The sequence below is a fragment of the Polyodon spathula genome, chromosome 3 (assembly GCF_017654505.1).
Source record: "Polyodon spathula isolate WHYD16114869_AA chromosome 3, ASM1765450v1, whole genome shotgun sequence".
NCBI classification, from domain to species: domain Eukaryota; kingdom Metazoa; phylum Chordata; class Actinopteri; order Acipenseriformes; family Polyodontidae; genus Polyodon; species Polyodon spathula.
Window position 1 is genome coordinate 79,675,490 of NC_054536.1, and position 288,358 is coordinate 79,963,847.

The 288,358-nt window shown below is 39.2% G+C and overlaps 5 protein-coding genes and 1 long non-coding RNA gene across 38 annotated transcripts; 1 reads left to right on the plus strand and 5 right to left on the minus strand.

The window, feature by feature from the left end:
- The first annotated feature begins 3,952 nt into the window (after positions 1-3,952).
- Positions 3,953-13,726, plus strand: LOC121313457. The gene is made up of 4 exons (XR_005949986.1): positions 3,953-4,012; positions 7,122-7,245; positions 10,354-10,459; positions 13,075-13,726. It is a non-coding gene; the product is annotated as an uncharacterized LOC121313457 (long non-coding RNA).
- A 17,195-nt stretch (positions 13,727-30,921) lies between these two features.
- LOC121313458 (kelch-like protein 18) lies at positions 30,922-45,686 on the minus strand. Of its 2 annotated transcripts, XM_041245999.1 has the most exons (10): positions 45,355-45,678; positions 41,675-41,805; positions 40,500-40,640; positions 39,984-40,182; positions 38,584-38,744; positions 33,603-33,739; positions 33,059-33,281; positions 32,738-32,842; positions 32,312-32,423; positions 30,922-32,019 (listed from the first exon to the last, which is right to left on the minus strand). In XM_041245999.1, the coding sequence occupies exons 1-10, from the start codon at positions 45,493-45,495 to the stop codon at positions 31,633-31,635; spliced, it is 1,737 nt and encodes a 578-aa protein (XP_041101933.1). In that variant the 5' UTR covers positions 45,496-45,678; the 3' UTR covers positions 30,922-31,632. The 2 variants fall into 2 exon arrangements, with proteins under 2 accessions (XP_041101933.1, XP_041101934.1); XM_041246000.1 differs by lacking the exon at positions 32,738-32,842 and having other exon boundaries at positions 45,355-45,686.
- Positions 45,687-50,692: 5,006 nt separating this feature from the next.
- On the minus strand, positions 50,693-185,948 carry LOC121313459 (protein scribble homolog). Of its 22 annotated transcripts, none has more exons than XM_041246003.1 (46): positions 185,777-185,948; positions 183,072-183,243; positions 137,807-137,924; positions 135,896-135,974; positions 134,595-134,684; positions 132,756-132,812; positions 132,344-132,407; positions 131,882-131,956; positions 129,448-129,592; positions 128,274-128,392; positions 127,361-127,560; positions 126,812-126,978; positions 126,219-126,346; positions 125,806-125,931; positions 125,238-125,438; positions 122,755-123,117; positions 117,586-117,648; positions 108,044-108,133; positions 107,359-107,436; positions 106,591-106,908; positions 102,549-102,629; positions 96,679-96,948; positions 95,410-95,520; positions 91,696-91,872; positions 91,163-91,279; positions 90,635-90,823; positions 89,866-89,985; positions 89,690-89,746; positions 87,727-87,783; positions 86,813-86,893; positions 82,186-82,641; positions 79,888-79,959; positions 76,170-76,214; positions 74,437-74,556; positions 68,636-68,683; positions 67,942-68,145; positions 67,132-67,300; positions 66,549-66,723; positions 65,582-65,671; positions 65,283-65,465; positions 64,365-64,490; positions 63,146-63,285; positions 61,594-61,631; positions 60,646-60,720; positions 53,397-53,451; positions 50,693-51,887 (listed from the first exon to the last, which is right to left on the minus strand). In XM_041246003.1, the coding sequence occupies exons 2-46, from the start codon at positions 183,228-183,230 to the stop codon at positions 51,751-51,753; spliced, it is 6,033 nt and encodes a 2,010-aa protein (XP_041101937.1). In that variant the 5' UTR covers positions 183,231-183,243; positions 185,777-185,948; the 3' UTR covers positions 50,693-51,750. The 22 variants fall into 22 exon arrangements, with proteins under 22 accessions (XP_041101937.1, XP_041101936.1, XP_041101938.1 ...); XM_041246002.1 differs by having other exon boundaries at positions 183,072-183,329; XM_041246009.1 differs by lacking the exon at positions 185,777-185,948 and adding an exon at positions 52,935-52,968 and having other exon boundaries at positions 51,800-51,887; positions 183,072-184,303.
- Positions 185,949-188,178: 2,230 nt separating this feature from the next.
- On the minus strand, positions 188,179-202,772 carry LOC121313462 (poly(U)-binding-splicing factor PUF60-like). 3 transcript variants are annotated; one of them, XM_041246025.1, is made up of 11 exons: positions 202,685-202,772; positions 201,045-201,140; positions 198,815-198,904; positions 197,410-197,460; positions 194,900-195,061; positions 194,400-194,492; positions 193,988-194,201; positions 192,810-193,000; positions 192,371-192,527; positions 189,098-189,330; positions 188,179-188,774 (listed from the first exon to the last, which is right to left on the minus strand). In XM_041246025.1, exons 1-11 carry the CDS (start codon positions 202,703-202,705, stop codon positions 188,475-188,477), a joined length of 1,608 nt encoding a protein of 535 aa, XP_041101959.1. In that variant the 5' UTR covers positions 202,706-202,772; the 3' UTR covers positions 188,179-188,474. The 3 variants fall into 3 exon arrangements, with proteins under 3 accessions (XP_041101959.1, XP_041101960.1, XP_041101961.1); XM_041246026.1 differs by lacking the exon at positions 197,410-197,460; XM_041246027.1 differs by lacking the exons at positions 201,045-201,140; positions 202,685-202,772 and adding an exon at positions 197,941-198,027 and having other exon boundaries at positions 198,815-198,892.
- A 6,979-nt stretch (positions 202,773-209,751) lies between these two features.
- Positions 209,752-235,373, minus strand: LOC121313463 (poly(U)-binding-splicing factor PUF60). 9 transcript variants are annotated; one of them, XM_041246030.1, is made up of 15 exons: positions 235,289-235,373; positions 234,585-234,893; positions 234,084-234,122; positions 231,890-231,995; positions 231,332-231,594; positions 230,935-231,030; positions 227,172-227,261; positions 223,266-223,316; positions 219,923-220,084; positions 219,463-219,555; positions 219,053-219,266; positions 218,485-218,675; positions 212,101-212,224; positions 211,637-211,866; positions 209,752-210,701 (listed from the first exon to the last, which is right to left on the minus strand). In XM_041246030.1, exons 5-15 carry the CDS (start codon positions 231,332-231,334, stop codon positions 210,402-210,404), a joined length of 1,554 nt encoding a protein of 517 aa, XP_041101964.1. In that variant the 5' UTR covers positions 231,335-231,594; positions 231,890-231,995; positions 234,084-234,122; positions 234,585-234,893; positions 235,289-235,373; the 3' UTR covers positions 209,752-210,401. The 9 variants fall into 9 exon arrangements, with proteins under 9 accessions (XP_041101964.1, XP_041101970.1, XP_041101969.1 ...); XM_041246036.1 differs by lacking the exons at positions 231,332-231,594; positions 234,084-234,122 and adding an exon at positions 227,961-228,000; XM_041246035.1 differs by lacking the exon at positions 234,084-234,122 and having other exon boundaries at positions 231,436-231,594.
- Positions 235,374-239,652: 4,279 nt separating this feature from the next.
- Positions 239,653-283,381, minus strand: LOC121313464 (nuclear receptor-binding protein 2-like). The gene is made up of 18 exons (XM_041246038.1): positions 282,908-283,381; positions 263,990-264,112; positions 262,284-262,385; positions 261,469-261,558; positions 256,773-256,813; positions 255,121-255,215; positions 254,619-254,642; positions 253,631-253,714; positions 252,377-252,432; positions 252,024-252,119; positions 251,175-251,307; positions 244,608-244,710; positions 243,871-243,921; positions 242,148-242,283; positions 241,784-241,837; positions 241,398-241,461; positions 240,744-240,799; positions 239,653-240,480 (listed from the first exon to the last, which is right to left on the minus strand). The coding sequence occupies exons 1-18, from the start codon at positions 283,025-283,027 to the stop codon at positions 240,385-240,387; spliced, it is 1,524 nt and encodes a 507-aa protein (XP_041101972.1). The 5' UTR covers positions 283,028-283,381; the 3' UTR covers positions 239,653-240,384.
- Positions 283,382-288,358: the final 4,977 nt, after the last annotated feature.

Genomic DNA, 288,358 nt, shown 5'->3' on the forward strand with positions numbered 1-288,358 from the left:
ATACATTAAATACAAGGCTAGGATGTGAAACTTCAAGAACATTGTGGATGCATCTGTTGTATAGAATCAACTATCAATTTAAAAAAAAAATTTATTTTTTTTTTAATGGGCACAATACCCGTGTTTATAGTATCATGAATGAGCCGGCATTGTTAATATGGGCCCCCGGCCATCCAAAGGTTTACAGGGAAACGAGGGGGTTTGCTCCCCCAGATCCACCTTCCCAAACGGTTTTAAAAAATCATTTTCAAATTATTATTTTTTAAATCTCTCCTAAGAGAGTGAAGTTGGGTGGGACAAATGCGTATATTCAATTCATTTTCTAATTTCATCCGTGCATTTTTACATTTTCTATTTGACTCATAGGCTTGAATATACAGTACTTGCAAAGCGCGTTACATTATTAAAAAAAACATATATCCGCCCACTCAGTTTAAGCTCACATCCGATTTAGGAAGCCATAAAAACAAAGAGTGTGTGTGTGTGTGAGAAAGAGGGATGTACTGTAGACAGTTAAGAAAAGTTGACAGAGAGATTATAAAAAGGTTAGTAAATTTAGGTTTGTGATTTTAGTTTAAAGTATAAAAGTTTGCCAAGGAAATACATTTTTTTTTTTGCCATAAATTCATTTTAGTTCTGCTGCATCACAACAGATTGGTTTCCTATTCGACAAAATAAAGAACCCATGCCTCACATTACTACTAGTGGCACTGATAAAAAGTCCAACAGAGGAAAGTAACATAACATCTGCCATTGCTTCTTGTTCTTCTAGTGCAATAGCTGACGATCTTAATAGAGATACTCCTAGCCGGCCTGTTTAAAACTCTTATCCACGCCAAGGTATGTTTGCTCGTCAAGAGAGAAGCTTTAACGCAAGTTGGTTTAAAATGCGTCCCAGGTTCAAGTATTCTGTAACAAAAGAGACCTGCTTTTGTTTTCCTTTCGGGCTCGTAAATGACAAGGATGCCGTGTACAGTACGCGGGTTTAACAACTGCGCTTGAACGTGAAAAGGGTTTCCACAAACATGCCACGAGTCATACGCATTTACAAGTGGTTGCGGTTTGTAGCAGCAGTATATAGTTGCAGAATGAAGGCTCCCACAGGGTAGTGCTGCATGCACAACTCGTAATTTACGTAGTGCATCACTGACCATTAACACCCCTACCACGTGATCATAATACCCTACAAACCTGAGGTTTAGGGTCAGGTTATTGTTGTGTCTATTTAAAGTTACAGCCAATACTCCACGAACCGTTATTGTTATGAAATAAACTTTTGTTTTAGTACCTCAATTTATCACCCTTATCTTGTGATCGGGCTGTAGACTATAATGATGACGTTTATTACAAGTTGCGCACGCAGCACTACCTTGTGTGAGCTACCCTGTGTGAGCTATGCTGTCTGAGCCTTCGTTCTGCAGCAATACCCTTCTCATTTGGAGTGAGTTTAAACACAGACAGGAAATGGGAGAAATCACTGATTCTCTGCTTGTCCCCAAACAAGTGGAGTGTCCTCGGCTCACTGCACACCAGTGACCCCTGTGGTCTGGCCGGGCACCTGTGGGCCTGCCTGTAAGCTGTGCTGAGCTGCGTTGTCCTCTGACGCTGTAGCTCTGAGGTGGCTGCATGGTGGTGTATAAAAGAAACGGTCGGCTGACAGCACACACTTCGGAGGACAGCGTGTGTTTGTCTTCGCCTCTCCTGAGTCAGCGCGGGGGTGGTAGCGGTGAGCAGAGCCTGAAGATAATTGGTCAGCCAAAGATACAGATAATAATTGGGCATACTAAATTGGGGAGAATACCAGGGTAAAAAATTGGAGATGACTACATTTATTAAAAAAAAAACACAAAAAAAAGACAAATATATGCATTCTGAGTCTAGTGGGTACTGTATCAAAAATGATGGGACAGGAGATAAGTGCAATGTAGAAAATCTGTCCATCATGGTAAGATTTGTTACTGATTCAATACCTGAGCAGCATGTGATTGGCTTGTTGAATTGCATCAATTGAATGCAGAATACATTACAACTCAAATACTTCAGCACCTCTCTGAAATAGTTTTTAATGCTGACAGCAGCATCAGCCAGTGCTACAATGGTGCATCAGTGATGAGTGGGGTTAATGGAGGTGTGAAGGCACATTCCATACATACATTGTTACAACCATCAGCTGCACTTAGCATGCAATTCAAAGTGAACCACGTGCAAAGATAGTTTTTGATCTTTGTAGTTCTCTGTATGCATTCTTTCATTGGCACTACATTACTCAAAAATACAATGGCCCTTCACAAAGCGATTGCTATAATTGAGCTATTTTGAAGTGACCAAATATGTTGTTTATAAACAGGATCTTATTTTTGATATACTGTCAGAAGCCTCAGAATAATATTGCTTCCATAGACTTATGTACAGAAGTATCCAGACTTTTTTTTTCTCAGCTGAAGAGACAGAGCTTCTTTGTTCTTGTTTAAAAGTATGTGTCTAAATGGTGGCCCCTCTAAGAGGTCTACTGGCCCCCCTGCTCTTCAGAATGATGATTGAGACGAGGATAGCAGCCAGTTTGTTTTAGCAGCAGTCAGTGAATAAACCCACCACAAATTTGCTGTGATTGGTTGCAAATATGAACGTTGACTGTTCAGTAATTCTCCAGATTTGCACGGTGCTGTGCAGCCACTTTTTAATGCTACTGGTCGTTCAACCTTACAACAAATGATACCGGCATGACGATGCTCTGGAATAAAAAAAGAATAACAGGACAAAATGAGCGTCCCAGGAAAGGTTTTGAGGACACTGGGACAAGTGTTCCAAAAATGGGACTGTCCCGTCCAAAACGGGATGTCTGGCCACCTTATCTATTCATCAATGTGTCGTGTTCAGACATTTTTTTTTTAATGTTTTCAGAGACTTTGTGCTTACATTTTTTTTTAAATGGAGAGTGATTCATCAAAGTTTTATTTAAAAAAAACTGTCATTCCAACAGCCTTTTCTGTCAGATTTTCCACCTGTTTTTTACATAAATTAAGGGTGCTTACAACCTAACTTGAATGAAAGTTGCCCGAGTTGGTGATGTTTTTTCAGTAACATGGCATGAAAGGACAGGCTACAGGAAGCACACATCTAGAAGATAAGGCTGAAAGATGCAACAAGACAAAAGTGCTCGGACGGGCACAAAAGCAAAACATATTGAAAGCCGGAGATCAGGCACTGTAGACTGATTTTGTGAATCATTAACTTTATCTTAAATAAGCTATTTAGAATAAAATTTAACAGGAGGTTATTCCTCAAGTGTGCCGAAAGATAGAAGTAGAACAGAAGCCTAGGAAGATTTATTTTAAAAATCTTATTACAAAGGCTTAATGTTTTACAAGTTTCATGTGATTCTAAACCATTTCCTCTGGAATGGGACAGCTCTAAAAGAGCCAGGCTCGGTTAGGGGAATAGCAGAGAATGCCATTATACAATATCACAAGGGGAACCATTACACAACTGTGCCCCTTTGATTGAGTCTAGCCAACACCTAGGTGGGCGAGATCCGAGGTAAAACAGGTGCCATATATTGACAGCTAAGAGAAATTGCTTATCTCAATTAAAATGGATTCAACTCCCTCCACCACTGGTAACTGCCCTCAACCAATCCACTGTATGCTGTGCTGTTGAATAGCAGGGATGGCAACATTCCAGTAAACATCATTTAATACCTTGCAACCTTACACTTGGGAACTAGTAACACTGAAAATACAGTTTAGCATTTTCCTGGGGTATTACTATCCTGTAGTTGTATTTAATTTGTGAATGAATTCGCTTCTACTTGTGTTAGATAGACCTTGACAACAGAATGCTCGATCAGGAATCAAACAACATGCAGGGGCATTGCACCCGATTCTCCTAAAATGTTCTGTGCCAGGATTTAACGGGAATATAGTCCTAAATGGGAATGCAGCCAAGTTCAGGAGCTGAATGGAGAAAGACGTGTTGAGGCTGAACATCGGGATCCTAGGGCTTAGGCAAGTAGGTAAGAAACTTAGTACGAGATATTCAAAAGAGATGCACTTTTCACAATTCTGCCTTGAGAAAAGTTCCAAGTGAAATTGATTAAATTACAGGAGTTGCGGGAGAAAAAAAAACCTTTCTCATTTAAAAAAAAGCTTTCCTCAAATGAGGAGGAGGAGTTATTATGTGCACTTACAATTGCGAAATTCAAAAAAATATGTTTTCCTCAAATCACAATGCTGGGGACAAATGTGTTTGTCACTGAACTGATCTGCAAACAAGCTAAAATACTATTTAAAGGGCAGTTGGGTGTGTCAATATGTGTAGCTAGTTAAGACAGCATTTTGAAATCTTTATTTTCGAATCTTGACTGAATAACAGCAACAAGCAGAAAGAGAAAATATTAGGCTCGAATTATGAAATATGCAAAGTTTAAACAAAAAAAACTAGCAAAACCTATGAGGCAATTCTATTGTTCTCATCCATGCAACTTTAGTTCTAGTTGCTCAGCCTCTATTTATTTAAAAGCATTATCATTATACGAGTTCATACTTCTTTAATCATGTGGTATAGTTTGTAAAATATTTCTCATAGATTTAGTACCCTGTCTGGGCAGTTTTCTCTTGGTCCGGAAGCATTTTAATATAATAAAAAATATGAAAATTCATAGAATGCTAATTATTTTTAATATGTAGACTACAGTGACATACTAATCTTGTGCCATGGTTTTTAAGATGTTACACATTGTTTTTTAGTGCCAAATCTTATTTTTCTCACCCTTGGATTTTTGTTTTTTTCCCCTTTCAATTATAAGCAATTTATCTTAATTTTCTCAGACATTGGAGATGATGTAAGTATAGGCACAGCACAAATAATTGTGGTTGCAAAATTCAAATTGCATTGCGGCCAGGCATTTATTTTACACCCCTATGTAAGCTTAAGAGCAATGCAAATTACACAACACGCACCAATAATGATCCGCAATTGTGATAATAAATGTCTCAATGAACACATCGGTCTATTTAGTGGCTACACTTGCAGTTGGGATTACAAAGAAAAGTTTTCTGAGAAGGAGCTGACTCTTACGGCTGAGGTCACTCAGCATGAAACTGAGTTGTTTGGGAAACCCTCAGCCAACATCAGTTATGCTAGTATCCTTAGGGAATGATGTATTAGCCTGCCCTTTTTAGCATAACACCCAGAAATTTGCCTAGCACTCTGGAAAAGGTGGATTGGGCCATCCCTCCAGACATTCCAACTGTGGTCTGAAAGGAACCAGAGGCTAAGTAGTGCAGAGAACACAGCACTTTCACATGTGCAGGGATAGTGGTCCCTAGATTTACGCTGGGGTCTGCTCATCTCTCAGTTCAGCTATTAGGTCCATAATGACCTGCAGAGTGAGACAATAACGCTTTAGCACCACATCCTCCAGCATCCCAAAAAAAGTGACCCCGGGATTGAATATGCGGGGTCTTCTTCGTCTCGCCCTTCTCTAAACGTGTTCCTGCCTCTCCTCAAAAAGAGCCAAGTGTTGCCGCATCAGGAAGCATACCACAGCAGCCACCCTGAAGCCAATAACAGGTCTCTGCAGGTGTGTGCTTTTATACAGCTCTTAGTTACTCGCTTCTACAATGGTTTGCACTTTGTATAAGAGGTGTAAAAGTTTGGATGGTCAGCAATTGCCAAAGTGCAAGGCAAAATCCTTACATCACATTATAATGTTTGCACCCGCTTAGTATCCAGATCCCGTCCAATTCCATGGTCTTTCCTTCATTTAAATGCATTTCAATATCATTTTAATGGATTAATGATGGCAAAGTGTAAATTTCATAGCAGGTTGTCACAAAGACAGCTGCAGTGGGTGACGTCAGACCAGAAACAGGAACCAACACAAAATAAACAGAGAGGTGGAGTTTGGTGAAGCTGAGCGATTGTTACCGCTCAGCATTTAATAATTAAACAAGCAGAAAATAAAAGGTTGCAAGACAAAACACAGGACACGGCACTTTAGCCAAAATAAAGAGATGAAACAAAACTGACTAACACTTAAACAGTGGACTCACAGACAAACAAACATGGTGAGTCAAAATAATTATTTACTTTCGTTTTTACTTTCTCCTCTCCACACCTGTTCTCCACTCACCGAACACACAACCCTGAGTGAGTGAAAACATGCAGCTTTTATGCAGCTGTACCGAGACTCGATTTCTAATCAATCATTCAATTAGAGTCTCGGTACAACTGCACGTGAATTAATAAAAGTGCAATTCCCCGTGCTCACATATTACATTTTACCTGCACGTGAAGTGCTGTGCAATTCTCGCGCCTAAATACAAACATACATTTTAAACCCCACTCGTGTTACACAGACCCATTTATATCCTGTGTACCAATGACTATACAGCAACATTAACACACTACACATAACATAAAACACAAATAAATAGCCCAGGGGCGGGGCACTTTGCCACACAGGTGCAGAACGGCAGATGCACATCATTATTTAGATACGCCACATTTTTAGCGGCCGGTAAAATTAGATTTCAAGGCTGCTATACACGATTTACAGCAGCATTATGGGGATTTGCACTCACAAATCACTTTGCGCGTATCCTTACATCACCCCCATTCTCAGCTATTATTATAATCTCCTCTTCAGTAAATTTGCCCTTTCTATGCTTTTGAACACTTTGAGCCATTGTCTCACCTCGTATGCAAATACAGTGCATCAGTTGAATATAGTCTGAGTTGCGAATAATTTCCTAAAGCGTTGCCATATTATCAGTTTCCCCGGAACTCTTGAATTTCACAGACTTGCGAATATATGCAAGATACTCGCAGTGCAAGCAGAATTGCACAAATTCGAAAAATATTTGAATGTCTGGTCCTTAGTGAAGTAGGCTAATGCTGATAAAAGTATAACAGCATGTACACTGGCCACAAACCAGCTTACCCAAGCAAGCACTTACAGAGCATCACTATAGAGCTAGTTTCGTCTGCTAGAGTTAATGTTTTAGAAGGACAGGCTTATCAGGGAAAGCTACGACGCTGTGCTCTCAGTTTTGGTGTTGTTTGACGTAGCTGTGAAAGGAAGATGAAGAGCCTGCTGCTAGCCTTGTTATTCTATATAGGAGCCATGGTGCCTTTTACTGAAGAAGTGAACACAGAAGCCGTTGACATTGTTTTGAAGTACTTCAGCTCTAGATAAAAGCTTTTCGCCTGGATTCACAGTCTCCTATCATGGAGTCAACAGAGGTAAGCACCCAGAGAGTTCTTATTTCTGTTTTTCAACTTCCACCTTTAAATACTATTATATACTTTTTTCTGCACAGTTTAAAATTCACTTCAGCCCATAATGATAAGGCAGATGTTATAACTGAGGTGTTAATGCCCTCCACAGTGGTCATTACCATTTAGATAACTAACTTCATCAAGAGGTAGGAGTCCAAAGCTGAAGTGAAAGATAAGACCAATTACCAACAGGTAAATAGTTAATAAATGCTATTATAAACCAAACAAATGTTTTTTTGTACATAAAGATACTTTTTGAAATGTGTTATCAGGTTATATTTTGAGCTGGGTTGCTTAGAGTGCTTGGAAATTGGTTTGGTTTTGTCGACTCTAAAGTCACATTAGCTTTTAGAGGGCACCTGACTGGGATTATGACCACACTAACCAGAACCTAATCAGACATCCAGGCTTTATTTATTTTACAAGACAAAAATGCATCATCTAACTAGGAACAATGGTATCACTCGATGTGGTTTCTTCAGCTGGGCTGTGGCCTGTGATTATACCAGCATGCACAGTAAATTCCACACTCATTCAGTGAAAAAAAATGCAAAACAAAGCTACAAGCAAAAATGTGCTACTGATTAAAAAAAAGGCGGTAATCTATTCAAATTGAATAAAAGGATACTCAAATCTAAACAAGTGAGATTCAATTAGCGTGGTTCCTAGTTGTGCTCAAATTGAGCTGATGGAACACATTATGTTGCAATATTGTAATTTAAAGGTTTTGATTAGGGGCTTATTAAAATCAAATCGTATTTTATTCATAAAGTGTTTTTCATGGCAAGCCATCCCAAGGCGCTTTAAAAAAAAAAGAAATGAACATTTGGAAGTACATTTAGTACAATATAAACATTAAAAACAGCAAGAGAAAACAATGTTTTAAAACTAAAGCAAATAAAAGCAACAGATGAGGACTCAAACTGAATAAATAGGAATAAAACTATATGAAAAATAATATTATAAAGATATGAAAGCCCTATTATAAAAGTATGACTGAATGCTTGACCTTTGCTTTAAAATCCTTGGGACAGATAGCAATCCTTCATCTTGGGATTGGAGTGGCCAGCCAGGGGCATATGGGACTAAAAGATCCTTCAAATAGGCCATTTTAGGGCTTTATAGGAGATAAGAAGGACCTTAAAGTCAGTCCTGGACAGCATGAGGAGCCAGTGGAGGGCTACTAACACTGGTGTAATGTGCTGTCTTTTTTTTTGTTTTGGTTAGCTCCCTGGCTGCAGCATTTTTTACAAGCTGCAATCGTGACAGAACACAGTTTGGAATTCCAGAGAACAGGGCATTGCAATAATCAATCCTAGAAGATATGAAGGCATGTATCAGTCTCTTAGCATTGTGCTGTGAAAGAAACCACCTCACCTTAATATAAAAAGGTGAAAAAAAGATACTTTAATTATATTCTGAATAATATTACACCCAGATTCCTCATTTCAATTTTCTGAGAGTATGGGAAACTATCATCTGTGAAGGTGGACAGATTTTGTTTTTTTTTTTTTTTTTTTTTTTTTTTTTTTATCTTTCAAACATGAACAAACTAGTTTGATCTCAATGACTTGCAGACCGTTGACTAGCTTAAATAACACAATCAAATGATTTGATGATGCCTCAATCATCTATGAAATGCAGTTGAGGGGCAGAACTTAACAATTCCTTTTTATTTATTATTTTTTTGCTTAATTTAATGATTTCCTACTCTCCTGGCCTAACATGTTTGATTAACAGCCCATGCTTTCCTTACATTATCAATACAACATGTATTCTTTTCTCACAGTAGTTTCATTTGCAATAAATAAAAATATATATTTAACAGCATATTCTCAACTCACAGGAATCGAATCTGGGAACCCAGGATCTTTTTAGTACAGATACAATACCAGTTCAAGTAGTTTACGTTTTACCAAGCCTCCACTAAAAATGGCTAGTAATCAAACCTAATAAATCTGCAATATTACTCATTTTATATAATGTAATATTATATTAGTGTAGATATAAATAAAGATAAATAAAACACCATTTTGTCTTATGCAATTAGTATCGGAACAGTCTGAGTGGCATGCCTAGAAAATATAAAATGTAATATTTAATTTACTGATTAATTAATAAGAAGTTATTTTCTTGGAATGGCTAATGTACAGAATACAGTTAATAATAAGTTTATTTTTAGATATAAAAATATTTTAACATAGAACTATACATTTTATTTAGTCAATGTTGACACCAGGATTTAAAAAAAAAAAAATAGAGAATTTAGTGCTTGCAAGGTGGTTAAAAGTTAGGTCAACTCAAACTGGAGTTGCACTAGACTCTGCTGAGCCTTGTCCTTGCCCCATCCTCTTTTGAGTTTCCAGGCCATGGGTACTCTATTCTAGTTGCAGGAACCGCCTCCAGAAAGGGGATTGAATGGGTTTTTCCAACATTTTTCTAACATCAGCATGCACTGCTGCCCATAAAAAAGCAGGTCCTGCACCAGGATCCTCATATCTAAAATACACTTTAGACTTTAGCAAAATTCTTTATCTTTCTTTCATAGTAAAGGGCACTGCATCTTCTCAGTTTAAAAAGCCATCCTAGTTGGTGAACAAAGGATCTGTCTTTCAGCTCCTCTTTTATACATGTGACCAGAGCCTTACTGGCAATCAGTCGATCAATTAGGGCCTGGCCACGTTGCTCAAGGATGAGGTTTTAACGCTATCCCTGCCACATTTTCAAAAACCTTTTATTTACAATTATACAAAACCAAATAAACACACTCCGTGGCATGACAGAGTCTGCACCACGGTAATGCAAATACAGTGGTCTGCAAATGAGCATGGTAGCATTGAAGTGGTTAGGGTGGTGCTATTAGGGCAATTGCTGTTTTTAAATCATTACAGCAGATCCCATTTTGCCTCGACAAATACTGAGATTATTTGCTAAGATGAAACCATGTGTCAATAAGGGTGCTTTCAGTTCTTTAGTGATGTCTGGCAATGTCCGTGCAGCTGTGCAGCACACAGGAGCCCCGTATAGTACCTTGCAGACTACAGACGAATACATTGTTGGTTTATTATTCAGGCTGACTCTGCTGGTACCTGCTACACCTTTTGAAGTAATTTTGAAACAGACCAACTGTCCCAAGACAGCACCAGGTGAACAAGATTGCAGTATCTTACCGAATGGAGTGGGTATGAGTTTTGATGATTCTCTAGAAGAATGATTTTAAAGTACTTACTGTCTAAGCCAATCAAGGGGTCAAATCAAATCAAATATTTCCTTGGCTGGAATTGTGTTTTCAGTGGAATGAAAGCAAACTTCATGCTAAACCAAATATTGCAAAATGAAATGCTGCACAAAAAAAGAAAGAGTTCAGTAATATTAATTTTATGTTCTTCACAAGACTTTTAAATTTGATCATCTAGTGTATATTGAAGCTTTGTAGCCTGTTAGTTTACAAAGTATGGGAAAACAATAGAAGCTTTAAAGTTACAATACAAAACAAAACTAAGTAGCCAGGATCCGGGGGCTTAACAGGGCTATCCTACTAACTAAATAAATATCCATACCTAGAGTTACACCGCCCTGTAAAGGTGTCAGTTATTAGCCTACATGCAAAGAGTGAACAGATGAAAGTTAATTCGTGCAGCAATGAACAAAGTTTTGCATCACCCTATAGAATTAAACAATTTTTATTTATAAAGTTGAATGAAATCTGGTGAATTATTATCATATTTAATGACATGCCGCATTGTAGTTCTATATAATGAAAAACTGACAAGAATTGAAGAATGTGACATTTTCAAATCTAACATGAAACACTGTACTACTATTAAGGTTTCCGGCGTAGTGTTATTTTCAGGTACGCTGTAAAACGTTGTACTCAGCGCACTGCGTTTGCTCGCACATTACAAAACAACTTCCACTAAGAAAGCATTATGCTGTTTTCAGGGTTTTTTTTTTTTTTTTTTTTTTTTTTTTTTTACATCTTTTTAAATTGAATTTATCATATTTTACAGTCTTTTACATCATTGTTAATGTAATTTATCATACGTTTCCACCATTAAGAAAATAGTATGGTCTTTTACATCGTTTTAGATTTAGTTTATCGTAGTTTCCAATCTTTTACAACGTTGTTAAAGTAATTTATTATATTTTTCCACCATTAAGAAAATAGTATGCAAATATTTACCATATACAGTACATTGGGTCTTGTACATTTTTTTTTACTTGTGCAACTTTCCGATGGACTTCTCATTTTGTCTTGTTCGGCCTGATTTATTTTTTATTTTTTCTTAGAAAAATTGATTGTCTGTTTGCAGTTTAAGTTTGCAACAAAAAAAGTATAATTAATGGTAATTGTACCTGTGTTTGACAATAGGAAAACACCCATCAGATTACAATTGATTGTACCTGTACCAAAATCTGACACCGTACCACTTCAAATGTGATAACACTTTCTGGCGTTACAGGGGACAACTTTTGGTAAGGGTACCACATTCAGACAATGTACCACTTTCTAACACTACACCAGTTTTTAGTTTGATTACATGAGGTTAAATAAAAGATCTAAATTATGTTCATGTAATCAAAAAAAGAAAGGTTTCTAGGTGATGCAAAACTTTTGAGCTTAGCTGTACGTTAGGGCGACCGGCTCTTCCCAGCTTCTGCTAACACTATATTTTAAAATAATCATTATATCACTTTGGGAGTAAACCTGATGAGGGCGCCCAGCTTGAGAACGTATAGAAGAGGGAGATGGAAAAAACAAACCAAGACAAAACTGTCCAGACAGGACAATAAAATGCATATGATCATCTTAAATCCTACAACAAATTATTACTCCTTATCTATAGCCTCCTAATTAGAAAGAATTGTCCTCATACAACTTTTCATATTTCTTTGATCACATTAATTTAAATGATCAAGACAAAACTGCCTGGACTGGGCATTAAAACAAGCCAAGTCTGTTAAAGGCACTCTGTGTGGAGCGCAGGATACACCCTATAGCCTGGAGGTTGCCAGTTCAAGTCCAGGCATCACCCAGGTGGGGAGGGCTTAGGTTGGCCAGGGTGTCTTAGGCTCACAGCACACCAGCAACCCCTGCAGACTGGCCAGATGCTTGCAACAAAACACAGTTTACAAAGTTTCAAAATCCATTGATAGAAATGTCCAGTCTGCTTTTCATTTTTTTTAAGCAAATTGGCTTCATCACTCACTGCCATTCTCATATCCACTTTGACATCAGACACAATCTTTCCCTTGTCAAAAAATTGAGGGGTCACTATGAAATCTCCATCTTTTAAAGGCCAATGCATACCGAACTAGTACGGAGAAAAAAAAAAAAAACTAATTTAAATGAACGTGCACACCGCAAGCGTTGCAAACTGTGTATCTCCATTTATTCCTTTGCCGGTGTGTGCATTGCACTCTAATCAGTAGTAATCATAACAGATACTTGTATGACTTTTAGTACTCAGCCCATTCTTGCAACTATAATTGCAATACAAAGCTTATTATAATTAATTGGGTGTTTTTTTTTTCTCTTCAATTTTTAGATCACTGTCTTACTATTGATGTTCATGAAATTGTTCTTGACTGTTTTGGCTTCTTTAGAAACAGCAAGACTCATATATAAAAACATATTTAGTATAAGTTTGCGAATAGGACCCATAATCATTTAGCATACCCGAAAAGTGTACCTTAATTTACATCATTTAAAGGAGGATGGACATTTTTATTGTAAATGGTTGGAAGTCACTGTGCTCAAGCAATACTGATGATCATCATTTTATCATGCAGGAGGACTGCAACCTGATGATGAAAACACTACATTGTGGAATACCAGCACACAGGAGCCAGGTTGCTGTACCTCTACCCTGGTGATATGATGGAAACTTGGTAATCTACATAACAATGATGAACTCTGGTCTTCTTAAACAGGCAAGAAATAAAAAAAGCAACATATCAATCTGGAAAGCCTTTGGATATTCTACTTCTGAAAAAAGCCTGAATAAAAACATGTGTCTATAGTAAGCCTGTTCTGTTTAGTTGACCTGTAAGTACTTACTCATGTGCTAAAGCTTTGTGAACACAACAAAACGGCTATCAAATGTATTTTGTCCTAAAAAGACATTAGCAAATTACTCTTTTTAATGGATACAAAAATGAATACTCACCCATCAACCTCCATCCCTCACACTCACACACACAAGAAGAATACCCATTTCAATAGCCTTGAGATACCAAAATAAACTCAAGAACAATTGGTTTTAATTTGCTCTTTATTTAAATGTTTGTTTATTTCAGCATGAGCATGCTTTATATGACATCCCAACACAGATATGTGATTTAGTAGCGCAGGGATAAAACAAAACATTTAGTTAAACAATTAAGACAAAAGCAGTGCAACCGATAATGAAAAGTAACGCTTGTAAATACATTGCTCAGGCAATCAGGCCTACATGCATTTTGCTGTGATTCTTCTGCACATCTACTGGCAAGATCAAGACGTCATTTGTTGGATCCACCTTCATATTAGGACAGGATCAGTTGTAGTCTGTGGAGAGGTGAAAATCCTTTTAATAAAACCTCACATAGAGTTTGTTTAATGTTAGGTATTGCTTGTATCTGAGCTACAGAGACAGACATATTCCCTTTCTAAACATATGGGAAGCACTTATCCTGCAAATGGGCAAAACCTGCTACTATGCACAAGATATATGGTGTCTGATTGAGTTGCTTGATAAGAATGTGTGAGTTATGGGGTAGAAATCTAGGTGGTGTTATTTGTTCATCTGCTTATGTCAACACTGTTTAGAATAACTGAATAGACCCCTCCATCTGGTAAAGATCTAGATAGGAGCATATTAAATCAAGCTTGTAAAATTTGAAGCATTTAACATTGGAATAGGAGATCTGATGTCATCCCACAACCACGCATGGTTTCACTGAGGTCTTCGTGATACAGCCGATTTTTTTTCTAATATTGGTGATATCAACCAATATTGTTTTACTTAAATCGCAGTAAATTTACGTATTTTTCACGGGTAGGTTGCGGAATAAAATTAGGATTTCGTAGACATTTCGCGGACCTGTTTAAACATTAAATAAACTTAAGTAGACAGTATTTCCGAACACTATAAAGCCTAAAAATAGTGGTACCTGGTTCCTTACTAAGCAGAGTGCTGTCATTTGTTAAAGGCAAGCAAGCGGCATACCCTGCAGTTGACCCGCCCATACATTGAGACTGCACGTTCTGCATCCACTGAATGGGTTGGAAGTGTAAGGCAAAGCTTTGCCAAATTTTTCAGATGTGGAACTCGATTAGAAACAGCCCCCAAACTCGGTTACCCAAGGGCATCTGGCATAAACTTTAATAAAGTCAATGTATGCAGCACATTCGTTGTCATGTTATTTGTTCCACCCAATAATTAATTTTATTAGTATCGAGTCAAAACACAGATAACGTGTAGATAATTCGGGTCTAAAATTCCAACTGCGAAAAAGTAAGCAGCAGGTTGAAGCGAGGTGGCTGTGCTAGATGGTTGTAGTACAGATTTAACTTGCCGACAGAAATACTTTTTGTCTGGGCTGACTTCCCAATTTGGTTTCTGAAAGATGTTTATTTTACGTTCTGTTCAGCAGCCTCTGTAGTAGCCTTTCGTTAAATGTGTGATTCTGAAGCGAAATAGCAATCGATCGTATTTTCACCAAAGCCACATTAAGATATGCAAAACAATTACCTCAATATGCATGTTCAGTTTCTTTGGGAAATATCTGGAAACAATAATTACCCAAAATATACTTTGATTTTTTGTCGTCCATTTCTACTATTTTACCTCCAATGCTGAAAACTAGACTTAGCAACCGAAATGAAAACAATGCAGCACTCCCTACTGCACAGTACAGGTAAAGAAAAACAGTAAAGACGCACTGATAGGCTGACGAAAACATCGTAGTTATTTGAATAGTAAACAAGAACGTTAACCGCTTTGGATTTTTTTTTTTTTTTTTTTTTTGTAAATGTTATTTGTTGGCGTTTTTATTTGTTTGTTTTTTGCTCAAGTGCAATGTACACAGGACGACGAAGAAATAAAAAAGGCCTATCTACAGAAGGAAGATACGTAGTTTGCGTCGATTGCATTGTGCAGTAGTTCATTTAAAGAATGCCTCTTTTTTTTCTCACTGTACTTGTTCGGTATGCATTGGCCTCTCAAATAGGTGAATTTTGGGTGACCCCTCAATTTCACGATTTCCGCGAATTCGGCGAAATCGCAATTTAGGTAGACCCCTACTCATCATCATCATCAAATTTAAATTCAAATGGTTTACTTAGTCATTTAAAAAGCGACTTCTGATCGCGAGAGTGTCTTGAGGCACACTAATTGGTTTATTAAATATTTCTAGAACCGCCGTCATATCATTGACTCGTTTTATATTCTGATTTGCACGTGTTTGCCTCATCGCTACAAAATGGCACGTAAACAAAACATCAAAACGTGCTGCTGTTTCTCTTGTTATAAAACATTGGAAATTGTTTGAGCTCTTGAAAAAAAACCTGAATCAGGCACAAGTTGCCAAACATTGTAATGTTTCCCGTTCTGGTGAGGTGCTTCACCATTCTGTTAAATAACACCGTGTAACAATTTTTTTTTTTTTTTTTTTTTTTTTTTTTTGTTCCTGGGTAGTAAGTGTTATTTCCTAATTGCTTATGCCTCAAAAGTATAGAAAATGGCTATTATGTAAATACAGTATAATCGTAAATCTCGAAAAACTACTCACTTCTAAATCTTTTGTAGTCATTTTTGTATTACTTTAGTATAAATACATGTTAATTTGGATTCATATGTTGTTTTTTTCTGACTTTATGTAAACGAAAAGACACACATTTGCCCCTTTTCCCATTGGAAATAGTGATATTTTGAAATATCACTGTCCTGGTCACAAAAGCAAAGTTTGTGGGGAATAACAGCCATTTTCTATACTTTTGAGGCATAAGCAATTAGGAAATAATACTTATTACCCAGGAACAAAAATTGTGTTACATAGTGCATGTTTTGTATATTGCTGCTGCATTTTTTAACAGGTGTAGGGGTGCTGTGTTAATTTAGTTTGACAGTGTATTAAAGTTAGTTAGTCTACATTATTATAGTTTATTAACATACACTTGCTTATTGCTTTTCTTTTACTTATTCAGTTCATTTCATATGTTAATGCACCTGCATCATGACAAGTAATACATATCTATGTATTTATTTCTTCACTGATGATTCATATTGTGTCTGGTGGATAATTTCCTCTTAGAGAACACGTCAGCTATAAGAACACTTTGCTTGCTGCTCGAGGGGTGTTCTTGTAGCCAGAGACTACTGTAAAAGGATTTCAAAAGTGACACCTCTGTAAAGAATAAAGAGGCAGTACCCCACATCAAGTACAATTTTACATTAAAACATTTTTTCTTATTAACATTCATTAATACCAAATATACTGTTTCCATCCCTTCATTATGTAAACATTTTCCAGGGTTTCTGTGCCCCTCCGTTTTCTTTCCTCCCCTTCAGACACTGGATGAGATTGTTTATTATGTCATTAAAAGGAGGGCATAGAACCGATTAACTACTCCATGCGTAGACAAGCCAAGTTAGACTTACTTTTGATCAACCAACAAGTTAGAAATAAGTACACGCGACAGGGCTGGTGACTGTGACTTATTCATGCTGCAAAATGATGCTACACCACCATTTGTTTTAATCCCACATGCAAACATAGCATCTTTCAGATCAGCATCATACCACTACAGCATGACAAATAACCTCAATATTGAGGGAGCTCTAAGTGGTTAACAATCGCTCAGTTGTGGGGATACAATGGTTGTTGAAAAAGCTGTGTATATCTGTATCTGTAGCTATCCATAGACAAATCACTGAACAAAGAAATAAATCCATGATCTGTTCTCGATCTCCATTATGGTTCAGTAGCAATGCACTACCTGATATTGTGTCTTGCTGTGAATTCTCTTCCATACTGCGCTGGCTTGGTGGTCATTGTTTTTGCCACTTAAAGGTGTTCGAGACCCAAGCATATCCCAACTGCGTTTCTTACGCTCCACCTAAAAAAGAAAAAGTATTGAAAGACGCTAATGCCATTCATTTTTAAATATTATCACAAAATGGGGTTAGGAGTTGCCCTGTAAGATGCAGGGAAATAAAAAAGTGTAAAATCAAGCTGCGTGAAGTGGTCTGAAACTAGTGCCTGAATTAAGTGTGACTGATCACCCTAATAATTAGTCACATTGCTCAAAAGGATGCTATCCCTCCAGAATCACTAGCATAGTTCCAAACTAGAAATGGAAAAAAAAAAAAACATCCATATAAAATAGAGATGTGTAAAAGATCTGCATCATCGATATGTCCAGAGGTTCAAACAATGTGGCAGGAAAATTGTTCATTTTTATGGGACAGCGCTGTTAATGGAACTGATACACTACGGATATAAAGACATTTTGGCTCATCTAACCCAGGTCTATGTCATCTCCTGAACACAGATTATAACAAAAGGTTGAATGATTTCAAACATCATACAAACGTAAGGGGACAGACAAAAATTAAATTTGAATCTATCTCAATTAAAAAAACAATAATAACATTCAAGTAATTGGTCAAAGCAACTTCTATAGATTTCACTGTAAGAGCTTCTCTTATAAATCGCTTAGCTTAAAAACTGTTAATTGCATGCAATTACGATGGAAAGTTCTTCATAGTTTACCATAAACAAAATAAGAAATACACATTTAGGGTTTAGGTTCTGCTGCTCCAATGCTGAGTTATTATCATTACTCTCTGAATCTGTCTTTACCTGGTCTTGAGCTTGCTTTTCCAGAGAATTGTAAGCGCCAGGACTAAACAGCCTTCCTCCTTCCTTTAGGACTCTGCAGGCAAGCTCAAAGCTCAAAGCCAGGTAAAGGTAGATTTAGAGAAAAATGATCACAACTCACTGCGTCTGTGTGTGAGGCTCTTTAGTAATAGTAATAATTGTGATAATCCATCATAGTTGCTTTCTGTACCTGCTGTCCCATTTGGTTAAATCTCTCCAGAACCCCAGCTGCATGTCCATCTGAGTTGTCTAATAACCCGAACACGCCAGCCCCCTGATTACATTTTCTCTGTGGGGTGTCAGGCTCCATTACACAATTTTTCTGTTGAGAGAGAGAAAAAAAAAAATAGCAGTTGCACATAGGAAGGAAGACATCACCACCCCCCCCCACCAACTACAGTACATTTATATAACATCTTTAATTTACAAGCATCCCAGAGAGAAACGCAGAATAGCAAATGGACAAGTGTGCTCAGCTCAGCACTTTTGGGTAACTCCAGGTATTTCCATCACATTGCAGAACGCCTAACCAACAGCCACCCAGTACTGTACATTGCAAATGGGCCATTTCATCTGGGCTGAACTGTGTTAACTCAGGCACCCTGACCTTGTATAGGGTTAGTGAACCCTGTTGTTTTGATTATCAGCATAATGTCAATACAACTTACAAAATTGCATCACAAATTTAAAGCTGTTTTTGGCAAAAACACCCACCACCATGGTCAAGTACATAGGAAAAACAACCATACTTCAAGATATGTTTGTATATTGAAATAAGGAACATGTTAATGATTATTAAAGATGTCAATTGTAGGTTTTTTTTTTTTTTAAGACAAACATAAAACTGTAGGTCACACTTTAATTCAAGGATCCACTAATAAAGCATCTACAGATGTGTTAAAGGTTTTGAAAATTCTAATCCGGAATGTTTTTAGGAAACAAAATATTTACATTACTAGAGGCAAGCCACATGTCATACTCTTAAGTAATTAAATGATGTATTATAAATAACTTAATGACTGAGTAATAGTGTTTATAATACATTTCTAAATTCTTTATTAATTTATTTTAATTGATCACTATGCTGAAATGATAAAATGTTCCCTGAAATAGAAATGTAACCATTACCTCATGGGTATTTATCCATAATGACCGTTTAACCTTCATAAATATAACAAAGACTGCTCGTCAGAGCCTGTGAGCCTATGTTGGTATCCGAGGGCATAGACTGCACACACAGATATCAGCATTTTTCCTTCAAGCCTGCTGCAATCATGGACGCCGCGACCTGAAGGTTAATGGTTGCATTTCTATTTCAGGGAACCAGGGTTATGATAATAACCCAGCATTCCCTATCAAGTACGAAATCTAACCATTACCTCATGGGTAGAAATACCAAAGCTTTTGCAAGGCAATTGCTGCAGACAACTGGAATGCCACAAGCCTCAACCAAAGCCACCTTGCGTGTTACCATGAGGAATCACAGTATAAATAGCTAAAGCTAAAACAGTGAGGGAGAACTCACCTCTATGTTTATGCTGCAAGGGCCGACCCTGAAGCTATCCTCAACACTTTTGTTCCAAAGCCAGGGTTTTGTGGATTTATGACATTAAGAAAATAGAACAGTCTAAAAAGAATGGGAAGTATCCCACTCTGCTGCATTGCAAATATCTGTGACATATGCACCCTGGAACAAAGTCCATGATGTTTTTATGCCCCTGATGGAATGGGCAGTAAGCTTTTCTGGAGGGGGCAAGCTGTCCAGCTCATAGGCAGTCTTCACCGTCTGTGATCCATTTAGATAGCGTCTGCTTAGACAGGGCTCTACCATGGGACTTTGCCCCATAACAGACAAAAAACTGTTCAGACTGCCTCCAACTCTGTGTTCTGTCCACATAATACATTAATGCCCACACTGGGCAATGCAAATGGAGCAGCCGTTCCCTGTCAGACTGGAAAGAGGGTGGGTGGAAGCCTCCAATTCCACAGTCTAGTTAATGTGGAATGCCAAGAAAAGTAGGATTGGTATGAAGCCTAGCCTTTGTCCTGGCTTCTGCAAAAATTAAGCAGACTTTCGCAATCGAAAATGCTTGCATCTCACCTACCCTCTAAGCAGATGCGATTGCAAGCAAGAAAGCCGTTTCAAAAGATAAATATTTCAGCTCAGCTGAATGCAAGGGCTCAAAGGGGGGGCTTCATATGTGCTTCAAGCACCACGTTAAGCCTCCAACGAGGGACACTATCTTTCATAGGCGGCTGATGCCACCAAGCTCCTTTTAAAAATTGGCAAGCCAAAATGACTGCCATATAGACCTTTAATGTAGAGGGGATTTCCCCTCATCAAATAGGTCCTGTTAAAATTGCAGTATAACTGCCATGGGACAGGTTGTGGGGTCAAAACCCTTAGGCAGGCACCAGATCTGACAAACGCCCCACTTGTACCCATACTGGGAATGCATGGACACTGCTCTGGCATTCTACAAGGTATCAAAGACCCTATTAGATAAGACCAGATGGCTCAAACTTTGCCCTTCAGGGGCCAGACCTAGAGAAGTTGGCATCGGGATGCCACAATGTCCTCCGTGCCTGACTGAGCCGGTCATGGCGTTCAGACAGACTCCATGGCTGGCCGCTCAAAAACCAGTCTCCTAGGCCAATAAAGGGCTACTAACAGCAAGCATGGCAAGCAGTAGAAAGGCATACAGCAGTTGCCTCGGCCACTGGTGTACCAAGGAGTCTATTGCCAGCTTGCCCCCTGCTCCTGTTGTAGAAAACTAGAGGGGAGAATGGGTTGATTCCTGGGAGGCAAAGAGGTCTTTCTGTGCTCTCCAGAACCGTTGCCAAATTAGGCTCACCACCTCTGGGTGAAGCCACCATTCTGAGGCGTTGGGGACTCCCCTTGAGAGGAGGTCCGCTGCCCAGTTTATCACTCCAAGCAGGTGTACTGCTTGCAGGGGGAGGAGGTGCGCCCTGAGCAGCTCATTCGGGTACTCTATGGAGACTGGGAGACTTGAGGCCATGCTGGTGGTTTATATAATCCACCACAGTAGTGTTGTCCATCTTGACAAGCAAGTGTCTCCCTTGAACCTCCTGTAAAAAAATTTGCAAGGCTAGAAACACTACCTGCAGTTCCAAAATAGCTGTTGCCATCAATCCTGTGAAATATCACTACTGTAAGCTTTTTGTTAAGCTGAAAAAGCTTCAGACAAGCGGCTATTCTCTGCACTCTGTCTTCCAACAGAGTGTACAGCATGTACCTGGAATCGAAACACACTCCCAAATAGGAGGCTCTCTGCAAGGGTGTGAGCTAGCTTTTTGCACGATTCACTAACAGGCCCAACTGATGAAGGTGGTCAGTGACGAGTTCCATGTGAGCCTGTGCCTGCGCTGGAGGCTGAGCACAAATGAGCCAGTCATCCAGGTAAGTGAGCACTCTGATGGCTACAAGTCTTAAGGGGGCCAGAATAGCCTCCATGCACTTCGAAAAGGCATGGGGGGGGGGGGGGGGGGGGGGGGGGGGCTAGAGAGAGGCCGAACAACAGCACTCAGAACCAGTCACCTGGCCTTATTAACTGCAACAGCTATTGCAAGGTCAACATCTTGAGGTAAAGGTTTCATCTTGTACTTAATAGGGAACTGTGGGATCTATTCGATTATTGTAAACAGGTGTGAATCTAAATATTTCAGTAACTAATTAACTCTGAATAAGGAAGAAGACTGTAAGACACCTGTGTGTTTATTTAGGCAGTCCTCTAGATGTAACCCCCCTCCCAAATTATTCTTAGTCTCTAAATGTATTATACAACCTTGACCATGGCATACAGAAGTAAACACCTGTATGACGAATTCACAAAGCCTCCAAAAATGTGGATTTCCTTATCTCGCCCAACTTAATTCCAAAAGAGATGTGACGCTCCTTTCAAGAATAAGTCCCTTCATTTACTTTTAAACAGTTTTGCAACACTTTCACGTACCTACTGTACATATAAAAAAATATACATACTAAATTCACAATGAATCCTACCTTTAGTTAACATCCCCAGCAAAACCCATCAGCAAACACTTTAAAGATATATATTTTAATGTGTCCTAATGTATATTAATATAAATTTTCTTTCTACCAACCTTTTTTTGTTTCCTGGCTGTTCCAGACCTCTCTTCTGCAGGGGCAGCAATAGCCACAGTCAGTGTGACCACAAGCAGGCAGACTAGAAACAGTGACTTCATCTTCAGAGCTCAACACTGCACTGAGCCATAAGCACAGTGCAGGGGGTTATATAACAGGTGAGCTCAGGGCTCCTCTCAAAATTTCAAAAATCATACAAACGTAGAGGTTATGATAGAGTACTGGGTGGAATTTTTATTTATTTATTTTCAAACTAACCAAGCTATTAATTGTAGTAAAGAGAAAGTGCAGTACACATTGTTGATCTACAGCAGTGTACCTATTGCACATGAACTGCAACTAGGCTGCAAGACAAGTTCAGGAACCTAGTTTTTTTTTTTTTTTTTTGGGGGGGGTGGGGGGTGAAGAACAAATGCCTCTTCTACTTTTCTAAACCCTTTTGGAACAGAAAACACTTTGGGGGTACCTCTGCACTTGAGAGATGTCTTACTTAAGTGTAAAATGTCATAAATTGTCCTTGGCAGAGGTCAAGTTAAAAAAAAAAAAATATATTAATCTGGATTGCAATTTGGGAATACTCCATTAAAATGCGTGTTCATTTGTTTTCTTTTGGTGAGACTTCACATGTCAGATTTAGTTTGTTTTTTTGTTTTTGACAGAGAGACAAAACTTATATTTACTCTAGCTGTTTTACTGAAGCAACAGGTCCCATCACCTTGACTTGTGTTCTAGAGAGGATCCCAGATAACATGGGCTGACAAAACAGGACATCATTAAAAATTAACTTTAAAAGGTAAAATCCTTTTTTTGGAAGTCCTGTCTCTTATTTATGTATGCAGTTTAAAATGGTTGTTTATTAGCTTTTGCTAATTTACTGTCCCTGTACCTTTTAAAGGTGTTTGCAAAAATTCCAATTGGCTCAAATACTGTGTGCTACGGTGCTTTGACCTGAGTTCAGAAGCTGCTCTTCTGTTCTATTTACCAGCTATCAGGGATATTATTTAAATTATTCATTCTCTGAGTTTCTTCACTGCAGTGTAAATCAGTACTAAAATCGGAAATTTTGTTACTCTCCAAGCTTAAATTCACCTGTGTGGAAATTCAGTTTTCCACAACTGCTATCAGCATTATGACAGTGTCACTTTGGACTATCAGGGTCTGTCACACAGATAGTCACAGACATGTATTAATAACCTGAGTTACTAAGCAGCAGTCACAATATAAATACTAATGCAACATTCATATAAAATATCATGATATAACAAGATTTGTTTAAAGGATTACCCAGATATACTACAACATGCGTAATAAAGTTAATCTGACTTTCAACACTTTAATATATATAAAAAATTTTTAAAAAAACTAAAACACCTTGGGTGATTTGGGAAAGAAGTGCTGCAAGTTCCTTGTTATTTATTTAGAGTATTTTAGCCACACCTAATAAGATCGCATGAATGGCATTAACACATGCTCACTACATGCTCACAGTTCCTACACTGGGTAGAATGGAAACGCTGTTCCAGTGAAATGAGAAAACTGTTTTCATGGTAATCATCACCCAACATCTTTGAAGACCTGCAGCAACACACAGACAAGGTTGAATGAATTCAATCAACATGTTGGTCACCTGGATTAGTTTCAGTTTTACCCTAGAAGACAAGTGTGTATAATATGGGAATATTGCCTGCAAGTGACAGGCAAAAATGTTGTGTTTTTTTGGGGGGTTTTTACATTGGAAGTTGTTTTACTTTGAATGGAACTACTATATATTTATAGAAATTAACTTTTCAATTGACACATTCTTATTTTTCGCATGTGTAATAATGTGTATTTGCAAATTTTAAGGACATTTTTCCTGCTTTACATCTATGAAAGTGACTGGACAGTCACATTTAATTTCTGTAAATAGGGCTCCCGCGTGGCGCATCCAGTAAAGGCGCTCTGCATGAGTGCAGGATGCATCCCATAGCCTGGATGTCGTCGGTTCGAGTCTGGGCTATTCCACAGCCGACCATGGACAGGAGTTCCCAGGAGACAGTGCTCAATTGGCTGAGCGTCACCGGGGGAGGGTTTAGGACAGCCAGGGTGTCCTCGGCTCACCACATACCAGCGACCCCTGTAGTTTGGCCGGGCGCCTGTGGTCTTGCCTGTTAGCTGCCCGGGACCTATGTTGGCTTCCCATGCTGTAGCTCCTGGGTGGCTGCATGGTGAATCTGCAGTGTGTAAAGTGTTCAACTTCGCCACTCCCGAGTCAGCACAGGGGTGGTAGTGATGAGCTGAGCCTACATAATAATTGGGCATTTCAAATTGGAAGAAAATAACAAAAATAATTGGCAACAACTAAACTTAAAATTGCAAATATACCCTACAGTAATTCCATTAATCATGAAACAAGTTCCATAATGAATATTTCATATACAACTGTCACTTGTAGGCAAATTTCCAATCTTGGACCCTCATCCTCTACAACTAAAGGCCATATTTACTATTAGCACTGTGCTAAGTAAACCCAAATTAACAAAACTTTAATATTAAACTTCAAATGTACGACTTAGGAGGTTAATTTATGGGCTTCTACCTACAATTTAGTTGTTTGTTCCTAGTTCTGTTTGTTACTAGTAAATCCTGACTTTGTAGCCTTAGTTATTTCAAAGTGGAGTAAACTGGACCTTCTGTTTGCGCAATTCTTTTACCTGCTCACCAGCATATTTAAACAATCAGAAACCTGCTGATTCCAAACATGGCAGAGTTTCCAAGGTAATGCAATAGGCCCTCAACTGTTTGGTACTTTCATAAGAACATAAGAACAACATAAGAAAGTTTACAAATGAGAGGAGGACATTCAGCCCATCTTGCTGGTTTGGTCGGCAGTAGTTTATTGTTCCCAGAATCTCGTCAAGCAGCTTCTTGAAGGATGCCAAGGTGTCAACTTCAACAACATTACTGGGGAGTTGGTTCCAGATTCCAACAGTTACCTGTGTAAAAATGTGCCTCCTATTTTCTTTTCTGAAGTAACTCTACACAGGCAGTAATCCTCTGTACTCTGATCTGGAGTCCAAGCACACTTCTAGATAGGTGGCTGTCTGAGTAGGTGTGAGCTGGTTCTTTGCATAATTCCCAGTACAGCCCAACCATTGAAGGTGCCTGGTGACAAGTTCCATGTGGGCGTCTGCCTGTGCTGGGCACAAATGACCCAGTTGTCCAGATAATTGAGTCTCAGTGGGGCCAGGATGGCTTCCATGCACTTTGAAAAGGCATGAGGAGCTAGATAGTGGCGAAAGGGCAAGACCCAGAACTGTTCGCTGTTCACCGAAAGGCAAACCGCAGTTACTTCACGTGCGTTGGTTTTAAAGGGATGTGGAAATAGGAGTCCTTGAGGTCGACCGTGGTGAACCAGTCGCCTGGCATGATTGATTGCAATAGCTGTTGCATAGAACCTCCTTCGGCTCAGATACAGGTTGTCCTGTTTGAGGTCAAGGATCGATCTGGGGCAACCGTCCTCCAACTGGAATAGCCTATTTTTGCAGCAGAGCTGCCAGAGATACCACTGCGGTGTCCAGTGGGTCCGTGACTGAAATTACAAGAGGGGGACCGAGCTTGAACTGCAGTGAGAAGCCCGTCTCAACGCAAGTAATCACCCAGATGTCCGTGGTGCACTGACGCCAATACTCCAGACGACTCCCTGGGCCTGTGGCAGCAAACTTGGCCTGAGGCTTCTGCCTGCGCGTCGAGTGGCAGAACACATTGTAGCCTCCGTGGCAAGCAGCCGTGAGCCGGTTGTGGACACCACCTCTAGCAGCAGCAGCAGGCGGCTGTGCCAGTCTTTGATGCTGCTGGGGCCTAGGGCACCAGTTTGCCACTGGGCACACTGGGGGTAGTCGCTTAGCAAACAAGCACACCGGCTCCTTCGTGGACTCCCACGCCCGGTGAGAGTGCTGCAGCTTCTCGTCCACCGCGGGACCAAAACGTAATAGGTAATGCCCTGGTGTAATAGGGGCATCCAACAGCGGTGCTTTATCCCCATCAGGCACGCATGCATGGGAAAGCCAAAGCTGCCTGTGTGTGTGGCTACCAGCACAGCCAGGTTTTACCTACAGCCTGCCCGTTCAGTTTTAACAGACAGAACAGGTTCTTATTTGAAGCCACTTCTTGGTCTTGCCCAGCAGCTGCTGTCACTACATAGGTGCCGCAGCACACACTGCAGACAGGCCTGCGCTTGGTCTGTGAAAACAGAATAACAGAATGAGAAAATAAAAATATTTTTCCCAACAAAATACAGTTACTTTAATTATACAAAACGAGAATAAAATAACTCCAGATGGCGCTCTTGCAGCCTACGGGGAGAGCACAAAGTCAGTCGACTTGCATTGCTTGATCCCTGGGAAGGAGCGACTCAAGCCACTGGCTTCATTCAAGGCACAAGGCCACAGTGGGACGTAACAAACGGGTAGGCATGACTGCACCACAGGCTCGGCTGAGCAGCTTTGTTATCTTATTCAGGTTTGAGGTCTTTAGGTGTTAAATACCCATTCGTTAATGGTTACATGTCGTACTTGAAAGGGAACAGAGTAATTGGTGTCAGAGAAGCGAAAAGCAGAGAGTCATAGCAGGGAATGATTTAAACAATGCATAATGCATTTCCCTCTTAAGACCCTCATAAAAGGTTATTACTCCTACTAGTTTTTAGGGCACTTCAGGTATTGTCATGCACACTTACAGTATCAAAATACAAATTTAGACAAAACATGTTCTATTACCGTAAAGCACTGGCTGGTCACACTGAGTGCCAGAAATGCCCTGGGTTTAGCCCTACCCAGCTCTGTGTATGAATACAAACATGACAAAGTAACTAATATATAGTCTTTTAGACTACAAGATATTTTTATGGATCTGAAGGAACAAGCTTTGGTGCCAGTCTGGTCCATACGAACTACCCCCCTCCCCCAGTTACACTGAACAAAAAAACAATAAACATATAGTACAGAGGGTGATGATTGAGATTTATGAATAATGCAACTTTAAAAGGGTCTGTGTATGCATTAAGAGACATACAATTCAAAGCTATACCATTTCCCACCTCGCCGCTCTCTCAGAAGGACAAAGGCTTGACACCTAACCCAGCCCAGTACCTCTTGCAGCTCATTAATAATGAACATCAGGGTTTTGTATGTTAAATCATGACTGCATTCAGATGTCACACAAACTCACATTCAGCAAGTGTAAGTGAGCCTTAATGAGATGGACATTGCAGTATGGAATTAGTCCATTACCTCATTCAGAGACCTCACACGTCGTCCGGTGAAGTAACCAGTTAATACACAACTGCTATCCTGCTGTCTGTTGTGAAAGAAAGGGATACAACAAAATAATTCAGGGTCCATTTCAATATATTGTTGCCAACTGTCTAATAACATAATTGTAGTAATGCATGACCAGTTGAACTTTTGACAATCATGCCATTTTGCGTCACTGAATATCAGTGAGGTGTTCTTGGGTATAAGTCACAGGTTTCACACACCATCACATCAGTGTTGTTTACATTACACAGCTCTGAACACAGGGCTTGCAATTCAGTCAACGTTAGTGGGAGGGGCGCCTCTGTATTTAGATTAATGCTAATGTTTTGGAGGCAGTTGCCAAAAATGGGAAATGGAAATTATGAAGCAGAGAGATTTGTTTGAGGGTCACCTGAAGCAATTATGTCACATCTTTTCAGTTTAAAATGAAATACTTTGTTTACTGGTATCAACAATGTTCTATTCGGTGAGCCAAACAACAAATATATATAAATAAAGTGTCCATGTACAGGAACACCTCCTAAGAGAGCACCTCACCTCAGTGAACATCCTTGTGGTGAAACACATTTTCTCATTATAAATGCTTTGCCTAAAGGAACAGGAACTGGAATTTTACCTAAACAAACTCACCATTCACAACTGATACAGTACCGATTTGTATCCTGACAACTCATCGTCATCATCATCAAACTTCAATTCATCATCTTTTCCAATGTGACTTGTCTTCGCGAGAGTGTCTTGAGGCACACCGATTGGTTTATTCAGTCTTCTAGAGCTGCCGTCGTATCATTGCCTCGTTTTGTATTCTGATTTCCACGGTGCACCTCATTGCTACAAAATGGCATGTAAACATTTCGAAATTGTTCAAGCGCCTGAAAAAAAAACCTGAAGTAGCCGAGCAATTTGGTGTTTTCAATTCTGGCGAGTTGCTTTGCCATTCTGTAAAATGCTTTTGTGCATGTCTTGAATATTGCTCCTGTACAGGTATTAATAATTACTCTAAAGCTGCTGCTACATTTGTGTGTAGGGGTGCTGTGTTAATTTGTCTGTTACTTTATTATTATAGTTTATTAACACACTTCCCTATTGCTTTTCTCTTACTTGTTCAGTTCATTTCATATGTTGATGCACGTGCATCATGACTATATATATATATATATATATATATATATATATATATATATATATATATATATATATATATATATTATCTCTAAGTATAACACGGACCCTGGCAGAGTTGGGGTCAAAAAATTTTTAAAAGATTCTAATCCCAATTCTCTTTTAATCAATTCCAATTCCTAGTCAAACATTTTTCCCGAAATTAATAGGCTTTATAAAACTTTATGAACTTGTCAGGTAACCTGATAAAGCCTGTGGCATAAACCTTAGTAAAGACTGTGCTGTAAAACGGAATAGGAATTGGAATTGTATAAAAGGGAACTGGGATTGGAAATGGAATTGAACCCAACCCTGGAGCCTGGTGGTCAACTCCGTCTTAAAGAACGCTTTGTCCCGAATAAGCGGCTGTTCCAATTAAACAAGAGGCATTTGTGCCAACCTTAATCACACTTTTTGGTTTTTTAAATGAAAAGAAAAATTATTTAATCAAATCACATTATGAATAAATGTTAAAAACATAAACATAAATATGAGTCAATTGTTTTTTTTTTTGTTTTTTTTTATTCCTAAACAGAATTAAATCGCTTTTTAAAATTTCTACACAAAATGAAAATGAATCAAAATCGCATCTTATCCCAAGGCGAGGCACCTGCGATGTTGACACACCAACTTTCTTTGCAACAGCAGCCTGAGAAACCACAGGAGACTCCAGCAGCTCCTTCAAGAGTTCAAGGTGGTTTATGCATTTTAAGCAATTCACAGCATAACCACGTACTTGCTGCACTGTGCTGCGCCAACCTGTCTTGCTCTGAAAAGGGCTGACTGTATTTTAATTGTAGTAAAAGGGAACCAATGTTCCTAAGTCCTTAAATAAAAGAATCTCCAAAATCTTCACAATTCGACCTAAACACTTTCAGATGGGCTCCAGCCAGGGATTACTCTGGTCTTGTGCAGAGGGTGAAGGTGTGCCAAAAAGATTCATATTGTAATGCATTAATAATACCTCATTTAGAGCAACTGGTTTATCACACCATGACATGCAGCACAAACAAGATATGGGGTTAAAACAATACAAGGAATTGAAATAGAACAGAAAGAAAAAAAAAATGACACAAGCAAATAGCAAGAACAATAAGAAACTAGAATTACAGTAGGTTCACAGTAGTGTCCCTGCTCACCACCACCCCAAGCACAGAATACATTTTTCCACAACCCTAAGTTTGAAGAACTTTTTCTTGATTTTAACTTAAACTGTTGCTGCTCTCTGTCATCTGGAATCAACTTCCTGAAACATTCTCTGGGGTTTTCATTACTATAATGATCATTATATCACACACACACACAATGCAAAACACAGTGCTTTTATGATGTCTTGACAGGACCACTTTTATAACTTGAAATAACACCACTTTTTAAATTGTATTTAGTGATGTTAACACCGGCAGGATTAAATCTGCAGTTAATCTAGAGAATGATGGGGAACTTGAGAAATTGTACATTTAAAAAAAATTGCCTATTTTAAGTATATTAACTGTGGTCTACTTAAAACTCAGTGATGGGTTGAAGAAAACTCACACACTGCTAATTCCAAGCCCCAGCAATGTAGAATTCTATAATTTTACATAAACATTATATATATGGCTTCTGGTTTTTGTTTTTTATATTGTATTTTTCGGTGCTTATTTTTAGCTACTTTCAAGTTTTAAATAAATCGTTTTTTTTTCCGGTGCTTTCATTTTTATACTATATGAAATAGTGTTTTCGGTTACTTTCCAAACTGCTTGAAAGTTTTTTTTTGGTTTTGTTTTTTTTTCTGTCAAAATGTGCATAGTAGTAACTCGACAGTACTGGCACACATAAGTTGTACCTTCTTTCCTTTGCTGTCTTCCACAATGAAATCCCTACGGTCACGGGCACATTCTTCTGGGGTTTCATGTGTAGACATTTTTGTAAATTTTGCCACAATTTTGTTTTAAATCCTCTGTATCTTAACTGTAATACAGCTTTAAATCCCGCTAACAAGCCTCCATCCTGACTGTAATCTCATTTTAAGTCTCGCAAGCAGAGTCTCCAATACAAATGTAGGAATGTGCTGTCACCCAGTAATTGGGGCGGGTTTAAAGTATTCACAATGAATCAATGACAGATACAAGTCAGGAAGGCGGGACATTACCTAGCAGCACTGGGAAATATATTTATTATTATTTTTGTAGTAGGTTTTTTTTTTTTTTTTTTTTGGAAAAAGGGTAGAGTCCATGTGAATTGATTAACCATTTCCACAGTTTTTCCGGTGTTTATTGGCTGTCTGCCGACTTCATTGTTTTTGTATCGGGGGGGTGGGGGGTTTACCCGGTTTTATCGGTTAAAACAGAAAGTCAGAAGCCCTAATTATATACTACATTTATTTTAGAAGGGTTGTGAAAAAAATGTGGTAGTGCTATGTATGGAGGGAGCTTCATCATGCCACTGACTGCCGTGGAACCCTTTTTTAACAGTGCTGGTTCATATTTGAACCTTTCCTTTCTCCACCAGCCTTGAAAACTGATCCATAGACTGCAGACAAGACCCTGCTTAGACCCTGCAGACAAAACTGACAGTTTGGAATGAGGCTTTGTGATCGTGGAGCCTTTTAAGAACCAGGAACTTGACAGTTGTAACTAAAAAGAACTTCTGATCGTTCCACTGACTTTCCATTAGGCTGGAATAAAGATAAGATACCCAGAAAAGATAAGAGGATGGGAAATCTAATTAGCTATCCACTGTCCACCAGCCACTCTTCATTGCACATGCTGCTTTGCATCCGCCAGTCACGCTCTCCAGGAAAAGTACTACAGAGAGCTATATATACATATTTTTTTGCTCAAATAATCCACTAGGTCCCCCTCTCGTCTGGAATTCATAAGAAAAAAAAGTAAAAGAAAGTACTAGAGACAGCTGGTGCTATATTGGGAGGAGAGGAACACACCCAACCCCAACGCCCCCTTCGTGACACACCATGGGGGCCATGAAAGTCCAGGTGTTGGTCTCAGCATCGTACATCTCCACCGAGTTCAGATTGGACTGGCCATCGTAGCCACCCACAGCATACAGCCGGCCACAGTTGGCCACGAGCGAGACCCGGCTGCGACGCGTGTTCATGGGCACCAGCAAGCTCCACTGGTCAGCCGCCGAATTGTACACCTCCACCATGCTCAGGAAGCCTGAGCCATCATAGCCACCCGCCACATACAGCTTGCTGCCCAGGGCTGCCGCGCTGTGACGGCATCGCTTGTTCATCATGCCTGCCACAGGGTGCCAAGAGGAGGTGTGCTGGTTGTAGTACTCCATCTGTGGGAGGGTGGGGGAAATTACAGTGAATTCAAGTGGTGAAAAGTGAATGTTTCAAATGAAAAGCAAAACCCCTGTTTCAAAGAGGACACATTAGCTAGACTTTCTGCCTTTAAATTTAAATAAGAGGTGGTACTTCAATTGGTGAGAAAATTACACATTTCACCTGGAGCAATTTTAATTTTTTAATAAAAAAAAAATTACATATATTATATATATACACACACACACACACATATATGCATTAAAATAAATAAACAAAAGAAAAGGAAATGAGAGCAGGCAGACTGACCGAATTGAATATCTGCAGCCCATCATGCCCCCCCGAGACGTAGATCCTCCCTTCAAACACAGTGACCCCGGCAGCGCTACGACTGGCACTCATGGGGGTCGCTATCGTCCACCTGGGGAGAAACATACTTCAGTCAACAAGAGCTGGGCGTGAACCACAACTTCTCTCACTGCCTAACCTGATCGGATTCACTTTTGTTTACAAATTCTTTTGACAAAGTCTATTTCAATGACATTGGAGAATCGAAATGCAATCCAGATGCAGTTCTACAGTGCAGTGTTTAGAAATTAAGAAACAGTCGCAGCCACACAACAACGAAACAAACAGATGGTCAGTTTGTGTGGGAGCGCCTTTACATTTAACATTTATTGTTCATTTGAAGCCTTGACAAAAAAAAAAAAAAAGAATTGAAAGAATGTGACTGACTTGTCTGATTGTGGCGAGTAACACTCCACTGAGCTGAGGGATGCATTTCCATCATACCCTCCACAAACATAGATCTGTCCATCCACCACCACTGTTCCCATTGCACTGCGAAAGCAAGATGGAAAAGGAAAGCAAACTGAAACTGCAGAAATTAGATCTTGCAGGTGGCTTTATAGGTGAGCATTTCACGCATTTGAGCTCAGAGATAGAAAATAGAAAACTATACATACTATTTAATTAAAAAATATATATTAGTCCTGGCTAACAATCATGTTGCTGGTGGTGCATTGCCCCGTTCAATTAGTGTATGCCCCTCCTTACCTTCGCTTACTGTTCATGCTTGCCACTCGTGTCCAAATGTCCGTCTCTGGGTTAAACACTTCCACGGTACTCAAACGTGATTGGCCATCATACCCTCCTATCGCATACAGGAGGCCATTCACCACAGCCACACCCACCCGACTGCGTGTCGTTGTCATTGGCTGACACTTCTCCCAGCGGTTGGCAATTGGGTCGAACATTTCCACCACGTTCAGGGAGTCACCTGCGTAAAAATTTGCTACTTAACTTGGAATTCACTTGACTTAACGCAGTTCACCTGTAGGAGACATTAGCCTCCTGCAATACAAACATCTGCTGGCATGCTTCATCTACTACTTGCTATAAACTGCACTCTAAACAAGGGGATTGCCTTCCCTCCCATATCCCCCACCTGTTTATTTGTTGTTACAAGTCATCTGTAAGGTCTGTTCCCATCCCCATCCCGTACTGTCTCTGTACTGGATAAAATCCTCCCTCACTCATCAGTGTTTGTCAGGGCATGGTAAACCAGGGTTATATGTCCTTCTAAGGCAATGCAAGCTACCTGCGGAGTTGAGCCCCCCGACTGCATAGATCAGGCCTGCTATGGAGGTGCAGCAGCGCTGCCGGGTCTTGAACGCTGGGAGGTGTGGCCGTCGCTCTGGCATCAGGTGGTAGTCTTTTGCCTCGTCAACTAGATCTCTGCAGGCACAGAGGCAATGTGTAACAGGTAATACGTAGAATTAACACTGCTGTCTGATTATATATAGAAACACATGCCTAAAGGTGGATTTACACATACACGACTTGAGTGAGACTGGGGCGAACAAAGTGTTCAGACATCAGTGTGTTAAGAGCGAACTCAGCGTTGCGTTTAGTGCGATGAACGATGGCACCTTTACACATATCCGAGGCGAGTGAGATAACAAAAGCAGCAGTGGGGAAAAAAAAAGTGTTTTGGGGAGTGTGTCCGTCGTGGCTCCTGCAATTAGGGATGTGCTTTTGGTACATTTTTATGAACATTTAAACGTTTAAACCATACCCACACACACACACTCTATGTTACATTCTGATACTGACAGCTCTGGTTAGTATTTTCTAAGCAAAACCCTAAATAAGCAAATAATGTTTTAACATCGCAAAAAAAAAAAAAAAAAAAAAACATGTTCTATATAACCCATGTACTATACTAGTATATATTGAAATTAGGGCTGTCACCCAATTCTAATTTTTAATTGGTTAATTTATGGGCATTAGTTGATTAACACGTAGATTAATCTGTGCACATTTTTAATAAAGGTAATGACCTCATAGCGGCTGTCCTGCAGGTAATATTAAAAAATCAAAAGAATCTAAAACAAACAAAAAAACAGCCCAATGGGTATTTCATATTTTTTAAAGCATGTGCATTATTATTTTTATCTTAGTAAATGTCTCTTTGTATTAGTGCTGTACTATTGAGGTGTACCTGTCCTGGCCCTGTGGGCACAAAAAGAATAAAATAAACTCAACCTTTTTTTTTTTTTTTTTCTTTTATTATATTATATTATATATTATATTCAAAAGAACAAAACCAATAAAATAATAATAATAAAGAAAACACATGCATATAAGCTGCATATGTGCAACAGGGAGAGCAGCCCTGCTCAGGTTTAGTTTTAGAACGGGGTCTCCCCCTCCGCCCCTGTGTTATTTTGTATTTGTTTATTGTATAGTGTTATATATATATGTGACGGCAGAACGCCATGTGTTTTGTTATTGTTTTGACGGCGTAGCTGTGCATTTGTTTTGTTATTGTTTTTATTTTGTTCTGGCAGAGACGAAATTGGCAGGCCGTCCTCTGCTAGTTGCTGATTTAAAACCTTGTGCAGAAGGTGGCCATCTCCTGAATTAATTAAGTGACTCATTTGTTGCTAAATCAGGAGATGGTCACCTGTATAAAAGCCTGCAGCTCTCTTCCCTCTGGGTGGGTGTACGGAGGAGAGTGAGAGAGCAAGCGAGGGGAGGTATTTATAAAGAGATAAAGGAACCGTGAAGGCTACTGCCCAGCCGGACCTTGAGTGTTTTTTGTTTGTGATTATTTTGTTTAAATCTTTTATTTTTCTGCTTTGTGAGCAAGTGTTATTTTTGTTTGACTATTTTATTTGTTATTCTAAATAAAACAGCACACGCCGCGCTTTTGAACTGCAGTACCTGCCTGTCTGCGTTTGTTTCGCCTTCTGGGCTGACATCACCGCAACGCCAATACAATATTTACTGAATCTATGATTCCAACACATTGTTATACTAATGCTACTGTTCAGGGATTTTTTTAAAATATCCTCTTCTATTGACAAATTATATAGATAAAGAACTTTTTTTTTTTTTTTAAAAAACAAACGATTTGCGTAAAAGTGTACTGCTAAATTAAAGCCTAGCCATAATTTATTTACACATACACGTTCTTTGAGTTAATATTGAAAAGAAAAAAAAAACTTTTAAATCATTTTCTACAAATCCACAGGGATGCAACGACTTGTGACAGAGAACGAAAGAATCTTGGTTATAAATCTCCCTGCCGACCTGTGAGGGCGCTGTGTAAAGGGAACAGAGTGCCCTGGACTGGATGGCCTGACAATTCACTTCCAGGGTTAGGTGGCAGTCGGCATTCTAGAAAGGGGACAGAGCTATGGTACACCAAGTCATTGGCCCGGAAGGGAAGTAATGTGGCAACCGCGGATTGGAGGAAAACGGTTGCACCAGCTAACCAAGGGGGTGTGACTGACGATACAAAAGGGGACATAGCGAGGTGATCTGTTTCTTTGTTATGGTTAAGCTGAACCGGAAGGTGTACTGTGAATTACCGTGACTGTTTTGTCATGTCTAAAAATCTACTCGTTTGTTCTTATTAGACAGCTAACACGATCCGGACCTGTCGCTAACGGTCTGCAGTAAACCTGGACAACACTGCACCATTGTACATGGATAAATTGTATTTCACCACAAGCACTATAGCACTCATTGTGGACTTGTGAACGTATGTGTCTTTGTGTGTGTTCTACTGTGATTATTATTTACAAACTGTGTCTTATTATTTCGGGACTGCAACACGTTGTTTTGGAACATTGTAATACACATTGCTGTGTATTGCCTGGGATTATTCTTTGTGTTCGCCAGACCAGGATTATAAAAATAAAACCTGTTCTGATCATGAACTTTGTTGTCTGTCTTCTGTTTCACAGTCACATCACCACTACACCTGTGACCTGCAAACCACAGGGCTAAATAAATGTCAGTCACCATGTGCAGCGTTCTCTTTATTATGGATGTTTGCTTTTTACTTCCATCAATAACTCCATCCAGTCTGAATGTTTTCATTTCAAATAGTGAAGCATTGAGTGTGTTTTTGTCTTACGGCAATTTTGTTTGGCATAATTATTTACATACCACGGTTTCTCGTCTGGTTCCTAAAAATACTTCCAAACGTGGCTTTGCTTTGTTCAGAGATGCCATTTTAAAAAAAAAATATAACACACTTCAGAAAAAAAAAACAAAAAAAACTTGTCATTGAAATTTATTACACCGTGGAGTTGATACCACACCACGCCCACTACAGCACAAAAAACAGAGTGCACCAATGAAGTACGAGATCGACCGAGAATAGAACCCGCCCTAGTGTCAACCTTTCTGTTGCACCAATTAGAAAAGACACTCGGAGGCAATGCCAAACCCCTTCATTTTTATAATATCCGCCCTTACTGTGGCACTACAGCAGTCTGATACGCGACGGACTATTGTATAGGATGATAAATTACTAAAATTAAGACATTAAAAAAAAATGCGTTGGTGAAATTTGTCACGTGACGGATTATACGGCTAGCATATTATTCAACCTTTAACCACTTCTTTGGAGTTTGTACATTTAAACGTTTAAAATTCCCATTCCTAACTTCAATGCCCAAATTTGCTTGCAACTTAACCCTTTCTATACTGCATGTTTTCTGTTATGTTCTCTAACTTTTTAATGCTTTTCAAGGAGCCATGCAAAGAGCTCTCAGTACAGAAATACTTCCATCCAGTTCTGGGCTACAACAAAAAATCATCAATACATTTTAATCCCCTATACACTTGATTGTCTACAGTATTTCCAACACTATGTGCACCTACCGTTTTCCACTCCCCACACTTGCTTCTTCATTATGATTGGCTACAGTGTAGTGACAGTGGGTAAGGGTGAGAAAATCACAGTGCAGTGTGATTGGGAAAGTGGCCTCAATGCAGTGGCTCTCTCTTCACAGCAGTGCAGACACATTGAAATACATGGGAGGCACGTTTTTTGTTTTCTGAGTCGCTCGCCTCACTCAAGTTATGTATGTGCAAATCCACCTTAACCCCTTGCAGTCCTATGACGGACCAGGTCTGACATTACAATTTTTGCTTTCCAGTCCGAGGTCGGTTCCTGTCCGACCTCATCAAAAAGACATAAAGCACAGGCCTGTAGTTGTTTTTTCTCCAGAAAAAGCAGAGAAAACCTTTCAATGACCGAGTGAGACAGATAGGAACTGAATGAAAAAAAAAAAGGCGTTTCTCATTGCCCCATGCATTACAGAGATAAAACGGACGTAACAAAGGAGGTAGCTGCTTCTGCATCCGTGCTCAAAGTCAGACACAGACATTTGCAGAGCTTTTTGAGATGTTATAGTAATAAAGTATTGACTTGGATCGCATTATTGAGGAGTTTGGTGATAAAACGAGTGATCAGGAAAGGATTTATAAGTATGCATGTCTATAAAGAGGTCTGTGAAAAATACATCAAACAGCTTGACTGTATATACAGTACTGAGTGTTTTTTGCGATTCAATGCTTTTTGAACCTGTTTTACTCCAAAAAAAAAAAAATAATAATTTTAAACAGCGCGTGTAAAAATAAATTGGACCTGACGTGCCTGAGGAGCGCTGAATAAATGGACCGCAAAGGGTTAAGAATGTATAGAACTGATCTGTGTTACAATGTTATAATAAAACACTGCTGTCTCTGAACACCCATTTACACCAGATCTGACCAGATAACACATTTAATTGGTTGGCAGACACTTTATTAGATTTTTTTCAATTTATGATTATTTTACCAGCTTTCACAAAGTTTTAAATGCCCATTTCAAATGTCTCCTCACCTCTGCAATCCCATTACCGATCAAGATCAACAAGCGACTTCCATTCACTCTCTCAAACCAATCAGCAAACTAAAGTCGCAGATGTTACCAAGTTACTGATTCCTGGTGGCGAGGGTCCAGACTGGTAGTCTCCATCTGGCCTTGGCATCTGCAGCATGATAAGATGAACTACCCTCGCACAACTCACCCTGGGCTCCACGCAGTGGTCCTTTTATTAAGTAAGCTTCTGGGAACCTGGCACACTCATACAAACACTTTCAGCTGGCTTCCCAGATCCTCAGTAGCACTAATCTTTGACTATCCAGTCGAAGATCATGGCTAATCAGAGTCTGTGAAACCAGTTGTTAGTTTATTTTCCGTATGCAGCATGCCCAGAGAACTGTCCCGCACTCACCTGCATTTGTGGCAGCAGCGCACCAGGTCCTCCTGCTGCACGCGGTCTGCCAGGAACTGTGGCCGGCACAGTGGCAGCCGGGTCTTGGAGAGCAGCTCGGGCAGGTGTGGCTCCCGCTGATCCCGCTTGTACCGCACCCAGGCCAGTACTGCCTCAAACACCTAGCACAGGTAAGCACCTTTACTGATGGACATTTCTACAGTTTAGATGGTAATGAAATTATCAGCTAAAAATACAATCTTCTTTCTTTTTAAAATAAAGCCACAGCACTGTTCTCTCCAAAAACAGAGGCTAATTTAATGAAAGTAAGTCAATTTCCAATGCCCAGTTTAATTCTGTGGGACTTAACATGTAGCCTATGAATTATATTTAAACTAGATGGAGAACCTGGCCTTAAAACACAAAAGATGATTAGCATTTTACTATTAGTGTTTGTACAGAGTACTATGGATTTAATTGTATATTTAAGATATAATATTTAAATGGTTGCAGCTAACAACTTCATTTCATTATAGCAAATATTTCCATTTTAAAACAGGAGATCTGGTACTACACTGGGTTAAAGAAAGTGCTTGTTTGCCTTGCCTTCCAGGACGACTGTTACCGTTTTACTTTCTTTGACAAAACACCTTACTAGCTGCGAAGCATGTCAGTCATTAGGGGAAGCAGCTGGCTGGATACTGGCAGAAAGAAGTCCCTGCAGGGTATTGGACAATCTCACTATACAGGTGAAATGACCCTGGAAGTAGAGGATAGACAAAAAGCATGGCTTGCAAACAGACAATTCTTTAACCTAGTGCACTACTAGATATCATGCTTTACAATAAAAAGGCAGGTTTGCCAAGTTATAAGCTACAATTAATGGTTTGCCCCCAGTAAATTAATTTAAAAAATGTTAGCATTGTTATAATGCATAGGCTTCATAAAGTTATTTATTACTAATACCTTTTAGCACTGTCGGATTAAATGTAACCTACACTTATTCTAATATCTCCTGTATCACCTTTCTCGTTTGCTATGGTCATGCCTAACTGAACGGACCTTCGTCCTACAGAAATCCATCCTGTGAATGGACCCATGGAGTGAGGCACTGCAATAAAGCATGGGTGTACAGAACTACAACTAGGTGTTATTTTTTGGGGCGGTAACAGGCTATTGCAGAGATGAAAATAAGACCCCTACTGCAAAGCAGTTTTTACTACAAACTTGATTAGCCACAGTGTATAGGTAAGAAGCTCAGGTGCGTTTTATTACACTCACAGTAAAAGCAGGAATGGGTCAAACTGCTATGCAATGGGAGTCTTATTTCCATCCCTGAATAACTGTTATAAAAATGTACAAAGAAGGCACAGTGTGCCCCCAGCTCCAGGACAAAGCTGGGCTTGGCTGGAGGCTCTGACCTGCTCCTCTGCCTTGACATTGAGCTCGTCACGCCCCACCAGCTCTAGCACCTCCTCCGGCCCCAGTGCCAGGAACTCCTCGGACATCGACACTTCCACAAAGTGCTGGTGGATGAAGCTGTTGGCCGCATCGTAAAGCACTGTGCACATCATGGCCTCTGCGAACTGACGCACTCCCAGGCAGTTCTTCGGGTGCAGCCTGAGAGAGGAGGGAGAGGAAGACAGGAAATGAAAATCCTACTTTAAGTGCCGACCAGAATTAATGTAAAACAGAACTTTGACACACGGACAGTTGGCAGCAGGACAGGTGGCCTTCATAACCCCCCCGCCCCCCCAATTTAGGACATACTCTACTCAGTACCTTTGTGCTAATCAATGTACTTGGCATTAGGAAAGTTCACATATTACTGTCTGATTTTTTTCACACGTCTCTTATTAGGCACAGATTACATTTTCTAATAGGAATCCTTTAAGCTAAATGAATCTTGTTCATTGAGTGCCTGGTTTCTACAGAACCTCTCTCGGAGAAAGGTGCAGCAGGCGTCCTTGACATTCTGGAGCTGCAGGAAGCTGGCACCGATCAGCAGGGACTGCACATTTTGCTGGTCTATCGTCAGGTCACCGTTGTAAGCAAAGTTTATTAAAGATTCCAGAGCACTGTGAGACAGACAGACAGACAGACAGAGATATAGTTCAGTAACTTTGTTTGATTCAGTTTTATATAAATGGTTGCTGACCAAGGTTTTTGTAACCAGTTTTCCTACGTCTTGTCAGCACATGTCACCCCCCCCCCCCCCCCCCTTTTCTTTGTTGTTCAAGTTGGACCTTAACGTATCTAGTCATAAACGAATAGGACTTAATGAACTCTTTGTGAAGGTCTCCTTCAAAGGATAAAAACGTATTTTTGAATCTACTTTATAGTATCAAATGACATCCAGGTTTATTAGTGATCACTCTAAAAATTTTATAAAGTTTAAGGTTTCGAAACCGCGTTATGAACTTTCAGTAAAGTTTACCGCAAAACCTTTTGACTCATGTTGTGTTTAAGGTTCCATTGCAAGACATAACGTCCTGTAACTGGTGACTTTCTGTCTATCAAAGTAAGGGGCTTATGGGTTTATTTTATCAACCAATACCCTGCTCATGTAAGCCACAGTCTCCTTTTTAGAGCATTTTACAGCACTGGGGTAATCACAGAATTACCTCAAAAATTAGTGGCTGATGGAACCTATTGGGACTTCCTGGTGCAGTAAAATGCTCTGAAGCTAATCAAGCTGTGGCTTACCCTGGCAGGGTATAGGTATATCAATCAACCCTAGACTTATCAGATACACACGTTTCAACACATTTCACAGCTGCGGTGTGTGTAGGAGGGCAGGGTTTGTTTGGAGAGCTTACAAGGTCAAAAAAGTTTACACAAGATTGGAAAACTTGAAAAAAATCACTGTATGATGATATAGGCCATGTCAATAATGTTTAAACATATACTTTTAACATAAATCAAGTTTTTAAAAAGAAAACTTTCAATGCTGGAGTATTTTCTTTACTCCCAACTTTCATTATTGTGGCAATCAATATCATTCTGGAGTTTAGAATAGTAAATCTGATCTATATGGAAGTCCTCTTAGCCACTATGAAGAAACATGTGTGTGAGTGAGTGAGTGTATGAGTGTCTACACATGCAGCACTACCTGGGGTCAATGCCCTGCATCACAATCTCGTCCTGTTTGCACTCCATCATATCGTTGGTGAACATGGCGTGGAAGTATGGGATTGAAGCAGCCAACACAATCCTGTGAGCACTGAACTTGTGATCCCCGATCTGACAGGGGAAAAGAAAAAGAAAAAAAAAACAGGGATGTAATCCTTTGCCGTTCCATGCCTATCTGATCTACTAGACCAGTTGCCAGAACATTTGCTCTAGAATATGGATTAGCATTTAGACCTATAACCTTATATTACTGAGAAAATTCAATAAATCAATAAGGGACAGAAAACAACTGGCTATTTTCACAGACACTAATTATCAGTAATCATGGCCAACCTTCCTAAGGTAACATGAGGTAGTCCAAGAATGCTAATCAGTGTCTATGAAACAAGACCAGTATATTTATATGGAAGATTTTGACAACAGCAGTATTTTCTGAAAAGAATGTTTCACTTTGGCTTGCAAAATGTCACTCTAAACCTACCCAGTATGATCCTTACACAGGACAAGCAATTGTATGGAAGCCAGGTTCCCTATGGGTGGTTTGGGTTTTGCTGTCAAAGGCACTGTCACTTCAGTAAAGGTGGTTAATCTTTTTAAATTAAAAATAAATCGAAACGTGTCAGTGTTCACCCTATAGTGCTGCTTTTTTCGAATTTGCTGTTTAACCCCTAAAGAACCAGAACTTTACTAGCTACTGTATCCATTTCAAATTGTTGACAACTAAAATGTAACAAGTGGTAATACACTTTATCAATCAGAGTCAGCTGTTCTGTAGTACTAGGCCTTTATCATTATCCACCCAAGAGAGTATTAATGGTTTTATGTTTATGACTAAGTTTATCATGGAGAGGATTAATGATGTCAAGTGCAAGGAGAGGACAGAGGCCAAGAGTAAAGCACAGTAAAAGTGTAAAAGATGCTTGAGCAGAGTCCATAACAACAGTGTCACTCCACCCTGCTAAAGAGCTGAACCAGCAGTATAGTCCTCTTAAGGACTGGTCAAGATTATTGGGGGGAAATCTAAATATTTAGGCTAAAGTTTTAACCTAGTGTGTGTTTTAGTACCCATTTCTTTTTTTAAGTCTACAAATTTGACTCACTAAACCTGGTTCAGTCTCCCAAAAGGAAGTTCGGCTTTTTCCCCTAAAATATAGTTCTTCCATTAGCATTCTGTGCCCTTTACAACCATGATGCAAACCTTGATAGTGCAGCCTTTCCAACTTTCCACAACAGCAGTTTTAGGTGTAGGAATTCAAGTTTCCTCCCCCATTAAAAACCTGCTTCTACTCATTCTGTAAACCACGAACATAGCAATGTGATGATATAATCAAGCTGAAAGTATGATCTGTTGGCAAGTGCTCCTGCACCTGGAACGAAAAAAAAAATGCTGTTTTCTTATTTTAACTAAGGGACCTTATAAAAAATGCTGGACATACTTAAAATGTATATGCATAACTATTTTTAGATTATGTTTTTCTATAATACTAAGTTTTGTAAATCTGTAAGGTTTAACAATTATATGTATACATTTATTTATACAGGGAAATCTATATATTTCAACATATTTTATCCGTTGTATCATTAGGGCAGAATGTGCCCCACTAGCATGGAATGACCCTTATATCTTTCCTAGGTTTGCCTGTAGAGCTAAGAATCTAGGGGAACATTTAGTCAGAAAAAGATGTCTATCAATCACCTAAACAATGTCCTTTTAAGATACCACCTGGGAATGTCCTTGTCATAATTGTGTAAATTGTAATGCAATGATTAAGGGTGGTACTTTTTTCATCCTATTGGCAAACAATTGAAAGTTATTGGTAGACCTGTCAAACTAAATGTGGTGTACTTATTAAAATGCAGATGCTGATTGTGTTACGTAGGTAAAACAAAAAGATAATTAAAAAACAGAATTTGTGAACACAAAAGTGCGGTAAGGAATCATGACCCTAAATCGTCGTTAGTAAGACATTTTAACCCAATGGGACAGGACATCTGCTCCCTTAGATTCTTGGGTATTGAATTGGTTAAGTATTCAACCTGAAGTAGTGGTTCTAGAACATTTTTTAAATCCTGTATGTATTGTAGCAGTATGTAAAATTCCCCAATGAAATCCAAATGTTACACACGCACAAAACTGCGTGAAACGTAAAAGGCAATGCAATTTATCCAAAGATTAAAAAAAAAACAAAAAAAACCAAACAGTTTCTAGAATTATCACAGTATCCAAAGTCAGTATTCAAGTTTGCAGCCTATAATGCACAATAAGACCCATATGTTACAGTATCCAAACCTGTTTAATGGTTAACTGTTTTACGTTATTAGTAGCTGGTCTCGTTCGCTTTGTTTTTGTTTTATTTTGGTCAGGTGAAACTGGAGGAAACACTGTGTAACTGCATAATAAAGACAGACTGATTTGTGCATGTGAGAAAAAAAAAAAAAAAAACGCAGGCTGTAACGGACAATCAAATAAATTGTAACACTGAAGAGATGGGCCTTGTATCAGAACTGGTGACTGAGTCGTCAAAAATACATATAATAATGGGATTTTTTTTTTTATTACAAGGATAGTAAAATGTGACTGACTGTATCTGAGTGTCGTATATCCGAGTGCTGACTGTATTAGATAATGGTACAAGTACCAAACCCTGCAAGACTCCACTTATTAAAATTGTTATTGTCAAGAGATATGTCAATGACATATGTGTCTGTGCTTTACATAGGAAAAATATGTTTAATAGTTCATAAGTAAACTTATTTGATAACAGGATAATAGGTATTCTTTTTTTAATAGTCATTTTGTTTATTGTAAAATGTATGGTGACAGTTTTTGGCAAAGATGGAATAAAAATATTCCAAGCATGCACAAATGAATGTGCACGACTGTGCATGTGTTCCGATTACAAATGAGACACTATTATTCCGATGACACTATTTAGCACAACGCCGGTAGCAAATTCTGGCAGGGATGCATATTGTGTCAGTACACAGGCACTTCCAGATTTAGAACTACACCACATTAATGAAATCAACTGCTTAATAATACACTATGTAAAACAGAGCTAGTACACTGAGATATCGTTGATAAACACAGACAAAAAGGGAAAATGTTATAATCACACTGCTGTATACTGTACAGCAAATCTCTTGATACAGTAGCATGAAAATCTTCATCTCATTAATACTGGCTTTTTGTGCTATTACTCATTTGCAGGGGCACGTTCAGTGTCTCTCACATACATATTAAGGCATTTTAGTAAGAAATCTGTACACTGATATATGAAGATGAACTCCCTGGCAGAATCGTATTTACCTGTATTAAATTAACTATACAGTTAAATTAATAATATCGTTTGCCAATCAGCGCCGCGACGTATACTTATTCTGATTAAATAGATCAAAGGAATACACAGGCCCACATGTGTACAAACTACCGTCGGGGATAAATTAATTTTCTTAAATGATATTCATAACTTAAAACACTTGCTATATTATTAATAAGCCCGAGATATAATAATCAAACACCAATGGTTTCCCATCGTAACAAAGTAGCCCTAGTCTACTCTGGCTGTAAAATCCATGACAAAACACACACATTCCTACTATCCGTCCCGGTTTATGTTCATTAAAACGTGTATAAACAGTTTGTCTCTCAGTTTGTACCTTCAGGGTAACGTCACAGAGCTTGCCCTGTCTGCGGATCTCTTCCATCACCTTGTAACCACGGTTCGGCAGGTCGCTGGCCGTGAAATGCATCAAATCCTCCAGCTCCTCAAGCAACCACAGATCGTCCACCATCTTCATTCATAAAAAAAAAAGAACGGCTATCTCAAAACGCGGAACAAAGTAAATTGAGCCACTCCTCTTGCCGTACGACAATCTTCCTGTGTGTTTTCTGTGCTTATTACATTCTGTTCGCACTGTGTGTGTGAGGAAAAAAATTCCAGGGGGCAAGAAGGAGGTTCAAACCTGCTGCTAGCTACAGCAAATGTGCTATACCGTTTCATTAGAATATGTTGCACAGGCCCACCGAGAGGGCGGGGCAGACCAGGAAACCCGGGACACAACGCTCCGAAGGGGGCCCTGCGAAGGGGCAACATTTTGTTTTTTAAATATATAACGTGTTTTAAAACAATAGCTCTACACAATACACTGCGTGCCTATCACCACATAAAACTACAGCTCTACACTGAACAGATGTGCTTCTGTTGTGTAAGTATTGTGTACGCGGTGGTAGTGCAGATGCCGTCAAAGTACTACAGACTAGGGATGGGACCAGATGTAGTGTTAGAAAGTGGTAACTCGTCAGACTGTGGTACGCGTACCAAAACTTGACCCGTATAATGTCAGAAAGTCGTACAGTGTCACATCTGACTAAAATAAATAACCCCCTCTCTGTAATGCGTATATAGTGAAGCAAAAACTTAACTTTTCATGAGTTAACTATATAATCAATGCTGTATTTGTTGCAAAATAAATAAATAACATTCACACTCATGGATCATTTTAATTATTAGTTTTTAAACTATAAAACTAAACGGCCAAGAGCCAGAGGAGGAGGAGCTATCGCTGCCGTCCCGCGAGCCAGAGAGGGCGGAGCTATTGCTGCCATCCCCTTGAAATTCTTTTGGGGGGAGAAGGGCAAAAACCTACAGCCTTTCCACCACCGCTACCAGATCAACAGGCAGCCTTTCCACCACAGTGACTGGAGAAGCCAAGAGCACCACCAGCCCCACCACCACAGAGGAGCCGGCAGCTAAAAACTTACCATTTTGCCTCTGGGTCTGTCACAGGCCTGTATCCAAGGTGTGTGCCACAACGTGGCTGCCATGTTGTGGTTATGTAACCCTTTGAATTTCAACTGCAGAGACAGTACACTTACTGTTTGGTACACAGTTGTGGATTTTCTTACTTTCATTCCATGTGTTAAACATTTCACTGCCATATTGCTTTACCCTCTAGCCATATCAGTGGTCTAGACCATGTGCTTTTACATTGGGTTTTTATAGTTAGTAAACATCTTTTTCATATTTCAGTTTTACTTTATTTTTACAAAGAATTCAATCAGGTATGACATACCCCTTAGATTATACTACCGGGATGCTTTGTTTTCATTCACAAAAACTAATTTCTAGTCATCATTAATATAATTATACACATTAAAGTGAGTTTTAGAACATTACAGCTTCTAACTGTCACTTCCTCCTGTATAGCACAGAATGTATTTTTATGTTTTTCAACGCTATCGACAATATATTTATTCATATTTTGTTTATCCAGTATTCAGTTACAGGCATTTCACATTCACGTGTTCACAATTACATGTCTTTTCATTTGTGCTATTGAGATTTATTTTACTCAAAGCAGTGCTTGTTGCTGATTGTACTGTAGAATATGAAAGCTGGTACAACGACAATTCCAGAAGATGTGCAGAATGCTTGGAGAGACAGAGGATCAATCAGACCAGGAATGACGCCCCTCAACAGAGTCTTGGCTTTGGCAAATACTTCATTTGCATCTCATTTTCCCCAGAAAGTGGGATATATAGAAGTGGTGGTGCAGTATTAAATACATGAAACCACTTTCCAAATTGCTGTAAGTTATAGTGAGTGTCAGATTCTGGGATTACAAGAGAGGAAATACATATTAACACAATATTTAAGTTAATGACACTGGAGAAAACTGGTCTGCTGTGCTGGTTTTTATAGAGGAACAGCAGTCTGACAAAGCAGGCTGTTAGATCTTTAGGTTCCATGTCCTCTTTTCTTTCTTCCTCCACATATTGTACAAACAGGAGGAGGATGAGTAGGAGGGATTTGAGCGGCTTCACCAGGAGTTACTGAGCAACAGCACAGCCTCCATCTCCTCCTCCAACGCACCCATAAGGACTCAGCAGCACATGTGTTATTACAGGCATTCTCTGCCCAGCCACTTTATTTGCACCTGTCTAATCACCCTGATTTAGTGATGCAAATAAGGTTGATTACATCATGCAATATGTGATCCCTGCAGTACTTTCAAATGCCAGTTTACTTAAGCATTGTTTTATAGATCAAATCCACATAATGCTGCACTTGCACTTAATGCAACACGATAGATAATACATGCAATCATTTTATTAATATTGAGAAAACGTTAACACTCATGGGATGTTTTTTAATAGGGCTCTAAGAAGAATCATTGTGTACAGTTTATCCATTGATCTCTAGAGGACACATTGATCAGGTATAGGAAAGTAAAAGCTACTGCATTAACCTACGTGTTTGAAAGACTGCACCTCCTAACATGACACAGTTCCCTTTGCATACTATACTAGGAATAGATTTGGGAAGGTTACATCACTGCAGAATATAAACAAGAACATTTACAAAAGAGGCCATTTGATCCCCAGTGCTCATCTGATTCCCAGTAGTTGATTTAAAAAGTTTGTCGTAGCATTATAAATACTACAATATTTTTTATAAGGATTTGTGTATCAACAACATAGCTAGGTAACCTATTCCATATCATCACCACTCTCTTTGTAAAGAAATATTCCCTACCATCTGCCCTAAGTCTGTCTCCACCTTATTTCTACCTGTGTCCTTTGATCCTGAATGCTGAAACCTCAGGGTACAAGGCAGTTTGTAGTTTCCATTTCTGCACACAATTTCAGGTATGTGCACTCACACAGGACGTGCAGGTACTGTAGTATTAATTCAGGTTTGATGGTTATTTCCCCTTCCAGAAACACTGCTTCAAGCTGTCTCAGGCCCAGCCACAGAGGAAGAGAAGAGAACCGGAGTCATCGTCCCTCACATGAAGAACAAACCCGCCTATTCTCAAATTGAGGGCACTCCTGCCTTCAGATTGTACTCAACCACCCCTCCATGGATGAGGAATTGCAGTTCAAATGATTACTTGTGGTGGTTGCATTAACATCCCTTAAATTAGAACCTATATTTTGAGTACAATATATATTTTTTAAATCCAGCGATAAGAGCAAAGGTGATAGCATAAGGAGGTGTCCTTTTCCACTGTGAATACACAAAAACTCAGGCACATATTTTGTTTCATCTCATTTATAAAAATAATAATCTTTATTTTTACATAGTGCCTTTCATAGTGGACCACCATCACAAAGTGCTTTACAGTGGTAGGCTGTGAACTGTGCATTATATGCAGAGTCACTTACAATAGGACATTGATTTAACACCTCATCTGCAGGATGGAGCACAAGGAGGTTAAGTGACTTGCTCAGGGTCACACAATGACTTAGTCAGTGGCAAAGGTGGGATTTGAACCAACAGAGAAACACTAAAATTTAAAGAGCGATCGGATACAAATAAAATGCAATTATTTTTTTGTTGATAAGCCTTTTAGCCTTGGCACGTCTTACATTTTAAATGTCAAAGTGGTACAAAATGTACTCATTTATTTTCTGTCTCGTGTCTGTTTTATAGGGTTTGAAACCATTGAGAAGTTTTTATTGCATTTACTCAAATGTACTGTTTTTTTTAATAATACAAATTTGAAGTCTGTTAATGTGCTTCACCGGAATCCAGACGCTGCTATTCAGTTCTAGTTGCCTACCACACCTAGGCTAGATCAGCCAGTGTTTTGTTACAAGTTACAGCCATCGCCATTTAGTGATCTGCTAGTTTGCAAACCAGTGGTCTTTAGTTTTGCAGGCAATACACAATACTGTTGTTTCCTGAAGACAAATTGGCTGATACAAGCTTTTATTGCTATATTGACAAGGCCAATGCACGACCACTCGAAGACTTACTCAAGTAATCAGAATTTTGTCTTCCAGTTTGGGGTGGGGAGGTGGTGCGGGCAAAAACACAAAAGTTGCAGGCAAGATCAGTGTGTAAAATGAAAAGTAAATTTTATTATTCCTGAACCACAAAATAGACTTCTTTGGTTGTACAAATTCACTAGTTACAGTCTTGGATGAGCTAACATCCCCCTCCCCCTTTTGGAAATCCTCAAGAAAAATAAACAAAAGTGAGAGAGAAGAATAAAAAATCTATGCAATGCCCCATGTAAAAATGTAGCTATTCCCAGTTTCCAGTAAAACCAAGAAGTGTTACCTATCACAGATGATGACCCCAAATGAAACTTCACTTAAAATTACTAAATCAAAATCTTTGTGTTTTTCTTGCTCAAACCATCTGGTAAAACAGTAGAATTAAATATATTGGGGGGGGGGGGGGGGGGGGGGGGACACAAATACAAGCTAATTTCCTGTCTATAGACAACCAGTCTCTACAAAATGCATCCAGTAACTGCCAGTGTTCATGCAGGGAGCACCGGCCACAAGGCTGGCGAGATTTTCCACGCTGGTCGGCTGTTTTTTTTTTTTTCTTTCTCTAATACCTGTACATTATTCACACTTTAACAGAGAAGAATCAATGCCTTAAAAACTTCTGCTACCTCCACTTGCCAAGAAAAGAAAATTAAGGGAATAATGTTTTAATTACAAAGTTTTTGTTTGGTTTAAAATGTGGTCCTTGAATAAAAGGTACAACCGATACGGTAGCAGAGATTTTGGAAATACAGTTCTGACTCAAAAAATGTCTATTTTCTTCATTTTCAACTGCTTCTGCATACCCTGTGTATCTGTATACAAGTCTACTGTATGTCTGCTAAGTTTGCGTGTTTAAGACTGCCTTTACATTACGTTCAAATACTCCTTGGTAGAACACAAATGCATGATACAAACTGAAAATCCAAACCCATTTTGAAACTATTCTCAACAGGGACAACTTCCCTGAAGTACTAATAGAAGAGTTCTAATTTAAAGTCCACTTCCAAGCATAAACACGCAGGGTGAAAAAAGTTATGTAAGGAGTGGTAAGTCCCCTAGAGCAATGTACTTGTGTGTGCCTGTGAGTAAACCACAAACTAGAAACCCCAGCATGAACTGAAAACCTGGAACTACTGTAACCCAAGCCCTTACACTAACAATGCACTTTCTAAACATTACAAAGGTTGAGCCCCCCCCCCAAAAAAAAAAAAAAAAAAAAAAAAAAAAAAAAAACCCACAGGATTGAGGGATGCACCTAAAGACTTTCTGAACACATTGATTTGTATTACCTAGGTCAAATAGTTCTTTTTCCCCCCTTATTGCTTGGACTATCATGAGCATGGCATGTATTCCAATGTGTTTATTACAACGTTCATTTGTTAACAGCAGCTAGTTGTAGTACACCAGCTTAGTCTTGGACATTCTTTTGATGAACAGCATCTAGTGGAATTTAAACACACAGTGGCAGTTCTTGATTTGAATGCCATCTCTATCAATAATCTAAAACAATCTGAATTCTACTAATATTAATGATTGGTTTATTGCCCTTACTGTACTGTGTACCTACAATTCTGAACAGTTGTACAATTTTAAATCTAAAACACGTTATCTAATAATAAATTGCATTAAAAGAAATGAGGCAGTTTTCAAGTAAAAACCAAAAAATACAACAACGTCAGACAATAGTACATTTTTAAAGAAAACTCAAAAGGTTAACACAGCAAGGTGCAAACCAGTGAAGGTAGCAGAAGAATAACACTCCTCTTATCGCTATAGGTAGTCTGAGCCACACTCATATTTACACTCACTAACCCAGAAAGCTTCACACCCAACTCCCAACCCCAGCAATTACAACCAAATCAACAGAGCAAAATAAAAATAATTAAAAAAATGTACATAGCAATTACTTTCTTCCACAAGTGATTGAAAAAAAAAAAAACAGTAGTTAAACAAAAAACTGAACAAAAAAATATTAGTTCTGAGTAAAACAATTCAGCTTCTAAAACGCAAACTGAAAAGTTGTTTTGTAGTCTGGTATATAAAAGCTAGCCCCCACACCCTCTAGTTATTAAAGTCTATGGCCCAAGGTCCACGTGTTCATGACAGGCCACCACACCTCCACCCCTCCCTGCAGAGAGTGGGCACTGTGTATGAATGATGTGTGTGTGTATGTCTGGTGTGTGTGTGTTTGTTTGTTGTGTGTGTGTGTGGTGGGGAAGGGGGGGGTGGGGGGTGGGGGTGGGTGGTTACAGAGCTCTGGAGCTCCACTACGTGGGGACAGCTGTCTCCAGGCTCCGACGACCGTGCCGTAGTTTGCGCTTGTTGCTGTAAAGAGCCATTTCTTCCAGTGCTGAGGTGGTGGGTAGGGAGACATGGCCTTCAGCCTCCTTCTCCCCACGGGGCTCTGTGAGAGGAGAGAGCAGAACAGAAATGAGAAATCCATGGAGAGTAACAGAAAGACAATTAGCCACACTGGACCAAGACAATCCACATCACTCAGTGATCACTCTATAACCCAGCTATCTGACTGTTATTTACTGGGCCACCCACTCCATATAAGGAGAGAAGAGTCCTCTCTGTCACTGCAATCCCATGCATTGTGTTAGTTGACAAAGTGGCGTCACCAGACTCCAACAGACAGAATGACGCTGTTCAGAATGTGCTCCTTGCTCCCCATTATGGCAGTTAATCAAAATGACATGTTTTAGCATTATTTGTTTGCCAGATGCTCTTGGTGTACTGTCCTTGTCCTGTTCAAGCTCCAGCACCTGTAGATGTTTTCCTAATGTTTACCCAAATCAAGGCAATGACATCCCACCACAAAACCAACGGGAGGCTTGCCAGAATAGGGAATTAGTCTGTTGATGTCACTAATTTAAAAACTTTATAGAAATGCAAATACAATCAACATCCTGGGAAAATTAAGCCAAAACTATTAAATACTTCTACAAGCTAGCTGCTTTCTAGCTGAAGTTATTAAAACAAAACACAAAATTAATTTAACTCTTGAGAGACAAAGAATGATGACTGAGCCCTCCAACGTATCAAATGCCAAGTACAGTGAGGAGGGGAGATAAACCGCATTGTTGTAAAACACTCACAGCTAATGCTTTATAAACAGTCTTTCCCAGGAGGTCCACTGAATGATAGCTTGTTTACACAAAAGCTGATTAGTAAAGCCGGTGAACTCAGAAGCTGCAAAACAGCCCTTTGAATCTGAAGGCAGGGTTTCTTTTTTAAAGCACAATCAGTTAAACCGTTTTTTTCCAGTAAACCCACAATACAAAGTGGCATATGCTGTTCAAATAGTCATCACACTTCAGCCCTCCACATCCTCCCTCCCCTGAGGAACTTCATCATGCTGGAAGCAGAGCGCTGATGATGTAGAAAAGCAAACAGAAAAGGAAGACATCATGATCATCACTGAAATCTCAAAGCAGTCAAATCCTACCAATATTTCAGTGCTGTTTATCACAGGAATCCACCTGAATTATAAAAAAATAATTAGGATGTCATTAGCAAACTTAAAACAGTAAATAAGACTCACATTTACCACACACTGAAATCAGGGCAAGTCCAGGCAACCTTGAGTTAAAGAAAGTGAATGCAGATATCACGGCACTGCCGTGAGAGCAAACTACAGCCCAGCAGAAACTTCTAATGGATTTTTTAGAAACGTTTAACCTATAAAGGTGTCTCTCTGAGACTTAATGATATGGCACTTTCATGTAGAAATCTCAAAAGCAGGACTTTGTTTGGCACAATGTTATTGCTCTCAGACAGCAATTTGGCCCTTTATTGTGCAGAGAATAAAATAAAACCAAAAGGCTTACAAAACTAAACACTTTTCAAAAGTACAGTTTACCACCAGGTCTTGGGTGTGCACAGTAAACACTGTAACACCATGACTCACCCGCATTGTTGGTAGTGTCATCCAAGAACTGTATGCCATCTGTCAGGTCAGGGGACTGCAAGAGAAGAACAGAGGCAGTTATCAACAGGTAACAAACGTGAAAAACCGTCAATGCTGAACCACCTCTGCAATTCACATTGACAGAACTTTAGGTTATTATCATAACCTTGTTTCCCTGAAATAGAAATGTAACCATTACCAAATGGGTATTTACCTACTAAAGACACAATCATGAATATTAAATATCAAAGCTGCTCACCAAGCCTGTGATGCAGCCATGACTCTGCCTCCGAGGTATCAAAAGTACTGCGCTCACAGATCTCACTGTAGTTATTCCTTCAAGCCTGCTGCAATCATGGACGCAGCATCCTTGAAGGTTAATCGTTACATTTCTGTTTCAGGAAATCAGGGTTATGATAATAACCTAACGTTCCCTTTCATGTACGAAATGTAACCATTACCGAATGGGTCAGTATACCCAAGCCGTCACAATGGCAAGACTGCAGAATGACCAGAAAGCTACAAAGCTAAGACAAGAGCCTGTCCTGTGTGCTACCATTCGGAACCCTAGTAATTGGTTACAATGAAAAAATTGAGGGAGAAACTCACCTGTGTTGTAAGGGTCAACTGGGAAGCCACCCTTAAAACTCTAGTTCCAAAACCAGTTTTGAGGATCCACAACATTAAGTCTGTAGAATCTAGTGAAGGTACTCGGAGTAGCCCACACCACGGCATTACATGTCTTCGACAGATCTACCCTGGAATAAAGCCCACAAAGTTGCCATGCCTCTGGTGAAATGGGCAGTGAGCTTTTCTAGATGGGGCAAGTTGGCCAGCTCATAGGCAGTCCTGACCATGTCTGCTATCCACTTGGACAACCACTGCTCAGAAAAGGGCTTGACCATGGGACTTCACCCCATAGCAGACAAAAAATAGTTTGGACTGCCTCCGACTTTTCGTCCTATCAAAATAGTACGCCAGGGCCCGCACTGGGCAGAGCGTATGGAAATGTCACTCTCTGTCAGACTGGAAAGGAGGTGGATGGAAAGCCTCCAATTCCACAGACTGCTTGACATGGAACACCAATATAGTCTTTGGCAAAGGCAGGATTGGTACGAAGCACAACCTTTGTTCTGGCCTCTGTAAAAGTTAAGCAGGCCTGCATCTTACTCGCCTGTTTTGCGGAGGTGATAGCAAGCAAGAAAGCCACTTTAAAAGGAGTATTTCAGCACAGCTGAATGCAGTGTCCCAAATGGAGGCTTTAAGCACCACATTTAGCCTCCAGTGAGGAACAATGTCCTTCGTAAGCGGCTGAAGCCGTCGAGCCCCTTTTAAAAATTGCACTGTATGGAAATGAGCTCCTGGGGAAACATAATTAGTCTTAACATGGCAAGCTTTTACCAGACTTTTAACCCTTAGCGGTCCATTTATTCCGTGCTTGTCAGGGACGTCTGGTCCAATTTATTTTAATACATTCTGTTTAAAAGTATTTCTTTCACAGTAAAACAGGTTTAAAAGGCACTGTATATCAACAGGACACTCAGTACTGCATCTACAGCCAAGCCACCCCACTCCTTCGCTGTATTTATCACATACCCCTTCATAGTCGTGCATACTGATAACTGATCACTTGTTTTAGCATCAAACTCCTCAGTAATGCGATTCGAGTCATTATTTTATTAATATAACATCTCAAAAAGCTCTGCAAATGTCTGTAATATTCTGTGAGAGCTGGATGTGGAAGCAGCTATCTTTCTTTGTTTATGTCTGTTATCTCTGTGGTGCAGAGACTATGTGTATTGATCAGATCCGCCCTCTTTTTTTGGCTACTCTCGGCTCCTATCGGTCTCACTCGGCCATTGAAAGCTTTTCTCTGCTTTTTTCTGAGAAAAAACAACTAGAGACCTGTGCTTGATGTCTTTTTGATGATGTTGGCCAAGGTCTGACATCGGATTGGAAAGGGAAAACTAATGTTAGACCTGGTCCAACATACGACTGCAAAGGTTTAATGTGGACAGGGATTTCCCCTCGACAAATCAGTCCTGCAAAAAGTGCAGTATTACTGCTGTGGGGTCAAACCCACAAGGCAGAAACCACGTCTGAAAGACGCCCCACTTGTACTCATACTGGGAACACGTGGATGCTGCTCTGGCAATTTGTAGGGTGTCAATAACACTGTTGGACAAACCCATATGGCTCAAATGCTATAAGGTTGTCCTCAAGAGCTGCATCAGGGCTGAAAATGTCTCCTGAGACAATATGGGGCACCTTGACCCAGTCCTGTGTTATTTTCTACAGAAACAGCTGGAGCAGGGTGATTGGTGGGAAGGTGTATAACAGAATTCTCAGCCACTGGTGTGTCAAGGCATCTATTCCTAGCGGTTCCCTGCCTCCTATTATGGATAGCGTGTTCTTTTCTGCTTTCGTGAACCTCTCCCATATGAAGCTCATCACCTTGGGGTAAAGTCTCCACACTGGGCTGCGGAGGACTCCCCTTGAGAGGTCTGCTGCCCAATTCTAGTGTGCCCACAGCAAAAGCTTGCAGGCCACACGATGGAGACAGGGTGACCAGAGGCTGCCCTGTTGGTTGTTGTACGCCACCACTGTCGTGTTATCTGTACAGACAAGCACACTGCCTTGAACCTCCTGCAATAAACTGTTCAAGGCAGGTAAAAAGCCTTTATTAAGAGCAACCAACAAATGTAAGCGCCTGGAGTTTGCTAAACAGCATTGGCACTTTGATTGGAACCGGGTGCTATGGTCAGTTGAGATGAAAATAGAGCTCTTTGGCCACACACACCAGTGGTGAGTGGCGTCAAAAGAAGGATCCGTATGCAGAAAACAACCTCATACCTACTGTAAAATATGGTGGTGGATCTTTAATGTTATGGTGCCGTTTTGCTTCCACTGGTCCTGGGGCCCTTGTTAAGGTCAACGGCATCACAAACTCTACCAAGTACCAGGACATTTTAGCCAAAAACCTGATTGCCTCTGCCAGGAGGCTGAAACTTGGCCACAAGTGGATCTTCCATCAAGACAATGACCCCAAGCACACATCAAAATCCACAAAGAAATGGTTAATTGACCACAAAAAATCAACATTTTGCAATGGCCATCTCAGTCTCCCATTGAAAACCTGTTGTTTGAATTGAAGAGGGCAGACCATAAGCGCAGAATGAAGGATACCAAGGATCTGGAAAGATTCAGTATGGAGGAATGGTCCTAAAACCCTTCCAATGCTCCAATTTCATAAAAAAATATAGAAAAAGACTCTGTGCCGTTATCCTTTCAATGGGAGGATTTATTTTGAAATAAATTTATAATTTGAGAAATGTGTAATTTTGGTTGATTCCCTTGAATCATTAATAAAGTACAATATATTCCACATATTGGAAAATTACAATATAGCTCATTACCTGTGTTGTTTATTTTATACAGCCTTTTTTGCTCATCTTTATCAAGGGTGCCAATAATTTTGGAGATGCCTATATTTTATATATATATATATATATATATATATATATATATATATATATATATATATATATATATAAATATATAAAAATATTATATATATTATTGACTGTGAACAAGGTCAAGGCGGCACCGGTCGGTAGCGGGCTGGAACCGGGGAAGTACCGGGTCGGTTCAGTTTATCTATCACGGGGTTGGTACTGGTTCGGAACTGGTTCAGTAGTGGTTTGGAACCTTGTCTGCACCAGGCCAGTTCGGTGACTTCAGCTCCAGGTTGGTACCGGGACGGTATTGGTACCAGTGCGGTAACCTCGGTCCTGGGTAGGGAGCGGAAGCAGGTCGTGACCTCGCCAACATTTTGGTACCGGTCCATCGGTACGCACAGCGCGGGTGGCAGCATACAAGGATGCCCACCTGTATAAGCCACTGGCAGAACCACTCAGTCAGTACCAACACTTGACAGAGAAGCCTGCTTGTTAGAATGGACTCACAGCCTTCGCAATGGTGATGCTAAAAGCCGTCATGAAAAGCTGTCAAGATATTGGGGTTGAAATTGCAACAACAACCGAAGCGAGTCTCTCGGTCCTGCGCTGTGCTGCTCAGCCCAGCAGCTGCTCTTACTGCACGTGTGCCGAGCATCACACTATAGACAAGCCTGCATGTAGTATCTGTAAAAACAGAAAAAAAAGCGATGACAAAACACTGTCATTTAACAATTAAATAATATAAAATGCCTTGTACAGTGTTGAATAGCAAAAACAAGAAAGAAAATAAGCTCCAGCCTGGGGGAAGAGCACAAAGTCAGCCAACTTATGTTGCCGGATCCCTGGGAAGGAGTAACTCGAGTCACTGGCTTCACGCGGGGCACAAGGCCGCAGCGGGATATAACTAGCAACAGGCTGTAGTGAACACATTAAGTGTAATAGAACACTATTACAACAATTAGTTTAAATATCACATACAATTTGTGGAAAACAAAAAAAAAAAAAAAAAAAAGGAAATATACAGATAGCAGCAACAAGTACTTTTATGAATAAGGCTCTCCAATCAGGTCAGTCTTAAAAGGCCAAATGGTGCTGAGATCTGTGAGTGCAGTCCTTTCACCACCTTGGGGGTGGAGTCATGACTGCACTACAGGCTCGGTGAGCAGCACTGGTGCACAATATTACAGGATTCGGGTCTTTTAGGAGGTAAATACCCATTCGGTAACGGTTGCATTTTGTACTTGAACTTAAGTTGGATACCCACATGTCAAACACTTCAGTCCATAATTGCATTATAAAGTTTCAAAATAACTGGATACCAACTCATTTTTGAGAATTTAATTTTAAGGTTTTATAACCAAAATAAATCCTGACATAAAACTATGGTTGTTCAGCATGTGGGAAGCCATTTGAAAAAAAAAAAAAAAACAGCTGTACGTTTTTATTTTGCTAGCGGTAATGGTTTCATCCTGAATCTACCCTGTTCTAATTCTGGTTGGCACAGCAACCTAACGTGGTCAAACCAACCCCAAACAGTGAGACAGAAGCTGAGCTGAAGCTGGGCCTTCCCTTCCCTTCCCTCCACTCAATCCTATCACTTATATCCCCCAGGGAGTAGAGGCACACTGGCAGATCCTGGGTGCTGGAACTGTTGCTGCCCCGGCATAATACCCTTTATAGGCTCTAATTTAAATTTTTTTTTTTTTTTAAGTATATAAATAAATAAATAAATAAATAAATAAATAAAGCGCCAACCCCAGCATTAATACTTGTAAATGATAATACAAAGTAATGATATGGGATCAATATGCAATTCCAATGATGCCAGCAAGTCAAACATAACCCTTTGGACACACTGTGGTCTACATCAATGATCTAAACAGCAGCGGACCTAAATACAGCCACCCTTAAACAATAAGCATGCAATAACAGGGACATCTGAACATCTGGACGAATCAGATCCATAGGTCTTTAGATCAAGTGAACAGACTCCATTAACTGGCACAACTGGTATTAAAGCAGAGTCCCTGATGAGTTGGTTCAGTGGTCTCTCGGTTTCTCTGAACCTTCCACCCTCTGGCTCACATGCACCAGAGCCAAGACATGCATGGCATCCTGTCACCGCATGCAGACGACACACAGCATCGACTCAACCTCCACAGGGAGGAGTGGGAGAGGGGCGAGCCCGCTTCAGACTGTTTGAATGCCACTGTTTAGACATGTACACAAGGAGCCCAAAGCTGAGGTTATGTGCATGCAACAGGTTCCTTTCCTCACCAGGTCTTCCCAGAACCCATTTGCTTGTTCCTGAAGCAGCACTCTCCAGTCTGCTGTGTGCCCAGTGAGATGGAGAGGCCTCACAGAAAGTGCTGTATTAGGGTATGGGAGCAGCAGCCAAGGGGCAGCTTCATTGTTCTTTCATGAGAAACATGAAACTAGCTTGGGCTGCTGCTTGAACTTGGGTACAGGAAGAATGGAGAACGCTACTGAACAGATTGCTGGTATGTGTTATACATATACACACACACACACACACATATATATACACACATTATTCTGTAAAGGAGCCACTAAAAGGTGACATATTTCAACCAGAATTATCCAAGTGGTCCTTGGTTCGATGACATGATAAACCTGCATGTTCAAATGCTCCGATACCATGTATAGGTCAGACAGTATGATCTGGTGGCCTTTCAATGTAGAATGGCGTGTACTTTTCAAATGTATATGTAATTGCATACATACATGTAAATGTTTTTTACAGGTATCATTGATGAAGACACCCTTAGGAAGACAAACACTTGCACATACAGTTTCTGAACAGCTCTGTTTCAATCACATTTCTTCCATTCTCGCAGCTTCTCAAAACCCCCCATCACAATCATATTGGGGGGGGGGGGGGGGGGGGGGGCGCATTTATCAGGCAGGCAATTGGTTAGTGAACTGGGCCTAGTGGTAAGGCAAGATTAAAGACAGTCCAGGACTCAATCACATGAATTTGTATCCAGCAACAGGGGGGGGGGGGTTAGTGGAGTTCAGTAAGGGGAGCAAGGGAAGAAATCTTTAATTATTGTTTTACACCAACACAGGAATCTGGGCCACTGAATTATGAGATCAGACTAGTACAAACAGCCACTTGGTCACACAGTACCTAATCCTGCCAAACTTGTTACTGTACTAAAGGTCCAAAAAGTCTGCCACCTATAAAACCCCTCTTAGCCATCTACCGTATGGTACAAGCCAACACTGTACATTCATTCACAACTGGGTTGCCTCCAATAGTCTTTTCAGCTCATGACCTCAATATTTTCATTACTTTTTGAAGTTAAAGCAGTGGTGCAACATTGTTATTCTATATATACATTTTTTTACCAGTAATCCAGGTTATGCAGATTTATCAAATACAAAGTTATAAGTTATTAGTTTATAATTGGCTGCTTTCTGGTAGCAAATATCTTGCTGTGCTTTAAACATAATAGTTCTGTGTGGAAGATAAGTCATCAGTCATTTTGTTCACCTTTCTGGAAACTGAAGTACATATAGACTCTCAAGGCATACTGCATCTATTGTCAACCTTCTAACTTTGCAGACTACAGTCAGCCACAAGCCTACTGTTCCTTACACACTGGCCCACGATTCTGGAAAACCATCTAGCTGATTCCTGGTGTGATACCCTGGTTAGCACTAGTCCAAGCTCCCCTGACCAGTTTTAGGACTTAACCCAACAGTTAGTAAGACAGAGTGGAGGGTGGGGGGTGTTGAGGGCTAGGAGCTGAGCATGCAGGCGATACCTGGATGTCGTATACAGGTTTGGAAGAAGGAATAGCTGCAAACTGTCGGTAGTCAAACTTCTTTTCTGTCTGGGACTAGAATGGGACAGTAAAAGAGGAGTGAGAGGAGAACCTCAAAGATAAATGGTGGACTGCTTCGCGAAGGGGAACAGCAGGACTGGGGCCTATGGAACCAGGGCTCAGAGGAACACCACTCCCATCTAAAAGCAATTTTTTATTGTGTGTGATATTTTTAAGGGTTACAGTAGTACTGTAAAGAAAATGTTAGAAAATTAGACAAATCCCTACCCAAAGCTTTGTGAAACAACATGAAAACTGATTGAATAACACCAGTGAAAACTACATTTTAAGTGTAAAAATGTATTTACCAATTATCTGCTATATACATATGTCCTTAAAACTAATAAATAGTTAAGAACTCTCCTGTAGGGTTTCTGTATATTATAGGTAACACAAGCAAGTCCAGCATGTATTGGCTTAATTCAGAAGTGCATAAAATTACGCAGTGCTAACTATTGTGTGCAGTACGTTTTTGTGTGCAAGAACTGTTTTTTTTTTTGTAATTTGTATAGTTGTGTAAAGCCAACAGTGTGACCTGAATTGCAAAAGTAAAAGTAAATGTGGAAGGAAATGAGCTCTGTTGTCAGAATTAGTGATAACGTGGAGAGAATTATGAATGTTAGCTTAATATGAAATCAATGAAAGGAAAGCAGTCCATTGTACTTAACATTCTAGAAAAAAGTGATGTTTAAAAACTCAATTTTACTAGCTCTGGGAGGTCATTACCACTACACATTATATTGGGATTATCATGTAGGCTTCTTTTTCTTTTGAAAACTAGTGAGTCAATCTGCAACTGCATCATAGATCTGTGTCCTCATGTACTTATAAATACACACAGCATGAGGTCATCATCTTGAGAAAGCAAGCAGAGGCTGGGATCCTTACCAATCTACCTGGTGACATCACACTTCTGTGGCTGTAATCTAGAAGAGAAGGGGGAAGAAAGGAGACGATATATTGTTACTTTGTTATAAATAACGGGTATAATACACAGACATGGCCAGTGGGATTTCTCATCAATACAGAGAGAAGCTCAGAAGAGCGAGGCCCTGTCCACACTACATATCCAATCTCAAGAACCGTACTCGAAACTGTTCTAATGAATCCGGCTCAAAGCCTCCACACTGAAGTACCGTTTCATGTTTAGGTCGGGCTTAACGCATCCAACACTATTAGAATAGCTTGGTTACAGTTCCCAGCAGCACAATGAACAGTGGGTATCAATACGACTGTATCCAACCTTGCACTGTATTTTATTTCAAAATAATGTGTTACGCCTCATATTAATAGAGGTGCATAGTGCGAAAAAGAAATAAAACTAGAATTTTGGAAAAAGTAAATGCGAACAGACATGCATGCAGGGCTTGAAGTTTTGGGGTTTTATTTTTAATCAGGTAAAATCCATTTAAACAAATTGAGCTGATTCCATTTTCATAATTAAACTCAGAAAAAAGATGTTAATTACAAAACAATTTAAAGCATAAAAACAAATACCCATTGTGGAGTGTACACTGATAGCAAGTCCTTCAGGCGCCAGTATTTCACCAAACATAACAAAGTATTTCGGGATATTGGAGGATACACAAAAAATGTAGTTGTGTATTACAGCGTCCACACTTCTGAAAAACTGCACCGCCTGATGCGATCTAATTAGAACCGGACGCAAGACTACCCCCTGAGGTGATCGAGTCCAGTTCTCGAGCACGGTATTAAACGCTGTGTAGTGTGGACGCTAACTGTATTCAGCACTTTTAAGCCAGTTTAAATTTTTGCAGTCTAGTTATTCAGCGCTTGTCAGGCACGTCAGGAAAACAGGTGTAAAAGGCATTGAATCACAAACAGACATTCAGTACTGTATCTCCAGCCAAGCCCCACCCCTTGTTTTCTGTATTTTTCACATACCTCTTTATAGACGTGCATACTGATAAATCCTCTCCTGATCACTCATTTTTTATCACCAAACTCCTCAACAATGCGATCCAAGTCATTATTTTATTATTATGACATCTCAAAAAGCTCTCCAAATGTCCGTGACATTCTTTGAGTGCTGGATGCAGAAGCAGCTACCTCCTTTGTTATGTCCGTGTTATCTCTGTAATGCAAGGGGCTATGAGATACGCCCCCTTTTTTTTCCCCCACTTTCATTCGGCTCCTATCGGCCTCACTCGGCCATTGAAAGGTTTTCTCGGCTTTTTCCAGAGAGAAAGACGACTGTGCTTTACGTCTTTTTGATGATGTTGGTCTGACATAGGACCGCAAAGGGTTAAAGGCAACTAATACAGTTTAAAGGCATAGTGTGGACAGGGCCTTACATTGTCAACGTGGTTTGAGTAATGCAATATTCCTACTCTCTTGCAAAGGCACTGTATTCGATCTAGAAGCTGTTGAGAAGTTGTAATATGGGACACAGTAGATGAATGACTGTGGCGTGACCCACCTTCAAGCGGTGTGGGGGAGGGCGTGGGGGCCGGTGAGGGGGACTCTGCCAGTTGGTCCAGTGGACTCCTCTTCTTCCCCTCCTTGGACTTGGCGATTACCATCTGAGCCTTCAGAGCATCCTGCTCCAGGGACTTCATCCTGCAGGAGGCAGAGGGGGAGGGAATTCAGGTCCGCTATGGCAGGCTCAGCACACAAGGGCACACAGTGTGCCTACCTTGACAGAGTGAATACAAGGCTGTCCCAGCAAGGCTCTTTTGCTTGACTGAATGATGAAATGAAGATACATAATTCCCCAGAATTACCCAACAAGCAGTACAAAATTCTAGCACATTTCCATATTTCTGGGAGTTTGAGAAAAAAAAATTCCAAAGCAGCCCTGTCTACATCCTGCCACATAACATGCATCACAGAGATCTTACAAAGTACCAGACCTGAATACTTTAATCTGTTTCTCCTGAACATGCATTTTTCTTAATAGTTTTTTGTTTTATAATGTACTTTGACTGAAAGGATACGGTATGGTTTGGGCTACTTTGTTTGAGTTGTGATGATTAAGGTTTGCCTAGCAGAGAAATTTGTGTGCCTTCCAATTCCACTCAACAACAGTTAGAGGGGTGTATAGACTGACTTCTGATCCACAGTCTCCACATAACAAGCTTGAAACAAACACAAGGGCTGGTAACAAAGAAAGGTAGCACACACTTTTTGGGGGTCTGGCCCTTGCTTGACAGATGAGTTTGTTATGCCAATGGCATCCCTGGACTGCGCATCTCCCTGTTGCAAGTCCGTTTCAATCATGACAGACTAATAAATACTTCAAAGTAAGGATTCTATGGTCCCTTCTGTCATCCCCTATACAACCTCCCTGAAAGACTATGGTTCAGTAATAATAAATTGTCATATACCCCTCCAGAACAATTTAAAAACACCTTACAGACTTGTCCAACACTCTTACCACAATAACTTCTAAGATTTTGTCCAATCCCTGTATAAAATAAATAAAACAAATATGCAGAGATGGAGTAAAGAGGGAAAACTATCAGGTCGACCAACCTTTCTGTTAATGCTTTTGTCACACAAGCAAAAACTTATGGGTGAGTACAAGAGAAAAGAAAAGTGTTCAGATCATCATGTTGTTACAGGTTAGATTAATGAATGAGGGATTGCAGAACCCTCCTAGTGAGCATGCAGTGAGCATGCAGTGAGCAGGGGCAGACCTGTGTTCGCTGGCCGCTGGGTCAGGGCTCTTGCTGTGGGCCTGAGATGCCCTCTGTCTTGACTGGTACAGCTTTTTAGCCAGATCCTGCTCGTACTGTTTAATATCATCCTCCAGCCCTCTGGGTCTGAGCAGGGCAGGGGGCAGGGAGGGGGGGTCAATTAGCAGGCATCGCAGGAAGAGAAGATACAGGGACAGAGACAGGAAGACAGAGATGGGGGGACGGGGGGACAGACAGAGAAATGGAAATAGAAGATTGAAAAGGGGAAAACCACCACCACAACAGCAACAACAACAACAACAACAACAAGATCATCTACTAGAGATGGAGTTTGATCATTAACAAAGGCAGCAGAGTTCAAATCTGTTCAGGATGTGGGTAAAAGCCATTGCTTTTGGTTCACAGTCAAATTTTAAAGCTGCACACATTTAATGTTCGAAACCTGTGTCCCAATTACAGTACAAGTTCTCTCTCCTCCAAACACAGGCATGCTTGGAGTGCACCCAGTTGTGGACCCTTCGGTCATCTACAACAAAGTGACACAACCTAAAAGATAAATAAGGCTGGGGCTAACTCAAAAAATGTAAAATATCCACTGTTTCTATCTGAAAAACCATATACTGTATATTAGGAAAGATTTCACATATGAAATATGTTGTACTTCTATCACAAATCACTCAAAAGCGGTCGCATGTGTGACTGGCAGAGATTTCATTCCTGGCACAGAGAACTGTGGGTCGCTTGGTCAGGTGACATTAACCTGCAGGAGGCACTGGCTGATCTGAGGGAAGCAGGATTGCACAAGCATAAAACATGTGTGCAACAGAGACACAACACAGCAGCACTGGAATCAGTTAGTGGTGTCTCCTTGACCCCTGGATTTCCCATTTTGGCCCCTTCTCTCTCAATGGTCCCTACCTGGCTGCTCTCCACATGGCCCGTTTCTCTGCCTCCAGAGCTCTCTTCTCAGCTGGGGAGAGGTCCTTGTCCTGGGCATTGTGCACTTCTGGGCTCTGCATGCGCATTCGCTCCTGGTACCGCCGCTCTGCCTTGGCAGTCCTGATTGGGGCTCCTGACTCCCCTGGGTACACCGGGCTCAGTCTGAACACAAACACAAACACAATGCTGCTAATCTGGAAATCTTCCCTGCACAGGTTTTTCAAGGTTTCTGCTTTGAGAAATTGCCCCACTCAATTGCCCTCGGGAACCCTTCTTACCCAGTCATGGAGTTTGGTCTCTGTTCGGGTCTGAAACCATCTTCTAGGGAGTTCCTCTGGGATTCTCCTTTCCCATGCACCAGGGGCTCACTAACAAGAGAGCAGGGCAGAAAGGGTGAACCACAGCAAGCAGGCTGTTCATTTTTCGGACCACATTCCACAGACTGTAATATATACCTAGCTTAACCAGGTCAAAGATGAGCGTAGCGTAAAACTGCTGTGGTAATTTATATCCTGTCTGTTTGCAGTTGCAACACCATCTAGGTTGCAAATGACTGACAGTATGCATCTTACAAAGATGCAGACTATCATTTGTTTGTGTTTAGAAAGAATCTAAAAGGCCAAAGCTTGCTTGAATTTGGTCCGGAAACTGTTTTACTACTCAACTTATGTCATCAAAAGATACTTTTCTACTCTTGTTGCTTGTTATACAGCTGTACAGAGGTAGGCTGTGAACTATGCATTATATGCAGAGTCATTTACAATAGGACATTGATTTAACATCTCATCCGCAGCATGGAGCACAAGGAGGTTAAGTGACTTGATCAGGGTCACACAGTGAGGTGGGATTTGAACCGTTGACCTTATGGTTACAAGCCCTGGACCACACTGCTTCCTATACTAAAATGTAACACACAAATATGTTTGCTCTATTTATTCGAAATAGCCAAGCAATACTCCCAAGCACAAATACGAAACATACTATATCACTTTTTTTTTTCTCTCTCTGGGGTCACCAAAAGTGGTTGAAAATAAAAGAATAATGATCAAAAGACTGTCAAATTGATCAGTTACATGGTACAATTATTCTGGCGTGTCATAGTTTAACTACAGTTACAATTACATTTACATTGGAATTGCAATTAATTACAAATTGCACCATTACAATTGTAATTGACACCAGGTCTGCTGCAAAGTGACCCATACTGGGGCATATCAGCCCAGTAAGCCATTAAGTCTGCCGTACCCTGCGCTGGGGGAGTTGGTGCTTCTGTTGTCCACCCTCTCTATCTTGTACTCCACTCCCTCAATAACCACTTTGCCATGGGCCTTCATCTCCGCCATCTGCTTGTCAAGGTCCTCCTCTTCCTCTTCCTCCTCATCCACTAGCAGCTCCTGTGCCTGCTGCTCAATCCTCCTGACTGAAAGAGGAAGAGTAGACACAGGGGCATGAGAGCAACCACTCCACCCTGTCCAGGAACCCCATCTCTCCAGGAGATTATCTGTATCTGACTATGAAAGTGGCTCTTTACAACACAATATCAATTACAAGGCTGTGAGGTCATAGCTCCCAGTTACTCCATAATGTCATAATCTTTACAAAATGGAACACAAATAGCATTAGTCTCCTAAAGATGACTCCTAACTACAGCATTGCAAACAGGAATGGTATAACGGTTTCAGTTATTAGTAGTTCTTCACTATACTAAATACATCTGAAACGCCATAGTTTAATCAAACCATATTAATGGCTTAGTGTTCAATATGGATATATCTATACAGGAATAATTCAAATCTCAGGGGCTCTGCTCCTGAAACAAGTGCCTCACCTTCCTCCTCCCTCATCTTCTTGAGGTCATCCTCAGCAACCAGTGAGACACGAGGTTTTGGCTTGCTGTCAGGTAGGTGTTGCTTCACATCGATCTCAAAGTACTTCTGCCGGTCTCTGAACGAGCGCTGCTCTGGACTGTCCAGCCCACTGGGTGATGAGGACGCAATCTGTAATGGGTCAGCATGAGGTTAACATAAAGACAACAGCTGGTGCAATGCACTCCTGTGACAGTCTGTGTGTAAGTGTGGTAGCAATCTGATCACATCTGTGTATTAAGATTATTGCCAAAAGTTATCTTTCAGTTTTCTTGTTGGGTAATGTGCTATTGGTTCATGTGACACTGGTCTAAAGGGAAGTTACTTTGTTGTTGCACTAAATATTAGCCTGGAATGAGAACATCAGCTGGAACATTGCATGTGCATTCACATGCAGATAGAGTACCACAGTCTATTTGTGTGTGCGTATTATTGTGCCTCAACATTAATTAGTAGCCACAGCTCAAGAGATAAAGGAGAATAGCTTTCAGATGTTAGGGAACCTGTTTCACACCATTGTGCCCTGAGCAATTCCTGCAGGAGTATGGACAACCAAGAGCAATTAGTACCACTGACGCTATCACCACCACCAACACCATAACTGCCACCTTCCAAATCTGAAAGCATTATCCCCACCGCTACCATGGGAAAAACCACTGTGAAGACCTCTCGAACCAGCATCTATTTACCTAACAAGTTTCCCACCCAGCCTTCCCACCAGCTGCACCCCGTCGAAAAGCCAGTCGGGGGTGGAGGACATGCATTCTCTCTACCTCAAGGTCTAGTGAGGGCCTGGTGACGAGGGGCACTGCGGACAAGCTCAGGTACTCCCTACGCAGGGTCCACTCGCCTAGAGGGCTGAGCACGTCTGTTGAGAGGTTACGGATGGCAAAGGGCTGACCAACTATGCCACATGGAGGGTCACCTCCCAGCTCCACATCACTGTCACTGGCAAAAACATTGTTCTCCAGGTCCTGCTTCAGGGATCACAAACTCACTTGTTCTCCAGGCAAAAAAAAATATGCAAACTGTACAACTGAATCTTTGTATTTATTATGAAAAACACCTTAACATTTTTGACATCAGGCACTTAAATAAGACGTTGGTTTGAAACCTAGTTTAGTTGCTTGAGTACAAAGACATTGAATCTTTGTGACTGTGCTGGGAATGGGTACCAGTGATGAGGTTTGGGCAGTCTCAGGTAATTGGTGTGTCTGGAACACACCTTCTTAAATGACCACAGTTTGAGCCATTCATGGCTTTACTAGGAATTCCACTACACAGCTGAACTTGTAACCTATACACAAGTGTGTCCAACTGACCATGTAATAAAACCTGGAAAGGGCGACACCGCTATGCAGTGGGGGTCTTGTTTAAATACTTGCAGAGGTAACAGGTGATTTTTCTCTCCAATAGAATGAATACAAACATCATCACTGGGACAGCAACCAATAAATTAGGACTCACCTCAGATGAAGGCTTGGACTGGACAGTATTCCTCTGGATAAAGACTTCCTAAAAGGGAGAGGAAATTGAAACAGCAATAATTTAATTTCAAAATATGAACCACCTACAGTCCTGTTACTCAAGTGTAACTCAAACCTTTGCACCTAATACAGACATCAATAGGATTTTTTTGGACATCCAGCATGATGAAAAGCAGCAGATAAATGCTCATCTATACATGGTTCTCAAGATGCAGCTGGGAGTCTCTGCCAGCTGGGCGTCAGTACAGGTGAATAGGTTTAAAAACACATTCTTAGTGATTGCTGCTAATCGGTTCAGAACAGAAGTTTATTTACATTAAAAAAGAATACCTCAAATGTGGCAATTGTATCAATCAGCTATAAAATATTAACGTATTGATAATCTCAGATAGACATGGTCTAATGTCTTTGCCAATAGTTTTCATAAGTGAAGAAAACGTTCAGTTACTATCATAACCCTGGTTCCCTGAAATAGAAATGTAACCACTACTGAATGGGTATTTACCTCCTAAAGACCTGAACACCAAAGCTACTCACTAAGCCTGTGACGCAGTCATGATTCTGCCCCCTAGGTATCAAAAGGACTGAGCTCACAGATCTCAGTATCATTGTTCCTTCAAAGCCTGCTGTAATCAAGGCTTCAGTGACCTTGAAGGTTAATGGTTACATTTATACTTCAGGGAACCAGGGTTATGATAATAACCTAACGTTCCCTTTCAATTACAAAATGTAACCATTACTGAATGGGTCAGTATACCTAAGCCGTCGCAATGGCAAGATTGCAGAATGACTGGAATGCTACAAGGCTAAGCCAAGAAGCTGCCCTGGGTACCATTCGGAACCAAAGTAATTAACTAGGGTGAAGAAATTGAGAGAAAAACTCACCTATATACGTGTGTGTTATAAGAGTCAACTGGGAAGCTGCCCTTAAAACTCTAGTTCCAAATCCTGGGTTATAAGGAACCACAACATTAAGTCTGTAGAACCTAGTGAAGGTATGGGGCGTAGCCCACACCGCTGCATTGCATATCTCTTTGACAGAGGCAATTTTGTGGGCTTTTATTCCAGGGTGCAATGTCCCTGGTGGAACAGGCAGTGAGCTTTTCTGGAGGGGGGCAAGTTGGCCAGCACATAGGCAGTCTGGACCATGTCTGCTATCCACTTGTGCAGCCACTGCTTATATATAAGGCCCTTTGAAAATCGCGATTTCATGGGCTGCATGGAAAATGTGAAATTAGCTCAATACAGCGATTTTTACAGTATTCTTAAGAAATAATTTCATAATTATATGTATTTCATACAAAAAAACCCACATTAATGAAAACATACAGCTCTGCTATATGTCTGCGTGTATTATTCACCATGAACACAATGCTGTGCAGTGATTACGTCATGTCACTATAAGCAATCAAAGCGTAAAATTAAAATACTACACACTGTAAAAAGGCTAAAAATGTGTCTGCAGCAGATCAAGTAAAGCGGTATCCAGCAGGAGATTTACAGTGACGGAGGTAAGCTCTTGTTCTGTATGTCCTGCAACATTACTGTAGATCACTCCCGAAACTCGTTCTGTTGAGTCATTTAGATTCACCGAAAAGAAAGGCGGAAATCCAGAGCAGTACTGCGACTGCTTAACTTGAAAAGAAACAACAAACGCAACTTTCATATTACAAAATTGCACTTATTGAATTTTGACCTGACAGAGGCGTTTGTTTGCGCAAATCACCCTTTTGAAAAACTGGGACAACCAAAAGTTGCAAAAGCTCTTCAGACAGAATGTAGCAAATGGTGGAGCGATTCCTTTATCAGCCCAGCTGAGACATGAATACTTACCTAAAGTTGCCGAGAATCACAAGCAGGAGATTATGGAACTGGCTGCTGCCACCAGGTTCAGAAGTTTCTGGAACGTTACAAACGTGAGCACTCTGTTGAGCTTAAAGAGCTCTAAACAGGCGGCTATAGTCCGCACTCTGCCATCCGACAGAGTGGCCAGTATGGACCCAGCGTCCAAGCACACTCCGAGATAGGAGGCTGTCTATGAAGGCGTGAGCTGGCTATTCGCATGATTCACCGTAAGGCCCAACCGGTGGTCAGTGACAAGTTTTATGTGGGCATCTGCCTGTGCTGGACAAATGAGCCAGTCGTCAAGATAATTGGTACTCTGATGCCTTTAACCCTTTGCAGTCCAATGTCAGACCAGGTCCGACATTATGATTTTCCCTTTCCAGTCCAATGTCGGACCCTGTCCAACATCATCAAAAAGACGTAAAGCACAGGTCTCAAGTCGTTTTTTCTCCAGAAAAAGCAGAAAAAAACCATTCAATGGCCGAGTGAGACCGTAGGAGCTGAATGAAACCGGGAGGAAAAAAAAAAGAAAAAAAAAGGGGGGGCGGGGGGGGCGTGTGAGCAATAGCCCTACCAGCTGCGCCATACAGAGATAAGCAGACATAAACAAAGGCGGTAGCTGCTTCCGCATCCAGCGCTCAAAGAATATCACAGACATTTGCAGAGCTTTGTGAGATGTTACAGTAATAAAATAATTGAGGAGTTTGGTGATAAAACGAGTGATACGGAGAGGATTTATCAGTATGCATGTCTATAAAGAGGTATATGAAAAATACAGCGAACACTGGTTTTAAACTGCGTGTGTAAAATAAACAGCGGGTGTGAAAATAAATTGGACCTGACGTGCTTGTCAGGCACTGAATAAATGGAACGCAAAAGGGTTATTACCTATTCTTCACTGCCACATCCGACCGTGAGGGCTTGGTATGGCATGGGTATGGGTGGTTCTCCACTGGCTATCTGTCGAGCCAAGAGAGAACCAAACCGTGAAACTCTGGCCTCACAAGACATCCCAGTCTGGCTTGGAGCCAAGCCGGACTAGGGGCAGGGTTAAGGATTTTCATCATTATGTTGCACCAGTCAGTAAACTCCAGAAAGACAAAATGACAAGAAACATGGCGGGCAGCGAGTGTGATGACAGAAAAGTACAGCCTTGGGATGCTGAGGATGTGCAGACTAGTTTTTGTGCAGACAGAAGTGTTCAGGAAGATCTGGAGTCGCGCGTCAGAAATGAGAAAGTTTATGACCGAATTTCTAACTATTTGAAGCAAATGGACATGAACCGCAGGTACGGTACATTTAAATCGCACACTCAAAAACAAAATTCTAACAAACTTCTCATCCTTTACCTTTACTATAATTTGTTTATTTAGCAGACAACTTTATCCAAGACAACTTACAAGAGACTATGGCGTGTGAACTATGCATCAGCTGCAGTCACTTAGAACAACATCTTGCACAAGGAGGTTAAGTGACTTGCTCAGGGTCACACAATGAACCGAGATTTGAATCAGGGACCTCCTGGTTACAAGCCCTTTTCTTTTTACTATATTTACAAAACACTGCAAAACAAAATACAGCTGTACAATACATAAAACTCTGGCTCTCGTTGTGCTTGCACAGCTTCTTTTTCAAGTACCCAAACAAAGTCGATATAAGCAGTAAAACATGTGGATTATAAAGAAACTCCTGAATATATTTACAAAATATAGCTGTACCGTTGATCTATTAATTTTTGAACACCATTTGTTTGAGCACCTTTTGGCATACTGAGTTAATTAATAACAATAATTAATAACAGATGTCTTTCGTTGCGTGTTACGTCAGTAACACAGCTCAGCTCTGCAGAGGTAAAACAACCCAGGCTCTCTTTAACCACACGAGGGCTCGGCAAGGCCCCGGTGTGGCTCGATTGTACAGTGAAAAAAAGGCATCTCAATGGGGCCAAGCTAGCTTCCATGCACTTCGAGAAGGCACGTGGAAAATGGCAAGACATGGAACTTGTACACTGTTCCCTGAAAGGCAAACTGCAAGTACTTCTTGTGCACTAGTTTTATGGGGATGTGAAAATAGGCTTCTTTGAGGTCCACCATAGCGAACCAGTCACCTGGCCTGATCGACTGCAACAGCTGTTGCATTGTCAACATTTTAAATTGCCTTTGGCTCAGATACAGCTTAACCTGTCTGAGGTCAAGGATCGGACTGAGGCCACCATCCTGCTTTGACACAAGCAAATACCTGGAGTAAAACCCTTCCTCCCAGATGTCTGTGGTGCACCGAAGTCAATAGTCCAGATGGCTCCCTGGGAAGGGGCCCTGGGCCTGTGGCTGCAAAATCCTATGGCTGCTGTTTCGCCTGTGGCTTGGCTCGCAATTTCTGTTTCTGTGCAGGGCACCAGTTTGCCACTGGTTTACATAGTGGAGGTGGGCGCTTGGGAAGCAGGCAAACCAGCTCTTGAGTGGATTCCCGCACAGTGAGAGCGTTGTAGCATCTCATCCAACATGGGACCGAAAGTATGCCTTAGAGTGATTGGGGCATCCAACAGCGGTGCTTCATCCACGTCAGGCACACGTGCCTGAGAAAGACAAAGCTGTCTGCCTGCCTGCTGAATTTGGACACACAGAGCAGGTTTTTTTTTTTTTGTTCATCAGGCATAGCTTAACCAGCTGTTGTGGTGAGGGTCTGTGTTTCTCAGACAGGGACCGCAGCAAATGCGACTGGTAGGCTACCAGGATGCTATTGTAGTTCTCTAGACATGCGACATAACACCCCAGCTAAATATGCTCTTTTGAGGATCACCTCCGAAATCTGGCACTGCTTATTAGGGCAGGTAGCGTCCTTGGATAGGGGCACTCAATTACCAGTTCCCACAGTAATTCAGCAATTTCCTTTGTGGGAAACAGATACCCAGATCTTTTCAACCTGCTCCAAGTCTGCTGATCACCTGAAACGGCGACTTATCTACTTCCGCAGGGAAGGAGAGCCTAAGCTCGAGGAGGATGAGGAAGACCATGAAGACTGTTTCCTGCTTGGGCTACTTACCGGGGTGCCTCATCTGCTCTCTCTTGACACAGAGCCATGGAGTAAGGATGCAGCCAGGGACACACCTTAGAGCTGTCTGAAACCTCTTTTTAAACATGTGCTTGGAGCAAGTGGAACAAAATGTGCAGAAGCTGCAATTAACCAGTGCCTGCTTGGCATGCTCTGGCCCCTGGCTGGAAAAGCACCTGCCATGCTTGTCCTCCACAGGCTGACTGGCCTTGCATGTCTCACAGGGATAGAATCCGGAAAAGATGCAAGGAGCAAGCAATGCAATGTACAGTAGAGGGTTGTACAGCTGTTGCCTCAAGCGGGACCGGTTTGGAAGCAGGCTGGTTCAGAATCATTTGAGTACTGCTTCGGACCCTGGTCGGCACAAGTTAATGACTTTAACACTGGATTGGTACAGTACAGGGTCTGAACCGGGTTAGTGACTGAGTGAATATTTTTCCTATCAGATCTTATTTGGAAATGTTTCTTGCATTTATTCATAACCAAAGACAGAATGACTGAGTTTAATCGCACTGTTGTAAATGATGCTGTGTTGCTAAGCAGATGCACGGCTTCACGTAAAGCTCATGGTTTATTCGGCCATCCTCACTACAGTTCTCTGTGAACATTCATGGTATATCCTCTATATATACACATACAAAAAGCAGTACATATGAATGTTCTTTAACTTGAATTCATTTTCCAGCCAGATGGCATTATGTTGGATAATTAGCAGTCCACACACAAGCCCATCGAGGTCTAATACCAAATAACTCTTGTTTGACTGGTCAAGAATCCCACCACGTACTGTATTCAGTTCCATGCAAGTTATGAATACACACACACACACAAACAAAAAGAGAGACAGAGACAGAGAGAGAAGAGGGGTGGGGTGGGGACACTCACAGAACAGAGTGTCTCGGAAGGGGCAGGACCATGCTGGAAAGGGTTGGGGCTGTTTCTGCCATTCTGATTGGCTGGAGGCGTATTCTGACGCACCCTAGGGTGGATAATGCCTGGTTTGGTCTGCAGAGTAGAACAGATGAAGGAGAAATGGAGCAGAGAGAAAAGAAGAGAAAGAAGGTTACGACAAACAGCAGACCTGGGGTATTCTAAACACATGCTCCAGTTTCTAAAGGGAATGTGAGGTAGATACAGTCGCAGACAACAAGTATAAGATAGGTCAAGAAAACATGTTGAATACAAGCATTTAGTGAACATGAACCACTAATACAACTAAGACCAAAATAAAAGTTTTGGTATTTTAGCAAACAATCTTTATTTAAAAAAAGCACTTGACCAATTTCAAATATTTCTTAATGACAAAAGTATTAATAACTAATTAAAAATATATATTTATTGATTGGAAACCATTACACAGTAATTACTGTAAGCTGCATTATAATGCAAATAGTCAGAAAAAGAGGTTGAAATAACTTCCAACATATGTTGAAGAACGTTTTGGCAACACAGCAGATGGTCAAGACAATGGAGTTGGATTCATGCTTGAGAAAAGCATTCATAGCAAACTACAACAAAGGCAATAGCTGCAGAACCGCATGGAATACCAGAATCCACAATCAGAGACACAATGAAGCATCACCAAAAAACAAATTCAACTGAAATGCTTGAAAGAAGGCGACGTCCAAAGAACATTGTGGGTACAGCAGGTACTGCAGGAGAATTGTCAGAGCAGCTAAAAAAGAAATCCAAGATTAACAGCCAAAACAAGACAAAAAGATTTACAAGCATCAGGAATAACAGTGAATGAAAGAAATGCACAAAGGTACCTGAACACAGAAGAGTTGTATGAACACAGACATCGCTGCAAACCACTTTTAAAGATTTATCCAAGAAATATTAACAGGAATCTGCAGAATTCATCAACTAAACTCACTGATCCGATAAGATGAAAATATCAATTTTGCCCAAAAATGGACCAAAGTATGTTTGGCGAAGTAAAAGAAAGCTGTCAGTGAAGAAAATGTGGGTTGTTTTTCAGTTCAGGGACTGGAGTCTGATGTGACTGAAGATTGAATGAATGCAGCTGTGCATCAACACACTATACAACGGCCGAAAGTTCACCTTCCAACACAACAGAAGCCCAGAACATACGGCTATGTAACGCTTGAATTCTTGAAAAAAATAAAGATAAATGTTCAGGAATGGCCTTCGTAATCACCAGATCTCAATTTAATAAAAATAAATGCTTTGAACAGAGCTGAAAAAAGCTGCAGCAAAGAACTGTGCATCCAATCTGTCTGAGCTGAAGGAAAAATGCAAAACAGAATGGGCCCATATTTCCCAACAAGATGAAACATACTGGTTAAGAATTATCATTAACGTCTGAAAACCGTAATAAAATACTAAAGCAGGGGTGCCAATGCTTTTATCATGAATGAATGCTTTAAAATAAGCTTGTTTGTTTTGTTATTAAGATTATTTGTTAACTTAAAAGAAATTATTTATTTTACTTTTTGTTTTATTAAAAAGTGGTTCAAGTTTGCTAAATGCTTGTCTTCAATCTGTTACCTTGAATTCTATTATAATAAGCATTGGGTGCCAATACTTTTGTCTGAGACTGTAAATACAACCACATAAATTCCAGTTAAGGTATTTGATATTTTGCAGATACTCACTGATCCTTCCTTGGGACTTGTGGTGAAGAGGAAATTATTAGATGACTGAAACATACAACAACAGATAGAAGTTGATTATATTTTCCACATTTAAACAAAAACAAAAATAAAAACATTTAAATCACAACCCTAGCTTTAAGTGCTGGCCTAACGTTCATTTCTATTTAAAATTACTGGCTGAGGGGTTGCTTGGCTGTGCAGCTGCTATGAAGGAAAGTAACCCAACAGCTGAATGCAGTGCTGGGTCATACGTAGACTCAACCTTGCTAGGCATTTCCAAAACTACGGACACACATACAGTAAGAATGAACATGCACCCTAGAGGGCAACTGTAGCGCTGACAAATAGTGGAGATACCAGGAACAACGCTTTCCTCACAGTGAGGGGTAGCTGGGAGTTGTAGTTCTGACACTGTTGAGGGGCTGCTGGTAACTGAAGTGCTGACAGGTGCAGGAATGCCAAAAAACAAAGGGAGGTTGCTGGGAGCTGTATTTGTGATACAGGACATGCAGGGAGCTATATTTAAATTGTGTATGTATGGGGATCGTTTTCACAGTAAATGGCTTACAGTTGAGTCCTTGTTTCTTTCTGAACACATTAGAAGAAGCCATCATATATCTGGTTTCTCCTATAAATGTAGAGTTATAAGATGAGTTTTTATTATTTTCTTTATAAAAATTACAGAAGTGCATCATAAATATATGAACAGCAAAATGAAATCAAAGTTCCAGCAGATTAATGCATTCAATTCTAATTGTATTCAAGTTTCTAGGCTGAATCAACCTCAAATGCACTTGAAACCTGTTGCAGTCGATCAAGAACTACAATTTCCTGCATTCCACTGAAAGCACTATTGGCTTCAAATAAAATGATCTTATTCCATCACACCAGGGGCTGAATTAACATGCAGGTTTCTTCCCAAACAGTCTTGGCATTTTCTTTTTTAATTTTATGCTACCAGATGGCAATGCAGACCATGGCTATTTTACATATATTAAAATAGGGATAAATTCAGTAAAATAGGCTTTAATTAAAACATCTGTAAAAAAAAAAAAAAAAAAAAAAAAAAAACGGGGGGTGGGAGTAGAGGAGATCTCCGTATACACACTTTTTACATGTGTAATATGATGAGTAGCAGTTCTGATTTCTGATTAAGTTTAATGTCCCTGGCATGTACAATGAAGCAGAATCTGCGTAAGTCGAAGCCACATTTTCCCAAGTTAGCTGGTACTTCGCGAACGTTTGGGCAATCACTGTCCTGACGGAAACAGTATCTACAGAAGCTATGAACATGACATCAGCACAAAACAAGCCAGGATTATATGCCTTGAAATCATAAAAAGAAAAGAAAAAATTGACAGAACTCGACGATGCAAGCCATCAGGAGACGCGTCAAAAAAAAAATCACCATTTTCTGTCAAATATTTCCGATTAAGATTGTCAGCATTGCAGTGTTTTAGCTGATGGACACTACTGTCACACAAAGTCACCGATACATACCTTTCTGCAATAAACAGTGGCTGTCCAGCAAAGCACAGTGCTCTGACAATACTGTATGAATACTGGATGTTTGTTTCCATGAACTCTTGTGACTTATAACTTGTGATCATTATAACATTGGTACCCAACAAATCTATCCGCTGGCTATTATCACCGGGAGTGCACATCGGTGTGATTTGTTTGCCATCACACTCTTAGAAAACAAGCTTTCTTGCCTTATATTGGACCGGACTCATTTCTATACCTGCCAGCTATGAAGACAAAGAGCCAACACCAAGCAGGCAGTTAGGCAGGCAGCCCAGCCTAGGCACAGAAGCACTTACAAAGTGAGTCTCCGGTCCAGTGCAAGAAGCAGCAGTGGACATAGGCTGGAGGAGGAAGATGAGGACATGAAATGATGATTTAAAAAAATAAATAAATAAATACTGCTTTTTCTTCTCAACCTGTTGTATAGGGTAAGATTGTCTCTCATGGGATTGTTCTTGTGAAAACCTATGTGATTTGCCTCATGACATACAGTATAACTGATTTCTACAATCTCAGAGACCACTGATAACAAGCCCACTGCAGCTCCAAGGCTATTTATTATTAAGAAGCTGCTTCTAGTGCGCCAGTATCGGATGGGAGTGAAAGAAACAGCTGGCTTGATAAGGTTACTATATGTGAGGATTCAAATTTTTAGCTGGGGTGGATCTATTTTAATAATCTAAACATGATCAAATTGAAATGTTGGCACCCTTAAACTGGAGGGGTGACGGATTGGAGTTCTGATCCAATCTAAACTGTTACAGTTAATTAGAGTTTCCAAGTCTAAAATGAGTGAGCGATACAGCCAACGTCAAGCACCGAATCCACATTTTCAAATTGTTTTTGCTGTGACCATGTGGGGATCTACTATACTCTAAGGGGAATGCCACTATTGCAACACCACACAGCTGCAAGGGCTCTGAAACTGACGAGACTGACTTGCTTCAACTAATTAACTAATCTGGACAGTAGCTCATCCTGGTTTGAGGTACTGAATTTATTATGATCGCATTTAGAAGTTGCATAGTTAACCAGGGGCGTAGAATTTAGTTAATCAAATATGATCTGAAAAACACATACCTTTAAAGACCTTTAATAAAACTGGAATGGTGTAGTGTGGTAATATGTCAAATTATCTAAAATCACGTTTCTTCCATTAACAGTGAACCATGTCCGTGCCTCACCCAGTTTCCCTCTTTACCAGCCGGATCACCTATTGGTTCTCTGTTGAACCTGAACCCGGAGTGTAATGGCTTAATATCACAGACTTACAATATCATCTCCTCTTTGCATTGCCCATCACTATCTCTATAAAAACATTATGGGAACAGGACCTAAACGTACAACTTTTTGATGATATTTGGGACTCTATGCTGTACACAGTACACTCCTATTTGTGCAAGACATGGATTGCTGCAGTTTAAGTTTTACATCGCACTCACTTATGTAAAGTCAAATTGGTGAAAATATTTCTGGAACAAGACCCAACATGTAACAGATGTAAGCAAGCTCCTGCAAATCTTCTTCACATGTACTGGTCATGCCCTGATTTAGCTTCATTCTGGACTTCGGTCTTTGAAACATTTTCCAAGCTTAGTCAAATGCCCATCGAACCTAACCCAATTACAGCCCTCGTTGGAGTGACCCCAGAGGATGCTAATGTATCGGAACCTCTGACAGACGCTTTGACCTTTGCCTCCCTGTTGGCAAGATGGTGTGTCCTATTTAATAGGAAGATGGCTGCTCCACCATCCCACATGCAATGGATAAAAAGTTTTATAAAGTATGGCAGCCCTTTGTTTTTTACTTTGACACGTTCTCCCTCGGCTCCACCATTTAATTATTACTTCTGTTCTGTTTCTGTCTTTTTCTCCTTTCCAGTGTCCTTTGTTTAGGAGCTGAGCTTATGTACGCTGTATGTCTCTTGTCACTATGAAAATGATATAGTATTTAAAAAAAAAATAAAATAAAAATAACTCAGCATGTCCGTGCCTGTATAAAGCTCAGCTCCACAAAAGCTTTAAATACTGGCAAGGCTTTGGCAATCCAGACTTGGTACACTCTAATTTGTCTATTGCAGTCAGCGCTTTATCCACAGTCCTTTAGTGCCACAGTGCTCATGTAGTGTGTGCACAGTTGCCTCTCTCAGAAACAATGTCTGTTCAACACGTTATTGGAGTGCTGTACTTACTGGCTGCGAGGTGGGGTAGCAGGGAGCTTCCCAACTGGTGCTGTTCACTCCAATAGGCTCGGAGGAGGAACCCTGTCACAAAGAAAAAGAAATATGAAAAAGAAAAAGAACAAGGTTGCATATTCTTCTTTCCTCGTGAAGAATACTGTATTAAAAACAAATTCCCAGTTACTTGCACCAGATCCACACGTTTTCATTGACTTGTCTGTAGTTTTAGAAAAATCTGCAGTGAGCCACCTTCACAAAAATATCCAATTGATTTTTTTCTTCTTGATTTAAAATAGACATTTAACCATGAAGAGATGGTAGCACAACTGTTTAATACACATACAATTACAGTGAATAAAACTGGCTGTTCAGCTTCACAAGACTGATCTGTGCAGTAGGGAAACAAAACAACCCATAATGTATACTTGGACGTAAACCACTCTTTTTTGTTGCATTGTTCAGGCAAACAAAAGAAACTACGTAAAAGCTCCAAAACCCCCCTTGATTCTGAGCGGATCTGTATTGAGACTGCTTTTCAGTACTAGCTGGACAGGGACTGAGCAGAAATGACACAAAGTGCACATGTAACAGACATCCTGAGAACAAGGAATATAAATTAAACTTTCTTTAACCTATAGTAGCAGATACCAAATCATGTTTTAAACATTTGCTTTAACATGTGTTTTTCTCAAACCTGCACATTTGAGACCTACGTAACTAATGCAAGCGCAAAACTGGATTTTTTTTTTTTTTTACAATTACTTAGGTACAATTACTTTTACTTATTGTAAATACTGTGGGGAAAAATGAAACTTACCAAAAAATCCCCAAAACTTTGTATTGAGGATATCGAGGCATTCATAAATTACAATGCCAGGAAGGATATCATTTTATAGTTACAGGAATCATGCAGGTTAGGTTTCAAAGAGGCCGGGTCCTTTATTGCAGAGAACAGCAAATTCTTCAGAAAACCCGAGACAGCTGTGAGATTACTGTCCTTCCAGGACAGCTCCTCCAACATGACACGTCATACTAGACAATGTAAAGACCCTCCCAGCCAATCAAATGGCTCCATTATTAGACAAGGCATTCTATTGTTCACATCAATGTAACAATTCGTATTTTTTTTGTTTTAATGTGACGTTTGTCTATTTCAACCTAAATAACCTGAGCAACTTTAAGATGTGGTTTCACACCTGGACCATGGTTTTATTGTTAACGAACTACATGCAATCGCAAGAAGCTGGCTACATTGTATAGAAGGATATTTTACCATTGAAAAACTAAAACCAGTTCAAATTTCCAAAACAGGTCTGTGTTAGTTACCTATGCTTCATTTACCGTACAGTATTTTATCAATCAAACTGTAACCAGACATGGAACAAAGCCTTGCCTCCAGTATAGTACACACATTCAAAACACTACTAACAGTGAACTTGTTAAGCCATTGTTAAATGTGTAACTAAAGGGAATCACAATTTACAGGCTGGGAAAGGAGGGTGTTAAGCAATTAAGGGACAAATAAATCATTCATGCCACTGATTCATTCATAACTTCCAAGACGGGTAGAAAAAATAAATGCATTTAAAAATAATGTTTAGTGTAGAAAATCTGCTTCAGTCAGATGTTTTAAGCTGTCGGGACAGTGAATACATATGATTCTAAATTAGACCTGAGTTTCTTACCTATGCAAGCTGGCTGATTTAGCTCTGAATAAAAACTGCTACGGAAATGAAATCTGAATCCAGTCCCCATGCGGTGTTCCACAGAGGTTTAAGAAAACAGACATGGCAGATAAAACATGTTGATACATTTGTCTATTGGACAACTCTCTAGTTTTCTGCTACAAATGCTGCACTTTACATAAACAAAGTTATCACATAAACCCACTTCATTACATAAAAACATTTATATGCCACAGGACAAAACACTGAGACAATTCCAAGACTCATACTGTTTTACATTTTCCATTACGGAATACCACCACCTCCCCCACACACACACAGAAAAAACAAAAAAGCAGGGTAGTTCTCATGAACCAACAGGTTTGTGCATCACTGGGTGAATAAAAATACATAAACAGTACAAATTAATTCTCCACAAAAAAAAATGCAAAAAAAAAAAAGTTTGGATTACTCGAAGAAATTAAAATCACCAAGTAAAGCATTTACGAAACAAGGCAGCACAAAACACGCCATGCCAAATGTTATAGCGAAAGGGCAGCGGTGGTTTATTATTATTATTACAATTTTTACAGGATAGAAGTAAGACATGCCAACAGCAATTCACACACACTCAGTGACATCTTGCCTTTAAGTACAGGCTGGTCTGCAACAGGCCCTGCTTTCCATAGCCGACTGGCGGTCCCGAAAGAATCTGAGCTTCAGTGGGCTTGCCTTTCCCCTTCTGATTGGCTATGAGAAAGGGGTTATTGCTGAAGGAAATGGGCTGCGAGTCCACCAGGCTTTCTTCCTCTTCCTCCTCTTGAGGAGGGACTTCCTGTTTCTCTCTGGGGGACTGCAGGGGATTGTGGGAAACTTCCACAGTCTTTTTAGTGGCAAACGTGACCTGAGGCTCTGGGTTACTCTGGACTGGCAGGGCGGCTGGATTCAGGGTTTGAGGCTCAGTTTGAAACAGACTCCTCGGACAGTCCCCCTGCCCCTGACCAGCAAGCTCCCCATTTCTAAACATGAGCAGGTCTAGAGCAGAGTTGTTGGCCGGCTTGGGTGCCTCCATTGTTATAGAATGCGTACCACAAGGATAAAGCTGAGGAAGAGCAATAAAGGGTTAGAGAGACAGAGTCAGAGATAGGGAGAGATATAGCAAGGAAATATAGGAAAGGCAGAAAGAGGCAAGATAGAGCCCACCCTGTTTTTCTCAATGGGAAAGTGACAGTCAGGTCTGACATATGCAGGGTGATCAATAAGTCAGAGCATTAAGGCAAAGGGACACTTTTTTTTTTTTATGCCGATGTTTTCTTGGTGAAGGGAACAATTCTGAACACCTTGCATAGTCTGTTTCCGATGACTTTGTCCTGTGAATTATTGATCATCTTCAGTGCATACTGTGCTTTTAATATAATGAATCACATAAATCTAACTGCAGAAAAGAAATTTCCATGACGACTGAAGGGACCATAAAAGCCATGCTGCTGGAGCAATTAAAGAATCCAGAATAAAGCCAGTTAGAGCTCCCAGAGCAGGGAGCTGACAGGCGGGAGACATAGCAAGGCAGCTGGGTGGTCCCATGAAGATCAGTCAAACATTCTGGCACTAACCTGACTGGGATAAGACCTTTTTATTTTAATCAAATCAGGGACTATCAAAGTATTAAATATTCTATATTCCAGCATAGTTACACAGGAACACAAACAAAATAAAAAAAAATAAAAAAATCTATCTCCTACCTGAGTTTCCATTAACTTGACTGCAGACTACCCAGGACCAGTATGTTTTGTATTCCAGTTTAAATGAAGGAAGTACTAAGGCTCTCTGTCTTTTTTAGGCTTCATATATGTTGATTTGAGGAGGGGTATGGAATGAAAGGGCAGTATTTTAAAAGCTGACTGCAGTATTTTTGCAGGTTTTACCATGCTTCTCCAATGGTTATACTATGCATTTACCTTCATTTATCCTGCTTTGCCAGGTTTAGTAATAGGCTTTAACATACACCTCTTATTTACAATGCTTACACAAGCTTTACCATGCTTTAGTTCACTTTGCTAGGCTCTATTATGTTAAACTTTAATAAGGGGTGTCAAATTGTTTAAAACCACACAATTAGTTACTTTTGCTTTCTAAGTTTTACATCTAGAAATGATTTAGAAGTTATACCTTGACCCAGTCCTCATGCACCACTAACTGTCCCCGTTTTCTTTTGCATTGCAGTCTGATGCACACAGAACAATGTAGAAAGTATATTTCCAAGTCTCAGATAAGGCTGTCTGAGTGTGCTATGCACACATATTTTCACTTTATAAAATATTACACTAAAAGAGCAAACAAATGGAGAGAGGGAAGAAATAGAACCTAGAAACAAAAAAAGTGACAGAATGCAAACGTAATACAGGATTTAAAAAAACAAATGACGAGAATGGAAGGAAAGAACATTTTAAATTAAGGAACAGAAAGAAAAAGAACAGGGAAAATACCCGTTATACATAAATCACAAAAAATACAGCAGCCACCCATAGAAAAAGCAAATCGGAGTAAGTAACTTACTTCAAAATGAAAACACGAACAGTCTGTGTCCACGCACACCTCTCGGCTCCCTGTCTTACACACAGCAAACTAGTTGCAGAGATGCTGCACAACACCCCTCTGCTGGAGGCACAGCCCCCACAGGCTCCCGGCAAGAATTAAAAATAAACTGTGATGAGTGACTGCTGGAGTGTCAGCTGTGCAATAACAGCCAGCCTTATTTCCTGATCCCCTCCCTTACCTTCAAAAACAGAGGCACTGATTCACCCAGCCAGAAAGTTAAATCTACAAAGACTTGTGTTAAATTAAAGAGAGGGGAATGACAGCAGTGCTCAGCAACACAGAGGTATTCCACAAAGCACAATGAGCTTCATCAATGGCATATTTTCCCGTACTTATTACAAACTACCTACAGAATATGTGTTTGTTAGATGTCTGTTGTTCACGCCTCCTTAAAATCCCACATTATGATTTTTTTCAGAAGTACTGCTATTTTTCCATGTCCATATCACAATACTACAGGTTTATTTTCATTCCCTGTCCGTTTGGGATCGACTGGATTTAAATGTAGCTTTTCCAGTCTTCTTAGCTCTTGTCTACACGCTAGCTTCTCTTGGCTTTCACATTGCTTTAAAATGCAGACATAAAAAAGAATAAAGAAAGAGCATGTAAAAAGGGATCGTGGCTCATCCCAGCCACAGGAACGAAAGCTGAACTTCATGGCAGCAAATCTACTGTAACCAAGGTTGCTGAACTAGAACATTTACTTGTCAAAGATTTAAACGATTCACAATCATTATTGAGAATGAAAATAAATACTTGTGATTGATTTCTGAAAGCTGCTCCACATGTTTACTGGCATGCGCTATTCAGGCACCATATGGCCTCTCAGCAAATTTCCAAAAAAACAATGTGAGGTTTTTAGCACGAGTATATACCGATGTTTTTTCAGGTTACATCACAATATGCTTGTCAGCATTTATAATTTCTTTGTACTGCACTAAAGAAAACATTCTTGTTGCTACAACCAATGAACACAAAAACAATGAATGATAGTAGAGACAGAGTAATCCTGCCTTAAGGGAGCCAATATTCTTAATGCTTTCCTCCTCCCTCACTTACTCCAGCCAGATTCCTCAGATACTATCAGCTCTGGGCAGATGCAGAGCGCATCAGAGTCTACTGGGCTGGAATTCCCATTCCTAGACAGCTCTGCACTCCCATTCCTACTGCCTGTCCTTGAGCCCCTCGGATACTAAGGACTGGGAACCCTGCCCCCCACACAAAAAATATTCCCTCTTCTTACATTCCACAGCTTGCTCTCTCTTGATTAATATTCTTTCAAATAACTGCTTCAGACATATTACATATAATGTACATACTGTAAAACAGTGATGGAAATAAGCATCCTATTGCATAGCAGTTTCACACATTTCAGGTTTTATTATGAGCTTGATTAGCCATATTGTATAGGTAACAAACTAAGGTGTGCTTTTAAAATCATAGTAAAACCAGGAACGGAACTAACTGCTATGCAATGGGAGCCTTATTTCCATCCCTATGTAAAGATATGGGCTCACTAGAGAGGTTTCCTTTTCATTAAATGGTATGGTAAAGAAAACAACTAAAAGAGCAGACAGTTTATGATTCACCGGATTACTTTCTGCCACTAATAGTAACAGGTTTTCAAGATATTGTATTGCGTTTTTTTTTTTTTTTAATTGTACAAGGAGGACTCTAGGAATCCCCATATACCCAAACTGCACTACAGACATATCAACAATCTAACTATGCAATAAGAGTTGCGGAGAGGGGCTGGTTGCTTGACAGACTCAGTCAGACCCCACACGAGCAAGGTCAGGAGTGGGATACAGAATGCCATTCTGTACCTGACCTGACTGATAAAACTGCTGAAAGCATTTTTTCTTCTTAAACATTAAACATAAATCAACAACATTTAAATACGCAGAGGGTTGGTGTAAAATGATGTCCAAAACAATAATAAAAGTTATTCTAAATCAGACAAAATACATGTTTGTAGCAACTGAAGGGGGCAGCTGAGCAGGGTCACACTGTATGCACTGAGAGTGACCTTCTGACAGTGATCCACAACCAGGTTTTCTTGTTAAAAGATGCATAGACAGTGAGACTCTTTCAAGTGGTTCCAGTTCAGCCAGGCTGTGCTCTATTTCTAGAGGAAACTGAATTGCTAAGAGATTCTATTCTAGGGCTACACCTGCTTGGAAGTTACGGTACAAGAAATCACATTTCAATGTACAATTAGTTAAGTCTATAAGTCTACTAAATTACAATGCTTGGGGAGATTGTCAATGGAATAGTAAGGTTTAAAAAGCCAGTTACAAAAATGATTGAAATAATAGCATAGGAAAAGACAGCCATGGCTCTCTTCTTCTAGTTCATGTCCAGTCAATTAAGTTTTTGATCCATGGCCAAATTGCACTTTTCTTAAACCAAAGGTAATGCAATGAAAATTCCTGAAACTCTTATTACAATAAGAATGAACTGGTTCTTGTCATATGTATTACCAGGAAACATGCATCTTCAAGTTCTATATCTACCTTTTAAGCTACTATATTGCAACTGAACAATAAATTAGCTGTTAAAAATATTATCACAACTCTGGGTCACATGATCAATCTTCTGTAACTCTGTTTATATATGGTTTAGTTTGTGCCCTCAGATATTTGGTGCACGGGCTTAAAACTGGAAGTACTTACCCTGCTGACTTTCTGTACACTGGCGTTGGGAAGGGCTGCAAGAGTCTTGTAGTCCAATTTTAGAGGCCCTGTGCTGAAACTCTGGGAAAACACACAAGAGTGAGCAAGGGGAACATGTCCAAGGTATCATGCGTCACAGGAATGAAGGGGACATACTGCACAACAACCTGAGCCTCCAACAGACCCTGCGAGTGAAAGGGACACAGCTCTGGCAGCTCTGGGGTAGCAAACCCACTCCTACTGTAGGTAATAATAATAATAATAATAATAATAATAATAATAATAATAATAATCTTTATCTTTATATAGCGCCTTTCATAGTGGACCACCATCACAAAGTGCTTTACAGAGGTAGGCTGTGAACTGTGCATTATATGCAGAGTCACTTACAATAGGACATTGATTTAACACCTCATCTGCACGATGGAGCACAAGGAAGTTAAGTGACTTGCTCAGGGTCACACAGTGAGTGAGTCAGTCAGTAGCAGAGGTGGGATTTGAACCAGTGACCTTTGATTACAAGCCCTGGACTTTAACCACTGGACCACACTGCCTCCTGACAGAAAATCTGGGGTTTACCAGAGGGGCACAGTACTGCTGGGTAGAGCACCAGTCCATGGGGCAATCCCAAACACAAGTTTATGGAACCACTGCAATAATGCAATGGCCCAACTACTGAGAGACATATTTTTCATGGAAATTCCCATAGCTGTGCTTGTACAACAAATACAATACTAAAATACCAATATATTGAGGAGTTTGATCTTGTATTGTTATGACATCCCCTTATCAGATGAGTAGCAGTAGTGAGTGGAAAGTTAAATAAAAGCAGTACAACAGAGGCTCTGAAGCCTGAGAGCAGAGCCGTCAGTGTTCCCAGCAGGGCTTCGGAGGTAAAGACAGGCGCTCCTCACCTCAGCCTCCTCCTCCAGCAGGCGGTTGGCCTCCTCACGCTCCCTGCGCATTTGCTCCTTCGGAAAGACAGAGTGAGGGCCAGGGAGGGGAAGGAAAGCACCAAAACACAGGAAAGGCAGCCAGGGACAGGGAGGGAGGGGACAGGGGAGATGTTTGAGGGAAAGAAAGAAAAGGGAAAGCCATTCTGTTACAAAGAGCTTGTTAGATTCATCAGCAATAACTGAATACAGGAGACAGCGATGGGACAGGAGAAAGGAGAAATATACTGTAGCTAGACTTCAAAAATGTGGATCTCTCTTACAGGGAAATAAGAGATTAGAAAATCAATCATTTAAAGAGATTTGAAGGAACATGCCATGCCAGGAGTGGGTAAGTGAAGGTTAGGGAGGATAGGGTCAGCAGTACTGCTTTGCTACATTCAACAAATTCAGTGCCGAGACTTTACTTAGACACAAATTACATGTCTCATTCACAATGTGATGTAGTTTGACCACGCTAACTGAGAACTCCAAAAACACTCATTTGTCTTTTTGTAAAACACTCTCACACAATTAATTTTTTCTACATTTTATTTTATTTACCAGGCAAAACAGTGATTGGCTTGTGATAAGTCAAGCGATTAGGCTTAGCTACAGATGTCTTAAGCAGAGACAACTTCATGCACGCCAGATTGCAACGCTGTCAACAACACATTAAACGCCCCCAAGAAACAATTCTGACAATAGAGCCAGAACCTTCAATTGTATAGGATGTGCTTAAAGTATGTGCTTGCATTGAAACCAACCCTTAGGTAAGCGCTAAGAACTGGACTTCCTAAAAACTGGAACCACATTATAAGATCTGTGTTCTGCTTGACACTTCCCTGAGTTTACCCAGCAAGATCCACACTCACTGACTATATTAGAAAGATGCTGGAGGTTGAAAGACGCACACCAGGCTGTTCACTGGTTAAAACACGCATGCTTCCGTCTGTTGTCTAACTAATGAGAATGAACATGGCAGTGGTAGTTAAACGGATAAAATGAACTGGGATGATGAAATAAAATATTTTAGAATGTGCTTTTTCAGAGACAGATCGGAAAATGTGAGCACTCAAAACAGTAAGAATAAATCATTTATAGCAATAGTTTTAATAAGCGTTTCATATTCACAAACCATTCTGTGATCGTATTGATCCTTACATTGACTTTTCCGAATAAGTAATGTTTGAATTCACCATATTCCTATGGGATCATGTCTCAACTACTGCTGCCACCTGCAGGCTAAAATTGCAATGACCCATTTTAGATTTGGGGATTATAGAGGGATCTTGAGACATGACAGGGTTTACTGTCCCTCCATCTACTCACAAATCAGACCGCAAACAGATGAGAAATTAATTGCATGGCTTGTACCATTAGAACACTGCAACTCAGACGCTTAATGATCATGTGGTGGTGGTACACTACCAAAAAGGCCTGTTAAATTTATTAAAAATAGCCATCCATGAATAAACAATTTAGAAAAGAAACTTTACCGATATATAAAAAAAACAACAAAGAAAACATTGAAACTGACGTCCCAGAAGTGCACATTTCAGATCACAGGGGTATAATCACACATATGCATACCAAGGCTTATACTATCCAATACTCTGGGTTTTGGACCAGTCCAACACTTTCAGTAGTTGGTCAAAATATAACAAGATTCAGCCTGATGTTTTTAGCTTTGTAGAAGACCTCGACACACAGTCTTGATGCACAAATTTAGCTTTTAATAACCTTCCATTATATTTATAAAGGGGCAACCAGAATGAGCCCTTCAGATATTGAATGTTGTGTGTTGGTAAGGAGGTACGTACGGAGGGCTTGTTAAGGACTGTCAGGAGTATCTTTTAGAAAAGGCTTCAAACTGTTGCGTTGCAGCCTGTTTGTGAATATACCCCCATGGATGGAACATAGAAGATGGGTTTCTATCTCTCACCACTTTCTCCAACTCCTCTTTCTCCCACTGTGTAGACTCCCGCACCATCTCCATTTCCTAGTTGGAAGAAAACAAACACAAAACAACCTATTCAGTAAAAGGTGCTCACCCCCCCACCCCCTCAGATTTTGAGATGCTTTGAGTTGTTCATTTCTATCTGAACATTGCATCCTCACCTTCTGTATGGTCTCCATTTCCTCTGGGCTGAGATCCCTGTCGATGGAGGAGATACTTTCCATGCTGTTCTTCCGACCAATGCCAGTGGCAAAGGGGTTAGTGATGACACCAGGGGATGCCTGGGGACACAAACAAACACTGATCAGAGACAAGGCGATACAAACACTGTGTGTGTGTGTGTGTGTGTGTGTGTGTGCGCACAAGTTTGGCTATTCAATAGTCACAAGAAACTTTAGAGATGCCTGGAAACTATACTGCGATGGTTAGTTTTGATTTCCTGTACTTTCCATGTTAACCACATACTTCTGCACAGACTCCTGTTCTTGTTCCTGAGTACCAATAAGTGTGTCACATCCCTTAGCTCTCATACTGCCAACAGGGGACCAGAAATCAATTTAAGAGTACACAAAGCTTCCTGATGCCATTCTATTGACTGCTGTAATGAAAGCCAACTAGAACAAACACTGCTTCAGTTTCCAAAACCTATTTTGCTTAACAGAATAAGTAACTTCAAAATATGCTTGTAGCCTATGCTACATTTGTCTATGGCAGGCAACTTGAACTGCACAGCAGGTCCTCAACTCATGCAATAGTACTTTAACATGGAATACAGTAAAAAGCTTTAACACATTACAATATCTGAGTAACCGGAACCTCTCAGAATGATTGCAAACACGACTGAAGCTGTATATTGAAGCTAGTATGTCCAGGACCAGGAATTACCCATAAAGAATGGAAAGTGTCTGCGTGTCTGGCCCCAGGGCTCACCTCAACACTGCCAGCGTCTTTAGGGTCGAAGCCGTCGCACACCAGCATGGCCAGCGTGTCTCCGATACTACGCAGGACACGCACTGCCTCAGTGTGAGTCATTCCCAGCAGGCTGTGGTTATTCACCTCCAAGATGCGCATCCCCACTTTGACCCTGCCGTCCCGGGCTGCCGCACCACTCAAGCTCATCTGCAGGGGGCAGCACCCAGAGTGTCAGGGGAATAGTTGGAGCAAGCATGGCATTTGTATTCCAAGCTAATGAACACAACATGATGGTCACCTCTCTCTCAAATGTTCTCTTAAAAGCTGTTCCTTAGTCTTTTTAGAGGCTGCAGTTTTGGTTCTCATATAGAGGTTTCCTACTTTTATTAAAAAAAAACAAAAAAAAAAAACAGGAAGACCATATTTCCACTGTAGGCAAAATTGCCAATTTAAGGAGGGGGCAATTTCGCTGTGGGGGGGAATATAGGTCTGCAATGTAAGTAAAGCAGCACAGCGGGTGGGGTGTTATCCAGCGAGCAGCATTACCTTAGAGATGAAGATGCCCTCATCAGAAGGGTCAAAGGGGTTCCCAGTGTGGCCCTTGGCTCCGCCTCGGATACTGATCCCCAGCTTCTCCCCCGGAAGCTTCTCAATTAAAATGTCCTGTCAACCAGGGAGAGATAAGACATTCAGAATCTACAAAGAGTAGAGGCTAAAGGACTGGTAGAATCAAAAGAGGAACAAACTCGATCAAAAAAGGCAACTGTCTGGTACAGTGATTGCGAAGCTTTGAGAATTATAGTGTCTAGAGAAAAAGAACAGGAGACGGGAGAAAAAACAGATTATAAAAAATAAAAGATTCCTGAGAATGTTAACAATTGATAGGAGTTTGTGGAGTAATTAAATATATATTTACCTGTACTTTTCTGTTTCCTAATAACTGGTAATATTGCTTATTTAAGGTTTGAATACTAAAAGTACTTGGTTTTATCTTAGACAAGTGGGAAGTCCCTGCCATTGACTTACACCAGGATTCCAAATCTGTGTTATTGTAGTTATTGAAGTGCACTGTGCCTCACCTGCATTCCTGGCGGGGGAGGGTCCCTGCGGACCAGCATACGGATCTCTTGCTTGTTTGAGAGCAGTGCCCTGACGGCCTCCTGGTGCGTGGCGTGTCGCAGGTCGATGTCATTCACCTCTAGGATCCTGTCGCCCACCTGCAGCCCATTCTGAGCAGCCAGACCCTGGGAGATCACCTGGACACAGGCACACAAGGAGGGAGGGGAAGGAAGGGGAGCTGTTAGACAAACAATATGCTGCTTTTCTGGTGACTTGAACAGAGCTAAAACAGTCATTCAAACAACACATTCACAATAAGAAAATATGTTGTCTGATACCTTTAATGTATTTCTCACAAAAGCGTGCTTTTACCTGATAGAGGGACCTATGCTATCTTGAAAGTGTTGTATTTTTAGTATGTAGGAGAACTAACACATGCCTATGCATAGCCAATACCTAGATTGTGATAACCAGTCTAGTTTAATCTGTATTCAAGTTTCGAACAGGTAAGAACAAATCCACAGCAATTGCAATTGAGTGATTTAATCTGGATATACTGTATACAGTACCTGCCATTAACAGCTAGACAAGTAAATCCCCATGCTAGCATACATTAAATCATAACATTCAAAATGTCATATGGATTAACACACATATCCAGTGTAAAGACGCAGCATGAATACACTGGCACCATTAGAAAGAAGGGTTGTACAAGCATTTAAATATAATAAAGTAAATGAAAATGAACAAATGAATAAATAATCATTTAAGACATTTAAGCTGAAATACAGCAACACATTTCCACAAAGGCACATCATATCATACCTTATCTGGGACCCTGCCCCTAACTCACAACTGGGAGTCATACAGTATCAAACTGGATTAGCAGGAGCAACCTGGTTTACTTATCTTCACCTTAACTACTCAGCAGCATTCAGCTAGTTTAAATCAGGTACCCAAGTATCATGAATGCTAGAGAGTGACCTTTATTATATATTAGGCCACCAAGAGGGCGGAGAGGATGGGGAAATTTCCCTGGGGCCCTGGACAAGGGGTAAAAAATATATACAGTTGTCGTCAAAAGTTTACATACCCTCAAAGTGCAACAGTGATATTTACAGATATATTAAGTGACTCCAACTCTATGAAAGTCAATGGAGTTAATTAATAAATATTGGTGCCCTTTACCTTAACTCAATTAATTCAGCAGATTTGTAGCTAGCACTTGGTAAGATGAATGAGTATTTAGCACACACACTCACACAAGAGGTGTCATTGCTGTGGAAGTATTAATACACTTAATACATTAGTAAATAACACTGTTGCAAATAGAGGGTATGTAAACTTTTGACAACTGTATATATAAATATATAATGTTTTAACACAAGTAGCCCTGCACAAGACCCTTTGCATTCCCAGCACCACAAATTCTTTTTTATTTATTTATTTATTTATTTTTTTAAATACAGCTCTAGACAGAACACACGTGCTTCTGTTGTGTAGACTAGGGCTGGGCCCCGGTATGAACATAAAAATAGTGTGGTAACCTTAACATCACAGTATAGCCTGCAGTACAGTATGCTATAAAGTGAAGGCTTACAAAAAATTGAGTAATACTACAATTCATAAAAAACATATATACAGGTATATATCACAATTCCTTTCACACAATGACTTTTTTTTTATATATAAAGAATCAGAATTTTAAAACTTTTTAAAATGACCCCTAAAGTCGCACAGTATGTTATACTACCACAGTAAGAATTACTCTATTAAGATCTACAATTTGCTCAAAACAACGGGTTGCTGCAGTTTGTTAGAAAAATTATATCGTATAAAGAAGGTACTTTCATCACCTGAAGGTAAACAATTAGAGAATGACTGATTAATTTGCTTAAAATACAAATCTATTTACTAATACTTATTTTTGGCACAGGATAAATAAAATAGGCGTATAGCAAGTGACCATTAAACATACTTTAATACTACAAAAGTATGTAAGCTTCCAATGTTACAAATGACTGTGGAGTTTGTAGAAAACAAAAAAAAAGTATTTACTCACTTACCTAAAAAAAGTTTGAATACTGTAAACAAACATAACTTCTTTGAGAAAGTAAACTATCCTGCTGCAGATTTTAATTGAGATATTGAAACTTCTATATTGACAGTGTCCTTCAAAAACATTATCAAAACACTGTATCAGTTGAAAAGATCTTCCTGAGACACTTTGCCAAGATTGCAAGTATCATTGCTTATTTAGAAGCATGTTTGCAGTTAAAAAAAAAAAAAACCTCCAAAAAAACAAGTGTTGTTGACCACAGCTAGGCAACGAAACTGGCAAAAACACACACCAATGAGCCCATGACGGCTCTCGGCAGCCCTGATTACGATAGTACATTGAAGGCCCAAAAGACTAGGGCCCAGATATTGACAGACATTTGAGGTTTGCATAAATTAGTGCCTTCGCACAAAAATTTATATTTTCAAAACACGGCACAAAACAGTTGCGTGAAGTTGGAAAAATAGCAGTTTTTTGTTCAATTCACAAATGTGTCTGTGCCTCGCAAAACCACCTGCGCATTCATTACCAATACAGCAGAAATGCACAAGAGCTACGCGTGAACGCACTGAATTGGAATATTACATGACAATGAAATGTAAAGGAAACACCTGTCACGCTTACTGGATGTTCTGTTGAGACTGTGCCAGTACTATCAGATATTGTTTTAGTAACAATGAATCTGAAATGACGTTAGATGTGGATTTGTAAAGTTCACTTTCACCCAACATAATACTTGATTGTCATATGTTAGTGTGAGTAAATGATGTATAAAAAGATATCAACAAAGATTAAAAAAAACAAACAAACAAAAACAATTCTCTGATGTTTTCAGCAGTGTTATTAAGTTGGTGTTTTTTTTTTATCTTATTGTTTTTTTTTTTACAGTTCTACAAGCACTAACTAGCAATAGTTAACATTATGTTGTTAAAAGAAGTGATCTACAACTTGGTATTTATTTTGTATTCATTACAAAATTAGTCTTTTTAAAATGAATATTTTTAGATTTGTCACTGAACTTGTTGCCCTGAACTGCCTTTGCTCCAATGATTTAAGCATTATAATATATTAAACTAAACTGAGACACTGAACTTTTTAAAATGCAGAGCTGGAGTACTTAAAGGATTACTTCCCAGAAGTTTTAGGACAAGCAATTATTTGTTCTAGTGACGTCAGACAAAACAAAACAAAAAAAATGCAACAAGCATTGATTCAGCTCATCACCTGAGGACCTTGTGTCAACTTCCTGGCTTAGCTCCAATCCCTCTCCCTCCTATGTCTATATATAACTAGGACCTTTAGTTTTTGGTGTTTATTTTCCATCTCTCTCCCTCCCTTTAAACCTTAATTAACAGTTTTTAAGCCTTAAGTGAATACCACATTGTTTAAATTAGCAACGCACTACTAGAAACTAACGCAGTGGAAATCAATAAACTCAATCTGGTGATCAGAACAAGAACGAAATGCAGGTTCAAATAGAATCGTGTGAGATCAATGCAAGTCATTTGTTAACTCCAGCAAGATATGAGGGTAAAAAGAAACAACTTCCTTTGGTAATTAGTTTTTGATTAAGAAAGCGAATCGGCACAAAATACATTTAAAGGGACATTTACGTCAACATTCACGTTTCCTTTAACTTCACCTCAGATTTGTTTGATTATAGATTCTGTTTTACCTTTGAGATGAATACACCTGGCTCACTGATTCCAAAGGGATGGCTGGCATGATCGCTGCCTCCCACAATGCTCAGTCCTAGAGGGCCGCCCGCCTTCACCAGATAGACTTCCTGTTGGGATAAGAGCATCCCCTGTTATTGAACTGCTTTTAACATTTCACTGATGATCCAATAAAAAGTTCCAAATTGACTAATGAGACAACGTTTTATCACCGTGTAACAATTTTTTTTTTTTTTTGTTCCTGGGTAGTAAGTGTTATTTCCTAATTGCTTATGCCTCAAAAGTATTGTAAATACAGTATAATCGTAAATCTCGAGAAACTACTCACTTCTAAATCTTTTGTAGTCATTTGTGTATTACTTTAGTATAAATACATGTTAATTTGGATTCATATGTTGTTTTTTTCTGACTTTATGTGAACGAAAAGACACACATTTGCCCGTTTTCCCATTGGAAATGGTGATATTTTGAAATATCACTGTCCTGGTCACAAAAGCAAAGTTTGTGGGGAATAATAGCCATTTTCTATACTTTTGAGGCATAAGCAATTAGGAAATAACACTTACTACCCAGGAACAAAAATTGTGTTACATAGTGTAATTTACCCACAGCGCACATTCAGCACTGTGTATATCCCCTTCTCTCTCTAGTTATTCAAATGATTCAGAGGAAAGCAATTTGAGCAATCAGACCCCTGTTAAATCCTCTCCAAGATTAAAAACTTAGGTAAAAAAAGTAGAAATATGTTGCAGCTAGTGCAGCCTTCAGTGTGATAGCCAAAATGTTTTGCTGCTTGACAGAATTTCTATGATGTTTTACCTTAGGACTGTAGAATTCTTACTGACTGATTTTAAATTATGGATGGAGATTAAGAAATAGTTCTCAACTCAAACTCCTAAAAGCAACTTGCATACACTGTATATTGGTTACGTCCTTTACCGGGAAGTGCAGCATGGAAAACAGCACAGCATTTTTTTTGTAATCGATACTCTGAAAAAATACCACTAAAACACAAATAGCATACTACTGTACAGAAGAGTGCTTCTCTCCTGCTTCGACAGGTAGTTTGATGGGGTACCTGTTTTGTTTTTACTCCAGAGAGATATTTGTGTACTGTAATATGGTACTAATTATACATTAAAGAACATTTGAATGTATATAATTTTAGTTTGTCAAGCACTAATCACAGCATAATCCTATAAAATATTTGAAATCTAAAAGGGGTTAGTGTGTTGACCGGCCACACTGGTGTGCTGCGTTCGTCTCACCTCGATAGGGTACTCATCCTCCAGGGCTCTGCTGTTCAGCGGGTTGTCTTGCGGAGAGTCTTCACTTGCTTCCTCCTGGCAGTTGTTCTCTGAGGGGGTGGGAGGCGGCGGGGAGTGGGGGCGTACCCGCTGCAGGGCAGGGGAACCCCCTACTGCTGCGACACCCTCTGAGACATCCCGCTCGACAACCAGGGTGATGGTGGGGGATGTGCCGGTAAGAAGAGCTACTGCCTGATCATGCCTGGCTTCTGTCATGTCTACACCATTGATCTAAAACAACCCGCAAATGGTACCGTGAGGGCTCTCATGTCAACACCACAACTGTCAGCCAGGGGGCACTCCAACCATGTAATCCCCTTATAGGTCATACACTGCTCTAGCCCAATCAGTGGCTTCTTGACTAGATCCCTTTTCTGAAAGCCAATATGCAACCTATACGTGCAGGATGCAGCTTCTAAAGCTCTACTACAACATTAGCCCATTGAACTCTTAATTTTTGTTACATATTACAATTTCGTGGCCAGATTTTGGATGCTGTGCTTAATTTTTCATCAATGGGCAGATTTCCAAACCCACACTTTCCACACATCAATTATATTAAGAAGTGTTTTGTGATGGTGGTCCACTTTGAAAAGTGCTATATAAAGATAGACAGAGACAGATAGATATAGATAAAGGGGTGCACCGACATCGGTAGCCCATAAGCATGGCACCGATAGAAGGAAAACAATCACAATGGGCAGTTTTTGTTATTTTAACTGATAATGTACAACGATATTGGCATGCTTACTATTGACGCAATAATACCGAGGCAGTAATTTTCCTTGCAGTGCTGTGTAACATGATCAACTTGCAGTAAATATGTCTCAAAAGAGCAGTGTTTGGAGTTTGTTTTAAATATCCAAAGACAACAACAGGAAAGCTGAGTTGTGTGCAAAACAGACTTGATGCAACATTAAATCCACCGACAAACTGGGAGTAGAATATTATTCTGGTGCTTTATAAAAAATAAATAAATTTAAAAAGTTTAAGTTGAATCCTAAATAACATTGATAGTTTAAGTTATCATTATGATTACTATTATTATTATTATACAATATACTTCAAAATGACCTTTTGTATTTTTTGTTGATCTTGTTTAATCTGCATTGCTTGCGGGTGTACTCAGCAGAATTTTGAAGCAGAAATTGATTACTGTGCCATCTTGTTAAGTAACAAATTCAAGTTTGACTGAATTTTGTAACCAGAAATGTAATATTTTTATCTTTTTTTCTGGTTAAGTGAACAATTTAGGATGTGCTGCATTTAAGCAGTGCATGCTTATAAAAATAACTGAACACAAGTTCTTGTAGTTGACATTAAGCAGGCTATTTTTTTTCCTACTGTACAGAACAGGTAGAAGTTATAATGCAATGTTTGACAGTAAGTGGCTATACAAGTTAATGTCACATTATATACTTTTTTCTAAAGAAGTGTTTTTACTAGTACAAATGCAAAATGTTATTTTTCCGTGACTGTAAAACAAATGTACAAAAATTGCTGACAAGCACACAATATAATATTAAGTTATGCTTTGTATTCATTTTCTGATGTAAATGCAACAACAGTGCCTGTTCATTTGTGTCAAGTACAATAAGTAAATGATATGTTAATTTGATATCTATAATTATAAAACAGTTTAAATATAGCCACTATGCCTTGCTCTAGTAGTTTCCAATAGCTTACCTGCACTATCTATTATCATCGGCTATCGGCCAAGAAAATCTTAAAATCGGTGCACCTTTAAAATCATATATATATATATTTCTCTCTCTATATATATATTTTTTCGCACATATATACATAAGTGGTTTGCAGAAATATTCACCTACCAATAATGTCACATTTTGTTTTATTACAAATAATGTGTGCAGTTTTTCAAACAAACTTTTTTTATTCAAAGCTGTAGTGGTTAAACTGAACACTGTTATATGAGGAGGAGGTTAAATGTCAGCAAAACTTGCAAAGAAAATGTACAAAATGAAATTTACTGGTTGTATAAGTATTCAGCCCCTCTACCACTTTGTTCCTGACTTGTTTTGAAAGCTCCTTGGTCTTCATGGTTGCTTTGTTGGGTCACTATGCGAGTTGCAGCTTGAAAGTCTTTATACACCTGAGGGAAATTATCTACAAGTTAAACCACTTTGAGTACACACAGGCTGAAACCATTTCACAAATTTTGTGACCTTTCAAACAAATCATTTGCACCTGACCTGACTTAGGGCGGCAGTAGCAAAGGGGTTAAATACTTATGCACCTGAGATTAATCTGTTTTCTAACAGACTAAATACAGTATAATCGTAAATAACGAAAAACTACTCACTAAATCTTTTGTAGTCATTTTTGTATTACTTTAGTATAAATACACGTTAATTTGGATTCATATGTTGTTTTTTTCTGACTTTATGTGAACGAAAAGACACATATTTGCCCGTTTTCCCATTGGAAATAGTGATATTTTGAAATATCACTGTCCTGGTCACAAAAGCAAAGTTTGTGGGGAATAATAGCCATTTTCTATACTTTTGAGGCATAAGCAATTAGGAAATAACACTTACTACCCAGGAACAAAAATTGTGTTACATAGTATTTAGTATTAATTAATTTATTTTTTCATAAAACAGCTATATCCATGCAAGAGCACATTCCTGCACATCTGCTAGTAAATTGCAGGGATGATACATTCAGGCTGGATTTCCTGAGGCTCGGTCCTAATAAGAACATGTCCTTCGGTCACCCTTACATAAAGTTTTTTTTTTTTTTTTTTTTTTTTTTTTTAAACATGTTCTGCTACGTATGTCTTCCTGAAACACTCCAACTCAGGCTCTCCCACATCAGCATTACTGTAATGCTGTTCCAGATTAGGGTTAACCTCATTCCCCAGGTCTTTCACAAACAAATTATTGTTTAGGAGAAACAGAGGGAGGGGGAGAGGGAGCCAGGCTGTGCAGCTGGCAGCGCCTCGAGCTGTTAGTAAAGTGTAAAATGCAAACAGTACAGAAAACTGTCAGGGACGGACACAAGCTGTTTGTTACTGAGAGCTGCCTTTCATGCAAGTTGGAAAACAATTAAAATGAGAGACAGAAGAGGAGAAATAGCCCAGGATTTTGTTTGCATCCCGAATCTCATTCAAGACCTCCATTTGGCCCAAAGTCAGGAGTTTTAGTAGTTTAACCCTGCCTAGAGATTAGACAGCACCGGCCAACCACAAAGAAAGAGCACTGTACCAACACTGGGAGGCGCCAGAGTGTTATATTAGAAACCAAAACAGACCAGAAGGCATTCACCTTCTGTTACACACGCCAGGTAGATTATTGCAGAACAATTCAAACGGAAGTGACCTGGCTACATGCACTTTGCATTCGTCAACTTAAAGAGACGTGAGTTATGCAACTCTAAGTTTGACTTTTAAGCGTACTAATGCAAACATGTGGATGACAGTATCCCCTTTTCAAATTAGTAACAGGCTGGTTCAGTCGATTCAAAAAAGACAGCAATGATTTCCAGACCTTTCACTGAACACACTGTTACTGTTTAACAGCATGACACAAAAGCAACTGGACATGTTACTTTTCATGCTAAAAAACAAAATCTCAATCTAGACAACACTGAAATGGATTTTTTTTTGGGGGGGGTAGCTGGCAGGAAAAGTTGCACAGTAACCTTTTCAGAAAAAGTGAACAAAAATGTAAAACCTTGGTAGAAATTAATCAAGTATTATGCTGATTTGCCAAATATGATGATGACAACCTGATGCAGTTTGAATTTACTATTCTTAAGAATGTTCTACGTCACTGATAGGTCCACAGCTTTAAAGCAAATGACTGCATTCCTTTGCTTTAAAGAAGAAAAAAGAATCAATTTCAGCCTTGTCTGCTGGAGCACTGCTTATCATACGTGTAAACCTGCTTGCTAATATACATATTGACGTCACAGTACCTATTAAAGGTGGAATCTTCACTGAAAGGTCTGAAAAACACCTCATTCTATTGTATTGAATTTCTGATCCACAGCCCTTTGTTTTTAAGAGAGGAAGCAGCATCCATTTTGTACTTGCCTCTTTTCAAAGCTCTCAGCAATCATATCAAGTGGAATTTAGTGCGATATCTGTCATGTTTTAAAAAGTATTTATTTTCATTAAGGGCTGCAATGCATATAAATGCAACTCAGAATCTAAGCTGTGCGTAGAAAGTCTATACTGCATCAGCATAGTTGTTTAACTTTGAGATATTCCTCGCTGCTAGACACACAAGTACTGCCATGGCTTACAAGGTGCTTCTATTGTAACTGCATCCCTGTAAGGAAGGCAGGAATCTAATTTAACAGAGAGATGTGAGGAGTTACTGCAGCTCACTAAGTGTGCAAACCATCAGAACCATGACTATGTACATCTCAGCACAGTGGTTAGAGATCTATAAACTAAAACAAGATATATGCCTTTGACAATACACCTTTTCAAAAATAACATTTACTTGAATAATAATAATAATAATAATAATAATAATAATAATAATAACAACAATAAGTGAAACTAAATCCAACTTGAAATTGTGTTTGTTTTAGCTTTGGAAAAGGTAAGACAGATCTTATTGCATGATGCCAGCTGGATATAGAGCCAAACAGAAGCCAGCACTGACCAGATAGTATCAGCTCTTACCATTGGCTGATATGCTACTGCTGCTATGGTAACACATGCTGTTACCATGACAGCTTAGCTCAGAGGCCCTGCCACCATCACCCACCAGAACATAAGGACAACGCTGGTTGATTAAGAAGTGCCATGCAAATTAAAACAGTGTGAAAGGGAGAGACAGGAGAGAGAGTACTCATGGTAGGGCAACCAGGGTCTAGTCACTGGGACTGGAGAGAGAGTAAGACAAGTTAGCATCCAAAAGCAAAAGGAACGGAGTTTCGGATCCGAGACAGTGGAAACAGAGCCTTTGTAATATTAGGTGTATATTTATATTAGGTATAAATAATATTAACAGGGTGCAACCAGGGAACTTCAAACAAAAGAAAGACCATAAAAGTGTAGGTGTGTCAAAATAAACACAATACAATAAATTAAATAAATATAATTTAGAACACTTATGCAAAAGTGTAACCACCACTTAAATTGCATTTTCAAAAAGACTTTTTCCAACATTCCTGGGAAAAAATCGTTATACATTCTGGGTGGGTAGCGTGTATCTTTTGCAAGTACATATCAGCCCAAGTCGTGTCATTGGTTTCAATGAAATATAATATGGGGTGTAAGGAAAGCCCAGCTAAACTGATAGCTTACCCAAGAACTACCTAAAAAATAAATACCTGGGTCTGTTTCAGTTGTTAATCCAGCCTGAAGTGATTCAACTTGTGTGCACTGTGGACCACAGATGTGTTTCCAAGACCAGCATTAATTACTTGCATAATTTAAGAATAGAAAGTTACTGATCTTTCAAAAACTTACCCTGCTTCAGTATTTATTTATGTATTATTTTTAAAGCTGCCAGATCAATGTTTAAGTAAATGTACAGCTTAGTTGTTTTCAGGTTCTTCACTATATCATATCTCATTAGGTCAAGGGAAAAACTACTGATGGATTCTAAACTCTTTCTAATAAAAACCTTATTGTGAAAGTTGCTGAAGGCTCTTGCATTAACCCATGTGCTGTATAAAGCAGTGGAAATGGAACTGGTCATTGTTAAAGCTCTGAAGCAATCAGGATTTGAGACCCTGTCTGTGAGGACCAGCAGGCAATCAGTGCCCTGTACTGTACCTTTCCTGCAGGGAGAGAAGGGGCTGCGGGAGGAAGAGGCGGCGGTGGCAGAATGAAAGACTTGTGCACTTACAGAAATAACCCTGTCTCCAACATGAAGAATCCCGTCTCGATGAGCAGAACCCCCCTCCGCAATCCGGGAGATGAAGATGGCCTGCAAATCAAACATACCACACAGCTCCCTTTAACACTCACAGCAGTATGTGTGGAATATGCACAACACAAGCACAGCAATCAGAGTAGTCAGGCAGCTCTATACAACAAAATGCGTTTGAGTGCACCATAAACGTGTTATTTGTTACTTTCATTGAAATAGAATTTTTTTTCTCCCATAACATTTTTCAAACAGTGTTAATGTAGTTGTCTTAAGCCCATGTCAGAAATATTAGTTTTGTAGGGGTTTCTGATTATCGGAGCCAGTGGACTTTTTTTTAGTTAACTGTAACGATAATGTCTATTAACGAACATAAATCATAACCGTTAATAGTAACTATAACTAAAAAATAAAAGTGCCCCCTTACATTTAATCAAATAAATCAACATATTCTCATTATCATTTTTTATTTGACATTTTTCGTAACATTACTGTGATCTCAGGCTGAATATAAATTTGACAGCTGGGGTATTGAAACGTCGCGCCAAACAGATGTGTTCGCTTCTCGTTCTCATTGGTCAGTTTCTCTAGTTACGCCGCGTTTAGCTCCAGAATTGCATCCAACATCTGTTTATGATCCAACTCCAGTGAATTCGGATCCGATCTCATTTTTTGTTCTCGTTAGTGGAGCAGGGGGTAGTCCTGTATATTATTTAGTGGATGGTTCGGTACTGTTCATACTCAAAGATGAAATGAAGAAACCAGCAGTGTCAGCATCAGTCTTACCAGTCATAGAGTAGCAGCACAAGCGTTACCAGTTCCAGTCGTAGCATCAGTCACCAGTCTTCAGTAGCAGTGAACCAAAGCATGTCTCAATGAAAATATAAACACATCTATTTATTCATAAGTTCTATTCTTCTTGTCCTTTTAATATCACATATTTCTGACAGTGTAAATAGAGTAATTTTAGGTTAGTGTTGTTTTTGCTGGAAGATTTGTTTAAAAAAATATCTGTCATGAAATTTCAAACATCATCCAAGGTGGGTCACTGGGTAAAAAGAGTTAGCGACTTATATTGCTTTGCAGTTTGCATGAATTAGTCTCCAGGCCTTATAAACAGGTTATACAAGGGTTTTGTTATCTCTATTGCTAGCTACGCCCCTGCTTAATGAATATTGTGCCCGACGGCTGAAGTCTCCGCGGCAGGACAAGCGGGCCCGTCTGCCTTGCCTTCCAGTGACTCTGTGTCCAGCTGTGCTGAAGCAGGAGAGGGGGAGCTCAGACTCCGAAGAATAAGTGGAAGTTAGTTCCGTTCAACTATCTCTAGTTTTGTTCTGTTCATATTATTTTTACCTGTAAATGTATGCTATAAAAGTCTGTGTAATACACTTTTATATGCTGCAGTTTATTTGAGACCATTTTTAAATGTATGTAGGATCTTTATCTACACATATAGCTTTGCTGTGACCAAATGCTATTTCAACTAGAATGTTGGTAACCATGGTTTTGCTACATGTTGAATATGATACAGGGGTTTCACTAAATTAGATGTTTCTCAATGGCATAAAAAGTCTTTTTTTTTTTTTAAAGCATAAAGCTTAATTTCACCCATTCTCTGCTTGAACCAAAAAATAAAGATCGAAAAAAACGGTAAATTCTTTAATCAAAGTTAATCAAACAAAACAAGTGCTATATTACATGTATGGAATGAAAATTTATTGTGACAAAGTTGTTATCTGAATATGGAATGGTAATGCAAGACTATAGAAAATGTACATTTTGAATGAGTATTTTGCTTCAATATGTTCCATGCTTATAAAGAATTCAAAAATCAAAAATAAGCATTTGAACTGCCTATAGGGACTGTTAAATTAGCACATGAAAGATTTATCTGACACTAAAACATATTTGTGTTATTTTCCAAAGAAGGAAAAAAGGTAAATGATTTATAAATATAACAATATATAACTGTGGCAAAGTGCCCGCCCCTGTGTGTATTTTGTGTTAATGTTGGTGTATAGTCATTGGTACACGGGTCTGTGTAACACGAGTGTTTAAAATGTATATTTGTATTTAGGCAAGAGGATTGCACAGCACTTCAAGTGCAAATAAAATGCACGGGGAATTGCACTTTATTAATTCACGTGCAGTTGTACCGCGACTCCAATTTAATGATTGATTAGCAATTGAGTCTCGGTACAGCTGCATAAAAGCAGCATGTTTTCACTCACTCGGGGTTGTGTGTTCAGTGAGTGGAGACTGGGATTGGAGACGGAGGTAATAATAATAATAATAACAACAGTAATAATAAGTAAAATATCAGCTCACTGTGTTTGTTTAGTATTAGTCTATTTTGTTTGTCTGTTTATTTTGGCTACCAGTGCCGTGTCCTGTGTTTTTGTTTGTCTTACAACAGTTTATTTTCTGACTGTCTGTACACTATTAAATGCTGAGCGAGACCATTCGCTCAGCTCCACCAAACTCCACCTCTCTTTGTTTATTTCCTGGTTCCTGTTTCTGGTCTGATGTCCCCCACTCCGACTGTCTTTGTGACAATAACTAACTAAAATAAATTCATAACTATATCTAAAAAAAACAGTAAATAAACACTGATTGTTATTTACACCCTTTCTGCTTTGCAGGCTGGAGCAGGAAATGCCCATTTAGTTCATTTATTGACAAAAGGAGGCAGCCAGGACGCCTAATTTAGTGTAAAATTGTGGTAGCTTTAATAAGATAATTGAAAAAATAAAGCTCAAGTAAAGGGTGTGTGTGTGTCTGTGCAAAAATGGATTAAACCCCATCGCCACTGGTATGAAGTTCAGTGAATGCACTAAGTTTGCTATACCAATTTAGTTTCATCCCTTCCCCCAAAAAATGGAGGTAAAACAAACCCTCAAATAATACATTTCTGTGTGTTATGACTTTCTGGGGTATTAAGGTTAATAAGGTTACCAAAGGTACACAAAGTAACTACAGTTGGCCCTTTTGTTTCTATTAACCTTTTACAGCACCCTGTTTACAGACTATGTTACTGCAGATTTCTTAAAAACCACAGATTAAAGTAAACCTCAAGCTGAGCTGCCCTCCACTTGCTCTGTATCCAGAATACCACGTGTGCATTTTGAATAACTGTCAATGAATTTGTGCACTGCTCTGTCTGTGGCACATTGATTCAGGAAGGGCAATTATAACAGATAAATCATGAATTAACTACAAATGTGTATGTACATGCAGTAAATATAATTTCAAACCTTTCTTTACATTTCACCAGAACTAAGCAGTGACCTACTCCAGCTAGCCAATTAAACACCAGAAACAAACTAAAATAAAATGCAACACAAAGGCACCTTGAAAAAGCATTGACAAAGTGTTTGTCTTTTCGGTTACCTTAGGTTTCACTGTAATTAAGTTTAAGTAATTTATTAATTCTACTTTTAGCTATTAAGGGTTTGTAATTAGTTCCCTTTGCAGCAGTGCAAGTACTTACTGACAGAAAGGCAAAGCAGTCTCACCACAGTATATTTTCAGAGCAATGAGTGCTGGAACGGTTGTTGAGTAAACGTGTGGTCTGCAAACAGGCTGCCATTCCCAAAAAATACCCTCCCATCACTCCACCGGTTGGTGGCCAGGAACGCCTATCAGGTATCTGACGTTTCTATACTTAACCTTGTCGCTACAGCAACCAGCCAAACACTGGGCTGTAAAAGGAGCTGGCGACAATTTGGACGTATTCTCTGTGTTAAACCACTGCGACCAATGTTTTTTTCCAACCACAGATTGTTCTAATACAATTTGTGTTTATATCTGTGAGGTCTACTTTTGATAGTCTGAAAGCTGGTCCTAAAGAGCCCTTAGCACTTATGAAACTGCAAGTTGGAAAGTTGAAATAAATGTTTGAAATATAAATAAATTTGAAATTGCTGTTACACATATTAAATACAACTGTGTATGCGACTTGGTGCAGTTTGCGGTTTTTGCTTTTTTTTGTTTTGCATGTTGAAGATGCGTTTGTCCTCACCGTGTCTCCAGTGCGGTATGGAGTGGACCCCTTGCCCCCTGCAATGCTGAAGCCCAACCCCTTGTCGTTACGGATGAGGCAGGTGGAGAGGCGCTCCTGCAACCCGCGCTCAGGCTCCTCGTCGCTGGGGAAAGGTAGGCCGCTGCGGCGTTCGCGGGGGAAGTAGTCATCCTCGGGCCGCAGAGGCGTGGTGGTGATGGCGTTCTCTGGCTCCACCATGCGCTCTCGCAGCACTGACATGGACACCTCCATGCCAGAGCTGCGCAGAGCCTCCACTGCCATGTGGTGCTCCGCACCGTGCAGGTCCACGCCATTCACCTGAAAGAGAGAGAGCGAGAGGCGCATCAAACATCAACACACTGGACCAGGGCTGGACCAATTCACTCACCACTTAATAGGTAAACTGAACAATTTTTTTTTATTTCACAACATTCTCTTTTATACTGCTAAATTCAGTGTATATACATTTAGCATATGAGCAACATGGAATGGGTGTTCGAAGTGTTGAAGTTAAAGATGATATATTTACTTGATGTACTAGCCTTATCTCCTTTCTCATTATTTCAGACTCCCTCATTCTCAGCACAACCCCAATCCCAATTGTGACCAAAATCCAATTTATGACAAACAAGAACAGACTAACTTCAATGAAAAGTTTGTGTTTACTAAAACCAAATCTGCACTGTTGTAAATCCTGCACGCCATCAAACAGGAGACACACTATATTCACACCCACAGAAGAGGAGAGATGGAGCTGTGTAGAGTTACCTCTAATAATTTATCTCCCACTTTTACTCCTGAACGTGCAGCCGGACCTTCCTCAGATACTCTTGAGATAAAGATACCCTGGAGAAAAACATACAACAAATGTAGCCACACAAAGTTAGGGACATGACCTTCAGAAACAATCATTTACTGTATTCTGGAAACAGCAAGTAGACTGGAGAAGGACTGCTGGCCAAAAATACTGCGCATAGTCCTTTTCTGTAAATACTGTCTTTCAACTTAAAAAGGCAACACGTGTTTCGTTACCCTTGGGTAAATTAACATAAACAATACCAAATTATTCTCTAGCAGGTATTCCCATTAACTGTGACATATTTAAACTGCAGCTAGGTTGCAGTCCTTAGAGACTTTATATAATCAATATTTCCCTAATATTTAATGTCTTACTTGCATAAAATCCTGTTATGTGTGTTTTGTATAATACCTTATTGCTGCTTCTCCTCAGATGATTTACCAGGCATACTAACTAATGTCCCTTTTCAACCACTGTGGATGATTCTGAAAAGCCTCCTAAAAATAAGGAATTTCTGAGATAAGAGGTGGTGTGCAACTAATTGCTGCCCCCTCTGCAACTGTGATTTTGTATAGAGATGTTCCATGTACCTACTCCCAGCTGCAAAGGGGCTGGGGTGGGATCAATAGAGAATACACATAAGTGTCCACAAACCTCATCATCTCCCTTGTAGGGTGTGGAGCCTTTACCCCCAGCAATACTGATCCCTAAACCCCCAGTCTGACGGAGTATCGTTAGTGTCAGCTAGAAACAGAATTACACATGGTTAAACTTCTGGCAAAAACAGTGATGGGTTAAAAGGAGGGAATTAAAAAAAATGTAAAACCATACCAGAGGTCAATTACAATTGTAACTGTAATTGTAGTTGAGCCTTGGCACACCTGCATAATTGTAATTATAATATAATTTGATCATTCTTGTACTTTCAACCACTGTTGGTGACCCCTTTTGTTTGAAAGAAATATAAGTTATATAGTATGTTTCTGTATTTGTGCCTGTGATTATTGGTTATTTAGAACAAACATGTTAATGTATGCAGTGGTTTAGGTTACTTTAGTGTAATTATAATTAATTGTAATTACATCAGCAGAACTGTAATTGAACAAAACAGCACTGTAATTGTAACTGTAATTTCACCAAACAATTCTGCTGTTATTGCAATTATAACGGACCCCCAGGTCTGATATGTACTCTCCTCACCAACTGCACAAACAATACCTATATTTTTTCTAAGAGTGCAGGTATTAACTTTTCCTGATGCCACCCGTTTCATGTTTACTATATCCATAGCCATACAATGCTGTTCGGTGTATGTGTATCTCTGGATGCAATTTTAATGGAGAATAGTGTTTTTAAAACCCTTATTTGTACTGTGCTCAAAGATTAATAACTCATCACTATAATATTCTCTGGATTCATCAATACAGGGTTAATATTTAGCAAGCCATGCTTAAAGGAAATGGGTGGTATGAAGGTGAGGTTAGCTGAATGGTAAGTGTGGGAATGCTATTGGATTGCACTGGATCATACTACAGAACAACTAAAGCACCTTTCCTGCGGTTTATATTTTGCACTTGCTTGCATCAAGTTACAGAAGGATTCATCATATGAGGAACACCAAAGGAAAGCATTGCCAGGGGATGCCTTCCACTTAAAACTCAACAAGCTTTAACAAAAAAATAGCATACAAATGACATTGTAATGTCTGCTGACCATGACTGCATTGAATTAGGCATCACTTAACGGTAAAAATAAATAAATACATTTTGGTCAGGTGGTTGCTGTATGATTTTATTAAGCCACGTTTCTGTCACAGTTTTTTGTTTTTTTTTATAACTGCTGACTGATTTAATAGAAGTTAAACTAATGTACTTTTTGCATTTAAATGGAGAGTCTGTTGGTCTAGATATCTAGCGATTTGAAGGGCAACAGCCCCAAGGCTGTTTTACCACAAGTATAATAACTTGATTCTATTTTAAAATGTTTTCCAGCAACTTATTGTTTATTCAAACTACCCAACGTGTGGCAAGTTTCAAATGAACACGTATTCCAAAAATTACCTATAATTAAAAGTTTTATCAGATTTGTTTATATAATTCATTAAGTTTAAGCCTTTGTCAATTAATGCAATAGTAAATTAGCAAGTAAGTTAATATAATAGATATACAGAAATGTACTAAATACACATTTTAATAAATATATTTATGAATAAACTGATGTTCATTTACTAAACTAAAACTTCAATGGAACACTTTTCTTGTGCAAAGTGAGATTTACTGTTATTGGAAAGATTTACTTTAATTCGCTGTGTTAATTAAAGTAAATGCATCTAATCATTTTATAATCATTTTATAATAGCATGAAGGCACTCTCCAGGGGGTGGGTTGACATGATATAGCAGCACGCTTAAGGGTTAAATTCACTCTGCTTCGTGTCGTGGCTTACAACGCCTTAAGTGTGCTGTTATATCATGTCAACCCACCCCCTGTCATGCTAATGCTTCATTATCCTAGTTTTCTAGCAAGACAGATTTTAAATCTTTTTTCAGACCAAAGTGCTGCAGCAGGTAACCAGGAAACTGGCCCATCATCGCCACTACAGAAAACTTAAAATAAATCTGGCTACTTAACAGTAGCATCTTGTCAAGTCTTAAAGAAAACAAAACCATATGAATGGAATGAAAGATTTTTTTTTAATCATATTGAGTGGTAGAAAGATAGCTAATACCTGGGTCAATGTACGAACCTGCTCGTATCTGGTTTGTAAGGGCCACGGTGGAGTTCACACAAAAAAACTGGAGAAACAGTGTGCGTGTGGGAATTTGTTCAACATCAGAGCAGTGTCAAAACCAATTTTCACTGTGAAGATACTGCACTGTACCTATAAATCCAGCCATGACTCCAAGTATCAATGTGTACAGAGGTTCCCCCTTTTCAAAGTGGAGACTACAGCAAGTCCACTATTGAAATGCATTCTTCCTTTGCTCAATTTGGGTCTCTTTGATTTGACCCCTACCAAAACGTCTCTTTCAAAATCCGGACTCTGTGAACCAAAATACAAGTATAGCTGCGGAGAATGACAATAGAAAGCTGAGGAATGAGACAGGGGCTGTACACAATCCCTGCCATGTGAGATTCTTTTCTGCGTGACGCAGTCTACTTATATAACATTAGCATTTGTAAAGGTGGGCTGCCTTTGTGCTAGGGTGAGCTTAGACCAAATTAACTGGGTGTGACATGAGCCCTGTAAACAAACCAAGAGCGAGCCTAGTATAGTTTAAATGAATCACACTGTGACAACTGAAAAAGATGATCTTGAATTCCTGATTCTGGAAATGTTTACTCCACTGTACTATACAACACACTACTATATACTACTCTACACTATACAGACTGTTAATACCAGGAGATCCAAACCATGTTACCACTTTCCACTGTATTCTTATCATACTTAGGGATGTAAAGAAGGGGGGGGGTCTTTAAAATCACTGCTGGGACTAAATCGGACCAACAGAACAGCAACTGGAAAACAGTCTTTTAAACAGCAAGGCTGTGTTGTCACTGGGTCCATCGAGGGTTTGGTCTGCACTCAGTATGTTTGGTGTAAAAAGTGGGAAACGCTTGTTAAACCTCAAAGTGAACAGCAGCTGGACTCAGTCCTTATGCACATAGGAAACAAAGTATACAAGGTTACCTGACTCGGAAGTAAACGTTTAGCAGTTTCTGAGGAAACAAGTAGAGCGAAAAAGTAAAAAAAAAAAAAAACATGGTCTCAGGGGAACTACATTAGTGTTGAGATTATCACAGTTTTCAGCCTTATTTTTTTTTGTCCCAGTAGGAAACAGTAAAACTGTTCAATCGTCCCAGTTTTTGCTAATGTGCTCAGCAAGTTAATAACAGAGTAATGTATTATGTGTTAGCACCATTCTGATTATGCGTATACCATATGTTTAAATGGTAATAGCTTATTTTTTAAATCTGGCTTTTTGTACATATAACATGTTTTGACTAGATGACCATGTACAAAAAATGGAGTTGCTATGATCTGCAATAAATTCACCCGAAGTTTAATTTTTTTTTTTTTTTGTTAAAGACTTGAGTTGCTACAGCATCAGTAAATGGGGAAAAAAAGTCCCAATTTTTCACTGTGGAAATCTGTAATCCTAAACTAGATGGACAGTGTGAGAAACTGAAGCTCTGTTACAACTGGACAAAACTCACAAAAATAGTAAAATACAGTCAGCGTCACCTAATCGGGACACTGATAAATTGGGATTTCTGCTTAAATGGGATACAACTCTGGGATCTTCCCAGTGTTATTGATGTTGTTTAATAGGGATGTCTCTTCATTTAATTGGGATACAGTACTTTCAAATGATAAACGTAGATCGCTTTTCAGAGCAAGACAGGTTGGCGCAGCACAGTGCAGCAAGTATGTGGTTATGCTGTGAATTGCATAAAATGCATAAACCACCTTGAACTCTTGAAGGAGCTGCTGGAGTCTCCTGTGATTTCTCAGGCTGCTGTTGCAAAGAAAGGTGCCTCGCCTTGTGATAAGATGTGCAGGGGTGTGTAATTTAAAAAAAAAAAAAAAAAAATTGTCCAAGGGACAAAATGCTAGAAAAATCTACTTGCCCCCTTAACAGTGCACACAATCAATCAATTAGTGATTAACGGGCGGATCTAGCCTTGTAGCTTGACTAGTTCACTAAGTTCTTCAAGGATACACAAAAGGTTCCCTGTGACCCCACCTCACCTCAACAAATGCATAACATACTTTAAGGAAATGTTCTTCACTGCAGTTTAATGGCGACATTATAACTGTGCAGAACTGCATTACTACTGTAGGCATTAAAATGTATTCATTAAATTAGTGAAGTGCTCACCCAGTGCTTTCTTCCACAGCGATATATAAAAAAAACGGAGCAATACATCATAGCTGCCATCTTTCAATATGCCTTGCAGGATATTGCAAACATCCAGCTCACACACCATATAAATGAGCCAAGTGCACTTGCAAACTGCATTTGAAGACAAACTAACTTGGTTCTAAAAAAATGGAAAAGGACCCCCCCCCCCCCCCCCCAAAAAAAAAAAAACACTTTACCTCATATCCAACAAAACTCGTCCCTTTGCTCGCAGAGATGTATGAACAGCAAGCACATCGATACGTTGTTTCAAACTAAAACGAACCAGACCGAGTGTTTGAAACGGACCCAGTGCGGATGCAGCCTAGGTAGCTGTGTTAAGTAGCAAAATATAGCAGTACACGTCCCCATGTGTTGCTACAACTGTTTAAATAACGTACCTGTAATTTGTATTTTCATTGTTAACACCCAGACAACTTTTTACACATAACTTTAAAGTCTGTTTCAAAGCTCTTTTCAAAATGTCCGCTTACAATAAGTAAAAAGGCCAGAGACCATGTTAATTCTGTGATTAATACTCTGGACAACTCAATTCCCTGTTTCAAAGAGTATTATTTAATTTTTAGGTAAGTTTCATGAATTGAGAGAAGAAGCCAATCCGCAATTCTTAAACAAGTTCCTCCTGGGGAACCTGGTTAGGGTAATGGTGGCATCTCTTTTTAGTTTTATTTTTTTAGCTATAATACTAGATTAGCCTATTAACCCTTTAAATAAAAGGTATAGGCTCTCACTATAACAGAAATCATTTCGCTCAGCTTTGCGCTCCTCTTGCACAAACTAAAGAGCACATCTCTTTTAACAATGAGAAAAACCGACACACAACGCATTACCTTACATTAGTTCCTAACCATGCAGGAGAGGTGTTAGAGTGAACACCTCTGTTGTGTCTGCAGGGCAGTTAGCTTACTGGAACCTGTGTTAACTTGTAGAGAAGACTCTTGCATATTGTCAGCTCTACAGGGTTGCATTGCCCTCACATTCCTGAACAGCACTTCAATGGAAACTGCTGCTGTTCTGCTTGGACACAGCCTTCTATCTACTTTAAGTCCAAAATTACTTGGACAGGCGGTTGTTGTGTGACGTTATTTAGGTATGTTTCTGTCAACGCTTTCTTCTAACTGACGAGTGATTTAATGGAAGTTAAACTTGTGCTTTTGCATTGAAATGCTACAGATTTGAAGAGTAATAGCCCCTGGGGAAAGTTAGTACACTGTAGGGGTACATAACTGGATTTTACATTTCTAATGCAATTAAATTCTTTTGATTCACTCATTCAAGGATTAGGTTCTCTCGAGATTCAAACTGCAGACTAGGGAAGCAAGGAATATGCAAAGTAGCTTGAATGAATATTGGACTACGAAACTAAATAATTCTGGATTTCTTCAAACAAACAAAACAAAGCAGGGAATTTGTTGAATCAATACTGTATATGTTAGGAAAGCACCGAATCCAAGTTTTTGCGATTCGGACGAATACTGAATCCATCTCAAAAGATTCGGCCAAATACAAAGTGTCAAGAAAATTAAAAGGAAACTGTTGAATAAAAAACAGACTGGCAGCTACTAACAAGGGACGCACACAACCTAGTTTTGAGGCTTTTGGTTAATAGTATTTTTATTACTGAACGGAAATATATCCCGGAATAAGATTTCAGTTTGAAATGTACACAATTTACCACTAGCCCCCTCCCTCCACAACAGAACAATCAAAATACAGAGCCGCTTACTCTACCTTTACAAAAAAGGAGCGTTGCATCTTTGCCGTAACCCACTATTTTCTTTAATGACGTTTCAACCTGTGTCACCTGATCTGAGACTGAGAGCTATGAGGAAAAAATTACGGTGATCAGTGACCTCAATGATCTCCTTGTGAAATAAAACCCATGTTGATTTAAATGCACTGTGTGCGTGTAACTCCTATCAAATAGGTTAGGAAATAGTTTAAATTATTTTAATAAAACGCAGCAGTTCCCAAATGGTTCAACTTGTATTGGCACACTGCAATAACGTAAAATGAAATTTACTAAGGCTTATTTTCAACAACGTCTTGCACATCTGACCAACGTGTAGACTGTAACATTCAATTTAATATATATATATATATAATATTATATATATCTATATATATATATATATATATATATATATATATATATATATATATATTCTATATATAGAACGTGATAATATCTAGAACACGTTTTTATGATATCTAGAACACGTTTGACAGGCAAAGCAACAAAGCAGAAAAGTCTACAACAGTTTGCTGTTACTATACATTACAGGCTTACTGCATAACTTTACTCCATGAAAAGTGTGATGTGACTGTGCTGTTGCATACGGGGGTATGTTTGCATTCAGCAGCTGCGTGTGTTTAGTGCGTGTGCCACCAGTACTTTTGGGGGTCGAGAGCTGCAACAGAGTTCAAACTCGTTCTTGTTATTAAACGCAACAATTAGATTCATTACCGGATTTGTGTCTTATTTAAAGAAGAATTGCACACATTGGAGGATGTATTAAAATGGATGTGCATCTGGGCGGATATATAGGATTTTGTTCACCGAATCCTAAAGTATTCGGCCGAATCTGAACAATGCTCAAAAAGTAGGTTTTCGGTCAGAATCCAAAACCGAATCCTGGATTTGGTGCATCCCTAGTATATGTTGAATGTTTTCTGCAAAATAAATCATTTTAAAATGAGAAAGATCAAAAAGACTTAAAACAGGATTTGTATTTGAACATACAATCTGCATTTTGTAATACTTAATATATCCTGAAAACTGACAGTGAGCTGCAGTCTCTTAAAATATAGCTGTAGAGCTGCTCCCCTGTTCATTTTTACACACACATGCCACACGCTTTAAGGGCTGACCACATTCCAGCACTGTGGGCTTCAACTATTTCAAGCGGTCACCCACAGTGAGCCAAAAACAAAATGCTGCTGTGCAGAGCCAAGTGAGCCCGACCCACAAATGAAGAGCAATCATCAATCCACTGACTCGTGACCTTTTACATTTCCTTTGAAAGCATTTCATCCCCCACCAGAGCTGTAAATACAAGCTGCCATGACCTACAGCCACTGTACACAGATGCAAAAATGTATGTTTGGCATTACCGACCAACTGCAGACTCCACTGACTTCAGGATTCTGACAATTTGATTATGTCCAAACTAAGTGTCTTCACAATTTAATAAGCGCTTCTCTAAATATACACATGTATATAAAATATACAGGAAGTGTGACATGCAGACAGAGACACAGACTGGGCGTCTCTCTATAACTCAAGATTCTAAAAGTTGTACTTAAAGAACGTACTTAGCAAATTTCCCTGGAATTGGAACAGCAGATATAAGCAATAATAACAGTGTGACAGACATCCTTTATTTAACCATATTCTCATGGCCCCAACAGCCCTGACAAACCTGTAAAAATGTGATACTTTTTTTAGGTGTTAACTGACTGCCTAGTTACCCTTGCTCCTAGTTCTTATTCTGTTCCAATCATGACTTTTTTTTATATTACGAAATTAAATATAAAATAAACACACACTGTATATTTTATATTAAAAAAATGTATTCTAATTTATAAGAATTAAATTCGTACAGTATTGTCATTGCAGCAAAAAAAGAAAACAGAAATCTTTAGTAACTGGTGCAGACTAGTTCCCAATCAAGAGAAACAAAAGCTGCATTCTCACAGCATTGTAAGCTAGCTGGCCTGCGCTCATATTGTAGAATGATGTACTGTTCTGTTACACATGCTCAGCTACCTTGCTCGTACAGCCACAGTTGTGCTCGGCCAGCCCACTAAGTGATATGTGGAATAGTTTACACACCTAGGGAGCATTTAATTTTATTATATTATTTCTTTAAAGAAGTTAGAAAGTTATCAGTTAGAATGTTTTTAAAGAAGAAATATTCCTGTGATTATTTAAAAAAATTTAAAATACATTGCTTTAATAGAATTCATGTAATTCATTTACTTTTTTTTTAAATATAAATTTAGTAGTTGCCAATTGATTTTTACCCTTTTTTTCTCCCAATTTGAAATAGCCAATTATTTTAGGCTCAGCTCCCCACTACCACCCCCACGCTGACCTCGGGAGTGATGAAGACGAACACACGCTGTCCTCCCAAGAGTGTGCAGTCAGCTGACCGCTTCTTTTCACTCTGCAGGCCCGCCATGCAGACACCTCGGAAGTACAGTGTCGGAGGACCACGCAGCTCTGGGCAGCTTACAGGCAGGCCCGCAGGCGCCTGGCCAGACTACAGGGGTCGCTGGTGCGTGGTGAGCTAAGGACACCCTGGCCGACCTAAGCCCTCCCCACCCGAGCGATGCTCGGCCAATTGTGCGCCGCCCCTTGGGAGCTCGCGTCCAAGTTCGACAGTGGAATAGCCTGGACTCTAATCGGCAACCTCCAGGAGAAGTGCCTTTACCGGATGCGCCACTCAGGAACCCATTCATTTACACTTTCAAACTATTTTTGTATCTATTTATTTATTTATTTTTAAACTACAAAAAAGTGGTAAAACAAATTATTATTATCCCTACATTGCAACCCTGACTCAGTCAGGTTAATTTCTTCTACTTTAAAGAAGACACAAAATGTATTGTTGATCCAAAGCAATGCAATGCTCTTCCTCACAGTTTTAATAATAATTAACAACCATCAGCCTTCACTGTAGCACAGACCCAAAGCAATACTTTTCCCCAATCAAGTGTAGTTATTTCTGTTCAAGTGTAAATCAATTTCACCCTATCAACAATTTGTAGTTTAGCTTAATCTGAGACCCACTCAGCAACCCAACAGAGTTGCAAAGCTAAAACTTTGAAAGAAAGGGTGGAAAACAACTTGGGGGGGGGAGGGGGGAGGGGGGACACAACTAAAAATCAAAAACAAAAATCACGAGCAACAGTGCAGTGAATTATATCGAAAAAGGAGCCACTGAAGGCTGGGAAATATATATTTTTTTTGTGCTTTTAAAAATCCCCCAAAATATCCACATTTTTAGCCATGTAATTTTCTTCATGAGGCCACAAATTTGATAAGTGTGTGTGTGTGTGTGTGTGTGTGTGTGTGTGTGTGTGTGTGTGTGTGTGTGTGTGTGTTCGTGCCAACGGATATTTAGTAAGTAGCGTCCTTCAAAGACAGACTGCACTGCCCTGACCCTCGTTCAGTTTGTTTCAAGGCATGCCTGGTGATTGGCTTGAGTTAAATGGTGGATTGTGTTTTGTAAAAGAGTGAACAGAAAGAGAGTAGGGTACAGACCTCTTCCTCCTCAATTCGAGCAGGCTCAATCAGCAGATTATTGACTTGATCAAACGACACCCCCTGTTAGGACAGGAACCAGCGAGAAGCATGCGGATTAGTCGAGCCAAAAAACACCAAACAAACAACCAACCAACCAACCACACACCCAAACAGAGACAGAACCCAACACCCCCCCTTTGCTGGCAGGACAGGGGTAGAACCACCTGGAAGGTGAACACATACAGAGGGTGCTGGATTCAGGGATGGACTTAGCAGTGTTGTAAATCTTTTTGAAAATGTAAAATAAGTAGCATTTTAAAATGCTTAGTTTATTTACAGACAGCAGGGAGGCAGCATGTGCCGCACAAAGAGGAGCACCTCAACAGAGAATAATCCTATTAAGCTGGACTCTCCAGGGCTGTGCTCCCTTATTGTAACATTGTACACAAACTGGACTATTTGTGTTTCCCATTCTAACAATGAGAATTCGCGGGCAAGGAAAATAGCGCTGTGAGGAAACTGTGAGCCTTACATCATCCTATTTCACGGAGCGGGTCCCTTTTAAAGGGCGAGGTGGAGCCAGGGAATCAATTGGGGAACAATGTTATGCTATATAGCAGCTGAATTTTGACCCCTGCCATGCAACCTGCCAGGTTTTTACCCTCACCATACACACACACACATACACTCACACATAGGATTCACACCTCTTTCCACCACACACTCACTCCCAGTCACAGGTGAGTTGCAACTGCCCTGAGCCCCAAAACATCTGGTCACAAAAAATGTGGACACTTGAATCCCTGTCTGTTTCTTTCAACTTAAATGTCATTAATAAATAAATAAATAAATAAAGCAAACACACACCTGGGCTTATGTTATCAATAACCAAGCAATGAATATGAATTGGCCACATCCAACTGCACTGATCTGCTAAACAGCTCTTTGTGAAAAGACTTGTACCTTGCTCAGACTGGAGGTAAAACTATAAGAACGTCAAGCAGACAAAAGATGTCTGCTAATAGCGCTCTCCCAAAAATGGGAGTCAATTTAAACTGTCCAAGCAAAGAAAGCTCATTACACTGAAGGAGACAGTAACCTAAAAGGTTGTCTTCCAGAATTAAAACACTCATAACATTTTTAGAAAAGCTGTAGAAATTTCTAGACACTTGTGGATCTAGACACTTCTTCAGGATGAAACTGTTCTTACAGTTTTCCCTCAGAATTTATGATCTGAGATTGTTAATTCACATTTTTACTGGCACTTGGCTGATCCAAAAACTAAGCCCTGATTGTACACAAGTATCATTAAAAGAAATAGACAATTTGATATATCCAATTTGACACTACAGGGGAAGTTTCAGAGCCCAGGGCATAACTGCTTGCACCATATTTCAGAATCCTTCAGTTAAAAAAAAAAAAATAATAAGTTAAAGGATTTTTTATTAATACAATACAAAACAAAACAAAAAAAAACATGTTAAGATTTAGCTGAAGATCAAACAATTTTCAGACAACTGCACTTAGGGAGGACGGAAAGAAAGAAAAACACCACAATAATGAAAAAATAAATAAAATAATAAAATGGAACAAAATGCAAAGTACAAATGCAGGTCAACAACTTGAACCAACCAATCAAATACTGCAGCTGCATGAGGGCCAGGAACTGAACTGAAAAGGGGAAGTCAGTCTGCCTCTGTCCAGGGTTCAGAATAACTGAAATGTTGGGAGGATGGCTCTTGTGATTGTGTATTCAAGTTTGAATGAGGACGCCTACTTGATATACTGTACATCCACACACACAGAACTGAATCTACTGGCATACAGCACTACACTGAGCTAGGTTCAATGTCTCATTCTTTCTATAAAGCATCCATCATATGATTTTAGCAGGGGCTGAGCTATAACTGAAACAGTATCTTTTTTGCCTCTGTTCCACATCTTAACTGGCGAGGCCTGCTTGAAAAACTCATTGACAGATTTGGAATTGAAAGTCATGGATGTTTTGGGGATTTTAGCAAAAATGTGTTTACTTTGTTTGTAAACCAGTAAAAGACACACATTATATATATATATATATATATATATATATATATATATATATATATATATATATATATATATATATATATATATATATATATATATATATATATATATAGTGCCTATAGAAAGTCTACACCCCCTTGAACTTTTTTCACATTGTGTTGCGTCAGTGCATCAGAGTCTGTTGGGATAGGTCTCTACCAACTTTGCACGCCTAGGATTTGGCAATATTTGACCAGTCTTCTTTACAAAACTGTTCAAGCTCTGTCAAGTTCTTTGGGGAGAGTTGATGGACAGCAATCTTCAAGTCATGCCACAAATTTTCAATTGGATTTAGGTCGGGGCTCTGACTGGGCCACTCAAGGACATTTACTTTTTTGTTCCATAGCCACTCCAGTGTAGCTTTGGCTGTGTGCTTTCTGTCGTTGTCATGCTGAAAGGTGAACTTCAGTCCCAGTTTCAGCTTTCTTGCAGAGGGCAGCAGGTTTTCCTCAAGGACTTCTCTGTACTTTGCTCAATTCATTTTCCCTTCTATCCTGACAAATGCCACAGTCCCTGCCGATGAGAAACATCCCCATAACATGATGCTGCTACCACCATGCTTCACAGTAAGGATGGTGTTCTTTGGGTGACGCGCTGTGTTGGGTTTGCGCCAAACATAACGCTTTGCACTTATGTCAAAAAGTTGCATTTTAGTTTCGTCAGACCACAAAACTTTTTGCCACATGGCTACAGAATCTCCTGAGTGTTTTTGCATGCTTCAAAACGGGATTCAAGATGGGCTTTCTTGAGTAATGGCCTCCTTCTTGCCACTCTACCATACAGGCCAGATTTGTGGAGTGCTTGGGTCATTGTTGTCACATACGCACTTTGACCAGTTTTGGCCATAAAAGCCCGTAGCCATTAGGCCACTGGCCTCTTGGTAGCCTCTCTGATCAGTCTCCTTCTTGCTCGGTCATACAGTTTGGAGGGACGGCCTTATCTAGGCAGGGTCTTGGTAGTGCCATACACCTTCTACTTCTTAATCATCTTGACTGTGCTCCAAGGGATATTCAAGGACTTCGATATTTTTTTTTTTATACCCATCCCCTGATCTCTGCCTTTTAACAACTTTGTCCCAGAGTTCTTTTGAAAGAGCCTTGATGCTCATGGTTGTGTCTTTGCTTTGAAATGCACTACCCAGCAGAGGTAACCTACAGGAACTGCTGGATTTACCCTGAAATCATGTAAATCACTACAATTTAACACAAGTGGAGGCCACTTAACTTGGTGTGTGATTTTGAAGGTGCCTGGTTACACCTGAGCTAATTTAAGATTGCTATTACAAAAGGAAGATGGACAGTTAACCAACCAAGCTATTTCAGTTTTGATTTTTAATTAATTTTCTATTTAATTTTCTATTTTAATTAATTTTCTATTTTCTATATACATATATAAATTATGTGCGCTGTAGTAAAGGCCCTGCTTATTCTAGAGCCACCCTCTAGTGAAATCACAGCCGTGAGCTGGCACACTGGAAGCAGAGTCAGACCACAGGCAGCGACAGCAGCAATAGCATGAGGAGGACAAGCCCTCAGCAGAAGCGTAGGTTTGGCGGGACAGAGCCCTGAAGACCACTGCTGCTGCTGCTGCGTGGCCCTGCTCGGTCCTGTCACCCTCAATATCAGATTTTCTGGGGCTCGAGTGGCCAGCCAGCATGGGCCTACCAAGGAAAGCAAAAGGTCTGCCTGCTGCTTTGCTTACAGACTTGTGTGTGTGCCTGCCATCTACTGTGCAGTTCTCTGAATACGTTAACAGCTGTTAGCAAAGGAGTGAAGGGTCAAAATGTAGAGGATGTGCAGGTTCATATGGCAGAGATGATTTGTTAATCTACGTGCTTCATATGATCCAACACGCATGGAATTTAGCAAGCCTACAGCATCTGCAACGAGTCAAGTGGGACTCATACAAGCGTTTTCTCCTCCACTGTGAACTGTGTGTGTGGATAAACTGGACAAAGCTAATGCTAATGCCAGTAAAGTCCCATCGAGAGCTGCTACCACTTATCCAATGCTGCAAGGCAGGCAGATTAATGTACTACTTGATTTCCAACACACAAAGGAGCCAGCAAAATGCTTTTCTGTTTATTACTGTCCCAAAATTAAATGTGTGTTCGTGTTTACTTCGATGGACTCATTCAGAGAGAAAAACCAGCAAATACCATACTTTCAGCTTTCACTTATCTGCCATTAGAGAACATGTGAGTTTTGTGTCTTGAGACAATGATCTAGTAACCCATCAACCAGTATTTGTTTTTATTTCAACCACTGGATAACCGTAAATCTCCTCTGCTTAGTTGTGAGATTGAGACTCATACAAAAAAACTGAAGTCAGTGTGTGAGAGATTTAAGTGGGTGGAGAACAGTTGCCTGACACAGTTCTTTAAAAAGGTACCATACAGCTTGCATGTACATGTAAGTTGCGTGGGTATTAAAACTGTAAAGACCAGTCTAGTATCAAGTAAAAGGACACCTTGCTTGAGACAAACACATCACGACCATAGAAAGTAATCTTCATGAGCGGTTTTAAAGGCAAAACACATACAACTATAAAATGGGCTCAATGTTAAGGAAGTGCAAAGGCAAATATTCTGCAAGTGTATAAAGATGTAAGGAAACCACTTTCATTAAAATGATTGCTCTTCACAGTTCTATACAATTAAGATCATTTGAATTTTGCCGTTACACATGTGTCAGGTCCAAATCTGTCAGACCGTTTCTGTTTAATACCAAAGCAGTTCTCCCTTCTTGCACTACAATGTCACCAGTGTTTTTCCTCAGTGTTTCCACTGGCTAAAGGCAAATAGGTAAGTAAAGGTATCTACACAAGTTAAACCCTCACAGCTTATTTCCATACAGCCACAGTGCCAATGCAGGGGAGTTGCATTCAAGTAAGCAGCGCTGCTGTTTCTTATTAAAGACAAACAGCATCTCAACTGCATGTGACATCTAAAAAGGATGGTATTTTACATGCAAGATAGACTTAAGTGTACATATTCAGTGCATGAAAGGAAAAGTTCCTTCAATTAAAAAGCAGCACAAACACAAATTTCTCTAACTGAATTAAGTGAAGAAGCTGCCCTGTGCAATGTCGGGCCCCTACCTTGAATGGCTGCAGTGCTGCATTGGTCCTATCGCTCAGTCTGCCCTCCACTTCCACCCCCTCCTCCACCTCCTCCTCTTGCTCCCCCTCCTGCCCCTCCTCCTGGGTGTCGTGCTGTGAAGCCTGGAACTCATGCTGGTCCACCCCTTCCACACTCAGCCCTTGAAGCAGCGCTGCCACGGTCTCAGGCTTGGGCAGCTTGGTGATCTTGAAGTGCTTCTTGTAGTGAGGTGTGTCCTTGCGGATGAGCCGCTGCTTCTCCATGGGGAGGGACGGACGCTCCTCCTCCCCATCCTCATCTTCCTCATCTTCATCCTCCTCTGCTCCACGGATAATGGGCTCCTCAGCAAAGTGCACTGTTGGCTGCGCACACACAAAACACAATTTACAATCACAAGTTTTTCTAACTTTAATACAGATGGCACAGCAATATTTCTATTGATCATGTGTTAGACGATTGGTACTTTGCACTTGTACTGTACTAATTCAGCAAATTAATGATCTGTTAAATCACTTCCACCTGGTTTTGTGAAACTCTTGAGCAATGTTTTTACATTCATATTCCTTTAGAGAAACTGAAAATCGATCCCTTGCGTCTCGGTTACTGTAAATCTCCTCAGCTTACGTTGTGGGGAACATATGGTAAAATTTACATATAGAGCCACTGTCCCAGAGCATGAGAGCACTGCATACTGGAACTACACTGTAATAATTCATTACAACATTTCAGTCAAACACACACACACACACACAGCACAAACTGTACAACATGTAGAAACAAATGTGGACACACACAGTTATTAGATATACACAGACAGGCGCGACACGACACCGCTGGGCATTTTCACGGTATGATACTGCTACTCTGCACACGGACACGCAGGAGCGGTATGCACTATGCGACTTACTTTTCTTACAATACAGAAAAATTGAATGGTACAATGCAGTAGTGTCAGTACCACACCATCTGTACTCAAATTTAATTTACATATATGGCCAAAAGTTTTGCATCACCTAGCAAAATATTAGGATGCAGAAAATTTTAAAATAACCTATATGAACATAATTTCGATATTTTATTTAACATCATGCAATCTAAGAAACATAAAAATTGTATCTCAAGCCAGAAACTACAATAGTAGTACAGTATTTCATGTTCGATTTCAAAATGCCACATTTTTAAATTTTTGGAAACTACAAAGCGATGTAATTTCAATATGTCTATGTAACATTATTAATTATTTTGGCCATAGCTGTAATGTCACCCCACATAATCTACTAAATAAAAAAACTGATTTGTTTCTCTGTTATCTATATGCAGACATATGAAATGGGTGACCTGAGCTTACCAAAGAAACAAACAATTGCTGACAGCTACTACTAAAGTGTTAGAAAAATATATCCTTTTACAGCCAGTTATTTAGTAAAAATAGTAGTAAACTACAGAAATAATAAAAAAAAAAAAAAAGGCAGGAAGGATGCTCATCAGGGGCGATGTATAAAATACTGACTTGCCTGTCCTTGTATGAAATATGGGGAGGGATCAAACACGACAGGGTGCTTGGACACCTCTGTAGACAACAGTTCCATTCATGATTTTTCCTGGCTGTGATTGGCTAATCTAGGGGTTCCTAAACTGTGGTCCATGGCCCAAAGGTGGGCCGTGGGAGCAGTTACATTCTATGTATTTTTTTCTATTAACTGCAAAAAGCAGGAGCCGGCAAATGTAGAAAAATAAAGTGTAGCACGGCAGTATTGGCAGACTGTCAATCAAAGCAGAAATTCACAAATCAAACCTAACGGATTGCCTACCTGTTGGCAGGATGTAGAGCGAGAGCTCTGACAATACAGCAGAGTTAAGGTCAAGTGATCGCTCAGCTGGCAGATGTAAAAAGTGTGTTGAGTATTAATAAAATTACAATATGTCAAATCACCTACCAAACGATACGTTTTGCAAAGCATAAAGAACAAAAAATAACTGCTTTTCTAAAATTTTCACTTATACAAAGGTATAATTTAAAGGTTTGATAATAAACATTTGTTTAGTTTTTGTAATTTACTTTATTTACTAAAATTAAGGTGTTTAAAATATATATTTTCACTCAGTGTGATTTCCATCTTTCACAATATTTATTCAAATGAATAAAGGGCAGTTTAGATTAGGTTTATTTATAATGTTACTGGTATGAAATGTTTTTAATTTGACATTTTCCCAGGGAGCGCTAATAGTGGGCCACAGTGCCTAATGCAGCTGAACATGTGGGACTCAGGTAAAAAAAAAAAAAAAAAAAAAAAAATTGTGAAGCTCTGGGTTAATCCAGAAAAAAAAAAAAAAACGCTCTGGATTCTATGAGTGTACTGCTCAGCATCACCAAGAAAATCTGTCCAACACCATATGAAAGCAATGGCAGCCATACAGGCGGCAAAATGCCTCATGTGCGGCTCTGCGCCGTGTCCCAGGCTTGAAAGTGCTACCTGCTCACCTCAATGTACTCGACCTCCATCTCATCATCAAGCCCCTCCTCCTCCTCATCTACCCGCTCTGCCCCATCTGTTGCCATGGCAATGACGTGGCCCCGCCTCTCGTGTTCTACAGACTCATAGCTCTCAGACCCAGCCGACGCTGTGCTGTTGGAGGCCTGGGAGTCATGGCTCTGATTGGAAAGTGTGCTCAGCCTCTTCTCCTGCATGCAAACACAAGACACCAACACTTCATCACACCCTGCTCCGGGCCCTACCAACAAAACTACGCCTACAGCCTAATAAAGTTCAGCATGACAGAGCAGCCCTAAATTATTTTTGATAATGTCTCTTTGAACAAAAATCACAATACTTTTGATATTTTCTGTCCTTGGAATTCTAATTATCATATTGCAGAGGCTTGAATACAAATTGAAAACAGCAAGGCTTTTATTTACAAAAAAAAAAAAAAAAAAAAAAAAAGAATGGCACTTTCCAAACGTGTGAAAAAGACATAATCTAAGCACAGCCATCCTGTTACAGGTTGCACAGCACTGTGTTTTGTAGAGGCAGCAACGGCTGTAATGTTACCTCATTGTCTGGAGACTCGAGTCCCTCATCTGGGTTTGCGGTGTAGGCTTCGTTCCTGCGGTCCTCAATCACCTTCTTCATTACCTTCAACTCACTGGGGTGGGGAGTCGCTCGCCGCTGCAGCCCCTGGAGAACAAACAAAGACCTCACTGACAAGCTACACACTCCAGTAGTCCATGTTCTGCCTTACAAGATACTCTGGAGTTTACAATACAACAGAGCTGTATATATCAGGTCAGCAATCTAGTAAACTAACTAACTTTCCTTGGGTTGCAAAACATGGTATATTGCTAGGATTTTTTTTCCTGTGTGATGTGTGTGCGTGTGTGTGTGTGTGTGACACCAGGAGAGACTGGGCTTGTGCTTCGAGAATAAAGCCCCTCTCCTGGCTGGCAGTGCCCAGCGAGCCTCACCCTTCTCTCGGCCGCTGCCTCCTTGTCCTCCTCCTCAGTCTTGGCCTCCTCTTGGAACTGGATCACACTGACACGGTTCAGGTTGGTGTCCATCCAGCTGTCATCAACACTGTTCTGCAGGAGGTTCTCTGAAAGACACAACAGACACACTTTGAACAAGCAGCATTACCTGGTTACAGCTGAGCGCTCCCAGGGAGAGGTCCATTTTCTTCCAATTTGAGGAAACTGGATTTGCCCAAAGAGAATGGACTGCGCTGGGACCTTTGCACTCAGCACTATGCCACATTCATGCATTACCAAAATAAACTTGGTAAGCTAGGTCAGCCACAGTACACTGTGCTAGCAATTAAGCTTGTAAACTAAATGTACTTGCATTTTACACAAACATGAACTGTAAATAAAGCTATACATAAATAAATAAATGAAATAAATACAACACTGGGTTATTCAAATAAAAAAAAAAAAAAAAAAAAATAAAATGCCCCTATAAGAGAATATACATTTACAAACTTGAACACAAACACCAGACCAGGGAAAGTCAATAAAAACAGTCAACCTCAGCAGATTCCAGCGTGCTTTCTGGCTGTACTCACCAAGGCTGGGTGAGGGCTGCTGTGGCAGGAGGTAGCAGGTCAGCACCTTCTCCCCAGTCTTCTCGTCATCTTCTGTCTGGAACTTGAGCATGGGCTGGGACTGGTTCTCTGCCAGCCACATGGCCTTCAGGTTGAGGTTGGTCAGGGCAAATGGTAGGTTCAGAAGCCTGGGGAGAGAGAGAGAGAAAGGGAGAGGGATAGATCCCAACTAAGTGGCATTCTGCTTCACTTCATCACAGACAATGCCAAGCTCAAATGAATTACCTCACCTGGAGAAGTGCCTTCAGTTTGGGGTACAAGGTTTGGGGTACAAGGTTCACTTGTAACTTGTTTGACACAAAATACACCGAGAATGAGACAGTTTTCAGATGACATTCAATCATGCTTCCCTCAATCTATTCCATTACAAGACAAATCAGGTCTTTAAATGATGTTATTGATGTTACTTCAGCAAGAACCGTTTAGAACAGTCCTGCAATAGAATGGACTGCACTGCAAGCCGGAGCTCTTTTGTCTGCACTAGGCGCTAATGTGGTAAAGATTGGTTACCTGTTCCCAGCCACGTCCAGCACGTGCAGCTCTGTGGCGTTTGCCAGCTCGGCCGGCAGCTTGGTGACCTGGTTGTCTCGCAGGGAGAGCACGTTCAAACTGGAGCAGCCACCCAGCTCCAGGGGCAGGGAGGTCAGCCGGTTCCGGTCGACATTCAAGTTCGTCAGCTTCTTCAGCTTCCCTATAGACCGTGGCAGCATCTGACAGAGACAGGCAGAGAGGGGTTTGATACATCAGCCAACTTCAACAAGCAAGATGCAGAGTAGGGGAGGGAGTAACTTGTGAGGAGGTCTGTGTGTATTATTATTATTATTATTATTATTATTATTATTATTATTATTATTATTATTATTATTAACAAAAGCACCTTAAAACCAGTAAAGCAATTAAGAAACAAAATCTAGCTTTTACAACAAAAGCTTCTCCTGAAATCTAAGGTCTAAAGACCTTCACAGAGAGTATGTCAACAAGTGAATAAAACACAATACTTGAAATTGCAATAATATACATTCAATGATTGGAAGCACCACAAAAAGGTATGGGGATAGTATAAAAACAGAACTGAAAATCGAATCTGAAGCTAGGCTTGACCTCCTCCTCAACTCAATACGCACACAAAGGCTCTTTCTTCAGAACTAAAAAAGAAACTGAATGCATTTAATTTATACTAAGCCAGCTCCCCTTCCTATTACACTGCCAATGCACTGTGCACTGCTAGTCATAAGATTTGTCATTGTCCCAGTTTCAAAAAAAGAGTAGTTTTTAGTGCTGACCGCTGCTTTACAAATGCGTCAAATAAGTTTTTTGTTCTAGTTTTGCTGGTGACTGCTGCTGTGTTTTGAATTTGATATTCCAGATCAGACTCCCAGTAAATTATGCTGATTTATACACAGGGACAAAGTGGTGTTCCTACCGTGAGGAGGTTCTCAGTCAACATGAGCTCAGTCAGGTTCTCACACTCCCCTATCGAGTGTGTCAGGTGGGTCAGTCGGTTCTGATCCACCTTCAGGATGGAGAGCTGTTTCAGGCACCCTGATGAGACAAAATCATTAGTATTAGTGGGCGAGGGGGTAATGCAGGACCTTTAATCATTCTCTAATCCAGGTGAAGGCAACTTGGGTCTTGGAATGCCATTCCATGCCCATTTTAGTTGTAATATATGATTAATTCTAACTCAGCCCCATTCATTTCGGTGCACCGGCACACCGAATGTTATGTGCACCGTAAAAGTACTCGAAGCCGGAAATACGATATCCTGAAGGTAAGCCTCTCGTGACAGAATTCACAGCTTAGGTTTCATTTTGAGTCGATTGCACCGTCATTTTAGCAGATAGAGGGAAAGGGATGGTATCATTGGAAAGCTTACAATCTGAGCAATAACCACATACACATAGTAGTTCAGAGAGAGAGAGAGAGAGAGAGAGAGAAAGCTGCAGAAAGTTTTATCCATTGTGTCTTGCGCCAGACAGAAAGTAATGGGACATGGCCTGAGCACGCGAGATTGTAAACCGTTCTCTTCAGTGTTCCATATTGTGTTTTTCACCATGTTCATTTTATATTGAAGTTCAATGGTGCAGTGTTTTTTTTTCAGTAGTTACACATAACTGAAAACAGTGAAAAACAAGCGGAAATCGGGCCGAGTGTAAGGTAAGGAAATATTTAACAAGGTCCTGGGCTGAAACATCTTTAATTATTGTATCTGCTTGCACATTAATCAAGATTTCACTCCATTCTAGATAAAGTGCTGTCCATTGTGAAAAGTTTACCTACCCTTGTGTCGTAATATTTTGAGATGCAGTTACTGTGGCTGGGGTTGATGACTTGACTTTTGCAACCTGAATAAATGCACACAGTCACATCCAGGATTTTATTTCAATTGAATTTATTTTTGTACTTGACATGCAGTTTTGGCTGTTTTTATCTTTTGTCAAAAAAGGCCCAATACCATCCCTTTTATAAATGCTTGAATAAAAAGAAATTGGAAACTAAAACTAGTTCTATAACTGAGGTCGTTAAAGAAGCCCTTGTGGTACAGTAGTGCTAAGGCAGCGCTGGTTCCCCACAGGGCTGGTGCTGGGGTCTCTCACCAATGCCGTCTGGGATGGTTTCAAGCAGGTTCTGGGACAGCAGCAGGTCTGTCAGTGCCACCAGGCCGCTCAGCTCCTTGGGTAGCTGATCCAGCTTGTTCTCCGACACGTCCAGACACACCAGCCGGCGCAGGTTACCCAGCTCCTAGATAGGGGAGGGCGAAGAGGAGGAGCAGTTGAGGAGTGCAACAGCCAAACTCGCACACAACCCGTGCATGCAGACTAAAGGAAAACAAAAACAAAAACATGCGCCCAAACACTCACGCAGCTTAGCCGTTTGCTTTAATTATATAATAAATGAATTCATTTCAGATAAGCATGGCTTAAGAGTAAGTAGCGGGGTTCCAAAAACTACAGCGTTACAGTCCCCATGTGTTGCTACACCTGTTTAATGTACTTGTAGTTTTTCTTTATATTGTTAACATCGACAGCTTTTTGCACTTACAACTTTAAAGTCTGTTTCAGAATGGCCGGTCTAGTGCACTGTGGTTTGAGATCTGTCCTCTAAATCACTGCATGAAGAGAGGAAAAATAAAAACATAACAAGAGCTCTGGCTTTTCTGTTCCGCACCACATCATGGATTGTTATTGCTGTGTTACCTGTTTGACAATTTGGGCAATAATCCTGACAATACCAGCGCACTAGAGTGGCCACTTTGAAAAGTGCCTTGAAACAGACTAAAGTTCCAAGTGTAAAAAGTTGTCTGGATATTAACCACGAAAAGAAATTACAGGTATGTTATTTAAACAATTGTAACAACACATGGGGATGTGCAACGCTATGCTTATTAAAAACCATTTAAAGTCACTTTCCATGTCAAATTGTAGAGAATGCTGCAACACAGAATTCTGCATGTCATCTTTAGCCTCCTGTATAAATCTCTGTAAGTAAAACATACAGGCCAAATACAATTACCAGTTATGGCCAAAAGTTATGCATCGCCTCGAATTTTAGAATTGAGACAAAAAAAAGCTATAGGAACATTATTTAGATGTTTTATTTAAAATCAAAGAAACTACAAAAAAAAAGAAAAAAGTAACAACTGAAGCTAAGGTTTACAATTATACAAAGGCAAACTATGAAGGAATGAAACAGAGACTAACAGAAGTAGATTGAGGTAAAACAGAGGAAACATCCACTGGAAAAAAGATGGCTATTTTTTCAAAAATGTAGTACTAGAGGAGCAAAACATCTTCATCCCAAAAGTAGACAAATCAAAATCTGAAACAAAATTGCTTAACAGATCAATTATATATATCTATATATCTATATCTATATCTATATACATATATATATATATATATATACATCTATATATATATATATATATATATATATATATATATATATATATATATATATATATATATATATATATATATATATATATATATATATATATATACATATATATATATATATTCAGAGAAAAAACACACTTTACCAAGCTTTTAAAGAGAGATCAAGAACAAAGTACACAGAAAGAGTACTGCAAACGCAAGTCAAAAAGGAAGTTAGAAAGGCCAAGAGAGATAAAAATGATCATTGCCAAGGAGGCTAAAATCAATTCCAAAACATTTTTCCAATATTATAACAGCAAGAGAACATTCAAAAGAGGAGGTAAAATGTCAAAGACATAAAATAGCAAAATCACAGATGCAGAAAAAGAGCAACTATATTAAAAGATTACTTTTCACAAGTTTTTACAAAGGAGGACACAGACATGCCCCACATGTCGACCTGTTCCTATCCAGTTTTAAATAACTTTAGCATAACAGAGGCAGAAGTGTTAAAGGGACTAAGAGTTCTTAAAATTAACAAATCCCCTGGGCCGGATGAGACCCTCCCAATAGTACTCAAGGAAATGAAAGAATTTATTTACAAACCGCTAACATGCAAGTGTCTCTTGAGATAGGGGTTGCACCGACAGACTGGAGAATTGCAAACACAATACCGATCCACAAAAAGGGAGAAAAAACCAGGTGCACTATTTTACACAGAAAATTGTGGGGGTCTGGAACCAACTCCCGGTAATGTTGTTGAAGCTGACACTCTGGGATCCTTCAAGAAGCAACTTGTGAGATTCTGGGATCAATAAGCTACTAATAACCAAATAAGCAAGATGGGCTGAATGGCCTCTCTTGTTTGTAAACTTTCTTATGTTCTTAAATTATACTGCCAAAAGTTTACCACAAGTCATAACAGTAGTACAGTGTTTCATGTTAGATTTCAAAAAGTCACGTTTTTCAATTTAAGTTTTTCGTATAGGGAAAATTGCAAAGCGGTATGTAAATCAATATGTTAATGTAATTTTATTTTTAGCAGGTTGCATTTGACTTTATGAAGCAAAATGAGTTAATTCTACCGGATGATGCAAAACTTTTGGCCATAGCTGTACTGTATGAAGGCTGGATGAGCCTGTGCAGTATTTACCAGTGGCAGTGAATATAGCTGGTTCCTGTCCAGCCACAGCTCCCGCAGGTTTGGCAGCGCTCCCAAAGTGTCCGGCTGGGAAACAGAGACAAAGAGAGAGTCAGCACTGTGTAAACTACAGCACTTCATAATAAACATATTCCATCTGCACTATTATCAATTCTATACAGTACTAATTCATAGGATAAAACGGTTCATTAGTAAGAAGAAATTAGTCATTATTATTGTTTTCATAATCTGTAAAACACTGATGGCACAACAACGAATCACAATGAAGTCAATTTTAGCACTTTACAGAAAGAATTCCCTTGGAATAGTGTCTTATAAAACAGGCATGGGTTTACATATCAGCTTACCAGAACAAGGAAAAACTACAACAAAATAGATTAGAATTTGCTTTTTCTTTCTGGGACCTGTTGTTTCTTATTTATTCAATTTACTATGCATTGTGTTGCCTCTTACCAAAATGTCCAGTTCATTGCTGCCAAGGTCCAACTGTTCCAGCTTCACTAGGAATGACAGCGACCTACAAACACAACAAGAGTGCCCTCCATTAGAGAAATGTATTTTAAAAGAGAAAAAAAAAACAGAATGGTGCGACTGAAAAGTGGTTCATTTACCACTGAATAAAGAAGCACACATTTAAACTACTCTTCGTTTATCTTCCTCGGATTGTGGTCACTTTCGTTGCTAGGTAACACAGAGCTTTTTTATTATAATTAAATTGGTGTGCCTGTACTTTTCAGCCTAATAAAAGTAAATATATTTGTGTCCTGAATAGTTGGGAATTATGTTTGGTATAAATCTACAACAATAAGACAAGCGCAAAATGTTGACTGAAAACAGGAATGCAAGTACGACGTTCAGTACTCACGCAGGCAGGGATTTCAGCAGGTTTTCTCGGAGTTCCAGTGTTACAAGGTTTGCCAAACTGCAACAGAAAGAGACAAACAAACACACAAAGGTTAGAAATCAATGTGTACCGTCTCTTTACCTGTGTATGGTTTACCAATCAATCTTTCTTATTCCAAATTCCTCAAATGCAGTTCTTTTTTAGTCAGTGTTAGAGATGTTTTCACCAGAGATTAGGAGCTGCGCTACAGTTTTAGTTGCCTGCCATAGAAATATGTAAGAAGTGAACTAATAGAAGTAAGAACCAGCACCATCATGTATGCTGCACTTACATCATAATTCTAGCTAAACATGTATTTAAAAACATGTTTATTACAGGTAAAATAAAAACAAATGCATGAATATTAGGGCTGTCAACTAAATCGCAGTTAACTTCTGCAATAAACATGCTCATTTCTTTGGAGATTAATTTTAACACATGTTAATCACACTCCTCTGTTTTGACCCTCTTAGCATACCTTAATTTAATCCCTACATCACCATTTTAATATACTCGAGTGCATGCAATGCAATGAGAGCAGTCTGCGTTTGCATAGAAAGTTAGTCATATAAAGTATAATATTAGAATAGTACAATTAAGGAGAATACAATCATTACTCAACGAATGCTTTGTTTTATTTAGACAAATTATATTACAGTATAATCTGAAATGCATTAAGGTGAGAAACACTCCATTGTGATTTAGCAATTGGTACAAACAATTTAACAGCAAATGCTCATTTTTCTGTACATTTCTGTGTAAATAAATACAAAACTATAAAGGGGCAACAACATAATAGGACAACAGGTTTTTTATGCTGTTTTTGGATGATCATAATAATAATAATAATAAGATAGCACTCTTCACACAAGTATTCCAGTGCGCTTTACAAAATAAATATAAAAAATCCTGTGTAATATATAATCCCGCTACAAATAAACATACCCACACAAATGTTTTCAAACAGGATTTAAAAAATTCAATTGTGCTAGCATTGAATCGGGAGCAAGTTCCCAACACGAGGGTCATTTTAACTAAATTCCCTGGCTCCAACAGAGTTCACACGAATTTAGGGACTGTCAGAAGATTAGCATTTTCCAATCTCAGAGAACGATCAGGGACATAGTGTCAGCAGGTCATGAAGGTAAGAAGGTCCAAGACCATGTAAGGCCTTAAAGGTAATAAGAACACTTTTTAACTATTATTAATAATAATAATAATAATAATAATAATAATAATAATAATAATACAAACTTGAATGACATGGATGCAGTAATTGTATCAATTAAATATGCGATTAAAGCCAAGATTAATATGTTTAATTGAGAGATTAATCGCTTGACATTCCTATTTATTATTTTTATAGGTTTTCACAAACTAGCAAAGTTCATAACTCTCTGTATATCGTGCTTGGCAGGAGTACAGTGCCTAACAAGAATTAATTAATTAAAAAGATGAAGATTTAAAGAACATCCAGCTTGAAACTGAATACATAAAACGTTCCCTCACTCCAAGCCCTCTTGCTCAATTCCCTGTGCCAGGGGTGGTTTTGTCAGTCTGCCTCTGAAAGCAGCATTACTTAAAAAAAAAAAAAAAAAAAAAAAAAGAGGACTGTCATCTTCTAGAAACAGACATTTTTAAGCTGTTTCCATAGCAAACTCTACCCTAAAAGCTGCAAACTGTTACAGCCCAGAGACCACATTTCCAGTGCACTCAGTTTTAAAGCCATATGACAGTGTGGCGTACCATAGGACATAAAGGTAAGACAAGGTAGGGATTATAAGCAGACAGCATGTGCTGCCTATATTCGGGTGTACTTACTTGCCGATGTCGCTGGGCAGTGCTTGCAGGGATACATCGTTGAGGGCGAGGTGTGCGAGGCTGCGGAGCTGTGTGAACCCATCTGGCAGCCTGCCAATTAGGACAAAGCAAAGCACTGCTTACAACACTGTACTGCTCCAGATCCTCACTCCTAAAATGGCATTATTCTGCATCCTGGGGCTTGCTTTTTTCTTTTTTGCACCCGATGGTGTTCTCTTTTTTACCACTGATATACCTCTGTTTCTTCACTACTGCTTGAGGCAAACTCTGCATCTAAAATGCATATGCATTGTTCATTTTATTTTATTTATTTACTTGGTGGACGTCTCTAAGTGTGTGTTTATTTGTGTATATGCTTTACTGCAAACACATGTATCTTAGAGTAGTAGTCAAGCTCACTGATAGAATATTGGTCATTCCAACAAATGTAGCCCAGGAAGTGGGGGTGTTGTTAAGCCAATAATTTTTTTACATTTCAATTTAAATGTAGTTTATGCATCACCATTAAGGCTACGATTTTGGCACGGCCATTTTTAATACATTTCACGGACGAGGTACGGCAAAAAAACAAGAATTCACGGGAAGTTCACCAAATAATGGAGTTTTAGCTATATCACAATACACAAGAGCTTTTAAATAGCACACCCAATTCAACAATATAAAGACTCCTGCTTTTGACTGTTGGTAAGTTTAAATTTTACTTTAGAGTACATACTTGAGACTTTCAGAGTCGAGGGTCTTCAACCCTGTGTGACAGGTCGGAATTACGTCATCTACAACCTTGCAACGAGCGTCTCTTTTGGAAAAGCGTACAGCCTAAACGGATCGTCAAACCTTTCCCCCGTCATTGTAAAATACCTCTCACTGTAACATACCCACATCTCTCTAAATGTCTGAAATTCTCTACTTAAATGGAAATGTATCCAATTTTGTGAATGCAGTCTGCATTTAAAAGAAAGCCTCTAAGTTGATAAACTTCTGGTTCTCCAATGCACTTGTTCTTGTGTCGTTACAGGAAACTGCTCACAATTTACAGATACACAGATTTGTATTTTCGTGGCCTGACACACTGCATTTTTTACAGGAAATACAGGAAGCACCTAATCAAGGGTTTTTACATCCTTTTCCAAGATTTCACAGACACTTTTTCAAATTTATGATTCACGATTTCTGTGACCTCTGTGACAAAATTGTTGCCTTAAAACATCAAACACAAACAAAGGAAACCCATCCCCAGAATGTGGTCCACACCAGCAGTGTATTATTAATTAGCATTGATATTACTTTTATTAAACCTTTACCTTGAAATGGGGTTTCCACTGAAGTCAGCGATTTCTAACGATTTACAGAATTTAATGCTCTCTGGGATCTCTGGAATGTCTAGAAGAGAAAAGAAAGAAATTACTGAAAAACTCCAGCAATTACATTAATACCTGTGTCAGTTTAAAGTCGTGTTTGTTGTGGACAAATCAGTTTCTCTGGAAATAACTGCCAGATGTATGTACGGTACTATGGCTATACCATGGGGAAAGGCAATCGGCTGAGATTTCCAGGAGACCGTATTAAAACAAGGCAACACTTCTAGAGTGAATGCACAACAACAAAAAAACAACACTCTGTTCGACAGTTTTTTCAGGAAAGTTGCCAGGTACAGTTTAATGAACTTGACGTTAATCTTTTGATCTGTTTGAGAGAGGCAGGATCCTTTTAACAACTGACAAATGCAAACATTTGCTTTATGTGCAGACACAAGAAGCACATGATCTTCTTAACTGACAATCATTTAGAAACACTGTTGTCTGTGCAGAGGCAGGCAACCACATTACTACTTCAGTCTGCAAGGACTCTTGTAACTACTTTGCACAGATGAATGGTGGTATTATTATACGGACTACGACAAGGGCCGGAGGTATCAGGAATTTTAATTGAATGGGTTTACAAAAGAAAAAACTTCTCAGAAACATGCTTTTGTCCCCTGGGGGCATGTGAACGCCACTACAGATCTACACCCAACTGATGCCTACAGTGCAATTTATGAGAGCACTGACTGCATGCATGTTTATGAAAACCTAAACTACACTATCTTTGAAAAATGAATTCTGGTCAAAATTGTTGGCTGGGCTAGAACAAGAATGAGGGCTTATATAATTTTATGTTTATTCATTCATTTATTTATTAATTTTCTCTTCCAAGCTTGCAAAACTTTAACCCACATTGAATTATTGCCCACTGAAGTTTAAAGTCATGGAACACGTGGCTGAATGCAGACAGCATGTGCTGATCTTGCAAAAGTGAGAGCATGAAAATGTCCATGGGGACTTAAGACACAGAACACTGACATTATGCATGTGAAAACACAAAAACTCCTCCCCTGCTTTTTCAGTGCCGAAGTACTGCCAGTGAAAAGATCTTTGTTGTTTTGTAACTTCAGCAGCAGAACCCTTCTCAAATTACATCTCAAAAGATAATTCCAATACAAATACATTCCAAATAAATGGAATCTGATCTTGTGCGTCTCAGTCTCACCTTAGCAAGAATTTGGCTGGAAATGGAACAAAGCAGTTTAAAAGCAGAAACCTTAATAAAGTCCGGCCACTTCAGTTAGAACTACAATTTTTTAAAACTGGTACTTGTGGACCAGAAGAACAACAAGAATAATTATCATTAGGGTTGAATCTATATTATGTAGTATGGGTTTCACATTTTTAGCAACATCTCATACCTACATTACATGCTGGACGCGAGATGAGAGCCATTTAGATAAGCTGTTAGTTACTTCCTACAGGGTTAACACAAGACCAATGTTACTAATGCATTCAGTCAAGATTAATCCATACAAAACCTTTTGTGGTAAAGGGAATGGAGCGGGACTTGGCAGCCATTTTATTCTTGGCCTCTGTAAAAACAACAATACCCAAAACCTAATCTCCCGCAACTTTCAAAAGGAGAAGCTTTTCCAAATAACAAAAAAAAAAATGCTGGAAATGCAGGAAGGACTTTGAGAAAACCAACAGCTCTAACAGCATGGGAGTCCCTGTCTTTAAAAGGAGAGTAAAAATGGCAGGTTTGGTCCTAATTAAAGATCAACCACTGTTTAGGTCACTGAATAGACAACAAGGTTGGAATTAATATAATGAACAACTCCCATTATGGAATCTCTTTTAGCATGCATGCGTGGACGTGCACATGCTACTCCAAGGCTGTCTCCTTACCATTCCTGGAGATGTCCAGCTCGACCAGCTGCATGAAGTTTGCCACCTCGGGAGGGAGTCTCTGGATCTCATTGTCGCTGAGGCCCAGCTTCCGCAGGTTCAGCAGGCGAAAGAAAGGCTGAAAGGAGAGAAGGATAAGATGAGCGCGGAGAAACCATACAAAGCACTGAGCAGCAGTAGTGCCACAATAAAGCCAAATAATTCAGAAATAAAGACGACGCAGAACAACAGTGACAATGAGGATCAAGCCTGCAGAGCTCTCTGCAGTGCCTTCAAGCACAGTACATGGGGCCAAGGAGTCGTAGGGGAAAACACATCCGAGAGAACTAGGGATGAATAAAACAGGAGGGAAAGGGTTAAAAGTCTGACTAGGCCTTCATGACACCAGACATGATGTAGCTCATGAAGAGCAGAAGCCACGACACATCAACAGACTTCTGTGTGCAACATCTATGGTCAGTTACTAAGCAACACCATAAATGTTTAAAATGGGATATTAGGCTTCTGCCAGATGTTTGTAGCTTTTTGAAGACACTCAACTATAAAAACGAACTATCATACAGCATGGTATGGCAGTCCTCTCTGTGGTTGTCTGGATCTCTTCCAGCAGTTCCTCGATCAAAACCCTAGAAACTTGGGCAAAATGGATTTCTGGTTGGACAATTATTCTGGAGACTTTTACTGTAAATGGTTCACATGAGGAGGATTCATTCTAAGAATCCCAAATGAAGCACTCAAAAAAAATTATTTGTATTTCTTTTTTCTCTCGTCTGACCAGACTCCAAAACTAGACCAGTTCGCACTGGCACTGTACTATTGCAACACAATCAATTTACAAAACAGCTGATTAGGACTTCTCACAAAGGGAGGCATTCTCCTCCATATGTTATCATAGACAGCCCTGCAGGCATTTGGGAAAAAGGGGTGAAGTTCAAGACATCAGTCCACAAAAACAAAGAACAAGTTTTAAAGATAACATGCACAGCAGTTACTGTAACCACACTAAATTAATTAAAAATCCCAGAAAATGCAAAGATGATTAAGTAAACAAAGAGAATACAGTAGTCAGAGAAACCATTCCCAGGACAAGGCACCGTAAAACACAGACCACAGCTTAAAAATGACTATTGTTAATAAAAGAGAAGTAGCAGCAATTAACCATTTACAGCACCATAGTAATAATGAACATTTCCACAGCTGGCATTTTCTGGAATAAAAAGCTTTGTTTTTTAAACTGAAGCCTAACAATAACATTGTTTTTGAATGAAATTAATTTACTGTACATGTGGTACTGTAAATTTCCCCTGTGATACTGAGAGGGGTTCTATTCAGTTTCTCTATGGTACAGGCTGTACTTCTGAATGCACAAACTAAATAGTAGCATATATGCAAACTAAAAGGCTATTTAAAAAACTAATACTGATAACAAGCAACCAAGAGGGTACATTTTAGGATTGAAAAAGCAACATTAACAATGTTACGTTCCTTCACAATGAAACTGCACTAGGCATAATCACCACCGGAACAAGATAGAGTACCAATAACAAATACAGCCCATTGGCTAACCTATAGATCAACAATCATGATGGTCTGAGGGGTTTTATTTACAGTAGTTTCTATTGGTTAACTGCCAAGTAGGTCAATACCATTCAATACACTACCTTCCACCAACATAACCCACCATTGCCAATTTCAATCAGCACACTGGACTAATAGTGTTTTGCCAGTAGTAGAGTATCACAGCTGAAGGTCAGAGACAAGACATATTTTATAGTATATATCCCTCTCTGCTCTCATCTGACACAAAACGATTATCTGTGACTGTAGGTCTATTACTCTAGCTGCAGCTGCTTGTTTCAGTTTCCCTTGGAATAATATTGTCGTACCCCAACGTTTCTTTGCTTGTCTTCATTTTATACTGCTCTTCATGCTGACACAGCGACCCTGCAGATTTATTTATTTATGGACTGTTCTACAGCCCAATTTTAAATGAACTGAAAAGCACAGTTCAACATTTGGCAGGTATGAATTGTTACTAGCATTTTAGACTAGTTTAAACCCTCCTAATTAATAGACAAGTACTGTAGGCTGTCTTCCAAGTGAACTCATGGAAATAACAGGAAGTATTTCTCAAAATGTACTGGACGGAGCCAGCAAAGGTGAAAGCACTCAGTACAGCGTACCATAAACTGCACTCAAACAGCTTTGTTTTATTTCAAATTGTAGTGTGTAGAAGTTGAATTAATCAGAAAGGGGTACAGAACAGCACAGCACCTCTCTAGCAAAAAGCAAAATCACTTTTATACAAAAGGAAAAATCGCTCTTAAATTAGCTAAACAAAAGAGTAAGTAAACAAAAAACAGATCTGCATGCTAATCTCTTGGTGATTCATGCTGTATGTCTTCCAGTTTGACTGCAGACCATGTCGGTGTGTGTTTAATGGGGATGGGAACGCCCTACAAATACAATGCCGACAGAGTAATACAGACAGCCCTTGCAGGCACACAATCACACACAAATCTGGGCATCAGCTGACAATAGTTGACAAGGACAGTTCTACTCCGATAACTGTTGTGGATTCGAGAGGGTGGTCAACTGTGTGTGTCTTATTGCATTTCGTGCCTCTTCCTTATACAGAAAAACAAACGTTCCTCACTTTTTTTTATTTCTCATCTTCCTTTGAAAATAAGCATGTTTCACATTTTTTGTTTTTTTATTGTGTTATGTAAGACAAAGCAAAATGTAAAATACCCTCCATATCTGTCAAAGAAAACCAAGGTGAAACAATTTTAAGATTAAGTAACTCATTTCAAATAAAGTAACCCGCCCCCAACCCCGCCCAGACTTGTAAAAGAAACAGCTGCTACCCCCTAGTTTTGCTAGTTTTATGGAGCGCAGAATGACTGTAAAACTGTAATGAAAGTGCTAGAGCAGCAGGAGAGCAACACAGATAAACACTTTGTTAACGAGTGGCGTGTGCCCCAGCAGTAAAACTGTAACAAAGCACAGAGGGGACACAGGGGCTGCAGTGCCTGGATGGGAGATGATTGGGGGGGTGGGTTTCTAGCAGGGGAGAGTGAGCATGCAGACAGGGCAATCTGCAGTACTGCACCTAGGGGTTGGACGATAATTACATTTTCCATTATCTAGCAAAAATCGGCTGAATATTTCTTCATCATCAATCGTGACGATCTTAAATTATCTTTTAAGACCCTAGTTTATAATTCTCTCTCTCACACACACACTATTTTTCTCTCCAATTCAATATTTAAACTGAGGCTGAATTTCAAATGTTTTAACTTGTGTAAAATTACAGAATATTTTTTCAATTGGTTAAAAAATAAATAAATAAATAAATAAAACTATTACTTCATCGCCTTACTTTAAATACCTGCCCCAGAGTTCGCGTTAACGCAAAACAAATCCACTGGACGGAAAAATATGTTGTCTTGCGTTCACTGGACACACAGAATGGAAAGGGACGCAGACATGCATATTCATGGTAACCCACTATACTGCAGCAATGGCAGTAAAATACTTGCTTGTTTACAAAAAAAAAAAACTGTTCTGCAATGTAACAGCATTGATTAAGGTACACCCCAGTCCTGTAGGCAACAGCACTAAGCCTCATATTTGGCATTGCCAGCAATATTAGGGATATTTACTTTTAAGCCATTTCATTCGTTTCCGGTCTCAAGGGTCTGTCTGTGAGGAGTTTGCATGTACTCGCGTGGGTTTCCTCTCACAGTCCAAAGACATGCTGGCTAGGTGGATTGGCCTCTCTAGCGTTCCGTCCAGGGTGTAGTCCTGCCTTGCGCCCTGTATCTGCCAGGTTAGGCTGTGGCTCTCCGCGACCCTCTATAGGATTAAGCGGTTAAAGGTAACGGATGGATGGATGTTTCATAATTAAAACTCCGAAAAAGATGTTAATTGCAAAACAATCTTTGCTTTTGCAGTCTTGCCTGAGCCTGATTTTGGTCCATTTAATTTTATTTCAAATTATGAATTGTTCATCAACTTTCATTTCATTTTTGCAGTCGCATAATTTAACGTTGTGCTTTTGTTATTTCCCGGCACTAGTTTAACAGGAAAGCCCTTACAGATGTTTTTTTTTTTTTTTAAAAAAGCATAACCTTTTTTTCTTTTGCTAAGCAGTCAGCATCTTCAGGGGATTCCCATGAAGAAGATTGCTCATCTGCATCTCGGCCATCTACTTCTAACTACGAGTACAGTGACCGAAGCAGTTGCAAGCAGTAGTAATGCATAGACGCAAACAAAAAATATGTTCTTATAATTCTGATTGGTAGATGAAATATCCGCGGCTTGTTTATTGAGACGGCAAGATGTACTGCGTGTGTGAGGGGAAAAAAAGCATATACGCAAGTAAATACAGTTTTTTCATGAATCTTCGCTTTAAAAAGACCCATCGATGCTGTTGCTGTTACCGAAATGCAGAAAAAATATTAAAACACACGTAGATGAAGGCAACAAACAGTTTTTAGAATCCCATCTCGTTGTCATGCGAACGGTCTACTGTTAGTATATATAACAAAGAAAAGTGTGTGTGTGTTTATATGTGTATCTATACACAGAGAGAGATTTATTAAACTTCTACTGAGTTTAAACGTTCATAAAAATGTACCAAAATGCACATCCCTGGAGTTGCTTAGCCTTTGTGTTAAAATGTATATTTGATGGATGGGACGCAAAATTTTGGGCTTGTGCTTTCAGGAAAGCATGAACAGAAAAGCTAGCGTGACCTGTGCTGTCGTGTTTGTTTCTAGTTGTGTAACTTTAATAGGCGTTTTATTTTCCTTGAAACAAATTAGCAATTCACTAAGTTTAAATGTTTTCAAAAACAGCCCCATTGTCTTTGTTGTCTAGTAATCATAACTAAAAGGTAAAAGATAAATTCGTTCAAGAGAAGAGTATAGAAGAGTGTTGTCATTATCAATACTAAGGGATGGTACTGTAAATACTGCATTGAGGAGCTGACCCATAGAAAAAGAATACAATACAGCATACATTACAGAGAATCTGAGGGTTAAGATATTAAAGATGATGTGTTATCAATTGTAACTTAGTAGTGTTTTATTCTACAGATTATGGTCAAAGTGTCCTGGGAATAAGCAAGCTGGCAAAGCAGAAGGGAGGGAGAGAAGTGTAAGTGTGTGTGTGTGTGTGTGTAGGGGGGGAGTCTAGTTCTTTAATGACTTGGGACCAGATTGAAACACTCTCAGTTCAGCTTTTGTCAAGTGACTCTTGTTTACCAACTAACTTATTTTTCTCTTTCACCCCATTGGTCAGCAAACCAGTGAGGTCTGCCAAAGTCTGCATTTATTGAATCTGTTATTCTGGGCCTCAGTCCCAGTACTTCAGATCTTCCAGGCAAGCTCGCAAATTCGGTAAAAAATAGTAACTCTGTATGGAGCAACAGAATCCAGAAGCACTCAATTACTCAAACTGGTTATTTGAGTGTGGCCAACTTCTCTTTCCCAACTGGAGTTCTGATTTAACTTAATTATATATATATATAATATATATATATAATATATATATCTATATATATATAATATATATATATATATATAATATATATATATATATATATATCATGCGTTGTGGTCATAAGGGGAGTGCTGTTAAAGATTTCAAAGGGCTTTTGCAACCCAGGTGATCACAGTAGTGGGTTAGGCAGAGATTCAAACCCAGGAACTCCTTACTGTTACAATAGGGAGTTTGGCTCTCTCCCTTGTGGGATGGATTTCTAGTCAGCTTCCCTAACAAAAATCAGCGAGGTGCTTCCTCCACTCAGAGACGGCTCAGTGATTCCAGAGCAGCTCTGCATTGAAGAGGTGCTGAAATCCTATTGAGCGCCTCAGTCTTGACAGATACACACAGGCAGAGAGCGAGACAGCGAGGCTCCAAGGACAGCCCAAAGTTGTGCGACTCGCACAACCACAACTGTTTGGTGCAGTGTGTAAAAATCCCACCAGCAGACTTCATCTGGGCCACTAAGGAGCCAAAGACATGTGGAAATGCGTTGATGGACAGAAAAAAAATAAATAAATCGGCCATTCTGATACACCGATGGTCACGTCTGGCAACTTCACTGGTTACTGCCTCTCAGGTGCACGAGATTCGTTTTTTGATTAAACGAGGATGTGTAATTATTCACTGTCAAATTACATAGTGATTTTATAAGTGCTAGGGTAAATGTTCAAACAAAAATAAAAGAGATCATAAAAAGCAAGGATCAATGCCACCTGGGTTAAATAAGCAATGTATTAAACCAAATAAATTAAATGTATTGGGAGGAGGAAAGCTTCTCTATTTTACTCTCAAGATATTGATTATTTTTTTTTGTAAATCATGAAGGGCCCTTGCACAGCAGTTTTCATGGTCTAACCACAAATTAAATCCCTTTGCTACAAGTTGTTCTGGGTGTGATACTGCATACTGGCAGTTCCTGGTTATGAAACAATGCTTCAGCATACAATCCATGCAAACCCAAACCTCTTCTTACCACACACAGTAACTGCTGCTGAACACACAGCAAGGCAGAGGCAGTCCTCAACTGCACCTGTGTTCTTCCTACCACTATCTCCAGACTATGCCAACGGAGACCCCTTCTAAACAACTTCAGCCAATTCATTTTCACAAGGAGGAGAAGCAGCAGCAGCAGCCCTGTCCTCGGTACCTTATTAGCAATCCTCCACAACTGAGAGTGATACATGGGATTTTCCACTCCATACAGACTGGGGAAAACTATTTAATATATTTAAATTTTAAAATGACCAATAAAAGGCCATTCACCAAGCATTACTGTATGCTCAGAAATAAATACTGTACAGTAAGACCCCCGTTGCATACAGTAGGAGGTTTAGCAATTGCAGGTTTTTAATTATGAACTGAATTGCTGTATCAAGCTCAGTATGTGAAGTGGTTCACTCAAGAGATTGGTTTGAAGATATTTTGTCTTCTGACCGTACATTGCCGAATCCAAAAGTGCCCAACCCTCATGCTCAACATGTACAGTGTGTGGCAGGGAGGTGGCAAATAACATTACCCACCCTCATTATGTCTCCATTTCCATAGGCCCTAGTTCACTCATTGTTTAGAAGATGCTCAGTGTTAGAAACTAAAATGTCATTGTTACTGTAGGCCAGCCAGTAGAGCTCGTTTAAGGTGACATGGACAAGCACAGGACTTTCCATAACTGTCCGGCAGGTGATTCCAAAAGAATTGGTTTGAGAGTGATAAATTCCAAGAATAAATGACAAACTGAGGTTAGTTCAGGAGAGCCAGTGTTTAATTTCAATGGAAAGGAAATAATAAGAGCAACCTGCCTTAAGTGTAAACAGCCAGTAGACTGGAGAGCCATGGGAAGCATGGTATGCCTGCAAGTACAGGGAGCTTACTGAGGGAGTTACAGTACATTACAGGTGCCAACCAGAGACAGATCACCATGCCTGTGATGCTGGATGCCTGGGACCAGCCTTGCTGTTTAGGGAGGAGAGGAGAACAGAAAAAGAAGGGGTCCCTCTTCACCTGAAGAGAAGAGCTTGCCTGCTTGCTGCTAATAGTTTTTAGCATAAAGTATAGCTGCATACTGCACTTTCTACAATTAAAAATAAACTAGCACCAGTTTCTCTAAAATATTAATTATAGCTGTCTTCTTTTAACGCCTTTTTGGCGAAGCAGTAACACCTCAATTTTTTATAAACGAAGCAAGAGCTAGGGGCTTTTTCTAACTAACAACCATTTTCTCTTAAAAATGAACTTATACCCAGTAATGGCCATCTAGACAGTGTGTTTTTATCAGTGAAAAGGGCAGAGTGTTGCTTGGTCTTGCAGTATCTCTCACTAGAAGCAGATTTTTGAGGCAGCAGGTTGAAGTCTATTTTTTGTGAAGGTGTTAAGTAAAGATGTATAATTAAAATGCTAAACTTATTAATTAAATGTGATAAGCTTATGATTTATATTTACTTAAACTATATTTACTTGCGTAGTATAGCATTTAGGTAAGCTTGATAGCTCGCAGACACATTGTGACCACATACTGTATGAGCAGGGGGGTTGTGGTGATGTCACAAAAGGTTGGTATGCAACTGAAAAACTGTACATAAACTTTAATCAAACGATACCAAAGTGTTTTGTTTTTTTTTTCCCGACCTCCGATCCTCAACTGAACTCATGAGAATTTGAACCCAGCCACTGTAGTGTAATCCTGATTTGAGACTCTGCCTGAAAAGTCTTCACCTACTGATTGACATCACCAGTCCGCTCTGAATCACTTACACCTCAAAAGAGAAGGGTAAGCATATATTCTTTGCCTAAACTATAGATGTCTTCAATATGAATTAATGCAAGCATTATGTGAGGTGGTTTAGTTAGATTAGTATGCCTGACAAAGCAGTTACTGATTTGAATTGATTCTCATTCATTTGTTCACTAATTCTTGTATCATATTTTTAAAACGTGATAAAACATTGTTAGAAACCTAAGTCTTGCATTATTGTTCCAGCAATATTCCTATGTAGGAATAGTTTTGGATAAAACAGTGTTAAAAACATTGTAATACTATCATTGCTGCTTTGGATTAATCATAGTCTGTTATCCTAAATAAAGCATCGTGTCTGTTTTTGTCTCTCATAAATGATTAGTGGAATCAATGTGTTCATTTCACTTGGGCCCAGTGCACAAAAATTAACCACTAGGAGTACTGCTCCCTCCTGAGTTTTACCTTTATAAGACTTATAAATGCTGGACACTTGGTACTGAAGATGGGCTTCGTACTATAGATCGCTTTAGCAGGATTTCAACTTTTGATCGTCTTGTACTGTATAAAAGCCATCGCTTTAATACCCCATTACTCTCATTCTCAAGTAAAAAAAGTACAGTACAGATGAATCAGGCTATGTGGTGAACTAGTTGTCACATGATGTCAAAAGAGAACTAGCCTAAGTTCTTGAATCCAGATTTATTTTTTCATGAAAAGGTCACAAGAGAGTTGACAGGAAGCAGCAGAAAAAGGTTGAGGAAATTATAAACAAATTGTTTGTAGACCACAATAGCTCAATCCAAACCAAACTTCAGAAGACGTATATCACCGCCTGCACACTCTTCCCTTCAAAGCAAACCCCCCAGCCACTCTTCCCTGCCTCCCCCCTTTCTCTTCTCTACCCCCCCAGCCACTCTTCCCTCCTTCTCTCCCTCCCTTTCTCTTCTCTACCCCCCAGCCACTGAAGGGAGGAAGGGGAGAAGAGAAGAGATTCTCTACCACCCCAGCCACTCTTCTCTCCCTCCCTTTCTCTTCTCTACCCGGTGAGCCACTCTTCCCTCCTTCCCTCCCTCCCTTTCTCCTATACCCCTCCACCCCAGTCTTTCAGCACAGCCTCAATTTGAAATTCCCAGCTCTCCGTAAAAGAAAGAAAGGAGGCCTTTGTCCTGGAGCAGGTCTCCTTTTATCCACTGAACTCCCACACCCACTGGACAGGGAGAGGGAAAGTGAGATCTGTTTTAAATAGAAATGGCTTCTCCTGCATTGGGGGAGGCTGGGCTGTCTCTGTCTGAGTAACAAAGCGCCAGCCAGCCAAACAAAGGGCCGGCACTCTCACAGGCAGTGAAACCAGGATCTCTCCTTGCCTCTTGATCAAGGAAGAGAATGGAGGGAATCCTGCCAGTGCTGTCAGACCTGGGGACTACATTGTACAAACAGGAGTTAAGCTTTCTTTTTTTTTTCTCCCCAATCACTATCCTACTGTTGCCATTCCACTAAATCACCACAGTGTATTTTTTAAAAAAATCTAAATTTGGAGATTTAGTACAGACCAACCATCACCACAAAAATTAGCGTCTGATATCGACTCAGTAGTCTAACAAAACAGCATGCAATTTTCTTAAAATGTTCCTACTACAAAAAGCAGCAAAAATAGACAATTAAATCATTTAGATATAGGCTATACAGTACACAGTCCTTTTAACTAATGTACTAACAGTACTGTTGAGATAATGTATTGTAATTGAAGTCCAATTAGAAATCGCCTTAAGGAGTGTTGCTGATTTCCACATATCAAAAAGCATCATTTCAGTTCAGTGCATCTCAATGACAATATGGTGGCTCCGGCTTTGCCTGTGAACTCCTCAAGCTTGGTACACCAAGACACTTCAAGACTTAAGTGAGCTTATTTGTTCAACCTATACAAATCACAGACAAAAAGATGAACCAAGGTCCTTCACCACTGCTCAGGCTACTATACAAAGGATTTACAGCATCAACCACACATACTGTACACAGTGAAATATATATGTAAAACCACTATGAAAACTATAGTACAGTAGCAAACAGAAAAGGCACTCTTAAAATTAACACTTTACTTAAATAACAAGTTACAGGATAAAAACTGTAGAATCCAGTGTGTTCACTGGTAAAAGTACAGGTTGCACGGTGTGCAGGGGGAGTCATTCAGCACAGGTTTGGTGGTGCAAAGACGCCGGTCTTCGCTGAGGATTCTAAAGGGAGCGTTGCATTGGTTTTGGCACTCCCATGGGTTAGGGAGGCAAAACCATCAGGGACTGTTTCTCCTCATCGCTCTACAGCAAACCCTGCAAGCCAGGCACCCTGTGAGCTCAGAGCAGACACATGAAGGGCTGACCTTTGTCCTTCAGAGGCCGGTAGCTTGCTGACATCCACTCTCGAGTTCCTGGGTGTAAAAGAGAAAGCTCGCTCGGTCATATGAGCTGTACAATCGCAATGTAAACCTACAGTATGCAACCCTGGCAGCAGGCAAGCCTACAAGCAGAAGATCTGTATACAAAAAAAAAAAAAAACTTCCCAGCCGTAATGTACTGCAGGATGCTGCATAGCATCTAAGGATTTCTGTGTTCTAAATTCAACCACAGCCCTGTCTGATTTGCTTGCTTTGTGAAACATTTCTTATGAAAAAGTGTGATATAATGAATGAGTCTGTTAAATTACCAAACATTTAACCTGTAATAGTGTTTAATGTTAGAATTGTTGATTTAGTATAGTGCTTAACTTTCATATTTACACATCTATGACTGACAAGCTAGTTGATGTTATTTTTGTGTAGGTAACCAATAAAACAAATAATAATAAAAACTAGAACTGTCAGGCATTTTATGGCTCCCAAACTCCTGTAACAGTTCCAGTGGAAGAGAGTTGAGTTCTCAATTTGCCATTTTGAAATCAGCGACCACTAGTTCCCCAGAAGATTTTGTTTTCTTTTGTTTTTTTCTAAAGATGCGTCATGTGGCCATTTTGTTTAACACACAAACACTAGTTTTGCTTTTTTATAAAACATCACCATTTTGACATCTGTATTCCATTGTTACTGGGACAATAACTACCAAGTTTGGAGATTGTTGGTCAAATGGTGTTCAAATACCAGCAGTTTGCTGTTAAGGGCATGTTTCGCTAAAGTTTGTGGCAGCCATTTATACAATAAAATTTATCACAGAAACTTCTGCTTCGCAAAGTTGATGCGGGTTTGGATGCTGATAAATGCCCAGTGTCAGATCAATCGCTTCACTGGTTCCCAAGAAGAATATTTCAAAAGGTTTTATCGAAAAATGCGTCAGGGCGCCAATTGCAGGGATGCAGCAGCACAATTTTTGCAGCATCTGACAGCCAATGTATCCAGTTTGTTACCTGCCAAGTCATAACCTGGTCAGTCACACAGCTTCCAAGCAGCAGCAGTTTAAAGTTTTGGGAAGAAAAAAAAAAAAAAAAAAAAACTTTAACAATAACAATAGGCTTCCCAAGTCTTGCTTGGACGCCTAATAATAACTACAACTGCCAGGCAGTTTTACGGCTCCCAAGCACCAGTACCAAACTCTTAAGCAATTACTGGATGAAGCGGGTTTAGTTCTTGATATATGACAAGTTTGAAATCAGTAACTTCACCAGTTCTCCAGAAGAAGATTTTGAAAGTTTTTTCCAAAAAATGCATCGGGCGGCCATCTTGATTCACACACAAACACCATTTTTGAAAAAGCAAATTCCACAGATACAGGCATGATGGTTTTCAGGTTTGGAGTTAATCAAGTAAACCGTTTTTAAACTGAAGCATTTTTTTTAATTTAAGATGATGATGAAGGTCTGGTGGCTATCTTGTTTTACAAAAAAAAAAAAAACACCATTTTGCCACATTTGAATTCCATTGTCCCCAGGATGATGCTTACCAAGTTTAGAGTTAGTTGGTTAAACTGTTTGCAAACTGAAGCAGTTTGATGTTTGGGGCGAGTTTTAGCAAATTTGGGTGCAACCACTTTGATAGTAAAATGTATGGCAGCAATTTCTGTCTATTAAATTTGAAGCGGGTAAGGTTGCTCATGACGTAGGCAAAGTTTCAGATCAATCGGCTCACCGCTTCCCAAGAAGATGATTTTGAAAGGTTTTTAAGGAAATGGGTCAGGCGGCCATCTTGCTTTACGCACAAACACCATTTTTGAAAAAGTCAATTGTATGGAATGATGCTAGTGAACTTTGTAGATAATCAATTAAACTGTGTTCAACTGAAGCGGTTTTAAATTTAAGAATGGAAACGTAGGTCTGGCCGCCATCTTGTTTTCCGAAAACACAATTTTTCCATATTTGAATTCCACTGTCTCCAGAATGATGCCTACCAAGTTAAGATTTAGTTAGTTGGTTAAACGGTGTGCAAACAGAAGTAGTTTGATGTTAGGGGGCGCATTTTAGTCAGACTGCCATTAAATTTTTTTTTTTTTTTTTTTAAGTGTCAGTTGTATTGATACAGTGACAGGGATGATGCTTGTGAAATTTGGAGTTAGTCAATTAAACTGTTTGTCAACTGAGGCAGTTTTAAATTTAAGACGTAAATGTACATCTGGCGGCCATACTGTTTTACAAAACTTCACAATTTTGACATATTTGTATTCTACTATCACCAGGACGATGCCTACCAAGTGGTGTTCGTTGGTCAAATGGCTTTCAAATAAACACAGTTTGCTGTTGGGGGCACGTTTCGGTAAAATTTGTGGCAGCCATTTTTGATATTAACCACTTCAACTCCAGATGTAAAAATGAAACCCCTTCCCAGGTACCAGATTTTGAAAATAATAATGGTTTTCAAACCTGTAATTGCTATAAAATGTTAACATATGATGAATAAAACACAAACAAATGACCTATACTCTGTTTTTCATTAACCCTTTAAAAATCAAACATCAAAACGTGTGCCACTATCGACTTGCTATGTGCCATTTACTGAAATGTTCAATACAACAGAACCCGGTGTTGCCTTTGCAACCACTGCATATTGTTCTTGTGTCCTTCCTTTTGCTTTCATTTTCGTAGCAGACCCTGCACCTTTTTTGCAGTCTCTGCTTCCCTTGTGTTGGAGGGATAGTCACAAATGCATGTACAGGGCTACTTCGCACAGGTATTGTGATGGATCTGGTTGCCGTTGATGCCTGCTTCACTGCCTTGTGCCCAGTACTGTGTTTTGATAGTATTCCATCACAGCACTGCCATTTCAAACCAAACACCTACCTGTTTGCAGCTGGCTTACCTGTAAAGTAGCTGCACGCTCTTTTGTTTGTACAGCCACAAAGAGAAGCGATTAGCTTTTCATGAACAAAAGCCAAAAAGGACTCCAATGGAGAAAGCAAACTCTCAAGTTCCACGGCAGGGTGCACATCTGTGTAAACAGGTGCACAATAAAGAGGACTGGCATCATGGTAGAGATCAGTAATAAACACCCAGTCCCCTGCTGTTCTTGGCTCCACATCCTCTTCATCATTATCGCCGAGTGATAAGTCAGTATCACTGTCGCTGGTATCAAAATCCTCCGAACCAACTTCGAAATCTTCATCAATCCCGTTGTCACTTTCCACATACGTTGCCATGTTTAGATTTGCTAAACGCTATATAAAATTACAACTAAACAAGTAAAAACTAATAAAACAAAAAATATAAAACACTATATACATACACTTACAATATATCTGTCTTCTAAACGCCCACAGGTAGATTGGAATCGCTACATGCAATTGGATACAAATATCACCTGACCCTCCCTCAACTTTCATTGCACATTCCACAGTACTAGCGTTGCATCAGAGAATGAAACCTAAAACGCCAGACTGAGAAATGGATCATAGGATAGAATGGGAAACTTGACGTACACACGTACAGCATGGTACTGCAAGTGGGTTTTTATTTGACGTATGTGCATACATCACAAAATCACAAGCAGGTTTGGATGCTGATGATATATGCCAAGTGTCGGATCAATCACTACACCGGTTCCAAAAGGAAGAAGATTTTGAAAGGTTTCTAAAAAAAAAAAAAAAACACGTCAGATGGCCATTTTGGTTCACGTCAATAACTAAAAAAAAAAAAAAAAAAAAAAAAAAAAAAAAAAAAAAAAAAAAACCTGACACTTTTTATTGATAGTGACGGGGATGATGCTTGTGAAATTTGGAGTTAGTCAAGTAAACCGTTTGTCAATTGAGGCAGTTTTAAATTTAAGACGTAAATGTAGGTCTGGTGGCCATATTGTTTTACAAAACATCACAATTTTTGACATATTCGTATTTCATCGTCACCGGGAAGATGCCTACCAAGTTTGGAGTTTGTTGGTCAAACGGTTTTCAAATAAACACAGTTTTCTGTTAGGGGCGCGTTTCGGTAAAATTTGTGGCAGCCACTTTGATAGTAAAATTTATCGCATCAACTTCTGCTTTGCAAACTTGAAGCAGGTTTTGTTGCTGATGACATATGCAAGTTTCAGATCAATCAGTTCACCGGTTCCCAAGAAGATGATTTTGAAAGGTTTTTGAAAAAATGCATCAGGCCTCCATCTTGATTGATGCAGAAGTGCATTTTTTTTTTTTTTTTTTTTTTTGCATCTGAACTGTAATCCACAAGGGATGATACCGTCCAAGTTTCATGTTGATTGGTTACACTCTGTGTGGAGAAGGAGAATGAGGAGATGACAAAGGAAAATCCTATCACTAGGCTTCCCAGCCATTCTGGCTGGGAAGCCTTATAAAAAAAAATCAGTTCAACAGCAGACTCCCAACATTAAACAGTATTCAGTGGAATACTGTAAGGAGCTACTGTAACAGGAATCTTGAAAGTCGCCAAAGCTTTTATTCCCTTGACGTGTTACAGTACCAAATCCTACAATAGGATTTCAGAGCCAAAATCTCCCCTTAGAAAAGCCATAGCTAAACCGCTCAGCAGCAGGCTGAAAAAATAAATCACAAAACAAACAAATGGCAACACACAACCCCTAGCAGCAGTGTTTCGGATTGCCAGAACAACATTGACTGGGATTCAGGGTTCTGATGCATCAGCTTGTGAACAGCGACATTAACTCAGGCACGGTCCAAGGCAAGGGGCCAGAGTGTTTTAACAAATCGGCTGGAGATTAAAACGAAAAGCTGGCCTGTCTCTGGCAGGGACCCAAGCCCACAAAAACCTGCCCGTGAAGCCCCCTTCTCCCCCTTCTCTGCCGGCCGTGCATAAAGACAGGAAGAATGCAGCTGCTCTCTTTGTCTGATCACGATGAGGCTTGCTTCTATCTGCTGCAAAGCAAACAATGAAACCACCAACAATCGGGCAGGGCTCAGCGGTTCTAAAGTAGTAGATAGAAACATCATGCACTGTGGGAGACCAGAGTGAACCTCAGCACCCCAGGGGAGAGGAGAGGAGAGGAGAGGAGAGGGGGGGTGGAGACCAGTGGCACTCCACTGCAGTACTCACAAGAGCAGCGATCTGAACACGTTTTTATGCTGGTCTACCAGCAAGCTCCTGTTCAGTAAGATTAGCGCCTTGTCCTTTCATTAGCTCACTCTCTCATATTCTTTTCAGCAACCTTGAAGAACTAATAGAATGGAGACCTTCTTCACCACATAGTCTTGAGGTTTATCATAATCTAGGTCAACATGCATGACTTCCAGCTTGTGATTAGACAGGCTAATGAAAGTCTCAAACCTGATTTTGATTTTTTTTTTAAATGCGGTTATTCCCCATAGTGACTTCCTTTATGGACCACAGGTCTCTAGCACAGTTCTCTAGTCATTTTTTTCACCGGAAAAAGCAGTGAAAACCTTTCAATGGCCAAGTGAGACTGATAGGAGCCGAAAAAAAGGGGTGTATCGGAACTATACAGATAACCCCTGCACCACAGAAATAACATGGACGCATAACAAAAGAGATAGCTGCTTCGGCATCCAGCATTCAAAGAATATCACAGACATTTACAGAACTTTTTGAGATGTTGTAGTAATAAAATAATGACTTGGATCACATTATTGAGGGGTGTGGTGATAAAACGAGTGATCAGGAGAAGATTTATCATTATGCATGTCTATAAACAGGATTGTGAAATACAGCGAACAAGGGGTGGGGCAGGGCTGGAGATGCAGTACCGAGTGTCCTGTTGATATGCAGTGCCTTTTAAACCTGTTATACTCTGAAAAAATATATTTTAAACAGCGCGTGTAAAATAAACAGCGCATGTGTATTGGACCTGACGCGCCTGACAAGCGCTGAATAAAAATGGACTGCAAAGGGTGAAAAGGGACCCTACAGTAGGTAACTGAAGAACATGTTTGGATTAAATGTTATTGTCATTTTAATCCAGCTGACAACTTTCTTTACACTTCTTTAAAGAAACCAGGTCTCCACCTGTTCGCTACAGTAATGCACATGACAAACACTTCAAACAAGAACTTGTGTATGCACCACAGGAGAAAAGCATTCAAAAGCCACTCACTTACCATGTTTTGTTGCACCTTGAAAGCATACGTTTACATATTTAGTAAATGGTTTCTTGGTTTATTTCAATGCCTCAAGCCGTGTTGCAAAAAGTATTGTACAGGTGAATGAATGGTTAGCAATAAAATAGATAGTATAGCCTAAGAAAGGTACACAGTATTTAATTCTTAAATGTGTGTTCACAGCCCAGAGCTTGGGAAAAAAGCACATTTCTATTTTTAAAATCAATGTTACAGGAATGGATGGCTTTTAATATCTGGAATCAGGTACCCTGTCTTCATAAAACAATAAGCTGTCGTTAACTGCCAATACAACCCGCCCTGTTGCCAAAGCTCTGGGGACGCTGCTTAGCTACTTCATACGCAGCCCAGGACTGTGCCAAATGCACTTTGCATTCCTTTTTTGTTTTTTTAAGCAGTCTGTTGAAACGGTCTCTTATCCAGAATGCGATCTGGGAAGCTGCAAATGTCTCATGGGTCAGCTTCTTTTTTTGCTAAACAAGGAGAGGATTCAGATTATCTTTGCAGCTCTCCAGAGAAGAGTGAAGCTGTGCCAACAATGTTCCAGCCCACATTAACCCATCACAGTCTGCTGCACACACCTCTCAACACATTGGGTGCAATTCTCCTCTCCCTGTTGTAAAAATGCACTTCTGGTAGCTGTCACTGCATGGCAGCATCAGGCATCACTGCTCACTCTAGTAGACTACAGTAAGCTTAAAGTGAGTTTGCAAAGGAATAATAGCAATTCTTAAAAGCAGCTCAAGTCTACAGGGTTGTAGAATATTCCAAAATGATTCAGGCTTGTACAGATCACATGCACACTGTAAAATGGTAGAAATACACCTCCGGATTCCAGTGTAAGCATAGAAACCCAATGTGTAAAAGGTCACTTAAACTATTCAATATTGTACATGTTCAAGTGTGCTACTATTACACGTTTACAAGACAAACATGACACCAAAATCTCCTCTGCTTACATTTTAAAAACTTAATTTGGATTCAAAAGCACAGAACATACACTTTAAGGACACATATCATTAGTCACTTTGAATCATTTAATCATTCCTGTACAACAGACACCGAAGACACTGCATTTCCATTTCTCAATGAGTGATTCTGTCCTGACAGCATTATAAAACACCCATTGCATGTTTTTATTAGGGGTGTGCTGATAAAGCTTTTCTTGGCCAATACCGATAGCTGATGGTTATCTACCCACATCAGCTGACACCAATAGGATACCGATAATAATAAATAGTGCAGGGAAGCGATCGTAAACTACTAGAACAAGACACAAGGCCTATATTTAAACTGCTTTATTATTCTAAATGTTACAACATGAACAGATATTGTTTACTTGTTGCATTTACTTCAGAAAATGAATACAAAAAATAAAATAGGATTACATTGTGTGCTTAACAGCCATACATTTGTGTTACAAACATAGGTCACACAAAAATAACATTTTGCAGTCATACTAGTAAAAACACTTCTGTAGAAAAAAATATATAATATCACACTGACTCGTATAGCCACTTGTCTACCTATACTGTACAGTAGAAAAAAATATTTAGCCTAAATGCCAACTACAACAACTTTTGTTCAATTCTTATTTTAAGCATACTGCTAAAAAATGCAGCACAACTTAAATTGTTCACACTTATAAACACGAAAAAAAAGTCATAAAAATATTAAATTTCTTGCTACAAAATTCAGTCAAACTTGATTTTGTTACTTAAAAGACAGCACAATAATCACACCCGCAACCAATGAACACTCTTAAATGCTGTTAAAGCAGACACTCTGGGATACTTCAAGAAGCTGCTTGATGAGATTCGGGGATCAATAAGCTACTAACAACCAAACGAGCAAGATGGGCCGAATGGCCTCCTCTCATTTATAAACTTTCTTATGTTCTTATATTCAAAAGAGAGCTTTTTTAAAAATCGGCTACCCTACCGTTGTCTTCAGATATAAAAAAATTATAATAATTCAAAACACCGCTCTTTTTTGAGACCTGTTTACTGCAGATTTATTGCACCTTACACAGCACTGGGAAAATGACTGTCCTTGTGTTCTCGTGTCACTAGTATAGTAAGTGTGCCTGACCCTGTGCTGGAAGAAAAATTGGATAAAACAACAAAAAACTGCCGACTGCTGATATTGGGGTTTTTTTTCATTATAAATCTGTGCCATGCCGATAAGCTACTGATTATCGGTGCACCCCTAGTGTTACATACAATAAAAATGCCTCAACAGCAATTTAACAGCAAAATCTAACCAGGCAATCTGAATGTATTTTGTGGAGCTACTGATCTTGGCTTCAAATTCTTGTATGTCCTGAGCCGATTCAAGATGAAGTGTTCCAGCTAGAGCACAGGACTTCAAAGCAAGTGGAGTGGAGTGCTACCGTATGCCTTTACTGACCAAAATGCTCCTTTTTCGTAGGTTGCATTCTCATTACTCTGCCAGTGTTTACTCAGTGAACTTCAACCTCACCTCTGAATGAAGTTTATGATTTGCTGCATAGGTTCTCAATCAGCCATTGCAGGAAGGTGCACTAGGGTGGGGAGGGGTTGCAGTAAAACAACACAATGAAATTTGTTAACTGCGGAAGATGATTTGGTGCCTTCACTACAAAATGTGATCATTTTCAACATAGCTCATCACATGATGTACTGTGATGAAGGAACCAAGTCCTACCGCACGGAGCTGGTGTTTCTTCAGTTAGTCAAACTCACCATTGATCTGCAGCACACAGTACAGCAAGTGTTCCCCAGGGCCTGCCTAGCTTGCTGAATAGCCTGTGTTGGAGCAAGCCGTTTCAAAGAGGGTAGCACAGCAGCTGACAGCACTGTGCAAACAAATTAGCATAATGTAGAAACATTTCCAAACTGGCTTTCACTTCAATAGGGTACAAATCAGATAAAAGACAACACTTCAGCAGCACGAGCAGCCTTGCCCACAGCCCATGTTTCTGCAAAATGATGCAGTTATTTTCCCTTAAAATAGTACAAACTGTCAAAAGTATGGGTTGCAGTACACTACCAGTCAAAAGTTTGAAAATTTAAGCAGTTCAAGTCCAGTGAATAACCTGAAATGGTACAAAGGTAAGCAGTAAACTGCCAGAGGTTTAGGTTACCAAAAACTGAAAAATAATGTACATTTCAGAGTTATACAAAAAGGCCTTTTTCAGGGAACAAGTAATGGGTTAACAACTTACAGCTGTTCTGCAGCAATGGAAGTAAATTAAGCCTTGAAAGTTGACACTAACAATTCCTACAGGTGTCCCAACTTTTGTTGATTACTTACAAACCCTCTGTCTGTATAGAAGCAGTGTTGGAACAGACTGTGTTATTACACCCTCTTAAGCATTATTTGGACAGTATTGTACTGCAGGAAGTAGTATATTGCCATCATAACGGTGAGAAAAAGGCAACTAACAAAGGAAGACAGACAGACCATTATAACCCTTAGAAGTGTAGGTCTTTCCATTAGAGAAATTACAAAGAAAGCCAAGGTGTCAGTGAGTACAGTTTCCTACACCATCAAAAGGCACTTGGAAACTGGAGGAAACTCTGACAGGAAGAGGTCTGGCAGACCCAAAGCCGCAACAGAATCAGAAGACAAGTTTGAGAGTCAATAGGCAGCTCACAGGACAACTGCTTCAAGCACAGCTTAACACTGGTCGAAGTAAGCAAGTCTCAGTTTCAACTGTGAAGAGTGAAGACTTCAAACTGCAGGTTTGACAGGTCAAGTGGCAGTAAGACAGCCATTGCTGAGATGGCAAAATAAGAAAAAGAGGCTTGCCTGGGCCATGAAACACCGCCAGTGGACTACTGAAGAATGGAAGAAGGTCTTATGGACCGATGAATCAAAATTTGAAATCTTCGGTTCATCACGCAGGGTTTTTGTACACCGTTGAGTAGGCGAAAGGATGGTTCCTCGGTGTGTGACACCAACTGTCAAACATGGAGGAGGAAGCGTGATGATCTGGGGCTCTTTTGCTGGATCCAGAGTCGGCGACTTACACAGAGTGAGTGGCACCCTGAACCAAAACGGCTACCACAGCATTTTGCAGAGCCACGCAATACCCTCTGGTATACGCTTAGTTGGTCAGGGGTTCATCCTACAGCAAGATAATGACCCAAAACATACCTCCAGGCTATGTCAGAACTACCTTAGAATAAAAGAACAAGACGGTAGGCTTCAAATCATGGAATGGCCAGCACAGTCTCTAGACTTAAACCCCATCAAGCTGGTTTGGGATGAACTGGACAGAAGGGTGAAAGCAAAGCAACCTACAAGTGCAACACATTTGTGGGAACTTCTGCAACAGTGTTGGGAAGAGCTTTCCGAACAATATTTGATTTCCATTGTAGAAAGAATGCCACAAGTGTGTTCGGCTGTTATATCTGCAAAAGGTGGCTACTTTGAGTAAAAAATCTTAATTAAATTTTGTCAAACAAAACGATTCCATGATTTCTTTTTTATCTCCAATTGTTTATTTGTTCTATCCTTTATTTCAGAGTACACTGAGACATTAAACTGTGTAAATTTCAATAAAAACTGGAAAAATTGAGGTGTTCTAAAACTTTTGACCAGTAGTGTATATGTTTAAGAAATTATCCTGTGTGTACTACAGCATATGTAATTTGAAAAGCACAGCTTTTTCCAATTGCTTCACTCAAAGGTTCATCTCAAAGTGTTAATGCACATCCTTGTGCTTCGAGTAGAGGACCTTTCTTTACTGTAATTAAACCTTAATCATTGTGCTGTACAGTATACAGCAACAGCCCCGCGCATCACCCCTGAGATTTCCACATCAAGCACAGCACTACAGATGCAGATCTCTAGTTACAGTAAGCAAAACAGTCATGCCACCTCAAAGTCAAAGCAAGGCCAGACAACCTGAGCCTGCCTCAAAGTCAAAACCAAAGGCTGTGCAATACAAGATGCATGTGCAGTGTGATGCTGACCACACTGTTTTCTTTCTTTCACTTTTAAATCCATTTACTGTAGTGCTTATGAAAAATGCTGGTCTGATACAAATGGAAACTAAAGTCTACATGGAAGCTGATTGCTATTGATTCACAGCGCAGTGCTTTCTTGTGTCCCGAACATGCCCTTGGAGGTTAAATTCCGGAACCCTTAAGACTGGTTTCCCAGACCCCGATTACAGTAGTAACCCTAGTAGTCCCAAATTAGTGCTAAATTTGGTTCTGTGAAATCAGCCTTAAATTAAGTAGTTATTCATTTAATTTCCTACTCCTTACATAGCTCTATTTCCCTTTTATAACCCCCCTCCCCCAAAATTCACATGCTTAAACATTTAATTTTCAACCTTTGAAAAAATGTTCACTAAATAGTGCTCCAAATTGCAACCATTTTGGTCACCATGGCAACTGTTTTGTATCTTTAGGAAACTGCAAATACTAAATTTAGGCTCCTAAAGGCAGTCTGTTATCAGGCAGCATTTTACTGCTGGCAATGTTACTGAATGGTGTTGCTTAAACTAGAGCAATTTAATACCAAAGTGTCGCCGAAAGGTGACGCTCAAATCAAATCCAAAGTGATATCTTCCAGCTGCCGCACGCTAAGGTTGGTGGATTAACCAATCACAGCCAAGCGGTGAGAAGACAGGAAAAATCATGAAATGACAAAGTGTTGTCTACAGAGGTGTCCAAGCACCCTGAAGTGTTTGATCCTTCCCATATTTCATACAACTGGTTTACAAACTCCCGCTTGCCTGAGATTAATTAAATCGGACAAGGACTAGTTGATGTCAGTGTCTCAGTAGTCCTCTGAGAGAGTACTTAAAACAAATGCACACATATACTTTCACCTTCAGTCTTGCATTAAAAAAAAAAGCAGGAAAAGTCCATTTTCTAAGGGGTGTAGAACTGGTATTGCAGCATTTAGAAAGTAAAGCACTCACTGGCAGCTCCGACAACCAGGAAGGCAATCCTTCACATATTCAAATCCATTTAAACAGTCTCCCAGCTTTCTTAAAAGATCTGCGTTTATCGTTTTTCTTTTATTTCTGTTATGCTCGCATTAGTATCCAACCTAGTAGATTCAGCGTCTGTCAGATCTGGCAGACTATGGTACTTGCTGAAGCGACTTTCTCCCACTGCCATTTAAAAAAACGTAAAATATAAAACGTTGCCACCTATATAACAATTTCGTCCCAAGGGCTACAGTGAAACTTACTGTCTTCAAATTGGGACGTTAGACAAGACCGCATGTGTATGTGAATATATTATTATTGTAGGGCCATTTTTTCCTCTGTCATCCTGTCTGGTGCTGCCAGGTGTCAGTTTCTCAGCACACAGTACAGGAATCACTCAGCAAGGAGGTGTAAACAGGTGATTGATCTATCTGTAGGAGCTTTTACTAAGGTGCCTTTGTTAAAATATATATATATATATATATATATATATATATATATATATATATATATATATATATATATATATATATATATATATAGGGGACCCCAACTGCTGTTGTTGATTCCAACTTGGGCACTTAGCATCAGGACTAGCAAGTTCCAAAAAATAGTAACACAATATTGCTAGTTTCTAACCCTGTACAAGGATGCAGAGATTAAGGTATCATCTGGGAAACCATAGGAGTAATGCCTGGTGCAGCTGGACAGTATTTTGTTTGACTATTTTTGTAAATAAGTTTAGAATTGTTTTATTTACCACATTTATTTTTTCTTTATATTAATATAATAAATGTCAAGGTTGAGAAATTTGGTAGAATTTTGTGTTTGAGTTAAGTGTACCGTACCGACGGTTTATGTCCATTTGCTTCAAATCATCAGAAATTTAGGCGTAAACTCTCTCATTTCCAACTCCAGATCTTCCTGAACACTTCTATCTGAAACTAGAGCCTGAACACTTCTACCTGAAACTAGAGCCTGCACTTCCTCAGCGTGCACCCAAACATCTGCATAATGCCACACTTATGTCCAAAATCATTGTTCTCAGGCAGCTCTTCCGAGCCAAAAAACATGACTTCCGCATGTACCCTCACATATACTCTGAAACGTACCTGTGCGTCCCCAATGAAGTGTTGTATAAGCTATATTACCTCAGTGTGGAAACACAGTAGTCTGTGTGACAACCATGGTCTGTCTAAAAGAAGGAACTTGTACCTGCTTTCATTTTGTGTAGTAGACATCTTTCCTTCCAATGTTGTATTTTAATATATTATTATGATTACTGTTGCATTCAATAAAATTTTTTTTAAAAAAACACCTGCACTGTGTAAGTGGTTGTGAGGAAAAGAAAACCCAAGACAGATTTGTTCTCATTTCCAACTAATGAAGGGACCTACCCCACAATTATTGCAGCATTGTGTTATTACAATATACGTCTCCAAAGTCTTATATATAGCTCCAGCTAATTCAGAATGTTCGCACAATGGACACATATCAAATAAACTAGCAAATGAGATTCAGAGACACTGTATTTCCTTTTGGAAGGAGGTCTTTAAGGATGATCCAACCTAAAAAAAAAAAAATATCGTCAATCTTTGTACGTGGTTTTACATTTTCTGACACAACATGTACAATCATCTACACCCTGTTGACTGGAAAATCGTATTCGATCTCCCTATCAGTTTCTAAACAATCTGATGTTGAAATATTGTTTGGCATTATTTCGTACATTCCCTGTGTACAGCTGCACTGTGTTGCTGAGGAAAATCTGAAGTTATAACTGTTAATGACACAACTTCAATATGGAAGTGTAGTGGTATGTCTTTTTCTTTGTTTGTAGGTTTTTGCTTGCCACTAACTGTGTCTGTTTGCGTGTTTGTTATCACACATCTTGGGGGATACAGAAATAATAAAAAAATGCTGAAACAGACAGACACAGTTACAACGGCAAGCAAAAATCTACAAACGGAGAGAAAAACATACCGTTCCACTGCCAAGATGCAGGGATTTACAGGCTGAATTGGAACCTTATGCCGTATAGTAAATTATGCATCATGTGCGCTTTCGTTGTTAAATATCGAAGTTGTGTCATTAACATTTTCAATTCTATTTCTTTCCCACGCAGCGGTGATATAGCTTACACAAAGCTTCATTGAGCATGCGCCAGTACATTCGACAGTACACATGGAAGTCAAGTTTTTTGTCTCAGTCCTGCAGTACGCAAATGTTTGGACACATACAGATTATTATACAATGACCAAATACATTCGGAACAGCAAGGCGGGACAGTTTATGCTTTATTTTTCATGTAGTGTTGACGTACCCTTTAAGGGTAGGAAAATCTATTTGAAACCTTTGATTCTTTTGACCTTAAAAACGCCTAGTCTCACAGTTCCAAAGTTTTCACTAAAGTGGCCACCCAGTTGTCATCTTTCACGTTCTTCCTTCTCATCTGGAATTCCTCAATTGTTTTTCCCAGATTTCCAGTAAGTCTGGCCTATCTAACTGAAACACTTCACTCAGGCAGCCACTGCCAAAACAACAGAAACTTCTCTCCCTCAAACACATCAGGCAATTTAAGCTGCTCTGCTCTGCTCAAACAAACAAAACAAAACAAAACAAAACAAAACAAAACAAAACAAAACATTTAAAAAGAGAACACTTGAAATTCAAAACTTGTTACCAGGGGCTACAGGAACTGATATGGTTTGGTTCACTTTTCCAGCTAAGCAAAGCAGTCAGAGCGCCCTAAAAAAAAATACTTGCGCTGTTAACTTCTCTCTGTCCATGTGAATGCAGGTAGGCAAACAGTCAGGACAGTGATCTCCCCCAGCCGGGTCCCCTAAGAGATTCGACATTTACAGCATGTGAAGTAAAAGGTCAAAACAGATGAAAAGCTGGAATGTTTCCAAAGCCAGTTTTACTGTTACAAGCCCACAGAAATACAACCCTACTGAGCACCTTCCATAAAAGCAAAGCAAGCACCCTTTACTAAGTGAGATGACTGAGAACTAACCATGGGAAAGGGAACTAGTGGACGTTTTATATACCTCCGGGCGTACCTTCCTCACTGGATCTCCGTGGACTCCAGGCAACACCAAGAACCATTACACTTTCATTGAGTTGGCATAATTCAAATAAGTGTTGAAAAGGTGAGCAGCAGCAGCCTGAGCAATGCTGCTACATGCTTGGGGAGGTGTAGTAAAGTGAAAGTGTGGTACAAGATGAAATGTTGGGAAAACGGTTGTATGATGTATGGTTAAATATTCTTTTGATTTTTAAAAAATGGTCCTCTGTGCCCTTGTCACTGCCAAGCCTTTATAGATAAAAATAAAAGTACAGAGCTGGAAGACTGGCCACCAGTACCCCGACAGTCAATCTGAGTCTTTATTTCCTAAAGTACTTTGATGTCTTTGAGAGAGCCGCCAGCCCTGCCATCTGCAGTGTTGTTCTGCTTGGCTCAGCGAAGCTCTCACTGAAAACAATGAAGGATCACGTTCCGGAGCTCACCCAGAACACTGGGAGCCCGGGTAACCCCAGCAACTACATTTTCTATTACAAAAATCGCCAACCCCTATCAAAAAACTCTCAGCAGCAGCCTGGTCCGGGCTCCAAAGTCCAAAAGGAGTTTAATTTTCAGTCTGCTTGCTCCTGAACCATCTGATTGAAACTCAGTCAGCGGTTACAGAAAAGGTGGCTGCCATTAGAAGCAATATTTGTGGGCTGCTTTAAAAAAAAAACACAATAAGGTGCTTCGGTGGACATATTTAACCAGCAGAATTGTACATGCAACAGCACATGGACCTTGCTGAATGGAATGTGTATCTTTGAGAGAGAGAGAGAGAGAGAGAGAGAGAGAGAGAGAGAGAGAGAGAGAGAGAGAGAGAGAGAGAGAGGACAGAGCACACACTCGCACAAGCAGCAATTAATGGGGAAGAAACATTCCTTCCACGTGACTCCACGGTCTGCTTTTCCTTGTCATGGAAACGGAATTCGGAGCAGAGAAGTGGAAAATATCCAGACAAGAACTCAAGGTGGCTGGGAATGTATTACTATTACTGATGTGAAGATGATTACACAACATAACACTTTATACAGATATTCTGCAGGAAAGGTTAATACTTGCATCAGTAGGTAAAGCATCAAGTGTAGCCCCTTATTTTAAAATAAAATGATTAAATACCGTATCAGTTCAGCTGATTAAGTCCCAGGTAATTGTAAAATCTATTAGAGAGGACACAAGTCATCCTTAAGTCAAGCTCAGCCCACAAAGAGGAATGGAACAAACTATGGGATTAAATTTAGCCTTAGCTGTGAAATAAACAGCAAAATAACACAAAAGCAGCTTGTGCTTCTCAAAAAGCATTCCCCTTCATGGTTTAATACCTCTCATTTGTTATCCACACATGCACTTTATATAGAGTAGAGTATCACACAGAGATGTGTAGGGCACCGTGGTATTAAACACAGACTTGTGAGGAAAACCAGAAACAAACCCAGTCCTCTTGAGCAGAACCACCAGAGGAAAATGGACTGCTTGCTAGCAGGTGGCTGTCATACTAATGACTGTGCCCTGGGGTTCATGTAAACTGCAGCAATTCATCACGGTATTTACAAAAAAAAAAGTGGAAAAAAAAAAAAGTCACAGATAAGTGTGATCCTACTGTATTTGAAAACGCAAAACTCGATTTGGTGGTTGCATATTTACTGTTACCAGCACTTAAACTAAAGAGTATTCAGTAACATTTTACATTGGAATTTACACACCACTAATTACGCCTCAAATACCTTTCAGTTTTCTTGCCTCTTATTCACATCAGCAATATTATCGTCCGTCCCCCCTTATTCTTGTGCCAAAGACCTTTCTGCTTCCGCCATTACATTTATATTCAAATACCATATTTAATTATTAATACGTTGATAAAATGGAATTCGGTATTCCCATGAATGGAACAATTAGTAGCCATAAAGATGGTAACAACTGAAGGCAGTGCAGACGCCAGTGTTTTATGCAGTAGTATAAAGCAATTTTATGCAGGCCACCAGTTAAGCATGCAGTCTGTCTCTATGATAACAACTGACAGGGCCGCACAGGATCAGAGGATGACTCAAAATCAGAGGCAGAGCCACAATAAATGTAATGCAATAAAAAATATATTAAAAAGGGTTAATGCGTGGCCAAAGGTTTCTCACTGAATTTACCTTTTCTCAGTCAAAACGGCAAGTTTCTCAGTATCTAAAAAGCTTGTGAACGCTGGTGACCAACATCAACATAATAATATGCTTACCAAGGCTAAAACTAAATTGCAGTGCTCAGTACCACTTTAGGTGCAATTTCACCCTATCGTACTGGCTAGTGACTCCCGAGTGGTAAAGGTACTTAACCTGTTGACAAGTATGTATGTACGTAACTGAATGCCGAGGAGCCAAGGGGACAATCCAATTCCACTGCAAGAAAATATTCTTTTCACCCCCTAAAATGACATTGGAATATGCAATACATTTTTTACTTTGTGTCTTTGTGCCATCCAGCAACATGCAAAACCACCTACGCAAATTGTAGAGCTACACTACAGTGTACTCTGGATACAGCACACCGTGTAGATCTCCAACGATGGAGTGCAGGGTAACAGCTGTTCTGCTCCTGGGAATCTCAGATGGAAGCAGGTTAATATGCAGTTTGCCACAAAAGGCTTCTTTGTCCTTCACCACACTACAAGGTCAGCAGCAGTGGCTGCAGTCATGTGGTTACGCTGTGCTCTACACTAGAGTCCCAGCAGCACACTCCATGTCCTTGGCCTTGTTTATTAAAGCAGGCTAGGGAATTGCACAAAAATATGTTTTTGTTTGGCATCAGGATCCTGTGGTACACATTGTCCTTTCTTTACTGGAAACACTGTGCCTGTATCAAAAAAGGAAGTAAAATGTACTGTAGTCCCCATGCAATAGTAGTTCAAACTACTTTTTGAACAGTTTTGCCAATTTAAAATAAATGCATCAATTATAATAGATGCTTCAATATAGGTCACATGGTGTGCACATTTAAAAAAAACAATTCTCACATCACCAGCACAGAGCTCCAAATCACATTCACTACAGCGTTCCAGTAGGCAGGGTGTAAAGGACCACAAGCAGCTATGCAGTGTTTGGGTCTTGCAACATGCTACGATACAGTAGCTAAGTCATGTAAAAGAAGCATCACGATTCAGTGACAGACTAGGAACTGTTTCACCCCTACAGACAAACATCTTAGCCAAAGACAGCAGAACAGGCTGGCTTACTGCAGAGCACCAGCATCTCCCACAGTAACATTGGTTAGAAACAAGCCTTTAGAAATCTAAAGTTAAATATATCAAACTTGAAGAAACCGTCATTACAAAGTGCTGTAGAAATCTTTGTGTATTTTGTGGATTAAAATCAGTAATGGAATTGCATGTAAACACCCCAAATTATCAACATATAATACTGCAAATTTGTTCTCCCACAGTCTGGCTGCTGTCTGTCACAGAGGGTCAAGATTCTCTGAATGATATACGGTACTGTTGTCAAGTCTTCTCTCCCTGGAATGGTGGTGGGTTGTTACTGATAGTTTCAATTGATAAAACAAGCGTTCCACTTGGATGCAGTTCATTTCATTATATCAGGCACAATCTCCCCTTTTCTACAGCAAATTCATTACTAGCTATAGCCTCGGGAGACCAGAGTATAGGTTTCTGGAATGTTTTAAAAAGATCAGATTTCAGTTAAGATACGCGAGGAATAAAAATGTTTTGAAAAGCCTTTGGCTAGATATTATAGCCTGCATTGGTACCTTTCACTGCGGCGTGTAAGGCATGTGACTTAGTCAAGCTAATTTAAATGTATTGTTAACTGCGTCCTTTATGGAGGCGGCTTTAATTCTAAGAAGGAAATGACCAGTTTAATCAGTTACAGTTAATGGCTATGGTCAGGGCAAAGTCTTTTACCTCCTCCCATGTCTATTTCCATTTATTTGTTATTCATTTTCAGCTGGGATTGGCTTTAGTCAAAGTTTCCAATGCCCCTCCCCCTTTCTTATTTGAACAGTAGAGAATGTAATCATCTCAGGGTCAATCCCAATAAACATTGAACTGCCAAGACTCACACATCATCTAGCATTGTACTTCTTGGTTTCACCAAGTTTTTCTTTGTGATGAAGGAGGCTGGAATTTGAAAAGTACCATGTACTGCAAAAGCTATAGGCAACAAGTCCCCCTTGGCCTGGATTAGACACCAACCTAAAAGACCTAAAACACAATGTCAACCATCATCAGTCAACAAACTGATCACTAGTCTTTTCTTGTACAGTGAAGTAGTGATCAGATGTTTGTTTTTGATTTCCCACTGCATAGCTGCAAAGCAGGCAGCAAAGACCCTCTGTTTTATTCCTCCAAAAACAGGAATAAAGACTCAGGATTACAAAACCCAGCAGTTTATCTTACATGGGCAATACACAAGGTGTCTTAACTTCATAACTATAGAAATATTTCGATACAAAATTCTGTTCATGTTAGGCAAAGCAGAAAACAGTGTGACCTGTTGCAATTACACAAAATGAAATCACAGACTTTACTCCAGCCAGCCCTAATGTTACAGCAAATACAATAAAAGCAAAATCCCTAATTCTCAGGGGGGCGGGGGGCTTATTGAGCACCCCCTCTGTCTAAACAGCTGCTTATGCCACAGCTTTCTAACAGGACTACCACTGAGCAACTAATCCACATCTTTGTGCTGTAAAACACTCTACTGCTGTCCTTTCTTCCTTAGCAGGCTCAAATTTTGTCATGAATTATATTCTCTGCAATGGATGGCAAAAGCCCCAGCTTGATCTGCAATAAGGTCCTGGTAAAATCAGGTGTCAACTTCCTTTAAAAAAAAAAAAAAAAAAAAAAAAGGCTTCATGCTGGATTCTGCACTGTGAAATTATTCAATACTTTGACTCCATCTGGACCCTGGAGAGAGATCCCTGGCACTGCAAGACAGGGAAAGAAAAGAAAAAAGAGAGCAGGAAACAAGCTTGTCTTATTATCTGTTAGTAAACCTTATTTTAACTGGGCTCTAAGCATCTATAAATGATGCATTATACCCGGAAGAATTCCAGTCATATTCTTCCCATTTTCCAGTTTATACACATCCACACCTCAGGTTTCAGCCACTGCTTGGTCACCTTCCTTCTACACTGTACATACCATAGGACTAACTGAGGGCAGAATGATGGTATTGGAGCTCTTTACATGTTCACGAAAATCAGAGGCATTATCGACCAGCAAGCATCAGAGTTATTGACCCTCTTCTAAATAAAATATAATAATAATAATAATAATAATAATAATAATAATAACTGGCTAGTAGATACCCAAATTAAAAATACCAATATTAGTACAAAAGCCCTCGCAGTTAATGCAGAGCAGTCAATGTTAAAGCAGTTTATAATGATGAGGATATCAAATTGTAAATCCCTGCTGTGGTCCTTTATTCGTGTATGATCTTTAACAAAGGGCACCCTAACTACATATAAGGAGGAGAGAAAGGAAAGATAACGACAGAGGCATCAAGATATATTGGTGGATAACTGCATGCACCACACAACAAAAGAGATGCAGAATTCTCAGCTGGGTTATCCTGGGGAAAACCGATTCAGAGATCCACCTGTCTGCAACACTCGTCTTCACACAGCAGCTGCATTCACAGTGTGGATTTGCTGCACAGTACTGCGGGGTATCAATGTCCTCAAACAGGACAGAAGAGCACCTCTCCCACTTGGTACATTAGTATTTACCCTTCAAACCCTGCTTTTAGTTAGCAGCAGTGTAATTATGTTTGGTTACCGAGTACCATTTGCTCCCCGCTTGAGCAGCAAAGTGCTACCCTGACCGAAGCACACCTTTTGGTCAAATAAGCTTCACAACCAGTTTTGCTTTTGTTTCCCATCGATTCTTTAAAATACAATTCTTTAAAACAAAATTACAAAGTAGGGCTCCAGACTCAGTTGTTGCCTTAGGATCCAACTGCTGGTGCAACTTCAGGAGCAAGTTGGTTGCTGTCGTATTCAGCTGCTTGGTAAGACACTGAAGTGATACTAAAACAGTAACTAAAACAGTTGCCACATTCTGCTGAATGGCTAATCTATCCAGCTGATGACTGCTATAAACATGCAGAGTTCATATTTTTCAAGTGCTGTGTCTGGAATTTGTGACAGCACCTCTAATTGTGGGTAGTTTTAACATGGGAAACTGCATACTGCAGTGCAACAGCTTCCACGCAGAGTATTAAGTCCTGATCTGACAGCATGTAACACAGACAGCTCTTATGATTACATCTTACGATTTAGTTTAAATAAAAATAATTAAGTACAAAAGGAACAGTGTATCTACAATCGTTTCGTCAGGAAAAATATCACAGTTCACTGTGTGAATCGGCACACCCCTAGGCTATACTATATTACATATGACAGCATTATGTGAGAATGCACAGTATATGGTTAGCTGCATAAAAGGTCAACTTTTGCGTATCACTCAAACTTGTACTAACTAAAGAATAAGATCATCTTAGCTACTAAAAAGAAACTTCAAACTCTGCAACTGAGTTTCTACAAAACATGTTGTTATTGGCATGCTAAAACGCAAGTTAAACTAATAAAAACCACAGCAAGCACACACATCTTAGTGTGGAATCCCACTGAAAAACATTTTTTTAAAAAGCAGAGTTGCCCTGCATGCTCTTAAAAAGCTGTCGGTAACAGGATTTTACTTGAGTTACGGTAACGTTTTAGTTGTTATGATTGAAACACAATAGCAAGGGACACTGGCATCTGAAAACAGGTGCTTAGGAGATATAAAGAGCACGGTACAGTACTAGTAATCTAAATGTTTCTACTCTTAAAGGAAATGGTCTCTACAAAAGAGTGTGCATGCTCCACTTTTGTGCAAATACAGCACTGGCTGGAGAATTCTAAACAAAATAAAACAGACATTAGATCGCCTATTGTGTGCGCTGCCAGACACCTGCTTCCTAGCTCCCTATCTGTCGGTCTACTTGACTGCTAGTATTTGGCGATTCAGTAACCCCCCCCCCCCCCAGCCTCCCTCCCTCCTAACAGTTGTCACCCGTCCAGGTGCACGGTCGAACTGTAATGTAGTGTAGAACTCATGATTGGTGAGTCATTCTCTATAATGAAGATGACGATCCCTCTGACTATGAGAGAGTGATGTGTGTTGTCACGGTACACGACACGAGTGAGTACTAGGTCTAAGATTGGCCATAGACAAAAACAAGCCTATTTACAGTATCAATGAATAAACCTGACTGTACGCTCAGTGTTCATAAAACAGTTTTACTTTTTAACTGTCAGGAGATGATGATGCAACAGGGTAGTCTTACAAGCTCCTCCTTTTCTCTTCCCAGCAGTCAAGGTATAGCACGGTTTCTAGATAGTTATGAAACGGTAGAGCCAGGGTACCCAAGGCTATGAAAGAAATACTCGATCTATCAACTAATGAATTTTAAATCCAGTAGTATTTACTGCTTTTGTTGGAGGTATGCTATATTTTGGTGAAAAGTACAGTACAGAAGATGTGTTCCGAAAACTCAAAGAGAATGACTACACACTATCCACAGTCACTAGCTCTAAATAATCAACAGTTGAACTGTACAGAGTAACCCAAACAGTTTCACAGACCTACTTAGTCAATTTTCCAGGCAACATTTCAACTTAGAATTATAGTAACCCACACAGACATAGTAGCTAAATCCTCATTCCTATTTGGAGCTGGGGATTTACAGCACTGTAGTAATGTTTGGCTATCGATTAACCCTGCGATTTCTCTGTACACGCTGTTCAGCATTTTCTCCATGCCTGAGTAACGAAATGCCACCCTGACCAAAATGCGACTCCCTGGGTCCCGTTTTTGTTTTGAAGAAGAATCCCCGCGATTCGGGAGCTATTCTGCTACTCAAACTTGGGATGCTGCTAATCAGGTTTATGGGATAAGCCAATTCAGTCACATTATGAATCCAGCATAATTACAATGTTGGCTAATTGCACACTCAGTGGGATCACATCAGACCTGCTGGGACATCTGCTACACAAAAGCCAGCTTTCTGCTCTGCTATACACTTACACTGATTAGAAGAAAAAGAGATGGTCAAAATTAGTCTGCACTATACATTTAGTAAAAGTATGGCCACATCTCAATAGCCCAACCAATTAGTTGCAGACGTAGGGAGAAGAGGTCTGGAGCTGCAGCAGAACAGAACTCCCGCCTCAGCCTTACTGTACAAGCCTAACTCTGTACATTCAGAAGGTTCACTATATTGAGGAAGTAACCGTGAATAAGCTTGTTTTATTTTATATGTTGACACTGAAAATGAGTTACTAATTGAAAACAAGGGGAGTCCCACTTTGGGCAGGGTGGCATTTTGTTGCTTAGGAATGGAGAAAATATGAAAAACATCCAGCATTTGTAATCAGTAACCAAACATAACTGCTCTGCTGTTAACTAAAAAAGTGCCCCTCTGAATTACTTCCCAAACATAAATCATCTCTTGAGTATACTTCACTGTCTTTACTGCTAGGTGGAATGGAGATTAATGGTCCTTGCCATCCAACTAACGTAATAAAATCCCTACGATCCGGGCCCGGCTCCGACTAAGGTGATCTGATCCCAGACCCAATCAGGACTGTACCTAGAGAACAAGACGACCAGCACAAAGTGAGCACAACCATTTTGAAATCAGCAGTAAGCTTTATACATTTCCATGGGCTCAAGTCATTCTTTTGGAATGTTGCCTAATAACCAGCGTGGATTACTTAAAGTTCCCTCTAGCACACTGGTTTCAGCACACTTCTGTGTGGGCCATGGAAGCAAAACTGTTTCAGCAAAAATGTTTACAAACAAAACAACTGATGCTGTTTCAAAAATAAATAAATAAATACAATTATAAAATAGCAACCATGCACCAATACAAGCTAATGTGAAACCTGCTGAATAAAGTTACCATATTGAAGTACATACCTCCAGTTTCCCCATATAGACTTACTTAACGAAAAAGCTGACATACTGTACTGCTATTATGGCTTCCGGTAGAATTTTACGATATAATTTTGTAGTTTCTAATTTAAGTCTCAGACCTACAATTCTAAGTGATGCAAAACTTTTTAGCTGTATAGTACCTCCAGAGAACTAGGGCAGAGTCTACAGTGCAGTGTAGTGTAATGTATGTGTGTGAAAGAGAGAAGGAAGTGGTGCTGCGGGCTGGCTAAGGTTTCTAAAGTGGAGCAATTACTGTAGGAAGGAGATGTTTCAAACTAGTGAAACCTAAAAGTTTGCAGACATGAAGAAATTGAAAGTATAAAACCTTTTTTTTTTAGGTAATAACAAAAAATTGAAGGGTCCTTGATAAAATCTCAGTCAACCCTGCAGACAGCCTGCTATTAGTAAGTGAAGGGTGTGTCTGTCCCCAAGCTTTGTAATTTAAAAAAGATGACTTAGTGATATTCTTAAATTCCCAAGCACTGTATCAAAGTCACTGCACCCTCTCAAACCGAGTCACCAGACACTACCATTTTCATTGAAAGCATATGCTATCCCTAGTGCCAATCCTGAAGACCCTCCAGCACTTCATCCCCGGCTAAGGGGCCCTTCCACCCAACTTGTTTCTCTGGATTCCTGTGCATCCCGACGGCTGCCATCAGCTGTCAGGTCGTGGCTTTCAGGATCGAGCTGTAGCATGCATCAGGAAAGAGCAGCTCCGAGTGAAAAACAGGAACGTCTGCTGGCTTAAGGTCTTGGTGGATTCTAGTAACTTTAACAGTGCCACTAGTTCAAGTGTTCATTAGGAGCATGCATGTATTCTGAACAGTACTGGGACCATTACATGCAACTCAAAGTCTACGCATCTCATTTTTATTAAATCCATGCTTCGTCTTGTTTTATAATGGAAGGGGACATGTTTTAGGGCCAAGCTGCCCACATGCTACATTTAGAAATACTGAAATGTTTCCAATGTTGAAATTAGTTTTAAAATTCCTGTGCTTTAAAATCACCGGGGGATGTGGACTGCACACCCAATGAGAAAGTAAGAAGGTGTTCATAATGCTGTGCTAGGAGCAATGCACGCATGCTGATAATGCCCATATGATACATGCAGTACATTTTGTAGGGCAAAACTAAGACCGCTTACAAAAAACTGTAACTTTGTCTTATGTAGACAATCTCTTATGCCAAACTGAATTATTTACAATTCAAATCTAAGAAATAGTCAAGATAACACACATTTCAGCAAATGCTTTCATCATTGTTCGAAAGGCCAAGCATGTGTGTGCTTAACTTAGTTCCAAATTGCTAACTCAAATCCAGAGTAATTTCCAATGTGAAGGTCTTTTTAAACGTAAATATATAAGCTGTGTACAAAACTACAACACGAGTGCCAGCATTGTCCCATATACTGTAAACAACAATCCACATTATCCAGTCTTCTCCTGCCAATGTAGAATAAACTTGCACCCCATTCACTCTTCATTAGTCACAAATGTCACCTTCTTTCAACACATAAGCCATGAGAGACTCAAGTAGAATACTTGACATAGCAAGGCAAATGAGTTCAGTCCATGGGAAAGCAGCTCCAGGTCAGGCGTCTCTCGCACAGGGTTCCCAGGAGGATACGTGTGCTTGAGACAACGAAGGTGGTGCTTTTTCATTTCATGTGCACCAGCTCATCCACAGGCACCTGCCTGGGGTCTGCGAGGGAGAAGAGACTACTGTTGGGATCTTCTAATTTAGGATCATTAAATAGTTTAGTTAGCCAAGTGTTACCTGTTTAGAATTGTGCCCGCTGTCAAAAATATGCTGGTCAGATATAGGTGTTTACATAGCAGTAAGTGTACAGCATATGCCAATGTACTTCAACAGTTTCCCCTCCCCACCTCATATACAATTAGGCCTAAATATTGTACACAGTGTTATATACAATACACTTTTTTTTTTTTTTTGGATTGGTTAAAAACCTAACCAATAAGCTAAAAAGTTTAAAAGTATATAATCCTAAAATGTAAGCATATACAAAATAAACGTTAAACTAACATTCCAAAATCTGTAGGGATGAAACAAGAATTAGGCACAGAAAGACAACTACTATGGAGGGAGTCCTTGCATTTATTCTGCTCCCAAACAATGAAAAGTCTGTTGACTTGATTTGAGTGTTTCCACCAGTCATTCAATGGGGCAATGCACATACTGTAATACAGAGGATTGCGAGAGCAACAAATGAAATGCAAACTTTATTATACTGTATATTAACCACTTGCATTAGTGCCTGCCGGTGTACTAAAAATACATTGCAGAACACTAAATAGGCACATTTAATTTAAAAGGAATCTTAGAACAGAGTGCCCCAGGGGGTGCCTGGACAAGAAGCTAACCGTGCCAAACAAATAATGCTGTGCAGTTTTCGGCCTAACTCAGCGTTTCTGTTAACTGGTAAATACCAGTCAGAGACGGTTTCAAAAACTAGTTGACGGGCAGAGATTTAAGCCACCTGTCGGTTTGACTGGCAGCAAAAGGTCTCCTACGTGCAGCCAGAAAATTGTTTTGTCTCTAACAAAAGCGAATGAGGGAGCCTCTAGACTACACCCTTTAAAAGGCACAGTCAATCGAATAAGAGAGTGATTCAGCAATTTCTGTCTTAGAGCATGCTTGTTAACAAAGCAAGTCACTGATAGGCCGATTCACTCCACGGTCCCTCCTTTCGTTTCTCCTGGCGGGGAGGATTTGTTTATTACATTTGAATCCATGATTCTGATTGGCTGGCTCGTGTGTTCATTAAAATTAAATCGTAAAGTGCACTTTATTCATTTTATTCTTTATATGCATTCTCTTTAGTCTAGATATGTCAGTCTGATCTTATGTTTGTTTGCAAACCATCACTCTGCCTCAACCCAGTGAACAACATGTGCATAACAACATCTGTACCACACTTCTCAGCCACTGATATTTATCAAACACTTTCAAATCAGGCACAGCCATGCTGGTGGCAATAAAAATAGAGATTACAGTAAAACGAGAGAAATTAACTTTGTTGCTTCAACACAGAGACCTACCGGTGTGATCCACAGTTTAAGATAAAACTGAAAATAGGCTTGTTTTGTTCATAAAACAGACAAAGCAAAACAGGCAGAACAAGCAGATGCATCACCATTTCATTTTTAATTGTGTTTTTACACTTCCTCAAACCACAACTGTAGCAAAATTTGAATGTATGTGGTGCATACTAGATACATAATGATGGGGGGATGGATAGCAAAATCAATTGTTGTAATGTAGTATGAGGCAAGTAGTTAACTGAAAAGCAATAAAAAGTATAACATTACATATTAGACTACAGTACACAGAGCATTGTGCAGTTAGCGAACAATGCTTTTGTTTCCACTTGCTGTCAATTGTTCAATTCTAAAAAGGTTATATACAGTTTAAATGGCAGCAGCAGCAGCAAACAATTTATGAAATCCTATCCCCACCCCCAAATCTCCACCCTGGTTTGTGTTTTGCGGTCCTCAGCTTCAGGGTTAATTAGATTTGCGCTGCCGCTGGCTTGTTTTGATCAGGAAGTCCAGTCAGTACATAATCTGTCGTCAGGAGAACAATAAGGGACGGGGCCCGATCAGGAAGTGGGGCTGGAATACCTTGGGTGCGTGACCAGCTCTCTGTCTCTTTCTCATGCGCGCAAGTCCCACTCCAGACAAGGAAGGGGGGACATTTACACTGCAGGACCCAACCAGCTAATGTCTCCACCACATACCAGCTTGCAAAATCATTTGAGCCACCTTTGTCATTGATAAAAAGTTCATAGTAAAAGATGTTGCGAGAGAAGTAAGCAATCTGAATATGATGCCATACAATATTTTTAGAAATGTCTTAACAGTTGCATTAGAGGTCAGGATTAAAAAGCAAATTAAAAAAAGCACATTTTTCAGGCATTCAAGAGAGCTTTAATTGGTTGGTTAGTTTCTTTTTAGCTAAAGGATGTTCCATTCTGGGGAACTATATTACTGGTTAGCTAACTGTATTACCCAAGGTAAACCTCTGACGACATGTTTAGTTCAGACTGCATGTACACTAAGCAGTACCACAGCACCTCAATTTTTTTTTTTGTTTTTTTTTTGTTATGCTCAGAGGACATTTTGCAAATTTGCAACTGCAAATCTCGATGCAGGTAGTGGGGAAGCAAATCCCTAGTTTTAGACACACACTAATAACATTGCACAGGCACATACGCAAATTACCCAAGAACAAGGGAACAATCTCAAGGTCTACAGCAAACACCACAAGATTGTTTAATGCGGGGCATACAATTCTACTGTGTATTTCCATCAGCTGCAAGAAACTCCAACTCCTGCTGAATTGGCACAGTCAGCACAAATTAATCATGACGGGCACCAGAGCCTTATTGCAATACATCACACGACTGTTCTCAAAAGCACAGATAGCAGTTCAGGTTAGGTCTGGGTACAGTAACAACCAATGCTATATAGCATGGACCTGAACACATGTAGCTGAGTAATCCCTTAAAGGATTAGTTTCTCAAAAGACATACATTAGCCAACATTTACAGAGAGTCTTAACTTTCCAATATTAAGAACACAAAAAATGATATATATTATATCAAAAGACCATTTAAAAAAAATAATTCACAAGTATCAATGTGCCAGACCTGAAAATGAGAGTGAAGTGTTTTTGATATTTTTGCACTCCTGCAATGTTTTCAGTGTCAAAAGGTGTTACAATACCATTTGGAAGCAACTGCTCCTAGCAATTGATAGAGACCTTACATCTACAAGCTTCTTGCCCAGCATTGACTGCAAGCTAAAAAGGTAACAATGCTGTGGACCAGAAGAGGCCAAGCTCTAAGATTTTTGGAATGAAAAGAATAAAGGGGCTAAAAGGCTCCCAGGGACTGCCGTTGGACCCAAAGGTTCTCAGGGAGAATAAGAGATAACGCCACTGGACTCAAAGGGTCTCAAGCAAAACGGAGAAATCTGAACAGGGAAGATGACAAAAACTAGATGTATGGACCTTTTGGGGCACCAGGGGTCTGAAGAATGCACTGAGTTCAGAGGTCGTCACACAAAACTACACACACAGACACACACACACACACTCAATTAAATATATGGTAACAGAATAATGTGTTGTACCTTTGCTATTGGTTAAATGTCAGAGAAAGAGGAGGTATTTAATGTGTCATGTCAAAATTGTAAGAACGAGTATTCTGGTTGTCCTGTACCTGTGACCAGACTCCCTGCATATTTCAATTAACCCAACAACTGACTGAAGAAAAGGACAATTTCTTGAATCTACTTACTCGCCATCCTTTTTTTTAAGTTACATCAGTGTGGAATACAGTTTGTCTCAAGAACTCCCTAGTCACATGCTATATTCCTAATGTATAGACTGTAAAGAGTCATTAAACAAAGAAAAGGATGGGCCACTGCAGGTATAGACTGGGATGGTGAAGAAAAGGCAGCCGTCGCAGAATGCTTGGTAGCCAACTGCAGTTTCAGGCCACGTGGCTCCTTTGTTCTGAGGAGAGGGTTAATGTTGTGCCTCCCGCACATGTTGTCCTAAACCAATTACTGACCCACTTGGTTGCAGCATATTCATGAAAAAACTTCTAGAAAAAAAAGCAAATTACAGAAATACAGATACTCTGTGTTATGTTTTTTACAATGAAAAATACAGTAAGTGCCATGGGCTCTGTGGAACTGTGTGCACAGACTTCGGTCTACTTTAATGGTTTCCTAAAGTTCTAATGTGTTCATTCATCAGACATAGTTCACAGATCCAGAGGTTTGGTTTTTAGGAAACACTCACAATAACTGAAAAGAGAGTACCGGTAGGTTACTTCAAATATAAATAAGCATATATTAAAACACAAAGAACTACGTTTTACTTGAAGGAAAGAGCTGGAAATTCCAAAAAAGACGGGAAATTGTCAGGTAAGGCCGCCACTGAGCCCTTACCTGACCCATGTTCTCACAAAGCTTTCCAGAACACACTGCTTAACTGGTACAGCAGGTGTGTTCACTTCAGACAACATGAGTAGTTACCACTGGGCAGATGAGGTCAGGTCTGAAACCAGAACAACCATGGTTGTTTTCATGTTGTCAGAGAATTATATGTGAATTTGAAAAGCTAATTAAAAGTAGTTGGAATAAACATATATAGTTTGAGACTAGTTATTTACTGTGTACTTTTCCAAGTATACAAATAGTTATAACTGTCATAACCATTTCAGCTTTTTTTCTTTTTTGGGGGATTTTGCTTTTGTTTATAAAAAGGACTAAAAACGTGTGTTTCATATGCTGGAAAATTCATTTGATGTATGTGTGGCACAGTAATGTATAGAACCCATAAAGGGACATGGTGTAAACAATACAAGCAAAGCCCAACAAAAATTATTATAAAAAAATAAAATGCAAATAAACATGAAATTTAAACATGAATTTGCATCACCTTTTTATTTCACATTCTGAAAAACTTTAAATTTAACTGAGACTATCGTTATACCCTCAAATTCAGGGTCACAACCGACCCAAAGGAGCCTTACAATACTCAGTCACTAAACACCTTACCCTACGTATCTTCTGAAGGTACAGGTAAATGGAAAGGCTAGGTTTCAGGTTTCCATAGCAGGTTGCTTTTAAAACAGACAGTACTTCAGACTAGAGGTCTGCTCAGGCCTAAATTTAGAACCCGATCAAACAAATCTGAACCTGACCCAAGCCAGAGACCTTTGAAATATTGCATATCCGCCCTGACCATCTCCACAAATATATTCCAAACGCACGATACTGAAAATAACTAATTTCCGTGTAGAGGATTCCCCATTTCCAGTTAAAGCATAAATAAATTTAAAAACTCATCCCCAATTAATCTCATTTACTTCCTTTCCTCCTAGTAATCCAACACTGCATGATTTAAAAAGACGGCAACAGGCTTCTTCAAAACTTTGTTACCATAAACAACCATCCAGAACATGCTCCTGCAAATTCGCATACTCATTTTAGACAAGCCTATATCATATCAAACCACTAAATTAACCTTCAAATATTACACCACAACTATGGCTTAAAACAGCTACAGGATGAATACATAATATTTTGCAAGATTTGCGCTGTACAAAGCCACACAGACTGTTGTTATCACTGAATACAACAATGTCGTAATTTGTTTTTTTGGGTTTTTTTTAATCTATCAGCCTATATACAGATGAACCCGCTTGATATCATAATTGCCATACAGATATAATACGTGATATAAAGCACGTTTCACATTCACCTATGACAGAACATACAGACAACGAGAAAAAAAAAACGAACGATGAATTATGAGCAGTGTTCTAACACTGTCCATTTAGCCCTTTACATTTAAACAAATGCATATAGTTTACTAAAGGACAAATACATTTTGTATCATTTACATGGAACAAACAGTTTGTGTCATTATCTAAAAAAAAAGGCATGAACGTGGACAAATGAGAGCTATCAGGTGTTGCACTTGGTGGTTTTTGGGGTTTTTTTGCATTTGTATAAGGCTGACTATATTAAATGTGCTGACATTTGTTTTGTAACTAAACTGTATCCTGTTAAGACCACCTGCGCAGCATTTTGCCAGGCTGCACAAAATGTCAGTTTGTCAGCCAAGATGATTATTGGTTGTTAGTCGCTTTGAAATTAATTATATCCTGTGGTTACTCAGTAAAGCCAAGCCATGCAGCTTTTGACAGGCTGCACAAACATGACAATAAGTGGGTTGGTGAGATGATATTGAGAGGTAATTTCTCAAAGAACTTACGGTGCATGGCGAGTGGTTTTCAAAAACTGTGATAATAAACAGGGCATGATATTAAGTGAGGTGCACGCTAGAAATTCTCACCACTCACGGCAGCACTTCACTCAAGAAAAAATTTTAGACAGGCAAAAAAGGAAGCAGGAAGTGAGTTTTAGGAAGCAATTGCACACAGCGGAATAAAAAAAAATACTCACTTAAAATTAGAAACACCATAATCCACTCACTGATAACGCACTGACCCAACCTGACCTGGGCCCAAACTATAACATACAAACTACACCCTACCCAAACCCGACCGGGCTCGGCTCGGATAGCAAGTCTCTACTTCAGACTGCTCAAACACTCAACCAATGCTCTTGGAAACAGACAAACAATTCTGCCTCACAGCCATATGAGCGAGCCACAGGACCTCCACTGAATCAGGAGTGCTGCTGCGTGCAAGCACTCTTCAGCCTTTGTGTGCAAGACAGGAGCACGAATGCAGGGCTTCAGTCCCGTCATGGCTGCTTTTCAAAAATGTAGAGGCACTGCAGCAAGTTTGTTCAAGTATCAGGGAATCTGTTTCCTCACTAACACAGTGCTCCCACTAAAACTAAAACAAAGATATGAATTCCTTTCCAGGAGAGCTCCAGTTAGAAACAGCAATCTTCTTTCCTGTGAGGGGTCCTACTTCTACCCAGTTTGGAGATAAAACCAGAAGGAGGTAGAGAGAACAGGGATGGAAATAAGGCGCCTATTGCTTACTGCAGTAGTTTCACCCATTCAGGGTTTTGCTATGCGCTTGATTAGCCACAGTGTATAGGCAACAAGCTCAGGTGTGTCTTATTGAACTCACAGTAAAACTAGGATTGGATTTTTTTATTTCAAATCCCTGGAACAACATCATTTGTACAGGAATGAGAAAGCCCCTGTAGGTTTATGGAGAACTTTCTGGTTTCTGGAGGGCTGTAACTGTTTCTGACAGGTCTTAATCACGGTAACCTGTTCTGCACCAGAAACTCTGCAATATTTCTAAGGTGCACAGCAGCCACATTAAAAGCAATGCTCCTCTCACTTCGTGCGCCTGCTTTACATCCCGATCACATGAAGGGCTGTGGTGCCACCACTAAATGCAACACAAATGTTAACAAAATATGTAGCCAACATCTCTCGTGCAAATAAACATTCCACCACCAAGGAGGTGAAGGTGTGGCACAAGGGACCCTTGTGTTGTGTCAGAAGATACTGAAAAATGTTACAGTGACAAATTAAACAAAACACCCGTTTAAAATAATGCTTTCAAGCCAACCACACACCAGCACAGCTGAGCTCCACACAAATAAGAACAGTGCACCTGAATGGCAATTACTAAAGAACTAGCTTAGGCTTCAGAAAATGCTGACAGAACCAGTTGCACTAGGTGTAGGAGCTTGTTCAGCAGGATTCAAAGATCTACTAATCTAAAAAAAAAAAAAAAATGTAAAAAGTAATTTTTTAAAAGATGTTTATTTTCTATTCATATTAAATATCTAGGAGAATACTATAGCCCATATTAAGTAGAGCTACACATTTTTCAACTGATGCACACTGCAATTGGGCAAAACTTCAATATGGAAATAGCCTTTTACTTTTCTTCTGAAGTAACCAGTACTACACTAGGCTAACATTACAGATCGCTTTCAGGGTGTCCTGCTGCAGCCAGCCGGCCCCACACTACAATTAAGAGGCTAGTGGAGGAGACATGAAGTTCAAGCAAATGTAGTCTTCTGAACCCATCTTAAAAGACTAAATGTGTCCCACTCAACACAAATGTTAGAATCCGGGAAAAGAACTAATCATATTCAAGTTGTGTCCACATCATATCTCTCAATAGTTTGCTCAGAAAGCTGTGTGCACAGGTATAGCCTTCCAGCAAACTGAATGCTTGTGGGGGTACAAACCAGTCTTATTGTACTCAGCTGTCAGGCTACAGGTTCATCCTGCTGGTGACAAGTTTATGAAGCACTAAACCATGATGTGCTGTAGCAAGGAAATAGAAATACATTCCCTTCTTTGTAAAATTACCATGTGCTTGAATATTCTTATACGGCAATGTAATACACAGCCAAGGGTACATTAGGGTTCGCATTGATTATTGAATGAAATCAAAATAAAATAGAAGGCTGAAACACTGACCTCTGAACACTACCCCCTACAACCCTGTCAATGATTAACTAAGTTGTGTATAACTTGAAGGACTGTACATTTAAAAAGTTTACTTTACCAACTATCACTTTTACAAATACATACGGTTGTAAGCTACCATTATGAAAAGTACCCAATTAAATAAAATCGAGAAGGAGAATAACTTGAGACTCCCTTCTTGCTGTTTTGTAAAATTGTGCTTACACCATGCATTCATACTATACTAGTTAAGGTACTGCCAATTTCCAGGCAGAGAATTGTAATCACTCTTGGAAAAAGGTGGGGTTTTTTTTAAATGAAACTACCACAACTATATACTGACTATTTGTCTTAATTGGCTTATTAAACACATTCCTGATCTACAACGTGAATTATATTCAGCAGGAGGGATGCAAACACGCGTTGCAGGAATCCAGGCACGAGCACCTTGGCTCTCAAACTGTAACACATAGTAAGCAATTCAAATAATCCTACATAACTGTGTAAGTACAGTGTGAATGAGCCACCTTACCTTGGGCAGGTCCCTCAGCTGGTTTGCATCCAACAGCAGTTCTTCAAGACTCCTGTTGTAGCGGTAGATCTCCTCTGGCACAGTCTGCAGGGAGCAGTGCCGCTTGTCGACGGACTCGACGTGGCGGTTACAGCGCCACAGAGGAATACACTTCAACATCTCCGACCGCCGTCTGGAGAGGGACACGGGGCTGATCAGACACTCAGCATCGGGGGGGACGAAAAAATGGGGGATAGAGGCCGAAAACACCGTATCCAACTGCAAGTTCCCCGCCACAAAAAAAAAAAAAAGTTAACGATAGTGGTCCTCCAGAAAGGACTAGAAAGAACTGACAGAAACAAAACTGTTTATTTGTGTCTCCACTGCTTCAATACTTAGTTTACTGCAGTTACTGCATGCGATGCATTTATACAGCACAAATTCACACTAGCGCGGTGTTAAAAGCAAAACAGAAGATGATGCAGTTAAAGTGTACTTTCTAAGACGAAACCTCTATAATCCTTAATAAAAAAAAAAAAAAACTTTTTTGTTTTAAAAATAATCAACTTATCTACAAATATGTTTAACGATATGCATGTTTCTGTAATATGCGTGGCTTTCTGATAAATGTCTCGATTTTTTCTTTTTTTGGTGAATTAAAGGATCTGAGACAAAGCCGTGTTCAATCCAACACGGATTCAAATCCAAAGCACCGCTTCCCATTCAGGAGAAGAAACAAATGCTACGCCTCCCCGGAGAGCCAAGCGTGAAACCGTGCTTAGGGCAAGACGTACCAAGCCACGCTCAATAAAGGGGAAAACCAGCCGGTCCTTGGTTTTTGTCTTCCAATTGAAAAGTATATATATTACAAAAATCGCCGAATCTGTTGAATGATAAAAGATATGTAATCAAAATAACAACCCAATACTAGTTGTCTTTTGCGAAATTAAGGCCAAACTACTCGGGTTTGCTCCTGGCATTAGCAGGCCGAGGCTGGGCTCCCCTTCCCCGGCAGTGTCGCTCTATCTGACGGGTTCTGCTGAAGACAAAGACCGGACCGCGTTCCCCAAGGCTCAGGCTCTGAGTTCTGTACTTCGATCGATTTAAAAAAATAATAACACTTCTTTAGCAAATAGTATTTCAACAAGCAAGAAGCTGGACATGTGTATTTGTTGTCTGTCTGCCGGGGAGTTTCTTTGCGTTCCACCCCGTGTCTCTCTTCACTTAGACCAGCAGTAGATCACTCCCCGCTACTGCCAGCCCAACTCCGCCTTGTTGTTCTCTGACTCGCCCACCACTCCTCCTCCGCCGATCCGCACTCCAAAAAAGCTTACCTCGTCCACCATCCACAGCGACACCCGTTGCCGCGGAGGTGAGATATTTTTTGCGAATACACTAATTGTTTTGTTTAGATCTCTTAGTGCCACCTTGCGAACGATCCTTGACCCACTGTCTTTCCATTGGAGCTGTTAGTTCTCTACAAGGCAACATTTAAACGAAAAATCTGCGATTAACCTAATGGAAACAGGCTTCGTTTGCATAAATGTAGTTGTTATGCGAATTTAAAAATACTGCAGACTATAGCAGTGTAGCGTGCAAGGGAGAAAGCAGCAGCAGGGCTGGTAGGTGACGTAATCACACACGAAGACGTCATAAACCCGATGTACTCCTTGCAAAGGAGCCGGCTCTTTAACAGCGTTGTCGGCGCTATGCTTTAGTGCGAGTGGTCCCGGGTTAAACACGGTATCTGTACAGCTATGGCAAAGTTTTGCAAAACCCTATAGAATTGACTAATTTTGCTTCATAAATTCTAATGAAACCTGCGAATAATGTTACGTTACCATATTAAATTACATACCGCTTTGTAGTTTTCCATATACTTAACGTAAAAAATGAACATTTAAAAATCTAACAGGACATATCGTACTACTATTATGACTATCATTTTGCACTTTTATTGATTACATGATGTTAAATTAAATATCTAAATTATGCTTATATAGTTTTGGTCTCAATCTAGTTGATGAAAACTTCTGGCCAGCTCGATCTCCTTTCTTGTTGTAATCTTCGTTTTACACTGTTAATGCTAATGCATTTTTCAGTGACTTGAAACAAGAAGAATTATACAGGTGGGTGCTGAAAAGGGACGTCCACTGTAACAAGTCTGACTCATGCGCTAGGTACATTTAATACAGATTAAGTTGGATTCGACGTGGATCATACGTTTACCTAACTAAAGCTTTATTAAACCAGTCAATCCGTTTCGCAAGACATTCAAACGCATTTATTTATTTATTTACTGGGCGGCGTGGGTTAAAGTTGAGAAATGGAACGACGAGTGACGAGTTAATACGCTAGAAATGTGTTTGAATGGAAACAATCTAGGGAACAATTTTGTATTACCGTAATGCGCATAAACGTTTATTTTCTTTGTCATTTCAATGGAAACATAGTCACTGGCATTGACCCCCAGTCAATCTTGCGTTGTCCACGCTTCTGTAAATTATGATGTGCATACAAAAACACCTAAATCTTTGCTTGATTCACTGAGACATTAGAGATTTCAAGGCATTCAAATTCCCTGGTACTATTCAGTTTACGAGGAAGCTGGTGTGCCTACCAGGGATACAAAACCGATCCATGTAACTACAGATCAATAAGCCTGACTTCTATTATATGTAAACGTATGGCATCTACAATAATATAAAAAAAAAATGTAAAATTACCTATATGGTAACAGTATCCTGGGAGACCGTCAGCATGGTTTTAGCAAAGGAAGATCGTTGATTTAAAAAACTGAGAATGCATCATCGACAATGGATAATTGCACAGCATTACGTGGGTATTTAGATGTTCAGAAAGCTTTTGACAAAGTCCCTCATAAAATATTACTTTTCAGACTGAAAGCAGTAGGGATTCAAGGAAACGCATGTACATGATTAGGGAGTGGTTAACATGTAGAAAACAGGAAGTACTGATTAGAGGAGAAACCTCAAAATGGAGTGAGGTAACAGTGGAGTATCACGGGGATGAGTATTGGGTCCTCTGCTCTTCCTAATCTACATTAACAATTTAGATTCCGGTATAGTAAGCAAACGTGCAGACTACACAAAAACAGATGGCGAACACCGCTGTAGCAGCAAAGGTCATGCAAAATGATCTAGACAGCATTCAGAACTGGACAGACATGGCAAATTACACTTAATACAGAAATGTGTAAGGTACTGCACGCAGGCAAGATAAATGTCCATTATAAACACCATATGGACGACACAAATTGAAGATCTAGGAGTTTATATTGACTCAGGAATGTCATCTAGACAATGTGAGGAAGCTATTAAAAAAAAAAAAAAAAGGCCAACAAAATGTTCAGATAAAGTGCTGAATTTAAATAAAGGGAAGTAATGTTAAAACTTTACAATGCATTAGTAAGACCAGGAGTGCAAAGAACAGCAACCAGAATTATTCCTGGTCTAAAAGGCATGTCATGTGCAGGCAGGCTAAAAAATTGTAATTATTCAGTCTTAAAAAAGAAGACTATGCGGCAATCTGATTCAAGCATTTAAAATTCTAAAATGTATTGACAATGTCGATCCAGGGGGCTTTTTCCCGGGTCCAGGGGTCAAAAATGGAGATTAGATAAAGGGGCATTCAGAACAGAAAATAGGAGGCACTTTTTTTTTTTTTTTTTTTTTTTTTTTTTTTTTTTTTACAGAGAATTGTGGGAGTCTTGAACCAACTACCCAGTATTATTGTTAAAGTCAAAACCCTGGGATCCTTCAAGAAACTGCTTGATCAGATTCTGGGATCAATAAGCTACTAACAACCGAATGGTCTCTTCTCGGATGTAATCTTTCTTATGTTAGTCGTGTTTCAGAAAATTATTTTGGGACCAAGTTGCTTTTAATGTCCAATCAACAGATGACAGTTGCATTGGTGTGGAACAGGTAATATTTATGGAATTATTGACTTAATTATTTTCAAGCGATTTACTTCATACTATTTACATTTTTGGAACATTTAATTGTTTATCATCCCATTATCCTAAAAGCTGACACTGAAGTGAGGTCATTTTAGAAATGACTTGCTATGGGTGTGCAACAGTGACCTCTGCCTCCTTTGCTATCGTTAGAAAATAGAAACATCTATTCAAAATCATAGTTGTGCAACCCTGTGGTTACTGCTAAAACGAGCTAGTCAACCTTGGAAGGGCACCCTTTGCAGGCTACCAATACTATACTTTGGAATGGGCTTCCAAAAGAAATTAGGGTTAACAGTAAAACCCATTGGAAAATGTTGCCTAAAGAACTATAGGGCTAAACAAGGTTCTCTCAACTGGATGCTGAAATTTTGCTGTTTAAAAAAAAAAAAAAGTACCATATAAGTACATATTTCTAATATGCTTATACTGTTCTTGTGTTTGTGTATACACTAGTATAATATACATAAAATCATTTTCATGCCTATGTAATATGCTTATAATTCTGTTAATCACGAGACATTGATGATCCAATGTCAATATATGCAAACGTCTACTTGACACCATTCAATTTAATTTGTTGTATAGGAAAATGCACATTGTAATATTTAACCTTGCACAACTAGTGCAAACTTTAAATCAAAATCCTTTAAAACGATCTATAAACTTAATACTGCATTTAAGATTTTAAAGTGCCATCTGTCAGCTGAGTAAACAAATGCTCACTGAAAGTCCAAGACAGAAGAGTTAAATACATATTTGACAAGGGGGAAAATAAATAAATAAAAACTTTCACCCAGTGGTTTTGAAGTGACAGTGCACGTACAATGCATATACAACACTTGGATGTCTGGCTTCAGAAATCCAGCAGAGCTCTGACCTGATGCTGTTGTCTGGACCAGACATAAACATTACCACCACTGATATTATCTTGAATATTTTCCCAGTGCACAGACCTCTGTACCCTCAGCTCCACAAAACAGGAATGTGTCACTGGCTCACAGATTCTCAAGGACTTTAAAAAACAGTCAACTTCATGAACCCTGCAGCAACATGACAGTGTTTAGCTTAATGTTAGGAGTTATTCCCTATAGTATAAAATTGTAACATTCATTCCAACCAAGTTCTGTTACCCAAACACTGAGAATATTTCAAAACAAAAGTTTTATTCTGGGACTGATCTGAGATTTAAAGATGTTATATGCTGCCACATGATTTATCCTGGTTATATCTATTTATTTATAAAGCATAAATTAAGAGGAACACAAGTACTAATATCCAGTTGGTAATGGAATTATTTACTCTGCACTTCAGAAAAAAAACAAAAAGGAAACATCTCATGAATATCCACTCCTTCACAATATGGAATGGTCAAAATAAACAAAATAGTTTCTTTACACCCACCCCCTCCCCTCAACAATATTTAATAAAAAGAGAGCAAATATTTAAGCGGACAGGTCGCTGTTGTTGAAGCGCTCCTCGTCGTACACCTCAGCAATGACTTTCCTGCCTCCAAACCAGCGCCCATTCAGCGCCTCGATGCCTTTGTCCATCTCGGTTGCCGTTGAAAACTCCACAAATATCTTGACGATCACCTCAGCATCCTCCTCCTCCCCCTGCTTCTCCTGGTAGATGATCACACGGTTCACTGCTCCGAACTTCCCACACTCCTCTGTCACCTCGCCCTCAAGATCATCATCAATGTCCTCGGGACCAACCATGTTCCGAAGCACCATCACAGTTGACTGCGCAGAAACACACGTACAGGATGGATCATTTTTGTAGGTTACGTTCTAACCATTATTTATAATTATAACAGGTGGCTTAATATGGAACAGTACAGTGGATGAATGAATGCAGGATAAAAATTCTCAGCACTGTCACGTTAAATACATAAACGACATTCAACACTTGTTACTAAAAGAAAGTCGTTGACAAACACTGACCAGAAGGCATTGAGAAAAGTTTGCTTAAAAAGTTTTTCAGAAATACTACATACTATACAATGCAAAGGCACCAGGCAGAGAAACTGGTTATGCTGTGTACAGTGATGTATTATTGCACACACCTCCTGTTTTCTCATCAGTTTCTGCATGACCATGTGTCTGGCACTACTGCCCGAGATGCTCATGTGCTCCTGTTCACTCAGCATCTCTGTGCGCTCCCCATCCGCTCCCACCTCTTCCTCTTTCTCCTTCTTGGCCTTTGCGGCGGCCGCTAGTGCTGGAGGGGTGGACAGGACCGGGTTCACTAACCCAACCTGTGGTATCACTGGAAGGAGTGGCTGCATTTGATTCACACCTGTGAGACAAATCAATTTGTTTTAGCGATCTTGTAAATCTACGCTCACCATTAACGTCCACTGGTAATGCCAGCTATGAGAACATTCACAGTTCATGCCATTCCAGTAAAATAAAGTCCTGCAGTGCCAATCCTCACAATCAGCGTTCCCTCTAAGCTTTTTAGATACTGAGAAACTTGACGTTTTGACTGAGAAAGGGTAAATTACCAGTGAGAAACCTTCGGCCACACATTAACCCTTTAAATGTATTTTAGTTGCATTATACAATTTTGAAACAATATTCCAACACAAGTATCACAACAATTTTACAGTTTACTTTAAAATTTAAACAAGACATTTATTGTGGATCTGCCTCCGATTCATCCTCTGACTATATACACACAGTAAATAGCAGTTTTATGAAGTGTACATTTACCTTTATGAAGCCTATCAGAGTATATCAAATGCAGCCCTGTCAGTTATCAGAAATAGACTGCATTAACTAGTGGCCTGCATAAAATCGCTTTATACTACTTTATAAAACACTGGCGTCTGCCCTACCTTCAATTGTAACCATCTTTGGTGAAAAATTAGTAGCCCTATTCTTCGGAATACCAAGTTCCATTTTTCAAAAAATTGTCAATTCATTTTTTCCCCCACTTTATCAACGTATTAATTAAATATGGCATTTGAAAATAATGTTGCTTGTTAAAATAAATAAATTAATAAATATTACCACACTTCAAACCTGTCAATGTTTACAGACATCACTTGGCTCATTACCGGCAGTAAAAATAAGCAGGAAAACCTAAGAATTACAGTAACTTTCACATATCCGAAAGTGGTGTGACCAGACTATGGGCAGATCAATTAAATCATGTTTTAAATACCATTATGCACAGCTGCAACAATTACCATATATATTCAGACAATTATTGTTTTGAGATTCTGGTTTTATTCAAGAGCTCCCCTAAATCCACTGTTTAGAAAGATACAGGGTATTAATGCTTATAACAGAGTAGCCATCTGCCGTGTGGGTGCGTGCGTTCGCTGCCGAGTGATAGGTAGGAGAGAAGGACAGAGGCTGAAGTTGATACGCCCTGCAGGTGAACAGGATTTATTTACATAACACACTGAACACCTCACGTGACACTAACAGCAATGGCAGCACACTGAGCACATACAACAGTGTATGAAAACTTTGGTAGGACCTACAACCTCTGAACTTATTTTCTCAGTTCAATAATAAAGTAATGTTGCTGATGAGATTGAGCATGGCAGATAAACGATTAGGGCGGATATGTGACGGATTACTCTATATCAACAGTTCTGAAAACAAATGTCCAGCACAACTGTGAGATTCATATTTACCATCTTCTACTAACACTGTAGTTCAGTCTACAAATAAAGGTGTTTTGAAAAGATCTGTTTAGCTTGTTGCTGGCATTACAATAAAAAAAAGGAAGTTTAGTAACAGTCCAGCAATGTCACGTGAGAGTAATCCTATTTACAGTACTCCACAAATTAAGTTTAGCGTTTCACTGGCATTATAATTACCAAGATAAAATATTACATGGATATAAACATGTTGACTGACTCACTGCTCTAAAACAGGTTCACTGCTATGTATTAGCTGATTGTAATTTAAACAGCGCCCCTTTTATACGCATAATGAATCCTCCCAATTGTTTCTTTGCTAATTCTGACTTATTTGTAAGATTTAACAATGTGCGTTTCCAGACGGAATGTCTTTGTGAAACAAGTGTGTAGTGACTACATCCCTTACACAGTAAAGCAATCAATATCCCCCACCTTGAGCACAGTATCATAGGTCTAGATTTTTCAGCAAACTAGAATGCAGTGCTTTGCCATTGTTGCTTTATTCGCTATGTGTTTACAGCTGGCATTATGAACTTTAACAGTACTGACTTGATCAAGCGAATTACAACAGCACTAAGAATAGTATCCCACCATTCTCATATAGCTAAATCCAACTTTAAATTTTTTTTTAGCTGTCTTACTGAAACATTGCATTTGTTTGTCTTCGTTAGTGCAGATGCCATGCTGAGTTCCAGGAGAGATATGCAAGTGAAGTCACGTGATGAAGAAACTCAACTTGCAAAAAGGCCTTTTTTATTACTATACACTTAACTGTGTATTTGACTAATATTCTGATTAAATTCTACCAGTTTCAAAACACAACTGATATTTCTGAAATGGTTGTTTTTTTAAAAAGGTAAATAAACACAAAAGCCATCTAAGTGTGAGTATTGTGATTTGTATTTGTTTACCGGAGTACTTCTAAGTAATGCAGGAAGATTGTGCTTCACTTGATTTAGTATTCAATTAATTCAATTGTACGAGTTCAAAACTGCAAAGTTCACGAGCAGCCCTCTCCATAGAGGCAGAATTGTCAGGCACCTGCTTCACCCACCCTATGCCAGTAGATTCACTGTCACCGAGCGAGCTCTGCACTAATGTGACGTGCATTTTTACATTGGGAAATCAGAGAATCAGCTGCAAGACAAACATGAAAATGCTTATATTAATGCTTTGCAAGTAGTTCTCAAAATGATGTTTACCTTGAGATGTTGGAGTCTCAATTGAGGTTGATGTTTAGGATATAACTTGTGAAAGTTAGTAAGCTGAGTGCAAAGGTTGTTACCACTTACTGTGGAAAATACACATATTTTAGCCTTAGAGGGAACACTGCTCACAATATAGGCATTTATAAAGAAGTAAAATGAACATGGGAAAAAAACAGTGGCTTTAAGAGTGGAAGATGTAGTTCCTTAACAGAGTGCAAGTCTCTTAAGGAAATGTGAAATGCTATTATGGACACTGCCTTGTTTTTCATGATAGTCTGCACTTAAAAAGCAATTATTTATTTCTCTTTTAGAGCAGTTTCAAATGACAAGAAATCCCCCGCCCCCAACTAAGTCACCAGATCAGTCATCTACAACCCCCTTCTGCCCCATTAGTATACATTTACCTTGCGGGGGTAATTGACTAATGTCATTTTGGACTTTGCTGACCCGTTTAGTGGCTTCTTTGCCATACCTGAGAAGACGCCAAGTGCTTGTGCTGCCATCATTGCCTGGGGTAGAGCCCCCAGCGGCTGTCCCAATGACTGTCCAAATGTTTGTCCCAATGTCTGTCCCAGCGTCAGTGTTGGAGTCGTGAGCGCATTCAGTGCCGAGGTTCCAGCTACTGCTTCCTGAGGCACAAAGAGAAAACAACACGAGCAATGGACAAGTTTCATTTTCCAGCTTCTAAATGCCTCGATTTCAATATAAACCAAACACGACTGCACAAATGTTGAGACAATTGCATTCATGCATAAAGACTTGGGTTCTTTCCCAGGCAAGTGTTGGCTAAGAGGTAAACAAAAAGATTTGTTGAAGAGAGTGACAAACTGTTTTGTGTGTGTGTGTGTGTATAAAAAAAAACAATATTGCCAAAGATTTAGAAATTGAAACATTTCAATAAAGCTCCCTACCTGCGCTGTGATCTTGGCTGTCGCTGCTGCCGCTGCCACTGCTGCAGCAGGCGGTAAGCCTCCAGGCGTCATGGGGGCCAGAAGTGCATTGGCTGGAGTGACCGCTTTACCGACGCACAGTAACTGACCTCCCAGATCAAAACGGTTCATGGAAGATACAGCATCCTGAGACGACTGAGACTTTTCATATTCTGCAAAATATATACACTAGTGCTGGGACAAATATCCAAATGATTACCAGAAGTTGTGCAACAGTTTGTAATGTGAGGATTAACATATATTAAAAAAAATGATCAAAACAGCAGCTTGAGCCTCTTCAAAAGTTGTAGACAGCAAAAAGTAAACAAACCAGATTATGCACACACATGCATAGTTCTCTCTATGGAAGGCCATCTGGGTCAAAAAAGCACTGTGCTGCTTTAGAGAGTGTCAGAATCTCATGGGAAAAAAAAGGCAAGCATGTCCTTCTGAAATGCCTCGCTAAAACAGTGCCCAACTTGCCGGAAATGTGTAGTTTTTTTTTTTTTTTTTTTTTACTTTGTTATGTGGAATGTAATAAAATGAGTTTTCCCCCACCCCCCCTTCATTTCACAATGCCATTTCCACAGTTGTTTTATTTTAAGTGTTAAGTTAAATTTCAGTTTTCGATTTGCTTGTTCAGCTACAAAAAGCTCACGTTATTACTGTATGAAAACATGTCTATGACCATGGTTTACTGTGAAGAAACAGCAATGTCAAGGAATGAAAAAATAAAAATAAAATGCAGTCTCAACTTTATGTACTATTTAGTTCGGGAATAAAAGTAACACTTAACTTGAACTGCTATTTGGCATCCTTTGTTTTGTAGTTAATTCACTGGGGTAAAGTAAGGCCAAAACAACGTATTCTTTACTCCTGGGATATATTTCTACTTTAACGTGTTACATATTGTAACGTCTTGCTGTAAAATTAAAAGGCACACATACAGGAGCCACGCCCCCCTGCTCCTATGCTATCACTGCCTGCGTTCTGAGCAATATAATGGCATTTATAATCCTTTGAAAACAAACATTTAAAAATGAGTGAATATCCCAACATGAAAATACTGTGTTTGTCCCAGCACTAATATATACACATGTACTTTTAGTACAACACTAACAATGATTGTATTTTGGCTGGAGTTGGATGCTGACACTTACCAATAAAGCCATAACCTTTGTGTTTGCCTGTAGTGGGGTCTCTGACTAGCATGCAGGATTTGATTTTCCCAAAAGCCTCAAAGACACTCTTGATGTCCTCATCAGACAGGTCTGGATGTACGGATGCAACGTAGATCCGGTTAAAGGACCTTGCCTCTTCTGCTAGCTGGTCAATGATGGGCTGAGCCTGTCCAATATTACTTGGCCTGCCCACCTACAACAAAATAAACCAATATCTGTAGACTTCTAAAAATATAATTTAAATGCACCTGAACAGCAGTGTGACTTGTAGGTCACTACTTACTGACGTCCGTCATCAATAAGGGTGAGAAAGGACTACTGCCACCTGTTGAGACACTGCTGCTAAGCTTCAGTACTAAACCACTGAAGATGTGATCAAACAATTCCTCACCTTGATGTTTCTTCCTCCCAGCATGACCGAGTTCATCTGTTCCAGGGCAAGCTGTGCTGCCTCTGGGACTTCATACTCGACAAAGGCAAATCCCTGCAACAAACAAACTGGAAATTCAGTCATTTATTTAAAACATTCATTCCTGCATGAGTCGAGGAAGAATATTAATTTTATTCTCTCTCCATACATATACATACATATTCACACACACACACACATTTAATCAAATCATGGAATTTTAAATCACTGCTGTATTGGGAGGAAGCAGCATCACACAATGGAGTAGATGTTGTTATAAAAGGACTTGGGTTTACCTTTGACTGGTTTCTGACAATACATATTCTAGCAAGTGCCAAATGTGTCCCATTACATAGATGGTATTGTAGGGTAAAATGCTTTACTCTTGGCACGTCCCCTTGAATCAACTTTGCCAAGACAGAAATAATCCTTAATAATTGAGAAACAGCTATTCAATTCTTCATAAAAAAAAGAGCTCTCACCTTGTGTTTCATAGTGACCGAGTCCCAGGACATATCTATGCTTTTGATGGGTCCAAAATGAGCAAAAGCTTGTCGGACAGTGTCCTCCCCCAACTCATAGTAAATTGAGCCCACGTAAACTCGACACATGATGGCTAGCGCACGCTGCCGCTGGGCTGCCATCTGTAACAAGGAAATCGCACACTGATGTTTACTGTGCAGATTAAGAATATCACATTTTCACAAAAAATAGACGTGCAGGTAAGATTCAACAACATTGACTAGGGTGGCCACCACATTATCCACTCATGGGCTGTTTACAATAAGATTACTGATTTCATAAACAACCAGAATGAAATTCTAAATAAAAATCAATTTTAAATATAAAATCTGCATTTTTATAGGAATGTGGTTTTACAGAATTGGATAACATGGGTCACAGGTAAAGCCACCCACTGAAAAAGTTGGCTTTGTTTTGTTGGTCCCATTTTATGTTCCTACCCATTTACAGGGTTGAGCATTTCTCAATGATGAGATCAAAAATGGAAAAGTAAGTGGTAGTCACAGACATCCAGTTTACAATTAGCTACAACCAAGTGGAAAGACTTGAGTACCGATGGAGCAAACTTGTCTGGGGAGAAATAATAAAAAATAGTGAAACCAACATTAGCATATTCACTATGGTCGGTTTCACCATTTTATAAATTTTACATGCAAATTTACTTTTATCTTGGTATAACTGGAGTATGTTTTTTGGTGTAAACACTCTGATCATCTTACTCCTGAAACAGACATACAGTCGTCATTTGCAGAAAACAGCAAACTTAAAACAAGTATTTTTCTAGCAGAACAATTTACAGATGTTTATTTTTTAATTAACGATAGGGCAAGGGTGGTTAAACCTTGAATAGAATTATAATAGTTCTAGGTAAACTGAATAGGTGTTTTCATTTCAAATATATACCAATGGTATTTACAGGGGGAGGGGTGGGCGGTTTTTAAAATAACATAGCAAATAAAAGGGATCTCATGACTTCACTGTCTACCAGATTACAGTAAAATAACTGCAGTGTCAAAATAAGGATCCCACTCCATGACTAAATGCTTTGGTTCAGTGGTTTGTATTTAAAGTGACTGCTGGTCCTCTTTAGTTCATAGCCAATATTTGGAGATAAGTATAACACTGAACACCACATATTTGTAAAGCAGACATGGTATTTCAAGGTGCAGCAATAATTCTAACCAGCAGCATGTTTTGTATTGAAAATTGCAAACCATTACAATAACAAATGTAATCCATCAGCTGGATTTTGTTCTGGCACACATCTTTTGGTTGTTTGGGCTATTTCCTACTTTTGGTAGATTTTTTAGACTATGATCTGCCTCATGCAAGCCAAGAATGGCTAAGCCATTCAGTTTTTATATGTTTAACTGTTTCCTCCTTGTCCAAAGATATTTACACTGCCAAAATTACAACCAAAAATGATTACAATTCAACACAATGTTACACATAGGGATGTACAAAATACCAAACAAATAGCTTAATTCTGTGGCTAAGTGCCAAAGGTGTTAAAACTTGTTTTTCCAACAATAGGGTTCGCACTGCCTGCTTCTCAACAGAAGAATTCTCCACTTAATTCAAGTTTTTGTCCTAATGGGATTTCAAAACAGTAACACATATTGGTAATGCAGTTTCTTTGCATTCTTTAAATCTTAAAATAAATACAATTAAAATATTCTGCACAACCCTGATTAGGCATTAGACATTTTTACACCCATGAAAAAAGCCTGGTGTGATGTCTCACTCCTGTTACTCAGTTGCAAATACCAGTTTGATTCTGTAGAGGGGATGGTGAGGGCTCTTACTACAGCAGCAGTATCTAAGGGGGAAAGTTAAACATTGCAATCCACATATCCTCAATCCAAAATAGCATGCCACTAATATACTTCCCCACCATACTTGTCAAAAAAAACATCAGTATAAGCAATAAAAAGTAGACCATGATGACTTGTATCCACTCCATCCAAAAATGTAACATTTGACAAACTGATACTTTCAAAAACTTGCTACAGAAAATTGAACAGGTGCTGCCACATATCCACAGATACTCAACATACAGTTATATCACAACTTGAAAATCAGTTCTGAAAATAAGTGACATACAGAAAAAAAAAACCTCCATAATCCCCTGTATTCTCAATAAATTATTATTTTCAATTGGAGAAGTACAAGTGCTACATAGGGATCAACAGACGTTGTCCCACAAATTGCCAGAGTCTAGTCTCAAACAATGCTAAAGAATGACCTTACCTCACAATTAGATAAATAGTTATATCCTATCAACTTGGCTATTTGTGTGTACATATATATCTGCATTCTTGAAATTACAATGAAAACCATGCCACATCTACTTTAAAATATGTTTTATCCAAGTAAATAGTTTGGGGTGGCCCACATCAGCCAATTAAAGAGGGCAATAGTCCCTTTAACAGGAGTGCGCACAGAAAAAAAGTTTAATATTTCTATTGACCGATTGTAAAGGTGAGAGAGGATCTCCAAAGCCCATTGTCACTGCTGCCATCTGAAAGACAGTAAAGAAGTAAAGAATTCAGTCTCCAGGAGCTGAAAAGGTTAGATTTTTGTTTTCTTCTTTTAAGTATCACAGAACGTCAAACCAATTCCCATTCCCAGAGCCAATGCATCCTACTGGCACTGCAGAGCCCCCTACCCTCCCCAGTTTGTAACTACTCCAAGAACCCTCAACAATCTTAAAAGAAAACATTAGCAATCTGGGTATACATGTACAATGCATAACACAAACATTCAACGTTCTTGTCCAGCTGAAAATAAAAGCAAGCCTGTGTAACAGTTTAAAATAGGTGGATAAAATCTTATCCATTCAATTATAAATGCATACAAATACTTCTGGTGTTAAAAGAAAAAACAAAATTGAAAAATTATTTTCTGCAGGTAGTGGGGTCTCTGGCTAGTGTGCAAGGTACTTTTGAGGTCCTGGTCAGGACAAGGCTGGATATACTGATGCAAGTTAATAAAAACATACCTGGCTTTTACATTTCTAATGTTCTTTTCATATTCTAGTAAGTTGCATCACAGCTAGTCCATAGTTGACAGGCAGTTCCATTTGTGACTAAAAACAAACAGACCAAGTCACTCTGTAGATGAATGGATTCAAATTTCCAAAAGGAGATGAACCCCATAAAACTACATGAAACAAAGTACATTAACAATTATGTTTTTTGAAAGAGAAGCCCCAAGAAAAATCTAAGTAGTATGCCCCTTATGCTTCTTTGTTTAGCACGTCCAATCACATTTGATAATCATGGTCCACAGAGAGTCAGGTACAAATCTGGGATCTGTCTTTCTTGTGCAAAAATAAATGTTTAATGGGGGGAAAAAAAAAAAATGTGGATTTCTCCAGAGAAAAAAAGTAATATAACTGCTAAACCTCCAAGCCATGGTATTTACCTGCTGTATAATCAAACTGAAGCTCAGAGGTTCTCAAATTCGAAAAGAACTCTGCTGAGAACCACAATCGTGCTTTCTGGGACTGGCAACTATATACCTTTTTTTCCCAAAAGTGAAATGTTTTGGAGAACACTGGAACCTAGTAGGAAGTCACAGTACACTATACCATCTCAATCAAGCTGAAACCCAAAAGATTACCCAAGATTTTCAGAACACAAAATATGAAGTCTGCATCTTACATGGGATATTATATGGCATTGCCGGCTAATTTCCAAACACAAGCACGTATGTTCAAAATATCTGAATGTACACTGGATAAACCAGTATTTAGAAAAATAATTCCTTTAGGTTCCACCCCTCCAAAACAGTTACCAATGTGTACACATTAGTGAGACATTAAAGAACAAATTGAAAAAAAAGAAAACAGTTGACAGGCTTTGTGAACTCACCTGGAGGTTAGTTAGTTGCTGCTGCTGGTGAGCAATGGTCTGCTTCACCAGCACACTCTTGATGCTCTGCTCCATTGCATACTTCTTTGCCTAGACAGAGAATGAATGCACTTAATCTCAGCAGTATAGATTTTAAACAAAATTACAACCTTATAGCAAAGTAAACACCAAATGTAGCATCTACACTACAAAAAATTAACAAACAAAAATGCCACCTTAAGACAAGAAACCCTTATGTTTTCAACATGAAATCTGTCAAACACACATTTTCTAATTATTTTTTAATAAATAGACACATCTTACTCAAAACAACCATACGCAATAGACTGGTGAAATGCATCTTTAGATTAACCATATTGGGTCTAAAGCTTTTTACTGATGAGCATGACCATTCTTTGTCAATTTTACTGTACTAAAATATATTTTCAGGTGAACTTATGGATTTCCATAATACTGCCAACTCCTAATATGGGCCAAGTGTCTTTTCCCTAAAAAAAAAAAAAAAAAAAACATGGAAGTGATATAAATTATTGATATTGTCTGTGTTCAAAACAATGTGGCAGTCAAAGTATTTTTTTTTTTTTTATAACGGGACAAAACTGGTAATGGAACATGACAAACATAGGTGTAATGAACTTCTCTGATAAGAGCATAATTCTCAGGTATGAAGTCACTACTGGTCTGTGATAAATGACGCTTTGCCAGATGACAGCTTTGTAAAACGATGGCCACAAAAAGGTAATGGTTCTTTAACTATGCCCACAATTGAATTTTACCTAGCGAATATTAGAATACCTTTGACTATCAAGAATGAAGCCAATATATTAACTCCTTATCCCGAAGTAGCGGTGCCTGAATATCATTACATATAAACTCTCTTCATAGGGATGCTTAAAGCAATGAAGAGTTCTAAACAGTCACAGGCTGTGTCTTACTTGGCTGGCAAATAAAATCTGCATGAGCTAGCAACATAAATCTTTAACACCATCAGGAAGTGGAGACAGGCACCACCAATGGTACTTTTTCAAGGTAGAGAACCCTGCACAAGTAAATGATAAAAATACTATCAAATTTATTAATTACTTGTATTTTAATACCAGAGCCATACCAAGGGTATCCAAGTATTTAGTGATTTCAAAAGGGACTTAATGTCGGAGCCCCTTGACCCGATGACCCCCAATTTAGACACCTCTGCATGGTGGATTAATCGCTCTCTCACCACAGCTCCGTCATTGTGCTCCCCCATCAGATCATGGGCATCCTAAATGGCTGCATAGATTAAGATTAATAATTTTTCTAGGGTACATTAGGTACAAGAAAGGGCCAGGCCCTCCTCCCCCCAAACCCTTGTGTTGGTGTTACTGTTCATGTGTAAAATCAGTAACTCTATAGGACTAACCGATATACAGGTATGTGCAGATTAACCAGCTCATCGGTCAATCTATAAAATAACCGGTACATGTGTGGATTTACCAACTCAGCAGTCAATGCATGAAATAACTAAGGAGATGGTAGTCAATGCTACAGCATTTGAAGTGAATTCAGAAATAAAGTAATGTCAGGGAGCTTAATGGCTCAAAAAAATAAATAAATTCTACAAGATCTGTTAAGTACTTGGGAAAATGAATAATAAAACAATTTTTTAAACTCCTGCCTTAGGATTTGTTTTGGATTTGATAATCTTGCAATATATTATTAATGTATGTATTTAGCAAAGATCATATATTAATGTTTGCCCTATATACAGACATGAGACATTTCGAGTTTTATTTCTAACAATTTTATCCCCCTTGTCTTGTTTTATGTAAAAAAAAAAAAAATTTAAAAAACAAAACTTTCCCGATTGTATTTTAAATCAAAATTTCCCATAGGACAAACATTCAGTATGGTAATAATTACATCTCTTCAGCAAAACTCATGCCTCTACTATGCGTTACCATTAAGTTTAACTCATTTAGAAAAAAAAACATAACTTAAGTGAACGCAGGTTTTGCATTTCAGTGGGAATCATACGTAGTGTGCTACATCACTTTGGCGTAAAAACACTATTTTGTATTGCGAATTTGCCAGACAGCGAACATGGATCTTAGTAAAAGGGATAGTTTACTACCATCTCCTTAGCTATTTTTGACTGACCGAAGTGCTGGCAAATATACATTTACCGGTTTTACACATGAACCGTAACATTGGCACGCCCCCATACTATATGGTGGTAGCAAAGGGTGTTTACCTTCTGTAGCGCCTCCTGCTGCTCCGGAGTAAGCAGAGGGAGGCCAAGCTTTGGCACTGTGCTCTGTCCATTCTTCATCATTAGAGCTTCACCACCCTGCAAGCACAGGCACATTAGTACAGCAGAGAAAAACTGTACACTCGTACTCCCGTTACGTCGTACATTCACATGTCCCCGAGCAATATCGAATTAAGTGTGATGCTTGGTCACTGAACTGCGTGACACCAAAAAAAAAAAAAAAGCTGTTACACTGAGACAAGATGAAAATAAAACGGAACAGACACCGGCAGACTACTAAATCACTAAAACTAAGTACATGATTAAAAGAGGACACAAACTCATACTCTCCAGAGTGGAAAAGGTCAAAAAACTTTCAGAACTATTGATGGACTCCAGTGATTCGAAATGCAAGATGTGGACTACAATAATTAATCCTGAATTAAGTCGTTAATTGCTTTTGCCAAGACTGACAACAGAAAACAAAAAGTAAACAGCAGTAATGAGACCCAATGCCGTACAAGATCTGGTATTTCCAACCCCAATACCCCACCCTGTCTGGTCTTATCACGCTTAGAAAATGAGCAACTGTTACATAAAAAAGGGCAAAAATTTTGTGGTTTAAAAAATGAGCAGGTGGCTCGAGGATATCTATCCAGGTGAAAAGGCACTTATGCTGGTACTTTTTGTTTCCTAGTCATCTATTGAAAGAAAAAAAGAAATAAAGCTGTTTCTGGAGGGTATTTCCGGGCCAGGCTTGAAAACCACTACCCTAACACACAGCCAGTCTGTCGGTACATGAAACGCCGGTGTGACAAACGACATCCTTAAGGAGATTTAAGCCTCGGTGTCCTGGAAAATTTTCAATTCCAGATTCAAGTAATTGTGTAATATTATTTTGGGCACTTAAAAACAAACACAAAAAACCAACACGTGGTGGATACACGTGATAGCACACAAACATGTCATTAAAACAAATGCATTTGGTTGTTAATTTAACAATTAGGCTACATCTAAAGAAAATGTAAATGAGGGTTATGAAGTTTTTACAGAGTACACTCCGGTCAGTTCTGCCGATTGCCTTGGAAATTTAAACTATCGCACTCAAACGATTCGCACAAAAGACGCAGAGCAAAGAAAAAACAAACGCACTTCCCCCCTTTCCAGCTGTAACTGTATGAGTTAATGTGAACGTTTCACTCAGCAGCAGTGTCTGGTTTTACTGTAAAGTATCAAAATTAAACTACCCTTCTCGGCAGCAGCTGGAACAAATAAACATACAAACGGGGTTAAAATAACAAACATGTTGTAACGTGTATGTACTGTACCAAACAACAAAGCTGAACTACGCGGATGTCCTGAACGACCTAAATTTCCCACACAGAATTAAAAAAACAAACAAAAAAACAAAAACTCCGTGCTCAACACAAAGCAACACCAAACCAACCGATCCCGCTAGTTTTCTCCATGGCACTACATACTCACACTAGCGAAGGCCGGGTACATTTCTTATTTTTTTAAGCCTTAATCTCTTGCCTACTCGCTTTCTTAAGGCCCAGTAAACACGTAGGCTTGTTCTTTATTCCATAAACCCATACGGTGACCCTTTAAAAACATGAAAACAAATGTTTTCTTTTATTTACCACATTCACTGATACCGCCATGAAGCACACACTCCAAATAACCAAGCAAGCGCCGAACAGAGAGCAGAAGCAGAGGCTGTTCTCGCGAGAGACTCCGCCGCTACCGCATAATTCCACAGACAGGCGCATTTGCTTGGTACATAGTTATTCCTGTTTTTGTTTTTTGTTTTTGATTTTGTTTTTTTTTGTTTGTTTTTTCTGTCTGTCCCAGAGGAAGCGCCCCCATATTTGAAAATAAATGTAAATGCAAGGCGCGAAAGCCGAGATGTTTATAAACTCCCACAAGTATAGGACTAAAGTCATTGTATTTTGTATCTTGCTCTTGAACTGTAATTGTTGATATGTATTTTTTGTACACAGCTGTAATTCGCTCTGGGTAAGGGCGTCTGCTAATAAATAAATAAATAACACCAACAACAACAACAACAATAATAATAATAATAATAATAATAATAATAATAATAATAATAATAATAATAATAATAATAATAATAATAATATACGCCTATTTGCATGATTATACGGTAAAGAGAGCAACAAACGGGACATCTCGAGATCTCGCGGGATTTTTTCTTGCGTTCTCTATGTCTTGAGGTAAACCATACAGGTTGTGTAACAGCAGATTTCTAGTATTATGGATAGTTGGTATCTGTGTTCGGTATATTCGTTCAAGGGAGAGGAGGGGAAGGAGAATTCATGTATTTTTTCAACATAGAAATACAAAGACAAAACAAAAAATCATTTATGTTTCTTAATATTAATAATCAAGTAACCCATTTTTTTTTTTTACTTTTATGAGGCTATACTCTTCTAAATTCTCACCAGTCCATTCAGATTTCTTTTTTTAATACCATAAAAAAATCTTTATTCCCCAAATTAACGAGTCGTATAAAAATATCACTGATTCTGAAATTGCCCTTCTGAAAAAAACGTACCATGGTTTACCATGGTAATCCATGATTTATCATGGTAAACAACAATTTAAAACAAAATGGTAAACATTTGTTTCTGACAAATTTCTAGTCAGTTCAAACAGAGGCATGGGCATGAACAATAAGCGACCCCAACTTTTTAACATAAAACCCTTTTCAACAGAAGCAGGAAGGCCCACAGCAACATGTTCTCCATTAAATTTAATTGACTTCACAAAAGAACACAGATCATATTTTAAGTTACTATCATAGTGTGAGAAGCTGCTTCTACAAGCTATCAGTTGTTTTACTATAAGGAATGGCGTTTTAGCACATTTGCACAAATCCTCAACAGAGCAGCTACAGTCAGTCTTGACAAGGGCAAATTTTGCTACTTCTTTGTATATTTCTTTCTCAATCAACAGAAATGAGTCATTTCTCTTAAAGTGAGATGCATAGCTTGCATTGGTAAAAAGCTTGCCATCCATTACAAATCTATTATAGGCCCTGTATTTTTTGTTTACCAGTTCATGGCCTAATTTGTTCTCCATAGATAAGGATTCAGTTAAACTCAAAACACTATATGAAGGAGTACCTAAAGCTGTTACGCCATCCACAACACCAGCAGCCTCGCCAATTTTAACTTTTGAACCAAGCTGCTCAAATATTTCCAAAAGATCATTAGCCCTGGAGAAACGTTCACCACTGAACAGAACAAGCTTCTTATTTGCAAAGAACTCTTTGAAGATTTGTTGTGGAACTCCCTTTGTGCCATGGAACATAGAGAGCAATTTCCCATAAGCATCCTCAAATATAAAAGCAGATGTGCATGGCAGAGGTCCCCAACTTTGTATGAGTTAAAGGAATTTGACAAAACTTTAAACCACTTACCAAATGATAAATCATCTTACCCAGATATGCTAGCATCAGCATTTTATAAACACTTCTGGAATGAATTAAGGGAACCTTTGTTTAAGGCATTTAAATAATGTATTGCAAAAAACATCTTGTCTTACACAATGAAGCAAGACTGATAACTTAATACCAAAGCCAGACAGGAATGCTTTAGACTTGGATAACTGGCATCCAATAACTTTATTATGTTACAGGTATATCAGGAATCACTGCTGAATCACAGTCTGGTTTTAAGCAGACCTGTCAACACTCCTGTATTCTGGACCCATCTCCCGGACATCACCTGGGATAGATTTTCTCTCGTATTTTGCTCAAAAACTCTACTGCTAAACCCCCTTATGTCAGCAAACGTTTAACATCTGCAAAAGTCATGACCGGTGTGTGAATACTGCAATCCCTGTGTGTATCTATCATTGTTTGGGACCCAGGGGAGCCCTGTGGCAGACAGTACGCGAGGCAAGCTCACACGATCTGCACCCCCTTCCTCCCTCTACAGGGGAAACAGTTAAAAAGGCATCACAAATTGTACCTCCCCTCCCGACCCGATTTTGTATTTTCAGAAGCTGACAGGTATGGTTTTAAGATATGTTGGTTTACAATGAGATAATTAAAGATAATGAGTAAATTCTGTTTTTAGACCTTTTCAAGGCCTTTGACACCACAGAACATAATCTTATTTAAAGGAAATTACTCTCATGTATAACAATATTAATAGTTCAATTGCCTTGGTTCTTGGAACTTCTCAATTTAACATTTCAGAGGTGTAAGGCAAGGTTGTCCAATTTCCCCTCTTATTTCTTGTTGCTCCAGAACTATTATCAATTTTAAGACTCACCTGATGTAGAAGGTATGGATGTATTTTAAAAGAAAAACATTTTTATAAGACAATCTGCAGATGACACTACAGCTTTTCTTAAAAATGCTCAGTCGGTATCTACAGTCATCAAAAAAAAAAAAAAAAAGTCAAAATATTTTCTAAAGCTTTAGGCTTAACCCTTAAAGAGTAAGTAGTGGGGTTCTGAGACTATAGCTTTACATGTCCCCACATGTTGCTGTAACTGCTTAAATAACACACCTGTCATTTTCCTTCTCATTGTTAACACCCTGACAACTTTTTACACTTAAAGTCTGTTTCAAAGCTTTTTTTAAAAATGGCTGCTCTAATGTACTAATCGTGTAAGGATTGTTGCCCACATCCATAATGTGGTACAGAATGATAGGCTTTAACCGGAACTGAAGGGTGTACCAGGTGGAAATGGTCTTATGCACCCAGATGTCGTTGGCGCACTGTTGCCAGAACTGGAGCTGTGGAACAGTATAGGGGTGGGCTAATAGCTGCCTGGGTGTCTCAGGGCTGCTTTGGCTGTGCACGCTCACGAGGGGCCTGGCCAGAGCCACGAGGACGTGACCTGCCACCTCCTCTAGGGCGCCATTCTACTTGCTGCGGTTTTGTAAACCCAAGCCGCACTTATAAACCTGCGGGGGAGGTCTTACTACCCCTTGGTTGCGCTTGCTGCTGTGGCGGTGCCTTGCGCCAAGGCTGTTCCTGGGGCCGCTTCAGCTGGAACTGCTTGCCTGGCCATATCTTGGCCATTTGCTGCGACGCCTCCCGTGCCTTGAGGGAGCGTTGTAGCATCTCCTCCACTGCCGGACCAAACATGTGTCTGGGAGTGATTGGAGCGTCTAGCAAGGGGGCCTTGTCAGGCTCCTGCACTCTCGCCTGCGAGAGCCAGAGCTGTCTTCTGGCCACCACCATCAAAGCAATGCTCCTGCCCTGAGCCCGCGCGTTGAGCTGGACCAACTTTACCAACAGCTGGCTGACCGAGCCTAGCTCGCTTCTGAGGGCCGCAGAAGGGCACTCAGGTAGGCTCCGATTAGCGCCGCCTGGTAGACTGTCAGTAGACTGGCTACATTAGACAGTCTGACTGCCTCCGTGGCCGCAGAATACCCTTTTTTAAGGTGTACTTCTGTTTTCACCAACGCGGCGAACGCAGCGTCTACCGGTGGAAAGGACGCTAAGCCAGCCTCGCTGGCCCCTTGCATAGTAAAAACAGAAGCCTTGCGAGACGTCGCAGGAGCTGAGGCCGGAGCCCCCCAAGTGGACTGTACCTCTTTAACAAAGTCCGGGAATACTGGGAGCATCCTGGTCTGATGGGACTGGGCTGAAGGCGACTCAAACAGAGATCGCCGGGGAAGCTCTGTCTGGGGCCAATCAATACCCAAGTGGCGAGTTGCTCTATCAACCACAGACCACATAGGGTCATCAGTGTCCATCAGCTCGGACTTGACCTGGTCCGAGTGGTGGGAGGCTACCTCGACCTCTACACTGAGCGCCGATGCATCGAGCGTGTGTCGTCGAAGCGCTGAGCGCCGAGTCCCGAGCGCGGAGGCGCTACACCGAGCGCCGAAGCGATGACACCACGCAGAGCCAGTACCGAGCGTCGAGACGCTAGCACAAGACGCCTAAGCGTCAGCTGACCCGTAGAGCGGAGACGCTGGTGCTGGTACAGTGTCTTATTTGGTGTAATACTTACCTTGGTGCTAAGGAAATTGTGATTGGTGGTCGTCGTCTTTTGGTGAAAAAGGGATTTTTTTTTTTTTGATTATTCTGGAACGTTGCAGCAAGTGCTTGGTGTACTGTAGAAGGGACTGTAGGGCAAGCCGCACAGCTACCATGCAGTGGGGAACACACAGCAGTGGAAGATTCTGGAGGGCTGCAAAGCAGACTCCACACACACGGTCTAGCCAGGCAAGACCGAGGCTGCAATATGCGCGTGGCAAAAGCCAACGACGTGCGTCCTAAAATATATATCTGAAATAGAAATATATAACCCAAAAACACACAATATAATAATAATATTTATAATAATATTATAAATAATAGGAGAAGACTGAGACCTCGAGGTTAAACAAAAACGCGATGCCGAAGCAAAGCGTGAAGGATATAGATAACAATTATATAATCCAATAACCAATAATAAACGTAACTGAAATAAACTCAGAGAAGGGGCCAAAACCAGCTTCTCAAGCCTAAGCTTTGCGAGTACAATCAGTACGAGCTCTAGTACCTACCGTTACCGATGCTGAAGACAAAAGAGGAAGAGAGTCTATGCGCGCTGCGTATAGTAAGCTCCCAGGGGGCGGGCTTACACGGCAGCTTTGCTATAAAGCTCAGCCAATCCCTACTGCCTGACGGCAATGTCCCATACGTTGATGGTTATTTTCGAATTGAAAGGAAAGAGAAAAGCCAGAGCACTTGTCATGTTTTTATTTTTTTTTTTAAATCGCTCTTCTTAGAGGTCAGATCTCAAACCCCAGTGAACTAAAGCAGCCATTTTGAAAATAGCTTTGAAGACAGACATTAGTTATTTGTAAAAAGTTGTCAGGATGTTAACAAAGAAAAATGACAGGTACTTTTTGGGTTGTTTTTTTTTTATTGGGGAGTACAATAAACACAGTACAGCAATGTAACTCTGTAACAGGGCCAGGGTCTGTGCTGACTGTCTGGCGCACGCAGGATGGGGACGGCAGTCCCAGGAGCTCCGCCTGTCAGTCATGGCGATGACACAGAGAGCTTGGAAAGAGGGTGTGCGGGCTTTCTCTATCTCTGAGGGGCTGAGAGGCGGGCCTTGGGGGATTGATCGGCCCGTAAGTACTGCGCTTGCCTGTGCATTCGGGCGTGATTGAGAATACAGAGACGCTGGCGGTGGATGGAATGAGCAACCAAAACCATGCAAGCACGGCTGAGGAAGATAGCCAGTCTGAAATAAACTGACTATTAAAATATAGGATTACGTACCCAAGGGTGTAATGATAGAAGAACATTGGCCACCCCAGTGTATAGTGCACAGTGAAGTGTAGGACGGAGACCTGAACTGACCGGCAACAAATAAAATTGTGTAAAGCACAAAGCAGACAGAGCTCATTTGCATACAAACTCCAGATTTAGCTGGCCAGTTAAATGTTTAGCTAAATGTATCTTAAGAGATTTAAGATTTAGTCAAGTATTTAACTAAATGTAAAATCTCTTTAGAGATACCCCAATCAAAATTTCTAATTTGTAGAAATTTCCTGAAAACAAATTACAGGAAAAATCTTTTGTTGCAAAAGTTTTGCTTTTGAGGACGAGGTAAAAATAACTTAAGAAATGTCTACAATTATTTATTTCAGCAATTTTTTTTTTTTTTACAAAACTCCAAAAATACTAAGTATTTATACCAACAAGGAAAATGAAATTAATAGCTAATTGAGACACCTTTAGCAACAATAACCTCTTTTAAACGATTAGGATATTTGTCAATGAGCATTTGGCATGATTCTTTAGTGATTTTTGACAATTCTTTAAAACGCAAAAACCCAATCCCAAAGCACTTAACATAGTTGATGAAAGACAAGAAAACAAACAGGGCAAAATAAAATACAGTAATAAAAAAAAACTTGTCCAGAACGCATATCCATCATTCAAATGCCGTTTTGCAAACCTTAAAACGACTGTCTTTGTAGCTTTTTCCTTAGCCTGCAACCATTGAGACCTTCACCATACAATACTCGACCTGTGATTGAAATGGAAACCCCAGGCCACTTGCATCCAATTCACTTTGAATGTCTTTGGCAGTCAATCTCAGATTGTTATTAACCTTCCTCACAATTCTTCTACTTGTTCTTGGTGAAAGAACCTTCTTTCTTCCAGACCGAGGGAGCATTGTGACAGTACCATGAGTCTTGTACTTCTTATAACAGATACAACAGTTGAAATTGGGATACTCAAATGCTTAGAAATGTTCTTGTAGCCTCCTCCAGTTTTAAGACAATAATTTTCTGCCTAAGGCCTTGAAATAGCTCTCTACTTTTCCCATATTGACTTACTGGTAATGACAGCTACCATCCTATCCCTAACCCTTTTATATTCTAAGAATGTTCAACACAATCCAGCACTTTCTACACTTTTCTGCATTATCATATTGATAGACAATACTATTATAGCATCAAAGAGTATGCAAATAAATTGCTGAAAAAAATAATTGTAGACATTATTTCTTGTAGCTATTTTTCATAATCCACAAGTTAAACTTTTGCTACAGAATTTTAGGAAAAATCTTTCTTTGAGAAATGTCTCTAGAAATTACAGATTTCCATTGGGGTATGTACTTTTAACTACAACTGGTGAGAGAGAGAGAGAGAGAGAGAGAGAGAGAGAGAGAGAGAACACACAGCAGGTAAGACGTATGGAATTATTTTGTTAGCTTGAACCACTTTAATGTTTCAAAGGAGACTTCATAATAAATCAGGTGAATTAGTACTTAACAAGAGGGTTACACCTGTTAAAAATCCTTATTTTCCTTTGTTGAAAAAATATTCACAGGGTATAAAAATAAACAATATCAGTGAACACCCATACAGTGTATAACCTAGACATGCCCTAATGCCATGGGTGAACTCAACGATCCTGCAACATATTCGATAAACGTGCAACGTTTACTAACAGCAAGTTTCATACAATAAGATTTAACCATTCTATGAATTGCGACTTACAGCTCAAAAGCAAAGTGGTACACTTCAAATGAGCTACCCTGTTCTTTATTTTTTAAAAAGATGGACAGTGTTATATCCTCTTGGTAATGACAATATTTACTATGTACTTCTGATATATTAAAAAAAAAAGAAACACATCTCAATATATTCAGTCCTTCACAATATGGAATAAAGACAATTAAAACAAATAACAAAACACATAGGATATTAATCTAGGAGACGCTGCCATCATATTTGTATCTTTTCATACCCAAGAGCATTTGAATAGTAATAACAACAATAACAGTATAAAAAAATATTAAAAGCAAAAAAGAACAGCAATTGTGGCAGGACGTGTGTGTGTGTGAGAGCGAGAATATTTAAGCGGACAGGTCACTGTTGTTGAAGCGCTCCTCATCGTACACCTCAGCAATGACTTTCCTGCCTCCAAACCAACGCCCATTCAGCGCCTCGATGCCTTTGTCCATCTCGGTTGCCGTTGAAAACTCCACAAATATCTTGACGATCACCTCAGCATCCTCCTCCTCCCCCTGCTTCTCCTGGTAGATGATCACACGGTTCACTGCTCCGAACTTCCCACACTCCTCCGTCACCTCGCCCTCAAGATCATCATCGATGTCCTCGGGACCAACCATGTTCCGAAGCACCATCACCGTCGACTGCACACAAACACACATACAAGGAGGGGTGGTTCATTTTTGTAGGTTATGTTCCAACCATTTATGGAAAAATACTTATAAATACTCCCAAAAGTTTGTGGCAACATATATTACTATATAACTTTCATTTGAACAGATAAAGTGTAGGCTGACTGACAATGTCATGTTTATGTAATTGGGTTTATTTTTGAAGTCAAAGGGTGGTCACACCAAATACGGATTTGATGTAGATTTTTCTTCTGTTCACTCACTTTGCATTTTGTTAATTGATAAATATAAACTATTAACATGTCTATTTTTGAAAGCATTCTTAATATTCAAGGCATTTTTTCACACCTGCCTAAAACTGTGCACAATACTATGTGTGTGTGTGTATATATATATATACACACATATATATATATATATATATATATATATATATATATATATATACATATATATATATATATATATATATATATATATATATATATATATATATATATATATATATCCCCCCCCCCCCACCCCCCCCCCCCCCCCGCGAGAGCCCCCCCCCATATCTAAATTAAATAATTTAGATAGATATCTAAATTAAAGAGCCAGCTACATTTGGAACAGTGCAACTAACTTGGTCATTGGATTTGGACTCAAGCAACTGGATTTAAATGAATGCAAGACAGATTCCAACATGAAACCCAGTAAAAAAAAAAAAAGAAAATCACTTATACAATTACTTGTACAATTTTAGTAATTCTGAAAGGAATTCTTTGACAAAGTTTAAACTATAAGATATTGAGATACTCAAATAACTGTAAATTTATTTTAGTAATACGACATAGTACAAGGATTGAAACAGAGTTATCACAAAATGTAAACTCAGATTGTTGGGAAGGCTGTGCTAGGTAGAGAAACTGGTCATGCTATGTACTGTGATGCATTATTGTGCTCACCTCCTGTTTCCTCATCAGTTTCTGCATGACCATGTGTCTGGCACTACTGCCCGAGATGCTTATGTGCTCCTGTTCACTCAGCATCTCTGTGCGCTCCCCGTCCACTCCCATCTCTTCCTCTTTCTTGGCCTCCACCGCGGCTACTAGCGTCGGCAGGGAAGCCAGGACTGGGTTCACTAACCCAACCTGTGGGATAGTAATTGGCATGGGCAGCCGAGCCGGGGTCACACCTGCAGGGCATAAAACAAGCCATTATACCTCTACAGCTTACCTCAGAGGGGGCTGGAAATGACTGACACTAAATAACCACACTACTAGCCAATACACATTATATACCTTTACTCACAGCTGGAATGAGTATAATCCCTTCACAATGTTTAGATATAAAGTTGAGTGAAAATGGTCACATGGCCACAACATCGACACCAATCACAAACTACTGACCAGTGGATTCCTCTCTATACCTGTGATGACGCCAGGTGCTTGTGCTGCCATTACTGCCAGCGGAAGAGAACCTAGTGGCTGCCCCAACGTAAGTGCTGTGGTTGTTGTGAGTGCACCTAGGACTGAAGCTCCAGCTACTGCTTCCTGAAACAAAGAGTAAGAAGTATGGGCAAAAGAATTCAAGCTTTTTTTGTGACCTTTTTCATTACAAACAAAAATAGGGAAGAGACAAATGTTGGGACTTGCACTCACACGCCAGTGTTGACTAAATGGAGATCAAACTAGAAATGTGAGTTTTTATTACTATGGCTTTTAAACAAGTTATTTTTTACTGGACAACTAAAAAAAAAACCCAAAAAACAGAATACAACTGTTTGAAATACTAGAACAACTGGTGTACTGTCTGTGCAGAAAACCTAAATAAGTCACACGCCCATAACATGGCAATCACATTAGGTGAGAGGCATAGATGCCAGGTCACATGGGCCCATGCACCACCAATATTCTGTAATGCGGGCCCAGACCATGAATGTTTGAGCTTATATATAATAACTGTATGTACCTTTTGATGGGAATTATATATTTATAAACAATATGTTTTTAAAATTCCATCTCGTAAATGGTAAAATACGCAAGAAACAGCGTACCTATCAAATAACATTTCGCATTAGATAAGTTTAAGAAAATCAGAGTTATTTCTTCTTCGTTAAAAGTGAAAGTTCTGAGCCCTATATTCTCGCAAGCCTTTCAGAGACCACTGGCTCTCGCACAAAGTATAAAAACCAGAAAGGGTCAGGTTGTGTCAGGGTCCACTTTCTTTTGTCATTTACATATTCAATATTATGTTTGTGTTTTTTTTATTTTTCTATTCAATATTATGGTAGTGTGCTAGTCTGCCTACAAGGACCAAAATCTCTGCAACGACTTAATTGAACAGCACCGAAATGTTTCTGCTCTTTACTAAGCAATAAGCCATCCTTGCACTAATCAATAATTAATTCTTTCTTTGTATAAACACGAATGTATAATTAAGTTGACTGCTATAAATGCTTGATTATGCACCAATTTTGTTTCTCCTGGTTTGCTGGCTTAATTATTTTGGTGTAGAAGTTCAGTTGTATGCACAATGTCCTGTCTCTATAAAATACACAACAACAATAGGATGAGCTATTGTTTTTATGAGATAGGACTAAGTAACTTTTGTGTGCCGCCTCCTGGGAATTCCTGTCCACTGTTGACAGTGGAATAACCTGGACTCAAACTGGCGACCTCCAGACTAGAGGCGCATCCTGCACTCCACAAGGAGTGCCTTTTACTGGACGCGCCACTCTGAAGTCCCCTGGATATTTTATTTATTTATTTATTTATTTTAAATTACATTTTTTTAATATTAAGACAACAATAGGATAGCCGAGTTGTGTGCAACAGAACAGAATTGATGCTACATTAAATCCAACAATGAACTGGGAGTAGTTTATTCTTCTGATGCTTTTAATTTTTTTTTTTAGGTTGAAGCAAAAATAATATTGATCGTTTAACTGAATAATAATAATAATAATAATAATAATAATAATACACAATGTACCGACCTTTTGTAATATTTGTTGATCTTGCTTATGCTGCATTTGTATTCGGCAGCATTTTGAAGCAGAAATTGATTACTGTGCTGTCTTCTGTTAAGTAACAAATTCAAGTTTAACTGCATTCTGTAACCGGAAACGTTATATTTTTATGGCATTTTCTTTGTTAAGTGAACAAATTTGTGCTGCAAAGTTGTGCTGCATTTTTAAGCAGTGTGTGCTTAAAATAAGAATTTAACTTAAGTTGACATTGCATAGGCACATTTTTTTTCCTACTGTACAGAACAGGTAAAATTCATAATGTGAATGTTTGACAGAAAGTGGCTATAACAGTTAGTCACATGTGACAGAGAGCGAATTAATCCTAGTCTACAATCTCCCTCCGGACCTGTGAGGGCGCTGTACAACAGGAACAGTGTGCCACAATGCCAGAAGTCATCGCCCTAATGCGGTACGCGATGTGTTAATCATGGATTGGAGGAGACGTGATTGAACTAACTATCACAGGGGGCGTGACTGAAGGTATAATAGGGGATGTGATGATGTAAAACTAGAAAGGAAGGGGGGAGAAATCAACAAAAAAACAGAAGGGAGACCGCATCAAAACAAGAACAACAACTCAGGTAAGACAACCATTAAATGTATTTATCTAAATGCTAGAAGTATCAGAAACAAAATTCTAGAACTTGAAGCTACTGCACTAACAGGTAACTATGATGTGATAGGTGTTACAGAAACGTGGTTATCTGAGAGTGATGGGGACGAATATAATATTTGTGGGTATACACTGTATAGGAAAGACAGGCAGGACAGAAGAGGAGGAGGGGTGGCGCTACGTGGTACGTGGTACTACGTTCTTCAAAAATGTAGTACTAGAGGCGCAAAACAATTATATCCCTAAAGTAGACAAATCTAAATGTAAAACTAAATTGCCAAAATGGTTTAATAGATCAATTAAAAAAAATATTCAGCGAAAAAAGGCACTTTACAGAGCATTAAAAAAGGACCAAAAAGAAAGTACACAGAAAGAGTACACAGAACTGCAAATGCAAGTCAAAAAGGAAGTTAGAAAGGCCAAGAGAGAAATAGAAATGAACATTGCTAAGGGAGCTAAAACCAATTCCAAAATGTTTTTCCAATATTACAACAGCAAGAGAACATTCAAAGAGGAGATTAAATGTTTAAGAGATACAAATGGCAAAATCGTAGAGGAAGAAAAAAAAATAGCAAATATGTTAAATGATTACTTTTCACAAGTTTTTACAAAGGAAGATACTGACAACATGCCCCACATGTCATCCAGTTCCTATCCAGTTTTAAATAACTTTAGCATAACTGAGGCAGAAGTGTTAAAGGGACTAGGAGCTCTTAAAATAAACAAATCCCCTGGGCCGGATGAGATCCTCCCAGTAGTACTCAAAGAAATGAAAGAAGTAATTTACAAACCGCTAACCAAGATCATGCAGCAGTCTCTTGACACAGGGGTGGTACCGACAGACTGGAAAATTGCAAACGTAATACCGATCCACAAAAAGGGAAACAAAACTGAACCAGGTAACTACAGACCAGTAAGCCTGACTTCTATTATATGCAAACTTATGGAAACTATAATAAGATCCAAAATGGAAAATTACCTATATGGTAACAGGGTACTGGGAGACAGTCAACATGGTTTTAGGAAAGGGAGATCGTGTCTAACTAACTTGCTTGATTTTTTTGAGGATGCAACATCCATAATGGATAATTGCAAAGCATATGACATGGTTTATTTAGATTTCCAGAAAGCTTTTGACAAAGTCCCGCACAAAAGATTAATTCTCAAACTGAACGCAGTTGGGATTCAAGGAAACACATGTACATGGATTAGGGAGTGGTTAACATGTAGAAAACAGAAAGTACTGATTAGAGGAAAAACCTCAGAATGGAGTGTGGTAACCAGCGGTGTACCACAGGGATCAGTATTAGGTCCTCTGCTATTCCTAATCTACATTAATGATTTAGATTCTGGTATAGTAAGCAAACTTGTTAAATTTGCAGACGACACAAAAGTAGGAGGAGTGGCAAACACTGTTGCAGCAGCAAAGGTCATTCAAAATGATCTAGACAAGATTCAGAACTGGGCAGACACATGGCAAATGACATTTAATAGAGAAAAGTGTAAGGTACTGCACGCAGGAAATAAAAATGTACATTATAAATATCATATGGGAGATATTGAAATTGGAGAAGGAATCTATGAAAAAGACCTAGGAGTTTTTGTTGACTCAGAAATGTCTTCATCTAGGCAATGTGGGGAAGCTATAAAAAAGGCTAACAAGATGCTCGGATACATTGTGAAAAGTGTTGAATTTAAATCAAGGGAAGTAATGTTAAAACTGTACAATGCACTTGTAAGACCTCATCTTGAATATTGTGTGCAGTTCTGGTCACCTCGCTATAAAAAAGATATTGCTGCTCTAGAAAGAGTGCAAAGAAGAGCGACCAGAATTATTCCGGGCTTAAAAGGCATGTCATATGCAGACAGGCTAAAAGAATTGAATCTGTTCAGTCTTGAACAAAGAAGACTACGTGGCGACCTAATTCAAGCATTCAAAATTCTAAAAGGTATTGACAGTGTCGACCCAAGGGACTTTTTCAGCCTGAAAAAAGAAACAAGGACCAGGGGTCACAAATGGAGTTTAGAAAAAGGGGCATTCAGAACAGAAAATAGGAGGCACTTTTTTACACAGAGAATTGTGAGGGTCTGGAATCAACTCCCCAGTAATGTTGTTGAAGCTGACACCCTGGGATCCTTCAAGAAGCTGCTTGATGAGATTTTGGGATCAATAAGCTACTAACAACCAAACCAGCAAGATGGGCCGAATGGCCTCCTCTCGTTTGTAAACTTTCTTATGTTCTTATGTTCTTATGTAATCTGTTCCTTTGATGTGGTTACTGAAAGGACCCCTTTGGGAAACTGAAGTAATTAATTACTGTGAGTGTTGTGTTTTGTTTGTTCTTTTGTTGTCTGTGCTTATCATTATAGAAGGCTAACCTCCAGGAGCTGTAGCTAAACTGCCAGCAATTAATCCCAGACTACACTTCACCATTGTGCATGAATACGCCTGTACATCACCACTTTCACCAACAGTACTCACTCTGGACTTGTGACCGTGTTGTGTGTGTCTTGTTTAGTGTATTATTTCAGGACTGAACCCTGTGGTTTACCTGAGCGATACACATTGCTGTGTAGAGACAGGTATTATTATTTGTCAGCAACTAAAGAGCTGCTTTTTCACCATGAACTTGTATCTACCATTCCTGAGCACCATATCACCACTGCACTACATACCACTTTGCCACACATTATATATTTTTTTCTACAGAAGTGTTTTTACTAGTCAAATGCAAAATTTTTATTTTTGTCCAACTTGTGATGAACGCATATGGTCTCTAACTATCCACTGTAGAAAACAGTGTGACATTCACACTAGGCATAGTACCAATGTTGCCATTGTTTAAGGACGGCCCTTATAATAACCAGGAGGAATATGTAATGATCCCTTGTATATTAATCCTAGCCCTGCGCCTTAGGGCTTGACGTCAAACTCCACCTCCCAATGGAGGAGATGCATTGTAGGTGCGTGTGTGTAATGAAGAGAGTTGAACAAGTAGGGCATAGCATTTAACAGTTGTACAGGGATATTAGAAGATTATAAAAAAACAATGGTACAAAATACCAGATGGTGAACTCTTACGATACTATGTATATATTGACTATCTGTGGCTTGTTTACCCGATTGTGAGGACGGGGGTAACGAAATATGTTATTATATAACATATTTCAGAAAAGTTTAGACTTCTGTGTATTCAGTTAAGTACTCTTTCCCACAACGTTAACCCGGCAGAAACCTTACACTACGTTGTAAAACAAATGTATAAACTGCTAACACTAAGTTGTTCTTTGTATTCATTTTCTGAAATAAATGCAACAAGCAAGCAATACCTGTTCATTTTTGTCATAAATATAAGTAAACGATATTGGTAAATTTTTAACATCTATAATTATAAAACATAAAATATAGGCCCTCTTGTTCTAGTACTTTACAATAGCTTACCTGCACTATCTATTATCGGTATTGCCCGATATGGGCGGATAATCATTAGCTTTTGGTATCACCCAAGATCATCTTAAAATCGGTGCACCCCTAGTTTTTTATTTAATATTCTAAATTGTATGACTATAAGATACAATTAAATCAACTATCTTCTTATTCAACGTTTGTCATGGTATAAATGGAATACAAATACAAATCCACATCGAATATGGAAAACATACAACAATTTGTTGCTTAAAAATAAGGCTTTTAAAAAGAGATTAATTATTTTTTTTTCTCCTAATCCCAAGTACAGGGGAACTTGACCCCTGACCACCACCAAAAAGTTTTACAAACTCGACACCTACGGTCAGAGGTCACTCATGTGATCCAACACATTCAGCTTGGAGCGTTACTAGAACCCTACTAATATGAAGTAACCACCTGAAAACACAAAACTGATACTCATTTAATTTATTTAAGAAAGTTATGCAACACCCAATCCGAAAATTCTAGATGATTCAATACTTTTGGCTATACCTGTAGAAGTGGTGGCCGATTTGCAAAATCAGACAAGATCCCCTTACAAGGAATTGCCATTTGTATGTACATATTATATATTTCAATTTTGCATGTTTTTTTTTTTTTTTTAAATACATTTTTAGACAGTCTCCCCATCAACTCCACATCCATTATTTTCAAAAACGTAGAAATTGCAACCAAATTTTAATGGCACGAGGCTCCATACCTGTGCTGTGATCTTGGCTGTGGCTGCTGCCGCTGCCACTGCTGCAGCGGGCGGTAAGCCCCCGGGGGTAGCCGGAGTTAACAGCGGCATTGGGGGTGTGACCGCTTTACCGACACGAAGAAACTGACCACCCAAGTCAAAGAGGTTCATCGAAGAAACGGCATCCTGAGACGACTGAGCCTTTTCATATTCTGCAACAGAAAAAAATATAAAATTGTATCAGTCAGTACAAAAAAAAAAAATCAACGTTTAAGTGTTATCTAAAATAAATATACTTTTTTTTTTTTACTAACTTAAAAGGAGTAAAAGGATGCAAAACTGACAACAGCAAAACAGATTTTTTTCTATATCTTGGAATGATCAATACTAACTGAGGGATATTCAGAAGGATAGTTTTTCCCTCTATTACCCAGCACTGGTGACAAATAGTGATAACATCCAGGATTAGACACTAACAAACTACGCTCTCGCAAATTTTTCTCATCAGGGAATCAACTTTACGAATCCAAGTACTGGTAGTTGTTTACTGATCATTGTATTTTGGTTACTATTGGATGCTGACACTTACCAATAAAGCCGTAACCTTTGTGTTTGCCCGTAGTGGGGTCTCTGGCTAGCGTGCAGGATTTGATTTTCCCAAAAGCCTCAAAGACACTCTTGATGTCCTCATCAGACAGGTCTGGATGTACTGATGCTACATAGATACGGTTAAAGGACCGTGCCTCTTCTGCTAGCTGGTCAATGATGGGCTGAGCCTGTCCAATATTACTTGGCCTGCCCACCTACAAAGAAATAATTCAATGCTTGTGGGCTTCTAAAAATACTTTATATGTACCTGAACAGCAGTGTGATTTGTAGGTCACTACTTACTGACGTCAGTCATCAATAAGGGTGAGAAAGGACTACTGCCACCTGTTGAGACACTGCTGCTAAGCTTCAGTACTAAACCACTGAAGAGGTGATCAAATAATTCCTCACCTTGATGTTTCTGCCTCCCAGCATGACCGAGTTCATCTGTTCCAGGGCAAGCTGTGCTGCCTCTGGGACTTCATATTCCACAAAGGCAAATCCCTGCAACAAACAAACTGGAAATTCAGTCATTTATTTAAAAACTTTCCTTAGAAAAAACATTCTTGACATCTAACCCTCCCCCAAAAAAGGAACATTACACCTGTAAGGACCTGTTAGTACCACAACCCAATTAAGCGCTACTGGTTTCTATTCTGGATTAAATCAATCAGGGAAAAAAGTCCCACATTTTCAAGTGGTACTCAATTGCCATCATCCAGGGCAATTCCAATCCAGGTATTCGTCCTTACTAGGTTTTATGTTACTAAATCAACACCTATTCACTGCAACACAGGGCCCAGACAATAAATAATCCTGAAATACCTGAGTAACAGCTATTCAATTCCCCACAAAAAGAAAGAGCTCTCACCTTGTGTTTCATGGTGACAGAGTCCCAGGACATATCAATGCTTTTGATGGGTCCAAAGGGAGCGAAAGCTTGACGAATAGTGTCCTCTCCCAGCTCATAATAAATTGAGCCCACGTAAACTCGACACATGATGGCTAACGCACGCTGTCGTTGGGCTGCCATCTGTAACAAGTAAATATCACACTGACGTTTACTGGGGAGACAAATCTACCAGTACTTCCTTACAAAAAAAGAAAACACACCACCAAGCACCCCAAACGAACCCCCCTTTTCGCAAAAGACGTGCAGGTCAGTTTCAAAGATATATACTAGAGTGGCCCCTACACTATCAGGCTCATGTGTTGCTGAATTCAACAATAGGATTACAGGTTTTATAACCAATCTGAACTAAATTCTAAAAAAGCCAATGTTCCCTATAAAACTTTTTAAAAGGATGTGGTTTTGCAGAATTGGATAACATAGGCGACAAATGCAGCTATATAGTACAGATCTTCCCTTTAATAAAACTGGATACATTTTGTTCCTATTTAATGATCTTCAAGTTATGGAGGCCAGATGTAGTAATAATACACTATCAGCTTGTGATTATCGAATCCTTGAGCAGGACACAAAAGTGAGCAGATAGGAAAATTTTATTTTAAGTTTTTTATATGCAAATCTTCTATTAGTTAGGCTTAGTTGTGAGCCTGCTAACCCTTATTTGTATCTGGGTCTTGAAACTGACCTACAGTCCTTCTTTGCAACAAAACTGCTATCTTAAAACAAACAAAAAAAAATCCATCTGTACTGCTAAAAAAAAAAAAAAAAATCTCCATTTTCACTGCTAGCGTACTATACTCAAATGTCTATGCGCACTACTCAATTTGGAGTCAGCCGTATCTTCTTTAACGTTCTGCTTCAGTGACATTAACAATTGGATGCAGCAGAATTTCTTACACAAGACCTGGGTAATGCTGGTTGGCTCCTCATATCTGCTTCAGAAATGCGAAAATTTTAAACTGGTTATTGACGGAACTGAGACCCACCCTAGCATATGCATAAAGAACCTTGGTATTTTTTAATCCAAAATTGGCCTTTGAACAGCATATTAGCAATGTTACTACTGCAGAATATTGCTCTTATTCACCCCTGTCTTACTGAGCCGGATGCAAAGAAGCTTACACATGTGTGGACAGGATGGCTAGTGGTGACATCAGACCCGGAACAGAAATACAGAGTGAAATGTGAATTGTGCTGTTGCACTGGTTTATTACAACAAAAATAAAAACATTTGACAAAACAAAACAGTGTGGTGGCCAAAACAAATAGACAGAAACAGTGTACAAATGCCAAAACAAGTATCGCATTCTAACCAAAACAAATTCTTATGATCACATCACACCAGTTTTAGCTTCCCTTCATGGCTTCCAGTAGAGTTTAGAGTGAAATTTAAAATCACTAATGATTTTTCAGTGCTCCCTCCCTATAACATGGGTCTCGGGGGACACACAATATGAGCGTTATAACCAAAGACAGTTGTAAACGGGGGAGGGTAGTGCCGCAGGATACAGACATCTGACTAAAATACAAAATAAAATAACCCCCTCTCTATAATGCACATATAGTGAAGCAAAAATGTAACTTTCCGTGAATTAACCATGCACAAAGCACCATGTAATCAACGCTATATTTTTTACAAAAAGAAAGAAAGAAATAAACATTCCAACTTGTGGATCATTTTGATTAACATTTTTTAAACTATAAATAACCTGGCTAAACGGAGGTCAGAAGTTCAGTTCAAAGCGACAGACAAGCAAACCAAGTACGAGGTCGAAAAGCGGGTTGGGACAGGGGAAGAGGGAATGGGTTCCTCTTGTTTTATTGGACATTATGTCAATTGTTTAAATTGCTTTTTTATTCTTGTTAATTCCTGAGATGTGCACATGAAAGGCACTATATAAAATAAAATTATATAACAACAACTTTAAACTAAATTGATTGTGGGGGAGGATGGGGTTGAACATAAACAGAACTAAAATATCTATATCTTAACTACAGCTATGGCCAAAAGTTTTGAATCACTTAGAATTTCAGGATTGAGACGGAATAAAATAAATAAATAATGATATGAACATAATTCAGATCTTTTTAACACCATGTCATCAAAGGAACTACAAAAGATATCGCAAATGTCTACTGGAAGCCATAATAGTATTACAGGATTTCATGTTAGATTTCACATTTCTATCGATGTCAGTTTTTTTGGTAATATAGAAAACTACAAAGTGGTATGTAATTCAATATGTTAACACAACATTATTCAACAGGTTTCATTCAACTTTATGGAGCAAGGTTAGTAAATTCTACAGGCTGATGCCAAACGTTTGGCCATAGTTGTATATTATAGTTTTTATTTTTCATTCCAATAAATATTATATATAGTCCACATCAAGTAAAATGGATGTTGTGGCTTCACTGCCTACTAGATTTCAGTTATGTATTACATTGCCAAAATAAGGGTCCCACTCCCTTTTATTATGTGTTAATTGGTTTGTGTTTAAAGAGACTTGGCCCTCTTAGAGCACTGCACACCCCTCACATATTTATAAAGTAGCCAGCTATACTCCTTTCCAAACCCAACAAAAAAACATTTGGTTCCAAGATGTTTGTTGGCTGGTGGAAATTTGAGCAGCTTGTCCACTTTAGTTTTGATTTAACTGTTTCCTCCTTGTCCATCCAAAGGGCAACTCAACCACTGTTACAGACAATGATGTGCAAAATAATGGCAAATGCCAAGGAGTTCAAAAGTGTTAAGCCTATACACTCTGCTTGGGAGTGAACACCTTCTGCCTCCCAGCTGAAGAATTAACCATTAAAAAAAAAAAAAAACTTTCCAATGTGATTTAACTTTGTAGACAGTGTCATCTAGTGGTCAAGTCTGACAACTTTTGCACAGAAAAAAAAATGTACCTTATTAAACTGTAACTGACAAGAACCTAAAGGAGAAAGAATATAAATGTTGTGCACTAGTTGCTTTTCCTCTCACCGCAGCAAATACCTAGTTAAAAGGAGTCTGTTACTCAGGTGCAAACAGCCATTTAATTTTGTAATGGGGTGCATGAGGGATCTTACTAGTGCAGCAGTTTAAGGGGGGTTTCAACTTGGCAAAAATGGTTTTACTTTAAGGTGTATTTGTGTACATAAACATCATCCTGCTTGAATAACTATGCTATATAAACTTTAAAAAATAAATGCTTTTTGTTTCCAATATACCTTTTAATGGGGTGACCTACACTAAAGAGTTAGTTTCTTTAACAGGAATGAACACAGAAAAAAAAGTTACATATTTAATATTTCTATTTACTGATTGTAAAGGTGAGAGAGGATCTCCAAAGCCCATTGTTGCTGCTGCCATCTGAAAGACAGTAAATAAGTAAAGGATTCAGTCTCCATCAGGTAGAGACACACACAAACAGAACATCAAACCAATTCCCATACCCAGAGCCAATGCATCCTACTGGCACTGCAGAGCCCCCTACCCTCCCCAGTTTATAATTATTAGTAGAACTCTCAATAATCTTAAAAGAAAACATTAGCCCTCTAGGTATATATGCACAAAACACACCAAAAATATTGTTTAGGAAAAAATAAAAATAAAAATAAAAAAATGTAATTGTGTCCAATTATTATCCCCCACTGATTTTCTCCCAGTTTGGAATTACTAGTTGCTTTTCCTCTCACCGCAGCAAATTCCCCACAAGTCTCAGGAGACCTGAAGGCTCAGTGGGCATCCTCTGATCCCACAATCAAGCCAGCTTCCTTTTTCACCCAGGAACTCGAGAGCGGACGTCAGCGAGTTACCGACCTCTGGAGAGCAAAGACCAGCACTGCAGGTGTCCGCCTTTGAGCTCACTGGGTGCCTGGCCAGCAGGGTTTGCTGTAGTGTGAGGAGAAGAAACAGTTTGATGCACATTATTACTGTTTCTTTGTAGCCTTTACAGTAGTATATTTGTGTGATAAATATAAAAAAAAAAAATATATTCAATGTTTGACTTTTATTATTTATAGTACATTACTTTTTCAAGGTAAACGCAGTATTTCACGTTCGATATTGTTAAACAGAATAATGCAATAGAAGTTCTAAAAATGTCAAGCTTGAAAACAGATTTATAAAATGCAGGTTTTAGTGTAGCGCAACATCAAAATACCATTATTTCATAAATCCACCCATCAGTGAAAAAGTATATTATGCATATTAAAGTTCAGTAAACATATCACATGCTATTGATCAGCCAGCATTTGGCTAAATTCACTGCTAGCAGAATGGATAAACTACCAAAATGCACACAAGTAAAATATGTGATGTGTTCAGTTTAAAGCTTAAATAAATTGTCAAGTGTTAAATTACATTTTCAAGTGATGATTTACAATTTTATTAATTGGAATCAGCTTCTGCCATTTATTGATACTGTAGCGCCATAAATATTTGCGACTAAAATATCTGGTGAGTCACACCCATAAAACTTATTTTGCTCCAGAAATGCTGCCAATCTGTTGCTACCTACGAAGTATGCGTTTAGTGGAATTTGATATTTGTTCCAAAAAATTTTTCTTACGCAAAAAATGCATAAGAGGCTCGTAAATATTTATGGCTAAAGTACTCTATTGGCAATCTGAAATCATGCCTGTCACTTTAAGCTACACAAGCGATGTGGTTTTCAGTGCTGTTCTTTAGAAACAAACTTTAAGCACTACATATACTGTAGTATACTACTGTATATTTGCATATTATTAATTCCATTTATATATACAGTAATGCATGTATAGATAAGTTTTTGCTCAAAAGAGCCAACTTCCCAACGTTTCGGTATGTTTAACATACCTTCGTTAAGAAAAGCTTGTTTGAAAACAAACAGTAAATGTATTTAAAGGTTTTTGATGCCAATTCACTTATTTATTTAAATCTGAGTATGTTTGACATCTACTATTTCTATTTAAACCGTCATCACGGTATTGTCTATTTATCCATTTATTTTCATTGATTCTTCTGTATTGTGCATTATCTAATTTTATTTCTTCTAAAACTACAATGTTTGTTTTTTGTAGTGTTGAACTACAGGTTCATTTACTTTTTTTACTGCTGATGTTTGACAGGTAATTCTGTATTCTTACATAATGATGTACTGGTCTCTCCTACGTATTTTATTGTTACATTTTTGTCAAAACATACCATAAACTAGATTGTTAGTTCTGCATGATGTGTTTCTAACGAGTGAATATATCGATTTCTCTATCTTGTGACAGGGCAGAGGCCGTGCACATTGGGGAACGTATATTGTGGCATGCTTTGCACAGCCACAAAGTAATTATTAAATTATTTTATTGCTTATTGAGCCAAGCTAGGAACTACCTGGCTCTAATTTAATTTGCAACATATGCCAGTAATAAAGGAGACAGGTGTATAAAAGCAGGTCAGTGTCTCTCTTAGCTGTCTGTGTTGAGTCTACGGCCCGAGAAAAGACCTGTGGGGTACCTTAGGAAAGGTACTGTGCTTATACATATATGTGTGTAAGTGTTTGGATGACTGGCAAATGGCTTAACCATCCAGTTTATAGTTAAGGACTTGCCAAGTTTAGTTTAGCCTCCTGGAAGAAGTTAGGCTTTTCTTTTGTTTGATTTATTTTGTGTTCAATTAATAAATATACAAGCACGCCCTGTTTTATACCCTACCTGTTGTGCAAGTACTTCTTACATACTAGAAAGACAATAGAAAGGCCCCGAAGGAGTGGCAAAGCGCACCCCACTTTACCACACATGGTGGAGAATCCAGGAATCACACAAGAAAGTATGTGTGTAAAAGAGGAAAGATAAATAAATCAAACAAAAGAACTCCTCCTTTCAGGAGTGTCAAAATTAAACTGTGCAAGTCCTTAACTACAAGCTGGATGGCTAAGCCATTTGCCAGTCACCCAAACACTTATACACATACAAGTATAAACACAGTACCTTTCCTAAGGTTCCCAAAAGGTCTTCTCAGGACTTGGGCCCTGTCCACAATACATAACCGATCTCGAAAACCACTCAAAAACGTTAATTAATCCAGCTCAAAACATCCATGCTAAAAGTACCGTTTCCTGTTTAGTGTGGCTTAATGTGTACAAACACTTAAATCTTTGCAGTCCTGGAAGACCCAGAAAGCAGTCTGACAAGGATAAGCAATACTTGAAGATAACATCCTTAAGAAACAGAAAGACGACAAGCATTGAATTGACAACAGAACTGGCAGAATGCACAGGTGTCGTTGTCAGTCAAATCAACAATACGAGGATCACTCTTGAAATCAGGACATAATGGATGTGTTGCAGTAAGAATACCTCTGTTAAGAAAGGGGAACAAGACTAAAAGGCTAAAATATGCACAACACAGAAATTGGACTTTGTAACAATGGTGAAAGGTGCTTTGGGCTGTTGATGAATGGACAACGACACCTGTGCCTTCTGCCAGTTATGTTGTCAATGCAGTGCTTGTCTTCTTTCTACTCCTCAAGGCCATTATCCTCAAGTATTGCTCATCCTTGTCAGACAGCTTTTTGGGTCTTCCAGTCCTGGGTTTGTCAATTACAGATGATGTTTCTCTGTACTTGTTGACTATGCTTCGGATACCACACCTTGAAAATGAAGTGATGAAAGCTATTTCACTCAATATTTTTCCTTCTTTATGCAAGTCAAGGTTGTTATTATAGTAGAACACACAAGAGGAGGCTTTGAGTAAATTGAGATGCTCATAATGATGGGTAGAAAAATGAAGCATGTCCAAGACTTTTGTACAGCAGTGTGTGTATGAGGTATATATATATATATATATATATATATATATATATATATATATATATATATATATATATATATATATATATATATATATATATCATAGGAAACACATCATGCAGCACTACCAACCTTATTTATGGTCTATAAGCAAGTCATCTGCCGCACTTGTCAGTGGGACAATCAAAAAAAAATCCCTTAAAATCTAACCCTGGAATCACTTATAAAATAAACACTCGTTTCGCCTGTTGCAGGATAATGCTGAAAATCACAACAGAATAAATCTGTGTAATTGTGAGGAATAACGCATCACTGCATACATTTAAAATCTTAACAGACAAATATGGCCTTCCAAATAAAGGTGTAATGCATTTTTAGATATTAAAATGCAGTTGTTAGAGTACTGTTTCAGTTGAAATATTTTCATACTCTTCATCACCCACCTGGAGGTTTGTTAGTTGCTGCTGCTGGTGAGCGATGGTCTGCTTCACCAGAACACTCTTAATGCTCTGCTCCATTGCATACTTCTTTGCCTAAACACAAAGAACAAATCATTATCATAGCAGAATTATTTTCGATTCAAGTTAAACGCGTTACAAGCAAAGTACTGGTAAATCTTTTCACACAAACAGCTTATTCACACTGCCTTTTAAACCTGTTTTAGTCTGACAGTTTATTTTAAAACAGTGCGTGTAAAATAAATGGCACGTGTGAAAATAAACTGGACCTGACAAGTGCTGAATAAATGGACTGCAAAAGGGTTAAACTACTACGTACTTGGGAGTACAACACCTCCTTCAACACCACTGTGAATGGTTTTATACGCAAATTTACCAAAATGTTGGGTGTTCTACATAGGTGGATCACAATATTGTTCAGTACCATGCTGAATTGCTCGATTGTGCATTACTGTAAGATCACTAATGACTTTTGTTAACAGAGAATGTGTATGGAGAAATAAATATATTGTTTGACATTAATGTTTTTTGTTAATGGAACATTTGTATGCAGAAATAAGGAGTCAACAAAATAATGATTATTTTGTTAAATGACAAGGAATAAATATTTATACGCAGGAATAAATACATTCTTCGATGATTTACCGAAGAGTATTTGTAAGTGCAGGTATATCATAAAAATAACAAGTAAATGTCCGAAAGGCAATTTATTTCTTCATAATTTCTGACATTTACCACCCTATTTAGTAAATACAGATTTTTAACATAACATACATTTAATTTCTTGATGTGGTCAACTCTTAAGACAGGCTATCTGGGATGGAGAAAGAAAAAAGTTTAAGAAGGAGAGTTCTGCTGTGTGAGTCAGCCTAAAAATGCATGGCATTAAAATAATAATCGGTTATAGCAGTTTTTGTTATTTTAGCCGATAATGTACGCTGATATTCATGCTTGAATTTCTTCTTACACAGAATTGAATGGTTTGGTCAAGCACGCTTACTAATGACAGAAGAACACTGAGACACTCATTTTCCCAATGCTGTGTAAGGTGCGACCAAAATGCAGTACATACGTCTCAAATAGCAAGGCTTGGATTTTAATTTAATATCTTAAGACAACAATAGCATAGCGAGTTGTGTGCAGAACAGACTTGATGCTACATTAAATCCAACAATGAACTGGGAGAATATTATTCTAACGTCTTAAAAAAAAAAAAAAAAAAAATAGTATGTAAGAAAATAGTATTAACCAGGCAAATTATTGTTTAAATGCAGCATCGATGCACTGTTAGTTACAAAACTGACTCTGCCATGTCTCTCTCCGTCTCTCTCTTGGCATCACCTCAGGTCCTCCTCCGTAGCTCACTTGATTAAATCCTTGAACGTAAACAGTTTAGCTGAAAAGCACTTTTTTTAAAACCAAGACTGCAGCAGCGACGACAACAACCTCCCTAACTTCCAAGGAGTTGCGGGCTCTCTAAACGTTAAGTGGGAATTACCTTTTGTATAGTTTTTGTTAATCTTGCTCAGTTTATCTTAATCTGCATTGGTTGCGGGTGTATTAGGCAGCGTTTTGTAGCTGGAATTGACTACTGTGTCGTCTTGTTTAGTAACAAATTCAAGTTTGACACTTTTGTAACAGGACAGTTTCATGGCATCTTTTTGTTTTTGATTAAGTGAAAAATTTAAGTTGGGCAGCATTTTTAAGCAGCGTATGCTTAAAATAAGAATTTAACAAACACTGTAGTTGACACTGCGTATGCTAATTTTTTTTCCCACTGTACAGTATAGGTCTAAGTTATAATATGCAGTGTTTGAGATTAAGTGGCTAAAAAAATGTCACATTACATATTTTTTCTACAGAAGTGCTTTTACTAGTACAAACGCAATGCTTTATTTTTGTTGGCTATGTTCTAAAATAATTGTATAAATTGCAAGCACACAACATAATACTACGTTATTCTTTGTATTCATTTTATGAAGTAAATGCAACAAGTAAACAATACCTGTTCGTTTTTGTCAAATACATCTGTTAATTGTTTAACATTTATAACTATAAAACTGTTTAAATTGAGACCCTATAACTTGTTTTAGTAGTTTATCTGCACTGTATATTTATTATCGGTATTGGCCAATACGGGTAGATAACCATCAGCTATCGGCATCGGCCAAGAAAATCTTATCGGTGCACGCCTAGTTTTTATTTTGTTTGATAATTCACTGATGGTAAAAATAGAATGGATTTAAAAATGGTGGATTGTGGCAATATGCCCCATCCCCATGTGTATTTTCGTGCTTTATGTTGTATGTAGTGTGTAAATGTTGGCGTTTGTGTATAAAGTGCACGGGTTATAATGTGGGTTATGAGAACAGGCGATATAAAGTGTAATTTGTAGTTAGACACGAGGATGGCACAAATCACTTTTTTTCTAATTTGATATGTTTAATTGTGAAATGCTGTATCTATTTTTGTCCAGTATCACACTACTGTATATCAAGAAAGTACACCTAATTATTGTAAAGGGCCTTGATGTTATTGGATCATACAGTCCCAAGTTCTAATCCAGCCAAACAGATGGAACATTTACAAGTAGCAGAACACTGCTTTACATTATGTTTAGAAGACACTGACACAAATTAGGAACAATAATAGTGAAGCGCCTTCAAAAATTTTAAAGAAGTGAGAATCTGGCCCTTTGAATCCCAAAGACAGAGATACGAGGGTTCATCCTAAATGTTGCACATGAATAAAAACAAATGAATATGACATGCAATATGGAATTGCACCAAATTAAAATCTTATTGGGAAATTATTTTATCCCATTTGTCTAAAATTACAGATTATAATATTCCATTTTCAGCTAGACTTGTAATTCTTGGTGACACCTCACTACTTTCACTAACAAAACCAATTAATCTATTTTAGTTACAAAGAAAGCTATATTACTTCTCCTATTCTTTAAATAATAAAAACAGATGGTAAGGCATCAACTTCTCACTAACACTGACATGTATGAATAATCAATGCGACTAGCTTAACATTTATACATTACTTATATTAACTATTATTAATTATAATGCGTTCAAGTAAAGGGTTGACTAATATGACTTGAACTGGATGTAATATCTAAATATGTTTTTATTGTGTTTATTCTTTTAATGCATTTTATTTTATATGTGCATACACATATAACATTTTCCATTTATTGTACTGTATTTGAAATTAATAAAAACATATTACAAAACTAACAAACAATATGTATTAATTTATCAGAGTTTGTCTACTGCACAGCACAATATAAAAGTAATTTTTCACAGTGAAATAATCTGGCTTTTTGCCATACCCAACTGATTTGAAAAATGGGTAATGTTAATATTTTGTATAATAAGTAACCATAGTTTTTGTGCTCTTCAAAACAGAGATTTATTTAATCTACCTGAGTATCAGACATGTTTTAAAATGAAAATACTTGTTTGCTACGTTTCTTTAAAATGTGCACATAGTAAATGGAGGAGTACAAGGTAAGATTTATAGAATTATTTTAAAAAGCTTTAAAAGCCCATCTATAAATATGTCAAGGCTAAGAATTAGCACTGTCACACCTGTTATTTAGTATTGCACGTAATGTCCAAATAGACTGTTCAGGGTCCCTTGGTAAAAGGATCGGAGCCACTGCATTAAACCCTTGTGTTGGCCAAGGCTGCCACCTCCCCAAGGGTACTGTATAGTGTACCAAAGTTTTGCTTACCTTCTGTAGAGCCTCCTGCTGCTCTGTGGTGAGTTGTGGCAGGCCAAGCTTTGAACCTATACTCTGTCCATTCTCCATCTTCATAGCTTCACCACCCTGCAAGCACAGGCATGCAAGTTTGACAGAAAGCACCAAAAACAAATCAATAGTCAATTCTGTATAACTGTATTTAGAGAAAACACACAAAATGTGTTACCATTCCAAAAACATCTAAGAAATAATGAAATCTAGAGTGGGAGTTCTCAACCGGTTTACTCTTGAGGAACACATGTGGCTCTAACTGTTTTGTGAGCTGCAGATGGGGGCTTGCAAGTCCAAGCTGTAGATCCCAAATCTAAAAAGCATATTTTATCATGGCATGTTATGCAAATTGATACATTGGGTATACTATACTTACCATGGTGTGTAGTTTGTTAGATAATTAACTTTTCCAGCATCAGAACTGTATATATCTTCTGCGTACAATACATTTATAATATTTTGCATTTGTCATTTGGTTACCTTGTTTCTTTTGTTATTGCTGAAGATGTTACGACTGAGTGTTTGGAGTTATGGATGATGTATTAGTAATTTATTGGTTTAAAATAGATATGGCTCCTGTCAGTTGCAGCCATGTCATTTTTAAACACTGCAGCATTTTTACTAATCTGCCCGAAACATCTGCAAATGAGGGGGAAATAATTGATTAAAACACACTTTCAGAGCACTACAAATCTGTAGGTAATTACCAGATGTTAAAATTAAATTGATTTTAAAATCTTAAGTCCATTTGAAAAGTTTTACAGAGCATGTTTTATTAAGATATATACAGGTAGTTTCAAGGCTTCCCCATGATGCACAAAATGTAGGCCTATCATTTTACCATAGAACAAAATGTTAATTTGCCAAGATATCTGGTTGTAAAACCTGGTAGTGATGCCCCCTTAGTCTATAACACAAAATAAAACCTCAGTACCTGCTTTACGGACTCCTGGGTGGCACACGGCCCCTTTAAGGAGGTTTGAACCCAATTAGTTCTGCCATTGGCTTTGGAAATTTAGTAGTTGTCAAGAGAACATGCTCTAAAGTATAAAAGACAGAATGAAAAAAAAAACACAAATCTACTTTAACTTTATGGGTACTGACTTTGCACATATACAGAGATTTGTCAAAGGTAAAAATATGGTGGTGTCTACTTTTAAATGACATTAATAGCATTACATCTTTTTTTATAGAAGGCTAGTATTGTTCTGATTGTAGTGTCATAATTCGAGGTGTGATTAAAAAAAAAAAAAGATGGAGGGGGTGCCAGGTCTTAAAGTCTTGTGTAAAATTATTTTAACCACAAGGCGTTATGTTTCTTTGTGTCAATTTGGAACACACTTCAGCCAGCCTCATCCTAGGAAATTGTAGATTAAAATTAAGACATGGAAACTGCATCAAATTAAAAACATAAATTTGTAAACCTCTTGAAAGCATATCATGAATACTGTACAACATTGTCTGTTAGCATCAACGGTAGATAAAAAAAAACATTTACAAAGTTTACACAGGATTTTCAACACATCATATTCTACCCTAATTATTACTCGGGGAAACAAACAACACTTCCTATTTACAAAAACACAAATTAATCCACTAAGTTATGTTACTGGCACAGGCTACTTAGGCTTAATGGGAAAAATGTTGATTTAATTGGGGCTGCTTTCAGCTATTTTAAGCAGCTGGGTAGGGAAGAGGGGCAGAATGTAAAGTGATCTCGTTGCAAAACAAGGGCCACACAGTCAAGTGGCTAAACTGGGCAGCTTATCTGCTGTGCAAATGCTAATCTACATAAGCATTAAAAACAACTATAGCTACAGAACTCATTGCAGAGTTATGTTTCTGGTAAACTTTACAGGGTGTTGTGTATAAAACATTTAGGCCTGTGCAATATTAGATAAGGATGGCGGTTCTATTTAACGATGTTGATGCACCTGTCGTACTAGTACGGATTGTTTCCATATTACAATAATAATACACGACTTTTTGTATTCTCATTATACTGTATTAGTGTATTACTATGTACACCGTAATGTTGTTAAATGAAACATAATCAACAGCCACTTGGAACTGGTTACGTTTTAAAACCACATTAGATCAAACCTTTAAAGCCATAGTTACCATCGATATGACAAATAATTTCTCCCAATTCCCATCCAGAAAGAAAACACATTTATAAAATGTCGAAGTGGTTATTTCATACTTGGTTTACAAAGCAAATTCCCTGAGCACCTTACCCGTTAATTTGTTTTATATATCACACACATATTAGTATTACATTTATCCCTCTGTGGGGAGACCGAGACGAAACCCCTACAGTTAAGCCTTTTCATTTAACCCTCCCTTTTCCACCACTCTTTCTTGCAGCCCGGAGACCTCGAACCCTTATACAAAATTATATCAGATATTATGTCCCTGCGCAAACCCCCCCCCCCCCCCCCCCCCCCCCCCCCCCACTAAAAAAAAATCTATTTGTTTCTATTTACCGAAGTCACTACCACCGCCATGAAGCGCCCGCACTCAGACGGCAGCAGCTGCTCTCGCGAGAACTCACACAACTACAGCGAACAAGCTTGAGCGAGATCTCGCGGGATTTCTGCTCACACTGACTCCACCCCACTCGTGCGTCACTGTATAAGGCGGATGTATGTTTATTTCATAAACATTAATGACAGTATAGACCTCATGTTTTTAATCAAATTTTCCTAGAGGACAAGTAATTTACCCTACTGGTGTGTGAACATAATTCAAATATGCCACAAAATATGTATTGTTTGTTTTAAATGTGCTTGAGCTGATATTATTATATTATATATATATATATATATATATATATATATATATATATATATATATATATAAAAAATTATAAAATACATGGCATCCTGAGCAATTTGAAAAAGGGGCATTATACCGCAGTAGTGTCAAAATGGCAGATCACTCTCTAGAAGATTTGACTTGACCTTTAACCCATATTTGACTCCTATGCACCCCGAGACCACTTTCAAACACAATGTTTAGTTTTTAATCACTAGACAACACCGACAACTCTTTTTTTTTTTTTTTAAGGCATTAACAAATCTGTCTCTGAAGATTTACAACAATCCTCCACCAACGGTAGCACCAACCATGCGAGCAAGACAAATAATCTTCGACTCGGACAGCGACTAAGAGAAAAAAAAAAAACATACCCCATTGAAACAACTTTTCCTTAAAAAAATCGTATTTTTGCAGTTCATTATCTACCCAGTTTAACTCATCGTTCCTGAATTACCAAAACTAATTATATTTAAGATCCTTTTAATATTGACTTAATTTACATTATTCATTAAATCACCTTACAATTTGAACCTTAAAACACGTTTATTGTCTTTATTATTACAGGTAACAATATCCATGTATTATATAAAACAAATAATAGATGCGCTCACTTACTTAACGCACCCAGTGAGTTAAAGGAAAACAATTCCATCCATGGTTTTTGTGACAGTTTATAAAACGTCACATAACCTTAGATGAAATTATGTTTTCTGTAACTCTCTGAAGCCCGCCCATCTCTCTCAATATATATAATTTTCGGAGGTTCAACTAACATGTAAGATAGAACTTGAAAGATTAAGTTTCTTTACCTCAGTTCTCACTTCACCTGATGAAAATAGGTTTGTGGTCTCGAAAGTTACTGTAACAGACCGTGCGACCTTTTCCACTGCTTCGCTTTGTCAGCCGCTGGAGCTCTGGCAGCGTGCGAGTCTGTGCTTGCAATTGGACTATTATGCTGGATATATTGGGTACAATTTTCGCACCAGCGCAGACGCCCTTGTCGTGTTGAATTGCGCACTACTTTCATGCGACAGTGTTTTGTTGAACTTTGTGTTGCACGTTTGAATAAATAAACAAAAGCACTTTGCTCCAACAGACGGTCTTTATTCCTGCACAATCTGAAAAAACAAAATAATAATATATTCGTTTTTACACAGGACGATCACTCAAGAGCCAACTGTTTGCTTACACAGATCGGGTCAACAATATATACAGTAAACGTCATATAATATCCCTAAAGTAAAAATAAACAATTTAATTGGTGCAGCTAGTTCGCACATAAAACAAACTAATTGAAATACAGTACTGTTTCAGCATTCATTTGGCTATTTACCTCTTATCACTAACTAAGCTACCCACTGGAATACTGACATACTGCCTCACATGTGAGTAGGCCACGTTATTATACAAATAAACTTCTAAGAACTTCTGCAAACTAATACAAAATATACCCTCATAAGACTACTATAACCATATCTGGCTTCTCACCTTACAATATTAACAGATCTCTTACCTGAAAAAGCTAAATAATATTCGTTTTCACACAAGACGATCACTCAAAACCATTTACTTTCCTTACACAGAGTAAGTCAACAATATATCACTGTCCCAAGTGCAGTTTCCCCTTACAGCTCTGTACTAAAAGAGCCACAGACTCCACCTACTGGCAGGAGGTAATAATGACCGCCCAAAACTGTAATGGGATTAACTTTCACCATACCTAATACAGAGACCTTTTAAAAAGGCTTACTCAGATGGTGCTTTTGCTGCGCGACTGGGTAATTATAACAGCATCTTGGTGGCTTACCAGAGTTGTTTGTTGAAGTCGCTTTCTCAGTCATCGATGAACACCACAACAGCTCGCAGAACTGCGGCTGGTGAATAAGAACCAGCTCCGGATATCAAAATTCAACGGGCAGGCAGTGGGTAGGAACCTGGCAGCTTTAGTAGCTGCAGGACGTCAGCTCTGGCTGTCTCAGGTATGCATAGCGGATGGTGACAAGGCACCATTGCTGGATGCTCCCATTACCCCAGGACACCCTTTTGGTCCTGTGGTAGATGACATGCTGCAGCACTCTTATCGGGCGTGGGAGTCTACAAAGGAACTGGTGCGCCTGCTTCCAAAGAGGCCGCCTCCAGTACAAAGACCGACGCCAAACTGGAGACCAAGGTTCCAGCAGCCTCAAAGACTGGCACAGCCAGCTCCTGCTAAAGCCAGAGGAGTTTTTCACAACCGTACCCTGGCTGCGCAAAGACAAAACCCTCAGGCTAAGGCTCAGACAAAACACCAGCACTAGCAATTTGCTGCCACAGACCCAGGGCCCTTTCTCAAGTAGTCACCTGGAGTACTGATGTCAATGCATCTCAGACACCTGGGTGCTCTATACTGTACAGACCGGCTATTCTCTGCAATTCAAACAAGGTCCTCCTCCATTTCAGGGTGTGACTACAATGTTAGATGCATTGGTGTTGTCTCAGGAGGTGACAGCCCTGCTGCAGAAGGGGCTATTTGCACAGTTCGTCCTCTTCACTTGGAAGAAGGTTTTCCTCGTGCCCAAATGGGATGGTGGCTTCAGACCAATCTTCAATCTCAGACAGGTCAACCCATATCTGAGTCGACAGAGGTTCAACATGTTAACCATGCAGCAGCTGTTGCAGTCAATAAGACCAGGCGACTGGTTCACTATGGTGGACTTGAAAGACACATACTTTCACATCCCGATAAGATCAGGTCACAGGAAGTAGCTCAAATTCACTTTGCAAGGGACAGCAATCAAGTTTTGGATTCTACTGTTCGGCCTCTCTTTAGCCCCCTGTGTCTTTTCAAAGTGCATGGAAGCTATTCTGGCCCCATTGAGACTCAGGGGCACAAGATGCTCAATTACCTGGACGATTGGCTCATTTGTGCTCAATCTACAACACAGACAGGAGCTCACAGGAAACTCGTCACAGACCACCTGCTTCGGTTAGGTCTGTCAGTGAACTATGCAAAGAGCCAGATCACACCTTCACAGACAGCCTCCTATTTAGGAATGTGTCTGGATTCCAAGACCAACAAGGACACAACAATTACAATGACACGGCGATGAGGGGGAACTTGCCACCCCCATTTAAATGGGTTCAAGGGGAAAAGCTGCAGTATCAATTTAATGATGCATTCCTGTATTGTTAATATTACCTATTAAACTACGGTTTCATGTGATACTAATCACGTATATACTTTAGATTAGCATTTTACAAAACATACTAGAATCACTATTGTCAGTAACAGTTGCATGAAGGTTACCTGTAATATGGTTTCTTTATAGGATGATGAACTCCACACACACAGTTAATTGTGATATAATCATTTGATGCCAAAGCCAGTGGCTTGTCCAAATTTTAAAAATAAGACAGTTAAAGAAAAAGAGAGGAAAGAAGGGTGGATTATAAATGTGAGGAGTTCATCATCTTACAAATAAACCGTATTACAGGTAATCTTTGTATTCTTATGTCTTATTAGGAACTCTACACGCAAAGTGAACCATACCAAAGATGTAGAGGATGGTGAACCATACCAAAAATGTAGATGATGGTGGGTTAAAAGAGGGAGACACATAGGAACTTCCCAGCCAGGAAGCATGTTGGAGATTGCAGTGATGTGAACCTTGATGAAGGATAGGGAAGGATCTTTCTGAAACAGGTGGCTGAGGTATGATAAGAAATGAGAGAGATATCCAAGTAGTGTACATATTTTGAATTGCACCAGAGGACAACTTCTTCCCATTTCCCTGTATAGGTCTGAAATGTAGGTTTTTATTTTTGTTTGAAGCTGGTAGGGTGTTTGTTACTTGTTCAGATTGGCCTTCTTTCGACAGTAGTTGCCCTTTAATCTTCAGGCAGCTATTATTAACCGCAAAGGATTGTGGGGAATATCTTTCTGTTGTTCTGGGACAGCAGATTACTTCTCATCTGTAGATGCAGGGGCCTGGCTTCTGCAGTTTCCAAGACTTGGGCCTAATGAGGAGCTATAGGACGAGACTGGCTTTGTCTCAATAAACCCAGCTGGACACTGTTGGCATAGTGGCAGGGGCGAGTATGCATACATTAGGCATGTACATCATGAAATGGACTGGCTGTCTGTCACTATGGCTGCTGTCCGCTGAATGCTGCAGTACATAAAGGGGCAGCTGGTGCAAACAGGTCTACTTTTGTAAAACTTAGTAAGTTGAATACCCCTGTAACACATCTGCGCAGACCTGCCACTCGTGCGGAATCATGTCTCTGCCGAGTAGATCCTCAATGCTGTTGTTGAGTCTGGGAAGTAGGTTGTCTGGATTGTGATGTCCTGTATCCTGTACCAGTTCAGATCTTAGGAATAGGGGACAAACCCCAAAAATATTTTGCCTCCCTAGTGATTGATGTATGTGAGTTGCTTTCAGCACACAGCAGATTGCTAGAAACTCACGATGGTTTAAGTGAAGGTGTTAGTGGTGGTGACCAAGCCTCCGATCAGTGTGCTCTTTGCACTAGTAGGGAAGCTCACTGCCCATTCCACCAGGGGCATGGCAACTTTGTGGGCTTTTTATATTCTAGGGTGCATCTGTCAGGACATTTTCAATGCAGCAGTGTGGGCTACTCCCCACACCTTTACTAGGTTCTACAGACTTAGTGTCGTGGATCCTCAAAACCCTGTTTTTGGAGCTAGAGTGTTAAGGGCGGCTTCTCAGTCGATCCTTACAACACAGGCATAGAGGTGAGTTTCTCCCTAAATTTTTTATCCCTAGCTACTTGTTAATGGGGTTCTGTATGGTAACGCACAAGACAGACCGTCAGCTTAGCCTTGTAGCATTCCAGTCATTCTGCAATCTTGCCCTTGCGATGGCTTTGGTACTCTCAGCCATACAGTAATGGTTGCATCTCGAATTTGAAAGGGAATGTTAGATTATTATCATAACCCTGGTTCCCTGAAATAGAAATGTAACCATTAACCTTCAAGGTCGCGGCATCCATGATTGCAGCAGGCTTGCAGGAAAAAGGACATTGGGGTCTGACTGCAGTACTTTTGTGCCCTCAGGGGGCGGGGCCAATGACTGTGTCACAGGCTCTATGAGCAGCTTTGATATATCTTATTCAGATTTTGGGTCTTTAAGAGGTAAATACTCATACAGTAATGGTTACATTTCATACTTGAAAAGGCACCACCTGTAGTCACTGGTGTGAAAGGTGTGTCACAGCGAAAGTATATGTGAATAGACCTTGGGGGTCAGTTTGCACATGACCACCGTGGCTCTGCATGTGGTCAGCAAGACATTACATCACAGTAAGAGACATTGCACAGCCATGCTTTAAGGGGATATTTTGTTTACATTTTCTCTGGAGAGATGCTTAATCGTAATGCTAATATCCAAGCCTAAATAAATGAATCAAAGTAATGGGAATATTAAACTAAAGCTCAGTTTTTTTAACTTCCACCCCTATAAACACTCACTTTAGGTGTTTCTGTAAATTCTTGTCCTGTCTTATGTCGCTATTCAAAAGAGCAAGGGTCCGTAAATGGGAATGTTGCCTAAAACAGCAAAAGTAGTTTTAAACTTCAATTTTAATCTAATTAGTGTCTCCTCATTAAAGCAATTGATGTCAGTTACATACCAGTATGCATCAGGGAGCAGCAGTCTAGAAGGGAAATAAGTACTTTAACATGGAGATAAAATAATTGGGCACTAATTTAAAATAAACACAGAAATGATATAGGTTGATGGTCCCCGTTTCTAATCAAAGATTGCCCCCCCCCCCACCTCCATCTCTCACAACGTCCTCCGATCCCCACTGTTGCTCATTTTCAGTATGTTGGCAAGCCTACTAGGAATGCTCAATGAGTGGACAACAAATCGCAGAAGGATTACAAGTTTTTTAATTTGTTTTTTTAATACAATATTGTACCCGTACAAGTAAAAGCCCACATGCACTCGGGTGTACTGGGCTGGTGTACTGGACCAATGCACCGGTGGTCCTCATCCTAGCCATAAGGCATACCTTGACATTAGTTTGGTGATCAGAGATCAGTCTTTCTACACCAGAACAAAGACAAAATTACAGAACCAGCACGCAGTTCCTCAAGAATGGACAATAAAATGTCAACACATGTATTCGATCATGGGGCTCCACAGTATGCTGTATGCATGACATGCCACACATAAAAAAGTGTTTGGAAGTTTTCAAAATTGCAAAGACATTTTCATGCACACATTCTTCAAGATGTGAGTTCATAGTGGAGGTAGGAAATACAATTATGGGTCAGAGTTAGGCCAGGAGATTCTTAAAATCACTGTTTGACTTTGTCCTCACAGTCCTATCCATACTCCTAAAGTAGGCAGATGCAACTGGACATGCTACTAAAAATGCAAAGTTGCATCTCAGTTGAGATATCCTGGAGGAGGGGAATAAAACAAGCTCTTTAAAACAGATTCTCTGTTTTATGTTATTTTTATATTATATGAGTTCATCTGTAAAGTTTTCTGTCAAGGTGGCACCCCAGGACTTAAACTCCTTGTCTCATTGGCAGGCTTGCTGTTGTCTCAATTTAGACTCAGCGTGGCAGGCAGCTTCTGTGGAAACTGTGGAATTGGTTCAGTGCATCATCATTACTCCGTGCAAGATTGATCCACTGGCCCTGTGCTTGAGAAAGGCCTCATCCAGGAAGCTAGTGAGCTTTTCACAGTCATCCTGTTTAAAACAACAAAAATGAAATGAAAGAAATGTTATTGAACTGTGTTTCCAGAGTATATGTAATCTATGGTTGGCAATTTATGTGGAATACACTATTTATTTCCAATTTGCATTCACGCAGCAGCCAGCAAGCAATAAAACAAATATAAATAGACTGGTAAGTACCCAACATGCTGCTTAGGAGTTCGAATAAACTCAAATAATAAAATATCGGGATTGTTGACGCTGGTTCTATTGCAATAAAGTGTTGTGGCACATACCTCACAAATGAATGCATGCTGAACCAGTTCATTTGCTAGATCCTTTGAACCGTCAGCTGAAAAAAAAAAATTATATATATATATATATATATATATATATATATATATATATATATATATATATATATATATATATATATATATATATATATATATATATATATATATATATATATATACACACACACACACACACACACACACATACATACATACAGTGAACATATAAGTGTTACCACGATAGTTTAAGTCCGTTCGTAAATGTTATTATATTAAAACAATAAAATTTAAATCATATACAAATGATCAAATACATTCGTAACAACTTTAAGAAGATTACAGCACAATGAGACGATAACATTTTAAACGTAAAAATTTTTGAGTTTCTTTTGTTTGGTCGCAATAAAAAGAATTATTAAAAAAAAAAAAAAAAAAAAAAAAAGTTTTGTCTATAAACACCAGATGGTGCTGTCCACATAATGAAATTAAAGATACTTACATGGGTTTCTGCTGAAAACTCTAACGACCACCAAAACACAGTTTTGTATAGAAGATAATGGTTCATACATGCTTTGTACCACAGCCATAACTACATTTGTCACTGTATTTATTAAGTTTGTTAGTATTTCTAAATATGATTTATACCACACTTACAGGGAAGGATGTCACAGCTGAGCTGTCTGTGTAGCTTATCTTCCATTTTCAGAAATAGGGTCAGCTGTGGAAAGAAATTTTATATATATATATATATATATATATATATATATATATATATATATATATATATATATATATATATATACACACACACACACACACACACACACATTTTTATTAACCAGAAAAATAATCCCAGTCCTGACTGACACAGTGTATAGTTAGTTATACGTTTATTAATATACCCATTTATTCATTGCCCCTACCAATTTATTATTACTATTTTTTTTTAAAAAGGAAGGCCCACTGTTTTTCTCCCTTTTTCACAAACATATTTTAGTAATTTCTGAGTTTGAATGAAAGCTGGAGAATCCAGTACTCACATGCATTTTGGTCCCTTCATCATTGGACTCCAGGTTACAGTGCATCTGGACAACCTGAAATGTTAAGCAGAGAGCTGACAACTGTGAGAGTGAGAAAGCTGGGCTGGAACCCGTATTGAATCTGGTTTGGGGTAACCCGAGGATTCCATCTGAATTTTAGCGACGGTAGCCTTTGATTACAAAACAAGCAACAACTGTGGTTGTTTTTGCCATTTCTTTTACAGTGTTAGCGGTAAATAATTGCTTCTCTTTTTTTTTTTTTGCATAAAAGCAGCTTAAAAAAAATGTAATTACAATACAAATTAGCACACATGGTTGTGAAGTGCATGAAAGGCGCTATATAAAATGTAATGCCTGCAACTACCTTCCTGGTCTCCGTCTCCTGTGGCTCAGGGGTGGGGGGTGTCACAGTCTCCACATGCTCCTGGGACAGTGACAGGGCACGCGGTATGAGGTGGGGACGGGGAGAAGCAAAGTTCATTAGGGGGTAAATCCCATTCCTGTAAAACAACACCATCATCAACTACCTCTGTAAGAAAACCACTCTCACCCAAACGTTATCTACTTGGAACGGCAAAACAATCTCACAGTATTGCCAAATAGAAGCACAGTGTTACAGGGATGGAAATAAGACTTCTACTGAATAGCAGTTTCACTTGTTCCAGGTTTTAATACTAGCGTGATTAGCCATACTGTGTAGGTAACAAGCTGAGGGGTGTCTTAATATACTCATAGTACAACCAGAAATGGATCAAACTGCTATGCAATGGAAGTCTTATTTCCATCCCAACTAGCAGAGGCTTGGATAGATTAATACAAAATATTGAGAACTACTGTAAAATTACATGACTTATTATATTGCCTAGAGATGTGTCACTCAAATCACCAGTTAAGTACAATGTTGAGGTAGCATCTGTCCCTCACTGTAAACTACCAGCTTCCTCCTCAACAAGGGGCAATTCCAGTAGTCATGCACTAACCTCTCAAGTTTGCATATTTAACACAAGATCCCTTGTAACAATTCTCTGTTAAATTAATGGTTTTGCCTTGGAAACAAAATTGGATATCTTAATGTTAGTTGAGACTTGGGTAAAACAAGATTAGAATATACCACTAGTAACAGCTTGTCCAAATGGTTTCTCATTTCATCAGAAAGCATGCCCTACAGGTCGGGGTGGCGGTTTTCCTGCAATTTTTGGTAATGAGTTTAACCTTATTCATAAAGATGCACGTGGATACTTGTCATTTTAAATTCTATCTTTTGTGGTTAGTTGTCCTACTCCGATCTATATTGTAGCTGTTTATCAGCCTCCTAAACAGAACTCTCTGTTCTTGTCTGAGTTTAAACTCTTGTCGATGCTGGCGGTCAAGCATGGTAGAATTGTGGTTCTGCATGACTTCACTGTGCATGTTGATGTGGACGGAGATTCCCTTGGAAAGGATTTTATGGGCTTGCTTGAGTCTGTTGGGTTTGTTAAACATATATTAGGCCCAACTCACATTCACGGTCATACACTTGATCTAATTAATCCGTTTTTAAAAAACGACTGAAGACACAGTTTTATAATCTATCGTTCACATCTTAATATTAAGTAATGTTTTTACCCTGTACTGCATTGCATTTTAATAGATTTTTGTATTAAATATTTTAATATTTGCTATTGCTTGTATATTATCAGTAGTTACTGTTATGTTGTACCTGTGAAGCGCCTTGTGACAATTTATTGTGAAGGACACTATATCCAATAAGGATTGATTGATTATATATATTGTACATATAGCATTAGGCTTTATATAGCACTAAGCTATACAAACACGGTTGCAGTGTCAGAATCTGCTGTAAAGGTAGGTCCAAACTGTCTTGGTCAGCAAACCAGATCATTCAAACCCACCCCTCCCACTTTAACAAAAGTATGTCCGACCCCTGGAAGTGTGACCTGTTATTCAAAAAGCGTATTCCACATGGCCATGACCAATGTATTTTCATGACACTGACTCCTGTGTGTCCTGACAGTATTGTGGACCCAAATCAGCACCCAATGGTTTTACTGCTCTTTAGTCTAGAATATTTTGAGGTGTAAACTTACTTGACATCTTCCAGGAACTTGTCCAGCTCCAGAGGGGACACATGGGAATACCTGCAAGTTATCACAGTAAATCAGTAAATGATCAAAGCTACATGCTTGTAATTTGTTTGTGTTTTGTGTCGTGGCTACTAGATGAACAGCCAGCCCAACACTAGGTCTTCAAGACCATGCATTACTGCAAACACAGTCTACATCCAATAGCTTATCAAACATTATCAATGAACAGTTGCATACAGTTATCACATTTTTTATTGTTTGGTACTTTATAAAATTATCTTTAGACTAGCAGAGCTATAATTCAAATGTAATCCTAGGGTTAGTCCTCCTCCTGTACAACACCTTTGTGGTTTCAGTCCTGGGAATCTCTGATATGGAAAACACCCAAGTTTAGAATTCAGATGCCTGGTACAGGCCCATTTGAACATGACCGTTATCAATGGTCCCTATGGCCCCACGCTCTTAATAATAATAATAATAACAATAATTTTTATTTAGCACCTTTTATAGTGGACCACCATCACAAAGCACATGTTTGAACAATGCATCAGCTGCAGAGTCACTTACAACAACATCTCACCCTGAAGACGGGGCACAAGGAGGTTAAGTGACTTGCTCAGGGTCACACAATGAGGTAGTGGCTGAGCCAGGATTTGAACCAGGGACCTCCTGGTTACAAGTCTGTTTCTTTAACCTGGACCACACTGCCTCCTAAACACCCCCCCCCCCACTCTACTAACTTCAGCTGCACCCCAGGACGGTTTTTATGTTGAATCTCCGCCATCACAGCGCTGGGATCAAATGTTTTAGTCCTTTCTTCCACACAGTTCTCAGGCAACATATCTAGGGGGGAAATCAAAGCAAGAATAGATTTACCTTTTCATTGTCAAACAAACGCAGAATCAACATGCAGTAGAAAGGATCAGTAACTGAGTATTTCCTTTAGTGCTTTGTGGCAAGGGACCCATCAAGTCTAGTCCAAGCATTTCCCAAGGATGATGGGTTTCAGTTGTTGGATTTTCTCTGCTGGTGCCTGGTTTTCTGGTTTGTAAGCTTCACATACAGAACAATTTCATACATAATTCACAACTTCCTTCCACAATCTAGGCCAAAAAGCAACTTGCAAAATGCTCTTCGAGGTTTTATATCTGCCAAAGTGTCCAATCAGAGGGTTATTATGGTATGCTGATAAAACTTGAGTGCGTAAAGCTTGTGGGATGTATATTTGATATAAATATCCTTGATTTGGCTTTATGATGAAAGATGAAGATAGGTGCACATTTTTTTTAATAGTTTGTAAAACAAAGTCGGCTTTGAAATGCTGCAATTGGTCACCAGAATGTTAAGGTCACAGATATTAAATGTTCCGTTTACATTAAATCATCTTCATATGACCTGACCCAAACACTAATGAATATTTGGTTAAAATATGCCATTGTTTTAGATCATTTATCGTAGTCCCCTATACCTGTGATGGCAAACTACACTACTGCCATATATATATATATATATATACACACACACACACACACACACACACACACACACACACACACACACACACACACACACACACACACAGTGTCTATAGAAAGTCTAAAGCCCCTTTCAAAATTTTCACCTTTTGTTGCCTTATAGCCTGGAATTAAAATGCATTAAAATAGTTTTTTTACATTTATCTAAAACATCCTACCCCACAACTTCCAAGTGAAAAAAATATTCTAGAAATTTGTAGAAAATTTATTAAAAATAAAAACTGAAATAGCTTGGTTGGATAAGTGTCCACCCCTCTTGTAATATCAATCCTAAATTAGCCCAGGTGTAACTAATCACCTTCAAAATCACACACCAAGCTAAGTGGCCTCCACCTGTGTTAAATGATGTTAAATTCAGCAGTTCCTGTAGGTTCCCTCTGCTGGGTAGACTCAACAATGAGCACCAAGGTGCTTTCAAAAGAACTCTGGGACAAAGTTGTTGAAAGGCACAGATCAGGGGATGGGTATAAAAAAAATATCAAAAGGCCTTGAATATCCCTTGGAGCACGGTCAAGACAATTATTAAGAAGTGGAAGGTGTATGGCACCACCAAGTCCCTGCCTAGATCAGGCTGTCCCTAAAAACTGGATGACTGAGCAAGAAGGAGACTGATCACAGAGGCTACCAAGAGGCCAATGGCAACTTTGCAAGAGCTACAGGCTTTTATGGCCCAAACTGGTCAAAGTGAGCATGTGACAACAATATCCAAAGCACTCCACAAATCTGGCCTGTATGGCAAGAAGGAAGCCACAACTCAAGAAAGCCCTCCTTGAATCCTGTTTGAAGTATGCAAAAAAAACACTCAGAAGATTCTGTATCCATGTGGCAAAAAGTTTTGTGGTCTGACGAAACTAAAATTGAACTTTTTGGCATAAATGCAAAGTGTTATGTTTGGAGCAAACCTAACACAGCGCATCACCCAAAGAACAGCATCCCTACTGTGAAGCATGGTGGTGGCAGCATCATGTTATGGGGATGTTTCTCATCAGCAGGGACTGTGGCACTTGTCAGGACAGAAGGGAAAATGAATGGAGCAAAGTACAGAGAAGTCTTTGAGGAAAACCTGCTGCCCTCTGCAAGAAAGCTGAAACTGGGACAGAAGTTCACATATTAGCATGACAATGACCCAAAGCACACAGCCAGAGCTACACTGAGTGGCTAAGGAACAAAAAGGTAAATGTCTTTGGGTGGCCCAGTCAGAGCCCCGAACCAAATCCAATCGAAAATTTGTGGCATGGCTTGAAGATTGCTGTCCATCAACGCTTTCCAAGGAACTTGACAGAGCTTGAACAGTTTTGTAAAGAAGAATGGTAAAAAATTACCAAATCTAGGTGTGCAAAGTTGGCAGAGACCTATCCCAGCAGACTCACAGCTGTAATTGCTGCTAAAGGTGCTTCCACCAAGTATTAACTCGGGGGGGGGGGGGGGGGGGGGGGGGGGGGGTGTAGACTTATCTAATTGTGATCTTTCAGTTTTGTATTTTTAATATATAATTTTTTTCTCAATAAAAACTTTTTTTTTTTTTTTTTCCCTTAACAGTGTGGAGTATGGTGTGTAGATAAGTGGAAAAAAATGCATGAAACTCTGAGGCACTGACACAACAAAATGTGAAAAAAGTTCAAGGGGGTGTAGACTTTCTATAGGCACTATTCCCACATGTAGATATAGGCACTATAGGCACTATATATATATAATATATATATATATATATATTATATATATATACACACACACACACACACACACACACACACACACACACACACACACACATACACAGTGGCTTGCAAAAGTATGCAGACCCCTGACCAATTCTCTCATATTACTGAATTACAAATGGCACATTGAAATTTCGTTCTGTTCGATATTTAATTTTAAAACACTTAAACTCAAAATCAATTATTGTAAGGTGACATTGGTTTTATGTTGGGAAATATTTTTAAGAAAAATAAAAAACTGAAATATCTTGTTTGCATAAGTATTCAACCCCCACACATTAATATTTGGTAGAGCCACCTTTCGCTGCAATAACAGCTTTAAGTCTTTTGGGGTAAGTATGTACCAGCTTTGTACACAGTGTTGGAGTGATTTTGGCCCATTCTTCTTGGCAGATTTGCTCCAGGTTGTTCAGGTTGGTTGGATGACGCTTGTGGACTGCAATTTTCAAATAGTGCCACAGATTCTCAATGGGATTGAGATCAGGACTTTGACTGGGCCACTGTAGGACATTCACCTTTTTGTTCTTGAGCCACTCCAATGTTGCTTTGGCCTTGTGCTTTGGGATCACTGTCCTGCTGAAAGGTGAATTTCCTCCCAAGCTTCAGTGTTTTAGCGGACTGAAGCAGATTCTCTTGCAGTATTTTCCTGTATTTTGCTCCATCCATTCTTCCTTCAACTGTAACAAGATGCCCAGTCCCTGCTGATGAGAAGCATCCCCACAACATGATGCTGCCACCACCATACTTCACTGTAGGGATGGTGTGTCTTGAGGCATGGGCAGTGTTAGGTTTGCGCCACACATAGCGCTTTGAGTTTTGGCCAAAAAGCTCTATCTTGGTCTCATCTGACCACAAAACCTTTTCCCACATCGCAGCTGGGTCACTCTCATGCTTTCTGGCAAACTCCAGACGTGCTTTCAGATGGTACTTTTTGAGTAACGGCTTCTTTCTTGCCACCCTCCCATACAGGCCAGTGTTATGCAGAGCTCTTGATATGGTTGACTGGTGCACCATTACTCCACTCCCAGGCACTGAATTCTGTAGCTCCTTCAAAGTGATTGTTGGCCTCTCTGTGACTTCTCTCACAAGTCTCCTTCTTGTTTGAGCGTTGAGTTTTGAGGGACGGCCTTTTCTTGGCAGTGCCTGGGTGGTGTGATGCAGCTTCCACTTCCTGATTATTGATCCAACTGTGCTCACTGGGATATCCAAACACTTGGATATTATTTTGTACCCTTTCCCTAATCTATGCATTTGTATTACTTTATCTCTAACTTCTGTAGAATGCTCTTTGGTCTTCATTTTCCTTCAGATTCACAGCCTTACCAATGATTCTTCAACAGTGGGGTTTTTATCCAGAAAATGTGACAGCAACTTTAATGATTCACAGGTGGAGGCCAATGGTAAGGTAATTGTGTCCTCGTTTGTGCAATTTCTTTCATTGGTGCAAACTGGGAGCTTTCACAGCACAGGGGTTGAATACTTATGCAAGCAAGATATTTCAGTTTTTTATTTTTCTTAAAAATATTTCCCAACATAAAACCAACGTCACCTTACAATAATTGATTCTGAGTTTCAGTGTTTAAAAATAAAATATCAAACAGAACGAAATTTCAGTGTACCATTTGTAATTCGGTAATATGAGAGATTTGGTGAGGGGTCTGAATGCTTTTGCAAGGCACTGTATATATAACACTTGATTGCTAAGTAGAATTTTAACTATGTTATATAAATATAGAAACTGTTGCTATTCTGCCATGTAAAACAGTTACTGGTAAGAAATATACATTTTGATTTACCCTAGTTGGTCTAGATAAGTTTTTACAACCAACAGCAGCACTGACCATATCAGCTGCAAAGCCACTGCAGCCTGGGGGGGGCAGAGGGTGAGGCTGGTATATCGACGTGCGGGACGTCGGGCCCCCCCCGGGGCATGAGGGGCCATACCAGCCCCCCACCACCACTTGGGAACATGGAGCACAGTGGAAAAAAGGCACCCACACACAGATCCCTCGGTCTTGAATTTGGATGCTCAGTCTCACCACACCACTGTCAAGGTTTTGTATGTACACGTTACTGTCACTCACACAAACATACAAACGTGGGTAAACATTTCTTATTAGGCATCGTTGTTGTGTATTTCAGTAGCAGAGCAGGACAGTCCCTTAACAAACAATCCAGACTTTATGTTTTGGGAGACTGCACATCTGTACCCATTTCTTGTATTGCTGAAATACATTTTCTGTGTTATATTTGGGACTGTGTTTTTTTCAATAAAAAATTGCTTATTTCACAGCATTTGACTGTCTAAAATAGATATTTCAAGATATTTCTCAATTAAAACAATGTTTATTAAAGAAAAAAAAGTGTTGTCACATTCAAAATTATTAACCAACAAATGTGCCAAAATATTTAAATGCTTACCTGAAAAACAGTAAATTGTAGAATATTTAGTTTTTTTTTTTAACCTTGCAAATAAAGATATAAAACAAATGGTTTATTGTTATAAAGGTTCTTATTTAAAAACAGATCTAGAAAAAACTTTCCATTTGAATGTGTGCTGCCCAAGCAGTAATGTAATTACCATTAATGTTATCTCCAATTTGTAAATGTTAGAAAATCTACCTTTATCAATTTATAATGATATTTAAGTTTCGGTTTAGTTGTTCAGAGCAGAGCAGAAACTGTTTCATTTTTGGGAAAGGGATACGTCACCCAGTTCAGTGGCAGACAGACCGTTTTCAGTGTGTAGAGCCTTTACTTTTTGTTGTGAGATAATGTTTTTTCAGTGCAAGAAATAGACAACTTTTAGTTTAAAACGAGAAATACACTGAGACTTTGGAAAATTAAACAATAGAAACAAGCACTTTAGAATTAGATAATATTGTGTATGAGGAAGCAAAAATCTTAATTCCATCAAAAAATACAATAAAACAAGGCAACATATTAAATTATTGCCACAGGAGCCACTCTCCGCAGCAAAGCAAAAACACTGACAACTTTAAACGCAGTGGCTTTGATAAGCATACACAAAGACAGAACTAACACTGTGAATGCTTGAAAAAATATGAACATGTTTACATCAAAGAATAAGCGCAGAGAAGCTGAATTTTGAAGTAAACAAACGATGATTGTGGGATATGATACGACTCACAACCTTACATTAAGACAACAAGCTCATTATTATTATTATTATTATTATTATTATTATTATTATTATTATTATAGTAGTAGTAGTGTTGTTCTTGTTGCAAATTTTAAATTACCAGTGGACTATAAATATATAAATGCTTCAATATTTGACGTAATTGTTATACTGCATTTATTTTCCTGTTTTTTTTTTTTTTGATTAAATGAATTTGGTAGTTTTTCCATAATAGTAATGTTATCTATTGTATAGGTTTGGCAATGAGACAAAGGTATGGCTAAATTTTTTTTGTTGTAAAAGCAGCCATTAACTGAACTTTATGCAAGAACAAGCTTGGTCTCTTGCATCAAGTACTCTATTACATCCTATATCAACACCTGTTAAACCATCTTTATGTTCCAGGCCTTTTTCTACATTTTAAACCCAAATCCTGCAAAAAGGTTTGCGCCCCCCCACCCCCACTTTTAGAAAGGCTCAGGCGTCGCTGAGCAGCTGTACTGGAAAAACTGCCTTGGCTCCCTGTGCGGACTCACTACAAGGTCCTCCTTTTGAAACACAAAGCCCACTTCACTCCAAATACTTTCAGTAGATTGTCTGAAGCTGGCAGACAGGGCTCTATGGGTGGTAGTTCTTTCTCCTGAAATATGCCTGAGCTGTGGAAGTTGCTACTCAAGACTCACTTCTTTAACTGTTTAAGACAAGGCAGATTTATTTTAATCTGCTTTTGACAAATGTCTTTGGAGACGACTTCAAATTTAAATTAAAACTTTGTGCAGCACTTTGGGATCCAAGGGCTTGAAAGACGCTTTATAAATCCAAGTTATTATTGTGGTTATTGTTGTTGATCTATGCTGACTGCTTCTGGAAAAGCTGTGAAAGGCCACTTTGGTCTTGGGTGCAGTGACTCACACTGATTGTTGATGAAGCAGTGTGCAGCCAAGAGCTTCAGGGAGTGCACCTCAAAGAGGACCTGGTGGAAGAGCAGGTCGTGGGCGCTGGGGCGCTTCTTAGCTTCGTGACGCAAACACGACTGGACAAACTCCTGCAGGGACAAGAAACATTTAACACAGCTCCTCCCAAACACAGCATTCAACAGCTGGCAGGACTGGCAAAAAAAGTTCATATGTTGAAACCCATTTGTGCCTATCGCATGGTGTAATGAACACTGCAATACAAAATAAATGTACACACCAAAAACGTTGGTACATTTTTGTAGTAACTGGGAAACTTCTGTAGATGCTGCCTCTTCATATGACTAGACTGCTAAGCCAGGCAGCCTTCTCAATTTAAACTTGTATCTTATACAGTATATTCATAAATTTGTTTTTAGACATAGTATTGAATTCTTTTGCCTTATGTTACTACATGTCAATTCAATCAAAACAAAATGGTAAAAAAAAAACAATGTGTCTTCATTTACTATATATTTTGCCTCTTCAACAAGCAAAACAAGAACCATTTTGTTTTCTACGTTTGGACTGCCTTTATCTCCTAATATATCTAGTTATTTTGTTCTGTAGGTAGTTTTCCTCCATCCTTTATTCTAACTTGTGATTGCCGTTACTACAATATTGTTGTTTACTGTATGTGTTGTTTACAATTTAAATTCCACTAGAGTTTTACAAACACCCCTCCTTGAGAAACATGATATGCTGGTAAGTTCATATGATGATCGTTCCGATTGTCTGAAAGGCACCTAATAGTTTTTAGCTGTGTACAATGTTAACAATCCTGGTTCCTGTACTGAAGCTCACTGACCCTCATTAACAGATCCTCCAGAGACTGCCCCGTGTGAGCTACGGCTTCTTTCGAGACGATAGCATCCCCATTGGCCTGGATCTCCAGCACAGCCATCTAACAGAGAGGAAAGGAAGAGGGAGGGAGATGAAGGAACGGCTTCTTTACTGTCCACGTGACCTGGGCTCTGCCTTGGTGCAAGTTAAAGGCAATACTCTCCAGTAATTCATGATCTAATAAACTATCTTGGCACTGCAGCACAACAACTGCCGATCTCAACAAGATTTGGTACAACAGGTTAACACAAAAATACATCATCTGTATTGTGGGGCATTAGATAAACCTATGAATGCGTAACCAGACTGGTCTCATACCTCCAGTGCACAGACTCCAAATGAGAAGATATCTATGGCAGTTTTGTCTTCAAAAGCTGAGAAAGGAAGCAAAGCAGATAAATGATCAAAGACTTCCTCTCACCATTAAATAACAGTGGCATTGACTCACCCTACTGGGTCACCTTAATACTTGATGCTTGATGCAACACATTACTTGATGTAAATTGAAAGTCATTATTTTTAGATCCTTGATGGCCTTGACTGTACAATGGGTGCACTCTCTGGTTGGAGTATTGAAAATGGAATGCTCTTTGTGACCACATGCATTACCACATTGGCACATTACCACATTGCTACCATGACCTTCTATCATTCCAACCATCCCTGCTATGTGGCTGTGTTTCATTCACTATGTGACAGTAAAAAGTAACCTTCTATTGTGCCTTCATTGAAACACTGACCTTCATGCCCTGAAAATGCCAGTTAAGCAGTAAAAACTGATGACGGGAGATGGGATTTTAATTAATCTTAAAAAGAGGGGATCAGTGTCAGTACCTGGAATATTTCTGGACAAATAGAACATGAAACAGAGCTAAAGAAACACCCACCCAGTGTAAAAAGCTAATTGGCAGGGCCAGAAAGCTGCCAGATGACCTTAGCTGCTGGATGGGTAGGCAGTAAGAAGATCTGACATACAGCTATGGGCATGATGATTATGTATGTCAGCAAGTCAAAAAGATGATGCTAAAGATGACGCCAGACTGGTAGATTTTGAAGCTGGGCCAAGATCATAGTAATGAGGGTCAATGGACTGGATTCATCAAGGCCTTTACACCAAAATGCAATTTGTCCCATATTTTGTTAAAATATAACTGTTAATCTTACAAAATAAGTAAGGAACAACACATAAGGTTACTTTAGGATGCCAAAGTGTGCATACATGGTTTGTTACAAGTTATGCTAATGCTTTAGTGCAAATTTAATTTGAATGCAAGGTCTAGTTAGATTTGGTTCGTCACTAATTCAGAATTTGGTCAAACCAACTGACATGCATGCCGAATAAGGCTTTAGAAAGTTTAAAGTTGTAAATTGGCTAATGAAACTTAGAACACGAAACAGAACAGTATTTTACTAAAAGTTCTGCATTTTTTCTGTAATTGTCATCGTGTTCAAAATTAATACAGTACTTGTATGCTGGATGTGAAAATGGGTTTAAGCGTTTTACCTGTCAAACTAACATTTACAGCCTTGGCACACACGGGTACTTGCATACCAGCACACACAGACACTTACAGCCGTATTCCGGGGCTAAGAAATGGAGGTTTCTCTGTTCATTTCTGAGGTGTTTGATGCCGCCATGGACTGCATCTGGGAATACTGAGGGGGAAAATATAAGAAATGCAAATCTGCATCAAACTGACAATTTTCACCACTTGTGATTCTGCATTTTCTTTTTGTAGAGGTAGCAACCAAAATGAGTTGTGTTGCATGAAGTGAAGAGTACACAGAACCAATAAAACAAATGGAACAGTATACAACTAGTATGTTGCAGGAAGGGGCAGTTACATGATTGTTGCGAGTTGTCTGTAGCTTTTTTATTTGTTTTAAACCATTGCAGATATGCCCCTTGGTGCTTAACATAAAAAAAAGAGGTCACTGTCAGCACTCTGATGTGGCTTCCTGGGATCTTACAACTATGCCTTTGCAGGACTATATTAGGAACAACCACAACAGTGCTGCTTTAAAGTATTGCAAATCTTTGACATTTCTACTAGGTAATTCAGCTTTCTTCATGTCCATGTTCTCTGCAGCACCTCTGTTGTACATCTATTGCCTGCTTTCCCTAGTTTTTCCTCACCCAGTCTGTCTACAGTGCTGTGGTCTGGTGGGTAGAGGAAGAAGATTGACAAGTTCAGGAACAGACTTTTATTTATTTATTTAATCTTTTTAATTTAGTCATCTGCAATTATTATTATTTTTAATTTAGTTGTGTCCAATTATTTTTAGGTTCAGCTCACCGCTACCACCCCTGTGCTGACTCCGGAGGGTCGAAGACAAACATACGCTCTCCTCTGAAGTGTGTGCCGTTAGCCGCCTGCATCTTTACACACAGCAGACTCACCGTGCAGCCATCCAGAGCTACAGCGTCGGAGGACAACGCAGCTTTGGGCAGCTTACAGGCAAGCCCACATGTGCCCGGCCAGACCACAGGGGTCGCTGGTGCACGGTGAGCCCTGCGCGGAGCGCCACTCGGGAGCCCAGGGAAGGAACAGACTCTTACCATTGACGAAGAGGCGATGCCAGACTGCATGGATACCAGTGGAGACCGGTTTGGAGGGTGGAAGAGATAAACAAAACAAACAGTTTAGCAACATGAACTGACAGGTGAGGGGATCGTATGGCAGTTAACATACCCAAGTGTTTCCCAACAGTAGGAATGTAAAAGAAATCGCTACCAATATCAGCAGTGGGATTTACCAAAAATATACACAAAGCAGAAGAACAAATACATCTCAGATATTTGCAGAGCTGCGAGGGCAAGCTCTCAAAATGTCTTCTGCCAACCTGCCTGAATACAGCCACTGCCCGTCCCTTATATTTGATAGTTGTAGGATGTGAATTAAGGAATAGAACTCCAATTAGAGGGCATGTATCTGAATGTTCTGCGGTCATCTACTGGGTAGTAGTGCTCTGCAGTTGAGGATCCTGATTGGCAAGTGAAAGGTCTAAGGTTTCTAATCAGCAGTATACAGTACACTGTGTTGTGTTGCAGATGCTTGTACCTGAGCCAATCTTGATGAGGCCGTTGTGTTGGATGAAGATGGTGTCACAGGTCAGGTTGCCATGGATAATAGGTGGGTCACAGGAATGCAGGTAGCTGTGAAATCAACACCAAAGGCTGTTAACCTGCCACTTCAACCTCTAACCATGCTCCAGAACCATTAATCTATTTTACTGTAATTAGTTCCCACCTACTTCAGTAGATTATTTCATTGTCTAAAGGATGTCATCGCACTCCTTGGATACTTGTGATACCTTTCATGACAGAAGTTGTTCATTTGTACTGATAGCGGTAGTACTGCTTTCATTATGCTTTGTGTTAATTTCTCTGACGTTTGAGAAACCGCTCCCTAATTACTGTACTCAGTTCTAAACTGTCTAACTGCAAGATAAGCCTGTCTGTACAGGCAAGTAGAAGCGGTATGATTTATTTTATTTATGTATTCGGAAAAAAATATAAGAACTTATGCAAAAAAAAAAAAAACACACATGTGCAAAAATACTGCATTTAATTATTTACTTAAAAATGGTTATAATTACACACTGCTGTGCAAAAGTCATGTTGCATTTTTCTACTGTGATGCATTATGAGCATCAACAATTTACTCAAAGCCTCCACTAGTGTTTTCTACTATTATAACAATCTTGACTTGCATAAAGAAGGAAAAACACTGAGTGAAATAGCTTGCATCACTCGATTTTCAAGGTGTGGTATCCGAAGCATAATCAACAAGTACAGAGAAATATCAAAAAGTTGGAAGACCCAAAAACCTGTCTAACAAGGATGAACAATACTTAAAGAAAATATCCTTAAGGAATAGAAAGAAGACAAGAGTTGAATTGACAACAGAACTGTCAGAAGGCACAGGTGTCGTTGTCCATCCATCAACAGTCCAAAGCACTCGACCATTGTTCCAGTCCAATTTCTGTGTTCTTGTGCGTATTATACACTTTTAGTCTTGTTCCCCTTTCTTCACAGATGTATTCTTACTGCAACACATCCTTAAGTCTTGATTTCAAGAGTGATCTTCGTACTGTGGATTTGATGGACAACGACACCTGTGCCTTCTGCCAGTTCTATTCCTTAAGGATATTATCTTCAAGTATTGCTCATCCTTGTTAGACAGCTTTTTGGGTTGCCCTGTTCCAGTCCTGGGTTTGTCAATTACAGATGATGTTTATCCTTCTTTATGCAAGTCAAGGTTGTTGTAATAGTAGAAAACACTAGTGGAGGATTTGAGAACATTTTTGATGCTCATAAGCATCACAGTAGAAAAATGCAACATGACTTTTGCACAGCAGTGTATATTGGTACATACTGTTAGCAGGGGCACAAGCTGATATCAGTGATCTAGGGTCTTGAGAGAGGGCATATACCAAGAAAGAAAAAAGTGTAGCAGAAACCAGCTCAATATTTATGCTGTTTGAAACGAGAGAGAGAGAGAGAGAGAGAGAGAGAGAGAGAGAGAGAGAGAGAGAGAGAGAGAGAGAGAGAGAGGGGCAGACTGGTCAAAGAGGTCAGGGAACAGGCCTGAAGAGATGGAGAGAGACATGGAAGTTAAAGGTTGAGATTGGTGAAGAAGCTCTCTTTCGCCGTGTGTGGTCTCCAGGCTAGGCTTGTTTCATCAGCAGTGGTACAATGTGCAATGCTCACCAGAGGGCTGAGAGGATCTGTGTGCACCATCTCTTCCATGCCTAGAAAATAAAGACTAGAATTAGGAAAGCAAACAATTTCAAAGGCGTACAGCATGGGGACCACAAAGCACATAGCGCGGACAAAATAATACCAGCAAATAAGTGTTGCCTTACTGTCATAGCTCCCATTATGAAAAAAAAAAAATCCAAGCTTTTAAACTTGACATGCCCAGCAGCCTTGTTGACTTTTCACTAAAGACAGCATCTACCTTAAGGTCCAAAGATCCCAGACAAAATACTGTTGAAAAAGCCTGTTATAGGTCTACAAATTCCCTGTAAACCTTTTAAATTAGACCCTTCCCTAACCTGTTAGCAGCAATGTAATAAGTTATTGTTTATCGATAAAACTTCCCAGCACTTTAGGTTAGCATGGCTTGAGGTTTTTGATCCTAAAAATCAGGTCATATTGATTGGTCCCATGCAATCCATCTGCCTGTGCTGTATACAAGCAATGCAGCAGAACTTCTATGATTGGCTGTGGGAAGGAACACATAATGGATCTGTATAACATGCAAAGATATTGTACTGCGACTGGCCACAACTCTGCAGCAAGCCTCCGATTGACTGAAATAACTCAGGCAGAAACTAGGTTGGAGAGTGCATTTTGTTTTATGCTTACCATGCTCTACTACCAAGAGAGAAAACTTTGTTGCCAAAATCTATCAGCTACCCTACCACAGTGTGTCATTCATTACGTTTTAAAAAGATAACACCTCCAGAAACAACTGAGGCTTTTCCCACAGTGTAACAGCGCAAAATCAAAATGAAAGGTTAAATCAGCAATATATCAAGTAACATATCGCCAAAAAACACTGCTTAATCTGTACAGACCTGTCAACTCTCCTGTATTCACACTGGATTTTTTCCAGTATTTTGATAATAACTCTACTGTTAAACCCCCTATGTCAGCAAACATTTAATGTCTGCAAAAGTCATGGCCGGTGTGTGGTTACTTCAATCCCTGTGTGTTCCCTGTGTGTTAGCAGGGTTTAGGACCCAGGGGAGCCCTGTGGCAGGCATGCATTCAGTACCCGATGCAAGTACACATATTTAGCCACACACCTGCACACCGCCTGCCACCGCTCTACAGGAGAAACTATTAAAAAAAGATATCACGCCCCCACCCGCCGCCTCCTGATTTTGTATTTTAAAAAGTTGACAGGTATGTCTGTGCAGCAGACAAATCCTTTTTAAGAGGCTTTAAACAAGCACACATATTTGTGCACCTGGACACATTTAAATGTACATTTATCCATAAACTTATTACCAGTGGAAACAATCCCAGTTTAAGATAGTTTTTTGATACTGAATCTTTGTAGTACAGGAGGATAATTGGATTTACCAAGCCGAGTAGTCCTGGTAGTTAATAATACATGCCAAATGATATACAGTGCTTGGATACCGACAGGCGTGAATTATTAGGATGGGCTCCTTCAAATGCCTTCGAAGGAGTGGTTTTCCTTAACAGTGTTAAAGTCCACAATGTCACCTATTTCACATTACAATCTGATTATACGTTATTAAAACTACACTATCATAATGTTATATATCTAAATATATATATATATATATATCATTTATACTTTTGCATTGCAACTATAAGAAATTTATAAATCTAAAGCTTGTTCCACCAAAAAGCCCTGATTTTGAATCTTGACATCTGTGACTTTACTAGATGAAAACACGAACCTTAAACAAGCTTGCATATGGCTATGGCATAAACAAAACCATCATACATACAGGCCTATTTCACGATGGTTAAACGGTGTTAAAAACACATTTCACCGCAGACAGGTGCAAGGGAATGCACTGCATGAAAAAAAAAGTACTGTATTCTGTGCAAGTAAAAACGAGTTTGTCACAGTGCACAATGCAATGATCACTTCATACACCACGGAACACGGAGTCTGTGGGAACATGCTTCCTTAGGAAATTACAGTCGATTTTATGAGGGTTATAAATACTAGCTACTTCAAAGAGAAACTGGATTGAACCAGATGCTTTGAAGTAAGGGTTAAGACAAATGGACAATTAGCCAAGTGATAAGAGAGTTGTGTCTTTTTAAGATTGGTTTCAGGAAAAATCATGATGTCACTGAGAGACTGCTATTAAACTAAAAACACTGAAATGTTCTTGGTATTGCTCTGATCCGTGCCTGGAAAGAGGGTACCTGCAAACTGTTGTCACTGTGTAACCTTTAAGAAGTCTGGATGAAACTTTTCAACTCAGAACTTTTATCTTCAATAAACTAAACTTATCTGGACTCAAAGAAGCAGCCCACGACTTCTCCTTCCTTTCTTCTTTTATTCATTTTCTCAACAGAGACTAAAGCTTTTGTTTGTTGGTTTCTGGCAGGTACAAATTGAATTTTGTCTCTTTTGTAAGACACTGGTACACAAGTTCACAAACACACACACACACACAGACCTTTACAAAGACAGCAGTTCACAAAGACAATCATCAAGTGAGTGACCACTGATTCATTTTCCCTTGACAACTGCGGAACCATTTAGAACGGCAATACTATTTTTTTTTACCAGCCTTAATTAAACAGTTTTGTACCATTTACTTTTAAATAAAAAAATAGATTTTTAAATAGCCGCATCTAAAAGACACTTCATACAGATATAACAATGATTATCAAAGATTTTGTTTTCTCACCCTGTGCACAATGAAGACTGAGCAAAAAGTAATCATCTGTCCCGAACAAAACAAATTTTACAGGGGTAGGAATTTGATCTGCCCAAAAATGTAAATACCAACAAACTATAAATTCAGTATAAATTCAGCACTGTCCTACCACTATTATTATTATTTATTTATTTAAATAAAATTTGAATGTTTTTTTTTCTTATAACCACCAAATGTCTGTCTGCCTAGGGACTATCGAACATTAGCCACTGGCTAAAATAACAATACGGTACAATGCATCTTGTGTCATGTTACGATTAAAGGGTATCCTTTAAAAAACACAACTTAACAAGCTTAAATGACAGAATTACATAGCATTGATGTTCACTATGTAATTGTGTCAATTTGATTCCAAATTTATATGAATTGCTATAATCTGGATAATTGTTTGTTTAAATCAGTTTATCAATATGCTACATTTTTATGATCCCTATTATTAGTATATGATATTTTCCTGTTAATGTAATTATTTAATAGAGTATATATTACATGTTCTCTGGTGTCTACATGTTCTAATGTATTAATTGGTCTGTATACCTGTTTATCTGTTTTTAATTGGACACCGGACTCTTTAAATACCCAGGTGTTTGTAACCTGTTTAGCACAGCACTGAAGATGGTCAAACGACCGAAACGTTTTCACTTGCACTGAGCTCTTTATTTGCTTGTTCTTTGGTCTAATAAAAGAATGTTTTTTCACTTGCTTTGATCATGTAGTGGTTTCCTTGTCGCCACTCTCCTGATCAGTGTGCGGATCCTTTTTCACTTCTGCTACTACATGTAATTGGGGATCTACGCACCTGGTTGCGTTTATTTGGACTTCGTTTTTAAGGCAAAAACAAAAACTAAACAAAATGGTATTGTAGGTTAGCAAGTGTGTCTCGCTCTGCTATAGTCTTGTTTCTCTTTGTTTGGAAGGTGTTGTGCCAGAAATGGCCAGTAGAGGTCAGTGGTGCTTGGAAATTGAAGTCAAGATGAACTCCACACCATGTGGACATACCCTGCAATGGAACGATCATTGTGTTCAATACGGCTAAATTGATTGGTCTCCAGCGGGCCTGCCAATGAGATGGATAAAACATCACATGTGGCCATCGGATGACTGTTTGGAAGAAAAATGGTTTGCTCATCCTAAACATACTGAATGCACATGCTTTGTTAAAAACAGTACTCTGTTTGGCTGTGGTTTAGAACCAAGGGGCCCACGTTACATTTAGGACAAGGGGTTCTTTCTGGTTCCTATTACCGGTTATTCAAAATGAATTACCAATTTAAAAGGAACACTAATCTCGGCCAAGCAGAAACAAGCCTGCTCATCCAGATAAGCTCTTTATCTATCCCCGGTTGAAGCAACCCAACCCAACCAGTCAAAAGACAGGACACGCCGAGAGGTAACACACAATTCTTTTAAAATCAGACACCAAAGCATCTCAGTGTATCTTCTCTTCTTCCTCAAAACAAGAATATGGGTCTGAACTGCTGAACATAAAGAGGGAAGAATAGTCCTGAATGTAAGTAGGCCATTCCTAGTAGTGGACTGAACCCAGAAGTTTGTCTATTTACGGCAGAATTTCAGTAACTCTGCATCAACTATGTGGCTTGGTAACCCATTCCATACACTCCTCACAACTCTGTGTAAAAAAAGTGTCTCCTACCCTCTGTCTCAAGTCTGTCTCCACTCATTATCCAACTTTGTGCTCTGGTCCTGCTCTGTGTTGTGCTTGAAATAGTAACTCGGGTTAACTTTCTCCAATTTAAAAACTGTGATCGAGGCTAAACAAATGCAGATCTTCATAACTCATACCTTTTAGCTCTGAAATAAGTCTAGCTTTGGGTGTCGGCTACAAATAAGGGACAGTATTATTTAATGCACAAATTTAGCTCAAAGTGTGCGAATTTGTCTTTGAAGGTTTATGTTTAACAGTCTGTTTTCCGTGTTGGTGGCTATAAATGAAGTGTTTTTACCTTTTTGTTCATGGTCTTGTGGTTTTTCTTGGTTTTCTTTAAGAACTGTTTGAGACTCCCTGAAGACATGTACTCAGTAATGAAGATCACCTGGAGCAAGAAGTGGAAACAAACAGGCTCAGCTGAAGTGCTTTGATGAAATTCAGCAAAACAGCTTTTAAAACAAATGTGCTTTCCTGTTTTTATTCACTACTCACTAATTGTCTACACAGTTGGTAAATTAATCAAAGAAGAAATAAAAATCACTATCAGTTTGGGTTGGAACGATAAGAGATAATTTGAATGATATGGAAATACAGTATCATGAAAACAAAAAGTGGAATTACATTTAAAATAACAACAACAACTTAGTTTTACAGCTTGCAGCATATTTTCTCAAAAAAAAAAAAAAGTAGTGTCTAGTTAATTTTGCATTTGACATAAAAATCCAGATGAGGGATGAGGCAAAATGAAACATCCAATAACAAAAAAAAACTATTTACTGATAAATAAATAAATAAATAGGATATATAAATAATAAAAGAAAAAACAAGACGAACAAATCACTTGATGTCTGAACAACTGCTTATTAGAGGAACAATAACACAGTGCCAGTTCAGATGAGAAACTAAACCTCAGGAAAAATGTATTTTCTAGTCTGCACTGATTTAATTAATTTCTCAAAACGCTATGAAAACACGACACTTATTCTGTTAAGATAAGGGTACTCCATGAACAAACAAACAAAAAAAAACAACACCAACAAAAGCGTTTGAAATATTTCAGCAGATTCTGAACTCCACTAAATGAGGATCCAGACACTGTGCTCAGCTCACCCTGGCTTTGATTTCCGTCACATCTAACCAGTACTTGTGAAACTTCACAATGTTCGGGTGCTCCACCTGCATTAGGTTTTCAAACATATCCTTAATCTTCTCCTGCAACAGAAAAAATAAGTTAAATGGCTTTGCATTTCATTTTCAAGATTTCCCTTTATTTGTATGAAGTTTACAGTCAGATCTATTTCAGATCAAAACATTCTTTTCCAGAAGGGTGCGTTTACACTTGTATGAAATCAGCAGGAGGTACTTCTCTCAGGAGAAGAGAACGAGCGCGCACACTTCGTAAGGTGAAGACGTCTGACACTATGGTGTAATGACGACATCATCGAGTGCCATCGTTTGACAATACTACCTTCTTCAGTGCTTGCGGTCGATGTTGAAGAGGATTAGAAAAAAACTTTTGGAAAGTTAAGCAACTTATTTTACTTTTACTATGTTCATATAAAGTATAACATAATGAATATTTAATCATGGTATTTAATGATCTAGTTAAACACAGGAAGGCAGCAAGGTGATAACGTAGCTGGCTTGCATGCAGTGCCTGCTGGAAATCTTACTAAAAATCGGTCCTCAATGCAGTTACACTAACAAATATTCCAGCTCCGGAATCGAACCCCAACTTTTGGGAGGACAAAAGGACGTGTTCCAGGGTGCATTCGGAAGCGTTTACACTGACAAAATGTTCTGGAATATATCCTCTTGGCCACTCATTCAGGAATATTTGTGCAAGTGTAAACACACCTATGAGTGGCATGGTGGCGTGATGGTTAGCACTACTGCCTCAAAGCTAAAAGGTTGTGGGTTCGATTTCGGCCTCAGGGGTCTGTCTGTGTGGAGATTGCATGTTCTCCCCGTGTTCGTGTGGGTTTTCCCCGGGTACTCCGGTTTCCTCCCACAGTCCAAAGACATGCTGGCTAGGTGGATTAGCCTCTCCTAATTGTCCCTTGGTTGCCCTGCGATGGACTGGCGTCCCGTCCAGGGTGTAGTCCTGCCTTGCTCCCTGTGTCTGCCGGGTTAGGCTCTGGCTCACCGCAACCCTCTATAGGATTAAGCGGTTACAGATAACGGATGGATCGCTTAAACACACCTTATGATACTCTCCTGTCAAACCATGTGATTTATAAAAATACCACAACAAATTGGGATTATGTTGAAAAATATACTGTTACAATACAGACAACTTGGATAAAGTAATGCATTTAATTATAAACACTGTGTTGTGCTTTGCCCCGGGAGGCCTGGATAGAACAAAGTTTTGCAACCACTTGCCAAGGTTAGCATAATTCGTCGGCCAATTAAAATAGTTGTGACATCACTCGCTTCAGTATTACCAAAAAAAAAAAGAAAAGACTGGGACCAAAACCAGTATTACTCAAAACAGACTTTAAACCAGAGAAGAGTACCCAGTGTCTTCTCTATCACTACTGTAGAGTGGGCCCTTTTCAGACTCAAAGGACTGTTTTAATCATGTTTTGTTAAGGACTAATCTTTAAAAATTTCAGCTTGCTTTCCAAACAGCTGCGTTGGCCGATGGAAACATAGCTTTGGAACTACTAATTTAGTTCAATGGTGAATCCTAGTTTACAGTGGCCAGAACTCCAGTTTCTATCCCAGCTTGTAAAACAGGTTTTCTCATATCCATTGCTCAGCGGATAGTATGCCGTATCAATAACCCAATGGAAAACGACAGACTGCTGTACCTCGTGTGCTTTGAAAATCATCTTGTCAGAGAACTGGACCTCGTTCCACACCACCTCCACTCCCTCCTCGGTGTCCATGGCCAGGAAGGTACTATCCATGCCAGGCACATTGCCTTGGTTTACCTGCGCCAAGGAGAGACAGAGAGACACACACAACTGGTCAACTACAGTTCCAGAGCTGCCGTTTCACAGACATACTGAAGGTATAACTCAATAGTGTCGGTTCACAACATGCTCCCACAGCTTAGCCTTTGGCGCATCGGAAAGGAGGAGAATTATTTCATGGTATACACTGACAAATCTATAGACTGGTTACATCTATACTGTTTACTGATCTAGTGGGTTCAGCACTGCAGTGTGATGGAGGGGCTGGTTCTTGCTAGAGAAAGCTAATCTCAGCATACTAAATCATGTGACTGGATATGCCTCATCACTTTCTGTAAACAATCTGGACAACTTCATAGTGCAATCATGGAAAAAAAAAGTTCCATGTTTTCCTTTTAACACTACAGACCTCTCAAGAGCTCTAGAAAACCTAAATTAAAAACCTCAGACTGCTTCCTCTCACGACAGCAGATATGCCGCAACATAATTTGACAATTAAGACACTTGGCTGTATTTTCAAAGTATTTCCTCCAGTCTTTAATTATCTTTTGAAAGGAGGATAAAAAAATATATTTTACAAAATGAGAAACAGACACCTTTTGAAAGGTTCCCATGCACTGCTACAGTAATTATTTGATTTACATAACCTTGAAACACAAAGAGCTCTAGATGAAGTACCTAATCAGTCACTGTAGACCAACTGAACAAACCCCTTAGGAATAAACTACACAATATGATTTCAGAGATGGCAGTATCAAGATCTCACTCTGTTTTGATCAATCCAGTACAAACCTGCTACTATTTTATCATCTAAAATAAAGTTGCTTACTGCTGGAAGAATTCATTTAATGCTACAGTATACCACAATGTATGGCCACAGGTCACAGCAGTGTGCATCATCTCACTGGAGAGTGGCTGGACCCAGCAGCCAGCCAGAGACATGAAGACGCTGCTTTAAAATAACTGAAGCAGAGTGTGATTTTAGAAATCGCCATGGTCCCCCTGTAAACAGTCATTATCCTAACTGCACTGTACTCCCACCATAATTATGTTCAGAGTCTGCTAACTAAAGCAAATCGACAGGCTTTTGCTATTTCATTCTGGAAGTGCAGCCCCCAGCTATATGGTATGATTAAGTTAATGACCGAGATGCTCTGATAGTACAGTATTTATTTGCAGCCAGGCAAACAACAGTGCAGACACAATGAAGATGAAAATGTTGTCTGTGTAAGGTAATGGCTGCAGATTCCAGAGTACATAGTCTACTAAGTTTAACTGATGGCTTTTGCCGCTGTATTTTTGACAAGGCCATCTATAACATAGGGCACTCGCCTTAAGATAGATGAGCAGACATCAAAGTGTTAGACAGCACTCGGGCTTAGCAATACCAACTAGAATCAATAAAAATAAAAAAAATCTAATTACTGATGGGCACGGTTTTCAATCTTTAAGCTTCTCAATTAAACAATTGAGCTATCTGCCCAGTAACACGTACTCTCCCTGCACATTGCTAATCTAAAGCTGTTCTGTATTTTGTGGTGAGGAATGTTATAATCTGAACAAGAAAAAAAAAAAAAAACTTCTTCTTGTTTAATAATATGCACATCTGTGTTTTATTTGAAGGCTTTACAGCGTACACATTTGTTTTGCTTCTTGCTTTAAACAAATAAATGGTCCTCCCTGCATGGATTATTGCTAATTATTAATTATACGAGATAAGATTAGGAAACTGGTAGCTGACTGCACCTCTACCTGGGCTCAATGTACTGTAATTTCTTCATGATCAACAAGGCTGTTTCATGTTGTCCTGGGTCTAGTTCAAACTCGCAGCACTACCCCACTATCCAGACTGGCGTCACACTTCCTTTTTGCTGTTACCAATACAGGAGTGACCTGCTATGACCAATGCTATAACATGGTTGAGTGCTACCTTTATTTACACAAAACCAAACTGCTAACTATGTACATTTTAGTACTGTAGCCCCATCAGAAATCATAATCCTGTTGTTACTTCATCAAAAACACCAGCCAGGCACAATAAAAACTCAAAGCCTATATAAAACAAACATTCAACTACTACAGTAGAACCTATCATATCCCTGATCCTGTGAGATATAATAACCTCTTAACCAATGGACCCGCTGGCATGTGTCATTTACACATGCTGCTACCAACTGAACGATACAGATGGAAATTGATCAAGGCACGTTTTATTATGGGTCTTAAAACAGTTAATTTAGCTCTTAGCAGGAAAAAATTGACTCAGCTGCAGATTTAAAAAAAAAAAAAGAACAGATGGTGTGTTTGGGTATTCAGTTTCACTTTTTACATCCTGTCACTTCACGTTAAACAAACTGCCCAGTTTAACCATGTTCAATAAAAGGAAAAAGAAAGCAAGGGATTTGTAGAATTACTGTTCTGGTAAAGAGCTGATTTTTTTGCCAGATTGTGTTGAGTGTGCACACGTTTGTTGTTGGTTTTTTAAACTCCACTTGTGTCTCGGGTTAACCTGTTGAAGTTCTTTAGCATGGAACGGTCAGAACTGTTCCTGGAATGCTGTTATGTTAATTGCCAAATACTGTATTACAGTACATTGTTTTGCAATCATTTCTCTTTGTATAATGTACGTGCAGTACCACACTTTGGTGTTTTAAACACACTCCTGTACCTGACATTGTTAATTCATTATGGTGATAAAGCAACTACAAATGTACAGTAGTATAACGACTCCCTCTGAGATACGATATTTTCACATATCCGATTGAACCCTGGAACCAAAATTTCAAAACAAATAATCTAATAATTCCAATTAGTTTTCTTCCTGTCACACACTGTGTATTAAAGCAGTATTGTACTCTTACTTGGAATACTTTACCGCTATCATAGCATGACGGCAACAACTTCCCTTTAAGGGGATTTATGTACTTTACCAGCTGATACGTAATTATGATCAAAGGGTGAAATGTGCCTGATGCACGGGGATGGAGAGAGTGGCTGGTCAGATGGGCCAACACCACACAGCAGCGAGTCCAGTAGGATCCCAGTCAAGGAGAACACAGAGCACACAGTATGTGTGTAGCAGGAGTCATGACTCCCACCAGCTATGGATGGACCCTGAAGCACACTCCATCATCTAGTAGTTCAGTGAAAGTAAGAAATGAATTAAACAAAATCCAACAACAAAAATATTAATTCTGCACGTTTCACTTTGCTTTTCTAGCTCTAGCCAGTTGATTTGTTGACAGTACGGGCACGTTTTGGTGCTGTGGGGATGGGATACTGTTGGGCTGGCAACTAGAATTCTGACGGTTAACCCTGCTACCCATGAAACACCAGTGCAATCTTCAATATGGATGTTCCTGCCAGTCAAAGCAAAGTTCAGCGGTTGTAAGCAACCTGAGACCCCTACTCCCACCCTACAGTGATTAGGTAAGGCAAAAGAAGCAAAGACTGTTTACGTCTTTGAACCAACACATTAAAATATGATTATGTCATTAAATTCTTCCATTTCTATTTTTGTTTTTAAGTAAAGGTTAGGAAAATCAGGTACGAATGACTGCCAATAAAAAGAATTGAGGTTATTAAACATAATTTGGCCTTGATGAGGTATAGATATTTATTTATTTCTTTTAAACCAGGAACGGAAAGAATACTTTCATTGCATAGCAGTTTCACCCACTCCAGGTTTTACTATGAGCTTGATTAGCTGCAGTGTGTAGGTAACAAGCTCAGGTGTGGCTTCTATTTGATTTTACTCTTATAGGTATCCATATTCATGTTTTTCTTGCAATTGCTCTTATTTGAAATCATTACTTGTATAAGCAAATAAGCAAATATTTTTACTATAAGTTAACCGCTCTTACTCAAACTCGCTCTCAGATGTAATGATTTACTGTATTCTTTATTTTGCTCTTATATGAATTTGATCTTATTTGCTACTGATTTTATTGTACTTTAAACTGCTATTATGTGTAGTATGATATTCTGTAATGTGATATTGTATAATGTGATACTTTGTAACAACTGTAAGTTGCCCTGGATAAGGGCTTCTGCTAATAAATGCATAAATAAATAAAAACAACAACAGCAGCTCACAGTAGAGCCAGAAATGGGTCAAACTGCTATCAAATAGGAGTCTTATTTTCACCCCTGAAAACAGTTCTGTTACTATACTGGAGCTGAAAATCTGATAACTGAGCTGTGTTGTGAGAGTGTTGCTGCACTCAAGGGTGTCTGAGGGCCCTACAAGTAGGTCAGCTCAGTTTGCTCAAAAGAGATTTTCTGTGCCAGGTAAGGTACTTACTAAAAGGCAGTTTGATCTGGAGTTTAGTTGAAATGACTCAGTTTATGCCACTGACTCACTCACACTGGGGCTAGTCACAAGCATCTCAAATTCCTGAATGAAAATGAGGTGTTCTGTTGCTTTGCTAACACACTGTCCAACAGAAAAAAAAAAAAAAAAAACTATGGAGAAAAGGTGGTGGGGGGCTGGCCTCTTCAAGAAGCCTCTGTTCTCTGTCAACATATCAAATGAAAGAATAGCCCAAAACCACGTTCTACGGTTTGTTTCTACTGTATACTGTCTAGCTTTCTCAGAAATGAGAACTGCAATGCATTTTACCCAACTGGTAATTGCAATTCACTAAACAAATCGTGCTTTAGAATGTGGATTATGCAAGATTTACCAAACTGTGGACATAACAGCAGGGCTGTAGACCAAACGACAGCAACCAGCAGCAAGTTCTACCATGAATAACCTGCAAACTCTGTTTCCAAGGACAGTCCGATATGTAGAAAAACATTGTGGAACAATGAGAATGTTGCTGATATTGTGTATGTTTCAAACCCTTAAGTGTACACCTATGGCCAAAAGTTTTCACCCTGTAGTTTTCCATGCACTTTACAAACCCAGTAGTGTCCCCATATACTTAACGGAAAACTGACAATTAGAAAAATATGATATTTGGAAATCTAACCTGAAATACTGTACTACTATGACGGCTTCCAGCAGACTTTTGAGTTAACATTTTGTAGTTTCTTTGATTACATGATGTTAAATAAAATATCTAAATTATGTTCAGTAGTTTTTTTTTTTTTTAATTGTGTCTCAATCCTAAAATTCTAGATAATGCAAAATGTTGCTACTGGCGCTACAAGAATTAAAAAGAAGGAATATACATTACATAGGCACTCATTTATTATACAGGGCTTGTTGCTGTGGTTTATGAGACACAGCACTTATTCAGGTGGTCAGATTTAGATAGGCCAATTCTGGACATCTGTCAAACACAGAAGTTTAAAAAAATGTACATTGTTTATATTGGCCACTACTATAGTATTGTGAGAGGACACAAGTTATTAGTTAGCCAAGTAAGTGGTTGCTAAGCAACTCGGTGGTATACCACTACTGTGGTTCATCCCTGGAGGCAGCATTGCAGCTGTTGTGTGTGCTGATGCGCCAGGGATTCAAAATAGGCTGATCCCTGGAGCCAGAATTACACTTCAGCCATCAACACCAGGCAGAAGAAGATCTATATCAGATGGAAAGAAACACAGATGGATCACATTAGTTTACAGTAAAAGAAGCCCTGTCTTAGTTGTTGCTTATCTTGGCGAGACCAGAGTCCAGTTCAACACTTACTCTCATGTAATGCAGATCAGGCTTGAGGAGGCTTATCACAAATTGTAGGGTTCATCCTGTCTCATCGTATAAGCATTTACCTGGTCAAAATGCTTACCAGATATCTTCAAAACGCAGAGTGTTGAATTTCATAACAAATACATACATACATAAATAAATAAAGATAATGTTTTTTAAATATAATACTGAAACCTTCCCACTTGACCCAGTTTTTTCGTTTTGATTTAAAAGGATGTGAAACAGTTTTGCTGGGGCTAAATGGAAACTTTTGACCCTGGAAATTTCACACTTAGGAACCAATAATCCAGCAGCTGGCTGCATGCCAGTTGGAGGAACCCACTGCCAACAAGTGCCAGTGTCAGCATTCTAGTTATTGAAATATTTATACTTTAACAATGACTAATTTAACCTTCAACAAACCCTGGCAATGTCCCCGCTCCTTTAACCCAGAAATGGTTTGCTGTTTTTGTACATTGCCACTGCTAAATCAATACAAAAAAAGAACTTAGTTAGGCAAATCAATAAGTTTGTGTCAGCCAGTTTAAATTCCATTTTGCCTTATGCTGCAGTATGGAAGTCAAATGCAGTCTTTGTAGTTCTGTGTCATGGTGCTGGAATACACTGCTGTTACATATTACTGTTACTATACTATGTATATGGGACACTACAGAAACACGAGAGGAGTGACTGGTTAAACGGCTAAATCACCAGGGTCAAAAAAAGAACCAAGAACAGCTGTGCAACTGGACCACCAGGAAGAAATAAATAGATCAAGCTATTTAGCAAAACTAAAAGAAAAATACACAACTGATGACTGACAGGACGGTCAAGGGGTGATGTCCTCAGACCAGGAAGTGAACTGTCACACACACAGGTACTGCGGGTTGAAGTGCTGCTGTTGCACATACTTATTAAATACACAAAAATAAATTAAAAAGGCAGATGCAACACAGCTCACAGAGCAAGGTGAAACGTTTGAACAAAAACAAATCTCGAATACAAAAATTGTGCTGGTCCTTCCAGTGTTTTTTAATTTCAAATCTTTACCTCCTGTCTCTCACATTCTCCACTCTGAACATCCAACGCTGCGGGTTTTTACACGCGGCCATCTCCAGATTAGCAATAAATGAATCAATCTAGAGATGGTCACATTCTACACAAGAGTTTTATATCTGTGTGGTCGACAGCCAATTTGTCAATAATCATCAGCTGCCGACCATGTATTCTCACAAGATCTCTGGCAGAGACGAGCAGCAAACACTTCCCCTGCCAGACTACATTTAAACTAAACAATACTGCATTCCCCAGTGTTTTTAACCCCAAACAATACATTTATAAGCAGGGCTCTGCCCGGCCCCACTGATTACACGCTCTCTTGCCCTGCCACAATGGCAAACATTTTTCTTTAAGTCAAAACTTTTATCTAAACATTCCTCTAGCACTGAAATTACACAGTATCTATTGTGAAAGCTCTGGCAATGTAACTCTGCAATAGTCCAGACAGATAACACGGTTGCAATTTTGATAAATACAGCACATTTCCCAACTAAGACAGCATATAAATAAATGCAATTTTTGAACTACAGGAAAGGCTGCAATAAAATAACAAAATGAGAGAGGACATCAAGTAATCAGGCCAACATGTACACAAGGGCTACTCTGAATGAGGTTTGGTTATTTATTCCAATTACAACGATAGAACTGTTGTTAATAAACGAATAGCAAGCACTGTTAATAAGGAATCATTTCAACTTGTAGCTTGGTGCACAAAGGGCTTTGTTGCATTCTCTCATTGTTCCTTTCCCGAAGCCACTGCAAAGAAACAAAAACAATTAATTCTGAGGGTTGGCAGGCAGTTCCGTACAGTTTATGAGGCACAACTATCTCTTTTCCCTGGGATTACATCATGTTAAGATTAACTGGGGTAAATACTCATAGCTAGCTCAAATAACAGTCACTCATAAAACATCCTAACCAGTCTGTTCTGACTGGCCCATGTATATCAACCTGATATATACAGTACTACCCCATTATAACGCAACCTGTTACAGTGAGGAATCGGTTATAGTCGTGAATCCCATTTCCTCCATAATGCAACTTCACACAAACATTGGGTTTTATTGTTGTACTTGCACTGTATTGCACTGATCAGGAGAAGGGTACAAAAAATATCGAAGTATCTGAATATCCCTGTGAGCACAGTCTACTCAATCAAGAAATGGAAGGTGCATTGTACCACCCAGACACTGCCTAGATCAGACCATCCCTCCAAAGTGAGCAGCCGGGCAAGGAGGAAACTGTTGAGGGATACCACTGTGAGGCCAACGACAACTTTGAAAGAGCTACACTCAACAATATCCAGAACACTTCACAAAAGTAGCCTGTATGGCAGAGTGGCAAGAAAGAAGCCATTACTAAAAATAAGCCATCTCAAAGCCTGCATGGAGTTTGCAACAAAGCACCTGAGTGATCCTGCAAAAATGTGGCAAAAGGTGTTGTGGTCAGGCGAGACCAAATTGAAACTTTTTGGACTAAATGCCAAGTGTTACTTTTGGCGCAGATCCAACGTAGCACATCTCCCAGTCAACACCATCCCTACAGTCAAGCATGGTGGTGGCAGCTTCATGCCATGGGGATGCTTCACCTCAGCAGGGACTGGAAAGCTTGTTAGGATTGAAGGAAAAATGGATGGGGCAAAGTACAGGCAAATACTAGAGGAAAACCTGTTTCAGTCTGCTAAAGACTTAAAATTGGGGTGAAAATTAACCTTTCAGCAGGACAATGATCCAAAGCACAAAGCCAAAGCTACACTGTCCATAAGCTAACTCCAAGCAACTTGAGAGAGCTTGAGCAAATCTAAAGACTTACCCAAAAAGACTTGCAGCTTTAGCTGCCAAAGGTGCTTCCACCAAATATTGAGTTGATGGGTCTGAATACTTATGCAATCAACATATTTCAGTTTTTTCTCTTCAGTTTTTACTGACATTTACTGTAACTTATCTAACCCTTAGAAGTCTTCAGTTTGAGCATTCAAGTTTTGAATAAAATATTAAGTTTACAAAAATGTGTACGCATCACTTTGTGATTTCACAAAATGGGACACCATAGGAAGGGTCTGAATAGTTTTGCAAGGGAACTGTTGGGCTCTACACCTGGAGACCAGAGTACAATCTGTGCACCGCAACATAGAGTTTGTAATAGTCCAATTTTGTGGGATTTTGGCTTACCTCATGTTTCATCCTTAAGGGGTATAATGAGATAAACACGTCTTGTCGTTTAATTGCCTATTCTCCCAAAACAGCATCTGAAATGGTTATTTTACCACCAGAAACATGTTGCTTGTTATGGACAGCAGTAAACCTATTAGCTCCATAAAAGAATGATGCTGTTTGGGGGTCCACTCTGGCATTTCTTTTTTTTTTTAATGTTTGTTTTTTACAGCCCTGTCTGCCTTTTACTGTCCACTGACCCTCAATATGTGGAAACAGTAGGATGCCCTAACTACAGAAAAATCAACTATGGAAACATTCTTTAAGGATCTGGATTGGAACTGTGTTCAAATATGCTTCAGCTACTATGGGCCATATTGTTTATCGGATCTACCACTTATACTGCAGTGACGTGCAAAGCCTGTAATTCATTAAAAATCTATATATATATAACGAGAGACAATCGTGTGCAAACTTGACAGTGCACAATGCAAACAATTACAGTAACAATTAATTGCAATGAGTATTCTGCGCAGAGGAATACACAGGCGGTAGTACAGTACATCTCTAGGGTTACTCTGTACTTGCTATTTTACTACCATGTCTACTAGCATTTATACTATTTTTCAATTACATACTGCATTAGCTGCTAAATATTTGTTTACCTGTTTTTTTTCTCAACTTGCCATGGTTAACTACCTGAACAATGGATTTTTGGTACAACCGTGCCTAGTTGCCCTTAAAAGAAGCCCTTAAAAGCCCTTAAAATAACTTGTTTATTTGCCTTTACAACAAAAGCTTTGGCTGGCCAAACACAATAGGTTGTAAGATTCTCTGTGCCTCCACCTCTATCTTCATTGATCAGCATGTTTTACTGTTTGCATTATTATCTTTCATGATCATTTGGTATACTGATGTATCTTTCAGGATAAATTTGCTGTGCTAGTGTGGCAAAGTGCCCGCCCCTGTGTGTATTTTGTGTTGTGTGTTAATGTTGGTGTATAGTCATTGGTACACGGGATATAAAGGGGTCTGTGTAACACAAGTGTTTAAAATGTATATTTGTATTTAGGCATGAGGATTGCACAGTACTTCATGTGCAAGTAAAAAGTAATAATATGTGAGCATGGGGAATTGCACTTTATTAATTCATGTGCAGTTGTACCGAGACTCCAGTTGAATGACTGATTAGCAATCGAGTCTCGGTACAGCTGCATAAAAGCAGCACGTTTTCAATCACTCGGGGTTGTGTGGTTGGTGAGTGGAGAACGGGATTGGAGACAGAGGTAATAATAATAAGAATAATAACAATAGTTAAAAAATATCAGCTCACAGTGTTTGTTTAGTGTTAGTCCGTTTTGTTTCATCTCTTTGTTTTGGCGAATGTGCAGTGTCCTGTGTTTTTGTTTGTCTTGCAACCTTTTATTTTCTGTCTGTCTGTGCACTATTAAATGCTGAGCGAGACCATTCGCTCAGCTCCACCAAACTCCACCTCTCTTTGTTTATTTGCTAGTTCCTGTTTCTGGTCTGACGTCCCCCACTCCAGCCGTTTTTGTGACAGCTAGACAGTGTATTGTTGTAATTCCCCTGGTGCACCTTATTCAGTCAAATATAATGCCAAATATAATTTGATAGTGTTGTAAAACACTTTGTATTTTCTGTCTAAGGTAAAATGTCTACATGAATGCAGAAAATCACAATGCAGTAAATATCATTATATTTTATGCATATATGTATGGTGGACAAACTGGGCAATTCTGGAGATTGCAAAGTTAGACAGGTTTTTATAAACGTAAAATATGGCACCAGCATTTTGGAAGATGCTGTGTTGACCGAAAAAACATATTATTGCTCTGTTTTACAATACAAATAAAACTTCTGTTGGTACTGCCTCAAAGGGCAACTGTACAGCAACTGTAGTTTAACGATCTTTTCTGGGTGTCATTTCTTTGTTATAAATAGGGCTTCTGATTTTCGGTATTAACCAGTAAAACACCCTTGATGCAAAAAAAATAAATAAAATAAATGAAATCGATGCATATCCAAGAAACACTGGAAATTGTTACTCAGTTCGTTGACTTGACCCCTTTTCCCAAGAAGAAATAAATAAAATATAGTAACCTATCAATGCAGTTGGACAGTGCAACTCCTTCCTGACTTGTATCTCGCATTGGTTTGTTCTGATACTCAGGCAGGATTAGAACCTAACAATATTGCAATACTTGCTAGTGCTGAAGTAAACGTACTAGTCCTTATGTGAAGTTCCTAAGTTGGCATCAACAACAAGAGTTGGGGTCTGTAAAAATAGGCTTAAACTTTATTTCCCTAAAAAAATAAAAACTGTTATAAATGTCGATATTATTTGACAAAGGCACCTTAGTAAACGCTCACACAGATCGATCTGTACTGATGGACTAACTGTACTGTGTGCTGAGAACCTGACACTGACAGCACCAGACGGGATGACAGAGGAAAAAATGATCAGCTGTGTCACCTTGACGAACACAAAACTCTAATAAAATAACCACAAAAATAACACTAATGACACAAATAACATATTTATTTTATTGTTCATGACCTGCGTTGCTATTTGTAAAAATGCTGGCTGGTTTGTGGAGTTGGGGATTACAGCCTGTGAGTGACGAAATAACTGTCAATTACTATCTACAGTAATTAATGTTCTCACGTACACACACAGCCTTGACTAATGTCCCAATTTAAAGACAGTACATTTCACTGCAGCCCACGGGATGTTATTTATATATATATATATATATATATATATATATATATATATATATATATATATATATATATATATATAGGGGATATAAACGTATATAGCACGGCAGTTCTAAATAATAAACCCATTGAAACTTTAGCAAATAGTAATTCAACACTGATAAACAGACAAAGAGCTCTTCTAAGATTTGGGGATATTTACATGGAAAAAACTGCGAGAAATAGGCAAATTGAGTGGGTTTGCAGTGATAAGACCTACCAGTTCCACTGCCAACAAAGCAGCTTCAAAATCAGTCATTAACACTTCCATACTAGGCAACACAATGTCTCTGAAACTTGTTTTTATAGAAATGCAAAGCACAACTAAATAAGAAAAGTGGAAAACTGAATGCTTAATTTTATCGTTCCACAATTGGATATTAAATATTTATGGAATAGCTGAACATCTATTCTTTGTGTTTTCAATGCCTTCATATTATACCAGTAAATAATACCACTTTCTTGTGGCTTAGACCGTGTTGACTGTTAGGGGCGGACAAATAGGTAGTCTGGGCGCCTGGGACTACCAGGAGTTGGGTCTGGACTACCGAACTGTAATGTTGCAAAGCCCATGGGACTACCAGCGGCTTCAAAAGATTTATTTTTCTTAAGCAGTTACTTAAAAGATCTTCTACATAGAAGATATTTGGTTACTTTGTATAGACAGACTGAGAAAACAGCTTTGTTTACTTCCAGTTTAGTAAACCCCTACTCAGTTGAAGCGGTAGCTATAGTAACCAGCAAATCCAATCTCGTGATTGGTTCATGCCTTAAGATTGATGACATTCCTTTTTTCTTTTTTTTTTTTTTTAAATCGTTCATTAATTTCTTGCAAGACCAGTGACATGACAGATAAACTAATCAGAGCTGGGAATTTGCTTTACACTTTACTAAAATGGTGCTAGCAGTATATAGTGATTTGAAGTATACAGTAGGCTACTATATGAGGCTGAGATAATATAGACACACACACACACACACACATATATATATATATATATATATATATACACACACACACACACACACACACACACACACACACACACACATATATAAACAAATTAATTAATTAACAGGGGAGAACCGTACCCTCAGTGGCTATCACAGTGTTACTGAGGTGCAGGGACACTGCAGCTCGAGCACAGTAGAAAGTTAGGTGTGTTATTTTATTTATTTTTTTATTTCCAACTGAACAATTATCTAATGGCATTGTGAGGGAGCCCCCTCACATGGTAATGTCTCTATAAAGTGTGCAATGCATTTGTACCACTTTAAATGTATACCCTGACCTCATTGTTGTTTTTAAGTCAGCACAAAGCCATGCTCGTGTTTATATTCTTTTTTATTTGTATGGTACTAGTCTATATTGACTGTATAACAATGCATTTGTTTTCAAGATGTAACACTCGCTGAGTTTAGTTACTGATAATGCGCAGTGGATACTGTGAGTGTGAGTGCACAGGCTGAAGAAATAAAAACATTTTTATATTTCTGCTTTACAGATATTTGTATGAATATTTAGAAATATAAAAGTAAAACGGTGGGGCTAGGTTCTATAAATGGCACAGGTGAGGAAAAATAAAAACAACACTACTATGATGACAAGTGCATAATTCCCACAGTCCATTTAAGACCCAGAACATGATTGTTTTAATTTGTTACACAGTGAATATCTTAAAACTAATGATAAGATATTGGTTGGATCAAAAACACAGACTGTGAGTCCCCAGGACTGATAAAGTCTGGGAAAATAATGTAAATGATGCTGTCAAACATAATTTCCTACATTATATACAAGGAAACTATTATTAGCTTATTATTGTTTGGTAGAAATATTAACAAAAACTAGGTTGTTAGCAAACTTTGGCAGTATCTGATTATATATGGTAAATAAAAAACAAACATGTTTTATTAGTGGCCCTCAGAAGTGATGTCGGATTTATTTATTTTTTTTTAACCTTACAATTGTATCTGTACATTTTTTTTACTGGTACGTAGCATTAATCGGAAATGTTTATCTACTGAAAAATGTGGGCTACCAAAATGTGTGGTGGGCTACCCTAGAGATTTTGGCAGTCCATCGGTCTACCACACATAGTACTGATTTGTTCAGCCCTGACTGTTCCTTCAATTTTTTAACTGTGGCCTGTTGCTTTCCTATAATGAGATGAATTCATGTTGATTTCATGTTTAATATAATGTGTGTGTGTGTGTGTGTGTGTGTGTGTGTGTGTGTGTGTGTGTGTGTGTGTGTGTGTGTGTGTGTGGTGGTGGGGGGGGGGTACATTTGAATTAATGATACTGTTCAAAATGTTCAAAGTATTATAGATATTGTAAGAACAACAGTACCAGTGAAACACTGAACACTGAATGCTTCTGCAACAGTACCTTATAAAGTAGCCCTTACTAAACAAGGCTCTGTAAAGTGTCTGCTTTCATGAATACTTTTAACATATAAAATAAGCAACTGCCTCTTGAAAAAAGGAGTGTGATAAGTGCAGCAGTGTTAACAATGTCTTCATATTAGTGTAAAAAATGCTGACAGTACCTGATCTGGCAAGTCCATCATAGACCCCCCCCCCCCCCCCCCCCCCCTCAGAGTTTCACAGCCATATGAGATTAACCATATCAGCCTCTGCCAGCTCTCTCTGCCACAGTGTGCTTGGACGCAGGGTGATATATGAGCCAATCTAGTGGCAGAGCAATGATCTGACACAAATCACTTCTAAGAAAAAAAGGACAGAAATGGGGATACACCTATACAGAAAAAAAATAAAAACTCAGAAACTGGTTGCTTCGAGAAAGCTTTTTTTTGTGCACTTTGTTTATATGATGGAGCACACACTTGCAGATATTGGCAGCGTGTTGTATCTTTTAAATGCATTTGAATTAAACAAAGCAAGCTTCATAAACACAGAGCTTACCGACCGTTTGTTTAAAATAGCCGAAGCAATATTCAAACCAAGCTGCTTATCGGCTGTTGGCAATATCAAGGGAGAGTGCAAAGTACCGTGACAGAGATATTAAAGCAGAACCAGGGAGGCACATGGCAAGCCGTTTTATCATTTAATCCTCAATTGCTGATATCAAGAATGGCATTACTGATATCACAAATGGCATTTCTGATATTAAGAATTTTTGATAGGCAAGCATAGACTCAGCTGTAGGGGAAACGAATCAGAGGCTGCGTATACTTTAGAGGACAGTTCTGTAGATCATGGCAGTTTTTTGGAGTTTGTTCTGTTTCTTAGCAAGTACGATGTTTGTCTGCAAGAAAACATAAACGATTGCATAGAAAAAAGCAAGATGTTGCATTTCTCAGGACAGGGCAGAGGATTGTTAATAACTTTGCTCTCTAAAACAACAGTTAATACAGTTATAGATACAATGTGACAGCTTATTTAAGAGCAGATTGCAAGTGAGGTGAGGGAAGCTGGAATGTTTTCAGGACAAATTGACACAACTCAGGATATTACATCAAAAGATCAGTGCTCTGTTATCGTTCGGTATGTAACAGATTGCATTCACGAGAAGCTCCTTGTGCTGGATGATTGCAAATCTTCAGATGGGAAATACTTGCTTCACTTGCTAATGTGGGTTCTCAACTCTTGCAAAATCGAAATAAGAAAATGCATTGGCAATTCAACTGATGGAGCAGCAAATATGCAAGGACAATATAAAGGCTTCTCTGCGTGGCTATCAACAGAGTCTCCAGACCAAATTCATGTCTGGTGCTATGCACATGTACTAAGTTTAGTACTGGCAGATACTACAAAGGTTGAATTGCTAGTGCATCGCTATTCCCTTTAATGAATGACATCGCAGTGTTTATTCAGGAGTCATATAAACGTATGAATACATGGGAAATTTAAGCCAGGACAGTCACCATCGAAGACTCTATGATTGGCGAACCTCGCTGGTGGTCTAAAGTTGCACCACTGAGAAAAGTATTTGGATCATTTTCAAATCCGGATTCTACTTTGTATATTGACTTACTGTCACATTGGCAAGGATTCAAGAGAACCTGGGATCTAAACCTGAGGAGCGCGTAAAGGCGAAAGCATATACACAATCGCTGCTTAAATACGAGACAGTTCTCACAGCTCAAATCTTTCTGCGCATACTCAAATTGACAGCGCCATTGTCAAAATATCTACAAACAAGCGGAATGGACATCTTAATAGATCATCACATGGTGTCTGGAGCACAGGGGGAACTCAAAAAGTGTGTAAGAGATTTCGATGTTAAGAAAACAGCAGATCATTTTGTAGATTGGGCAAATGACAAGCTGCAAGAACTGCAAGACTTGAAGTGCAGGCCGCTCTGCCTGAAAAAAGGTTAAGGAAAAAGAAAACCATGGCAGGCGAGGCAGCTCAAGATGAAAACAAACTGACGCTATTACAGCCTGTAAAATACAAGACCACAACGTAATCCACGACACAATCACTGACAGCATGCACTGCCGTTTTCTTATTAGCGGAACACTATATGCTGACTTTGCTTGTCTGGACCCTCTCCGACATAAGAGATTGTAGACTTAAGACACCAGTGATGAAAGAATTAAGCAAACGCTTGCTCAAATTTGATGAAAAAGCCACAGTTGAAAATTGCGGTGTGAATTAACTAATCTAGCTTTGCACTGGGACAAGCTGAAGACATCAGCATTAGAAGAATACACAGTCAGGGTGGCAAGAGAAATACCTGTGGAAGACAAGAAGAGTAAGGAAAGTGATGACATGGAAATGGAGTTGGTGAATAAGCCATGCTCAGCAGGTAAGAGCGGTGCTGTTTGTTGCTATCAAATTCTACAGCGATACAACTTATTAATTGATGCCTACAATTTGATTGACCTGGCTTACAAATTCCTACTGACTCTATCTTTCACACTGACAGAGTGTGTCTCTCTCTCCCCCAATCGGCACTATGCGCCATAATTAGATCGGTGCCCCCTTCTATCTTTTAAGTGCCACATACCTTAAAACTAATTGTAAACCCTGCATTAAACCATCTCAGTTTCTTACTTTAATCATGGAAAAATTATAATGACAAAACAAGCTCAAATGGTTTTCTACCTATACATTCCTAAATCCTTTTAGTGATGATCACTTTACCCTTGCTGCTTGGAGGTTGTAAGAAGAACATAAGAACATAAGAAAGTTTACAAACGAGAGGAGGCTATTCGGCCCATCTTGCTCGTTTGGTTGTTAGTAGCTTATTGTTCCCAGAATCTTGTCAAGCAGCTTCTTGGGTGTTTTCTGTTTTTATATGGGGTAAGTTGAAATCCTCCATTAGTATGGCTTCTCCTTTACTACATGCATTTCTAATGTCATTGTATAACAGATTATTTTGCTTCGCATCTGAATTTGGCGTTCTATAGCATGCTCTTATTATTATTCCCTTTGAATTTTTGTCCGTTATTCTGACCCATATTGATTTGGCGTTGTTTTCTTTGTCCAGGTTTAACACCTGGGCTTCAAGACTGTTTCTTATGTATAGCGCTACCTCTCCTCCTCTTCTGTTCTGCCGGTCTTTCCTATACAGTGTATACCCACAAATATTATATTCATCCCCATTACTCTCAGACAACCAAGTTTCTGTAACACCTATCACATCATAGTTACTTGTTAGTGCAGTAGCTTCAAGTTCTAATACCTTGTTTCTGATACTTCTAGCATTTAGATAAATACATTTAATGGCTGTCGTAATTGAGTAGTTGCCCTTGTTTTGATGTGGTCTCCCTTCTGTTTTTTTTTGTTGATTTCTCCACAATGCCCCTTTAACACTGGCATGCTCTACACCGGTCGGAAACTACTTGGGTCAGGAGCCAGTGTCATGCGGGTCGGCTACGCGATTTCACACTGCTTTTGATAAAGCAGGGTTGACCTGGATGATGGACACAAGCTAATAATGCACATTTCAATGCCCCGCTCAATCTGGAGTAGTGTCAGAAAATGGTATGTCGTCAGAATGTGGTACGCGTACCAAAACTCTGAATGTGCTCGATATTAAATTGAAATATAGATTACTAAATACATTCATCAAAGCAACTGTCACACTACCTGTCACACACGTAAGCAGAAAGGTAGGGTCTATTACTGAGACTCGACACACAGTCTAAGCATATATAGTATGCACACCCCTTGACTCGACTCAACCATTCACGAAGCCCGCAATGTTTAGGTCTCGAGACTCTGGTGCACCGCAGAAGGCCCTATGCTATGAGTAGCCATGCTTATTTACAATTACAGTGTCTATCGTGGGCAAGCCCCCAAAACCCCTACCTAAAATGACCTAATAATATTACAAACCTGGCTCCTCTAAACTGTTTGTATAATTGCACAACGAGTGATGAAATGCATTTTTATTTTGCCGCAAAGCAACGTGTAAGACAGCCTTAATAAACAATTATTAGTATGATTTTAACTGAGGCCTGTGCCTACGGCCTTGCATTTACAGAACCAAATCACTTCGCGGGATCTACTGCAAGATCTGTCGTTTGCGTGACGTCACGCAGCTGACAAAGTAGAATGCTGATCTCCACAGAACTGCAACAGTCTAAAATGCACTAATGGTAATGCCTCGTCTACTTGTGTCTTCCTTGTCAGTAATCCAACCATATTGCATCCTCCTCAGGAAACCCTACCATGGGCTGGACAATCATATTGTGTAATTAATTCCAGTAATACTAAACGGTTGTTTCATATTTTTAACCCAATTGGCTTGCTAGTATGGTTTATGCGCACGGAACATCCACAGCAATACGACGTGTCTCGGTAGGTCTAATAATACGACGACAACAGATGCTGTACGTACCAAATCTAAACAATCACAATGCTAAGTGCGAACAGACACAGCAGCAAGATACAGTCATTTATTATTTCCAATTTATTATGAAAAATTCAAGGAATCTAAAAATAGTCACCTAAATAGTACCAGGACTACATACACCAGTCCATTCATTGAAAACTTTTCTACCTATACACGCAGGTGAAAACGTATTTCTATTTCTGTAAAGATACGCAGTCTCTTGGTAACCAACACTGAACTCCATTAGGTAGGATGCAGCACTTCACACGTCCCACCGTAGCGTTTGCAGCTAACTCGGCTAGCAGTTTTACACATTAATAAAATGCATTATTGTCTAGGCAAATTATTTTGTATAACTGTACCCAGGCGTACCTGTTCCTTTCGTTTCTGCCACCGACCACAGGGGCTCTCTTCCAAAATTTCGCTCTCATCTTCGCTCTCCTCCTCTTTAGCCCCGGATCCAGAATGCCTCTCCGCGACTGACATAGTCATGTCTTTTTTTTAACGTTTTACAGGGATATATGTGCTGTAACAGATATACTTTTAAAAACATGTATCCAGACGTGAGCAACCCCCATTAGATCAATTCCTTAGATTAACTACAAACGTTGCATTGCAGCCGTGACATTTTTAAAAACCCATTTCAAATGCAAGGACCTTAGCTTCATAAAAAAGAAATAACAAAAAAACCCGCCCCACTGCTTGTGTTTTCCAAGACTGAAGTGACGCGCTTCACACCACATAAGCTTGCAATTTAAAGCTACGTATTGCACAAATATTTCACAACAGAACGTGGAAACTGCGCTCGTTTTCAATCTCGCTTCAGTGTTTCTCTTTACTGTATTTACTTTGTCTAACACAGAAACCGCCCCCTCTGCTGCCACCCTCAACTCCCTCCCCACACGCGCGCATGAAATCATTCAAAAATTAGACTAGAACCTCCCCATTCACAGGGTTATCTCAACACCCGGGCAGACCGCTGCAGCAATTACAATATTAATATGTAACGTCGGGCAGGTCGGAGGTATTAAAGACAGTCAAAGTCAATGGATTCGGGTTCTAACATTGCACATTTATTAGCCAGTTGTAGGATTCAGGCCACATAAGTCCCACAGCTCCTTTCCTATAACATAAGAACATAAGAACATAAGAAAGTTTACAAACGAGAGGAGGCCATTCGGCCCATCTTGCTCGTTTGGTTGTTAGTAGCTTATTGATCCCAAAATCTCATCAAGCAGCTTCTTGAAGGATCCCAGGGTGTCAGCTTCAACAACATTACTGGGGAGTTGATTCCAGACCCTCACAATTCTCTGTGTAAAAAAGTGTCTCCTATTTTCTGTTCTGAATGCCCCTTTTTCTAAACTCCATTTGTGACCCCTGGTCCTTGTTTCTTTTTTCAGGCTGAAAAAGTCCCTTGGGTCGACACTGTCAATACCTTTTAGAATTTTGAATGCTTGAATTAGGTCGCCACGTAGTCTTCTTTGTTCAAGACTGAACAGATTCAATTCTTTTAGCCTGTCTGCATATGACATGCCTTTTAAGCCCGGAATAATTCTGGTCGCTCTTCTTTGCACTCTTTCTAGAGCAGCAATATCTTTTTTATAGCGAGGTGACCAGAACTGCACACAATATTCAAGATGAGGTCTTACAAGTGCATTGTACAGTTTTAACATTACTTCCCTTGATTTAAATTCAACACTTTTCACAATGTATCGGAGCATCTTGTTAGCCTTTTTTATAGCTTCCCCACATTGCCTAGATGAAGACATTTCTGAGTCAACAAAAACTCCTAGGTCTTTTTCATAGATTCCTTTGAATTTAAAAACATACATTCTAAGGGGCCAGTCGCTTTACCAATAAACCCACGTTACTCTTGATTAGGCACATTCATATTGCTCTAACTAAGCTCTCAACGCTTCTCCAATGCTCTCACATGCTAGCTGTACGTAGTATCAGAGCAAATCAATCAATGTTTACTTTATATAGCGCTGTTCATAGCGGACCACCATCGCAAAACGCTTTACAAGATGCAGTATCAAGAAGAAAATCCATAATGCTTCAAATACAGAGACATGCATAATACATGATATATACAGTAAAAAAACAAAACAAAAAAAAAACAAACAAACAAAAAAAACCCCATTGCAAGTCAAATTTGCGTTTACAGCCTTCTTTTAGAAAAATGCGTGTGACTGGCGACCCCTAGTGTCCAAATTCAATTACAACAATTTTAAAACGGCAAGGATAATGCACCGACTTTCCTTCTTCGTTAATCTCTGCCAAGTGCCAGTTTGTGAATTACATCTCTTTGGATACTCAAAAATAATTTTACATCAGGACTAATAATCTAAACAGCAGCAGATCTAAACGCCGGCTCCCTAAAACTTCAAACCTTTAACAAGCCAAGCCATATCCACTGTATTTGTATTGTAACTAGACAGTGGGAGCTGATAGCATGGGTGCCAATACCTCCCCAGGCAGTGAATGATGGGAATGCCTTTTAAAAGGACCAATGCAGGATTTAAACTTCAGAGATGAAAATGCAGATCACTGTGCTCTATAGCCAGCGTATGCACATGTAAAGTGTAGGTTTGACATACAGTAGAGAGGGCCAGAAGATGTTCAAGTCTCGGTTTAAAAAAGGCCATAAAATGCATCTGAAGCTCTTTACTCTTTAAGGAATGCCCTTAGCAAGTTCCATCGCAACTGAAAAAGTGACTCTCAGAATATATGTAAATATGTAAGTGTGACATAGAGAGAAAGACAGTTAGACAGACTGATGGACAAACGAACATATTGTGTCTTGTCTGTGCTTCAAGAACTGTGAGGGAAGTCTCAGATTCGTATTTTAACATTTATGGCTAAAATAACTGTCTTTGAGGGAGATTCCTGCAATCAGACAGCCAGTACTGTAGGTCAAGGGCTCCCAAATGACTTGGCATGGAAAATGATTATGGTTGTAGGACTTCTGTCATGAAACTTGGTATGGTATTAACATAAATTATTGAGAATATAGGATTCTGGGGATATTCTGGGTGTCTGTCCTTACGTCCAATCATCTATATGCCATACATTTTTGCAAGTGTCTATGGCTGGCAACTAAACTTAAAAACAGCTTCTGAACTCAAAGCACCTTAAACACAGACTTATCAAGATGTGTACTGAACACAGTAGGTATTTAATATAAATGTAGTAATTGCAATACCACTCGAAATGATTGCAAATGCAATTAGGTTATGGTTTTTTTTTTTTTTTTTTTTTTACAGAGCATTCAAAAACAAGTGGCCATTAGTTTCTGTACAGCCAGACAGCTAGCCAATCAGGATACCGGAAAGAAGAAAAGTTTGATATAATAATGCACAACCCCCCCCCCCCCACTTTCTCTCTCAGCAAGTCAGAAGAAGCCATAAGTAGTAATCATAGCACATGACATTTCCTCAGAACAGAATGCTTAATTGACCTTAGTTAACCCAATCAACTTATGCAGGGATTCATTAGAAAAAAATCCCACTGCTCCACTAGTTGCCCAATTAAAAGGACCTTTTGGCATTTCAAAGAAAAAAAAAAATTGTCTAGACCAGGTTGGAGACCTAGTCCTAGGAGCTACTGTGGCTACTGGTTTTCATTTCAACCAATCTGTCAGTTACTTAATTGAACCAATTATTGGCTTAATTAGTCAAGATTAACAGGTGTTCCAGATGTTTAGCCATTGATGATGTAAAGACACCTATAAAACCAGCTGGATAGGGGTTCACCAGGACAAGGGTTGGAGAGCCCTGGTCAGACCAATTATGTGGTGTTGTGCAGGAATGGGCCATTTCTGTTCTGAATGTTGAACAGTGTGCAACGTCCCTGTACTAATGACTGGGGCACTGGTATGGTTTAATGAGGTCAGGCCCAGTTGATTTTAATGGTTAGGACAGCTCTTGCTAATGAGCTTTTCCCGATGCATGTCACACATATCTGGGCAGACTCATATTTGGTCATGCTTCATTTTAATAGCCAGTTCCCTGTTTAGTACCAGCTAATCACTAGCATGACAAGTGGTGGTAGGTTGTGCAGGGTTTTCACAATAATATAGTGGGACACTTCAGGTTGTTTTCCAAAACAATGGAGCATTTTATTTACAGTGCACAGAGAAACCCAAATAAACAGTAAACGAAACAAAAGCCTAACTCTGTCAAGGAGTGCTAATTTAACACTGCGTTCCCCTGACTGAGGTTGAAATAACTAGTTCTGTTTCTCCAACAGAAGCACACGATAATGATTATTTACAGTAACAATATAATGTTGTCCTGTTTGGGACGCAAACAAACTCTGGCTCCCCCTGCACAGGCTGTTGATGTGGTGTCTCACTCCAGGTGGCTTGTAACAGGTAGATGATACAACTCTCCAGATATAAACACTTTATATTAGTATTTTTTTTTTAAAAAAAGGGACAATGACCACTTACTCCAAATTGTTTACACCTGAGTTGTACATGCAGCCATTTAGAGCTCTCCCGCAACCTCTAGTGGACACTCTTAGAAATACTGTTAACGCCTGACACATTTCTTACAGAAAACCTGGGCACAGTGCTCTACTCATTCTCAGGCTCACATACGAATTTTTTTTATTACTTTCCCTTTTATTCTCTCCCTCTCTCTCTCACACACACACACTTTGCAATATATTTTAAAAGGATGCTGAAATATACTGAATGCATACTCAGACACATTGCACTATATATTTGGAAAAAGCACCCCTGTGTTCTCAATATAGATTTCAGAATCATGTCTGACCTCTAAGTACATCTGGAGTGCAATTAACCTGCCCCCCCCCCCCCCCCCCCCCCCCCTGCAACAGGGTGAGCACATGTGACATTTATTGGAGGGTTGACATGTTTCAGTCAGCTTATTGATTCCACAGGGGTGCTTTACACTTCTGAGGTTTAAAAATGTTACTAGAAATTGATGGCTGAATCAAAAAATGATACAAAGTGAATCTCTAGAATAACACTGTACACATGCTAAGAAAACACTGATATATCAAACCTATACCAACATGCTCTTAAAAACAAATTATTTAAGTGATAACAAGTTGTTTAAATTCCATTGTTCTGTTTTTACAGTAGAACACACAAAAGCAATGCCATTCTCACTATTGTATGACCATAAACAGGTTAAAAAAAAAAGATTCCAGCATCTTTTTAAAGAGCCCAGCTAGCCTTGTCTCTATGACAACCAGAGAGATAAAGTGCAGCCCCTGTTCTTTTGGGTTAAACTTATTTACAATTGCACTGCACCTTCAACATTGTAAGAAGAAGATGAGAAAGTGAATAAAACCAGCTCGGTAGCTATTCCATAACTATTCCCAAGTGCTGGCGTCTGAATTTAATCTAACGTTTGTAAGTAACTTCAAGGTCAGGAAAGAGTATTTCTTTCTTTCACTGAGTTTGTTTAGTCAGTCGGAGAAATGAGCAGTAGCGGATAACAACTTGAACTGCCAGCTGAAAATAACATCGAGAAAGCACCCAGAAAACTCAAATATCGTTTTAAAAGACTGAAAAGGAGCTCCATTAACTAGATTGCCATTGAAGAAAAGGACTGCTAATAATTAAAGAAATAATTAATGAACTGAATTGGTATAATTTTACTGCAAGAATATCTATTCTTATTAAACAAAGCCTGAGGGACACTGTCCCGCTCAGTCGTCACACACTGTATCAACACTGCAACCTGAATTAAGTATTTTCTCCAATCTAACTAAAGAATAGACAGTTACAGAAACTATACTTGAGGAATGTAGAAAATGTATATTTGCAGAAAAAATGTCAAAGGGGTG

Bases quoted from the DNA above. Each gene is read 5' to 3' on its own strand.
- LOC121313458 (XM_041245999.1), bottom strand. From the start codon at position 45,495: ATGAAGATGGTGGACGATCTGTGGTTGCTTGAGGAGCTGGAGGATTTG. The intron at 32,843-33,058 runs GTAAGGAGGGGC...TTGCTTTCGCAG, and splicing joins AGCATGAACAGTAAGCGAAG to TGCAATGGGAACAGTGGTGG. The intron at 32,020-32,311 runs GTCAGTCTGCCT...ACCCTCCCACAG, and splicing joins GGCTGCAGATATTCAATTCG to ATGGAGTACTACAACCAGCA.
- LOC121313459 (XM_041246003.1), bottom strand. From the start codon at position 183,230: ATGTTGAAGTGTATTCCTCTGTGGCGCTGTAACCGCCACGTCGAGTCC. The intron at 125,439-125,805 runs GTAACATTACAG...GTTTGCATGCAG, and splicing joins TCGAGTCTCCAGACAATGAG to GAGAAGAGGCTGAGCACACT. The intron at 89,986-90,634 runs GTGAGCCCTGGG...TTGTGTCCCCAG, and splicing joins AAGACGCTGGCAGTGTTGAG to GCATCCCCTGGTGTCATCAC.
- LOC121313462 (XM_041246025.1), bottom strand. From the start codon at position 202,705: ATGGCGGTATCAGTGAATGTG. The intron at 192,528-192,809 runs GTAGGGAGCTTT...TTTGTGCCTCAG, and splicing joins CAGCCAAGATCACAGCGCAG to GAAGCAGTAGCTGGAACCTC. The intron at 189,331-192,370 runs GTATGGCAAAGA...TTTGTCTCACAG, and splicing joins AGCACTTGGCGTCTTCTCAG to GTGTGAATCAAATGCAGCCA.
- LOC121313463 (XM_041246028.1), bottom strand. From the start codon at position 233,462: ATGGCGGTGGTAGTGACTTCG. The intron at 219,267-219,462 runs GTGAGGAATTAT...ATTTCTTTGTAG, and splicing joins TGGGAGGCAGAAACATCAAG to GTGGGCAGGCCAAGTAATAT. The intron at 210,702-211,636 runs GTGAGCACAATA...GTTTGTGTGCAG, and splicing joins AACTGATGAGGAAACAGGAG to TCGACGGTGATGGTGCTTCG.
- LOC121313464 (XM_041246038.1), bottom strand. From the start codon at position 283,027: ATGACTATGTCAGTCGCGGAGAGGCATTCTGGATCCGGGGCTAAAGAG. The intron at 243,922-244,607 runs GTTAGTAGAGTG...GATAACTTGCAG, and splicing joins CGTCCTGGGGTGCAGCTGAA to GTATTCCCATGTGTCCCCTC. The intron at 242,284-243,870 runs GTAAGTTTACAC...GTTGTTTTACAG, and splicing joins AAGTTCCTGGAAGATGTCAA to GAATGGGATTTACCCCCTAA.